The sequence below is a fragment of the Dermacentor albipictus genome, chromosome 1, assembly GCF_038994185.2.
Source record: "Dermacentor albipictus isolate Rhodes 1998 colony chromosome 1, USDA_Dalb.pri_finalv2, whole genome shotgun sequence".
In the NCBI taxonomy this organism is placed as follows: Eukaryota; Metazoa; Arthropoda; class Arachnida; order Ixodida; family Ixodidae; genus Dermacentor; species Dermacentor albipictus.
The window spans coordinates 153,736,249-154,018,656 of NC_091821.1; the positions used below are offsets into that span (position 1 = coordinate 153,736,249).

Sequence of the window (282,408 nt, forward strand, 5' to 3'; positions counted from 1 at the left end):
TTACGGCGAATACAACGACGTCATCCAAGTAAACGAGACAGGTCTGCCATTTCAATCCCGCTAAAACCGTGTCCATCACGCGCTGGAACGTTGCAGGCGCCGAGCACAGTCCAAATGGCATAACCTTGAACTCGTAGAGGCCGTCTGGGGTGATGAAGGCGGTCTTTTCGCGATCTCTTTCGTCGACTTCTATTTGCCAATAGCCAGACTTGAGGTCCATCGAGGAGAAGTACTTAGCGTTGCAGAGCCGATCCAATGCGTCGTCTATCCGTCGAAGGGTGTATACGTCCTTCTTCGTGATCTTGTTCAGACGACGATAATCGACGCAGAAACGTAGGGTTCCGTCCTTTTTCTTCACCAGCACAACATGGGATGCCCACGGGCTTTTCGACGGCTGGATGATGTCGTCGCGCAGCATTTCGTCGACTTGTTCTCTTATAGCTTCGCGTTCTCGCGGCGAAACTCGGTAAGGGCTCTGGCGGAGTGGTCGAGTGTACTCCTCGGTGATTATGCGATGCTTGGCGACTGGTGTTTGTCGAATCCTCGATGTCGTCGAAAAGCAGCCTTTGTATCGTCGGAGCAGACTTCTGAGCTGCTGTTGCTTAATCACTGGGAGACTTGGATTAATGTCGTAGTCTGGTTCGGGAACCATGGTCGTCGGGCTACATGCGGCGGAATCCGAGAGGACAAACGCATTACTGGTTTCCACAATTTCTTCGATGTACGCGATCGTCGTGCCCTTGTTGATGTGCTTGAACTCCTGGCTGAAGTTTGTCAGCAACACTTCAGTTTTCCCTCCATGCAGTCGAGCGATCCCTCTTGCGACGCAAATTTCACGGTCTAGCAGTAGACGTTGGTCACCCTCGATGACGCCTTCTACGTCGGCAGGCGTTTTGGTGCCTACGGAAATGACAATGCTGGAGCGAGGCGGGATGCTGACTTGATTTTCGAGCACACTTAAGGCACGGTGACTACTAGAGCTCTCCGGCGGTATCGCTCGATCTTCCGACAGCGTTATGGACTTCGACTTCAGGTCAATGATTGCGCCGTGTTGGTTCAGGAAGTCCATACCGAGAATGACGTCTCGCGAACACTGTTGCAGGATAACGAAGGTGGCAGGGTAAGTACGGTCATGAACGGTAATTCTTGCCGTGCAGATTCCAGTCGGCGTAATGAGGTGTCCTCCAGCGGTCCGAATTTGAGGACCCTCCCATGCAGTCTTAACCTTCTTTAACTGGGCGGCGATGTGTCCACTCATTACAGAGTAATCGGCCCCTGTGTCGACTAAGGCAGTGACTGCGTGGCCGTCTAGAAGTACGTCGAGGTCGGTGGTTCTTTGTCTGGCGTTGCAGTTGGGTCTTGGCGTCGGATCACGGCTGCGTCGTGTTGAACTGAAGCTGGAACGTTGCGTCGTCAAGTCGTCTTTCGTCGGTGTAGTCTTGGCTTCGCGACTTCTTCGGGACGGCGGCGTGTCGTCATTAGGTCGTCGAGATGATTTCTTCGTCATGTTCGTCGACGGCGGAGGATCTTCGTCAGTTCGGCGAACAGCAACCGCACCTCCATCGGTTGCTGCTTTTAGTTTTCCGGATATGGGCTCGCAGAGCGGCCCCGCGCTGGGCCGGTGTATGGTCGGCGCTGCGGCGACAGGTAGCGGCCTGGTGACGGCGAACGGGACGGTCGTCGAGGGCTCCATTGAGTAGCGGCGAGGTAGTCGGCGATGTCACGTGGGCGCTCTCCAAGCTTTGGACGCGGCGCGTTGACGGCGAACCCTCTCAGTCCCATGTCGCGGTATGGGCATCGGCGGTAGACGTGACCCGCTTCCCCGCAGTGGTAGCAGAGTGGGCGGTGGTCAGGAGCGCGCCAAACGTCGGTCTTCCTCGGGTAGCTCCGCTGGGTGACGGGTGGGCGCGCTGTCGGCGGCGGCGGCGGTGGTCGACGGAATTGCGGCGTTACAGGGCCCTGGCGCGGTCGCTGAGGTGGGCCTTGACGGCGTACGACGGCGGCGTAGGTCATCGCTTCGGGTTGGGGTTGCGGTAATTGAGGTTGCACCTCCGGAACTCCAAGCGACCTCTGAACCTCATCTTTGACGATGTCAGCGATCGAGGCCACTTGAGGCTGCGACGACGGGAAGATCTTCTGAAGCTCCTCTCGTACGACTGCCCTGATAGCCTCGCGCAGGTCTTCGGAGGCCAGTGATTGAACTCCGGCATAGTTTGTAGCGTTGGTGCGGCGGTCGAATTGCCGGTTTCGCATCTCGAGTGTGTTCTCGATGCTAGTGGCCTCGCGAAGAAACTCGTCGACAGTCTTCGGCGGGTTTCGTACCATACCGGCGAAAAGTTCCTCCTTAACACCACGCATTAGTAGCCGGGCTTTCTTTTCCTCGGACATTTCCGGGTCGGCGTGGCGGAATAGGCGGCTCATTTCTTCTGTAAAAATCGCCGTGGTCTCGTTGGGCAGCTGCACTCGGGTTTCCAGTAGTGCTTGGGCTCGTTCTCGGCGAACGACGCTTGTGAATGTCTTCAGGAAGGCGCTTCGGAAAAGGTCCCAGGTCGTTAACGTGGCTTCTCTGTTCTCGAACCACGTCCTGGCAGCGTCTTCCAATGCGAAGAAGACATGTCGCAGTTTGTCGTCGCTGTTCCAGCTGTTAAATGCAGCGACCCTCTCGTACGTCTCGAGCCAGGTTTCCGGGTCCTCGAATGTTGAACCACGGAACGTGGGGGGCTCCCTGGGCTGCTGCAGCACGACGGGGGATGCTGGGGCTGCCATTGGGGAGGACTTGGTGGCAATCTTCCTGCTCGTCTCAGGTAGGAGTCCGTGCTCTGGGGGCAGTCCTTGCAGCCGGCGGCTAGCTCGCTGGTCTTGGGCGACGTTGGTTTTGTCCTCGGGCTTCGGACTTGGATCGCGGCTTTGCGGGGGTGTTCGGTACATGAACGCACAAGCACCTCCACCAGATGTCACGTGGTAGTGACGGTAAAGAGAGAACACAGTAGCAGTACTGTGAAAGACAAAACTAGCTTTTATTGGGCGAACCTGTGCCCACAAAACAGGCTACACTTAAAGCACAACGATAGCGGCGAACACAGTCGGCGATCGTCGAAAATCTGATCAGTGGGTCAAGCGCGTCGGCTTTTATAGAGCACTTGTCGAATGTTCCAGACTAATCGTTCGGACCCGCGTGCCTTCCACAAAGTTCTACACCATTCGCGTTACGCGATGAAATCAGATAACACAAGGTTCGGCGACAACAGACAGCCGGGTAGAAGCATCGATAACTTTCCAGAAACATCGGATACATTCAGGCGCATCCCTCGCTGTGCGATTACAGTTGTTAAGCGGCGAAACGTGGTCGCCCGATAAAGATAAGTACACGTGTCAATATCGTGAAATCTTTTTGAATTCCAAGAAATCGAAGTTGGCTGCGAAGTAGAAGTTGGCTTTTTCAAGGACAAGCAGAAGAAAGAAAGAGAGAAAGAAGGAAAGGAAGAGAGCTTGCCAGCGAGAAACATAACCATTTCCCCTCAGTCGGACGACGTGCGACTGCAGCGGCTGCCGCGAATCCGGATGATGATGAACAGCAGCCCGGTAAAGAGGGCACGATAAAGAAAGCTCTAGGCGCGCCGCCACCCAAAGATATAAACACACCACGTGTGTGGGCGATAGAAACCATTTCGGTGCAGAGCCTCCTATCGGGAAGCGGGAGCTACGCCACTGTATGCGCTATAGGGGTTACGGTTACTCACGCTGCGAGTCGCATGTACAAGAAAACGGTACGCTTGCTTTTGTGTATTTCGAAGGGGATTTTCTTTTAAGGAAGCCTGGGAAGATATATGCGAAATCCTATGTGACTCGCATCTTTTTTTTTTCTTCTATCTACTGCTAACGTTACTTTCAAGAAAAAAAAAAGAAAAGTAATCATCACTCGAGTAAAGTTTACCTCTTTAAACCCGCAATACCCGAACACAGATCAACATCAAAGAAAACTCGAACAACTTGTTCATCTTTTTTTTTCTGACCAAGGGGAGAGTATACACTTGTACAAAAAAAAAAGCAGCAGTTATGACATGTTATTGACACTTTCACTGGAAGATCACTTTAGCATATCAAATAGCGCTACTATAGGCAATGCCTAAAGTTTCACTGGCCTAAATGAGAATTTTGAGGCATCAAACTCAGTGTACCGTAAATGATACCTTGGACATTAGAGGGTTTTCGTAGCGATTGCGTAATGACGTTTCTGTAGAATAGAAGCGAGGCGAACTGCAGACTCTGCTTACTTCCTCGGCGTTGGAGAAGGCTTGCAAAGTGATCGCCGTTCGAGCCGGGCGATTCTCTTCACGTCGTCCCTCAAAAGCGGTGCAAGCATGCGTTTGGCAGCGATTCCTTTCCACTTTAAGTGGCGCCAATAACACATACGCAAAGAAACAGCCCGTAGTTGTCTTCCCACTCTGCTTTCCATGTCCCCACGTGGCGGGTTTGACAGCGTTTCCCTCTAGACACGGTGCCGTAAATAACGTCCGAAAGCTCGCGGGCGTCACCCATAAGTGCTCTTTTCCCGCTCTTAACGCTATTTCAGTGCGCCTTATATGCGCGCTCACCGAAGGCATTGTTTCATTTCTTTTTGTTTCTTTGTTCCCAGGAGGCCGTCCAGAGACATTACAGCGATAATGGCCATCGATCAATCAAAAACAGTTTCGGTAACGCCAGGAGACGGCGTTTCCGCGCGTCGCCGGCAGATGTCACCGTGAAAGCCAAGCGCATGTGCGCGCACGCTCTTCTGCGCGTGCGCGAATTGTACAGCCAGCGAGTAGCAGACGACGCAGCCGGCGCGCTTGCGGCCTGCTGCTGCAGCTGCCGCGTCGGCGGCCGTCCGGGCCACATCTGGCGCGGCGGCCCCACTTTTGTTGCTTCCTTCTTTTGTGATGCCCTTCGCGTAGGCGCTACTTCGTTAGCAATCCCCTCCATCCCCTCCCCGCCTCTCCCTCCTCTGATATTCCGTTCACTTTCTGCCTCCACGCTCTTACGCTGGTGTTTGTTCGCGCCCCATCGGCGCGCTGCGAGTGCCGTTGCACAGCTACCGGTGGCGTAACCGCGAGGACGTTGCCTCGCCTGCCGCACCGCACGCGGTGAGCAGACGAGATGCACAGCTGATCGGGATCGAGAGGTCAGGACGTTCGTTCGGGCGCCCACAGCGGCAGCAGTTCGTGGCGCGTCGCCAAATTCTCCCAGCGAGAGTGGGGAAGTGACAGCTGAGGGTTATTCGACGGCTTACACACGAGCCTGCTACGCGAACCCGCAGGCGACGAATATTATGTTGTGAACTATTAGGGCCACAAGTAGTGTTATAGCTAAGTGTTCATCAAGCGTAAGAATCGAGAGATGCAAGCTTTAATGTTCACTCCGGACACTTTCTGCGCACGTATACAAATTTAACAGTTTCAGGAAGACCGATGCAATTGAGAGGTGGCCGCTTCAAGTGTATCCAGTTAACCCAACCCTGATTTAAATTAAGTCAGCCATTCCGGAATCCCTGTTTCGAATAATTCGGCTGCACAAGGAATAATAGTTGCAGTGCTGTGGCACTGGTGACTGAGCGAGCAGCTGATTGGAGCATTGCAGCATGGAGCAGCTGATTTTTCGGCACGAGCCGTGTCTCGTTTCGAGACTGCCTGCCGATTGGTTATCTCTATTTACGTTCGACAAAGTCTCGCATATGATGAATATCAACATACGTTTGCATTAATAAAGTAGTACTTGTTATTTCGCGGTAGCCCACTAGCTATGACGTGGCGCTTCTGAGAACAAGGTTGCAAGTTCAGCCACGGCAGCCACATTTCAGTGTGGGAGGAACGCAAAAACGCTCGGGCACTTAGATTAAGGTGCACGTTAAAGAACCCCAGGTGGCAAGAATTGAACCGGAGTGCCCCACTATGGCATGACTCACAATCAGGTCGCTGTTTCGGCACTTACAGCCCCAGAATAGACTTTTTTATATGTGCGATTATATTGTACCACGCTTCATCGCCGAGTAATACCAACAGTACGTTTGCGATTTACATGGCTATGTAATAGCATATCGTTAAGTATGCTTACGTGTTTTCGTTAATTCATTTTCACTTTTTAATGCTGTTAGCTCAATAATGAGCTATTACAGGAGTGTAGTTGTAAAAGACCACTGTGAAAGAATTTTCAGAAAGCAGAAGTGCAAGATAATGTATCGACCAAATAATTTCGAAACAGTTTACCGGGTCAAAAAAATAAATACTTTGAAAGGAAACAAGCGCAACAGAAATATTTCGAAGACAGTATTTTGAAAATATTTCGAAGTTGAAAGTATTGCAAGTGAAAAAGTGCCCATGCACTGTTCCAAAAAACGAAAAAAAAAACTACAAGAGACACATTCCCGAATACATAGAATGTTCGTCGTGGCACCCTGTCCCAATGATTTTCAAATTATTAGAGACAGATGCTGAACTTGCATTATTATCTGTAAGGATGGTCCATTCACCTATCACTCAAGGAAAAAAGCTAGCAGTCATTGTTCATATCGGAGACGAGATGATCATCTTCCACTTGATTCCAAATCAGTACAGATATAAGGGCGGCTACAGGTTTTCGGGGATAAAGACAAGCCTTGTTTGCAACACAGCTTCCATGTGGTATTTTCCTTATGTTTTACTTTGAAATAATAATAAAGATATTGAGCACTCAGTTCGCACATTCGAAGCAATTTTTCTTTCATCTTCTTTTGTGAATGATCACATTTGATATGACTTGAAATTTGAGCCATTCGAATACTGTTTTTTCTCCTTTTTTTAATCTAATGGAGGCTGCGATTGCCTGATGTGCTATACTGAAGTTTACAAGAGGTTTACACCGTACGCACCCGCTAATGTATGTATCGTGTTCTCAGATGATGGAAGCTGTGCGGGACGATTTAGACGGCTGGTAATATTATCTGCGCACGCCAAACTGGTCACCTCGCCAACGCTCCGTCACCTATTTTCAAATATGTTTTGGAGAAAGACCTAATCGTCAAACGTCTCTAGTTGAAAAACAACACTGAAACGGCGATTACAGTCGACTCCACTTAAACAGAACTCGAAGGGACAGAGAAATGTGTTCCGTTCATCCGCAGTTTCATTTAAGCGAAGGACACAAAAATCACCAAGAATCGTTTTTTTTTATTCGAAAGCATCCGAGTGTTTCGATATTGCTGTGGTGAAAAAAGAAAGAAAAAGAAGAAGGAAGCTTTACCCGCCGTGGTTGCTCAGTGGCTATGGTGTTGGGCTGCTGAGCCCGAGGTTGCGGGATCGAATCCCGGCCAGGGCGGCTGCATTTCTATGGGGGCGAAATGCGAAAACACCCGTGTACTTAGATTTAGGTGCACGTTAAAGAACCCCAGGTGGTCGAAATTTCCGGAGTCCTCCACTACGGCGTGCCTCATAATCAGAAAGTGGTTTTGGCACGTAAAACCCCGTAATTAAAAAAAGAAGGAAGCGTTACTTCGCTATGCTTCTAATATTGGAGCTTCTTTTGCGCAAAGTTGTGTTCCTGTGAAATGAAATTCCCAATAGTTTTGCGCCGTCCTCGCACTCAAAATAGCACGGCATGGCTTTCTTTCAACTGCATGTGTTTCCGTCACGTCCGGAACAGGAAATCGCAATGGAACAGTAATATCTGTGCCTTCGTCCACAGAATCTATCGCCTTCACCGCGATGTTCACCGATCATATTGTCAACTCTCTTCGAAGCCGGCAACAACGGCATCATCTCAAGTGCCTTATTCCTGGCGGTGTGAACGAAGCAGTATACTATAGTGGGCAGCTTGAGTGCAAGTACACTCCTACCTGCATACTCCGTCGTGCTCTCTTCCTGCGCAGGAAGGATTTGGTGAGGTCCTCCTGGTGTAAACACCGTTGCAACTTTGAAATCTTTAATATGCATAAACGTTCCTGCAATTGCCTGATGGATCAGATTTTTCTCGTTATTTAGAGCGCTTTGATTTGATACGCTTGGCTGCTTTTTTCTGTTCCATACGCCGATGATGTAGTTGGTGGTTCCGCTGCAAGTTCAGGTTATAACCGGAGTTCAAAATAAGATAATAATAATAATAATAATAATAATAATAATAATAATAATAATAATAATAATAATAATAATAATAATAATAATAATAATAATAATAATAATAATACTTTATTGCGCTTCCGTTTAATTGAAATTTTTCGATACCATTGTTCTGTTTATCCGGCCTTTCCGTTTCAGCGAGTTTAGTTTATCAGCAGTCCATAATAAATCAATGAGCACACATTGCATGAGTTAAGGTAACGGTTCAATCATCCCCTACTTCCGGTGGGTGCTAGAATCTAATAGCGAAGTAGAAGCAAGGGACGAGGTACGAAGAGTTAGTATGCGTCATTATCTACGAGGAAATCAAGTCAAGCAGAAAAAAAAAGATAAGGGTCCGGTCTGTTGACAAAGTTTGGCTATAATGATTCTCTTTTATAATCTGCGGATCGATGACATATTCTATATGATTGGTCATAAAATTAACTTTAAATATGCGGGCTGTTAACAGTGACGCGCTTCTTGATCATTGAGAAATACAAGTACCATTGACGCCCGCCAATGATGCGCACAATGATGCGCACGCGGTGCCTTGCTAGCGAGTCGGCCAATATAACCGAGGGTGGCTAATAAGACGGGATAATTTCACCTTTGCATTTATTTATTTTGTTTCTCTGAAACTAAGACTTAATTCACTACATTAGATAAGGTGGTCGGCCATATCTAATGTCAATGGAATCTGTTGGGCTCCACCCAACAGCTGGAAGTGAGGTGCGTACACACGGAACCATATACGAAAAGAAGACTTCCATCTTAAGCGGCTGCCCTTGTTTGGTTCTGCATTATACCTGCGTCCTGCAAGGGGAAATATTTATGTTCTGAGCGAGGAAAATGTAAGAAAATTGAGCAGGCTAATTGTACATTTTTTCGAGTTTAGCACTGTTTTCCAATGGTTTCCTGGGTAACGAACTTAGTTCCCTACATTCTGAGTGGGCTCTGAGGACAAAGCAGGCGAGTGAGTGAATTGGAGGTAATTATTGCAGAGCAATAACATACAGGGCACCCGATAGTATCTTGTTACTTAAATTAAAATTGAGAATTACAAACAAGCATGCGTCAGATGCAGGGCTGGTTAATAATAATAATAATAATAATAATAATAATAATAATAATAATAATAATAATAATAATAATAATAACAATAATAATAATAAATTATTATTATTATTATTATTATTATTATTATTATTATTATTATTATTATTATTATTATTAATCTTATTATTATTATTATTATTATTATTATTATTATTATTATTATTATTATTATTATTATTATTATTATTATTCGCATCCCGCGTCTCTGTACAGACCTGTACGGTCCTGGCGGGAAATACTGGGAACCAGATTGCTCCGTCCTGCCTTCACCGCCGCTTCGACAACTCCGCGTAGCTCATTACGTCGGCTCGATCGGAGCGGAGCGCAAGGCGCTCGGTTGGCGAAGGCCGCCCCGTGACGCACACTCCGTCGGGCCTCGTGAAAGAAATTCCTGTCGGGAGCGTTTTCATTCACCGGCGTACTTACGCAAGCCCGGCGGGCGATGGGGTTGAATGGTGTGCACGCGGCGTGCTTACATACAGACGTATCGGCCCTAATGATTCGCTCTCTCGGCGACGACCGACCAAGCAGCTGACGGCCAAGGTGCCGTTTTCACCTGCGGCCGTACCGCTCAGACCGCGGCGACCGGCCGAGCACCACGCGCGCGTGGAGCCCGAGACCGCAGCGCGGGCCGTGCGGCGAACCGAGCAGGCGGCGCGGAATTCCAGGCGGCGAGGGGCGCTAGATCTCAACTACTCGACAAACATCCCCCGCCTCCCCCTGCCTCCTACCAAACTTGAAGGGAAGTGCGGGGGTAGGGGCAGAGGGGGGGGGGGGGGTTGTTGCGTTAGAAGATGCGCGCGCCAGCTGCCCCGCAGCCGGCTGCCGGCGACGCGCGGCCCCGCCTCGTGAGGACACGCATCTGGCGGGCCTGCGTTACCCCCCCCTGTCTACTCGTCTCCGCACGTGCGGCGGCAGCGGCGGCGGCTGGAGTCCTGTCTTCCCCAATCAAGCAACCCGTCTCCGCTTTGTCTGTTTTCTTGCTTGTTCGTGCCCCGTAAGCTGGCGACCGTTGTTTTCGTTTAACTGCGTCTGACGTTCGGTTCGTCGGTCTTGGCGCGCGCGTGGCGGTATCGTATAGGAATGTAACCCTTCTCGATTGGCTCACGCTTCTTTAAGGTCAAACGCTTCATTCCGCTGCGGCGAAATAAATTCAAACACGCTTTATCGCGCCTTGGAAAAGAGTGCGCAATGCCTCGCCTACTCGACAGTTGCCGCTGAAGTCTGGTTGTGACGAGTTGTGCCTCGACGAACGAGCGCAATCGCTAGGATCATATGTCCACCAGAACTATTCGAGATAGAGCGTTTAGAAGTAACCCAAAGGGGCAGATTATGTATATTTCGCACAACTCAAGAAGATAATGCTGGCAGTACTTTCCGACGTCGTGGGATTTAGAGGAACACCTTCCTGCGAATCACGCGGGCTTTTCTGAGAGCGGAGTCCTCCGCGAATTCTCAAAAACGCTCTCGCCAATCGTGCGAGTGCCAGCCACTCTTTCTCTCTCCCTCTACAGCCTGCTCTTGCAAATCTCTTGCGGCGATGTATTTCATCACCGAGAGCACTCGACGCTCAGGAGCACAGAGGCCCTAAGCTTGTCATTGGGACCATTTCAGTGCCTAACACAAAAGGCCTCGTTTCTTCCGAAAGTAAGCAGCGTCTCTAGTGAGCGAAAGTTGTCATCACGAAAATCTCGTAGAAATATAAAAAATTGTTCAAAATTTTTTCATCGCTCCTAAATAGTGGAACTGTCCTCTTTACCTCTGTTTATTTCACTGTAATTCTAGATGTGCTTGCGCGCGCGCGTGTGTGTGTGTGTGTGTGTGTGCGTGTGCGTGTGCGTGCGTGTGAGTGTGCGTGTGTGTGTGTGTGTGTGTGTGTGTGTGTGTGTGTGTGTGTGTGTGTGTGTGTGTGTGTGTGTGTGTGTGTGTGTGTGTGTGTGTGTGTGTGTGTGTGTGTGTGTGTGTGTGTGTGTGTGTGTAATATAAGATGAGAAAAAAATGAAGGAAGCGGAACATTTTTTAATAACGCAAATTTATGAACGCTCATGCGTACTTGAGAGGTTACGATTTCCCAAAATGTCATAAACTGGCGAACATGAGTATGCCATATCCGCTCTCCCCGTACAATTTAGCGGGCCCCATTCACAAAGCTTTATGATTCTTTAAAAAAAATGCGAAAAAGCTCTTTCTGCTTTACCGACAGATTTCGGTCAGTGATATGATCACCATCAGAATTAGCCCGCGCACGGTCTCACACATACCTGTACAGCCTACGAACTGCTTTGTAAATACAGGTACAGAAGAGAGAGAGAAGCACTCAAAATGGAGAGCGTAGATATTTCTTCTAGCGTGCGCATGGCCGCCTACATGTTATTACGCTTAGGGATGCGAAAGGTACAGAAAGGCTCCATAAGGGGAAAGAAGTGGCGCATAGAGCATTCATACCAATCAGCGCAAATCAGCGTACACTAAAGATACGCTTTCCCAACTATAGCTTATCAAGAAAGCCAGTGTTCGAAAGGTATGAAAACGAGCGAAGCGCACGTGCGATCTCACGACCAAATGAAAGGGAAATGTGTTCGCATTTCTGCTTCCTGCTGTGCATGTTGCATATACTTTTCCCTCGTCTTGTTTTGTGCATGCTGTCAATTGCGACCCCATGATGCAACACTGGAGAGCTTTCGGACATATGAATCAAGAAAGGGTGATAAAGAAGGCCATATATAGCTAACAGGCAATGCAGCGAAGGAAAACATACGGGTAATTAAGTGTGCTTGAAACTGAAATGTAGAAAATAATGAGGGGAAGGTAAAATGAAAGTGGACGAAAAGATAACTTATCATGTTACACTACAAGTTACGTTTTTGTCGACTTTAATTTTTCCCTTTTCTTCCTAACTTTTTTTTACAATTCAATTTCAACCACAGTTAATTACACCTATGCTTTCCTTGGCTTTATTGCCTGTAGGCTTTATATGGTCGTGATTAACAAAAACGTAGCCTCTCGGTTTTCCTTCTTTTAGTGATTATAAAGGTATGATGAAAAGTTGTCGCCAAATTGATGCGACACACACATGCCCTAATAGACTTCTAAGCGAAAGTTTAGGCGGATAAATTGTCGCCATTCGTTTCTCATTACACTTTGGAATTTATTTTCGCTTATCAATTTTAAACTGCAACTCGTAACCGGAAGGACTCGCCAACGCGTTGTACGCCACGCCGCGTTTCTGGGCGTTTATCTGTGTATAGCTGCGCTTTCTCGATTCCCTGAAGCGCCGATGTGAAGACCCAAAACCGTTCTCACCATTCCGACGTCTAATAAGAACAGTGCCACCAGTTCCTCTAGCATCCATACGCGACGTAAAGCACACCTTAGCTGCGTGACACCGATACCAGACGGAGCAGTGGTTTGAACGAAGTTGGCTTAGCTGATATACTAAATAATTTCTTAAGGAAACAAAATTGGGTGGGTTGTATCAGGAACTCAGCTGCAGTGGAGTACGTGAAATTTCTTTTGCGTGCTGCCAAGTGTATGTGGGTAATAGGGTATAGAAATGGCGCAAACAAATACACAAGTTATTTTACATCACGCATTAGAAATGTTATATGCCTAACTTATGTTACGGCTAGCGGGGATCTTACAGTCTAATTTTGTAATCGTACTCACTCCCCATTCGTAGTGGACCCGTTTATTTCGCAGAGGGTGCTTGGGCACTATGTTAAACAAATGGACCCCTATAGTGGTGACGCCAAGAGACTGCCCTGCGCCGCTCTATAGCCCGTCGCATTCTTAGATGGTTGGGGCTTCTGCGTTCACATCTCCTTGTGCTTGCGCTCTGTACGGAGACGGAAATGTTCCGCCGTGGTCAAATATCTCTCTCTATCTCTCTTGCTACGCGAGACTTTTCACGCTGTTTCTGGACCGTGCTTGTCGAACGCAGGGGGCGTCATGACCCAGCAAGCGTGAAATTTCCCCGTAAAAATTGCACACTTGAAAGCTTTACAACCACTGATGAGGACTGCTTTGAGTTTCATAGATTATATGTCATGCTATGGCTGAGGGAGCTCTTTCAAATGCGACCATTTCTGCTCGAACTACCATCGAGCTATCCCTCTCTGAACGCCGAGAGACAGGCTAAATTAGCTCCGATGGCACCATACGTGATGCGACAATGGTATTACCTGTGCACGCGACATATGCATAATTAAGTAATGTTTTTTTTTTCTGCACAACGATAACAAACTAAGACACGTAGGCAGTACGTTTGCAAAGATATAAGCGATAATGCGATCACATATTTCATTGCATTCTGTTTTATCGAGCGAGCCCCTCTAACCAATTTTGAAGACTAAGTTAAGTTATGGGGTTTTGCGTGCCAAAACCGCTTTCTGATTACGAGGCACGCCGTCGTGGAGGACTCCGGAAATTTCGACCGGAGACGAAGATTTAAGTGCACGTTAACGTGCACCTAAATCTAAGTACACGGGTGTTTTCGCATTTTGCCCCCATCCAAATGCGGCCGCCGTGGCCGGAATTCGATCCCGCGACCTCGTGCTTAGCAGCCCAACACCATAGCCACTGAGCAACTACGGCGGGCAATTTTGAAGACGTTTCACGTTGAAATACGCTTCTAAGGTAGCACTTGAAAGCGCGAGGACCCAACACGAGCGCTGACGAAGAATAAGAAGTTTATTTCACAAAAGTTAAAATGCGGGATCGACTTGGAAAAATAATTTACGCCCACCCTTCATCAGTCTTGCTAACGGAGAAGAAGAAATACTTCAGGCGCAGCAGCTCGTCCGGTTCTTTTCAGTCACATCGCTGGTTGGCTCCTTCGCCAAACCACCAAGCAACGCGGCAGTCGTCGATTGGAATTCATCGATTGGAATCTACCCGTATACAACGGCGTCACGTAACAGCGGCGGCTGTTTGGTGCCTGTGAGTTGATTCTGCAGGCTCGTAAACATGCACGCGCTCCACAATGACGCCTATAGTGCTCGACCACTGGGTAAGGAAAACGTCGATTTAACGGAAAGATGCGGGCAGGCTCGCATTTGTCGAGCTTCCGCCCATCTGAGGGCTCCCCGCTCTTCCGCTGCCTCCTGCTGTGCGTCACTCATCGCTGGCGAAGGCCTGCGAGGATACGGCGCCGTGATAAACACGCGAGGCCGCTGCGCGCCTGTATCGAGTCGGCTCGCGCTTCGACAGGCGTACCAGACTTCTTTTTCGCATCACTATATATATATATATATATATATATATAAAAGTCGTTGAACAGCTTGGCTAACGTGTGCTGGGACACCCTATATAGGCATAAGACGCGGGACTTACGAACTCGCCTATGCAGTTTAAGTCGGTAGGGCCATGCTGCACTTGTTCTGAGCATGCATACAAAGCGACAAGCATTACATCGTGGCAGATCTCTCGCACACAGATTAAGCCCGCGCATACGCGCAAAGTGTCTCGAGCGGCCCCAGTCGCACGGCAATGTTGCGCGTGATCGCGGGCTTCTTTCACGCTCGAAAAAAACACTTTTATGTTGCACGTATTGAGCAACAGAAAGGTGTATCGGGAGCTTTTCGTGTTGCTCTACAATTTTCTCATTGACGCTTTTCATTGAATTGTAATATTTGATAAGTTGATTAACTAATTAAGACTAACTGTATAATAAGGCGGAATGCAAAACATAATCTGAGTATCTCCAAGCGACCGAAAACATGACATTGGTTCTGTCTAACTAAGTGGCGTTTGCATATTTTAATATCTCGTTGCATCATAGTTCGGACATCCTGAATATGCATGTCGCTAAATATGAATGATATTTGGTAGGTAACATTCCTCGTAAGCAATCCATTTCTGTGTTCTAAGCAGTTATTTTTGTCATTATCCTTCTGTAAAAGAGCTAATGGTAGTAATTAGAGGCTAAGTCACACTAACTATTGTCATACAACAAGATCGCGATAAATCAGAAATGAAACAAGAGTTTCGGCAAGGTTAATATAAGAACCTACAAGGCCGTTACAAGTTTGAAGGATGATGTATAGGAAAAGTCATGTACGGCTCAAGAGTCTTATACTGGCTAAATATTTAGGGTACACGCATATTTTCTTCTAATATTCTTTACTATAAAATTAGAGCACAGTTCAATCTCTCGAACTTCTCTTCTTCCTGTCCGACATTTTCACTTACTTACTGCGTAGGGTAAAAAACCGGACGTTCGTCTGGTTGACCTTCCCATATTTCCTAATTTTGCTTTGTCTTCCTCTGTGCTACAAAGAAACCACAAAGATGCATCTGGTCCCTTATCTTAAAACGCGCTCCTTAGTGATGAAGCTGATGTTACGGTCTAAGAGACAGTGTACTCTATGTCAGCACACGCGCACGCGCGGTCCTGCCTACACGAGGCTAGGACATCTGCGGACGCGCAGTGCCGCTCACCTGGTGCATTCGCTTATGTGTCGAAGCTCGAGATGAAAAGTGGTCCAAAAGCAACGGTCACCGACATCGGCTAGTCTGGGATTGAAGTGGCAATCAAGGGAGACCAAATAGCAACCTTGAAAAAGTGCAAATCACAATGTGTTCCATCTTGTACACGCGGAAAAAATTATTACTCGCAATTATGTAAGTTTAAGATACCAAGAAAGCGCAACTGCCCCCACAGTTGTTAGGAATATATGATGGATGACGTTTGGCGCACCTCTTGCGGCCTCTAAAATATGCACGCAGTGGGACATCTCTCATTATCGGTAACGTAGTGAGGTGCACTTTCCTTCTTTCCTTCTTTCGTTCGTTCGTTCGTTCGTTCGTTCGTTCGTTCGTTCGTTCGTTCGTTCGTTCGTTCGTTCGTTCGTTCGTTCGTTCGTTCGTTCGTTCGTTCGTTCGTTCGTTCGTTCGTTCGTTCGTTCGTTCGTTCGTTCGTTCGTTCGTTCGTTCGTTCGTTCGTTCGTTCGTTCGTTCGTTCGTTCGTTCGTTCGTTCGTTCGTTCGTTCGTTCGTTCGTTCGTTCGTTCGTTCGTTCGTTCGTTCGTTCGTTCGTTCGTTCGTTCGTTCGTTCGTTCGTTCGTTCGTTCGTTCGTTCGTTCGTTCGTTCGTTCGTTCGTTCGTTCGTTCGTTCGTTCGTTCGTTCGTTCGTTCGTTCGTTCGTTCGTTCGTTCGTTCGTTCGTTCGTTCGTTCGTTCGTTCGTTCGTTCGTTCGTTCGTTCGTTCGTTCGTTCGTTCGTTCGTTCGTTCGTTCGTTCGTTCGTTCGTTCGTTCGTTCGTTCGTTCGTTCGTTCGTTCGTTCGTTCGTTCGTTCGTTCGTTCGTTCGTTCGTTCTGCAAACATTTCACAGGTCTATACAAGAGCGAACAAATAAAAGGATTCCAATAATCTCCAGTAGCTAAATGAGTGCAAAAGAAAACACTCATGACAAAGGTTTCTTGTTGGCAACAGAACACATTGAAAGTACAGAGCACAAGAAATTATTGCCATTATTATTATTATTATTATTATTATTATTATTATTATTATTATTATTATTATTAGTAGTAGTAGTAGTAGTAGTAGTAGTAGTAGTAGTAGTAGTAGTATCACCATTACTTCCACTGCCCCTTTGCCTTTCTGAAATTGTATTCTACCGTGTGCGTTTCAATACTGAAGTATGCCTATTTGGTTTGGGGCGGAACGAACAAATCTAATTCTAACCTCATTGAACACGTTCAGAATAAATGTATTTGTTTATCATACAGTTCCACATTCGGTCAGAAACCATTAGAGCGGGGGGGGGGGGGGGAATTGTCAAATGTTAAACAGTTGTAATTAAGGTTACATAACAAAAAACACGCTGTAAAATAATGCAGTGCACGCAGCATATCTAATCTGATATATATATATATATATATCAAATTGATATCAATTTTATCTCTTTTCAAGCACCGCTTTTGCCGTTCTACCACCCATAGTCCAGCCCTCTCAAATATACCTCAACTCACACCTCTAAAATCAAGACATATTAAATCAGACGCTTTGTTCTTTTATACCGTAGTCCATGGCATTATACGGTGCCCAAAGCTTCTTGATCATGCAATTTTCCGTGCCGCAACAGTACACCAGGCAGCATTCCGCGTTTAGTGCACGGTCTTGTTGCGTTAAAGACTGTCCTCTGGCTCGACTTACAAAAAAGAATAAAAAAAGAGAGAGGACCTGTAATATGTATTCTGTCTGTATTGACAAATTTCAGAGTTCATTTCCTGTGTTTTGTACGATGGATATCATGTTGTATGATCAATTCCTTTTTTACACCAGCCTCCTCATTTTCTGCTTCCCTGCTTGTTTCTCTCTCTCACATTGTTTTGTCTGCCGCATTTGTCTTCCCTGTGCATTTTGTGTCGCATGATAATGTGCCTAGGGACTATAATAAATATTTGATTAATTGATTGATTGATTGATTGATTGATTGATTGATTGATTGATCGATCGATTATGTAAAGATATACAGATACCACAAAAGAAACAAAAAGAATCATGAGCCACTCCACTCTGTGAAGGTCGATGTCCAGTGAAGCTGCGTTGCAGAGGACAAAAAGGCGACACAGAATTTTGAACAAAGGTACGAACATATTTGTTCCCTTGATTGGTGGTCATCGTGACGAAAGGTACATACACACATTTATTTTTATACATCCATGTTCATTTGTGTTATACATATACATTCGTGTTTTCATTTCGCCATAGGTTCAGGCAAATAATTTGAGGCCTAAATCACCCTACCGACCGGTAGTGGGCCAGTGCCGTCAACGCCTTCGCAATGCCTTGTGGTGGTGTAGGCTATAAGTGTAAATAAATAAATATCATGATAGCATGTCCAATCTATCAGCTAAGCTCGCTCGCGCTGTGCGCATTAGCCCTTGAGGCTGGCTATGTTGCACCGCCCCGCAATGATGCTGCGCACGCTGTGTTAGAACTCTCTCAACCTATCGCCCTAATGGCCAATGCGGCGTCCCACACCGTTCTCACGCTACAGCTGATGCCACCTCGTGCGCCACTCTCGTGCCGCATACCGTCGGTGGCCTGCGCGCGCAGGGGAGCGACGGTTGCGACCCGTCTCCAGCGGCGCCCGGGGCCTGCACAATGGCCCAGCGCCCGTGTACCCCTGCTTGGCCTTTGTCGCTCACGATGCGCTTTTTATTATTCTTCACTCTTTTCCGCTCCCTCGGCCGGTCGCTTCCGCTGCGTGCGGCGGCTTAATGTCGCGCACCACGTGGGCCCAGAAAAACGGTTTACAATGAAGGCTACCACTTAAATAGAAAACGACTGATAGCGCAGGCGCGGAGGGGGGTCTGAAACGGCGAACATTCGCTCTTTCTGCATTTTTTTTTCTTTTTTCGTTGTGTCACGCAGGCGGCGTCTACCATCTACGCTCAATTCTCTTTTCGATATCGCAGACACATGCACACGCCACCCTACTGTGCCCAGTCTTGTACGTAAGACTACTGAAACGACGCCCAACGTGTGGATAACATTTTGGTTAAGCGACTCGTGGACTGGTCCCAGAAAAAGCAGTGCCGTATTTCATGCGATGCAGGGTGTATTACTAAACGGGCAACTTTTCGAACACAGCATAAATTACTATGTTTCGAGACATTCCTCCAAGAAAAGAGACGGGCTCTGTAGGGGTTCTCGCCGACGTTCCTTCGGCCACCGCACTCCTTCAACAGTTAGTCATTTTATTTCTCTAAGGTCACACTTGCAATTAATTCCAAGAAGTGTGCCGTTACACTCGGAAATTAAGGTTTACCGCGCGGTAAACTGCACCGCCCACTTCATTTCCTCCGTGCAATCTCCCAGGCTTGCTTACGTCCCTTCCACCACGTGCCATCTACACTTATGATATCGACGACAGGCACTCTTCCTCGCAATTCGTTGCTCCGGGTGGGTTATGTGCGAAGCTCCAGCGCCCGTATTCACAAAAAATTTCTTGCGCAGGAATTGTTCCCGAGAGCAGATGTCGGCCATTCCTGATGCTGGACAGATTAATAGCGAGAGCGGCTGGCCAATGACAAAGGGCACTTCCAAACAAAAAGTTTCGTGATTTCGGAGACAAATTCGCGGCTGCGCATTTCTCTATAGAAACTTTCACGGTCACCTTTGGGAAACTGCAATGTTAGGCCTTAAGTAAACTAAAGCTGTTATACCTTCGTGTGCGTTAGAGAATGGTGTGGGTGGTAACGGCATTTTCGCTGAAGAAAATTCTTGCACATATAGAATATATGTATAATTATACGTATACAGCGCCCGCATTCACGAAGCGATCTTATGCTAGAGTTGTTCGTAAGCGAAAATTCCAGTCTGTCCGAATGCTGGGCATATTATTAGTGGAGGCGACGTTGAATGAACAGAAGAAAGTAAACAATGTACTCAAGAATGGATAGTGCGCACACAATCGCAGTTTACATTGGATGCATTAGTGCAGCCAGTGAAAATCTTGCCTTTACCGAAACTGATTCACCAGCAAGCGTGTACAAAGAAATGCTGCCTTCTCAACGTTGTGACGAGGGGAAGCCAGCGCGTTGTAGAGGGGTGCTCTGTCTGCTGCAACGTAGATACAAGAAAAAAAGAAAAAAATGGCCGACGGGTTTGGGAGAGAGGCCCAGACCCTCGCGCCCTGACGGAAGGTCCCGGCCGCCGATCCCCCTTCCCCAGCCGCGTGAAAGAAAGCCCGGGTGGGAAGGAGGCCGCAGCGCGGAAACTCTCGCGTGTACTGCTACGCCGGCATTGAGACGGCGCCTGGTTCACGTGCTGCCTGCGGCGCGGCGTGTGTGCAGCGGCGACAACGTTGCATCGGTCGCCGCGCGGCTCGGCGTTTGCCCTCGGCGCAAGCTGGACCCATCATGCTGGACATCGCTGGCAGCCACTCGGACGGCAGTGACCAGTGGCTGAGAGCTCCACCGGCGTTGCAGAACGACACATTCCCTCGACAGTGTTACTAGCACAATTTGATTTTTTTCCTCGACTAACCGGCGCTGGCATACAGGCCATCTCTTCGCAAGCACCGTTAACCGTGGCGCCAACGAATTGACTGCTACGCCATCTCATTCGGATACCGGGAAGTGCTTCCTGTGTGTGTGTGTTTGTGTCCGCCGTTGTTTTGCAAGCCCTTTACGAGCCCGAGGAGTCCGCACGGTTTCGGCCCGTTCCCGAGGCGCCGGCACGTTCCCCTTGGCGGCGTCGGACGAGCCCCGCCGAGTACCCTGCCTGGAGTTCAGGCCGGCGAACCTTTGCTTCCCGCTGCGGACCATGTATTACCGGTACGTCCCACCCATGCCCGTATATACCGCCTCTCGATAGCTGTGGAAGCGACTGACATTGGGGGCTTCCGAGGGACGATGTACTGAGGTACAAGCGGTGTCGTCCTCAGACTGCCGCTTTTGTCGAATAGGCGAGAGACTCCCTTCGAACAGCGTTAAGTTGCGCGCAGGTTTTGCTGCTGCTATTTAGCTGCAGTGGCTTTATACTTATGGCTACTTAATAACTGGCTACCCCGTAGACGTAGCTGACAGGACGGCATAGTTAAGCGAGAAAACAAAGCCAGGAAAACTTAGAAGAAAAAAAAAACGACTTAGACATGACTGCAGAGTGTCATGACTGATGTAGCTTAGAAGAACTCTTTGTTGGCCGAGTTGGTGCATATTAGCAAACAGTTTCATAACTGCGCGAACAAACGACCACAGAGACGCAGCACAGAAGGACTGCGCCTGTCCGTGTGTGCTCTCTCTCTGTGGTCGTTTGTTTGCGCAGTTATAAAACTGTTTGCTAATGATAACTGACAAATTGATACAGCCTAAAGACTGAACAGAAAACGAAGTACCGAAGTACTGATAAAGGAAGCGACATTTTTTGGGGTGTCTCAGATATTTACTACACATTTGTTTTGTATCCGAGGTGGAGATCGACTATACGATCGGTGCATGTCTTAATTATTTTTTTTTTTACGCTTACCCCAGAAATAATTCGTATTTACATTCTGATATTGTCTCTGACCCGGGAGGCCCTATTGTGAAACGTTTCTTTTTTTTATTCTTTCGTTTTTCATTCTTCTTACCCTTCATGGTCTGCACGAAGCCACGCCCACTCTGTCGGATCGCTGACTAGGCGGGTCAGATAAGAAGCGAGTAAAATAGGGGGAACATGCAATTTACAGTATATGACCCTAGATAGGAATTAACGGTAATTCACTGTCGGTACAATTACCTGTAACTGAATTTGGAAGGAAATCGTTTTGTGTTTGTGCGAGTTTGTTGCTCATCCATTCAGCGATACTGCAGCAATCAAAAGGACAGTTTCTTACAGTTCTGCTAGCCCAATTATAAGCGTAGCAGTTCACAGTAAGAACACCTAATTAAAACCTCCTACATTTATTTTCAGCCATAATATATGACACAAGAATTGGTCTTCCTTAACAAATACGTTCTTCGGCGGGAACGATCACCGCACGTGACCGTCCACTATCATCCCATGTGTAGCTAATCGAAACACGCAATAGTGCACTCGCGAGGTCGTCGGGGGCAATTTTCATGCAGCTATTTCCTCGCGGAGATTTGCGAGCACCGGCTCACATGCGGACGCGCTGTCATACAGTTTGCGTCGTGTGCGAGCGACCGCCACATGCAGATGCGTTCTGCTCTCCAGAAGGTTGCTTTGAGGCAGCGCGAACGCGGCCACATAGAAGACGGATTGCGACGGCTGTTTCGGCCTTTTTGTCTTGTGCGATTGAGGAGGTGGCACCACGACAACGGCTTAACGGAACCGAACGCGCACGGACACAGCAAACGCTGTTTCGAGCTCGCGACTGCCGCTGCACTTTTAAAGAGGAGATAAGCGCAAGAACTCGGGGCATTTATTGCCTATCCCATGACTTGCAGGAAATACACGACGACAACGAAAAGCAAACATGCCCGATTGCGCGACTTACGGGAAACCATTCAACGTCATATGCCGCAACTGGGCGTTAAAGCGAGAAAAACTCCTCAAACCAGATGCGCCTTTTCTGCGATTCGGAGCAGCTGTCCTTGTTCGCTCGATCGTTTCTTCGGCGCTCACCGGGTGCGCGCGATTTGCCCTGCGGCAAATTGCGCCGCCCGCACGCGGAGTCCTCTGGAATTGCGATGCACTGCACTTTTGACGTTGCGGGAGGGGCGAGGCTAAAAATTCCAACCATCATTGCGAGAGAAAGCGAGCGAAAAAGAAATGGTCAAGACGGGAATTGAACATAGCGCGCTCCTTCCCTCCGTTCGCGGCCCCCTTTTTTTAACGTGTGAAAAGAAATGTAATGAGTTGGGGAGGGAGCGGCGGGTAGTAAGGCGAGCACGGGGCTCAATCAGCAGAGCGTGTTGAGGCAGCCCGCTGCGGTTGTTGGCTCGGTCCAGACGCGCGGGCCGGGGCGTGCACCGCCGATCGGCGTTCCGCGTTGCGGCCCCGAGAGACGCCCGCTGGGCGGCCGTGCCGCGCTTTGACACGCGGCGAAATTCCCACGTTTAAGGCGCGGGGGCGCGCGCGAGGCATTCGAAAAAGAAATAAGGCCCGCCGCGTGCGGGCTGCTCATAAAGCGGCGTTCTTCGTTGTCTCTGCCGTGCTGCGGTGGCGCGAAGCGCTTGATATGCTGCCGCCTGCGCGGGGCGACCGCCGCCCGATGAGTCGCTCGCGCGCGCCGATGCAAATCGCTTCGCACGCACCGTCGCGCGCGAAAGTGTTCTGGGCGCGATGAACGCTTTCGGTCAGATTATCGTTCGTCTTCCTTGGAGGCTTCGGCGTTGCGGAAAAAAATTATGAAGAATTGAAAGAGCGAACAAAGGCGGAAAGCACCCCCGCAGCTTAATCTAAGCAGAATCGTGCGTATCGATGCTTCGTGTCTCATTCGTTCTTAAATCGAACTCAAAAGTGCGCCGAATAAATGTAATCCCCGGCGCTCTCCGCTCAAGCATTCAAGTATTCCCCGAACTTGCCCTGCTGAGCTCGCGCATGACGAACCACCGCCGTGTTGACGTGGTTTCTCGAAAAGAGTTCGGGCAGCGCAACAGCCCTTACCCAACTTTCCGAATATGTGCTAAGCTTATTTCGTTATTAGTTCGTAACGTGATTACAGTGTGCAGGCAAACTCTTCCCGCTGTAGTCTGCGAACATTTGTCATTGGCGGTTTAAGCAGAACAGCGATGCTTTGCACTCACTGTATATAGGCCACGCTTCACAGAATTTTCTTAGCATCCCTGCGTTGTGATTGCACGAATAACAAGAGCATTTGAAATAGCCGCCGTAGAGCGATGACGTCGTGTGAACTCAAAAATTATCTGCATTTGTGATCTCGGAACGTACATTGACTACGTGCCATGGTTTCGACCGACTCCCGTTGTTGGTGTCATCGCAATACGTCAGCTGCTGATTGAACCGCTGAGCTCAGTATAATACCTCTGTCACACGGCACGTGCAGTGTCATTCACAGTAAATGACACCCGCCGTGGTTGCTCAGTGGCTATGGTGTTGGGCTGCTGAGCACGAGGTCGCGGGATCGAATCCCGGCCACGGCGGCCGCATTTCGATGGGGGCGAAATGCGAAAACACCCGTGTGCTTAGATTTAGGTGCACGTTAAAGAACCCCAGGTGGTCAAAATTTCCGGAGTCCTCCACTACGGCGTGCCTCATAATCAGAAAGTGGTTTTGGCACGTAAAACCCCAAATATTATTATTACAGTAAATGACATTCATACCGAATGTCATTGCGGTCTTGCATTCCCTGTCTACACGGGTATACAAAATTAAATTCGCAATTGATAGTGATGTTTATCGGCACTTCGCGCACGCAGGCACTCGGCAATCGACATGCATACTTTCAGGTTGCGCCTCGCCCTGCGCAAATCGGTGAGGTGGTCGTCCCAGACTTTCAGCAGCGCGCGCGTCTCGTCGTCGGTCCAGTGCGCTTTCCGCTCCTCATTCTCCGCGGACGAAGCTGTAGAGCTGGCTTCCGTATTTGTTGGCACCACTTTGCGCGGCACCACTTTGAAAACAATATGCAGAAATGAAAAAAAAAAAACAGCAGACGAACGTTTGTAAACATGGCCGACAAGAGGTGCTAGCGTCCAGTCGGAGACAGGGAACGAGAATATAGCTGCACAAACTACTTCAACTATCGCGCAATACGTAATGAAATTATTAAAATGTTCATAACAGCAATTTTTTTGCTGTTATTATTTTGCATAATAACAATTTTTTGCCAAGCCTTGTCGTCGAGATTACACAAGTCGCGCTTGCATGAGTTCGGGAAACTCATTCAATGGGCGAATGCCATTAGCTGTGAATGTCACTCACTATGTCCGTGTAAAAGCAACAAAAATGACATTAAGACGTAATCTCATTCGATGCGAATGACATTACACGTGCTGTGTGACAGGGGTATAAGATGCAGAGGTCGTGTGCACAAAAAGCTGTTAGGCCAGAATGGCGCGCAAGGGCAAATTCCAGCCAATCTTGATACTGGGCATATTATTAGTGAAGGAGGCGATCCAATGGCGAATATAACTTAAGAACGAAAAGCTTTGTGAATTTGCCCCCACAGCACGGCATTCAGCAACTCATCCTGTCGGATCTAAACAAAGTCCTAATGGGGCGCCGTTTGAGCCATACAAGTAATTTAGCATAGCAATACGATTTTCGTGCATGTCCCGCAAATGCGCATATTCGCAGTTTTTTGAGATCCAGTCAGCTCACCCCAATACTATAGCCTGCATTGTCCAAACTTATGCTTTTCGTTAAGTTGACGGTCGCGCGGTTTCTCATCGCGCATGTATGCGCCCGACATTAATACCAGTCTCGTTCGGACAAGCGTGACCGTGGCTTCTCATGATCTTTTACCATACTTTCTCGCATTATTATATCGCATTCACCTTTTGATTTGAGCCTTTTAAATTGATTTAGATTAGATGTCGCAATCATAGCCGAGGAGAAGAATCCAACAATTCGGCTTTTGCTGGAATACTCACTCATCCAAACCACGAACGACAATATCAATGGGACAGATTTGAATTTATCTGCTATCTGATTTCTTTCATTACGTCATATCTTGGCATAAAGGTGACAACCGGCTCGTGTTCCACTTTTAGCGTACCTAAGGAACTCGTACAGGCTCCGTTTGCGCATTTTATTAAATTTTGCTCGACAGTTATGAGTTACGTATCATGATATCCCCGTAACGTCACGGTTCCTTGTAGTTTCGCGCTGGAAGCTTCGGAAGCGAAAATAAAGCTAAGGATAAATTTGCCCACTTGCAGGGGCGCAAAGTGACAACAGTTCACAGTGGCGTTAAAGTGAAGACCAACCTTGAGCACTGTTTATATAGTAAACATTAGTTCGGTTGTATCACTATGGTTGCTATCGTATCGGTACATTGCAATGCAGCTGCTTAGCGCAGTAATTAACTCGGGGCTGCTGAGTCCTAATTTTAGAAAGCGTAAGTTTCGACCTGATCCTTTTATCAGTAGTAATCACCCCCCCCTCTCTCTCTCTCACACACACACACACACACACACACACACACACACACACACACACACACACACACACACACGCACGCACACGCGCGCGCGCACACACACACACACACACACACACACACACACACACACACACACACACACACACATTTCCTTCAGATAAATTCAGAAGGAGTCCAGAAAGAATAATCCACGCCTACCAGGTCTAAACTGATGTAGTGTTCTATTGATTGTCGTTAAGACACGCCAACCAGATGTATACAGCTTTACGGAATAAGCAAATGTTAGCAAACGTTTTGTTGTCATTACTCGCGACGCTGAGAGGCATGATGACCTATCGGTCAAATCCGCTGGTTTGGGGGGTCTGTGCGCAGTAGACGCGTCGTATACGTCACTCTAGCACTTCGTGAAGCGCATCCTTTACTCGTTCGCGTACTCGGCAGCGACATTGAGCAGACCGCCGCTCAGGAATTCAATAAAACCCGTAATTTTCCCCACCTCCATCCTTCAGCATGACGCATTGTCATGCTCTCGCTGTGAAGTTTGCGTAGTCGTTTGATATCGGCCGGCCGGCCGGCAGCAGGCATTGGTGGCAGTTTGCCTGGAGAAAGCCACGAACATCTGCGTCTGCTCGTTCGCTCTCCCTCCTGTTTCCCCCCTCTCCATTTTCCTTTTGCTATGTTATATATAAGCGCCCCTCCCCCAGGCCTTTTGCCTGTGCCGCTTGTGATCGTGTGTTTTTTGTTTTGTTTTGCGTCTATGACGGGCGCTTCCCTTGGGCGCAGATGGCTGCCTTCCGCCTGGTCGCTCTTGTACCCGCTGCTTCCTGTTCCACGGCGCGCTGCCCTCCGCTTCGTGTTGCCCCTTTCTCCCCTGTTTCGCCATTCGTTCTTTGAGCAACTGCGCGTCTCTTTGTTTTTGGCTAGCCCTGCAGCACCTGCGCAACCTTCTAGCCGAAGCAGCCTTTCGCTAGAAGACGTCAATAAAGCTTGTGGTGCGCACGCTCCCCTGCCCTCTCGTTATCTCTTTGTCATCTGGTGCATCTTGATTTCGTGCGCTACCTGCGCGAGCCTTCAGCGCTTTGCTCGCATCATACGTGAGCGGAAGTATAGGGGAAGACGCGCTGGGGGCGAAGAAGCCCCGAGAATCGGGCGCCGTACGTATCCGGGACCGATCAGTGTGAGCGGACAATGACCGAACCGACTGAACCAGCCGGAAGAAATTACGCATATGTCGCTGCGTCGCGCCGCCGCGCTGGAACTCCAAGTCACGCAAAAGGGAATGTCTCCCAGAAGGTGATCAATCTAGAATACCGCCGTCATTGGAACACAGTTCTTCGCGACTTGGAAGCCCGGGTACCGACTGTGTTACCTTGCCCAGAAAGGTCGAAATGGATGGAAGCCCGCTGCAACTACCGAGTCCCTGCTTTTGGGCGCTGTAGTATCCTATGGGAAAGCCCTGAACCATCTTGTCGTCCAAGAGTCGTACCAGACCGGTGCATTTATCGGATGGTGGTATAGTGCGTAATTGGGCTTGGCTGGTCGCTTCGAGCTAAACAAGCCCACTAAAGACAATTCACAGGCTCCTGGTTTTAGCTGCATATTTAGATTCAAAAGCTGCTAAGCCGTTAAGTTTTAAAACCTTTAAGTTTTAATTGAACAGGCTTGTCTCCACTTCCTTCTATTCAATCATGTGAAGGCTACTCGAAAAAAAATTGTTTTTAGAGCTGGTGCCCAACGCCTGCTTTTTTTTCTTTTTATGAAGCAACAAACTATGGAGCACTTTAGCTCACGTAATGTATATAGGTAATAAACGATACGAAAATAATATAAACAAAACGATGTCCTACATTCAGCCAACTCTGAGTGTTTATTAACTTCAAAGCGCTTGACATGCAAACAAAGTTGCCCAGATAGTCCTTCTGATAGGTGTTTGTAAGATACGGCAACGAACGCATAAATAACGCTGTGGATAAAGGAAGCCTGCGCAACAGAGAAATTGAAATGAAAGAGGCGACACCAGAGACAGCGTAAAACATAGTGGAAAAAATGCGAAGCATTTGTAAAGTTACTATGATGGAATGCCGGGCGATTTGGTATTACATGCTGACCAACAGCGCGAAATACAAAAGACGAACATGATAGGCGGCGATAGAGGCGCTGTTTTGACACAGCGCCCGTGCTGTACCGGCCGTCCCATTCGATTGTCCTTTGTGTGTGGTGCTCTTTCTACAGCATGTACCCACTCGCCCATTATTTCATCTTTGTAAGGGTACTGTACCTATAGAAGGGCCGAATTTTTTGTCCATAAGTGCGCTTTTGCATCGGCCAGTCGCCTTCGCTAATAATATAATGTACCCCGTCAGAATTGGTTCAAATGTGCATGCTCTTACGAACAATCTCTAAAGCGAACGAGTCTTTTGTGAGTATAGGCCAAGGAGCGCAGGGATCAGTTATTTCACCAGCCTTACACAATAATAATGTAACTTTTCAATAACCATCAGCAAGCAATCACGGAAGCAACGCAGACTGCGATGTGCACGCTGACATGCTCTCCAGTATTCTTGGAAACCGATGTGGAGTTGGAGCGACTCCGTGCGGAGTCGTCGGCAGGCCGACCGAAGAAACCGTCGCACAAAGTCCATCCATCATCTAGGAATAGTCAGACGCACGCAGAAGAATATTGAGCGCCGAATGGACAAACTGGAATCTCAACGGTGGGCAAAATCTTGTGAATCCCTAGACCGTAGAAAACCTCTTTCTCTTATATCGAGAACCGTGCGAGACCTACGTGTACTTCCCGAACAACGCTGGCCATTCAACGCCCTGGCGCTTTTCTAACGTCGAGAGGACATCGAGGTAGCAGAAGATTTCTGCAGGGAGATGTGAAGGTCAGTCAACGTACGCAGGCTCCCTTGGCAAGGATAGCATCATGCCGCACTCACGGGATTCACGCATGAGCCTGCCTTTCACCACCGAGTGGCTCCATGCGGCTCTTGCTTTGTGTAATCGGTGGTCGTCGCCTGGACCAGGTGGCATATCGTACCGCATGTTGTGCCACATGTCGTTTTTCTCTCTCTCTCTCTTTGCCTTCTTTCCAGCCCCTATATCCCCCGACCCAGTGCAGGGTAGCAAACCAGAAACTCGCCTCTGGTTGACTTCACTGCCTTTCCTCTTTTTCCCTCTCCCTCTCTCGGTGCACATGGATCAGCGAGCACGAAATGCGTTGCTGGATATATTCAATGAATTCTGGCTGGATGGAAACATTCCTCAAGAATGGGAGATAAGCGCACCACTCCTTAAACATGGCAAGTCGCCACTAAAGCTCACGTCATACCGCCGAATCGCGCTAGTTTGTTGCTTAGGGAAGGTGATGCAACACATGATCCTTGCCAGGTTGGAGTGGTACCTGGAACTCTACGAAGTTTATCGAAACACTATGGCCAGTTTTTTGACGTCTGGTCAGGTCCATTGATAATGTCATCGATCTGGTAACTCAGGTTCAACATCAGATGAGATCTAAACGGTTATCTGTCACCATGTTTCTGGACGTAAAAGGAGCCTATGACAATGTTGCTCGTGGCGCTGTACTTGATGCTCTTGAATCGGTTGGCCTCGGTAGCTGAGTGTACCGGTGGACCCGCATGAAGTTTCTTTTTTTTTTGTGCGGTACGATTACGATCTGACCTATGAACACCACGCACTGTGATGTCCCCCAAGGTGGCGTCATGGGCTACACACTATGCAACCTTGTTCTTGTCGGTCTCATGGAACGCATACCAACTGCTGTCAGATGTAAATTTTTTATTATATGGTATTTATGAGATGTTGCCGCTTTTAATCGGCGCTGGCTATCCCTTTTCACATAGGGATTTTAAAAAAGGAATAAATCATAACAAAAATAGTGACATCATAACAACACGAATTCAAGTAACAAAAGTTCACTAACGTCACACTATAACTGAAAGCCAACTCCCAATGATAATAACACAAAGTCCAATCACGTAAGCAGACTATGTCAATGTACGCCGATGACATCTGCGTGTGAACGTCAGGTGCAACACGTCCACAGGGGCGCAATCGGGGATCGCTGTTCGGAGCACGCGTTCGGTTGCGCCGCGCGCTCCAAACAATGATCCCGGATCTCGCTGCAAGTGCCCGCGAGGCATTAAAAAACCGAGATTTCAATATCGCCGTATGTTAGCGAACAAAGCCTCCAGATTTCACCTGAGAAATGTGCGCTGGTCGCATGTACGTGGAAGCCAGTGACGTTCTTCGCCATAACTATCAGTTGACAAAACCTCTATTACGCCAGGACGCACAGATTCTTAGGAATGATCATTGATCGAGGCCTCAGCTGGAGTCCCCATGTGACCAATCTGAAAAAACGTCTAACGGCTTTTCACACCGTTGCAAACTTCTTCGAGGGAAAATGTGTGGTACGTGAGTACATGCGATGTTGCAACTCTACAGGACGCCGTTTCTCGGGTATCTGGGATGCAGCTTACCTGTACTGAGCAATACGTGCAGAAGTAACATCCGCTCAATCGAGAGTGCTCAGGCGCAGGCACTCAGTTTGTCTTGGATTGCCGCGCTGCACATCAACAGCAGAAACAATTGAGATGGCTCAATATTACCCAGTCACAACTCATATGATATTGGAAGGGCTCAGAGTACACATTAGGCACATACTGCCCGCGCCCCTTTCCACTACGTCGCCGCACTGCCAAAGACCAAACTCGTGCCTCCTTTCGCCCAGAGATATGAGCTTACCGTGACTGCCTCCCTAGATATTATACGCCTGCTGAGAGGCTACTCGCACCTCCTTGGTGTTTGGCTCGTCCACAAGTTCGACTCTAGGTAGCAGGAATTCCAACAGAAGCAGGATTCTCCTTGCTAGCTCTTTAGGAGCTATTGCTGCTCATGCTGCACGAGACAGACAAGGACCATCATCACATTTAGACTGATGGCTCGACAACTGTGGACGGATCTGCTGGAGCTGTGATCTTCCCCGAAAAAGCCATGGTCATTCAGTGTAAAACCTCTCATCGGACAACGTAGACTGCTGCAGAGCTTGCTGCACTTCGCAGCGCAGTTCGCATGATTCATGAGAGAGAGAGAGAGATGAATATAGGAAGGCAGGGATGTTAACCAGTCAAGAGTCTGGTTGGCTACCCATGATTCATGAAGATCTACCACGAAGATGGAGCACATTCACCGATTCAAAGGCAGCCCTGCAATGTCTGCTATCCGCTCTATGTCGTGGACCATCAGACCAACTTGTGCTGGAAATAAGGCAGCTATATCACCAACTAGTAGAAGAAGGACATGAGATCACTTTTCAGTGGTTCCCAGGCCACTGCGGCATCATTACCAACGAACATGGCGAAGAAGCTGCTAAGAGGGCTCACAAAGATGCCGCGAAGGAACCCATCATGCTATCAAGAACCGATGCAACAACAAAGCTGCATCGTTTCTTTCTCGCGCGTGATGGCACACGATCCATGTAGAACAGACCAGGTTTCCGTCGTACTCGACTGCCCCGCCTGGACCCATCCCTCCGACTACGCATTCCATCTTGACTATACCGAATCGAGACAACTGTTCTCTGCCGACTGTGGCTTGGAGTATCCTTTACAAATTCATTTGCTTGCCGCATCGGAATGGCTGACAGTGCTGTCTGCGATAGTTGCGGCAGCGAGGTAACAATCGAACATGTCCTCTGCTATTAGTCCTCGCTACAGCTCCCAGAGACAGTCGCTAGTGACGGCGTTGGCACGCGTCGACGACCAGCCTCTGTCTGAGAAGACAACCTTGGAGTGTCGGCTGATGCCGTCTTCACACCAGAAGCACCAGACGCCGACGAAGGCGCTACTGAAGTTCCTCCGGTCAAGCGACCTGTTTGAACGACTGTGAAACTTCTGCCTTCCTTCCGTGTGTGTGTTCTTTTTCATCTCCCTCTCTTTCTATTTGTTTGCGTGATTTTTCTTTATCTTTCTGTCTGCCCTTACTACTTTTTCCCAACGCTTCGCGAGCCGTTAATAATTTCTTTTTCAAGTCTAGCTTTACGCATGAGATATATTCATGTGTAGTTTATGTAGGCTAATCATGGCTGATTTGCTTTTGCGTGATCAAAGAAAGGGTGCAGTGGTGGTGTAAGTATTCGCATTAGCCACACATCACTCCACCGGCGGGCCCTCTGCCAATGATGCCATACATTATGCCTGTGTAATCATTGCCGCCAATTAATCATGCACTTCATTTTTTTCTTATTTTTTATTCGTTTGTTTGCCTGGACAGCGAAATATAGTGCTTGTGTACTTGCTCTATTATTCGGTTTATGCTTGGTCTATTATTTCGGCATACTTGGTCTATGTATTTGAGGCTCGAGCTAGTTGCCTGAGGTTAAAAACATACCGGAGCAAATATTCGCAATTAGATGAGGCATGCGTATGCCGCAGTAAAAATCTGGAGGCCACTCAGGACATCCTAATGGAATGCGAAGGGATTCACCCAGCGAGACCAATGCGTAACGCAGAACTTTCAGAAGCGCTTGGATTACAAATACATAACTTTATTTGTTTTTATCTTGCATTGTACATTATTTTCACTGTTTCAAAATACCCAGTGATGTAAAATCTTTCCAGTTTTCGTGTTGTGAACGAATCCCTTTGCCTGCTGTCCGCATGGTCCCCAGGTCCCCTCAAGTTGTCTACCACAACTTTTTTTGCCTGGAGGACCCCCAACTTTGTGTTGGAAATAAAGTGAAGTAATTTAAAGTAGACGGAAGTATCAACCGGTCAGCGACCGAGATAAGCAAGAGACATTTAGAGTATTGGTGGAAAATAAGCACGGAAGAGCTGATACGACTGGATCCGTTACAGGCATAGGTAGCGGTACAATGTAGGTACAGAAAATTAAAAAGATTTATACAAGAACGCTACAACGAAGTGCATTGATAGCATACCTGAGTAACTCAAGCAGGCAAGATGACGATTTGTTCCCACCCCGTTTCAAGTGGGATGCTAATAAAGCATCATCATCATCATCATCATCATCTTCATCATCATCATCATCATATTACACCTGTACAGCTGGGCTGCTGTATAGAGGTTTAAGGCAGAAAGGAATGATTGAGGAGATGTAGGCAAAATACTTGACTCATAGGCGCGTATCATTCACCTGATTATCTCAAGCAGACTGGGTGTCTATTTCTTGCCGCCCTGTTTCAAAGGGGGTGCCAATAAATAAATAAATAAATAAATAATAATAATAATAATATAATAATAATAGCGAAATAACTTCCATCAGCAGGACGTCGGAGCCAATGAATAATTTGGTCTAGTATTGGTTGAATACTTGCTGAACTTCCTGAGTACTGTACGTGCTATAGAGCAAGCCAATTACTGAAGACAACCAACAGAAACATAGAATGTAATGCAACTGAGTATAGAATATCTCCACCAAAACATCTGAGCCCCTATTCACAAAAATATTCCTACGCTAGAACTGTTCGTAAGAGCAGATGTCATCCAATCGGGATGTTGCTCATATTATTAGCGAATGCGGCGAGCCAATGGCAAGCAGCACTTACGAACGAAAAGTTTGTTAATTTTGCCCCTGGTAGTGTGACGACCGATAACAGCTACTTTCAGGTTCCACACCTAAAGAAAACACTAAAACATGGTAAAATGTACGGCACAGTAACAAAACAGAGTAACACTTTCGGTATCAGTAATTAAACAAAAAACCAATATCATGGAATGCCGCTAGGAGATTGGAGGACTTTCTTTAGCGATTCTTTCTGTCATCGTCTATACGAGCCTTTTGTCGAACCTCTAGCATTTACCATCTTTGTTTGCTTTTTCGTTCTATTTTTGGTGTGCATTTATGTTTATTTATGTTCACTTGTTTTCTTTGTTTCTGTCAACTTTCATCCTAACCTACCTGTCGCTTTTCTTCGCTTTTATACTGTTATCTTTAGATCTTCTTGCTTGGGCGCAGGACAGGTCAAGTGTCCGCCAAAAGGTGAGACAGCATGTTACGATGCCGGCGGCTTCCCACCCTCCCGTTTTTTTCCTCTTTTCCTAATGAATGTAACAAATTACTCCAGTGTGGATACGTCTGGTAGTTGTCTGTGCTAAACTTTCCCGCTCACTCCTTATTCCTGTTATGTAGGAAACTGGGAATGTAGGCGTCTTTAGGGTCGGCTATTCCGAAATCCTAAGTAAACTACTCCAGGCAAGAATAACGAAGAAATATCTCAACACGCAAATAGACATGCAAACACAAGTCGCAGGCAAGACCGGAGTTCGAATCTCACTTGTCTCTTTTGCTGTTGTTGCTGTTGCTGTTGTTGTTGTTGTTGTTGTTGTTGTTGTTGTTGTTGTTGTTGTTGTTGTCTTTCGAAAATGTTGCGAGGATCGGAGATGCCGCAACCAATTTGTCTTTCTTTTCTTCCATCAAAAGCATGTTGCTGAGGAGCACGTGACTGGAGGAGCCAATGAGAGCGTCTTGCCGAACCGCATCTGGGCCAGTGCGCAACCCGGGAGGCACGTATGCCGTGCGTTCTGCGATGACGGCGGCGAGCGCGCCGGCGAGGCTGTGAGCCCACCCCGATGAACTACGGCGGCTCCACCATCGCGTGCTCCAGCGGATATACAGCGTCCAGCACACTGCAGCATACTGTCATGGCAATGGGATACCCCGTGTACAACGTCGGCGAATGTGAGTGTACGCATCCATGTTGGGTCCGCGCCGCAGACGATGCTTGAGTGCAGGTGGTCGCCGGTGGGAAAGCCACTGGCCACGACTTGCAGACAGGTGTTGCGCGCAAACAGCGATGCCCGCAGCGTTCATATGCGCAGGCGCGTGTTTTTGGGCCAGAGGCTCCGCCATACGGTTCTACAGTGAACAAAGCCACACAAGGCCGTAAAGGAATTATTGCGTTTTAATTATGTGCAGGCGGGCGTCTTTATGGTCCGCCTGCGGAGGCCTTAACGCACTTCTTTATTAAAAGTAAAGGAAGGATATTCAGTCACCTTACAGTGATGATGGCTACTTATTTTCTCGTGGAAATGAGGAAAGAACAACGATAGTGAGATAGGAATAAACGTCACAAGTCACAGCCCCCGCTCGAAGAGAGCTGAGAAAAGTAAATCGGGTCCCGAAGGGTGGTCCGGGGTATACAAATACACGGAGTAATGCATTTTCTCAAAACGGCCCCTAAAACAGGACCAATAACTTTATTCAAGTGAGAAAGAGCGCTAGTTCAAAAAAAAAAAAAACACACACACACACAAACGTTAATGTTAGTATTGTTCGGAAAAAACGGGCAAAGTCAAGGAACAGCACGTTGCAAGTCGGAATAAAACCCACACCCTGCGCACGTTGCCTGCGGTTTCTGAGCCCTCTAATTTCGTGGAGTTACGATAGCATGTAAACCTTGTGCACAGCGCGGGTTACGCACCGTGACGTCACCATCGGAGTGCACATTGTGCTGGGCAGCGTGAAATAATTGAAGGTGTTCATTTTACACATTTCTAAACTCTACAACACAGGTTACATTTTCCAGAAAGTGAAGAAGGTATGTATGTACATCGGCTTAGTTCTCCCTTCAATTCCGGAATCGTACCGCACTTTCACAGGAAAGCGTGTTGCCGTCGCACCAGGATCAGCCTCGATCTCAGCAGTGGTATGATAGGCACACAGCCGATAAGATATATACTGCTTTCGACTGTAAACACTATCGCTGCCTGGAAACACTGGTTTCACGTCCCATTGAAGCCGAATGATATCTGATAGTGCGAGGCGACCAACATTAATTGTTTCAATGTGGGAAATGAGTCTGCGTACGTGAAATAAAAAAAAAGAAAAACGAAGACAGACAGGTGATACCATACTAAGGAAGAATATTTGCAATGTATTGTAAAGATGACCCAACAAAACTGAAGAGTGCGCTGAAAGTCATAAATGTAGTAAAAAAGAAAAGCGCTATAGCGCTTTTTGCCAATATAGATTAGTGGAAGGTTTCAAGTCTTAGTAATTATGACAAGATTTTGTAAACGACAGATGAAAACTGCCAGTTAACCACCATCCCAAAGGAAACAGACATTTGTTTTCATTTATTCGCATTACAATACATGGAAACTGACCGGAATTATAAAACCACGAGCGTTGCTTGAAGGTGTTTAGTATTTCGTTGTCTTGAGTGGTGACCCACTCGGAGCGACTAGCATTGGTTCACTCTTCCATTCCCTGAGTTAAATACACATCAAACCAAAGTGGTTCAACATACGCCCTCTGGATCTGCTAATCATAAAGTGACATTCTATCTCAGGCCTCTCTGAACGGCAAAAACGCTGCATCATCTGCATCATCGTTTCAGTCGTCATAGGGGGCTCCACTGGCTTCGACTCGCGCAGCTTCTCGATGGAGCACTGACCAAAGCTGACACGCACGTGTGTCGCCTTCGTAATATTTATGTGTTTGTCCTATATGCGCATCGTCTGTAGTGATGAGCTTTGTTCTCTTCGTTGCGCAAGCCCATTAGCCTGGTCGCTGCGCTAATATACGGTTTTCATTGTGTTGGAGGGTTATTCTTCAGGTGATCATCCGTGCCGTAAGAACTGCGTCTGTCGGCGCACGCTGCAGTCAGGAGTTGCACAGTTAAGAAACCTCTCCTTCGTGACGTGGCGAATCCGGAACACGTGCCGCGACGGAGCCTTGCTGATTCTGTCGGAACCACTCGCGCGATTCAGCAGTTGAACGTGCTGCCAGATAAAGCACGCACCATGCTGCTCATTTATGGTATAGAGCGTCCGAGTTCGAGCCCGGCGCGGCGAGCTTAGCTTCTGAAAGGCCGGACCCGCGGCCTAAAGGGGAAGTGACTGCAGGCCGCGCGCACGGGGCGTGGCGCTGTTTCCCGTCCCGGCGCTCTGGTCTGCATACAGTCTGAGCGCGTAGTAGCTTTGACTTGACTCGACTGCCGCCCTGGCCGCTTCGACTCTGTGGTCGTGTGTGCGTGCGTGCGTGGGTGCGCGTGCGCATCGCTTCTTGCACTTGTTTCAGAGGCCTCGTCGTTCTGCGCCCGGCTGTCGGTTTCTCTGGGGCTTGTCTTGCCTTCGCCTGGCTTGTCTCGGGGCCGCGCGGCTTAATCCGAAAAGGGTTTCGCTCCGCCGCCTGGTCCGTGCCTCGTCTTCTCTCCTGTAGCTGCTTGCCAGGCTTCATGGAGCTTGTCAGGGCTCTTATCACGCGGACTCGACTCGGCGATGCGAACGCGTGCGTGAAGCAAACGCAGACAAGCGCGTCTTTCCCGAGCAAGACCGGCGAGCCTAAGAGAGGAAGCGAGTAATTTCTGCCCATCAGAGCGCTGGCCCCATGACGCGAAACATGCGCTCCGAAAGCGAGTAAAGAGTTGTACAAAGCAAATACCAGGCAGCGCAATAGCGGTCGTAATCTACGCTCGGCTCGACGAGTGCGAGCGTACAGGGGAAAAAAAAAAACAATGCCCGCGAAACACACCTCATACGTAGTCCCACTCTGATCAATGCATGGAGAGGCCTAAGCCAACAGTTACTTCATGGCTGGACATACGCGAAACTAATGTGACAGGGTCCATTGCATGCTTCGACGTGCTCTGCTGTACGCGCACAAAACGTGAAACTCGCCACTCTGCACATGTTTTACGGGAGCCCTATAGAGCCTGCCGGTGCAAGCATTGGAACGCTATGTATGACAGTGTAAAGACAGATTTCTTCGTGTATACAGTACTGTTATTCGTGCGATGAATAATAAATTTGAAGCAGTTGCCTGAGGGAATGTCAGTGAATGGGGAGTCTCTACATAGCGTTATGAGGTTTGAACGCATTGTAAATGAGCTAAACGTTTTGTGAAGTGCTTTCATTCAACGTATTCATTCATCAAACGTATTCATTGGTGGTATAGGTGAATACCGATTGCCTATCACCAGTACATATTGCTTCCTCTTAAAGGGAAGAGTCTCGTAATTTTCTGTATATTTAATCTGAATACTTATCGGGACAGGTAGAGTTTGTGCGATGTTTTCGGTGCACCAATGCTCGCATTAATGTAAGGCTAACGTTAGAGCTGCTCTGCAAGGCAATACAGTCAGATGGTCGCTGAATCGCGCAGGGCGTTTCCGACGCTCCAAAAAGGTACAAGAGAAGCAACATGTGGAACGGCCGACTTGTCAGGCACGAAAGTGCTGAGCTTAAAACCTATTCTGTACAACATATTACCACTGTCAAATTCTGGCATGTTGCCTTCTCTAGCCGGTTCCAAGAGAAAAAAGAATATTGAGAAAATTCGAGATTCCGGCGACTCTCGGCTAGTATTCACGAAACAGTATTTACGCCAGAATTTTTCGTAAAAACATACGCCAGTCAGTCGTGATCGTAGACATATTATTAGCGAAGGCGGCCGGCCAATGGCAAACAACACTATACGATCAAAAAGCTTTCTGAATTCAACCCCTGGTTCTCTATAAACTGCATTACTGCAAACAAAAGTTAATGAGTCTCTGAGTTCTCGATAGGTTTAGACGGCCTCACGTGATCTTGAGATGGAACCCCCGTATTTCAACTCCTAGACAACACTAAGAGCTCCCTCGCAATCTGTATTCACCAAGCGCTGTAATTGTTTGGAAGAGGAAATTCCAGTCGATGCTTACGCTGGACTTATGGTTAGCGAAGATGGACAGCCTGTGGCAGAGAGCACATACGAATCAAACGTTTCGGCAACTCGTCCCGTGAAGAAGCACGCATGTAGCTTTCACGCAGTAGCAGCCCCGACGTGCGCTGTCCTCAGCGGTGTCCAATGGCACGTAGCACATGGAAGACACGCCCAGTTAGCCACACATCTTCGATGCGGCCTTTGCTGAGTCCGCCTACACTTCTAGCACGTTTCTTACGCATCTGAGCATTGACCGGCTGTTTTTGTACATGCGGGCCTGCGATTATGGCGCTCGTAACTCTTTACGAATGCAGGCCCTGGGCCCAAATTCATAGTTCTTCATTCGTAAGTGTTCCTTGCCATTTGACGGCTGAATGCGCTCTGTGTGGCTATGAAATTTCTGAAAATAATTGTTACATAGTGTTTTAATAAGTATTATAATTTTCGATTATTTTGCCCTTAATTCGTCATTGATTCGCACGAAGCATCTCCCCTCTATCTTCGACATCGACCACTCAGGGGGACGAATGATTAGAAAGGAATAGAATAACACGAGAAGAATCTTTACATAATACTAGCCCGGCTATAACGTTCACGGCCCCTTTCCGGTTCAGTCGAGAATTCTCCCTTTATTTCGTTTGATAAGTAATGTTTCCGAAGCAAATATTAGTCAAATCAGTCTAATTATTCGTGGACAAGGTGGTAGGGTACATGAGAGTACATTGACAAGAGCGCTTGCCCGAGTTCACGGGCAGGTGCATATGCATGCTGGGTGAGAGGAACATGAAGGCAGACGAAAGAAAATGGAAGGTATCGCGGCATATTGAGAACAAAGTTGAGAATCTCGAGCTATAGCGTCAGGTTGTCTTCGTCAGCGTGAGGCCTATGCGAATTAATTTGCAGAAACGTTAACGCCGTCTCGAAACCCCGCGCGAGCGACACATTTGCAACGGTCGCGGTGTAGCCGTCAGTCTACAGCGCGCCGAGAAAAAAACGACAGCTCCTCGCCGGGAGAAAGGCATCTCTGCGCGGGGGGGGTGTTAGCATGGCGCGGGTTGCGCGATGCTGCCGAGTGGCACGCACGCGTGCCTGCGATGCATCTGCGCGAAGAGAGGAGACCGCTGCGCGCGTGTTTTTCAAGTCTGCGCGGGGGCGAGCGAGCAGCCCCTGGTGCAGGAATGCCGGGCGGAGCGGGCTCTGGCTTGCGTCTCGCGATTTGATTCCCCCCGGCGTGCGATGACAGAAGACGGGCCCGGCTCGAGTGGACGCGCTGCCAAAGGGTGATAGCCGCCGCGCCGAGCCACGGCCATGCCCGCGCACTGTCACCGCTCCCGCGAGCAAATCATCTCGCGTCACGTGACGCTGACATTGGACAGCGGCCCAACGGGGGCAGACCGGCTGTTCGCTCTGGCGGGCGTGTTTGCCCTCGCTCGACGCGGGCGCGCCAACTCACAGTAGCGCGCGGCGTGAAGTGACTCGGGGCCTGCAGCGCAATGTTATAGTGCGCGTGCATCACGCGCGGGCTTTTCTGAAATCGCCGCGATTGGCAGTTCCCGGAAGAAAAATAAATCGGGTCGATATTAAAGTGCAAGTTTGCTGGCACTATAGTGGCTGCACTCGCAATTACTCACATGGAATCGTCGGAGTGTCGTGCCGACGGACACGTATTTCCCCGTGATCGGGAAACTGAGCTGCAGCAGGTAGAGTATAGACGATTTGCTCGTGTGATCGCGCTGGCATGCTGCGTTGGTATATGCTCTTTCACACAAGTTCGCGTTAGCAACTAAACGCGGTTATGAGATTAACACAAGTGCACACAACAGCAAGTGTTCCCTTGAAAACTACAGTGAACTTATCTGTCTCAATACTTGCACCTGGCATAATACCGGCTGACACATCACGTCTAAATCCGGAGTTGGTTTCGCAATGATGCGAGCGTCTTTATCCAGTCTATTTTCTCCCGTTGTCTACATACCGTATCGTTCTTATTAGAGCTTGCCATTAGTGCGCGCATTTTCTGTATCAGACAGAGCTGAAATGGTAGCCGATGATGAGCATCAAAAACGTCTTAAAAACAAACATATCAAGGTGCAACGCGAGATTTATTTTGGCTCTACTTTTAAACAGGCACAGCAGTTAAAAAGAGACAAAGCAGGAAGGCACAAAGAGGCTAACCGGAGTGGCGTGCGGTTAGCAGCCCTGTGCTGAAGGATGGGGAAAAGCGAATGGGAGAAGCCCTTTAGGACAGTGGAAAATATAGGGCCAGATAAGCGTGCACGCGGGTTGTCAAGTTAGGGTGCTCCTTTGTGGGCTGCGTGACAGTGCCCACAGAAATAGTTCGTGTGTACGTGCGTGTGTGTGTTTAGGTTTTTCCCCCTTTTTTTATTCTTTTTTCTTTCTCACCTATTGCATTCCCTTGCCCCTCCCCCAGTACAGGGTAGCCAACCGGAGATAATCTCTGGTTAACCTCCCTGTCTTTCCTTTGCCTTTCTCTCTCTCTCTCTCTCTGACACGTTACGTGTGCGTTTAATTTCGAATGCCGTCTTGTAATGAAGCACCGAATGATAGCTGTGTGTGGAAGGCCAGTTGAGACAGCTAATAAGGCCGGGCCCAAAATAAGATGACGATGAGTGCACATTGTGGCAATCTGCAAGTATTGACATTCAGTGCCATCTAATTGAACATATTCGGTAAGCAGGAAGGTGGAATGAGCTTGCCGCACTGATACGCTGCTGAGTTCGGTGCGTGTGTGGGAAATGGGTTTTTAGTATGTCTTGCGCATTCGTTTTGCCCTCTCCCGGGGCGGGTTCATTAAAACAGCTATACTTTCTCTAAAGCGGTAATACAGCGTGCATGTCCTATTAATAGTTCACGACACGATTCAAGATAATTAGTGTAAACTCGGGGCTCCCCCAGTAGGTCATTGTCCACGCTACAGAAGCAGAGAGGTACATAGAAAAAATAATTGTAGACTTCCGGACTAAGGCAGACTCCTCTCTAATATAATCTGCTACTGTTAGCTGGCAAAGTGGCGCATCCGCAGATATTTCAGTGGTTATATATATCATAATTTTATGTTGGTGGCGCGCCTTTCTCATCGCAAGTCAATACATGCCCAGAGAAGTGCCGGTGTAACTTCAGTAGTTGTTTTGGGAAGGACGACTCTAATAAACTAGAAAGGCAGGCCAGAGATACTTTTTCTTCAGCTTGTTATGCAGAAATACCATATAAAACACCTGTGGTCATCCACAAAGTTCTTTTTTTCCGCACGGATGCAGCAGAGATGGAAATGCACTTGCGCGCTAGTCTTGCCGCCGCTGACGCAAATGTGCTTCTGAAGATTGCGGCCTGATTGACGCCTACAGCGTGCATAATCTCGCACAGCTGAAGCGTTTCCCGGAAGACCGGCGCTGGAGCGGCAAACTCGCCGGGGCCAGCTGAGCGCTTCCCGCGCGCGCTCTCCCGTCGCGACGTCCCGGAGGATAACCCTCGACGACGCAAATGCATTAGGGAAGAGAAAACACGTGTGGCCCGAACCACGGGCTCCTCATCCCATCGACGCAGCGAAGCGTAGTTAGCGCCACCCTCAAGAGATGGCCGCACGGCTCAGCACCGCGCAGGACGCATGCGCGGCATGCGCGTGTGCCGCCATCTGGCGTTCGCTCCTCTCCCCAGGCCCGGCGGGCCGTAACCCGGCGCAGCCCAAACAGCCCGCACCAAAGCCCGCGATCGGCCGCAGTCGTGTTCGCGCCCGCGGTCGGGCATCGACCGGCCCCTGAGAGTGGTGCGCGCAGCTCTGAACGCCGACCGGGCTTTGTTTTTTCCCACGCGCTGCCGTGAAACCTTCTTCCCCCTTGACAGCTCCACATTCGTCTTTTCCTCTCGTATTTCACTTGCAGTAGTTGTGGTCCGGTGCGGCTTGCTGCACCGAAGTGCGCGGCGCTCCACTTTAACGGTGTACGTGAAAAACTTCGCTGTTCGCTTATTAACAAAGTTTTGTAAGGTCTCGTTTCGTTCTCTCTGTGCCCTGCCAGTGGCTTCGTTTTACTGACTGCAACGACACTTTCTCTATGTCGTGATGCCACTGGCCTAGGGCTCAGTGAGCTGTTCATTTTTGCCCGGTGTCGCCAGGCCACGGCGCTTGGTCGACTTGTTCACGTCTTCTCTGCGCTCCCGGGGGTCTCCGTGGCCCGAGTCGTCATCGAGCGGCCGCGTCTGGCGTGCATCTCGGAACGGGACACTTGATCGAGCGATTGCCCCTCGGCCGGGACCCGGCTCGATGCGTTGACTCTGGCCAGCGCCGTGATGCCAAACTTTGCCCCTTGGCTGTGCGCGTGGAACGTGTGCTCCTCCAGGACTATAAGTGCGACTGAGGCACTGCAGCGAGCGTCAACGTATCCGTTGCTCCACCTCAAAACCTAGCTTCCTGTCTTCAACCAGTGTACCTTCGAGGTAAGAGGGGAATCCGTTCCTTTGAACCGTGGGCTGGTCGCGTGTTATGTTAGGATTAAAGCTGGCTAAGGTTGAAGCATAATGTTTAACGTCGTAGAATCATTTCCTTGGTTTGAAAGTTCTTTTCTTTCGGGGCGTTTGTAGTATGGCTGAAGGAAGAAAGCATGTCGTAGACTCTTGTATGCCCGAGAAAGCGGATATTACCGCTATTTTTTCCCTTTAAGTCACCCTGATCCTATATCAAGGGGAGTATCAGGTCAATAAAGTTGGCGTCTTCATTAGTGTAAAAAAAAAAAAAACATCACGACGCACGGCACACATTTGCTCAACTTTGCCAAAGGAAGCATCGGCGCACTTGCACGATCCTTCATATATAATATTATTGTGTGGCAACAACACAGATGATATGTCAACTGTGTTGTTTCTCTCTGTTCTCATTTCAGCTCTTTTTTCGCTGACATACAGCGCTGCAGAATTTTGTCATGTCTTGATTAGTGATTAGTAGGCTATGTCGCTGTAAACTCTAGGGGATCACAGTTACACATCTGTCGGCCCACATGCTTTAACATAGAATTGTAGTTTTTGTGCAGTGCAGCATCTTAAGCTACTCAGATTGTGGCTCATAGTACATCATCTAAGCTCGAACGTCGATCCTCTAATGCCCTAAAACCAGCCAAAAGACAGAAAAGGAATACCGCAACTCCGTTGGGCCACTAAACGAAAGTGCTAAATGCAGTACGGTTGGTTACAAACGGCTCGCACTCAAAACGCTCCGATGTGCGGCCGTGTCCACAAAACTCCTCTTACGTAAATCCGCGATTGTTCATCGCCGCAGCGACCGTTATCTCCCCCAGCATTATCGCGAGGGACGGGTGAGGGATAAGGAAACGTTCTTGCGCAAGAGAAACACATGCTGCCCTGTCAGCGCCATTAAACCAATGGGCACTGGCGGCTCAGCGATGCAACTTCACTCGCAGCTTTGTTGACAAAAGATGTGTCGTTATAGCGGCGCTTTCTTGTATCTGCATCACTCTTTCAAAATTCAATGTGCTCGCTTTAGCCGTTAACGACAGCGTCCGCGCAGGTTCAGTATTCAAGTCGAAACACTGAGGGCCATGGCACTAGAGACGGTGCTGCCACGCGCGCTGCTAGCGTACCTGCCCTTGATTGTGCGCATTGGCTCGCCCTTTAGTTCGTGAAGATAAACCTTATAATTGGGCACACGAAATTTCTTTTCTACGGAAACAAAACTATGGTCCTACCAGGCTTCAGCCGCTGTGGTCATGAAGGCCAAGAAATGTACACTTCGGAATGGCCTTGCCATGCTTGAGCCACAATGGGCATGCCGGACCACGACAGATTTTTCTTCATCTACGAAGCTTTGTTTCTGCGAAACATGTGTGGGTTTCCTTTGTAGCTTCGTGCTACATACAGGTGTATGAGAACTTTCCCTTTCAGGCTAATAACTGTACACTTTGGATTGGCCCTGGCATGCTAGAGCTTGGCATGCAGGCCAAGAAGTGTACACTTCGGATTGACAGAGTGATTCAGAGTGTCAAGAAATTTTCACAAACTCGACCAGGGTCCGTATTCACAAAACTGATCGCGCATAGCAACACTTCCTCTGCGCTCGGTCGCCCGCCATTCATGACCGGCTAAATAACAAAATGATCGCCGCATTGACGGTGTCACTGGCTGCTAATAGCGCGGGAGCTTTGTGAATCCGGACACAGGGCCTGTATTCGCAAAGCAGTTAGTATGATATATGAGTTCGTAAGAACGGGCACCAGAAAAATCGCTATAACGATCATCTTATTAGCGAACGGGCAATTAAGAAAAGTTCTTACGAACGATACGATACGCCCCTGTGTCGTTCTTACTTCGCGGCGAACTTGCTTGTAGATACATTCGGCGCATCTATGTCCCGGTGAGAAAAAAAATGTAATCATGAATACATGAAAGGTTGTCGTAGAACGCGCAAAGGCGCCGATAAAAATGGAAGGAGAAACTTTACGTTCTGCGTTGTCGGTTTTCCTTCCCTCTTTGCGAACGTTCTCTTGAAAACCATGAGGAATTAACGAGAGACAGGATTCACAAATTTTTTCTTACTTAGTAAGTCGCGTTCTCTAATAACATGTTTGCTATCACGCTTAGCGGCTGCCTCTTCTTGCAAACCACTGTAGCATACGAACTGCTTTGCGGATTCAGCCCTAGGTGCCTGGACCAAGTCGGAGCAATCGCACAGCAATGTCCTCTGCAGTTGATATCTGCACGCGCCATTCCAGAGACGTTCAGGTAAGTACAAGAAAAGGAGAAGAAAAAAAAGCGCGAGAATTCTGTTTTAGATGGTAGCGGAAAGGCGGAAATATTCCGAACAAGCTGGCAGCAGTGACCTGTAAACCAATTCCTGTGGAGGCCGAAAGCCTTTGGTCGATTTTTGGAGTCTGACCTTCCCTCACTCGACCATGTGGTTTTTCGTTTTCTGCAGGAACCGGGTTTTAAGGGAAACTTCACTGAAAGGTTCTAAGATAAACTCGAGTTTAAAATCGAATGTAAGGAAGAAAAGAAATGGTGACAACGTAACCTTTCGATGCTATTTCAGAAATTATTGTCATGCTATCACGTGACGCTGCAGCACCGGTGAGTGATTGGCGACAGCGGGTAACGTCTGCTGAAAGTACCGTAGTGTGGCGCACAAGCACTATACCGGTGCCATTTGGAATTTTTCCCCTTTACTGTTAATAAACATTTTGCATGTGTATGATCTTCGTGCATCTGTACGGCGCACTTCATTCATGCAGAGTGGGATTATTCTTTTGGAAGCCGCATCGAATTAGAGTGCTGGGTGGAAGTAGACAGACAGGCATACGCCACCTGAAGCGAATTACGTGAAGTAAAGGGCCATCGTATCTTGCGGAAAAGGGCATCCGCGATCAAGTTACGAAGTTATCGTTCGGTGCCTACGCCAGCCCGCTAAAGGCAAGAAGAGTTTGGCACATGTGACATGAGGTACCGTCATAGTCGTGCTGGAATTGATGCCGTATATGCAAGAGAATACATTATAGCGCATCAAAAATTTGCAGAATTGTAGGCTCATTAAATAGCTTTCGGTGTTGCGCAAAGTATTTTTATGGATAATTTAATTAGAATATAGTTTTCTAGCAGCACTTGTCTTCATTCAACCTAGATAATAAGCTGGCTTTATAGAGAGGGATATTGAGCAATGTATCACATCTATGCCGTCAATTTCGTAATTGTGAAATATTCGGAGTATGACCAATCTCGCTATGTCACTTTAAATAGATTACAGAAAGGCGTTCTGTTCAGTAGAAATTCAGGCAGTCGTGGAGGAGGAGGAGGAGAAATAATTGACGGAACGACAGGGAGGTTAGCAGTTTTCAGACCGGCTGGCTACCCTGTGCTGGGGAAAGAGGGTAAGGGGAATAAAAGATAATCGAAAAGAGATATTGCAAAAAAATAAAGGAAATAAGGAAGGTAGAGCAAAAATAAAAGAGAAAAACGGAAGGAGAATTCGGCACCGCTTAAAGTCTGTCTCTAAGGCCAGTCCTCCGCAAGAAGCGCAACAACGCTTTCAAAGCCTTCTGTGCTGAGGAAGGTCTCGGCCGGTGTCCCAGGATCTTTTCCTCCGACAAAGAGCATTTGTCAATACTATCTAGCACTCTTGAAAGTTCTTTCCTGGGCGCACTGAAGCGGGGACACTCACAGAGAAGATGAGCGATTGTTTCCACGCAGCTACAGTTATCGCATGTAGGGCTGTTGGCCATTCCGATTCGAAATGGGTACGCATTCGTGAAGGCCACTCCAAGCCACAAGCGCCACAGAATCACCTCCATAGATCTAGGTAGTCCTGACGGAAGGCGGAGCCGTAGATTCGGATCCAAGTTGTGGAGACGAGCGTTGGTAAATTCCGCCGAGTTCCACAGTGCAAGAGTAAGTTCACATGCGAGTGAACGAAGCCCTGTAGGTTCGTCTGTTCTGGATAACGGTATAGCTACACAGTGGGGACCATCATGAGCAGATCCGGCGACCTCATCTGCACGGTCGTTTCTGTAGATACCGCAATGGTCCGGTATCCACTGATACGCTATGTTGTCCTTTTTCTCTATTGCGTGGTGGTGAAGAAATCTTACGTCAGTGACTGCTTACTCATTCTGTCCATGACGAAATGGCGACATAACGCACTGGAGAGCCGCTTTGGAGTCGGAGAAGATTGACCATGCCTGTGACGGTTCTTTAATTACGAACTCTGGAGCAGCACGGAGGGTGGCGAGTTCTGCAGCCGTCGACGATGTAAAATGCACTGTCTTTAATTTTATGGTGACGGACTTCGCGGGAATAACCACTACTCCTGCTGAGCTTGCAGAAGAAACTGAACCATCTGCGTAAATTTGAAGGCGTCCGCTGCGTTTCTCATGCAGGAGCAGTAGTGTGGCTTGTTGTAGGGCTAAAAATGACGACTGTGTTTTCTTTTGAATATGGTTAGGAGGGCTTCGAGGGGATTTAGGCACCACAACGGTAATGGTGGTCTTGCTGCAGGCGTGAAGTTTGACGGAAGCACTGCACGATGCGAAGTAATAATATCGCTGAATGCAGGGTGCGGGCAAGAAGCAGGAAGTGATGCGAGGTGGTGTGATTTAATCCGGGCGAAATGCCTGATGTGCATTCTTAAGGCATCAACGCGAATATACGTTGTGATTGGGTGAGCATGCGCGATGACCACAGTGGCTGCTGAAGATGCACATCTGGGAAGGCCAAGGCATATTCTCAGTGCTTGAGTTTGAACCTACTGGAGGACGTGTACGTTTGTTCTTCGGGTCCTGCCCAGCACAGGTAAGCTGTAGCGCATGAAGCCGAGGAAAAGTACAGTATAACGTTGAAGCATCGCTCGTACAGATGCACTCCACGATTTTCCCGCAAGAAATCTGAGCACGTGGGTAATCATGTTGAGTTTCTTTTTCATGTAGGCAATATGAGGGCTCCAGGAGAGGTCGCAACCTATTATTACTCCCCGAAGGCGGTGGGTCATCTCATAACTAATTGTCCATTGATTTTAATGACGTATGGGCCCATTGCCTTGCACGTGAAGGCAACCAGCGAGCATTTCTCCGTTGATAGCTCTAGTCCCCGCCATTGAAGGTAGTTTGACGTCAGTGTAGCCGCTCTCTGAAGCCTGGCACGTACGTGTAGATCCGTCACCCCTGATGCCCAGAGGAACCGCACATGTGAGGAGCAGAGGATTCGCACGTGAATAGCTCAGGAAATATACACAGATATACAACATATATCATAACTCTGCGCAAGAAAAGCGGAAAAATACCGATTGAGAAGAGTGTCAGGAAAAGGGGCACAGTGTCTCCAATGCTATTCGCTGCGTGCTCAGAAGTATTCACTACGTTAGACTCGGAGTGACTAAGTCTCAAAATCGACAGGGATCATATCAGCAATCTGAGGTTTGCAGATGACAGTGTACTACCAAGTAATATTGAAGATTAATTATAACAAGTTATTGAAGAGGTTAAGCGGTAAAGTCTAAGGGCATAGGTTTGAGGGTTAATATGCTACAGAAACAAATTGGTAATGTTCAACAGCGAGGCAACAGAGCAAGAGGTCGTAATTGGCAATCAGGTTCTTGCATACGTATGTAAAAGAGGAGGGGGGTAAATGGAGAAGGCCGGGATGTTATGCGTCTGGTTGGCTACACTACTCTGGGGGAAGGGAAGAGAAATGTAAAGATTAGACAGAGAGAGGAGAGGGAAAAGGAAAGACGCGGTGAGTTCGCGCACGCGCGCGGAGGGCCCCACCAAGTTAAAGGCTTTCACATGTGAAAGAGAGAGTACATTCATTGATGCTGGTCCTGACAAAGAACCGAGATCCTGAGAAGTAAATTTGCAGGTGAATAAAAATGGGTGGGAGCGCGCATGGAAGACCGTCAACCATATCATGACCGGCAACTTACGGCATGATATCTACAGAAAACAAAAGTACACTGCACCAGTCCTAGCTATAGGGCTGAAAAAAAATGGAGGATGGCAAATAAGTTTGAGAAGCAGCTAAGGATTGCGCAACGAGAGCTAAAATACAAAAGAAGGTTAAGAGACGGGAACGTGGCGGTGTGGATTAGCGATCAAGCGGGTGTAGCTGATGTTTGGGTAGAGGTTAGAAGAAAGAAGCGGGATTAAGCGAATCGTGTGATGCGTGTAGAGCAGACGACCAGAGAAACAGAATGAGCTCCGAGGGATGCTGAGATGCGCTCGGCTGCGGCAGTGTATGCGGTGGTGTGCTGGGATTAGGCCTGCCTATAGGACGAACTCGGCTGACACGGTTAAATTAAACTGGGACGTTTTGTGGGCCAAAACGCAAGGTATGACTTGCGAGGCACGTCGTAGTGAGGGACTCCGGATTAATGTTCACCCCCTGGTGTTCTTTAACGTGCACCCAACGCTCGGTACACGGGCGCTTTTGCACTTCGCCCCCATCGAAATGCGGCCGCCGTGGCCGGGATTCGATCCCGCGACCACGGACTTAGCAGCGCAACATCAAAGCAACTACGCCACCACGGCGGGTGAGTCGGCTGACGCAAGTCGATGTGACTAAAAATCGCTGGGAGAGGCCAATGACCTGCAGTGGGCGCTAAATAGGGTGGCCGTGACGAAAGCACTGGCATATGAGAACCGCAGGTGGTCAAAATTAATACGGAGCCTTCTCACTTCGGCGTCCCTCGCAGACCAGCTGTGCAGGTTCAGGGCCCTAAACCGCAGAATTTGGTTTTTAAAGCGGCAGCGTATCGAAGTGAGGCGGTTCGCCGACTGTCGTATAAGTGAAAACACGGTTATATTATTTTTTTAATGCATACGGGCTGTTCAAGGTGCAGGGGATCAAATAAAAACGCGCTCGCACAATGTGGTATACCACAATGTGCGCCCGCCTACGGGCCTATATAGGCCCGAAGGCGTGCGACCCGATTGGGTTGAGAGTACCGGCACTGAGCTAAACGCCCGGATCATAAAGCCCACAGAAGCCCACATTTATCGCAGTGCTTCGTGATTGGCCAATGAATAAAATACAGAAAGACGGATGCGCGCGGTGCCTCACGAGCCACAGGCGCAGGAGAAGCTTTGTGCGAAGCACACCTTACACGTATGTTCCTCGTGTCTTTAAACGGACACGAAAAAGAAAAATAATTTGAGCTGTATTAGTAAATTACATTTCTACAAAAAAAAAAGGAAGCCCCTCTTACCGCGCGAGCAGGCTTGCTGAGACAGAAAAGACGCAAACAGCTAAAGACGGGTGGCGACATCCCCTTGAACTTCCCGCACCTGCTCACCGTGAGGTCACGCTTTTTGACGGCGTCTGCTAGGGCCTATGGACACTTTTCTTTATTGGCAAAGGGATACTTCAGTGCATTCTAAAAGAGCCAGATACTGAATCTTGCAAATTTCGACAACTTTTACCGAGCACAATGGCCAGAACACGAAAACATACTTTGAAATCCCTGACATCACAGTTATGTAATGGCGCCGGGGTTTCGGCGCGAAATAAAAAAAAAAGAGCCTTGACCTTCATGTTTACTACTTCGTATAACTAACCTATCAGCGCGAAATAATGAAACTGCAGTTTTGAAGGAATACTTTATCAGTCTAAACTGACTTATCGGCTGTCTTGAGTGTTTAAAGAGATGTGTCGTAATGAGATGTGAATTTTACAGTTCATTTTTTTCCCCACTCGGACGTCGCTTAAAAGCTGCAAGCATGCTTTGCTCTGTCCGTTCTGTTGCTCTGCGATGGGCGTCATCATTTTCGTCGCTTCGTGTTATCGTTGCCATTGTGTTGTCGGTGCATCCAGCCAGTGTAGTTTTGCACAGAATTGGTTGGGTTGTTCACAAAGATGGGGGCGCTGAGGGAATTTGGGGAGTAAGTGCTGCCTCAGTAGATGAATTGAGAACTTTAGAAAGCGCTGAAGGCCGCACCAGCCGAATTTGCAAAGCCTTTAGTTCGTAAGTGATCTTTACCATTGGCCGTCACGACTGGCTGACACCTGCCCTAACAAACAGTTTTAGCGTAACCACTTTTTTTGTGAACAGAGATCGAGAGCCCGGTTCACAAAAATACCTGGGCCCGTATTCACAAACCGCTCTTACTATACAATTTTACCGAATAAAAATGGCACCCATTCCTGATGACGGATAAGCGAAGGGGGTCGGTTAATGGGCAAAGAGAACTTAGGAACGAGAAGCTTTCTCAATTCTGAAACAGAGGCCGCGTTCACGAAGCTTTTCATTCGTCAGAACTGCTTATCGTGCACCTGCAACGTTCACTGACATTATTAGCGCAGGCAGCTAGCCAGCCAATGACAAATAGTTCTTGCGAAGGAAATGCTTTGTGGTTTCCGTCCCAATAGAAGGCACCGCACTGTTTTCATCCTCCCGGTCTGCACGTATACACGCAGAAGAGATCACGCTAACGCTCAATGTTCACGGCTTTTCTCGGGCGAGCCAGAGAATATTCGATAGCATGCAGCGATCCTCAGTATACAGCGCTACAACGCCCATAACAACATTGTGAAACTTTTTCCAGCATTCTTTCATTCTTTTTCCCATTATCCGGGGAAACATATTTCTGATCCTTCGGAACCGGGGAGCGATGGTGTGCACAATTCTGCGATCCTCTCCGCGCGCCGCCACCTTCCCCGAGCTCTGCGTCACGGGCACTTGCTGCAGCTGCGAACGCCGGCGTCACCGGCGAGCGAAGGACGCGCATGTTCTCATATACGGCGGCCGAGTTGTGCCCTGGCAGGCGCAGCCGCGGCAGAGCGGGGATTCGTGGCGCCAACTGTCAAGATTAATGGCCCGCTAATTGGTCCGCTGTGACTCGTGAACCCAGCACGTGACGTGTTGACGCGGCGAAACGCATTAGCGTCCGGTGGTCCGGTGCGATCGACGGCTGGCGAGAGATCGCATTTTTAATTACAACGGCGTCTGCGCCGCTCGCGCCTCCGTGCGCCCGCACGTGCTCAAGTGGAGGCGCTCCCGTTTCCTCTTCGCTCGAACCTCGCTGCAGGGGCTCCTTCGTGCTTTGTTTCCCGTCTGAGCGTTTCTCACAAAAGAAGCGCCGTCGGTAGCCCTCTTGGGCGTGGATTTTGAGGCTTGCCTCTTGCGCATAGTCGTGATAGTTAATAAAAAATCGTTAATGTTTATGCTTTACGCTACTCCAGACGCTTTCTACTGTGTCGGGAAAGCTGTCGCAACTCACTGTTGTACCCTCTCGTGTCAATATTGCACTTATGACATTAGGCGGCGAGGCCTTGCAGTGATCGAGCCGGCCTCAAGAGTGTGGGGTCGGGCCCCGTCCGTGAAAGGAATGCGCATCAGTTGGTGGAAGAAGACTGACTGAGTTTATTTTCTAGAAAAAAAAAAAACGCAGGCGAGCTCCGCATGTGTTCGAGGACGCAAACCCTCGGCACCTGTTCGGTGGCCGAGATGCTGGGGGTGGGTTCTCGGAATTCGACTCGGGCTGGGGTCGCGTCCCGCTTCTGCCGCGCTGGTGCTTCCTCCAACCGAGAAGCGGCGGTGCGTCGCTTGTACACAACAAGGAGAAACTGGATTTTCATTTGTTTAGGTATGGTGTTCGATGCGGTGGTCAATAACGGCTAAACTCATACTGATAACCGACGGTGTCCTCGTGGTCCTGAAGGCACTTTCTACATTTACTAATTTAGCTTTCTCGCGAAGCATAGTGCCAGCATGTGGCGTCGCAACCAATCTTTAAATGAATGAGCGTACGTGCGCATTTATGCTATGGTTCGAGAGGTTAAGCGCATCGACATGGGTCACTCGCTGAAATCAGTGGATTCGGTCGAAGCCGCTTCAATGATGACCGTTATTACACGTTTGGAAGAAACCGCACCGGCGAGGAGCACGCTTAAGTATGATACAAAAAGGGCCGTTTGTATACTGTTACGATTGGCTTGAAGCACCCAGCGCAAATAAAATTATCGAAAACCACGTCTAAACGGAAAGCGGAGGGTAGATCCCAAATCCCTATGGGTGTCTCAGGTGGTTCCTGGTCTGGCTGGCGCCCCGCAGTGATTACAGGCCCCTCTGTGTGTTTGCGGGACAGGAGTAGGGAGGGGGGTAGGGGGGGGGCGCCTCCCGCGAGCTGTGCCAGTCAAGGGGAGACCCTCCTTGTTCGAACCAAACGGGACCCACGGGTTACCGCCAGCCTAGGCAAGCGCGTGCAACATCGACTAGGAGAGAGGGAGCAGCCGCCAATCACACAACGGACTCAGTACATACCATGTGACGTTGGCATGAGCAAAATCCCGCCTTCGATTTTAACAGGCCAATTTAACCTTTCCCGCAATGTATCTTTTTGTATTCTTTCTTTCCTACTTCGTTACCATGGAATAAACAGTGCAAGCGTCGCGCAAGAAATCGTCTCGCCCCTGCTTGGTCGCGATGGTCTTCCAGGCGCCTGCAGCCTACCGGCAACGCGGAGCAACGCCGGTCAAAGTTCAAGTAACCGGCGTCGCGACAGTATACGCATAGTTAGTGCCAAAACTTGTTGTACACATTGGAGACAAGTTTTTGTTGCAAACGCATGTAAATGCCCAGTGGGCATTTACATGCGTTTACATTAGGCATAGGAAAGGCATTTACACGCAGCTGTCACCGTTAAAATGTAGCACGTAAACATCAACCACTGATTCGATATTATCTTGAAAATAATTAATGTCGCAACAGTAGTTAGGCAATGGATATAAAGCGTGACGCATCGTCTGAGAAAATTAAGGAAAGAAGAGAAAAAAAAGGAAAAGAACGGCGCGGGGCTCAGGCGTAGAACTCGAGCTAGCTTCCCTGCCTGACTTCCTTTTTTTTATAGATATATTTTTTATTTATTTATTTGAGTACCCTAAGGGCCCGTTAGGGCATTACGTAGGGGGGGGACGAAAAAGTTCAAGTATGATTGAAATCTGTACAATGTAAATATATGAAGGCATTAGGAACCATGAAGAACATCTAGCAGAAGCAAACAAAAAAAAAGAAAGAAAGAAAAGGGCGAACCCTTAATTTGCGCACGCTGCGAGCTGTGGCGTCTAATTCGGGTGGGGAATTCCGCGCTTCGTATAGCCCATATTTCGGGGTCCATGCGGGGCCTTGCTCACAAAGCGCCGCCTTCATAAGCGCCGTTTGGCCGCTTACTGATGAATTGTTCGCTGTCACAATTGATCGGCTCCTGTTCCGAGCCGCTCTGGCGTACAAACTTTCTCACTCCGTCCCCTGTACCTGCGTTCACAAAACAGTTCACTCGCTAAAGCGCTGTCAATCGGGACAGTTAGCGCAATCTTAACGAACGTGGCCAACACATTGTCAAAAAAGATCCGCGAATTCGGCCCCCGTGGCGCTTCCTGTGAAATCAAAGTGGCGAACGATGAAACATGTTGCTGTGGCTCACCTTAATTTGCTATGGCAAGCTGTAAATTAACATGTGTCGGCAACAGTATACCGTGTGTTTGATTTTGTTAGTTGGAACAGATCTTCCTTTGTCTTTTCCTTTCTTTCTCTCGCACGCAGCATAAAGCCGAAGTCCGTTTATCTAGGTGAATTGCATGAATATCACGACAAATCAATGTCCATGCCGGTAAGCAACTAAGATTATTACCTAATGAACGTTTTAATTACTCACTCTATGGAACATGTTGCAATCGCGAGAATGGAACCGAGTAGTAGCGAAGCCATGCCTGTGGTTAGCAGATATTCAGACTATCCCACTTTCTTGATATCCTAAAATGTGCTAGGAAATACATTGACGTTCAATTCAAGAGTAAGCTTTTTTCTTACAGTTCGAGATGATCTTAACTGGAACGACAATGCATTTTCAGCAGTTTCTTAAGACAGATATCTTGAAGGTGCTGCTATTCTTGATATTTCTGTTAAGCAGATATGACTTCACTATACATTGAAGCTTCAATTTCGCAATTGCAATATCTGCCCTGAACTGAATAAATAAAAACTAACTAATTAATCCACTGAACTCAACTAGAGAGAGAGAGAGAATGAAGAGGAAAGGCAGGGAGGTTAACCAGATATTAGTTTCCGGTTTGCTACCCTACACTGGGGATGGGGGATAGGGGTTAGAAAGATAACAATTTATATCTTATATCAGTGAATCAATCTTTTTAATTAGCTACGGGGACATTGCGATTTCGCATGCAGGTAATTTACGCTTCTCTAAAACGTCAACGAAAGCGAGGAAATGGGCGTTTCTCAAAGGCGTTTTTTTTTTTTTTAAGTTGGTTTGGAACTAAGAAAAAAAGAAGCAAGTTGTATATAAGAGCAGCAGATACATATGTAATTGCCGATCACCCACTTGGAACGTCACTAAGTCGATGCGAGGTTCTTTCTTTCATTCTTTCTTTGTTTCTTTCTTTGTTTTCTTTTATTTTCATTTTTTTTATCCTGCCCGTCTCCCTCGTGAACTATTTTCAAGAGGAAACCACCTGTTGAATTGGAGACGCTTTTTTCTTCTTTTTTTTCCCCCTTTGCTCTGATCGAAGTCTTCGAGAACGACGAAGACAGCATGGCTTGATAAACTATTTACTGGTTCAGCGTGCCACTAGCTTTTCTTTATCTCGGCGGGCCTTCCTCTTTCTGTTTTCCCAAAAGAAGTCGCCTCGTGATTATCATGTTCTCGAACTCAGCGTAGAGCGCGGGGGAAGTGCGGCAATGGGCGGGCGCCTTTGGATCGCAGTGTGCGGTCGCTGCACTACGGGAGTTAACAGAGTTAACTAATTACGGAAACTGCGTCTCGAAGCGCGCACTCCGGCATGTGAATGCTAGCAATCCCAGTGTTGACCATGTTCGCAGAGGGAAGCGAGCGCGCCAAGAGAGAAGCGCACGGCACAAGATTAAAGTGATCTCTTGTGAAATTAATTGGGCTGTCAAGCCTGGCTGACACCGCCTATGTACCACGGCTGGCGCATCGCAACTACAGCCTCGGGAAGAACATCTTCCTCTCGGCTTTTCGGGCGCGGAGGCGTACACGCAGTGCTCAAAATTCAGTGTTAAACGTTTTTTCTCCCCCCCATCCGCCTCCCGGCGGCTGCTGGCGGCGGTTTTCTTTGTCTTTGGCGCGGGCCCGCTGTTCTTGGAGGCGCGGCTTCTCCTCCCGGAGGCCTGTCGGCGACAGGCTCTGTTCTCCTCCAAAGGACGGCGCCTCCCACCTTCTCCCACATCGCGCGAACGAACGTCGTCGTCGCAGCAGCCCCCGGGTCTTTTGCGCCGCGGCGCCTGCTCCTGAAGGGTCCCGGAGAACGCACGCGCCCTTTGCTTGACTGATAGGCGCGCCATTTACGCGCACTTCCACATTTTTCGACGGGCGCGCTGGAAAAAAAAAGAAAACGAAACGAGGAGCGAGGGAACCGAAGCTCGTTTGCGCCGCTCTTCCATCCATCCGGGCCCGCGGCTCCACTCTCTTTGGAGTTCGCCCCGCGGCTCTCTGCGGGACGAGTGAGCGCGTTGGCACGCGCACTCTCGCGGGCACTCCCGCCTGTGGTCGCGCCTCGGACTCGGGTCGAACCTTTTGGATCATCTCCGGTGGTCGGAGGGAATCCAGCTTTGTGAAAAAAAAATAATGAAAGGAAACCGCAATGAGACCGGGGCCTTCTTATTTACTTTGTTGGACTACCCCTATATTATAGCGGTGATGCCCTTTCTCTCCATTCTTTCGGTTATTTCTTTCTACACGACCGCGGGACAGCTCAACCGTCCATCGAAAGATGAGACAGTCGCGAAGCCCGTGGTCTTGCCTTTTTTTTTTCCTTTCCTTTAATCTAAAAAATGTACTACTACTACTACTACTACTACTACTACCACGACTAACCACCACCACTATTACTTCTATTATATTTCGGCATTGACGAAATATTTATTTTCGAAGGTTACCGAATTCAGTGCTTTTGCGCTCAAAGGGTGACTTACCAGGCCATTTTGGAAATTTTGGTTATACACTAGGAGTTTTAAAGCGCCGTCGAGGGAGCATTCTACCGAAAGAATTTTCTGAGTCAGTAGTAGCCGAAACAGCAGCGAATGAAATATAGGCGAGTTCATGAGGCAAGGAGGCGAGCTACCCTCTCCCCAGCAGAGGCCCTCTCCCATTGCGACATTCGTGTCCTTCCTCCTCCCATATTGGAGCCGACCATGGATACCTTTTTACCTTTTATAGTCTTGTATATATGTATATAGTTCATCTTCTCTGCTATCCCATCTCCCTGTTTTTTTACTCACTCCCCTCCTCCCTCAAGTGCTGACCGCTGTTCAGGTGTCAGCAGACTCTGCTACACAGTCACTGCGGTCTGCAGTTATTTTCTTCCCGTCATGTTCTTTGATTTATTTATTAATTTATTTAAATAAACAACAAATTAGTACTAATACTAGGCACCTCCTTTCTTTTTGTGACCCCAGCCGCCGCTACACCCTCTCAGTCTCTCTGTCGTTTGTTCTTTTTTTCTTTGTTTCTTTTCCTTGATGCGCTGCGCTTCAGGCGGTTTTGCACGCTCTGTGTTTCACTACGATCCCCGAGTTGTCCGCGCTGCTACCGGCTATTTGTTAGGGTGCCTCAATGCACGCCACTATTTGCCTGCTGCAGGCGCCATGCGGGCGACACAGAAGCGCCTCACGTGTGACGTATTCTCGCTAGCGGGCTGAGTGCCTCCTTCGAGAAGAATGGTCTTTGCTTGAACGGTTTTGCAGGTTGCTTTGTTTGAATTTTCAGCTGTTCATGTGGCGTACATCGGTACCATATAATTTGCGAACACGATCGTCACCGCATGATCTAAGCGCAGCGGCTGTCTGTTTACAATGCCTCAAGGCTGATGAAGGGCCCTTTAAGTTGGATTCACATGATGGATTGGATTCGTGATTCACTCTGTGAACCAACGTGGCGGTACTCAATGCCATTGAATCGCCCTGCACGCAAAAGTGCGGTACGCGAATCTTGTTACGCGGAATAGGGTTGAGCCCGTCCACACGATTTGCATGTGTCGTACGTTGACATATTGGGGGGACTAGTACAGTAAGAATGTGTTCTTGCTGCTGATGAGCTCGTAGATGTATGCTCATGCAGTTGATTGCATACAGAGCAGGCAGTTGAAGTACGGTTAACCGTCAAATTTCTTCCGGCTACCTGGCATGTGATGCGATTGGTACGTTCAAAAGTCACAGAGTGTCTATCCTGTAGACTGCAGCGGGAAGCAACTAACAGCAGCCGCCCTCTGATTATCTGTCATGTGTAAGGTGCATCTGTCCGCTATGTCGGTGGATGAAGATCGCTTGGATTGCAAACGTTTGAAAGCGCTAGCTTTTATGTATGCGCATGCGGCCGTGATGGATGGATGGATACAACTTTCTTGTACGTCCGGCAAGGTTTAACGCGACCCGTGCTCAGGTCTCCCACGGGGGAACGTCAAGGCCCTGCCTCAACGCCACCTCACGGGCCGCGATAACTGAAAAAATTAAGATATCAAAAGCGCAAGCAACAATGCTGAACTGCTAAAACTATAGGTGCACAGTTTGCTGCAGTGGCTTTCGAAAGAACGCCTGGTATACATACAACACACGGTCACTCCATTACTACGCCTGCGTTAAATATGGCCTATAGAATGGGCTACGCTTATACGAATGCAATATGCTCGGCGTTAGGGTGGCTAGAGGATACCATTTTGTCGAAACTGATTTCGTCGTTTCATATATGGCTTACTCCCGGCAGTGCAAACGTGCTATTTGCTGAACAGGTTGGCTTATACACGACACGTGTAATGACCGCGTTGTTCGTCCATTCAAGCGTAACTGTACTGCGCTTTCTGATTAACTTTTTCTGATACGTTGATTAGTTTGCTTTATTTTCATGTTCTAAGAAAACCTGTAAATGGTGGCGTTTTTCTTGACCAACACACCAAGAGGCCATCACCTGCCATGGTTGCTTAGTGGCTATGGTGTTGGGCTGTTAAGCACGAGGTCGCGGGATCGAATCTTGGCCACGGCGGCCGCATTTCGATGGGGGTGAAATGCGAAAACATCCGTCTACTTAACTTTAGGTGCACGTTAAAGAACCCCAGGCGGTCCCAATTTCCGGAACCCCCACTACGGCGTGCCTTATAATCAGATCGTGGTTTTGGCACATAACACCCCATAAATTAGTTTGTAACACCAAAAGGCAATCTGGTGCAGCGTTCATAAAATGTGGCGATGGATTACAACATAGCAAAGGCGCTTCTTCTGCCATTTTAATAGGCTGAGTTATATTAATCGAATTTACACGGGAGCCACTACGAATTGATAATGTATAGTTGAAGTTTCGCGCCTGTCTTGTCATATGTGTTCGTTGTCCGCGTTTGTGCAATGCCAATGAATTCCTGAATAATAAGGCAACGACTAACTCAAATCAAGGCTCTGCTAGAGTGAACTGCTAACATGTGCGTGTCGTTTCAGGACAATGCCTTGAAGGCCAATCACGATTATGTGCTAACGCACGTAATCAGAGCGAAAGTATTTGCGAAACAGGCGTTATTTCGCTCAGTATTATGTTAACACGCAAGACAGCGAAAGAAGCTGCTGGATTTGTTCTTATCATTTAGACAATCGAAAGAAACTCACGTTCCTGCACCTGTTCACTGCGAAATAAAAGAAGAGCGAAATGATCTCACCCCTGCAACCCCATGAAGCCTCGCTTCCAAAGTACTTCAACTGGCGGCCAGCGTTTTGGCTAGAATAATTTCCTTTTCGCTCCTTCTTACGTTTTTTTTTTCTTTTACCCTGTCTGACCCACTGCCGCCTGTAGACTCCGCATAAAGTAACCACGCGCATTTTAGCGGGCGCTTGATAACCTCACGCTCTGCCTTTGTTAAGCAGGGCCGCTATCTTGTGCATGTTCGAAAAACCGACGTTCGATTTCACCTCATGCGGTCGGACTAGATTGCCCTAGGCCGCGATATCGGCGCGGCCTGGACAATCGCGCGAGGCGAAATCGAACGTCGGCTTTTCGAACGTGTGCAAGATAGCGGCCCCGCACAAGCGCCTCTAGAACTGTCGCTATCCTGCATAGCGCCCGCGGCGAATACCACCGGACGTGTTCCTGTTCTGTTGGTGGGCGATTTAAAGCGAAGCTTTCTATGTCTCACTGATTCGTGAGCGCCGAAAATGCACTGCAGGAAATCCGACTTGCACATCGGAGTAGAACACTACAGTTCACATTCGCAGTACCGCGCCAGCGTCGACTGGCCGACCGGTCAGTGCTTGTTAACGGCGCGAAGCGACGAGCTCAGCAAGAGTAGCGCATGCGCACAAAGTTCACTGGAAGCGCAAGTTGCGTCTGCTAGGCATGACACCACCCCTGTCGCGATTAACTGAGCTTCCTTGCTTATCGGAGACAGCATGTGCTCGTGAACACGGGCTCGTCTTAGGATCTGGGGAAAAAATCCACACCCCTTTCTTAAATATGGTTGAACGCCACGCTACCCAGAAGAACTGTATATATTTGCATTGCATTGCGCGCGTCACCTAATGCATTCCTGGCCGTCACCATTGGCAGGCCGCGGGTGCAGCGCATGGCAGAAGAGGCTGCCGTACGTGAACGTAAGCGCGAGCGCGATTCTACCCATAAGGCCGATCCCGTCTATCGGCAACGGCATGCAGAAGCCATGTGGGAGACGCTTGTGCAGTCGAAATACCTACTGGTCTTGTGATCGCCAGCGTGTACATGAGACCGAACACGTCTCGCTGTGACGCAAACGTTCCCGGCAGAAACGATAAAGGCCTTGAAGCCACATAGTACGCCGATCCTCCTGTACGGTGGCTTCAACATCGATGTGGCGAAAGAGCACGGCAAATGGATCGACAGTTTCATGCTAGATCGCTACTCGTTGAAACTGAAGACGCTACAGAGACCCACGACACAAAACCATTCCTGCATTGATCTCACGTTTGCAAGCAGGCTGTGTCACGTTACGATGGCAGAGCTTCTGACCGTCTACCACAGCGATCACAAGGCAATACTGTGCAAGTGTAGAGTCGTCCGTGAAAGTGTGAGTGTGTGCGTGTAATCAACGGCTACATGATCTAAAATAAAGGCTATGTAGCTTAACGAAATGTGTCTTCATCCAACTTCAACGTTCAAAAGATACAATCCTAAACAAGCAATCAAATCCCATATGCATAGCATCAGGTCGCTCAGCATTTCTTGGATCCGTTGCGTGGTCGTTGGCTTTGGACTTTGATTCACTTTACTTTGGGGGAAAGCTTCGCGTTCAACTATCTTTCATTAAGAAAGGGCCTTTGATTCTTTTAGCCATCACCCTTCTCTCTGTTTCACTCATGACTGATATTTCTGCTGCCCCCTTTCGTCCCACACCCCATCGCCTTTCTTTTTTTTTTTCTCTCGCGTCGCTTGACCGAGAGAGTGTTCATAGTTTGGGGGAGAGATTTGGAGCGTGTTTCGCTGCCGCCGCCAGTGACGCCCTAGTGGAGGGGTTCCGAAAGGAGCCGAAGTGAACGAGCTATTTTGCTTACTTGGCCGCGGCCAGTCAGCACGGCGACACCACATTGCTCCACATTGCATGGCGACATGTGGCGTGCAAATGGGCACCATCCAGCCTGCCTGGCCTAGAGGAGGAACACATGGGCGTCGGCGAGTTGCAGTGCTTCCTATAAGCAACCAGCGCTGAAACTTCGCGTGCCAACAGCGGCGTCACAACACACAGCCCAGTGGACGGAGAAAACAGTTTTTAGTATACGACATGCTTCGACTTCGCGTCAGCATATTCACCGCCCATTTTTAGGTACATGTGCCCAACACCTTACCTGACGGGGCACAGGCGTACAAACAGGAGCGCATGCGCTCATCGGAACTCGCATCGCTAAGAGCAGAACTTGGTCGGGCGTGCCGGCATTATCAGACATTTAAATAGGCGCGCCTCTGTGATCACACAAGGTATCGTACTACTTCCGTGGCGTCCTTTTCGAACAGCGTCAGCACATTGGACACTCAAATGTCGTAGAGTAACGCTGATTCCCTATACCGTGGAGGCGACGCACTTGAACAGTCGACGCCAACTCTCGTGACGTTTTTATAGTGCTGTATAGAGAAAAAAACTGCAAGCTGACCGAATTAGAAAGACGGAGAGGAAGCTACTTACCTGTGGGCACGCGGACTCGTGAGCTCTTCTTTGTCTTTTCTTTCTACGTCGGATTCAGAGCTGAACTGTAGACACGCTGATCGGAATCGGTATCAAAATCACGACCGTAAACCGCCGAAGGCGTAAACATCGCTTGCAGAAGGTAAGCAAAAAATGTATTTTCTGTGGCAACTTTCACAGTCACATTTATGTGGTCGACACTTCACCCGTCAACATGTTTCTGTCACTTAGCTTCCTGGAGCAACAAACTCTGGTACTCAGTGAAAAGGTCACGGAGTCGTGAACGCAGTCAGAACTATAATAAGCTCCCTCTGTTCCGGAGCATGGAAAACAAAATAAAAATACGAAGCAATAAACGTTTCAGTTTGAAATGTTTACTTAACTGAAATTCGCTGCAGAGCAGAGGCCAAATTCACATAGTTTTTTTTTTTTTTGCTTCGTAAGAACCTTTAGGCATTGGCTGACCGGCTTCGGTAATGTAATGCACGGCAATACGATTGTTGGGCGCCTAGTATTATGAAGTGTGCTATCAAAACGAGCTGCTTTGTCAATACAGGATCAATTTTTAGAATTTCTGAATTAATCGTGTTTACACCCTTGCGGCTGTAAATTTGAAGACAACACCATTTGTGCGTGTTTATTAGGACTGGAAACCCGATAAACGTACGGTTCCACATTTCAACAGAAAAGTACGCCTTTCTGGTCTCCCTCTCGCCACAATACAGTGGTTGTAACAAAAGTTTTGGAAGCACAGTCAATGCAAAACATTTTTGAGAATGTGTTTATAATGTTTCCAACTACCGCCATTATCACCTTTTTTGGAACCACTTTTATGACTTACCAGAAATCCACTGAAGCGACAGTGGTACTGCGCGAATACTGCTCCTTTCCTTGCCTCATGCAGGTTTCTGTTGTCTACATTTTGCTTCGTCTTTCTATTTTTCTTTTCTTTCTAAGCATTGCTCGCTCGGTTGCTACGGGAAAGCGAACCTGGCACGAAAATAGTAACCAGAGGAGAGCGAATCCTATACAATCAACACCTCAATTAAAAAGGGCGCATAGAAACGGATATTATGTGATCTGTCTATTAATGTGATTTATTCTGTGACGAGATGCTTGCCGCGTCATCTCGAAACATTGGACGCCGGCCACTAGCCTGTTTTCTTGCACGGTGAATGCAGTGCATTTGGAAGCCTATTGACGATAAAGACGATGAATTTGAGGTTTCCTCTCAATATTCTATATAGAGGAAGAGAGAGAGAGAAAGAGCAAGGACAGGAAAATATTCTATAGAACGGAACTGTATAGGCAACGGCGTGAGCTGCTCTGAAACTGGTCTGCTGTTTCAAAAATGTTCCGCATTTTTAATGCGAGAGCATTATTTGGCTCACTGTGCAACCCCACCGTCATCAGAAAGCTGTGGCAGAAAAACGGCACCCAAATTACGTCATCTTCATCTAACAAAAAAAAAGAAAAAGAAGAAAAAAAGAAGCCGGCAGATCCCATTTCTTGTGGGAATCGATGTTATGCGAAGCGATGTTATGCGAAGCAGTGTGCGAGGAGCCCACCAAGTTAACGAAACGACCATGAAAGAGCCAAGACATAAATGGCTATTTCATGAACTACATGACACACATGTCATGATATTAATGTCATGACCTATCATTTTATGTTCGTCATACGCTCTTGTCATACCATGACAATTTTGATACATACCAAGTTGGTACATACCATAATGACCGTGAGAGCACCAAGACGTAGGCGGCTGGATAGATACTGTCAAAGTGGCAAATGTTCGCCTAGAAATGCTTCGCATGAAGAAAATGAATAAATAGAAGCCACGGTATGGATTCGATCATATGCCTCACCGCCACAGCTCCGTAGCCGAGCGCGCTAAACAATGCGTCACCATGGCTTTCCTCCTTTTTTTTTTCCTTATTACATAGGAGCAGAATCTTAAGCAACTTTCGAAAGGGATAAATATGTCCGAGGCTGTGCACGTGGTTGGGCTCTGCCTGGCGGGCGATTCATTAGATGGCGCATGATTGGAGTGGCGCCACTGTCGGCGCTATGGAGCCATCATCGTCCGAATTCGTTCGCGTTAGCATGATCAGGCGAGGCATCAAAGCATGGCCCGAGGCGCCAGTTCACCGCCGACGAAGTGCGAGACCGTCGCAACGCAGCGAAACGTGCGAAGCGAGCTGTTGCAGCGAAACAACTTTCACCACTCGAAGTCTCCGACAACGCGAAAGGCAAACCGAGCGGCTGCGCAGCGAGCACGGCGAGCTGCGGCGGCTGCAGCGAGACAACGGGCAAAAGTGTGGTCACCGAGAAAGAACAGTTAACGCAATGTGCGTGAAACGCTACTTTAATGAGAAATCCGCAAGTAAAACTAATCTTTGGTATCGCAATTTGGGCGGTTTGTCATCTTGCGTTGTTGTGACCTCATAAGCCGCAACATTACACTCGGAAGCATGACGCAGCAGCACTAAACTCAGCAACATCTCGCGGCAACACTAAACTCACCGACATAACTCAACGGCACACTCAGCGACAAGTAATGCTCCCACACTTACACATCTAAGAATAGCTTAGGTGCCCCCGTAGTTTTTTCTTCTTTTTCTTGAAGTTTTGTTATAATCCCGCTCCTCTCACGATAAAACAAGTCTGATCGCCATTCGTGATGCACCAGCCACACGCATCGCTTTTGCTTAGAGGCGCAAAACGTTCGTATGTCTCTAAGCGAACCGTGGGGACTGCCACGTGTGGCGCTTTCTTTAGCGACACTCATCTCCACGTGCGTGGTTGTGTCCATCGGCGCTGCAGTGTTCATCGGTATTCCCCACTGCAACGACCCCTCGCACGCGCATCGGGAAGCAGTCGGGAAACGGCGCCAGTCGCATTTTCTGCCGACCTCTTGTCACCCTCACCCCGACTATACCCCTGCTGTCGCTCCACCATCTGTAGCGAAAGCACGCGTTGCGCGACAGTGCGCTATTATTATCTCTCCTTCACCGCTCCTGTCTCTTGCTTTAGCTTTTTTCATCTATACTCCTTGCTGAGCGACCAACGGCTGTGCCTGTAATACATGAAAACCATTATCTTCTTACTTTGCATTATAGGCTGTCGAAAAAAAAAGAAAGTGCAGCTGCAGCTCGGCGCAACTCGGCAGCTTCGTGGGCTTCACACAAGTTGCGCTGAACACGGTACTGCACCACCTGAAGCGCTTGCAATGGCGAGAGGAGGGGGAAGCCATCGAAGAGAAAGGAATCGTGACCTGCACGAAAGAGAGTTCAAGGGGCGTGTTTTAGAGCACAGCGGCGAGTGTCGGCGAGCGTCATTCCCGAGACGAGCGTCGGCGTTGTCCGATGGCGCCGGCGTAACCGAGCGAAGGAGCGCTGCGAAGAATGAAAGCGAACGCTGGTGCACAGCGGGAGATAAAAGAAAGGCGATAGCATACGAGGCGGGTGCAACAGAACCATGCGAGGTGGAAAGCGGAGGGGACACGGCTTGCACATAATCTGCACATGCGCAGAGTTGTCGGCGGCCTAGGCATCCGCAGCTGCGTGGGCGATCTCATATGTGCGCTTCCGAGGGGAGGGGGGCGTGGTGCCGTGAGGTGGGGATGGCTACGCTCGGCCGCCACGTCAGCTACTGAGGTCAGTCCGTGGTACAAGCGCCTGTGACGGGGATCACTGCTTTTGAAAGGGACGGTGGCGAGCGGCTATGAGTAAGGCTTGATGTGACACTCCCTTGAGTGTTGTCGCCGCTGACATGGTAGCATGACTTCCTCGCGACGAAGGGCCGCTTCGTCGTTGGTGAAATGAAAGCGTGAGAAGAAAAGCTTAGTACCGAGCAAGACGGGCTGTGGGGTGACGATGGCTACGATATGGCGCCAGAGTAGCGCGCGTCGTCTTTATGGAAACAAAGCACTGCATGAGCGGAAGTCTGTCTGCGGCGGCTGCTGTGAATCGCAGCCACGCGTCACCCACGCTTTGCCTCTCGCGATTTCCCGATTAGCGAAGGAGACGCACCACACTTTGCTCCGTTTGGAACATGCCGCACGAAACAGATTGTCCACACCAGTCAATATATCACAAAATGAAAACACGCATAGAGCTGCGCTCAAATTTCGCGTTAGGGAGTGCCGTAATCGTCGGTGAATTTTTTTTTCTTTTTTTAAAATCCAGAAATGAAATGTCAATTTCGACGCGTGGACAAACCTGTTACGTATCAACACGGCCAGAGGCGTTAATTAGACGTTTGCCGCGAGGACACCACCGCACATCCATCAGTGCCTACCAAGAAGTCAACGCAGCGTTGACACTGACTACTGACGGGTCCACAAAAGGCACCCACATCCCACCACATACCTGACAGCCTGAACTAATGACGAAAAGGGCCAACGTCAAAAGCTACTAAAGAGCGGCATCAACCTTGAATTCCCAGGTTGCTCTCCTGTCACAAATTCTATACCACCGGCCGTAGGAGTACTGCTAAAGGTAGGAGTGCTACTAACGTAGGAGTGCTGCTATGACAGGAGGGCATCGGAGGTGGGAGCACTGCGGAACGATGCGATATCATGGGCGTGGTACCGCAACTGATTCAAGGGTTGTGATTGGCCGCGATACAGTCTTCCCTATTCCGGTCACCCAGGGAAGACGACGGTATTAAATGTAGACACTTTTCGTGCAGTGAATCCAACGTGTCCTGATGTTAACTCGCACGTTTAACTTGCTCCTGCATGGAGTGGGCTTCCGTATTTGGAGCCGTGTAACTAAGTAAAATAAAGCCTTTTCCCTTAATTCCTAGTACTGGACGTATTTGTCAATGGACTCGGGGATTCCTTGCCCTAATATCACCTCGAGTCGCAACAAGCCTCACCTCAATGTGAATCTGTTTGCAAGTGTTCTTCCGTCTAGCTAATCAAAGTGCTCGAGTCGGATGTTTACTCTGTGCATGCTTTTTTTAACGTTTAGGAACGCACTCGCACCGTGTGACGTGTCCGCGTTCTGCTATCAGTCGCTAAAGACGCTGCGCTTCGTTGAAAATATCGGCGACCGGTTAACAATATGTTCACCTTATCAAGCGTATATTTGACAAAACGGTTAGCATATCCTTCGTTCTAGATTATAGGGTGAAGCGCCCATTATGCACGTAAACCAGTAATTAAGGTCGCTCGTATATTGCTCGCGCACAGCTTGTAACGGAGCGTTTATCTCCGTGTCACAAGATGTGCTTAGTCGCGCGTCACCTCCTTTCGATACTTGCAACATGTGCGTACTCGCCCCTTCCTGTGCCGCTTATACCGTCGGCGGCAAAGCTGCGATGATAGGAGCTTCAAAAGGAAAAGGAGGGGAGGGAGGGGGCGTGCCGACCCGGGGCGCACGACTTCGACGCCGAGCCAAATATTGGCGTTTGGGATCGGCGCGGGTTGTTCGGGTGCGCGCACTTTGTCCCCGCTAAGCTCACGCAAAGCCGCGCGCCGCTCGCTCCGCGCGTCGCTGTCACCATTCCGCGCTCCGATCCGCTTGACAAAGTGCGCTCGGCGCGGATAATGGGCCCGCCTTGTCCTGGGCCGCCTTGATACGGCCACGCGCGCCGCCTCCGGATGGAGAGAAAAAAAGCAGAAATTATTGCAAGTCGAGCGCGCGGGAGAACCTATATTGGGCCGGGCTCCCGCGCGATGAGAGCCAGCGAGGTTCGGCAAAGGCGAAAAGGCAGAAAGCGCCCACATTAGGCGTGCTGCCCGGTTATTGCGCGGATTGTTGCGCTAATGCCCCCTTTTTCAACTGTAATTCCATGAAACCTAGCAATTGAAAGAGCGATCTCATAATTTGAATGCCTTATGCGCACGCCGCATTGTTTTCGTCGTACGGGCTACGGATAGCATAACAATTGTGCCAGTACGGAAGGCGCGATTGCTGGCGTACGTTTCAGGCGACATCTCCGATGCGCATGATTATTTGCGTAACTATTTTGACCGTACTCTGGGTACCTAATATGTTTTTGTTTTTCCCAGGCTGACTTTGCAATTCATTATGCGCTCTGCGAAGTAAGCATTGAAACGTATCTTCCTCATTGTACACTGCTTTATGAGGAAAAATAAATTATCAAATGTGCGAGCTGGATGCATGCAGTTGAATCTGTCACACTGTTGGAGTGCCAAGTCGGACATTATCTGGTCGGCGCATGCGCTTTAAATGTATTGCTTTCCACAGCGACTTCGTGTCTTCATGATGATTTCACTTTTGACAGTTAACCTCACAGGCAACTTCACGCGTTGCCTGAGCAGCTATTAGAAATTTCATGCTATGTCCCCAATTACTCTACAAGTATTTAAGATTATGTACATTATCTTGTAGACGCGTGAAAATCACATGATAATTTTAGACAAATAAGCAGTCTTAACAATCTGCAGAATAGCAAAATCGGCCAAGAAAAAGAAATGTGGTCGCTATTTTCAACAAGGTTGAGGTTTCAACTACAGTTGAAACTCGATTTAACGAAGTGATGACCACGCTCGAATTATTTCGTTAAACCGGGAAGTTTGTGAAATTTTTCGGTCCTTCGAAGTCTAAAATTGTAACGTAGCGACACGCAAAGGCTACTGCGGCATCGTATTTGCCGCTAATCCAGTCACCTGTCGCATAAACCATGAAATGACGAAAGCATCCACCGGCGCCCCTACCGAGGCTGTGTTGAGCCCGTTGTTCCGTGCATGGGCGCGGCGTGCAGCCTCGCTAAAATAAAGTCCGGGCCGTGACTAGGGCGCCTTGATGGTTTAATGCATTAGCTTTAGAGCGTACGCTTGAAGAAAAACCCATCTCTGCCAAATTATAGAGATGTCACCGCTATTTTTACTCATTTATCTCAGGAGAAACTTCGTTAAATCGAGTTCAGCCAAGTTAGTTTCGTTAATTTGGGTTGATCATAACATTGAACCCCATGGGTACCTGCCGGGAAATGGAAATTCTTTAGAATAAAAACAGGAACGGCGCAACAAAGGACGAGCGAGTAAACAGGACAGAGCGCTGACTAGAAATTTCTTTGTTAGATCGGGAACTTCGTAAAATTGGGTTTCTTTATATTGAGTTTTAGTTAGCTTTTTTCCTCACTCGTTTTTTTTTCGTTTGTTTTTGTTTCTTATTTTTTAATTAGAAGTAATATCTTGTAAGGCATAATGCGTAAAATAAGAAAAATAAAACAGAAAATAAAAGATTGGTGCGCTGCTTTGTACTTTGCAGGAGGAACTGCAGCAATGTATTTGAAAACTTGTCCGTCATTATCGGTTGTAGTTGTCCGGCACGTCCGGCTTAATACGGCCTTTCTCAGCACCTTCGGCTTAATAGCCGAATACGCATTTAGTACTCGTATTTAGCACAGCGTTATTATTCGCACTTTACGTTCACATTAAAGTTCATTATACCGGGTGTATTTTTTAGACCATATAGAATTTTTTTTTTAATCGCCTGAGGCAAATAGCGTAATTCTAACCATTCAGCTGGATTGCTCAAAGAGGCAGACATTACTTTCATGTGAAATCGCGATGCCTCATGAAATAATTAACAAAACATCACTGCTTCATTGTCTAATCAATTACATTACGGCACATAATGCAATTTAATGGAAAGAGCCTGGTGAATTCGCAAGACGTACTTGTTTTGGAACGAATTTTGAGGATCACCAGTTTCGAGATAATAGTTCCCCAAGTTGACACATAGGCGTCCAAGTTACTTTGGTACTTCAATGCATAAAACGATGCTTTAAAAGAAAACGGAACAACATTGTATTTTCACGCATGTTGGACGGCGCATATCCCGAAACAGGTGCCATCCTCAGTATTTTGCTTGAAATAGATATTCCTTGCAAAATGACCGGCTACAATTCGTAAATTGCAATATGTGCCTTGAAGCCTTTAATTAAAAAGTTAATTAATGATTTTTTATAACTAGCCTAATAATGTCCGTCCCTTCGAGTAGTACATATATATATGCCCGCGCCCTTGATTGAAACCATTGCTGCCTGGCTTACTTCCATCAACATTAGAGTAGTGCTTACCGTTCTTTTATCGAGCGTAATACGTGGTTCGGGAGAAAGTCCACAGTCATCATTTACATAGCTTGATGCCATATGATTTTGCCATATCTTCGCGAGAAGTTCGCGACGTCCGCTTTGCTGGCTGTTGACAGCGCGGCCACGTGCCCGCATATATGCGCTGCCCTGCTCGACACATGACCATCTCTCGGGTGTGCAACGCTGCTGCGCTTAACGGCTACACGCGCGGCGCGTCACGTACCTGTGTCGCGCGGCTGCACCACCGCGGGGCCACGCAGGTCGCCCTCGCATGCAGCGGCATCGCCGCCCAACCCGCGCGCTGTTCGCTCGCAGACGCCGACAAAACGCGACCAGACAGCGAGGGCGGCCACCGGGCGGCTCGGAAAAGGTGCACGCGGAGCCCGCGTTGAGCAGATTGTTACGGATGCCGAGACTGTGGGATCCGCCTGTTCACTCCAAGCAGACGGGCCTCTTTCATTTCTCTCTTCCACGCGAAGCACGGCTGGCTACAGTCCCGAGCCACCGGCAGAAAACGCGCCGCTCACGCTAAGCGAATATGCGCGCCGAAGCAACAGGACCAGACGATTTCACGTAATTCAATCAGAGCGGCGTGTTGCTGAGCCTCACCCTCGGGAATCGGATCAACGAAAGGAACATGGAGGAGAGAGGAGAGGCTCCCAGCGAGCCAGCTGCTGAGGGTGTTCTATTACATGCCTGACTAATGGTACTGCGTGATCGCTTATGCGATAATTACCGGCTTCGAACGACCAGCAGGGCGCCCCCGTAATTAATTTAATGGGCTTGTTTCTTCTGTTCGCTCCTTCTCTTGCCGCTGTTTGATCGCGCTTCGTTTTTGTTGCCCACGTTTCGTGGCAGCGCAGTTGCGGAAGCACCGCCCTGGTATTGCTCGCGCGTATATACGTATACGTGCGGAGCCTCGCCCCGTGGCGCGCGGCGGAACCTGTTGTTCTCGCCTTCATTGCGGCCACCCGTGCTTGCAGATTCCAGGCGCTCGTGTTTGTCTCGTCCTTTTTAAAGAGACACAGGCATCGCGAGGCCGTGTTACGGGCGTCCGCTTCTCAAAAGCTGTTATTAAGCCTCAAATAAAGCCGTGTATGCTGTTAGCGCCGCTCTCGCAGAGAAGGTAGGGAAACGATATACCTGCTCTCTGTCAGACACCGCCAACCAACGCTTGTGTCGGTGTAGTGCCCCTCCAACGTGCAAATATTAAGAGAGAGAGAGAGAGTCACGGAGATGCAAACACTGTTATTTCCGCGGTTATTTGCTCAGACTTGAGCTCACTCCCTTGTTGAACCACTGTCGTAGAACTATTGCTGTCTAGTGACGGCAAAACCAAAGCTGACCAGGCGCGAACCTTGTAACGGGCTTCACAGTTAACGCTCTAGTTTCCAGTGAGATGTGCGCATAACATTTCTGCTGAAGCACTTGAGAGAGAGAGAGAGAGAGAGAGAGAGAGAGAGAGAGAGAGAAATAGAAGACAGGAAAGGCAGCAAGAAATAGAGACGGAAAGGGGCGGGGGCAACAGTGATTGTAGGAGTACGCTTTGCTACCTGTGTCGAGCGGGCTGCAGTCTTTTGGTGAAGGCTGTGCATGCATCGTACATAAAGAAAAAGGAAGCACCGTCCTGCAGACTTCAGACACAAACCTTCTGACGCATTGATGTGAGCCGACGTTTGAGCGAAATTTATTCTTTATAAGAAAATGAAATCAGCGAGCGTTAGCGGGCTTCTCGTGTTTTCATCATCATCGAGCCACATAATCTTCGTTATTGACAGCAGAGAAAATGGGTGAACACGAACGCAATTCTAAACTACTCAAGACAACGTTCACATAGCAACTTACAGATCAACAGTAAGAATGAATCGTGGTGAAACTTCAGAATGTGTCATTTTTTCTCTTCCCATTCGAAAGATGAATAAAAGTGCACCAAGTTCAAAGTATTTTCGGCACCGGCCATGGATTCATGTTCGCGCGAACCCTGGGCGGTGCGGTACATGTGGGCGGGCGGTGGCAGCTGGCGTCAAATGGGGACGAGTACGAAGCGCACTTTGTGCACAGCAGCGAACTTGGGCCAGTAGTTATCTGTAGCGAGCTAGATATTACTTAAGCAAAGGATGATGAGATATACCCACCGTGGTAGCTCAGCAGCTATAGGGCGTTCTTGCTGCTGAGCACGAGGGTTCGCTTCCCAGCCGCTATTTTCGCTATGGGCAAACTGCAATAACGCTTGCGTATACTTAGATTTAGGTGCAACTTAAAGAACCCCAGGTGGTCAAAATTATTCCGTAGTCCCCCACTGCGGCTCTCTCTCATAGTCCGAATGTTGCCTTGGGACTCTGAATTTCATGACTATTTCAGTGCAGCATCGGCTAATAGTGATGAATGGGAGGCGCAGAGCTACAGCAGATGCAGCACAACTAGATGATGATGTATGGATGTCTGTAGGAATGTTTATGGCGCAAGGGCCAGTTTGTGGCCAAAGAGCTCCAAGACAGTAATCATGTGGTTGTTAATGGTACGATGAAGATGATACATTTAATGATTACGTGTGCGATGGATGCGAATCGGTCTAAAATCAGTCGCTTTGTAGGCGCGCGAAATATATACAAAAATAAAATCATGGCGATGAGTGTAAATGGGTGTGTTGTAAACGTAAATTATGACTTATGAAATAATTAGCAGCAAAAACATTGCAATGGTCAGGACAACTATAGAACGCAGTAGATCGCTCTAGGTGAGCATGCGCCATTTCGTGAGCTCCTGGTTATCACCACACACAGCTGTGTGTTCTCGTGAGTTCAAGAAAAACAGTCATGCTCTCATAGTGGGCTTTTAACAGTTGTGTCGTGAGCATTCCGAGAGATTATCGTGCAGCTGCGGATAGTTTCTTTCAGTGAGGATTCTTTTCTGGGTCCTTTTTTTTTTGCTTTTTGTCATTTGACACAGCACACAAGCAGGCAACTCCACATGGTCCTGCTTCCTGCTCAGCCGCGTGTGTGACGCGCGGCTGCCTTACTGCCTTGGGCGTCACGTAAGAACTATCACATTACCTGTTGCGTATCTATGCATGTTTCAGACCTGTCTTCTTGCATATATCGTATGCCAATCATAGCATATATCCTGCCTTTGTGCAGGTCCGTGTACTTCTGCTCTAACGTGTGCACTAGCGTACGACTCGCAGAAAACTTGTGCGTCTTTGTAGGGTGGGGTGCCACCAATCCCGACATCGCTGTGCAGTCCATCAATTATTATAGCACAGAGTCCCTCTTGCATGGACACAACACTGCTGTGGCCGACGCGAAACACTCAGCATGCGCAGCTGAACAACATGGCATATACTACCGCATTGATCACCAACTGGACGCAGTTAGTGGCACAGTAATTCGGCGTTAACGCTGGGCGGCAGGCGTAATAATGCCTAATGGACGAAAACCATACCATAAGCGCACGCGAGCACGAAAAGAAAAAAAAATAATGGCGTAGCTAGGAACAAATAAGAACTCTGTGCAAAAGGCAGATAAAGGATGCGCTAACGACAGGGCCAGCCTGGACCCGCTCAGGCGTGGGAAAGACTCAAGTTGTCTCTGTTGTGGACCATAGCAGATTTATCGATTCGCGGCTCCCTTGTCAATATCGCCATACAGGCTCAAGCCGACTCGGATCCATGGCTGGTTTTGATGAGAGAAGCGCGTAGCATGCGGCTAGCGACGCGAGCTCGCGAAACTGCGGCATTCGCGCAGCTGGCTGCACATTGCAAGTTTGAGCACGGTTGCACTATACCCGCCCCGAGTTGTGCCGCTACTATTGCAGGTACGTACACTTGCGCAGGTTAACGTTATGAACGAAATCCGGGCATACAGCTGTCTTTTGAAAGAACTCAACGCTTGATGAGAATGAAACAGGTGGGATGCGATCGCATGGAATAGCCACAGAACTGCAACAGTCTTTGAAAACTAATAATAAAATAAAGGAGGAATCTTTGTGAAAATCACCAAAAAGCGCAATAAAGCTTGTCATTTACGTCGCTAAATGCTTTTCAAGTGTAATTATGGAAGTAAACTAGGAGGCACACAAAACGCTAATTAAAGAAGAGAGAAAAATATCTGCTTGCTCATAGTTGACAGTTTACTACCATAAAAACTACAGACATTTGAACACACACACTATATATATATATATATATATATATATATATATATATATATATATATATATATATATATATATATATATATATATATATATATATATATATGTATGTATATATATATATATATATATATATATATATATATATATATATATATATATATATTTCGCAAAACATAGCTGTGAACTACAGAAGTCAACACACTTAATTGTCTAGAACGCACAAACCGCGTGCTCTTGTCTGCGTTGGAGGCATTATACATTATAGCCATAACACGTGGTACGAAACCAGCTTGGTGTGACCATACACGGCTACTTTTACGAGCTGCCTTTGCCTTGTCTCCTCTCGGCTTGCTGATCGCCTGCTGCCTTGGCCGTCAGGAGCGTGTTCTAGGCAAGTGTCTTGCCCTCTACTAATTATTTGAATCAGAAAGTTGTGCAATCGACATACATTGTTGGAAAAATTGTTTATTTCACCACCAAAAGCTTCTTTCAGCCCTACCATTACTACCCTTCCGGCAAACTAATCAGTACAGAATGCGGGGACCCACGGCCCATGAAAAGGAACCTGCATACATGCGCTATATACTACTGAGCTTTGCTGTTTATGTTTTGAGCTGTTTTCATTAATGCCTACCTTTGACAGGGTTGGGGCGTGTGTGCATCTAGTACGTGACTTCGGTTGTCGCTGAACATCTAAAGGGCGCCTCCTTTTCGAGCCGATGTGACCTGTAAGCAAGCTATCTTCTGCGAGGGTGGTGGAACAGGGAGCAGGCCCGACACTTCATTCATGTTCTGCATTCCTGACCTGTCCCTGACTGAAATAACCTAGCAGAATGCACCATGACTTACTTTCGCTGCCTATCTTAATGTATACCAATAAAAATTTATGCGTTTGAAAAAGCTCACACGGCTCATCAGGCCAAAAGTTATGTGCCTGTATTGACAAAAACGTGTACGTTCGTAAGTACTGTTTGATTTTTGACGTTGCCAGGCAGCCTTCGATCATGATAACACGTTCAATGTCACCACTGGCTCGGATCTGCTCGCATACGACCACTTCTAGCGTGAAAACTTTTTTCCTGAATGCGTGGCCTCGGGTCCTATAACGTAAAACTATTCCAATATGTTTCTATTCCGATCTCCTGACGTCAAATTTGCGTAACCACTAACGCAAGCACCGGGCGGTCACCCGTAGGGTTGTGTGAACAGACCAATCAAATGCTCTCTTCATTCATAGGCGGTCACTTTTGTTTGCTTAAAAAACGAATAAAATTGCCTACACTGAGAGGCTTCTCGTATCTAATTGGCTGACAAGAGGTGAGGAGAGCGCTCAAGTGGAGAGGGATTCGATGGGGCCGAGCCACTGCACTGAAAGTCGACAACCAGATGAAGAAGGTGGTGCCGGCGTCTACGATTGGTCGGCCTTCCCTTACTTAGCTTGCGGTGGCTGATCGAAAATCGCGGCGGCATGCAACGGAAGCTCCAGAATGACGCTAAAACGGACCCTCAACAAAGAAGAGTTGGCAAAATGAGGAGGTAAACGTGCCGAAAGTGCTCGAAAACGTTACACAGCCACGCAAAAAGTTTTATTATACGCAAATACACCCCTGCTCTCCGGCAGGTGCGAGTAGCCAGCGTCTGAGCGATCGGCGGCAGCCATCTTCTATTCCTTTCGGAACGGGGCAGCCTGCGGCTATTCCGAAGAAAATTCAGTTTTGTTCGGCATAGTAATGCATCTTTATCGCGTACACGTCACGTTTACGTGGTGAGTCCTTGCGGTTTTGTGACGTCGGGTGACAGGCAGCTGAAGTGGGTGCAGCCCGAAAACTTTTTACCAATAGCCGAGGGCTAATGGCGAAAAGGGGTCGAATCAGAAATAACTGTTTTTTTTTCTATCAAATCATGCATAATCAGTGTGTACACATCATATCAGATGGGGAGGTATCGCGGCTTTCGTGACGTCGCGTGACAGACAGGTGAAAGTTTTTGACCAATCGCGGAGGGCTGATAGCAGAATTGGAATAGAAAAGTTTGGAATAGTTTTACGTTATAGCGCCCCTGGACACGCAGACCGGTGCGTAAGAACAGGAGCCCGCCAGTATATAGTGCTAGCGAACTTATTAACGATGACAGCCGGCATATTGCAAATAGATATTACGAATCAAAAAGCTTCGTGATTTCGGCCTGATCTTTTATTTCGTTCTTTCTCTTACGGTATTATAGAAATAATAAATCGTTGAATGAAAACGAACAACCAGCTCTGTCAAGGAACCCTACAAAAGCCCCAATACGTACATCTTGCCATGTGGCATCCATATTGAATCGCAATATGGACGCCATGTGTTTGTGGGGCAGCAGCCCGCGGCAGAGCTTATGCGCCGCATGTTTATCTTCTCCTGGCGTTCACGCAGAGTTTTTTTTAGAAACGCTGCTGTTTCCACGCTGAACAGTTGTGAGCCGGAGCTCAGCACTAACACAACAGACACGGGGAAAAATTCACCGCCATATATCCAGCTTGTTCAAGGTATTTATGCAGACTGTGTTGTGCGCATAAGAAGCTGAGGTATTGCCGATTGTTTATTTGGCAAGCGTTATTAGGAGCACCGTTCACCGGCATCTAACCATAACTTGAGATATTGTAGCAGAACGTGTTGCTGGGCCGAGTTGGTACACCTCTCATTTGGAAATTCTACCTTAAATTGTTTTAAAACATCCTTCAGCAGTCACGCGCCATTCTGTTCTTTTGTTGAGTGGGATGGTTATTCTTTTTAACCACAAAAGAGCAAATAATTTAGGTAGTTCCACCACGGTTGTGGTACTTGCGAACGGTGTAGCGCGTTGTTGTTTCGCAGATATTTACGGCCGCATAAAATCAGGCACGGGGCATCACAACTGCGTCAACCCTATAAGGCAGCCCGGAGCGTTCACTGTCGCCTTGTCCCCGCGTGTCGCGCGGTGCCCACAAATCGCGCCACCACCTCGCGGTCCGCCGGTTGCACGACCAGCGCGGTGCTGAAGTTGCGCGTTCGCCAGGAGGCGGCAGCGCCTCGCCGCTCTGCTTTCCGCGGCCTCTCCTGACGAGCGCGGAAACGCGGCTGTCGTGTCCGGCGGCCAATTAGAGCGCCGCTCCGTCGAATGCGGGCCGACCCCGCTGCTGCGACAGACGGGCCGCGGCGTCGGCCGGGCCGGACGGCGTCTGGTGCCCATGGCAGGCGCTATTAATGGGCCAATCGATGCATGCGGCCAGCTGCTCCCGAGCACGTGCTCTTGCAGCCCCCCAACTGGCCGGAAACGACGCCCGGCGCAAGGAGTTCGCTTCCGGCCGACGCGCCCCCTCAGCCTCGTTCACGCGGGGCCACAACGCCTCGGCCCTTCGCGTCGACAATCGGGGACCTTGCACGAAAGCCGGCCTCTTGTGGAGTAGTCAACGCGGCTGGACCGCGCGGCGGCTTCGCTAACGTACTTCGAGTACCGAAAACACGCGCGCTATCGTGTTTTGACACCAGTAGAAGTGGGGCTGGCGTGCCGAACGAAGGGACTCCGATATCGACGCAGGTCGGCCTCGAGGTGCTAGCCTTGAATTCGCAGCTGTGCGCCTTTAAGTGGGAGAGGCAGTCAGAGGAGATGCAACCAAAAGCAAGACATTTGTGAAATGGTACTGCTGTGATTATTAGTATTTGTTTTAATCGTGAATATATATATGGGAATGGCGATCACGAAGGAACCTGGTCACCGAACGGTTTCTTCCTAGTGCGTCGTTATTTTTTTTTTTTTGTGAATGATGTAGATTATTGATGTTATTGATTCTTTTTTTTTTGTGGCAAAACATTTCTTAGTCCAATAAAGAGCCGGGGAATATTTTTGTCCGGTCGAATAAGAGCTTGTCAATGTGCGAAAGAATCACAGCGATGTGCTCGAGTGAGATGAGTGGGCACGCTGAAATACAAACGTCGAAATTAGAAACGTCGTGACGAACAAGGAAAAACTCAGCCAAAAGCCAACGTTTCGACAAGTGGCTCGCCTTGACGAAGTCGAAACGTTGGCTCCGGGTTAAATCTTTCCCAGTTCATCCACTGTTCAGCAATAGTGTTAGTATAGTACGTTACTGGTTCAGTAGCTAAATAAGTTTCTCAGAAAAAAAAAGAAACACTGGTATGCGCGCCTTGCTGCCAAATTTGATTTGAAAGCTCGATTAGGGGTACGGCGGGATGGATCGCTGATTGAGTCTGCGAAAAAGCATGGCATTGGTCATCGCCACCGATTCACGTCGCACGCAAGGTGGGCTGGGTTCGATTCGTTGCAGTTCATCCACGTCAAGCTTGTCTGTGGTCTGAATAAGTGATTTGCACTGTTGTGTGAATCCAGCTTAAGCGACTAAAATCTGATTAGTACCTCTCGCAGTTTACGTAAATCGTAATTGCTCTAAGAGAGTTTAGTGCGATACTACGTACGGCTACGATAATCTTGGGTAGCTGTACATGACCAAATCCTGAATGAATACCTTTGCAAAACGCCTGATGAATGGAGTACACATTGCTCTTGCCAAGTACATTTCCGTGACACCTCATTGCTGGTGTCGATCTGCCGAGAAAGTAGGCCTGTTAAGCGGCTCAGAAAATTATGCACAGCCGATGACAGGGCTTGAGTCGCAAAGTTAAATAAAAACTGACAAGGAAGTAGTTTTGCAGTTTTGCAATGTATGCTATTCTACTGGAAGTAGTGATCAAGCACAGATTCAAGAGGCTGATGGCCAATTACAAACTCTGCTTTCATTTTCTGATTATTGAACATTACCTTAGTTATTAGCATAACAAAACTCGAAGTTACAATTAAGCCTTGCCGATTCAGGTCCTACGTCAAGCCAATATTTGTTGCACTTTATCTCCAGCGTTCCTAAATAGGACAATGTCATCTGCAAACCGCAGGTCTGTGATTTATCTTAGCGCCTAATCTATCCCAATCTAGCTTGTCGAGTGCTTCTTGCAACAACTGAAGTCATAGCGCTGAATTGACAGGTACACGAAAGACGACAGGACGTGAGGCGCACGTGCTGTCGTCTTTCATGTCCCTGTCAATCCAGCGCTATGGCTTCAATTGATGCAACGAACCAACTAGCCCAAAAATCTGCACTCCTGCTTCTTGCAAGCATGCCGCGAAGGCTGTATTGTCGCTTCGCCCGACAGCCACCTTAACCGCTATTTTTGTGCCTTTCTTGAGAATAATTGTAGTATCTGTAGGCTCTTCGTAGATCCTTTCGGAGATATTGACGTTGGCGTCATTTACTCCTCGACCCCCGCAAATGACTCTATGACTGCTAGTATACCTGGGCGATGCCGAAAGCCTTTTCGTAATCGATGAATGTTGTGTAGAGGGGCTGCTTATATTCTGCAGACTTATTAAAACGTGTGCGATGACATGGCGTTCATCCATTGTCTAATACCCTGTCATAAAACCAGCTTGTTACCGGTGGTTTATTGGAGCAACAGAATGGCAGCCAAGAGAACGTAAGCGCACTCGAAGACGGCAGAGATGAGGCACGTGGTGTGATGAGAAGAGGAGCACGAAACATGGCTGATCGGAAAACCTTGACGAGTAGCGCAAGAAACATGGACCAAGAAAGACACAAGTACAGAGGACGGGCGTAAACTGTATTCCAGATGCATCGGCATACATTCCCACCCTTGCCAGTTTTGCTTTGCTTAGGTTATATTGAGATAGTGCACACGCATGTTTTTTAAAAGAAATCGACAAGTGCGATTTGACTGGTCTTACGGCGTTCACAGTTGATAGTTCCAAGTTATCAAACTTTTCTTGTTAAGGGCAATAACGATACTGTGCGAAACTAGTGTGGCGCGGGTTGATGTCGTGCATATATAACCGTCTGTAACGTCTTCTAGAATACAGTTGGAAGTTTGCGCCCGCGCTCTATACTTGTGTCTTTCTTGGTCCACGTTTCTTGCGCTACTCGTCAAGGTTTTCAGCTATGAACCAACTGGGCCAAATAAATGTTTTATGGCTGATCGGAGATCGCTGGCTCATGCTTTCGTCCTGTGATGGGCGTAAATTTGACTGATGATGACGACGATGACAGTGATGGTGACGATGATGATAATGATAATTTTCCGGTCGAATATCTATGCAGAAGCTGGATTTTGATAGAGAAAATAATCCATGGGAGAATAATAACGGCTATGAGTACCTTCGGCGTACACTGCAAGCGACGATAAGATACCGTGAGCCGTTGAGAAGTGTATCGCAACTTGTCAATGTTGCTTAAGGCAGTCGCTCTGCGCTCACTTATGGAGCAGGAGCGCGTGGTCTTCTTAAATAAGCTATGAAAGAAACTGAGGCCGTTGCAACGGGCGACGGAAATGAAAGTGGTTGGCGAAACTCTAGGATATAGGGAAGAGAGCAGCGCGCATGAGAGAATAAAGACGAACTGATGCTGTTTGTAGCTGAAATCGAACTGAATTGGATTGAATTGCGCTGTAGCTGAATTTGTGACTGGACTTGAGCAGGACTTACAGGTAGCATAGTTTTCGAGTGTTCATGAAAAGGGAAGGAATACGTGTAGTAGGGTGTTGCAGAGATTGAGGTGGAGTCAAGATGTCAGCAGGTTGTGGGCTTTGGTGCAGAAGGACATGCACAGAGGAATAAAGTTCGAAGACGCCTTCATTCTTTCGAAGAACTTGCTTCACTTGGTGGTGGTGGTTGTGGTGATGATGATGATGATGATGATGACTGATCCTATGATGATGATGATGACTGATCTGATGATGATGATGATGACTGATGGTTTGATCTCGGCCGTGGCGGCCACTTTCTATATGAGCAAAATGTAAAAAACACTGGTGTGCTTATATTTAGGTGCACTTTAAAGAACCCTAGGTTGTCAAAATCAATCCGGAGTCCTACCACTACGGCGTGTCTGATCGTGGCTTTTGCACGTAATACCCAAAGTTCTAATTTTAATTTCTACGTGCATTTTCGTTTGTTGCCCTGAACACGGTCACAGTCACCAACGCTACATCATCATCGCCTTCATTTTCACATGGTAATGTTATTCTCGCACTATATTTAATACGCGTACGTACGCGAATAAACGACCACGTACTAACACAGATCGTCTCATATTACCAGAGGCAAGCCCTAAGTGTAACCTATTGTCCGGGTAAATATAAGTGATCTTCTTAGTGACTGGTGCGTCGCGATTTATTACTAAATTGCACGAGGCCGTGTAATTTGGGCTCAGGAAGGAGGGAGTTGTATGGGGTGGTGACGTGAGCGCTTCTAAAAACGAAGAGCAACAGCAGTCACCATAGCAACGCGGTTGAAACAAAGCTCATAAAATGACGACGCCTCCTATAGCCGGTGGCGAGCAGGTGCGCGGCGACGGATCGAATGGAACGCCACCTGCGAATTTTCCCCCTTCTACGATGAGCTTCCCCGCGGCTCCCTCTTTATCTGGTCTGCACGCATCTCTGTCCGCGCGCTTTCGGCTTCGCTCGACGAGAGCTCTCCCCTCTCTCGTCGCAGTGTTTTAGCCCCCTTCGCCATAGCTTGTCTGTTCGCTGGGCTCCCTCTTTGGGCGAATAAACTCGTCCGCCTCCCTGTCCCCTTTCGCTGGTAGCACCATGTTTTGGGAAGATCCAGGAAGGCTCGTGCTCGCTCTGTCGCGAGCGCCGAAGACGCAGGTGCTCTTACGCAGCAGGCCGTCTCCCCCGCTGCCAGCTAGGCGACCTGTGCGCGCACACAATCAGCGGCTTGGACGAATGGCTGACGCCACCGTGCGTAGTCACGACCAAGTGCTGAAGAGAGAGAGAGAGAGAGGGGGAGGGAGGGAGGGGACTATATGCACTGTTGAGTACCTTTACATGAATTACGCGTGCAGTAAGGCACCTCTTATAACAAAATGAAGTGTCGGGTCTGCTTGAATGAATGTTTACGGTTTTATATAAAAAAAAATGCCTGATATATTGTACAGCCAAACAGCTATCGCGAGCAGCGACCTTGGGTATAGTTATGAAACGCATGAAACGTGCTTCATCCGATCGATTATTGTGTTCATGTTCGCACTATTGGCATTTGGTATTCAGACGAGGGTGTGAAATAATTTTGCGTATCTAGGCCGGTTAACCTAAATATGTGTTTGCGTTAATGCAGTTTGTAGCTGAGCTAACAGCGAGCATTCAAACATTTCGTTCAGTACCGAAGCAAACACCCTTCATGGGTTAAATTTTCGGGATAGCTTCTCCTGGGGCGGAATTCTCTATATAGCACAAGCACTTATCTCGGTCTCAAGTGATTTAACAGAAATTTGAAACAACATAGTTATGTGCATTCTGAAAGGAAAGACCCTAAACTTATGCTGGCACCTTAAGGCGCTTCCGCTTGACCAGCACTCCAGTATTTGCGGCAATAACAATTTAGAGGAGTTCTTGTGAGGAAGGGGCGACTAGCGGGTGCTGGTCAAATAGCCTCTTGCAGTGTCCAATGCAGTGGCGCTGAAATTCACACCAAAAGGTAAGACTTCAATGCTTGTGAATACGGCCCCGGGGCCGGTATTAACAGAAGTTCTTACGCCATAACTCGTAGTAAAAGCAACTGCCAGCCAATCGTGATGCTAGGCATAATATTCGCCAATGTGGCCGGCCAATGATAAGGAGCACGTAAGAACGAAAAGCATCGTGAGGGAATATGGTCGCAGATTCGGGCTCAAAAAAAAAAAAACAGAAAGACAGAAGCTTCTACTTTCAGGGACATGCCCTCGTATATAGTTCACATTACTGGCACCCGGTGAGGCTGTCTTGCAGGCTGTCGCCTGTCCCCGTCATATTTCTGACGATGGATGGATGGATGGATGTTATGAGCGTCCCCTTTGGAACGGGGAGGTGGGTTGCGCCACCAAGCCCTTGTTATTATACTGCCTAATGTCCTACCTAGGTTAAACAGTAAAAAAAAGAAAAAAAACACTATGAACTCTCACAACCAAATTTTCTATTCCCCTATTGCGAACTTTGCTTTTGTACGTCTCAGTTTTTTGTCGTTTCCCTACTTCCACCAATTCTCCAATCGCCTCTTACTAATCCCTATTGCGCATATGTTTAGTTTTCCACTGCTCTCGCTGAGCCCGAGGGCATCAAGGAGGCCAGTGGTGCCTAAATCGACCGCTGGGCAGACATCTTCACATTATAATAAAATGTGCTCCATAGTTTCCCTAGCTTTACCGCAGCAAGCACATGCTTCTTCTTCCTTCTTATATCTCGCTTTATAGGTGCGTGTTCTAAGACATCCCGATCTCGCTTCGAAAAGTAATGAGCTTCCCTTTGAGTTATCATAAATTGTTTCTTTCCTGATTTCGTTTTTTCCTCTTAAGTAGTTACTCATGGCAGGTTTATTTTCCATTGCCGCCACCCATGACATTGTTTCGGCCTCTCTGAGTTTCTGCTTGACGTTTTTTGTTTCTGTGTTGTCCACCCTACAGGTCGCACACTTGCTGGTAAGTTTCCTATTTCTTTTCCTCCACTGTGAATCAATGTTTTTCCTGTACACATACCTCATCACTCTCCCAGCCCATTTACTTTCTTCCATATTCCCCAGTCGTTCTTCATACTCAATTTTACTGCGAGCTTCCCTCACTTCAAAACAAGTCCAGCCCACATCACCCTGCACAGCTTCGTTTGTAGTCTTCTTGTGAGCGCCCAATGCGAGGCATCCCACTGACCTTTGGTTCCCATCGAGTCCTGATTGTACCCCTGATTTAAAGCAAACAACCGCATTTCCAAAAATAAGTCCTGGAACCATTACACCTCTCCACATACCCCGGAGCACCTCGTACCTATGTATCCCCACAGCGCTCTGTGCTTCTTTATGACTGCATTTCTCTTCCCCTTTACTGTTATTGTTTTTTTCCTGCGTTTCCATATATCTCTTGCCTTCGTTTATCCATATACCAAGGTATTTGTATTCTTTTACCCGGGGTATTTCCTGGCCCTCTATTGCCACTGTCTGTTTACTGTTTTTATTGAATACCATAACACCTGATTTTCTAACGCTAAATTTCAAACCTAAATTCTCGCCTTGCAGTCCACAGATATTAGCCAGACGTTGCAAATCACTTTGCTTGTTAGCTAGCAACACAATGTTGTCCGCATAAAATAAACCTGGAAGCTGCTGCTCTACAACTGTACCCGCCTGTTTGTATGAGACATTAAATCCGATATTACTTCCTTCTAGCGCCCTCTCCATCCTCACCATGTACATCATAAACAGCAGTGGGGATAAAGGGCTCCTCATCCCTTCCCATTCAACGCAAACGGTATTTTCTAGGTAAATCTCTTTCAAAACCTGTAGACGATTGCCGCTAAGCCTTCCCCTTCCAGAATATCCCACAAAATGTTACGGTCTATGTTGTCATACGCTTCTGTAATGTCTAAAAAGGCCACATATAACGGTCTGTTTTCTACTTTTCACATTTAATACACTTAATAAGAACAAATAAGTTATAATCTAAACGCCTACCTATTCTGAAGCCATTCTGAAGTTCTCCCAAAATGCCATTCTCTGCCCATGCTTGAAGCTTTAATTTGATTTCCTGCATTGCTAGCCTGTATATTACCGATGTAATGGTCAAGGGTGTATAGGAGTGAATTTTATCTTTCTCCCCCTTACCTTTATGAATTAAATTCATTCTACTTTGTCGCCAACTGTCTGGTATTCGTCTATCTTTTAAAGTTTCTTCCGCTGCTTTCACCAGAGCTTCCTTACTTTTTGGTCCCAGTTCATTTATCAGCCTAACGGGAACCTCGTCTAGCCCTGTGGCTGTGTGCTTAGGAATTTTCTCTCCCGCTTTCTTCCAGTTTAAATTTGTCAGCACCAGCTCCTTTTCCACCTGGGTATATTTCATGCTCTCTTTTTTCTTCAAATACAACCTGCTCATTGGCATGGAAAGATTCGGCTGTTATTTTTCGGATGTAATTTATTGCTGCTTCTCCTTCCAGTCCGTTTCCATCTTCGTCTAGGATATGATGTATTGTTGTTGACTTCCTGCCTAATAATTTTATGTGGTTCCAAAATATTCTAGGTACGGCCTTCTTTTTCTCACGTATTTCTGACAACCAACGTTCACTTTCACCTTTTAATTTTGCTTGCACCAGTATTTGAACCATAGACTTTTTCTCTCGGTATATTTCCCATTTACTGGTTACTTCATCCTGCGGCAACTGCGACTTCTTTGCCTGCCTGTGCTCTCGGGATGCTTTCTGTCGTTCGGTGATCGCTTCTCGTATCTCCCTGTTCTACCAGCTTTTCGGCTTCTTTTTTCCTTTCCAACGAACACGTTGTTTCTCTTTCCATATTCCTGTCGTTATTACACTTAGTAGCTCACTATATTCCCACTCTTTATTTGGCCATTTGCCAAGTTCTTCCTCTACTCTAGTTACTATATTTGTTATTTGTTCAACTTTCAAATTTCGACTGGCCATTTTGCACTCCTTGCTTTCTTTCCCAACTACATATTCCATTTTCAAAATGATGCGTTTATGGTCACTCCCTATGCTGCTATACCTTTCCTCATCAATGACCATTTCTCTAAACTTATCAAGAATTCCTTCTGTCATCAGAGAGTAATCAATGGTCGATTGCCGGTTTCCCACTTCCCACGTGATCTGTCCTTCACACTTAGGCCCTGTATTCACGATCACGAGGTTATGTTGCTCACAGCGGTCTAGCATTGACTTCCCGTTGTTGTCGGTATAGCCATCTAAATCCTGTATGTGGGCATTCATGTCACCTAATAGGATAGTTTCAGCAGCATTCCCGAAACCCTTAATACGATGCGCCCCCTGCCTCCCTCATTCCTATAATAAGTCGGGATGTTCTGCCTGACTCATTAGAACTTTGCGCGCAAAACCAGCTTTACAGGTGAGGCTGAAAATGCAACTGTGCGTCCGGCAGGTTGCCAAAAACGTGGTGCAAGTGCGCGTGGCGCGCTTTTGGCAAGAACCTATACCTAAGTACGAGAATTCACTCCGTCCACAATACGCTCTGAAGCCTTATATTGCATAGAGGGAATTCAGAGGTGCAGATAATATTGTTACGTTCGGACCGGTGTAGAATTTGAGCCGGCAAAACTTGGATCAGTGATAGCTCATCGCATAACATCGATCTTTATTGAACGTGCTTTCCTTACTCAATTATTGGAGAAATGAGACGTAAGGAAAAGGTTATTCTGACTCGGTTGGAAACACTAATTGGGAAAATGAAACGTGACCACCACACTGGTCTAGTTGTAAACAAAACTGTAAGACAACAATATCTTGTATAGGGTGATCTACAACGATACTTATCGAAAGTCTAGTTGTGAAGAAGACGCGGACAAGTGCGTTCATCGTGAAATTACTGTAGTTACATGTTGCGTTAACCATTTAATTATCTTACACGTCAGGTGTGCATGAAGGTTCTGTAAAGTTATAACTGCTTACTTTCGTTTTAGTGATAATTCCGATCGGACGCTTGAGGAGCTAAAGACTTCAGAATATCATCCATACGATGAACGTTGTCTTGCTATTCATTGTCACATTTCTTTCCTTCCTGTGGCCTAACTGAGTTCCCGATTCTGGCCGAAAATGTGTCGTTGCTCAACTTACATCGGAATTGAACGAATCGTATACCTTCGTCAAAGATCCAGGCAAACCTCGTACAAAGTGGAAGTTTTCTGCTCTGGTTGCCGATCGGCGGCTTGCGACATGAACTGAAGGGATCAACGCCATTAATATTGGTCCAGGAGAAGCGGGTCCTCTCCGCCGCTTCGTTCCAAGCGGCGCGTGTTTGTCGCCGACGGCGTCGCATCTGCGGAAGGGGATCGCGGCTCGAAGGTCGTGCGCGTCGGGCCTAACGAAGTGCGACCGCGTCTTAGTGAAGAGTAAATACAGGTCTGGGAATCCTCTCTGGCGAGTGGCGGCCGTGCTTGGGCGCGACAACCATGCCGGTACCAGCAGAGGAGCGCACGTCGACGCGATCGTCCAAGGCCAGCTTCGTCCACCGAGCACGTGGCCGGCGCCATGCGGGCGCCATTGCGCGTGCGCGGAACTGCAGGCACGGCAGTCCTCAAAGGACACCGTCTCAAGCCGCTACAGGGCCCCCATGAAGTAGCGCTAATGCACTTTCTTTACCACCTTGCGCCGAAGACGAGACCCGCGCTCTTTGTTACGGCCAAGCGGTGCTATGGGCGCCCAGGAACTTCGTTCGCCGCTGCTGAGCCCGGCTTGTTTGTACGCGTTGTTGCGCGACTCGAACGGCCCGTATATTATCCTGCAAACAAGCTCGATTTCCACCTCCCCGCTTAGGGGCGAGTTGCCGGTATTACGCGGCAAAGCCCTCCATCCTTCGACCCGAGTCGGCGCGGGGGTTCAATTCTGCTGGTGCATGTCGCCGCATATACGCATATTGCGTCTCCCCCCTTGCAGCCTTTCACGCACGCGCGCGACCGCGTTTTCTAATTCTGCAGGGAAAACCTCTTGTGGAGCTGGGTTAAGCCCTGTCCGCGGACTCAAGAATTTCGTTCATTTTGATAGGCAAAAGAAGTCGACAATTAAATTTCCGGGCCCGCATGGCTGTTCGAGCGGCATTATTCTCTGCGGTTGTCGTCCCAGGGGCTTCGTTGCGATTCAGCTGGTGACCAATGTTGTCACTTTTCCCCGCCGTGTTTCGATCCGGAAAGAATTTACACTTGGCAGGTGTAGAAACTGTTCGCGCCTTCATCGTCCTGGAATCATGTAGGTCTGCTTGGGAATTCACAAATGGCAGTAATATGTCGAAACGGAACATTTTCAACAGCAGCTTCATTTTTCACCAATGCTCATGAAGTTCTAGATTATAAAGCTCGCGAATATAAAGAAATAAAGGCATATTTAACAACATAATGAACAATGCGCTTCAGAAAAAAGTTTTCTAGTAGCTGAAAACATGTGTTTAGTTGTTTATGCGGTGTTTATCTAGAAAATAATTTTGAGAATGTCATCGCGTTTGGAAAGAAACATCTGTATTGCAGAACGCTTTATAGTATACACTGGGTTCGATTTCCGGCAGCAAGACAGCAAACAATAAACCAGTGGCCGCTGACCTTATCGCTATTGTCACTGCAGCCAGTCAAGCTAACTGACACAGCCCTGCAAATAAGCATTTATACAGTGACTTATTCACGGTATAGGCTGCGACAGAAAGCGGAGGCGCTACGAAGAAAAGTCTGTCGAAAAAAAAAAAACGTCTGTTGTACTTTATCTTCTTTACCTTCTTATTCATATTTATTCGAGGCATCAGCGTGCGTATTTACATTTACACATGCAAATGAAACCGAAAATTGCCAGGTTTTTACGTGTGCACAACTGCTGAAAAGAATGCGCGCTATGAAGACGCGCAACTAGCAGGAAGCAGCCTTAGAATGTCTCACACACACACACACACACACACACACACACACACACACACACACACACACACACACACACACACACACACACACACACACACACACACACACACACACACACACGCACACACGCACACACGCACACGCACACACGCACACACGCACACACGCACACGCACACACGCACACACGCACACACGCACACACGCACACATGCACACACGCACACACGCACACACGCACACGCACACACGCACACACGCACACACACACACACGCACACGAGCACGCTACGCATGTCCGGACGGACGGACGGACGGACGGACGGACGGACGGACACCCCACATTCACATTTGCACATCGTAGGCGGATGCTCAAGAAGAACTTATATTCGGTGGCGTGCAGCCCAATAGAGGGCCCACTTATAGAACAGTACTTCGTACCCATCAGTGTATCGTAAAAATAGGTGGTTGGCCACTCAGCGGCGAATAACATAAGCGGAATAATATTAGACAGCGAGAATAATATTACTGAATGAAGCTGTACAGTGGCAAGCAGTTCATACGGACGAAATAATTTTGATAAACGGCCCTGGAACCCGCATTCATAAAAGAATGCCTATGCTAGAACTGTTCGCGAGATCCGACGCCTACCAATCGTGATGCGAATGAGAAACAAAACTTAGGAACGAAAAGTTTCGCGAATCCGGCCCCAGGATCGCAAGTGCGCATGAAATGTCAGAAAGAGGTGACGCTATGCCGGTCACGTGATCGCAGCTGTTGTAAGCGCCTCCAGTAGTAGCATATTCTATTGGGCGAACAGGAGCTCCCTGACTCGAGGGTTCACGTTGGCCTCGGGTACGATGCCGACGCGGCCTCAGGGTGAGCGCTTTCAGCGCTTGTTGTTCGCACGATGCAATTCGCTGGGAATCATTGGACTCGAAGGTGGGTAACATCACTCGACACGACTAGTCACTGTACTCTGGCCGGTTAGATTATGAAAAGAGCAGTTATTAAAGCTCGTTGGCAGCAGCTGTCAGTGGCAAGCTTTGGCCGAGGTAACGCAACAGTTCTGTTCGAAATATGTTTATTTTCGCACCTCATCAATGGCCCAGCGGCGCCCCGTCCTCGTTATCAGCTCTATTGGCCGGTCGTCAGCGGTGGATGATAAGAACGGGACGGAATCGGACCAATGGAACCTTACATTGCATACACCGGCTCTGCTTTGTTTGATATGTAATGTAGTAACATCAGCACGTGTGCGCACAATACCACAGCGCGTCATGAGTGCGCATTTCGCCAATACCGCGCGGGCCATTCGCAACGCCTGTCTCGACGCATTTCATGCGTACTTTGGCCAACAAATAACAAGGCTTGCAGGGAAGGCGTGGTTTTCGGATAATTCTTTTTTTTTTCTTTTCTCGTCGGTATGACAAGCGTAATCATTAAGGAGCACCTATGCGAAATTTCGAGCCTCAAAAAGAAAACGCAAAAAAAAAGAATGACAACGAAGCTGCCGGATTCGCCTCAGTTTTTGCCGCCTATAGAACCAGGAGACGTGCATAGTGCAACGCGCACGTGCAAGGAATGATGGAGGAGAAAAGACTAAGCGGGGTCTAAGTACGACAGAAAATATACATTTACGGAGAGAGAGGCAAAAAGGCAGCGAGCACAAAAACAGTGGCTGCGCGGCACAGAAGCAGCCGAGGCCCGTGTATGCACCGAGGTAGCCGCGCGCGAGACCACGGCCGTCCCGAGGCAGCGGAATCTTCCGAGAGCCCCCCACGCTCTACTGCTGGTAGCAGGTGCGCGTCTGGGGATCGGCGACGGGACGGCCATTGAGCGTCTTAAATAACACATGGCTCACCCGTCGCCTCTTCTCTCCGCACCGCTCTTCGCTCTTCCCGGCTCCTATAAATGTTTGTGTTTTTTCTTCTTCTCCCATTCCTTCCACCCTCAGTTCCTACGGTGCTCGCCTCCCAGCCACCAATTCATCCATTTGTACTGCCAAACTCCTTCGGCCTCTTTATCCCTCAAAACTTCGTTTTTTTTTTTTCCCTCTTTTCTCTCCTTCTCTCTTTCCGCCTTCTCCCGGCCAGATGACCAGTAATGCGTTTTCCTTCGTTGCACGGGCCCGAGCAGTCTTCAATTTAATCTTTACATTTAAAGAGTTTCACTCACCTCGACATTTTTGTCTCGTTTTTGTTGTCTGCTTAAAATTTTAACGGCGATGTTCCCTGTTTCCATTCGAAGATGTTTACAAGCTGTGAACGCCGTTGTGTTCTTTGTTTTGTCGTACAGGGAAAACACGGGGAAGGCGGGAGATGGAAATTCTACATACTGTGCCGAGGAAAACATATGTCGCCTTGAAAAAGACAAGTCCACTTGTCTAAACGTTGGCTCCTGCTTTTACCTTGTTCTCAATTTGCTCATTGTTTTGGTGTTATGGTTGTTGGTGTTAAAATTTCTTTTGCTGCCACTTTCAAATCGCGCACATCTTCTTCGACTGAGTGCAGTTGTATTCCCCGTGGTCGCATTAAGCAATGCGCTTGCAAACACTCCTACCGATACGAAAATTAAACGTTATTCCGTGCTGCGCATAACGCCGTATAGATGTGGACACGTTTCTCCCACGTGCCCACGTCTGGTAAACACTGTACATGCGTTTTTGCTTTTATAAACCATTCCTTGTAGGGAATCAACAGTTCGTGAAGGAGACAAAGTAACTTAAATACTCAGTAACTCAGTTAAGTGCATTTTTTTTAAGACGCGCCCATACGTGGAAATCGTGTCCTTCCGGGTTCCCAAGTATCACGGCGTTAGCGAGTAGTGCGTTCCCTCAAAGTTGATGTGTAAATGACAGCATGCAGTCTGCGATTGTGTTATCTCGTTGTTGCGACAGCTAGGTAGAGGGGCGCTTACTCAAAGGGCCTTCTCAGACGTCTGGGACTGAAGCGGTCCAAGAGTGTAGCGATTATGATTCGTTACGCAGCTATACAGTTCACCTCTCCGATGCAACTTTTGTAACTGATTAGCTAAATTATGTAGGCCACAGAGAGAGTCCTTCGTTTTGTAGTGGGCATATAATAGGCTGATGATGATGATGAAATTATAGCTGTGACATTCAGTGATATAATTACGCATTCAGAGTCTTCTAAACCATCAGGTTGCTTCCATAACGCCAAATAATTATAGTCACAAAATGGCAGGAACAAGGTTATCTACAGAAAACACACAAGTCCTATGAGCATCTTTTTTTTTCTTTTTACATTTGGCTGTCTTCAATGCGTGTGGGTCGTTAGAATGCGTGCACTTTGCACTTGTTGCCGACATCGACGCAACGCTTCAAGCCCGACCTTAGGCATTCAGTTAAGAAGTACTGCTAACGCTCCGCACATTTTGAACATTCCAGCTAATGAATACATGACGTTTGTCCTGGGCCTTACATACTTTCCCTTGTTCGAATTATCTTCTAATGGGCATCGTAATTAGCGCTCATCCTTAGAGGACGAGAATAAGAAAACTCAGGGGCGGCCAAATTCTACGATGGCACATTTTTCTTTAGCGCTTTCTCTGTTTTCGGACAATACGCTTCTCGTGCCTTTGAGGCATTGATTCATCTTCACGGCTCCCTTATCTTTATTTTTCTCTTGATGTGCAAAGGCTACATCGTCGCCAAAATATGCAGATGCGACTATCGAGATGCTCTAATTTTCTCACCTCTGTAATGTTATTCTTTTATGCGTTCTTTTTTTCTTCAACAACTTGTGCGTTCTAGAAAACGCCATATAAGCGCCGAGGGGTTCCGCGCCACAATTGCGGACAGGGTAAATTCAAGCAACAACAACAGAGAATGAGGGTAGTTTGGAGGAACATGTATGTTCGGCAAACAAAACACGCAGCTGTTGGCAGCCGGGTTGCGTTCTTGGAGGTTACGTGTGTTCCATCACTGACTGTGATGCCGACCGCAGTGATTGATCGTGAGCAGAAATTTTTCTGGGCTACTTTTCTGACATACGGATTCCGTTTTCCATTCTCGGTTCATTGCGCCAACAAGGGCGCAGTTCTTCCACTTGGTAGAAGTTTCACGCCTTGGCAGTAAGCTGCACGTTCTCCCAGCTGAAAAAAAATTAAAATAAAAAATAAAATAAAAAATAAAGAAAGGATAATGCAGTCGGTTACTCTGGGAGCCACGCGCATTGCGTCAGCACAAATAAAGTTGCGCAAGAAGCGTATGCAGAGTCACGTGACAGATTAACAGACACACTGGTCTAGTGTACTGAGGTCTATACTGTTGTGCGCCAGAGCTATGTCATGCCACCAGTCGTCTTGCTGTCACCTCACACTGGAGAGGACGCGCGCACAAAAACGGACGCGGCGCTCAACCGTGGTGTTGCACCGCTTCACGTTCACATTTAGCGAAGCGCTTCAGAAATACTTGCTGTCAGTGTCAGCGACAGATGGCAGCACCTGCAGTGTTCTGCAGGTGCTGCCCGAAGGCGAAGCATTGAAAGCGATAGCAAGGTCGGGCGTCTCGCAGCGCTGACGCGATGAGCAGCTAGCTACGCCAGCGAGGTTGCGCAGGCGTCGCACCTCGACGGCGCACGAGATGACAGCGAAGCAAAACCGGCGGCGGCGTTCGTCTGTCGGCGCCCGATGAACGAGTTAGATAGGCTTAGCCCCTCCTGCTCAGACCATGTACCACGGTGCGGTCTGTGCACACCTGCTCGGCAGGAACTCCGACGTGACGCGCATGCCAGCAAGCGGAATGCCACAGCGCTGGCCCAGCTCCGGCAGAGCGGAGCGGTGCGTCTACCGCGCCCGGGTTGCGCATGCGCCCGCCATAGCGGTACAGCACGACGACGGCGGCGTCAACGGCACGAATGCGCCTCGAGCGACCGCGTAATTGCTGTCACAACGAAACCTGTGCCAACCGTCGACAGTCTCCTTTCTTATTGTTAAGGTAATACGACGCGAAGGTAGCCCTTGCCGGAAACTGTGAATCACAATAGTTTTCGTAAATACTATCACACCTCACTGCGTTGCCCCTTATGGCTGGCTTCGCCGCACAAAATGTGTGCGAGAGGCTGAGTGGGATTCTCAGGAACCGCAACATCGAGCAACGCAAATTGCAATTCAGATGTAAGAAACCTTCATTTCCCTTTTCCGAACGCATTGAAGTCTACTGCACATACCTCGGTGCTTGCGGTCTTCGTCTATGATGCACTAATTGTTAATTAATGGATACACTTTTTGTGCTACTCGAGTTAATGTGTCCTCCTGCAAAATATTTTATCAAGCTTTATTTATTTTTTATTATTATTTGCGGTAACTCTAACTGCCGTTCTGTGATAATAGCGCAGTTGTACAGGTTCTTGAAGCGCATTGTGTTGTCAACATCTCCCTTCTGTCCTCGTCCGCTGGCGCTAAAAATGTTATCCAGGTTCTGCACTTCCTTGCAAATATTAAAAAGAAGCTGACAAAATTTTCTGAGGCTGTTTTTGCGCTTCTGATCACATTCAGACCATGATGCACCACTTTTATCTTGCACTGCACAAGTTTAAAAAAAAACATGCGGCACCTTATTTTTTCCGCGTTTCTTATAATCAACAGGTTCAAAGTTCACGTGTATTTTTCTTTTGCGCTGTGTAACCACTTTCATTGTTAAAGCAGCATCCCAGGCCGCCAAAAAGCTATTTATGGCATAGGTAACCGACATCACTCTTATAAGAGAATCTATGAAGTAGGGTCGTAGAAATAACCTGGCATTCAGCGCTTTCTCTCCTCCCATTTTTGACGCATCTTTAGCTCCGTGAGAATTATGTTTCGACTTCGCGCAAGGCCGGGGTTAATAAATTTTTCTTAGCGCGCCCTGCAAGTCAACAGAGGCGGCATCGTTCTGTGTGAATGGCGTTGTGCGATACGAAATAACGGCGTGAAATTGCTGGGATTACATGCTGAAAACCTTGGAAGGCGCAGCGCGATGGCGGGAACGCGTGTTCCTGCAGAATGGGTATCTGCGCGCATCTGAAGAGAAACTAAATGCTTACCAAGCGGTTGCGAAGAAAAAAAAAAACAAAGCAAATAACTGGTGGCGATAAAATTGAAGTGCGCTGAAGTGCTTTTTGTATGTCTTTCTCCTCCTCCTCCTCATTTTTCGCTAAGAGCAAAATAATTAGTTTTCCTCTCTCAGATGAACGTGGACGCGCCCAGGAATGGAAGCGAAAGCTGTGCGCTGCGTGGGAAAAGATTAGAGTGCGGCGAAGAGGGGAGGGGGAGGGGTGAGGGGGCGGCGGGTGCACGGGGGGCAGGCCCCTTATCACGGGTCCGCAGACGTAGAGCAGGCACCGGCCAGAAAGCGCGAGCCCTTTTCCGCACACTCTTCGCAGTGCCTACCCTCAGCACTCCCCCCCCCCCCCCCCCCCTATCCATCCCATTCGTTTTACAGCAATTTGCTTGCACGCAGCAACACTGTGCTTCGGACCTCGGTTCTTGCTTTGTTCTGTTCTCTTCGTTATCTGCGCCTCTCACACGCACACCGCCACTCATCCCGTCGCCCCTTTCGTGCTCTGTCTCTCTCTCGTTCTTTTTTTTTCTTTCGTTTTGGGCTGCGATGTCCCGTCTTCGAATTTTCCGCCTTGTGATGTGGCGGTGGCAGCGGTGGCACAGCCGGGGCGCTGACGGAGAAGTCCTCGCGCCTGCCAGACGGCGGGAGATTGAAAAAAGAAAATTGTTATTAAGAAGTGACACACACACACACACACACACACACACACACACACACACACACACACACACATATATATATATATATATATATATATATATATATATATATATATATATATATATATATATATATATATATATATATATATATATATATATAATTGCGTGCGCTTACTTTAGAACTGCGTTCCGCTATCGTCGTTTCACAGGAGGGTCTCCTGACGGTGTCCGCAGGTCACGTGTTACATCAGTGTACTGAAATTTCATGTGCAGAGCGCTTTTGCTTGTGTATTATGTGCGTGCAAGCTTGATCAGCCGCTGGCGGAAGGCGGGTTGGTGTAAAGAGTGCGGTAAAAGGAATAGCGAAATTGTAATTTTAGTTTTGCGCCACCTGCAGGCTTTCGGCGCGTTCGGGACAAGGGTACCGCTGGTTCTATATTTGTTTCCAGGCTGCTTATCTGCGCTCCATGTATTGCAAATTGAGTGTGTTTAGGCTGGTGGGGGAGGGGTGGGGTTTACTACCCGGATTTCATACTTGCGGTCGTTGTTCTTGTGCGCGAGCATCATATTCGTGGTGCCATATATATCCATTTGACTGTTTCAAATGAGAACGTGCCAACGATTCCGCCACCACGTCCCCCTCCCTAATAACCTACAGCAATGTTCATGTGGAGGCTGAAATGTCGCTGGTATGCATAAAAGCGGAGCAGCATTCACTTGTCTAGCTCATTCTCTCTGCGCCATCTAGATTTAGAATATCATCTGCCATTCATTCGACATTCTTTACTTCGACTCTTCGCTTACATCGTCATGACCCATAGTCGTAATTAACAGGTTTTTATGGAAGAAGTTCGTTAGCTTGATTTTGAAATTCCGCATGTCTGGCTATGCAAAGACAGATGATCGACAAACAGACTACACGAGAATGCAGGCAATATTTCATTGTTACTCGTTCTTTTCTATGAGGCTCACTGAAAAAAAAAAGAAAGAAGAAGAAGAAACTTACGCTCCCCTATGTGCCATCCTACTGCCTGGTTTTGATGTGGCTGATGTGGTTTGAGCTTATCGACATGATGCGAAGAGAAACCAAGTTTTTCTTTCTTTCTTGTTATACTTTTCTCTATACTTTTTTCTCTGATAACTGCTACAATTGCAGACGTACTCTGTCAAGGTGACAAGGTACGTAAACACAACCTCAAAAAGAGCGATACACTTTGTGACATTGTACACGTCCCAGCAGCAAACGAGCCGTGAGCAAGTGTAGCCCTCCTCTGAGGCTGTTCTGGCCTCATCGTGTTGTGCACCCGACGAAAGGGTATGCCATAGCTCTCGCACATAGGGTCTGTTGTCCTGGTACCGTTTTTTCAGTCGTTTTCGTTTTTCTCCTTCTTTAAGCCTCCAACGTATATTTAGCTTCATGTTCGCATGGCGCTGATGGGGGTACTTCATACTTGGTGAGATATTTTGACAGCGAGTCTGCGATTGAACTCCGCCACGTATACCCTGTCTACTGCGGCCATAGGCGTTTGTTTTTTTAACGTGGAAAAATATTGAGTACTATCATTAATGATAAAACTAAATTATTGGGTTTTAGGTGCCAAAACCACCATCTCATTATGAGACACGCCGAAGTGGAGCGCTCCGGATTAATTTTAACCACCTGGGGTTTTTTAACGTACACCTAAATGTAAGTACACGGGTGTTTTCGCATTTCACCCCCATCGAAATGCGGCCGTCATGTCCGTGATTTGATCCCGCTAATTCGTGTTGAGTACTACCATGCCTGCATAATTCATCGTCATTGCCTTGATATACCACGGTTCTTTCTTTGTTTCTTTCTTTCTTTTCTGTTTCTTTTTCTCTTTCGTTCTTTCTTTCTTTCTTTTTCTGCCTTTCTGCCTGCCTTTTACACATTTACTTCGTTCTTGTGCGGCTTGTTGACGAGAGCACGTTGCTTGTTTCAGAAATCGCAGTGCTATATAGGCGCTTTCAGAGTAAGATCGGCGCACGAATTGACGTTGTAGTAATCAGAGGCGGCGCGTTGTCATGTATACCCTGTTGGTCACGACACTGTCTGCCGGCGATCCCTGAAAGAGCGCGCGCGCGCGAGCGTTAAGCTGGGCGCGCCTGGGGACCGAGCAAAGTGTCAGAGGTGGCCATCATTTGCGCGGGCAAGAAAGGAGAGAGAAGACTGCTTAACGCGGGATGAGCAAGGGTGGAGACCTGCAGGTGTCACCAGCACATCGTGCGTGGTGTGGGCCCTGTCTACGCCTAGATATTGACAACCGTGTCTGCGTGCGTCGCGAGGTCTCAGAATAGCGGCGCGTTTTTATTACATGCGTTGGGAGTCAATGTGCTTGTCGCCTCGGCTGAGGCAACAGCACACCGTGGCGCCGCTCCAGCCAGTACCCAAAATTCGCTCGTCTTAGCTGCTTACATTGTCTCGGGTGATAATAGTGTCTAGGCGGGCGCAGGTTCTTTTTTATCATGGGTCGAAAACTTCTGGCAACACAACGGAGCTATAGATGAAGGGTGCAGTGCTGATTGTTGTTTCTCCCATTGATAAAGATTACAGCACCGCATGTTCCAATAGAGCGTAAGAAGAGAACGAGGTTAGTGGGAGCCCTACATATTGCTGCTGATGTTGAATAACCGAAGCGCAAAGAAGCGAACTACATAGAAGGTAACTGACACCTTAAGTTTAATAGTGAGCGATCAGGTGGTAGTTTCTTGATTATCTAATTTCTCTCGCTGTGAGTGCTCAGGACACGATCCACATAATACAATTATTTATCAGAGCGCCGAAATTTTTCTCACTGACACGGGACCGGGTTCTGCTGCAATTTTGTTCCTGTCTGGCTCTTTTCTCCGCCTCATCATCACTAGCACCGCGAGTGGCTAGACGACGCGATGAATTATGAAAAATATAATAGAAGTAAATATAAGAAATAGTCATCTTAAGCCATCTCAGCATTTAGTCCCCAAGACTATTCCTGTGCGTCCCCCTTTCCCTATCTCAGTCTTGATGCAGAATATTCGGTGAAAACAATTAAAATGAAAGTGTAGGGATGTTTTAGGGAACTGTAAATAAGGATAAGTTTAGGTAGCCAAGTCTATTTATTTTTATATTTAAAGCAACCAGCGCAAAACACAGGGCAGAGTGAGAAACGAACACGGCGTCGGGTCTGTTTCCTTGCATTATTCCTCGAAGGTGCGCGCAGACCAGCAGACCTCCGGTACGTATTCGAGCCGCTCTTCCAGGATTCCAAAGTCCATACAGCAGTGCAAATAGAGCATGGACCGCAAGTCCTCTGCCCCCTCGGCACAAAGAGGCGCGCACTCGATGAAGTTGTGCATAGCAGCGCCCGTCAGGCCCCCCGCGAACGATCAGGGCGGCAGCAGAAGGGGTGGGCGACGCAGCCGCGGCGACCACCTGTCCGGAGAGCGGCGGCAGCCCCTGCGAGTCACGCCAGCCGGGGCTCAGGCCGGCGGCGGCCGAGTTCACGCCCCGGGGTGAGGCCGCGAGTGGAAGAGCTGCCGCACACACACCGGGCGGGGTAGGTGCCGGGGACACCTGCGTCCCTTGATGAGGCCGCCAGCGCATTGATCACGCGCCGGTTGTATCGTGCGCGCACGCTGGGCGGGCCGCGGAGACGCGATCGCCGCCAACAAGCGACGCCGGTGCAGAAACGGGCGCTCGCCGCCTCGTGTCGCCGCCGGGCCGCCCGCAGCACGCGCCGGCGTTGATCAAAGCTCGCTCGCAAAAAAGCGGCAACCAGATACGTCTGACGGGCTTTCCGCTTTGCATCGTCGGTGCTGTCGCGCCGCGCGTTGACCGCGCTGTTGTACAACCGAAATGAGTTAAAGGGGTGCCACCCCTTCAACAGCTAGCCAAGGGGAACACATTTTTCTCAGGCATTTGAGCGAGGTTCTTGTTCAGCATGAGCTAGACGAGCCCATGGCGTGCGATGCGACGCTGAAGATAGGGTCGCTGTAGCGCGTTTCATGTTGGGGTTACCACTTCAAGCGCGTTTGCCTCAGGCGAGGCCACCGGCGTGCCTTTAGCACCCCTTTTGTGGCCATAATAAAATGTCTGAGACAATGCCGCGTTCGTAAAGGCGCAGTGGCTCTCGTCGGGTTACAACGCGCAATGACATGAATGCTTGGTTATTTTTTCAGTGGTGTACGCCTCCTGACCAGAGTATGCACGCCACATTTCTTGATGCGCACGCCGCACAGTGGTCTCCCTAGGCAGCCCTCGCCGATGAATCAAGTGATGTAATACAATAATCAATTGCAACACTGGGCAGTGCAACGGGGCCGTCCGGAGTAAGAATCACGTACCAGCTAGCCCAACAGCAAACTCGCCTCAAGTGCTTTCACACCTCAGAAAACCGTATAGTTTTGCAAGTGACGCCGAACCTACCCTCCTTGTCTGTTTAGCGTTATCTTCGTGCTGTTCAAAAGACGCTTCTTCGATGTCGTATGTTTTCACGTTGTGAGATGGAAGCTGGCGGCGAAATTAGTTTTCATAACTATTTCTCGCACTACCGAAAATTAATACCAGCCAGACAACATCGGAGGGCCATGCGTGTGCGCTAAACAAACACACTCCTTTGGCGTAACACGAGGTTACAAATCATAACCAAATAAATAAATAAAAACTAACGAAGCTTCAAAGTTGACAATGCCTGCAGGTGGGCTCCGAGCTGGTGCGTGAACGCCTCAGACGCGTGTGCGATCTCAGCATGAGCGTACAGCTGCAGCTGTCTGCTGCGCTCAGCGCGATGCGCTGACTTTCTTTCTTCTTTCTTTTTTTTTAAGCGAGAGGCAAAGCTGCCGCAGCGTAAAAAGAAAGCTGTTGGCGTAGGCCTAGTATGAGAGATGGCTCATAAAAACCCGTCCTGTGCGTACACTTGAGGCTCGCCTCTGAGCTGCGTACAGCGAATCGGGACACGCAGCCGAAGCGTGAACAGCGATACCCGTGAAAAGGCGGTTTCACGACGGCTTCACTCCGATAACAGGGTCCAAATATCGCTGCGCTCCTCCACTCATAGCAGAAGCTTTAAATAATCTTATTATATGTAACGGATGACCGTTAGGTATATGAGATACCGTTTAGCCACGTCTACAGACTGTTTTGGTCTTGTATACTTCGTATATGTTGCATATTTTTGCCCTTTGTCATTGGCTCGGATGCCACCGTTGTCGGCGAAATCGTCCACACCGATCCGAGCTGATAGGAAAACAAGACCGGATAACGAAACGGATGGCTACAAAATACAGCGCCAGAAATCCACTTGGTGGTAATATTACGCTTTCTGTTGAGCTGGCGAGTCGCCTGGGCTATTATTCGCCGCGCGAAATCATCGGAATCTTCCGCGGAAGGCGATTAATTGCTGCAGGCAACACGAACGCAATCAGATTATCAAACTCGGTCTAACTGAGGAACTGCGTACCTCCCTTTATGCTCTTCGCACCTTTCTTTCCTGTCCGAGGGTTCTGCCTTCTGTCTGGCGGCGCTGGCAGCGCTGCCAGACGTATTGTGTGCGAGTACTCGCGACGCCAGGAAGCAGACTAACAGAATGGCAGCAGGAATATTCCTCGCCGCGCCGTCGTGTGGTGTCGATAAGCTCCCGCGACGTCAGGTGATTGCTTCTAACACTTTGCCGCGTTGAGCCACTTGACGCATACCATGCAACACTCCGGATCAGCTGCTACAAAGAAGTAAGCGCACCTGCATGAGCGAACAATGCCGTTCATTGCCACAGCTAGAGGCTGCGCACAACGGCCACGATCCTGACAAGATTCGAAGCGATAATATCTTCTACAGCGAAGCTGTATACCTCTACCGTCCAAGGAAATTTTCGTGTCGTTGTTGGCGTGGTAAGCAAAAAACTTCACACGTGGGCCGATCCCGAAGATCGTGCAATGCCGGGCCGACCCGCGGCAGAGGTGAAGCAGGCGTTAAGCACTCCCCATAAGTGGGCCGATCCCGAAGATAGTGCAATGCCGGGCAGACTCGCGGCGGAGGTGCAGTTCGCCAATAAGGGGCCCACAACACAGCTTCGCTGGTCATCCTTCTTCACAGAGTGGAAGGGCACTGAGGTTTTTAGCTGAATCATTCGCCCTCCGATGAATTTCTCAGCCGGTTGAAAACTGCTGTACTAGCTGTTATATTTTTAACAACTGAATTTACAGTCATCACTAATTGTTCTTAGGCGCCTGCTTATGCGACCTGCTTCGATAAGCTATGTATGCACGTAGTGCAAGCACTATGTACCGCCAGTAGAAAATATTTATATCGTTGAGTCAAAGATGGGTTCATACTTTCTGGTATACTGCATCTTGTTTTATTATTGGGGCCACTAAATCAAAAGATGCCTATTAATTCAAATGCTATTCGTAAACTTTCAGCTTGGCAAGTTTCAGAATACTTGGACTTCGCGCCATTCGTTTCCATCTCCGCGCTGATCTCTTATGAAGCAAAGTGTACGGGCATTTCCTCGATCGTTTTCGATTGCGGGGTTTGGTCACAGGCAACTACAACATCAACAAAAAAAGGGGGAAAATTAAAAAGAAAGAAAAGGGAAATGAAGAAAGAATGCCACCGCTGCAAGGGAGAAAGACGAAATAAAGAAATAAACTCGCAAGAACGGCGCGTGATACGAGCCGTCGTTCTGTCCATCGTGCGGTGCGCACGCCACATGCTGTCGCGGACCGCACTAATTCTCCGGCTGTGCGCCAGCACCGACGTGCACGTCCTCTGTGCGCATATTGTGCGCCCTCGTCTCTTTCTTGTCATTTGCATACGGGGGGGGGGGGGCACCGTGCTGTGACGCCTACGTGGGAGACCAGCGCGAGGGCAGACCAATGTGCTGGCGTGCACGCTTTGCTGAAAAGCTGCCTACCAAGCCTGATCCGCGGACGTTTGCTCCTACAGCAAGGCCGTTCGTGCTTGTACATATATATAGTTACAAGGTTCGTATACGCTAACTAGGAATTTGGATTCCAAGTGCCCCTGACTCTGTGCACGTCCTTGCCGATGTCCGAGCTTCGTTTGCTTCTTACTGTGGAGAGCGCGCGGATTCTTCTTCATATACCGACCTCCTTTATTTTTTTTCTTCTTTTTCTTCGTTATTTAGAGTCCGGAAGGAGGCAAGCGACTACAGCTCTCTCTCGCGGTTCCTTCTTAGAACAGCGGGGAGCTTAGGGACCAGAGAGCAGCCTAGTTAGCTCAATGGTGCAGCGTCGAACGCGGAGAGCCCGTTGAGCTGCTCGAGTGGCTGAGTCGGCGCTGCCCGGAATGGCTATTTGCATAATGGGTGCGGTTTCGTTTGCTGCTGACCATTTTCTCGCACTTTCATTCTTTCTACTTTTGTTTAGTCAGCGCCAGGGGAAGGGATAGGATTGTTTTCGTCTGATGTTTTTCCTTCTCGGTGGTCCCACTATTGCCGATTCATGCGAGGAAAACGAAGCTAGAATGAAAATTAAACATGCTCTTTTGTTACTAGAGAAGTGGGGAACAAGCGGCTTTATGTTTTATTTTATTATATCATTGTTATTATTTGTGCAATCGCAAGAAACCATTTCGGCCAGGACAGAAGAATGAGTTACGCTTAAAAGGCTAAACAATCCCATATAGTACTATCCTTGATCGAAATAATGGACAGCGCAGCGCTCTCCTTGTGTTTGCATGTCTGGAATACTCTATATATGCGGCATGAACTCTTCAATCTACTTTCAACAGAATACCTAGCATCCGGTAGCTAATTAGTTTAATTATTCCTTACTTGCTAGTTCCATACGCTAACTAACCAGTGAATAAGCACTGTGAGCCAGTGACCGACAATGCTCAGTCTTTAAAAAAAAAAACAATTGATCAGTCTCACTTTTTTTTACAACTCTGCTCCGGAGACCACATAACAGCACGACAAACAAAAGAAGAACGAATTAGGCATACAATAGTATGGGCGCCGGGACACACGGGAGTGGCAGGGAACCAAGAGGCGGACAAGATAGCTCGAGGGTACACTTATTACCGAGCATCCAACGTAGGCGACCTCGTGGAGACCGAACCTATACCCCAAGACTATTCGGCGATACTAAATTACTACAAGGGCTGCCGAAAGCGGTATCCACCACCGCACAACTCCCTTAGCAGAGAGGACTCTGTCGCGTGGAGGCAGCTACAAACGGGCTCGTACCCGAACCTAAACGTACTCAGCAAAATTTATCCCACACAATACAATGACAAATGCCCCTGGTGCCACGAAACACCCACGCTGTACCACATAACGTGGGCATGCCAGAAGATAGACGTGGTACCCGTTATACCAAACCCGAGTGCGGAGCAATGGGAGGGAGTGCTCTCCAGCGATCGCCAGGTCGACCAAGAAGGTCTGCTTCGGCGAGCACAACTGGCAGCAGCATCCAGCGGAGCCCTGGACTAAGGGCAACCGACCGTTGCGCTAGAAGATGGGCGAAGCCATCTGAAGACTGCAGAAGACCAGCGAACCTAGAGCTAATAATGTTTTTCACTCACTCACTCACTCACAACCCCAAAGTTTCGTTTTATTAAAAGTTTGTTTTCCTTTCCTTTTTTTATTTCGGTAGTTTGAGGCGCGGAATCTTGGTACTAATCATGTTATTCTTATTCAATTTCGCAACCCGCTTGCCCATATTGTTTTTCCCGCTGGATTATTTTCTAATATGGCGCAGATTTCCTGTATACAAGAACCAAGCATGGCTTCTGACCGCAAGCATGGCAGCAGCTTCACCTCAAGCCAGCACCTTGCTTGTCGTCGTAACGTAAAATTTTAGTTATTTAAATGTGAAAGGTAGATGTTCCCGCTTTTATAGACGCCCTTTGAATGATATTCATGAATAAGCACCCCCAGCCATGTTAAATCCCAGTACTGACCTCTGGCTGACAAAGCACTCAGAGGAACGGTGACATTTCTTTCTTATCGTGGCCCATCACGCGGGTTCCTGCTGCCCAAAACGAGTGAAAATTGCAGCATAAAAAAAGACCGTGAAAAAGCAAAACACACGCACACAATATAGTTTGTCCATCTATTTCGTCGGAAGCCCTAGACCTCTTTATTTTTCTTCCGGCTACTCAACTACTGTCTGCGAAACCATTCGCGTTCGGGAAAATCGCAAATGTGAGAGAAAAAGAAAACAAAAGGCTTGTCAGAAACAATATGATGCGCTTATTTAACAATGCTGTAGCGTTCTTCCGAAACTCGTCAAGTCTCACCCGAAATGCAGCTGTGTTAGGCGTTTCAGCAAAGTCCTTTAATTCTTATAGGCAGTGCAGTACAGATTGGAACCATATTCATAATAGTGCTCTTACGCTAGAAGTGTTCGTAAAGGCAGCTGCCAGCCAGTCGCGTTGCCGGACATATTAGTGGCGAAGCCGGCCCATAGCAAATACCACTTACGAGCGAAAAGCATTGTGTTTCGCCTCCAGGGCTTGTATTCACAAAAATATCTTACGTTAGACTTGTTCGGAAAACTTCAGCCAATCCTGATGTTGGACATGTTTTTAGCCAAGGTCGCCGGTCAATCGCAGACAGCAATTACGAACGAAAAGCTTTGCGAATGCGGTCCCAGGGCTCGTATTCAGAAACAAGTTGCAAGAAATTGTTCGTAGTAGAAAATGCGAGCCAATCCTGATGTACATATTATTAGCGAAGGCAGCCGGCCGATGGCAAATAGCACTTTGGACAAAGAGATTTCTTAATGCAGCCCTAGATTCCCCAATTGGAGGCTGGTTGTTTCATTTTGGTTTCTTTCTTAGAACTACTGGCATATATAGTAACAAACGAACAAACAAACAAACAAACAAACAAACAACGATTAACAAACAGATGCGATGCTTTAGCGTCAGCCATTAACGTGCACCGTATGTAAGAAATACCACGTGTAGGCGTAATACGTAATCTGAAGTATTTAAACGGTACCAATACATCACTGATATGAGCTCTTCTTTCTTTCTTCTTCTTCTTCTTCTTCTTCTTTATCTTTATCTTTTCTTTCTTTTCGGTTTAGTGCAACTATTTTGTTACAATTGTAACAAAATAACGTATGTTAACAAAGTATGTTAACATACGCAACCAAACATTTACACCATGAGAAAGAAAGATAAAAAGAAGAGAAAGGAGAAACAGGGGATCGTTTCCCACACTACGTCTGATCTCAACGCAAACAGGAAGCTGTAAAGGGTGTAGTCGTCGATGCACTGCACTCACCTCCTTATTGTTGTTGGCATTGTCTTTTTTCTTCTATTTGTGCGTATGTGTGCGGGGGGGGGGGGTAAAGTCGTTCAATTTATGTTATTGTTCCTCTTCCACATGCAGGCTATCGCCTATAAAGCTTCGAAGCTAAGTAGTTATAGTTTTGTGATATCCGTTGTTTACTGTATACTTTCATTGTTATATGCCCTCTTTCAAAATTCTATCAATACTAACCTATGGAAGAAAAACTTGGAGAATATCAAAAGCTTGAGAATAAGCTAAAGGCAGCGCAACTGGAGATATAAAAGTAAGAGACGTAACCTTAAGACAGAGGAAGGAGTCAGTGTGAATGAGAGAGTAATCAAATATCTGATATTCTAGTTCAGAATAAGAAAAAGTGGAGTTGGGCAGACGATGTAATGCGTAGAGCACATAACCGGTAGTCTGTCAGGGCAACAGAACGTATGCCGAGTGAAGGGAAACGCAGTAAAAGAAGAGAAGATCAGGGGCCAATTTCACAAGACGTTTCGTTTGTAAGTGCTATTTGCTATTGGTTGGCTGCTTTTCTCTAATAGTATGCTCAGCATCAGGACTGGATTAAATTTTATTTTACGAACAATTGTAGCACAAGAGTTTTTTTTTTTTTTTTGTCAAAGCTCTCACGCTAGGATTGTTCGTAAGAGCTAATTCTAGCCAATCCCGATAATGACGTACTGTTGGAGAAGATGGCCTGCCAATGGCGAAGAACACTTACGAATACAAAGCATTGTGAATTCGGCCACAGGAAGTTCACCGGCATAGGTTGGACTCAGCTGACACGAGACCATGAGGTAATTCGAGATTTCCGAGAAAGGCGTTCATCATGCAGTGGACACAATAATATGATGATGATGGTGAAGATGCTGATGGTTGTGGTTGTGGTCGTGGTGGTGGTGGTGCTGCTGCTGCTGCTGTTGGTGGTAGTGCCAGTGGTGGTGGTTGCAACGAAGCATAATTACTCACTTAAGCAGTTGATATGAACGGGGTGCGCTGGCTTTCCTTGTATTTACTGCGAACCAAAAATTGGCCAACAAGCTCTCTCGGTTGAACCAATAGCATGCAGTACGAGGTTTAAGATCAGAAGAATATAGCCAACGGCTTTTTCATCACTGTCAGAGTGATGCACCAATCCACATGGAGGAGTGTTCACTACTCGCTACAAAGGAAGCTCAAATTTTTTATGCTTCCACTCCGTTTGGAATAATAACGCGACAGTTGTGTGTGATTAGCAGGTACTTTAGTAGGTAAAGTAATACGGCGTGCGTTGAAGCATGGCGGCTGCTACTGCGTAATGCAGAGCACACATATGTGCCTGAAACTAGTCTGCGTTCTGATCTTTTAGCAATGAGCGCACAAATGTCAAGAGCGCGAAGTGTTCAATAATGCTGCTGCTGGGTCAACATGGGAATGACGCCACAGCGGAGATCACATCAGTGGAGCGCAATGCGACCTCATCACTTGCCTCACTGGTGGCGCCTGCGCCATGTGCGGACGTGTGGCTGCGTATGTTGGGTAACGAGTCTTCCTTGACGTAGACGAACACGTAGAGGGACGCCGAGCGCAGGACTGCAGCTTCTGCAGGTTTCCAACTATACGCTCGCTTTCCCCGATCGGTCCTCGGGGGCAGTTCAGTGGCTGAAAGCGTTTAGTAGCCGAGTACAGGCGTCATTCAGAAGACTACCGTTTCTTGCTGTCATAGAACTGCTCTATGCATAGAAATGGGGACGTGTTCTTCTAACAGCAAGTGGTCGCACAACACACGGACGTCTTCTTTTGAATCAACTCTTGGCCAGAAGGCTCTTAAAGGGGTTTCTTTTGTTATATTTGTATGTGCGTGGGTGCGTGCGTGAATATTTATTAACAACCACCAGCATCAACCGAAGTTTTATTCCAATTATCATAAAGGGAATGTTCACTTTACGATAATTTAGCCGAAACAGACACATGTCGCAGAAAGGGACGGCAACGTAAAGCGAGCAGTAAAGGTAGCGCATACATACATACATACATACATACATACATACATACATACATACATACATACATACATACATACATACATACATACATACATACATACATACATACATACATACATACATACATACATACATACATACATACATACATACATACATACATACATACATACATACATACATACATACATACATACATACATACATACATACATACATACATACATACATACATACATACATACATACATACATACATACATACATACATACATACATACATACATACATACATACATACATACATCTAACAGCCGGAGAATGTTTTCGCTAATGTGAGTGTAGGCTGGAACCCCAAAATCCGCCCTCGGGCTACGAAACCGGTGCCAGCATCGTTAGAGAATATATTTCTTACATGCCGTCATGCGCACGTATATGTGCGTGGCTGTCCGCTCGAGCGTGTGAAAGTGCACGTGCGTAGCACGGACGGGCGTGCTTGCGCGAGTGGTTTTGCCTTCGCGCGTGTGCAGAATTTCCGCACGTACAGTAAAGTTAAAGTTTCGGGGGACAGCACGATGGCTGCGCGGGCGAGAAGGGTGCGAGAATTGAAGAGGGGCGGGCGCACACAGTGCAGAAAGCGGCTACCGGAGTTACTTGCCGCGCGTAACTCCATTAGAGCGCGGAATGGTTCAGCGTAACGCTAGTGTTTTTTTAGAAGGCACAGCAGCAGCGAAGCACTCGGCCGACCACAGAGCGCTTCTACTAGAGCTGAGGCACGCGCGAAGCGTAATGAAGGAAACGGGCTGCATGTAAAGCATGAACACAAATATGTAAATAGTGCGGCGCCAGTTTCACGTCGTGCGGTGCAGCGCGGTGCGTCTTTGCTAAAACCGCGGACTGGGTTCGTTTTACATTTCACTCGGAACTTGCGTGACTAGGATATGAGCGCTAACCGCGCGCGCGCTCGCGGTACCATTCGTTGGATTGCAGTTTTGTTTTCATGCGGCGCTCGCAGAGGGCGCCGGGCGCAGGCGTGGGGCGCGCGAGCGCCCGTTATCCGGCGTCGAACGCAAGTGTTCCAGCTCTCACGCGTCGCGGGGGTGCAGCGGCGTTGTCGAATGTGCCCCCCCCCCTATCCCTTTTCCCATACCCCCAAACCCGTCGTCTTTCTACCGCGTGCCGCTGCGCAAACTCCCACGGTGCTGTGCCTCTAGGGTTCTCGGCGAGGCCCCTTCCGCCCCCGCCTTCGGTGTCCGCTACTTTGTCGGCGCCCAATGAGCCACCACCCCACGCTTTATTTACTTTTCTCTGCTACGTGTGTCGCCCCTTTGGTCCGCGCACCGGGTCGCACAGCGCAGGTTGCCTCAAGACAAGATTGTCTCGCTCGCCGCTGTCAAAACTAGGCCGTGTCATTTCTCCTGGTCTGCGAAAGCAAAGTCTGCGCGTCTGCCCGCCTCTGATAATGGACCTTTATCACGGTACAGGGGGAACCGAAGCGGAAGGCGTTGGAAGATGCCGTGTTTGGATTTCACGACTATCAGGAACGCTAATTTTGTGCGTCCCTTATGGGTGCTAAATGGGATCTGATGCTAAAGGAGATCTGGGACGGAGAGACCTTAGGACGAGGAGGGTGGGAAAGGGAAAAAAAATAAAATATACGTTCAGGGTATGTACAAGCATGAACTGAGGCCGACTGAGTCAACTTGCATTGTGATGGAGTGACTTTGGCTGTGAGTTGTGTTTTGGGGCGACGTACGCCTCAATCTGCGCTTCATTTCGCACGCCTTCCGCACGCGTGCGCACGTGCGGAAAAATGCACGTGTTGCACACAAGTGCACAAATTTCGGCTTGCACTACTCGCGAGGACCCACCATAAACCGAAAATTGTGCACCTGTGTGCTACATGCAACGATGCAGAAAGGATGCAGCGATGGTGTAGAGGTAGAGCACCCGCATAGCGTGCAAAAGGACCGTGGTTCAAATCCCGGTGCCGCGCAATTTTCCACAGGATAAAAAAAAATCCGCGCTTTGATAAAGTTGTATAATCAGGCCTGGAGTGCGGCCTGACCCCGGTGACCAGAACCGGTAACGCACTCCCTCACCAGAGCAGGATTGGCCACCCTGGTGAAGTACTTGGCCACAACCTCCTATATGAATACAACAATCAAACCCCGGCCATCAGTCCCCAGCAGCTGCGAAGCAACTGACCACGGTGGCGGATAGACCTGCGACGCAGCAGAGGGTGCTAAAAATCTCTGGATCCGGACAGGCCGCCATTGGAATTTCAACCTGGTAATTAACGTTTAACGCTAGAACGTTATCTGGTGAGGCGAGTCTAGTAGTGTTATTGCAGGAATTAGCATGCATTAAACGCGGTATAATAGGGCTCAGGGAGGTTAGGAGAACAACTGAAGCATATACAGTGCTAAAAAGCGGACATGTCCTGTGCTACCGGGGCTTAGCGGAGAGACGAGAACTAGGAGTCGGATGCCTGATTAATGAGGATATAGCTGGTAACATACAGGAACTCTATAGCATTAAAGGGTGGCAGGTCTTATCGGGAAACATAATAAGAGGTACAAATTTAAGGTCGTACAGGTCTACGCGCCTACATCCAGTCATGATGACCTGCGAGTTGAAATCTTCTATGAAGACGTGGAATCGGCGATGGGTGAAGTCAAAACAGAATACACTATACTGATAGGCGACTTCAATGCCAGGGTAGGCAAGAAGCAGGCTGAAGACAAGTCAGTGGGGGAATATGGCATAGGTTCTAGGAATAGCAGGGGAGAATTATTAGTAGAGTTTGCGGAACAGAATAATATGCGGATACTGAATACCGTCTTCCGCAAGCGGGATAGCCGAAAGTGGACGTGGAGGAGCCCGAATGGCGAGACTAGAAATGAAATAGACCTCATACTTTGCGCTAACCTTGGCATCATACAAGATGTGGACATGCTCGGCAAGGTGCGCTGCAGTGACCATAGGATGGTAAGATCTCGAATTAGCCTATATTTGAGGAGGGGACGGAAGAAACTGGTACATAAGAAGCCGATCGGTGACTTAGCGGTAAGAGGGAAAATAGAACAATTCCAGGTCAAGCTACAGAACAGGTATTCGGATTTAACTCAGGAAGAGGACTTTAGTGTTGAAGCAATCAACGACAATCTTATGGGCATCATTAAGGAGTGTGCTATAGAAGTCGGTGGTAACTCAACGGCCCCATCTGCTGTGTTGTGCTGCAGTTTTGCGGTGCTCCATAATTTAGTTTTGTCGCTATAGAACACAGACGCTCCGTGTAAAATATGACAAGGCCGCTGTCTGCCCACTTTAACCGTTCACCGTGTTTATGGTATTTGCCTCCAAGAACCGCCGCCGAAAGACGGCCCTCGAATCTCGCGCGCTCAGTCGGCGCCACAGTCAGCGGAGCAAAGATCACCTGTGCCAAGGAGCCGAACGGGAGAGGCAGGAGGGAGGCAGGACCAGTTCAATCACTTTGGCCCCCTGTCCGGGGATACTGGGCGTTAGGATGTTGGTGACTGGCTAGACGGGCAGTTAGCTCCGAGGCACGGGCGGCACAGGTCTCATCCGCCGAGCAGCCCGAAGAACTAACTATACAAGCGCAACGCCAGTGTGTAATCGTTTTGTTCTTTAAAGGGACCGACTCTCGTTTTCTCGGACGGACAATACACTTTCTTCGTGAACACTCTTTGCGCGCGGAGTAGAGGAGCAGCAAAATGCGCGTTTTATTTCCTGAACACATGTGGGGCTCTTTGATGGGGATCACATAGCGCATTTGTCCATGACGCTTGCGAAGAGCAGGCGTCGTGCTGTCCTGCTTTCACTTTCTATCTCTTTCCCTCTAACGCTACAGCTACTTCTCGGTATATATATATATATATATATATATATATATATATATATATATATATATATATATATATATATATATATATATATATATATATATATATATATATATATATATATATATATACGGGAATACGGATTCTTTCACATCGTGGGCACGTTCGCCTGCATCGAGCAACTGGAGTGTCGCTCTTTCACGAAGTTCGGAATACGTGCAATTTCTCCATCGGATAATCGCAGCTCAGCAACGGAAAGCTTTCACCGAATAGATAGCTGCTTTCGTATACAATACGTTGCGTGCCCCCAACCAACGTTATATACTCCAAATTCCATTCCGTACCAGAGAAACCTTTCGGATTGACGCCATTTCCGCCGAGAGGATAGCGTGCCTCCGAGAGAGAAAATAAACATTTATAGTATATCGATCTCGCTTGTCGCGATACACAAAGAGAAACGGCGCACAGATCGAGGCTCACGCAGAGCCCCCTCGTCGCGCCTTTTACGTCGCGCAGCGTCAGCGCGTGCTTCGTCGGAGGCCGAGGAGGAGGGCGCCGCTTTGTGTCGCTCGTCGCGAGGGGAAAGGCTGGTGCGAGGTGGTGCACCTGAGTGCTACTCGCGAGCACCTGAGCCGCGCGGCACGGGCGCTGCCAGAGCTGACGCGGCGGGCGAGGCGCCCAGCTGTTCTTGCGAGCGCGTGCAGCTGCCCAGTCCCTTTCACTCCTCGCACGCACTGCGCCGTCACATCTGGCTGCCCTCCCGCCCCTCGCTCGCAAGGCACGCACGCACGCGGCGTCGTGCGCGCGCGCTGCCGCTGCTGGCGCACACACGCGACCGGCCGCCTCTCGACTCGAGGACAGCGCGCGCGGCCGGCCACCAGCCTCGGGCCCGGCATGCACCTGCGGCTGGCGACGGCTCCCTCGGTACGGCGCTGCTGCTGCCTGCCCGGCCGGGCACTCCAGGTACCCGGACGCTCTCTCTCCAAATCAGCCCTCCGCTCACGCGCCGCGCTTGACCCACGTGCGTATGCCGGTGCGTGCAGTGGACTTGGCTCCTGGTCGAGACAGACTGGATCAGATAAGCGTCGCTCACGCGCGAGTTTCTCTGCGAGTTTGCTTCACTAAATCGTTTCCCTCTCCGTGGTACGATCGCTTCAATGCCGGACGAAATTAGGCATTATACTATGCTTAGCATTACACTATGCCTAGCAAGCGTATTTTATCATAGCGATAGTGTCAACTGAAAACCAAGCTGTCGGACTCGCGTTGGAGTCACTTGTGGTCACCTGGGCTGCGTGAGACCGTAACATTGGGACTAGCGCCCACGCAGACCTGGGCACTGTGACCGTTCAAATTCTGTGTCTCTGCAGCGTGTCTCTGACACAGATCAATCTGGAGGGCGCTGCCGAATGTGTTGCTTCATATCCGCGCAGATCGCCGTTAACCTGCCTTGAAATACATCCTTGTACTTGGCATGTTATACTCACTCTAGCTCAGCTGACTGTATCAGTAGTTTCGACGTCCCTATAGAACAGGGACACAAAATAAGAAAAGGAAAGACCAGGGAGGTTATTCGAGAAACCTTCTGGATGGGTGCCTGTTTTGGGCAAGAGGGGCCAAAAAAATGCAAGAGGTGAAAAATAACAGAAACACGGAAATGTTCGAGCACGAACAGTAAGCGCGCAATGCAATCACAAATGTCGCAGTATCCGAATGCTTTTAAAAAAGTTCAGCAGTGCTTCTAAAACATCATTACAACTTGTGGATACAGCTGGTACATAATCAAATCGATTCGTCACGGTTCAGTTTGAGATCTGATGGTTGTTTAGCTTGACTTGCATAGAGTGCAGAGGTAATTACTTGCTAATATATGAACAACCTCAGAGAGCGTCTCTGTAGAAGAGTTTTTCTTTTCTTTTTTATATCTGGAATGTTTAATCTCAGTATATGCTCTCATATCTTTCTCTCTCTTCTTGATCTGCCAAGTTAGCTCATCAGCTTAGCGCCATACCTGCAGAACCAGTGCGATGAACTCCTTCGCGGCCGCGTGTTAGTACCTTATCATGAAAGATACATTGTCGGCCATAAGGCCAATTGGCGCAGCTACTCTGTGATTAGCAAAAACATAGCGCTGTGTGCACGAAATCTTATCAAGTGAGATCAATAATTTTTCCCAGGAAGCCTAGGGGTGAATATTGTATCTAAACACATTTTCTCTGTCACATTTCTTTGACTGTCTCACGATAACTCGTTTTAGCGACGAAATATATCGACATTTATGTTATGCGCATGTCTAGGGCGACAGTTCTTGCAAACTATACACACAAAATACCGCTGTTTGCCACCTCACCGTTGTACATTTATGTGGCGTACGTGATTACAAATTTTATAAACATTCTTCTGAAAGCCTTGCTTGAGGCTAACACCAGGTCTACAAACGGTCGCAGAGACCTTTCGACGACGAGTTAGAGCGCTCTTTCTCTTCCCTCCTCTCTCTCTTTTTGCCATTTTATCCCCTTCCACCAGAGCAGGGTAGCGAACCGTACGCTCCATCTGGTTAAGCTCCTTGCCTTTTCGTTGCTTCTCTCTCTCTCTCTCTATCTCTTTATTTTGCATTGAATTAAGCCATCAGCCAATGTGACAGTGAATTTGGTTGGTGTGTGACACAACCAACCAAATTCACGTTAACGTCTACTGTCAGAACAACAAAGATAGAAAAAGAAAGAAAGAAAGAACCTCAGATTAGCTAAAGGACATTTCCAATTTCGCATCTACAAACCGTTTGCGGGAAATAAAAATTTGGAGTCACTGCGTATGTAAAATCTCAAAGGACGTCAAGTAATTCGCAGTGATTTTATCACCGCTGTGGATACCAATAAACGAAACGCTGGTGATAGGAGATTACTTCACAGGGCCAGTCCGTCACATTGAACTGTCTGACCGTACATCGGCAGCGCCATTTTGCCACAGATTGCATCCTGCGTAGCATAAAAGCAAGTGACCAATAATGCCATAAATACGGGGTGATCATTTTTAGGTCTTCCGGAATTTTGAAAAACCTCCTGTAGGAGATAACATAATTGTAGTCCTTGAGCATGATAAATCTAAAGCCACATTCAACCAATTAAACCAATTTACTAATTGACTTCCTAATCCATTACTTTATGCCACACATTGCAAGTTATGAATTGTAGCCGCTGATTTTGCAAGGCGTATTAACTTGGAATTAATTTCCAGCAATTAGGAGACATGCGTTATAAACTCGCCATAAAAATGCACTGTTGTTCCAATCTCGTTTTAGAACGCAGCTCTCAATGGCCCGTTCCTGCGGCGAGTGGCGGCGGCATAACCGAACGAACGAGCGCAACAGCGAAAGATGAAAGAGCGAACGCGGAGACCAATGAGAGCAACCCCTTCAGTGATGTGCGCGCGCGAAGCTGGTTTCATTCGGACCCACCCGACTGCTCGATGCGTACTCGTATCTGGTCTCAGCCGGACCACTCGTTTCGTATTATCGTCTGACTGCGTCAGCTATTGCTCGCGCTTGTTCGGTTTGCTTGGTTTGGTCTGGTTCGGGCTTGTTTCGAGTGTCACGGTTTGCGCTTGTTTTGTAATATGAATGCATGCGCGACGCAAATCGCGCAGTACTTTCTGGAAGCCAAGCGCCAGCAGCGAATACATTGGAACCTCCGACGAGTGATCCATAAAAGCCGACGCGCTTGACCCGCAGATTAGGTTTCCGACGGTTGCCAACTCTGCTACATGTCTCTCTCAAATTATTTGCCTCAATATGTCTCGAAATTAAAACACGCTGCACTCAAATTTCGCGTTAGGGCGTATCGTAATTGTAGGTGAATTTTTTACAAAACGCTCTTTCATGCATTGAAGCACAAAAATTACTGGAACGCCTATATTTGGTCCCGCACATTGGTAAATATATCGAAACTGGTGTAATCCTGGAGATTCATTTCAAGTGGATACGTATTGCAAGCTCGCCGGCTACAATTCGTAAATTGCAATATGTGCCATATAGTAATTAATTAGGAAGTTAATTAGTGCTTTTTAATTAATTCGTTGAATATGTGTTTCTATTTCTCGTGCTAATTTCGGCCGCCTCTTCTCGTCCGCCTCTTGTCTCAAGAATTATACTATTTGCAAGAGGCAATTTTTAAACATTGCCGAAATCTTAAATATGATCACACCGTGTGGATTCTGTGTAAATCCTTCTTGTCCGGCGCAGTGATGGTCACGTTTCGCAGCATGTCGCTAGATGGCGCGCTGATCGTATTGCGTTGATGTGCCGGACTGGCCTCCGTGAAAGCGTTTTGTCGCGTGAGGTTCGATGTAACATGAGTAAGACGCTACTGCTTACGAACTACAGTGCATCTCTCAATGGATAGAGGACTGCATGAAAACATTATGTTTAGTGATTTCGACCAAAAGGCTTATTTCTTCAGCACAAAGCTCGCTCACTTCATTCTAAGCACTCTGCTCCATTTAAGTGTTTGCGTAGACAGCGCGCAACTTCGTTTCAATTTATTTATGTATTTATTTATAATAATAATAATAATAATACTTTATTGATGACTAGAGAAACATACAGTGCAAGAATCGGGCATACTTTATTGTACATACTTTCAAGGCTGGCAGGCACAACAGAAAGGAGTGGTAGAGTACATTATTTGCAGAACGAGAGAAAAATAAAAAAATAATGAAGGAACTATAAGGCACTTTGAACAGCAAGCTTGAAATTGGTGCTGTCGCAAATGATGACTAAGGAGGCGGGAAGGCGGTTCCATGCAGTGGCGGTTCTTGGTAAGAATGAAGAATGGTATAAATTAGTGCGGCAAGTTGGCACTTCGTGTTGATGATCGATGCGAGATGAGATGTAACTGGGTCTGGTGAAGAGATTTTCTTTCAGGAAAGGATTGAGGTAGTATATTTTATGAAAAAGACAGAGGCGAGAATGCTTGCGACGTAGTGAAAGGTCAGGTAGATCTAATGTTTTTTTCATGGATGTTACGCTAGAATGACGTGAATAATTAGAGAGGATAAAGCGCGCTGCACGGTTCTGAATGCTTTCAAGTGAATTAATGAGATTGGAATGAGCAGGGTCCCATATGGCACACGCATATTCTAATTTTTCATTCATTCTATGTTCATTCATATTCTAATGTCCTTCCGAACTGAAGAAGCTAATGTACTGCAACGCCACTAACAGATACGTCAACGTTTCCGAAGACGGTGTGATCTGTATTAGTGACTTATCAACCTGCTACCGCAAATATCTCGCTCGTCAGAGCCTTGGGTGGAGCTCTGAAGCATGCTGTCACATGTTGAATGCAGCTTACGCGTTGTAACCATGCACTGCGCGCTGGGCCGACTTGTTCGTAAGGTTCAAGCGACCAAACATTTACTCGAGCTCCACAGGGGGAGCACGTGCCTTGGCGTTACGTGTCTAAGGTTGGCGTCACGTTCGCGGAAAGTGCTGATGAATTATTCCTATATTCTTTAAATGACGCCATGACCCGTTGTGCCCGGTGTCTTCTAAAAATCTAAATTACCACCTAGCTCCGTCATCCTACTGCACCATGTGTTCACTGAGGAGTCCGCGTGTGAGCCGTCACATGCCGTCTCCTTCACACAATCGACGCTTTTGTAAGATGTGCTTTCTGGTAACCTTATTCAACAAGTGTCGACTGCGTTCTTGTTTTCAAATCGAAGTAGGGCGCACTTATGGCTTTAATGGCAGACGCTGGGTGGACGAGCTTTTTTTCTTTTTCTCTCTCTCTTTCTCTCTCTCTGGCGCTGACAAAGGACTTTTCAGCGAACAGTATACATTGACACTTGTTGGATTCTTGCCATCCTCCCACCCTGACCTCTTCGACGTAGGCCTCCTGCATTGAATGAATTGGTACCTGGCGACTACATTTAACTAACGAAGAAGATCGCTCCGTACATAGCGGAAGGTAGAAGCATGGTTAACAGAGTTGTGCACATAGCGACTGAGGCCAGAGGAACCAGCGTGGCGCGCAAAGAAAGAAAGAAACGCCGCTGCCGCCTTGTTGGTGACTAGATGGCCCAGTTCGCGCGCGCCAGCGCCTTCCATGGACTTGCGACTTCGTAATGCTCATGGCAGCCGTGCACATATTGCGCTTCAAGCGAAGGCATATCTGGCGCATGCAAGGAGCCCTGGCTATAGCGGTTGCCCGATGTGGCTTTCTGCTGATTAGAAGGAGGCCACAGGTGTGCCTCGACAAACCCGGAAAGTGTGATCTCCGTGGAAAATTCGCTAGGCCAAGCACTAAATTAGTTTTTTTTATTATTGTCCAACAAAGTGCATTTAGAGAACAGCCATTCGCCAGATTTGATATTATCTAAGCACAAGCTTTGCAAGCGTTGCTTCAGTTGTTACTGCTGGGTATTAATTTTTTTATCGCGCCCTGTAATCTCGCTTTGGTCTATTTGTATACGTAGAAAGCCGCCCACACAGGGAGTATAGTTTCGAAGAAAGGATAATGTCCTTCCGTCAGGCACTTTCATTTTCCCTTTTCGATGTCCCGAAATTATGTCTCGAAAGCCAGTGCCTATTTTAAATTTCTAATAATTTACCGAACTATAAGTGGCCAAAGTAAACTTATCAGTTGAGATTTAAGCATTCCTACATCGCCCTAACATATCCGACGCATTATCTGCTAGTTTGCATTGCTCTTTAGGTACGCTAGCGTCCGCGGGTTTCCACAGAAACTGCGTTGGCACGTTAGCGTGGATTCCTTCATCTAAATGTTGCATGATCTGCTTCTTGCATAAACTAGTTCTGTAAACGAGCACCGCAAGTATAGAAGCCGCATAGTGTTTATAATAAAGGCTACACATCGCTTCGTACTGGATCGTCATCCAAGGGCACTCACGCGCGTAAAACCACGGAGCGAATTCCAGTAGCTTGCCGTCTACCGTCTGCTTGCGATCAAGTCGCCGCTATTAGAATTTGAGCCGGACCACGTCCCCCTATCAGATGTACAGCGTAATCATCTGCCTAGTACCTGCTCCATTTTGTCGCACAGAAAAGAATTCTCGCTTCATCTCGCTTATGATAAATGTTTATTATTATTATTATTATTATTATTATTATTATTATTATTATTATTATTATTATTATTATTATTATTATTATTCACGTGAGTGGCACAGTTTTGGACATTCTAAGAGGCTTAATATAGGCAATAATATTTTTCTACATCGTGTGTAAAGTGAGAGCTGTAAAGCTAGCTTCGCCTTGGAACCGTGCGTCTTACACACGGAGCGAGTACGTGTGGGAACTTTTCGATAGCTGGCCTAGCTGCCTACATTTTCCAAGCACCAATGATCTCCTTAACGCTTTACGCAAGCGGCTCACCTTTCGAGAATAATTATTTATGAGCACAGTTATATTGCGTAAAAACATGAAGGTGTAAGAAGATAGCTAAAAAAAAGAAAAACGTGGAGGAGGAGGGGACGGGGCGAAATATCTGATGCGCAAGACGTAAGTTACAAGGGAATGACGGGACCGCGAAGCATACCCCGAGGAAGGGCATCGAAGTTCAGCAATTATGCCCTTAGATTCCATGACCCATTCCCTAAAAACATTGCCGGACGCAGAGAGCGCCGTTGACTTCGGCGCTCTTTTATCAGTACGCACAAGTGTAACACGGCATTGGCTCCGTCACGACCGCCTGCACGCCCAGGTCGCTTATGCGCTCTGTTGTTTCGTTTCATTAATTGTTCTGTGTTTCTTGTGGTCATAGACTTTGATCACTCTGAAACGGAAAAAAAAAAGAAAAGAGAAAGCGCTGACGTCCTGGCATTATCGTGTCTATTAATAAAGATCGCAGTACGTGTTGTGTTCGTCACACACTCGCCGCGACACTGTCTAGGTGTAAACATTACTCATAATCTTCCAGCGTGGAGCAGGGTGGGCACATACCGCAGCGTTCCTAAAACTATGATGCGTGTCAATAAGCAAGCTATTGGTGCTATGCGGGCGCAGATCGCCGGTCAAGCTGCACTTTTTGGGGAATTTTCTATGTGCCCCTGGCACCATGTGACATGATGTCGAAAAGAAAAAAAAGTCGAATCAAATTGAACTGAGTTCGGCTCCACTCTATCACCGGTGGGAGGCGGTCAAGGGCACCGTGTCTTTGTGAATAAGTTCAACAAGCCTTCTCCACTGAGACCGTCAGATGAGCGGCAAGGCGGCGGTGCTTTCTTCTTTTCCAATCAAGCGCCATCGTCAATGATCTCGTTCACATCAAAGGTTGAAAGAATCCCCATGCTGCGGCGTCAGATCTCTTCACCCTTATCCCTCTCTGTTCCCAGACACGTTGTAGACAAGCGAAATCTTGTTCACTCCCAACCTTACTTTCCTCTACCAATCTGTCTCGCACGCCCACACACACCGGTAAACAATGAAAGCTTTCAACCGTACGTGACGCCCAAATCTTTCTCTTTGCTTTGAAATGCTACATTAGCTGCGTGTTTCGGAAGTCACGAGCCTTTAAGACACTTGAGAAGTAAAGAAAAAGATGTTCGTGGTCCGACAATTGTATATTTGCTTTAAATGTGTATGCGTTTTGTAGTTGCAAGCTTAAACGAGAAGCTGGGGCATTCTTATACATGTCAAATGCACACTGGAAAATATGTACGTGCGTCTCAAAGAACTCGATGCCTTGTAGCTTCGCTTGACACGGAGTTAACGCGGACCAAGTGGTAGCCCGACTTAATTTACCTCACGCACCACTATATTGCGCCGGCTGCTAGCTCAGCGATATAGTTCTGCGCGTAGTCCCATTGCCTTCTTTACTGTGTTTTTCCGTTTCTTTTTAAGCGTAGCGCAGCTCTGTACGCCCTACGCTGCCATAACAGCTGGCGGCTGTGGGTATATACAAGCGCTGCCTAGCGTGTGGGAGCGCGCACTCGTCGGCAAGCCCTGTCGCGTGCCTGTGTGTGTATGAGTGTGTGCCCGTGTGGGCCATTACACTCGCTCCGAACCAAGCGAGAAAACCAGGCCTGCGCTGTGCAGGACCCGGCGCTCTGACGGCCAGTCGCATCGCCCACCGAAAGCGTTGTTGGCGAGCTGCTGCGTTCACTTGACGCCGAGGATGTGACGCTGCGGGACAATGTACGGCACACTGGGAATCTTACGGTGGAAGGGCCGGGACCGTTGCTGTACGTATTACATGCGAACACGCGCTCTTCGCGAAATGCACGATGGCAGCCGAACAAGAGGCCGTCCGCTCAATCCCCGTGCCATGGACGCGGTCGTTTCTGATCACTCTCGCTTCAGTCGTGTGCCTAAGTTCCCGAGCTTGTTCTTGCGGCTATTTTGCGTGCTTCTAAGGTATCGAAGGGAACAGTAAGTGCAGTTAAAAACAATACGCAAGAAACATCGGGGCCTGCCAAAGGCCGACAAAGATGTAAAAAAAAAAGAAAAAGAACTTGAAGACAGGACGTGAACTGAATGGTCATCTTGGAAAACGTGGGCAGCGTGTAAAACACAGCAAAAAGAAGAGAGTGCAGCGTCTGTGTCGTTCCCTTACCTCTTCTTTTGTTTTGTTTTGCGCGCCGCACGTCCATTCTCCCTTTACTAAGTGGGCGTTTATCGCTCTCAGAATGGACCGATCGTGAGGTCTACGGGAGGTCGTTCGGGAATACATTTACTCCTTGGCGTGTAGTCTGGACGTATCGCGAGAGTTGTATGAACTAAGTAGAAGCTTGAACATTTCAACGCAGTTAATATATTCGCCTCGCGGTGTCGGCTGAAATTTGAGCCGTTGAAGGCATTCAAAGCTTTAGGAGTTGCAGTAGAGTTACAGACGTGGATGTTGGAAATACGAGATCAGACGAAGGTTCAATGCCAGCGCTTCAATAAGACAGATCAAGTGCCGGCGTTTCAGAAAGTGAATATGTTCCGCCGCAATCGCCTTGTGTGCATATTTATGTACTCCTTCCCAAGTAGTGACTGAGCCCAATGCTGTTTAGATGAGACGAGAGCTGCCGTACTCAGCAGGTAGCCAACCGCACACTTAATGTGGTTAAGCTCTATGCCTTTTACCTCTTGTTTTTTTTTTCTCTCTCTCTCTTATGTACTCGACTTACAGTGTAACACTTGCAAATCGTAGCAGAAGACGGTAGATTTTGTTTTCGTTGGCCATATAATTTTCGTATAACTTCGCCATCTACGTCTGTGTACAAAAAGATTAAGCGAGGAGCTCTTGCTTTTAAGCAAGTACTGCGCGCTAAGTCTATGTTTAGTACGTTTTCTAGAAACTATGAAAGTAACTTCGAGAAACAAAACAAAAGTTGCGCCGCTGACAACGCCGTATTTAGACAAGCATGCGTACACATGCCGCGACTAATTTCTTTTATTAATTCGTGCCTAGGGCGTCGGGCGTCATTTCATTGCTACAGCTTGCTTTGTTAGCGTGTAGAGAGAGAAAAAAAGGAAGGACAGGCAAGGAGGTCACTCATGCCTGAATTCAGAAGCGATGCACCCAAGCCCACGTTCTGTTTTAGATGGTATGGCTTTAGTTACGACACTCTGCGGCACATGGTAGGCAAGAACTCTATTGTTGGACATTGCTCATCGACGGAGTCAGCACCGGAAACGTTCGGCCGAAATTGAAGCGTATGCTTGCACTTTGTACGGAGTTTAAATTTAACGTTACTTCCTTTTCAGCCAACGGCTGCACAGCAGTGGCGTTTCGTTCCGTCTATTAATCGCATTGCGCTAGCAAATGATTCTTTTCCCAAATCACGCAGGCTGATGAGGTGCTCTTATATTTGCCTCAGTGACCACTGAAGATAGCGTCCTTTCGATCGAAAGCGTCGCTGTTTCATAGGCTCACGACATCCGCGATGTAACTTTCACAGAGCTTCAGTGAACAGGCGCCGCAGGAAGAGAGCCATTCACATCAGACAGCTTTTACTTGCTTCCACAGCCATAGACCATTGTCTTGAGCAAACAGTACATGCAAAACAAACGTGCAGAGATTAGAAAGACGAAACTTTGGATGAAAATTACCGCTTGACATAGAACCCTTGGTTCACATTAAATCACGAGCATATTACGCCTTTCACCACAGTCTGTCTAATAAGGAAGGAAAGTGGAACATGGCAGGATCCTCACGCCTTTTGACAACAGTTTCGACAACCCGGTATGCCTTCGTCAAGGCCTCGACAAGGCTATTTCACTTGCTGAAGCGCTTAACAATAGCTTGAGGCGGCTGCGCTGTTCGCTTTTGGTTGTTGTATTGCCGGGTCTCCGATGAGCTTCAATTGCGCAAATCTCGATTCTCATGTAACAACACCCTCGCCGCGGTGGCTGCACGCTATTGGGGGCGAAATAAATAAATATATATAAATAAATAAATAAATAAATATATATATATATATATATATATATATATATATATATATATATATATATATATATATATATATATATATATATATATATATATATATATATATAACAATTGTATATTTAGCTTAAGGCGCACGTCAAAGCACCCGATGTGGTCTAAATGCTTAATTTGGAGTCCTCCACTACAGCGTCCTTAATAACCCACAGTTCAATTTCTGTCTGCACTGCCCAGTTGGTTGCTATCTGGGAACAGCATTAAAGGAAGCTGTAAGGGCGGCGACAAGCGGCGCGAGTTTGCCTCTTGCGGGAAACTCTTTTCAATACCAAAGAGCCAGCTGATCAGACAGGTGTACAGGCCCACTGCTTGCCTTGATCTGCCGGGCCTTGGGGCACACACCTGTCGTCTTGAATGGTCTGCTGAGCGTCTGTGTCGAAGTGGAGCACAACGAGCCGTCCGTAACTTTATTCACATTTCTGGTGTACTGCGCAAAGGCCAACGTATGCACAGACAATAGGAAAATCCAGTCAGATGTGCAATATTTCTTTTAAACGATTATGGGGTTTTACGTGCCAAAACCACTTTCTCATTATGAGGCACGCCATAGTGGAGGACTCCGCAAATTTCGACCACCTGGGGTTGTTTAACGTGCGCCTAAATCTAAGTACACGATTGTTTTCGCATTTGGCCCCCATCGAAATCGGTCGCCGTGGCCGGGATTGGATCGCGCCACCTCGTGCTCAGCTGCCCAACACCATAGCCACTGAGCAACCACCTCGGGTGCAATATTTCTTCGCTGCAGGACTTTGCATAGACCTATGACTATCACTATAGCTTTAAAGTCTCATTCATTCTCCTCTGCCACTGTTCTGCACAGTATACTTTTGAGCAATTTCTACGGCTCTGAACCCATTTACTGCGCCAGTAGTTATACCTCGAGTACCTCCTACACCCCAACCTTTGTGTAGAACTCCTACATCCGTGTACAAACTATTCAACTAATATGCAACAGTAAAAACATTCTGCGTAACAGAACGCAGACTGCAAGCTTTGTCTGGAGCTCCTAAGTGTTATCGCAGTAAAATGTTGCATAGGCCGTATCCGTATCACGTACTAATTAAACGATGCACGGGTCACGGGACGACGACACGCGTTTCAGCGTAACGGAGCGGACGGATGGACAAGTCAAACCGAGGCTCTTGACAGCTGTCGCAGTGAAACTAACTTAAACGAAGATGCCACGCGGTCATCCTGGGAACGTCCGTGCATCCCGCCCTGCAACGCTGCACTTCCTGTCGCTGTTGCCGGGCGTCCGCTGTGACGCGACCCAGGACTGAGAGCCCGGGGCCAGCGTCCGCGGCGAGCCCGAGGCGCAGCGAGTGCAGCTGCTGCCGCGGGACAGGTGGTCGGCCAGCACGCTCCGCTCCTCGCACAGCTGCGTCATTTGCGGCATGTACACTTGACATTGTTTGTGCCGCGCTGACTGCATTGTGGGGCCAGCGCCGAGTCGAGCGCGCACACGCGCTCTGCCATTAACAGTCTCCGGCCACCTGCGACAGCCGTCACTGTGGCAGGCGGTGCGCCGACGACGAGCAGGCCGCCGCTGAGGGCGAAACAATGCCCGCCCCGAACTGGCCGGGCACAAATCATTCGACACGTCGAGTAAACACGCCGTTGCAGCGCGGAGCAAAGCCAACCAGTTCAGTTTCCCGGTTATACTAACAGCGAGGGTATTTATGAGGTACCTTTACGAAGAGTGCACCGCCGGTTGAGAAGGCTCCGATTTCGCGTTGTGAGAAATTCCGTAAAGGTGTCTACGAAAGTGAGCGGCAAAGTGCATCGTGCCGAGCAAAGGTAACAGGAGCGAAAACTCAATAAAGCTGCTTAATTGCAAAGAAATATAACGCAAGAGAACAACATAAAGAGCCGGCAGACACGACGCTTCTTCCGATTGTGGACTCACTGACACAGCAGCGGGCTTTCGCATCGGACATATGGCAAAAGTTCAGCTTCGTCCACTGCAGGATGTAGCGGCCTCCGAAATACATGCACAAGCGTCACCACTCTCACTGGGGTGCGCAAGATCCCGCACAAATTGCTAAGCGTGGACGCTGCCCGATGGATCAGTGACGTCGGTGCGTCCAAACCAAAGTGCTCATTGCCGCAGGGAAAGGAGTTCGATGCTCGGCGGAACGGGGGTGGTGGAGGGTGAGGAAGTGGTGTGGCGGCGACGCCGACGGTGCGACGACGCTTGATGCTTCCTGTGGCTGCTAGCAAAGCAAATCGACGCTTCAGCCCATCCCGTCGACATTACCACACGTGCTGTTAGCACGTCTATATAGCATCCATGGCAAGGCACATTGTCTGTTACATGGATTGTAATGGTAGTGGTAATTTGATGGTTATTAACATAAATAAATATAAAGAAATACAAACCCATTTGATAAAGACAACAGAAATATCTGTCGCGACTACAGAATTTTTTTGTTGTACAACAGAAGTTCCTGACGTTTCTGTAGTTGCGATAGACATTTCTGACGTTACTACAGAAATTCTGATGTCGCAACAGAAACATTCTGTCGCGAAGACCAAGAGTTCGGAAGTCGCAACAGAAACGTTCTGTCGCGAAAACAAGAGTTCTGAAGTCACGACAACAGCTTTCTATCGTGACAGCGATTCCGACGTTACGACAGAAATTCTGTCGTTGCAACAGAAAGGTTCTGTCGCGACGACGAAGAGTCCTGAAGTCGCAACAGAAACGTTCTGTCGCGACAACAAGAGTTCTAAAGTCGGAACAACAGCAAGATTCTGACGCGACGAAAAAGAGTTCTGTAGTCGCAACAGAAACGTTCTGTCGCGACAACAAGAGTTCTAAAATCGGAACAACAGCTTTCTATCGTGATAGTGAGTCTGACGTTACGACAGCAATTCTGACGTCGCAACAGAAACATTCGGTCGCGACGGCCAAGAGTTCTTGAGCCGTAACAGAAACGTTCTTTCGCGACAACAAATGTTTATGAATTCACAACATCAACTTTCTATCGCAACAGCGATTCTGACGTCGCAGCAGGAACTCTCTGTCGGGACTACACATTTTCTTTCGTGGCGTTAGAAATGTGCCACTCTCTGTCGCAGCGACATAAGTTCGGACGCCGCGACAGAAGCGCTTTCCGTTGCGAAGCTTTAAAATTGTATGTCAGTTTTGCATCGGTGGTCCACACTGACGTAGTAGTTCTGCGGAAACCCGCAAGGTGGAGAGAAGTAATGAATAAAGGGAAAATTAGACATCCACCCGTTCGTAGCAATTGCTACAAAGGAAACCCATACGGATTCCTCGAAAGAAAGGCCACTGTACACACACTGTACTTTTCTCTTGCGCGGTATTCAATCGTGCTTCCCTGAAGCTGGCGTTGCTGATAACACCGACACCGGCATTAAAGTCGACGCGCCCAATTGTTATAATTGTGCCGGTGACGACGCGGTACCAGCAACTCCCTACCGGCCTCCTCAAAATCGGCCGCTGATCAACATCATACAATCTGCGGGAATGGCTGCGTATCCGTTTTGTTTTATTTCGTAAGATGTGGCGCACAGCGCTGTGGACTTACATGTGCCATTACACTGGCACATTAGTTAATTTCCCAGAAATATTGCAAAAGCTTTTGCGAAGCGAAAAAGAAGTTTTGGGTTGTTGGCGTCACGTGAATGGCGTCATGTGACACGTGAATGGCGGTCAGCAGTGGGGGAGTGCAGGCGAACAGAAAGCACGGAGAGAGGATAGCAGAGAGGATAGCACATACAGGGGAACCATTTACAGGTATACAGCAGAACAACTAGGCAAAGGTTTACTCACAGTTCGCTTGTGAAGTGACTTCATCGAGATAATTTGTCAGCCAGAGGCTCTGTACACTGGGCACGGTTAGGTCACGAGTGGAAAAAGCTTAATGCGTTCTAGTAGCCTTCCTAAAGACTAAAATTCTGGGGTTTTACACGCCAAAACCACGATATGATTATGAGGCACGCTTTAGAGTGGGACCTTGGAATAATCCCGACTACCTGGGGGTTCTTTACCAAGTGCACAGTACTCGGGTATATAGTAGCGCAACGCCAACACCACAACACCACCACTGCGGATTTCCGGAAAATTCTGAGACCGACTTGTCGGGGTAACAAGCACCAAGGCACGACGAGAAAATTATGACCTACTGTAACACGTCTGGTTACGAAGCTGTAACACGCAGTGCAAAAGGGATTGGGGAAAAGAAATGTCGCAGTTTCGCCCGAAAGGCAAAGCACCGATTGCGATAGCAAATTAGTAGATAGCTATACGAAGTAAGGATATAACATTATCGGCCGTATAAACTTGTGAACATTCGCTTACTAACTAAATTAACAATGATAAAATATGTAAGCACGACTGAACGAGGACGCGTAGAAAGAAACAGAAACACAGAGAGCGCTGTCTCTGTGTTTCTGTGATAGAATGTGTCGCCCTTACACATTCTATCATGGATTCATACCAACTAGCCCGCCAACGTGTTTTAACTAAATTAGCAAGCACGGTATCACGCGTGCACAGGTAAACCTGAACACATCTCGCTCGATGAGCGCAGAAACTCGCTGTCAAAATGCTGGAGTGAGGAATCGCGGCAGCAGCTGCGGGCGAATTGTCCTTGGTGCATCTCTCGCTTCAACGCGAAAAAAACGTCGAAAGCACAGCGCATGCGAAGCTACTTGCTCTACGCACACTCTGAAAACATCGCAGATCGCTTTGAAGATGAGGCCCGCGCAGGCGCGCACTTTGGCCACGTCGCAGGTCGCTTTCAAGATATGGCGCCCGCACGGCTGCGGCGCCGTAAGCACGAGCCGCCGAAGAAAAACGCACCCCCTCCTTCGCCTCATTCCCGTGCCTCGCGTGCGACAGAGAGGGCACGTTTCCGGCCCGCCTACCTCGCTCGCGCCCGCGAAATTGAGCGGCGTCACTCGCACATACAGTGTACTACTCATACAGTGCACATACAGTGTTCACTCGCACATACAGTGTACGGCGCGTGGCGATGATTTTATCGACCTTGGATTTTATACGGAAATCACGGCGACGCCGACGGCAGAAGTGCACCTGGAGTGTCCATATAATTGTTATCGGAATGAAAAAAAAAACGTTCAGTGTTTGGCACGAGGGGCGATCCAATAGTTTCTAGAATACAATAGTTTCTAGAAGGACAGTGTATTTGTGTGCGTGTGCGCCCGCGCTGCTTCGTTCAATCATTCCTCTACACCTGCACTTCATGTTCCCTTTGTTCAGCCATGAAAAAGGGAGGTGCGAATTTCGCTGCGATGCGGCGTGCTGCTGATTCACCCGCCAACATTCCGCGGAAGGTACTGTATGACAAGTCAACCAAGGGCATCGGTTTCGTATGGCCAAGGTTTGCGGATGGTTAAGTGGCGTTGTTATAAATTAAATTTTGAGGTTTTATGTGCCAGAATCACAATCTTACTACGAAGCACGCCGTAGTGGGGCACTCGGGATTAATTTTGATCATCTGGGGGTCGTTAAGGTGCACCTAAATCTAAATGCACGAGTGCCCTTGCACTTCGCTTCCTTTGAAATGCGGCCTCACCATCCGGGATTGAACCTGGAACCTCGCGCTCAGCGGCACAACGTCATAGCCACCAATCTAGCGTGACGTGTAGCGCGGACGTTCATAAACTTTTTTTCGCGAACCTTTACCATGCTGGCGTTGGTTATCCCAGTTGAACGGTGTTCGGAGGCCTAACATCCTCCACAGACATTATGGTGGCCTGGAATCGGTTTAATCGCTCGTTAAGTTTGGCTATATGGCCCATAGCTTCATCTTGAAATGCCTTTTCTCTAGTCGGGAAAAAAATTAACGCAGACCCTTTGTTATTTCAACTCACTCGTCATGACCACCATAATTCGACATCGGCGTACCAATACAAAACCGTATACGACGCGAATAAATGCGAATGCCGTTATCATCACGAAGCAAAGCTTCCAGATAAGCTGGTTATGTTGTTGCTGTTGTTGTTGTTGATAATGATGATGATGATGATGATGATGATACTTTACTGGCATCCCATTTGAAACAGGGTGGTGACAATAGTCACCTATCTTGAAATAGTGCGCAACGGGACGGCACAACAGAAAGGAAGACGCACAGAGGCACTTATGCTCTTCTTCCTTTATGTTCTTCTGTCCCGTTGCGCACTATTTCAAGATGGTTCTCATGTCAAAATACCAACTGGCGCAACATTCAATTGAACTCTTTTACAGTAGTCACCTCACCTGCTTAAGTTAATCAGGTATGCTATACATGCCTTTCATCCTAGTATGTTTGTGTACATTTCCCTAATCTTTTATCTCTTCCTCAAAACTTATCTACCTTGTATCGCTACATATGTCTGTAACGGATCCGGTGGTAGCGCTCCCTTCCCTGCTTTTTTTTTTTCTCGCCATTTCTCTATACGCATCTTGCTTATCTGAACTGCTGACCGGTTAATGCTACCGTCCACTTTATACTCAAGCGCTTCTGGAAGGTGTACGTTATCTAGAATACCTTCGCATTTCATTAGGATGTGCTCAGTGGTCTTCGGATTTTTGCTGCAGCAGGCACATGCCTCATCTTGTTGCGAATATTTGCTCGGTTATGTTTTTGTCCTTAAGCAACACTCTCGAGCCTCAAATAGCGAGGCACTGCCGTTTGCGTTGTACACTTTTTCTATTATAATTTATTTATTCCCACTCTCTCTTTCTTTCCGTTATTTGCATCCAATTCACTGTCACTCACTTTCTTCTTGATGACTCCTGGTTGTCTATGTACACTTTCAGTTACCCTGGACTTGGTCGCCAACTTTCTTGACCTCTTCCTCCCTTCTGTGTCCACGCTTTTGTTACACTCACTAGACGCGCCCTCTAGCAGCGTAGCAGCGAGACAATAGATCATGAGGAGCATGAAAAGCGAAGTGTGCGTACTCGAGCTGATTCACAGCAACAATAGCTATTGGATCAGCTTCAGGTTCGTGCGCACATTTTGTGATTGGAAGTGTCTCGTCAATAAAACGCGGTTGAGACTGTAGTTCACAAAGAAGCTTACGCGACAAAATACGCCATATAGGGCAAGTGGCTTGCTGTCCAATACAAGTATATGCTCGGAGAGCACACGAACTTTCCAAGTAAAGACAGACTACATTACGTGTCTATGTGAACTGCTCACAAAGAAGGAAGCTGTATAGAAGTAATTTGCGGAAGCCTTCCATACGTAGGCGGAGTGTGTGATCTTCTGGAGCCTCGATGACGGTCTCGCTATCGTTTGCTTCGTCATTTCATCGGCCGACGTTTGCGCACATGCCAATCTCCTCTACCATTAGAGGTGTTCTGTTAAAGTAGGACCGTATCTGTAAAACCTCACCGTTCATAAGACACTATTTTTCCCATTGCCCATCGCGCTCGCAGTAACTCCTTCATTGTGAAGGCTGACCGGTGCCCGTTCTTATAAATTGTTCGTGCTTGCGAACTCCTCTGTCCGGCCGCAGGCCGCCAGTTCACAAATCTTTTCAAGCAAAGTGGAACTTTTCTCATACTTTTTTTCAGAGGAGGTTCTGTACCTTTGGAAAAAAGCATCGGATAGGTTAAAAGCTGTGGCATGACGTTGGGGGAACATGTGGTGGACTCGATTTGTGTGCCTTTGCGTCACCTGGCGGAAAGAATGCGCCGCCGCGGCCATTGTCAACAGCGCGGCTCGCACCTGCCGCTGTGTCACAGCGGCTGGGCGCACATGGGGAGACTTTGCGCAGCTTTGGCGCCTGGTTTCCTCTTCCTCGACATGGCGCACCTCCCTCCCCCACTTCCTCCCTTTCGCACCGCTTCCCGCAATTCATTCAACCCCGCGCGCGCACAGTGTATATTTGAACAGCGCCAGCTCTCGGTTAGACTTTGTACTAAGACTTGTTTGAGAGTTTGAACAGCGGTTGCCTACCGCTGTAGTGACAGCCGCGGGTGGCAGCCGATCGAAGGCGCGGGCATGGAACGGCCTGCGCTCCCGGCTCTTCAGACCTGCGGCGAGGCTTGGCGTAAGGAAGAGTGCGCGTGTTCACTTTAAAGCCCCTTGATGTTTGAAAGTAGCGACACTCTCCTCCTCACGGCGCTTTCCTCCTCGATTCTCCTCGCCCGCCGGCTGCGCACGGCACGCTATTCCTCCTTGGCTACCGCGGACGGGCCGCAGGATTCTATGGAGGCGTGTTATTTTGGGCCAGTTGCGCGCCCCAGTGGGGTTGAAAATTTTGAGAAATGCTAACAGCAGCATCGATAATGCTAGAGGCAACATTTATGACGAGGTTGGTTTTTTCCTAAAGCCGTATGAACGGGGTATACCGATGTAAAAGGAGCTTTTGAGGCGAGTTCTATACTCCAGACAATTTTTCTGCCGCATGATGAGATGCTTTATTTCGTGCGTCTGATATAGTATTGCTTGTGACACATCCCTTTGTGTGTGGCTTATTAAGCGAAAGCCTTAGACCTCTGTATCAAGGTACCGTTGTGGGCTACAGAAAATATCACGTGACCGATGGAACGCGGGAAGCGAACCAAAGCATGTGCAGCCGCGCATAGGAGATGATTAATGATTAGCAAAGTAATGATTGATTAGGATTGGATTAAGATGAATTCGGGTGTATTAAGGAGAGTTAAGGTGGATTAAAGTTGATGAAAGTGGATTACGGTGCATAAAGGAGGACAAGGTTGGATTAAGTTCGATGAAGGTGGGTTAGGGTGGATGAAGATGTGTTGAGGTGCATTAAGGACGATTATAGTGGATTAGGGTGGATTAAAGTGCATGAAGAAGGATGAGGATGGATTAGGAAGGATTAAGGTGCATTAAGGAGGATTATGGTGGTCTAAAGTGAATTGAAGTGAATGAAGGAGGATAAGGGTGGACTAAAGTAGATGAATGTGGATTAAGGTGAATTAAGGACGATTATAGCGGATTAGGATGGAATAAAGTGGATGAGGAAGTAGTAGCGTTGGTTAAGGAGGATTAAAGTGCATTAAGGAGAGTTAGAGCAGATTAAGGTCGATGACGTTGGATTAGGGTTCATTAAGGCGGACTCTCGTGGATTATGGTGGATTAAAGTGAATGAAGGAGGATTAAGGTCGATGAATGTGGATTCGGTGGATTAATGTGCATTAGGGGGATTATGGTAGACTAATCGGGCTTAATACTCAATGAACCCTTATTCACCTTAGTCCACCCTAATCCACCTTAATGCTCCTTCATCCACCTTAATCCAGCTTAATACTCCCAATCCACCTTAATACAACCTAATCAATCTACATCGCCCCTAATGCACCTTACCTACCATATACGTTCTTAATCCTCCTTTATCAACCGCGATCCATTATAATCCGTCTTAATCCTCCATCATCCACCTTAATCCTGCTTAATAGTCCCAATCTACCTTAATACACCCTAATCCACCTCTATCAAACCTAATCCAGCTCTATGGTCTCTAATCCACCTTAATCGTTCTCAATTCTCCTTTAGCAACCATAATTCACCTTAATCAACATTCATCGGCCTTAATCCTCCTCCACCCACCTTAATCCTTATTCATGCATCTTAATCCTTCTTAAGGCACTCTAATACACCTTAATCTTCTTTAATACACGCTAATCATTAATCCTCCCTAATCCATTTTATGTCAATCACTAATGATTCATTAATTAACTTGGGCAATCATTCTCTTATGCAGGCGCGGACATGATTTGGGTCACCTCTGGCCTTCCTTGGGTCACGTGATACCTCCAGTTTACAAGTCGACCTTGAAACAGAGATCTCAAGGCTTTCGCCTTAAAACTTCAAAAAAAACTCAATGTTGTCTAGCTAACGCTCATCACCTGCAATAACACGGGTATACTTGCCACTAATTTTTTCAGGGCGCAAAGCACAATCTATAAGGCTGCACTTCCGAGTGAATAACAACAGTTCGCGACGTGTGAGGGGAATATTAAGCATACTGAGGACATCCGCAACATAAACGCTGGTGAGCGTTTATGAGCGTGGTGAGCGTGGTGGGCGTGGTGAGCGGAAGAATGAAAAAAAATGCAGCATTACGGGATGCTTTGCTACGAGCTATAAGAAAGACGCCTCAGCTCGCAAACAACGCTGTTCTTTGTCGGAACAAACTTCTTTCGGCCATTGTCATGCAGCCACTGCTTCCTGCGCAAGCCGTCACGCTTTCCTTGTGGTATCATAAAAACGGCATAACCATCTTCAGGCTTCTTGCTGCAGTTATATGCGCAACAGCCCAGGATAGCGCTAGCACATATAGCAGGAAACACGGCGTACAACGTTCGCTACGCCGAGCTAAAGCGCCGAACCAGCCGTGCTGAGGAGGAAAATGGCGCGAACGAAAAAGAAAAACACAAGCAAAACTCAAGATCCGCGCGTTTCCAAGGGCAACGGCAGGGAGACCAATCGTCGTGCAGAAAAACGGGGGCAAAATTGGTTACCGCGGGGGGAACGCACAAGGGGCGAGGAGGAGGCGAGGAGGTCGCGCGGCGGCGGCAGAGTTCAAAGAGTGTCGCTACTTTCAAATCATCAAGGGACTTTAGTTCACTTGAGCAAACGGCGCCACCTAGCCAACGACGGAATTGCATTCACTATTGTCACCGGTGTTGGATTGCAGTGCGTACGGAGCCGAAGGCGACGGAGTTGTGTACTTTGTTTGCAACCTTTGCCAAGACTATATCGCACCACTTTCTTGATATAGGTCCCCAATATCTGCTGAAAACTGCGCTGACGTTCTAGTTAAGATCGTCTCGAACTGCCGGAGGAAGGTGTCTGGCACATTGTTAACTGGAACGACAATTTATTTCGTAAGGCGTTCTAAGAACGGATATGTCGAAAGTGAGGCTAGGTTTATCATTTCTTCCAAGCAGACATGATTTCACTACGGCACAGCTTCAATTTCTCAATATCAACGTGTACCCTCAAGTGACTAATCAGAAAGTTATTTATTGAATCTTTTTAATCAGGCACGTCGACATTCCAATCTGTCACGCAAGGGATGTCTGCCGCTTCCGGTCATCCACGTTAAGAGGCGCGACAACGTTACCCGTCACAGCTGATATTTAAAAAAAATTTGTTCCAACGAAAGAAATAATAAATAAAAAACAAAAGAAGGGAAAAACGGCGGTATGGGCAGCCTGGCATTCCTGTCCAGTGACTCGATCGCAGCGGTTATTATCCACAGCTCAACATCCAGGTCCTCATCAGCTGACAAAAGCTTTCTATACAAAGTACAAGCGTGTGCATTTTTTCATTAGCAAGCGTATTCAGTGAATGATGAATTCAGGTTGACGAAAAGCTTTGCGCCGAGTTTATTGTGCACAGAGCCGGGTGTACTATCGCCTTTAAGTCGGCACGTAGCTCTTTCTTCATTTTCTTTGTATTCCGGGCCGTAGATGTCCTTTTTTTTGTTATTTAAACAGGGAAGCTGTTAATGTCACTAGATTCAGTTTTCGGCGTCCGAAAGAACCACGCAGAAAAAAAAAAGAAAGGAAATAAAGAAAAGCGGATCACACGCACTGCGGGAATCGATGTAATCCGAAGCATTTTGCAGATAGCTGGCCATCCAGCACCGCTTGGGTTTCTGTACAGCGTTACCAGGTGCACCAGCATGTTCGTATGAGCCTAGCAATTATGCGCGTGTGAGGCGAGAGTATGTATGACGACAGCAGCAAGGACGACGAATACATTGTGACGGCGATGGAGTAACCACTGGTTTCCGAGCGCAGTGGAATGTGAGGGAGCATGCGGAGCAATCTCGATTTTTGTGGGCGCAACTTGTCACACGACCTGACGCACGCGACGGACAGCATGGCAAGGTGTGGCGCGCGCGCGAGGGTATATCGCTGTCATGTGACGTGGCGCCCGCCTCTGTCATCTCGAAGCGCTGCAGATGACGCTCGCATGAGAGAATCGCTCATGCTCCCGTTACTTAACGGGTATAGAGCATCGGGCTTCCGTACCCGAGGATCCTGGTTGGACCCCACCATCGGGCACGTATTCATTTATATTGAAGACGCCCCAAGTGAGGCGGATATGGGAACGTACCCGTACCGTAAAATTGCTCGCGTATGAGGTAAGAAATGCTCAGCTTTGGAAGCGGGCGCAAGTACCCGCGCACAAAGTAAAATAAAAAGAAAGAAAGAAAGAACACATCCGCATTAATTACAACACAATTAAAACGAAGTCGCTATACAATTTTGCACAAAATACAGGGGGAACTTCGCGCATCGTCTCCGGTGAAAGTAACTTGCATACGGCTTCATTGAGGAAGTCCACAAAGTGTTAAAATTTATTTACAAATAAAACGCACCGCGACGATTTGAGCGATTGCTGTACTTCAACTAAAATTAGTATCATAATGAAACTTGGAAGAAATTACGCGCATATTTGGCGAAATGTTCTGGAGATGCTACAAAGATGCGGGTTGATTGTGGCATTGACAAGAAATTATCAAATTTTGAAGCTGAAACAGCACGGGTTTAGTTGACTTCCCCTACGAGCGTACACTGGAATTGAAAATTGCTTTACCAAGATTAAAACACTTAATTAGTTGCGTTAATCGCAGCGGGGCGCACATAGTGATGTCGGCGGCGCAGAAATCGCGTGAGCAGCCCGTGTCGCACGAGAACGAAACAACGGAGGGCGTGGAGCGTCACAGGGACCCACGTTGAACCCGTAAACACAGCAAATGGCCGAGCAGCAAATGGACACGGCGAAGTGGCATGATTGCCTCGGGCAGGAAAGTGTGACACCAACCTTGATCCTCGATACGCAGATAGTTCTGGCGAAAGTGCTTTTGTTTCTCGCTTTTAACACACTGCGCGTAAAACTCCTAACGCGAGGTCGGTTATGTGGGCAGCGCACATCTCCAAGTGGAATGTGCACTGAGGCCTTATCACAGACCTTATCGCACGCTTATCACAGTTTTCATCAGAAAGGTACTTTTTTACCGGTTGTTTAAGTGAAGGCTACTTCTAACTAATTAAAGACGGGTAATCGAACATAAAATGTTGTTGGCTGAAATTTGTAGCAGCGGTGGACGTAAAATTGTGTGATACTGGCCAAAAAAAGCTCTTTAATTAGCAAGTTTTGTTTGCATTAAGGAAATTAATGATAGAGCAGGTATTGCAGCTATCGAAACGAGGCCGGTAACTGGTGAAAGCTTGCTTACTGAACAGGTATCTAAAGACTAACACCATTCTCGATATATTCATCCGCATAACTGCAACGAAAGGCATTGGCGTACTGCTTGTCATGTTCCCTAAAAGCCTTCCTTGTCCACTGCGGAGCAAAGTTACTTTCTGCATTATTCAAATCATGGCTAATGTTGAAAACTGACAATAAAAGAAGTGACGTCAGTAATGCTTTCAAAGGGTGACCGGCTTCGACACCGTGACGCGCTAATGCTTTTCATTCAATAAATTACTTGATGATTTAAAGTTAGTAAATTAAAGTCTTAATCGGCGATTGTCGCATACTTTATTATGTATGCCGCTGCTGCACACTTATCCCCCAAAACTGTATCATTTTATCTCCATTCTCCGTCTTTAATAAGAGAGACCAGTGGTCGCTGAAACACCCTTTATATGTATGCTTACGAGCGTCCTAAAGCTGAAGACAGCACCGGGATCACCGATAAAGGTGTAGAAATCAAAGGCAATATCATCAGCGGCACAAGAGGAAGATCAAACATAACCAATGAATAATAAAATATGAAACCTACGCGCGCTACAACAGTACAAACTGAAAAAGATTAGCAAGCCTTCAATGGATCGCCAAAGACAGTATAGCTCGCGCAGCTTCCAATTGAGACAACAAGAGTTTCAATAATGCGATTCCAGAGAATAACGACGTCCTTCGGATGTCTTTTTCTCGAGAATTTTAGACCATTCAACGTCATCAAACAGGAGATAGTTGATATATCGGCGTTACGTAACAGTATATCACTCATGTCAGATCAAAGCTAAAAGGTTTTGGCAGCAGACGTTAATGAAAACGGCATATATACCTATATACTTGATATACATGAAGTATCTGGCTGGTTGAATGGTTATTCGCTGCCGTCAAACGTTTCCAATATCTACTAACCCAATAATCTACAGGGCTAATTTTTATCTTCATAAACTGGCCGATTACATGTCAGAGAGAAAATGCACATACGAATACACCGGAAAAACACTTGCGGGAAGTCGCTCGCTTCAAAACGCGTCAGTGTGGGCCTGGACCCCATATTCGACTACTACACTGTGGTGACATTCACGTGATCCGTTCAATCTTCGCTGGGATTGCTGCGGCTGGGATAACAGACAATTCCTGGCAAAGCTTAGAGAGGGATTCACTGTCACTGCTTATTCCGTAGTGGTATATAGACACCGAGGCTTTCGACGTCTATAATGCCCACGGCAGGGGCGCTATAAAGTAAAACTATTCCAAACTTTTCTATTCTGATTCTGCTATCAGCCCTCCGCGATTGGCCAAACATTTTTTGTTCCACCCCAACTTCACCTGTCTGTCACGCGACGTCACGACAACCGCGATACCTCCCCATCTGATATGATGTGTACACACTGATTATACATGATTTGACAGAAAAAAGAAAAACAGTTATTTTTGATTCGATGCCTTTTCGCCATTAGCCCCCGGCTATTGGTCAAAAGTTTTGGGGCTGCACCCACTTCACCTGCCTGTCACGCGACGTCACAAAACCGCGAAACCTCACCGCGTCAAAGTCACGTGTACGCATTAAAGATGCATTAATATGCCGTAGAAAACGGAATTTTCTTCTGAATAGATGTAGGCTGCCCGTTCCGAAAGGAGTAAAAGATGACTGCCGACGATCACTCAGGCGCCGGCTACTCGCACCTGCCGAAGAGCACGGGTTTATTTGCGTGTAGTAAAACTTCTTGCGTGGCCGTGTAACGTTTTCTGGCACTTTCGGCACGTTTACGACCTCATTCTGCCAACTCTTCTTTGCTGAGGATCCATTTTAGCGTCATTCTTAAGCTTCCGTTGCATGCCACCGCGATTTTCGACCAGCCACCTCAAGCTAAGTAAGGGAAAGCGGACCAATCGCAGACGTCGGCACCAACCTCTTCATCCGGTTATCGATTTTCAGTGCACTGGCTCGGCCCCATCGAATCCCTCTCCACTTGAGCGTTCTCCTCGCCTCTTGTCAGTCAATTAGATACGACAATCCGCTCAGTGCAGGCAATGTTATTCGTTCTTCAAGTAAACAAAAGTGACCTCCTATGAACGAGGAGAGCGTTTGATTGGTCTGTTCAGACAACCCTGCGGGTGACCGCCCGGTGCTTGCGTCGGTGGTTACGCACATTTGGGGTGCGATCTTGTACGCGTTCCAAAATAGAACGGAGGCGGTCCGTTCCACCGAGCCGCACACGCTTGGTCAGTTTGAACGGTGTCGAACGCCATGACGTCAATTGTGAAGTGATATGTGCTGTCAATCATTCCGTGTTGTCTGCTATCGGACGAACGCAACGGAACGGACCGCCAATTTCGCGACGGAAAGAACGGACCGCCTCCGTTCGAGTTTGGAACGCGTACAAGATCGCACCCTTGACGTCAGGAGATTGGAATAAAAACATATTGGAATAGTTTTACGTTATAAGGCCCCAGGTATCTGCGCTTTCCCCACTTCTCTTCCTTAAAGTACGTATCCGATATGGAGCAAGTGCAGCTTAAATCTAACCTCAGGTTTCGCTTGAAATATAGCACTGAGAGAAATGGACTAGAACTGTCTGCTCTCGATTTTGCGGATAATTTGGTTCTAGTGGCAGAAAAGACGAGAGCCCTGCAACTCATACATATATTACAGCGAAGCTGTCTATGGCTATAGGATCTGGCGGATCGCGTCCGCGCGTAGACAAATTTTTCATACGTGGGCCGATACCGAAGATAGTGCAATACCGGGCCTACCCGCGGCGGAGGTGCAGTTTTCTATTAAGGGGCCCACATACACAGCTTCTCTGGTAATCCTCCTTCACAGAGTGGAAGGGCACCGAGTTTTATATGTGTGCGTTGCGCAGAACTGATTTGCCGTATGCTGTGCCCTGTGCTTCGCGTTGTCGATTAATTCGGCCTCGCGCTGCGATCTGCTAGCCTGCAGGTTAGCTCAGATGGTAGAGCGACCGCCCCGTAAAGGCCCGGACCAGGACAAATTTTTTCTCAACTGCGAAGCCTTCTTTCTGAGAAACCCGCACGGATTTCCTTTGTAGCTTCGTGCTACATTCGGGTGGATGACAATGTTTCGCTTTCATGATACTTCCTCCACCTTGTGGTACTCCGCAGAATAGATTTGCCATTTATGTATATTATTTATCCATCGGTTCGGCCTTCGACAGAACCGTGCGAGGGCAATGACGAAGCCAGGCTCTGGCCGAAACTGTGACATCGCTTTTCGTACGTTTGTCCAGATGCTATACGTGGCTATTTGTTGTCTTTCGCGGTCGGGATGCGTGAGAACGCAGTCTAGGAAGCGAGAGCCTATCTGTCGACACGGCGTATAACTACTTGGGAATGTAACTGTGCTTGGAAGACGACATGTACGACCAGCATGAACAGCACGCCTGCCATGTAGTGCTGTGGGTTAGAGTGCGTCATTCGGCGCTGCAAGTTCTGACTATTTGATAGTTACGTCCAGGACTGCTGAAGATTCGTCCACGTTCGCTGCTTGACATTCCTCAATGCCGTCCTCTGCTCGACAGCGACAACCTGAGAACGCTTCGAGCGGCCGTACAGTAATTGCGTGCCACTGGATGGTAGCGAAAAAGTGATTAAGAGGATATTAGTTGTCTTAGCTTCGAGGCTCAAGAGGCATCTAGCAAGCTGTCAAAGGGGGCCTCCTACAGTTTATACAGCCTGATCGCTGGGAACGACAAGTATACGCTTATTTATCAGCGACGCGTCTTCGCTCGGAATGACTGAACTGCGTTTATCGTCTGTAGCAACAGTTTCCATTCTCTGGGTCGTTCATGCTGCAATGTCAGCCTAAGAAAGAAGAGGCAAATGGGGCACGAAGCAACGAACCGCAAGACCACTCTCAGGGTATACCACAAGCGCAAAAGCAATACCGAATAATTAGTTTGCACGGACTCTCAGGCTCCCTGTTCGATGCACGTGCGGCAGCGCTTCGAGCCCTTGAATATGGACACCCATTGTCAATGTGATTTCTGTGCTTAAGGGAAATTCCGCAGGGGGCTAGTTGGTCAGACATAATTAAAACTGTTACGCAAAGCAACGAAGAGGCTTGACTTAAGCAAGAAAACAAAACACGACACCCGAGCGCAAACTATCAACAGCTGATATTCCGCGTTAGGGTGTCCTGTTTTGTTTTCTTGCTTAAGTGCTGTCCCTTCGCCGCTTTGCGTAACAGTTTTAATTAATTTCTGCGCTTTGTCGCGCGCGTGGCAGTCCCAGTGAGCCAACCAAGCACATCGTGCTAGAGTGCTAGCAGCTTACCCTCGTTGACCACAACCTCTTTACACGGCGCTGAGCTGAGCGCGCGTTATTTGTTTGTTTTCGTTTCCCTTTTCTCTCTCTCTCTCTCTTTTTACTTTTTCACTTGCCACGCTGGAGTTCGCATGCCAACCCGCTACAATGAGTGAATCAGCAGGTCATCATTATCGGCTTGCCTACCTGAATTAATTGCCCAATTTTCATTGACCTTCTCGAACACCGCTTCCGAGACGTCGCAGAAAGTCGCGCCGAGACCGATTCTCCCGATACAGTGAGGACTCATGACATCCGCGAGGCCGTTTTTACATCGCAAACTGAAACGCGACATGCCGCAGCCGCAGCTAATGTTTTGGGTTCCTGAACCCAATATGTTTTACTGCGCAACACTTGGAGGACAGCTCATTGTATCATAACGCTGGTGCCCATGCTAAATCGTCCCCCTTCCCTCCCTCAGTTCCTTTAATAGAGGCTTCCACCTTCCAACTTGCATCGCGCCAGATTTGAGTTTATAGAAGTGCTGATGGCACGCAGAAGAGGTTCATCCGAGGCTCGTGCCAGCTTTATGCGATGATGGCGCAGCGCATGCAGGCGCCTTGTGTGTACACCGTTCAGAAAAAGCGAAGGGACGCTTCGCGTTTACTAAAACAATCGTGGCCGTATGCGACGAGCGCCGCACGCGTGTGCTTTTTATCGCCAAAGGTGTAGCAACACCGCGCCTCTCTCCTTTTGACGGTCGCCGTCCGCGGAGAGTCCCGCGTCGCAGCGTCAGTTCGTGGTTGGCGCGCGGCGGCGACTGAGCGTGGCGTGGCCAACGCGCGCTACGCGGGAGCGTGCGGTAAAAAAAATGTATGCGGGGTAAAAAAAAAAACAGGGGGGAGGGGGGGGGAACAGAGTCGAGTGCTGCGCGCCTGCTGCAGCCTGCGCGCGAGGAGGGCCGCCTGTGCGCGAGGGAAGCGCCTGGCCAGGAAACATCTTTGCAGTCGACAACAGATGCTAGCCAGCTGTCACCTCCGCGTCGCTAGCGCGCCCGGCCCCCGCCGCAGCGCGCACGCTGCAGTTTCGCTGCGTGCTTTTTTAGCGCTTGTGGCCTGCATGAACCCGACTGCTTCCTTACGCCGCGCGGCACATTCTTCGCTTCCTGCCCGTGTGTGTGTGTGTACTTCTCTGTCTCTTTTTCTCTGCGCCTAGCCATCATTTCCCCGAGCGCTCGCAGCTGTTTGCAGTTCTTGGGGGCGGGCGCGTACACCTTGAGCAATCCGTGTTCGGTGATATTTCCGGAGATGGCGGTCTCGTTCGCTTCACTGCGTCCTCTCCTCGCTTGCTTTCTTGCTGCTGCTGCAAACGAAGGCAGAGAGTCCTTGCCAGAGCCACACTCGGTGTTCAGTTGCTCCCTCCTCCGGGTTCGAACCTCCCCCTCCCCACCGCCCTTAGACATGCTTCCTTGGCGCGCGCGAACGGTTTAACGACTTGTCCGGCGTAAGCTTTCTTCTGGATGAGTTCATATGCACGCTTGCAAATCCGTTGGCCCCCGGGGCCGTTATTCTCGAGATGGGGAGTACCCGCAGTGCCGAGAGTGTGCCGCCGGGACATTAATTTCAAGTGCTTCGACTCTAGTGTCGAAGTAAGCAGCGTTTAAGTTTCGACCATTGCTGGCTATTTATTTGAGCGCAGTTTCCTTTCTTTTTTTCCTCTTCCTTTATTTTTTTAGTGCTCATACAGTAGCCATATTAGAAACGTATGCAATTACATATTTTTTCGAGCTCTTTGCATATGCACACAGACTGCGCTATGTATAACTGTCCAGTTCTGTAGGCATATTAGAAACGTATTCGATTGAATATTTTTTCGAGCTCTTTGCATATGCACACAGACTGCGCTATGTATAACTGTCCAGTTCTGTACATTAACTCTCATCCAGACTCATTGTGCTTTGTATCGCATCTCTAGTTTATTTCTCGTTGGGTTCGTTCTTATTTAATTAAACTTGCGATGTTAATTTCTATCTTACATTCTTGCTATTTTAGCTCAGTGCCGCGTGAAAGCGAGTGGCCATCACCACTGCACTGTGATTCAATTCCCTTCACTTACAGTAACTTTATTATTATTATTCGAAGTTATTATTATTCGAAACAGGAATAGTAGTAAGGGCTCTATACCGCAGGGGAAAAAAATAATTGTCGTGCGAAAGGAAAAGAAAATATGATCAGACATTTTATAGTATGACGCACATCATAATAAAATTAACGAAGCGACAACAGTAGCAAATTTCACAATACAGATCTTCATCATGTAAAAAAGGTCGTAGTTCGCACCCATCTATTTCCTCTACATTCGCACTTATATTAGTTTTCGCGGGTTTTCGTTTGTACTCAAAAGATCACGAGCGCGCATTCGAAACTGCTAAATTACAAGTGTTGCAAGTTCGGCGGCAAACGCGACGTCAATAGGCCTCCCGCGCGAAGTGTAGATACAATGTCTAACTAATCGCAGGCCGAAGCTTACGCTGTAGCTTAAAGGAGGCGTCGTATAAGCGCTTTCCAACCTTAGAGCAAGGCCGCTTCCAAGGTCGCTTATTTTACGCGCGGCTCAGAACTGTTGTTTGGCGGCCCATCTCGCCACTGAGAATTTGCATTTGAGTGAAAGTCTCAGTCAGTGTACCCTCCTCACATCCGAAGTCTCAGCCTTGCGCGGCGCATCAGTACCAGGTCCGTCTCGTTCGCAAAGTCTTCGATGCATTCGACAGGCATCCGAGACCGGGAGTTGTTTGGTGTACCGCCTTGAACACGCAACCAGTGAATGCCCGGTAAGCGCTGAAAATTTTTATTTCTTCTCATTTTCTTTCCACACTACATTTAAGTATTGTTCAAGTTCGCCGAACATGTATCGTATATCTAGCCGCGTTCATGGCCGCATGCGTACGGGTGACACCGAAACCACGATGTTGGAACCACTGAGCATTACGACGCCGTGTCACCTGCGCACGTGCCACTCCAGAACTACGAGGCTGGAACCGTTTAGAAATCCTTCCATATTGAGTTCACTTCTATCGCGGACAAATCAAAGAAGCTTTTAGGCATGTAAGGCCCTCGGTGCTGTACTTGTCGGCGATAAGGTAGCCTCGCCGCCTGCAGGATTATCTGACTGAGCTACGGCGAATGCTCGGTTGCCACAGTCGGAAGTTCGAATCCCGCTATATGTTTTTTTTTTCTTATGATGGTGAGCTTGAAATTCACCTCCTCCAGTGCACAATTTCTGCAGGCTTGGAGTGATGCCTGTCACTGGAAAATGCCGAGAGCGAGTGGGGCTATACTAATCCAGGTACAACCAAATTAGGAAGGCCCACAAAGCTTCAACAAGACACTCCCTCACAGATCACGAATTGGCTTCCCTGGTGCAGTATTAAGCCACTCCCTCCCAAATGAGTCATTCAATTACCCAATGCCCTCAGTCCCCAGCAGTTACGGAGTACCTGACCATGGCGGCGGTCAGACCTGTAACGCAGCAGAGGGTGCTAAGAATTTCTGAATCCGGACAGGCCGCCAATGAATGCTGACCCTTGCAACGTGTAACAGCCGAACCCCCTCGAGTGAGGCTATCTTAGCAGGACTCTTTGAGGAATTATCAAACATTGTTTGGGATATCATCGGCTTTAGTGAGATTAGAACTGGTGAGGCTTATACATTGCTGAATAACGGACATGTCATCTGCTATAGAGGTCTCCTAGATAAGAAGCAATATGGGATAGGATTCCTAATCCGTAAGTGCATAGCGGGCAACATTGACGAATTATACAGCATTAATGAGAGGGTAGCTGTAGTCCTAATCAAACCTAATAAGAGGTATAGATTAAAGGTAGTACAAGCCTACGCTCCAACATCCAGTCACGATGATGAGGAAGTAGATCAGTTTTATGAAGATGTTGAATTAGCGATGAGAAAAGTGCAAACTCAATATACTGTGGTAATGGGCGACTTAAATGCAAAAGTGAGGAAAAAGCAGGCTGGTGAACAAGCAATTGGCAACTACGGCGTCGATTCTAGGAACGCTAGAGGAGAGATGCTGGTAGAATTCGCAGAAAGGAATAAGCTTCGAATAATGAACACCTTTCTCAGGAAGTGTAGCAACAGAATGTGGACCTGGAAAAGCCCTACTGGTGAAACAAGAAATGAAATTGACTTCATACTTTCTGCTGATCCCAGCATAGTGCAGGATGTAGAAGCGATAGGTAAGATGAAGTGCAGTGATCATAGGTTAGTGAGGGCTAGGGTTCAGCTCAATTTGAAGAGAGAAAGAGCTAAATTGGTCAAGAGGAAACAGGTCAACCTTGAGACAGTAAGGGTAAAAGCAGAGAAATTCAGGCTGGTACTTGTAAACAAATATGCTGCCTTAGAACAGAGAGATGGTGATGACATAGAGCTAATGAATGAAACCGTAACTAGGTTGGCTTCAGGGGCAGCAATTGAAGTGGGAGGCAAGGCACCAAGGCAACCAGTAGGCAAACTCTCCCATGTAACAAAGGACGTAATAAAGAAACGACAAAAAATGAGTGTCCAACTCAAGAGTTAGGATAGAATTCGCGGAACTGTCAAAACTGATCAACAAAGCGAGAATAAGTGATATTAGACATTACAACGCGAGAAAGACTGAAGAAGCCGTAAGATATGGACGCAGCCTGAAATCGGTGAGAAAGAAACTTTGCATATATAGACAAACCAATATGTATGCACTAAAAGATAAGCAGGGTAATGTCATCAGCAATCTCGAAGATTAGTAACTTTGCCAAGGGCCGAATAGTACCATTAGAGTATTGGCAGTACCAATACTCTAGCTGTGCTGTCTCTGACTACATAAAAAATTTATTGATTCGGGAAACTTAGTCGGATCTGTTTTTTTAGACTTCAGTAAAGCTTATGACCATAAAAGCTTATGGCCATAAAGAATAGACGCAGCCTGAAATCAGTGAGAAGGAAACTTGGCGTAGGACAAACCAAGATGTATGCTGAAAGATAAGCAGGGTAATATCATCAGCAATATCGAAGATATTGTAAAAGCAGCGGATAAACTCTATACTAACCTGTACAGTACCCAGAAAACTCTGGAGTACTCCATTCGAAATAATAATGGACAGGACACAGAAACTCCTCCTATAGCTAGCGATGAGGTCAGAAGGGCCTTGCAAGACATGAAACGAGGAAGAGCGGCAGGAGAAGATGGACTAACAGTCGATTTAATCAAAGATGGAGGAGACATAATGCTTGAAAAACTGGCGGCTCTCTATACGAAGTGATTATCGACTGCAAGGGTCCCAGAAAACTGGAGGAATGCAAACAGTGTACTAATCCACAAAAAGGGAGAGGTTAAAGAATTGAAAAATTATAGGCCCATTAGCTTACTCCCAGTATTATATAAAATATTTACCGAAATAATCTCCAATAGAATAAGGGCGACACTGGACTTTAGTCAACCAAGGGAACAGGCTGGCTTCAGGAAGGGATACTCTACAATGGATCACATCCATGTCATTAATCAGGTTATCGAGAAATCCGCAGAGTACAATAAGCCTCTCTATATGGCTTTCATAGATTACGAAAAAGCATGTGATTCAGTAGAGATACCAGCAGTCATAGAGGCATTGCGTAACCAAGGAGTACAGACCGCTTACGTAAATACCCTGGGAAATATCTAGAGGTTCCACAGCCACCTTAATTCTACATAAGAAAAGTAAGAAGATACCTATAAATAAAGGGGTCAGACAAGGGGAAACAATCTCTCCAATGCTAATCACTGCGTGCTTGGAAGAAGTATTCAAGCTATTAAACTGGGAAGATTTAGGAGTAAGGATCGACGGCGAATATATCAGCAACCTTCGGTTGGCCGATGACATTGTTCTATTCAGCAACAATGCAGGCGAGTTACAACAAATAATTGAGGGCCTTAACTGAGATAGTGGAAGAGTACGGTTGAAGATAAATATGCAGAAGACAAAGATAATGTTAAACTGCCGGGCAAAGGAACAAGAGTTCAGGACCGCCAGTCGGCCTCTAGAGTTTGTGAAGGAGTACGTTTACCTAGGTCAATTAATCACAGGGAACCCTGATCATGAGAAGGAAATTCACAGAAAAATAAAAATGGTTGGATCGCATACGTCAGACATTGCCAGCTCCTGACTGGAAGCTTACCATTATCATTGAAAAGGCAGGTGTACAATCAGTGCATTTTAACAGTGCTGACATATGGGGCACAGACTTGGAGACTGACAAAGAAGCTTGAGAACAAGTTAAGGACCGCGCTAAGAGCGATGGAACGAAGATTGCTAGGCATAGCGTTAAGAGACAGAAAGAGAGCGGTTTGGATCAGAGAGCAAACGAGTATAGACGGTATTCTAATTGACATCAAGAGGAAAAAAATGGAGCTGGGCAGGTCATGTAATGCGCCAGTTAGATAACCGTTGGACCATTAGGGTTACAGAATGGGCACCAAGAGAAGGAAAACTCAATCGAGGACGACAAAAGACTAGGCGGAGCGATGAAATTAGGAAATTCGCGGGCGCTAGTTAGAATCGGTTGGCGCAGGACAGGTGTAATTGGAGATCGCAGGGAGAGGCCTTCGTCATGCAGTGCACATAAAACATGATGATGATGATGATGATAGTAATTTTGATAAAGAACTGTTATTTCTGATTGGTTTTTCTTCCTTTAGTGTCCTTTCTTTAAGTGAATACTTGTTCTTGCCTTCCCTCCCTCCAGCTCTATCTCTATAGCTCTGTGCGTGAAGGAGGCCGATAATCTCGCTGAATCAACATTGCGTGCATCGGCAAACTTGACTCTTCCTCGATTTTTTCAGCGAACGTATTCCTCCGTATTTCTCCATGTTGTTACTACTACTACTACTACTACTACTACTACTACTACTACTACTACTACTACTACTACTACTACTACTACTACTACTACTACTACTGCAGCTAACTAACTAACTAACTAGCTAACTAAATACTAACTACTAACTTCTGCTAAGTACTGCTGCTACTATTGTTATTACTATACCACTTTAACCTGCATCTACTTCCTATTCTGTGGTTAGCTGAGTCACCTTTGTTTTCCTTTTCCTCCAACTACTGCTGCTGTTGCCACTACTACTACTACTACTACTACTACTACTACTACTACTACTACTACTACTACTACTACTACTACTACTACTACTACTACTACTACTACCAATACTACTGCTACTACTACTACTACTACTACTATATCGCTATAACGTGCATCTACTTCCGACTCTGTGATTAGCTGAGTCACCTTCATTTTTCATTTTCCTCCAACTGGCAAGCTTGATCGTGTGGGGCTGGGCAATCCTGGTGGAAGCAACGGAGGTTTTTTTTTTTTTTCACATAAACTGTTATCGTTCTTAACATCTCCTTTTTACGAGGAGCAGGCTTGGCAGCTCTAAAATAAACTTTTTCTGAAACCTCCTCAGTGCGTCTGGTCACAAATTGCAAATATTTGCGGATACCGCACATGCCTGGAAACACGCTGTATACTCTACTTCCAAGATTTCCTAAGACTTTTTTCCGCTATCTTTCACTCTAGTAGCTTTGACCGGTAACTATTCTCGCCGACTTAATGAGCTTCCTGTCAGTGGGCTGGGCATAGCGCCACACCGCTCGGGCGTCCTTGGTGAACGCCACTTTCCTGCAGATTCTGTCGATAAAAAAGCGCTACCCGCATAATGCTCTTGAAACGGAGTATCTCACAGAAGCAGCGACCTCGTAGTACGGCAATTCAGCTCGAGTTTTGAAGCCCTCGACGCGCTACAACCTTCCATGCACGTCAGATGCTCGAATAATAGTTTGCAGGCCCAAGAATGCGAGCTACTGCACGAGGACAAATGGTCACACTTTCGTACTATTCCAACCTCCGACCAAAGTGCTTACAGACTAAATCATTTAGACAACGCGGAATTAAATTTCGAGCTGGGGCCGGCCGTATTTATAGCATACAGCAACGCCAACCCCCTTTCTTCCGATGCTAGCGCCCGACATGTCTTTTTTAAGAGGCAACTTTAGCTTTATCTCGGGGCCAACTGCGACTTTCTATATTAAAATACATCCGAAACGCACAAATGCTTTCGTTGGACAAACTTTGCACTGATTTCAGTGAAACTCATTTTATTATAATGACAGAAAACAAAATTTTTCACACTACTAAAAGCAACATTTTGATTTGAGGTTCCCAAAATAGTAGAACAAATTGCCGAAAATCCACATAAGAATTTTTTTTTAGTGAAGCACGTCGTTTAAAAATTCGTAACTCTGTACCAGAAAAAGTCACTGTTCCGCGAACTGCACCTGATAGATTATCTTAAGTGGGCAAATACGATAGTATGAATTTACGGCTGAAGTGAAAAATTACATTGTTTACGCGCGTTCTATACAGAAGTCCTACGGGTAAATTTGGAGTATACTTCAGAGCGGGGTACAATATTTTCAATTTTGCCCAACGTAGATGTCCCAATAAATAGAGTTTGCATGATGTGATGACATTTTGGTTATTGAGTTACAAAGTTACGTTTTCTTTTTTTTTCTAATTTTCGGTCATATTTGTAAGCAACTGGAAGGACTAAATAAGAAAGCTGCTTCAACAGACGGATTTTAAGTGCGACGAACCACATAAAAAGTATCTCGGTGAATGCCGAACAAAATGACTTCTTTGTTCTTCGTTCCCGGGGTAAACCGACCACTTAAAGCTGCCTTGTCTGTGGAATGACGGAATGGGCCTTTTCGCTTGCGTAAGGCGGCTGAAGTCTGCGCCGGAGACGAGCGCTTGCACTAAGAAGGGGTATTCGAGGTCAGCCGCGGCGGAGTAGAAATCTATTGCTCTGACTTCGGGAGTGGGCGTGTGTGTGTGTGTGGGGGGGGGGGGGAGGGCAGTGAACAATGCGCAAAGCAGTCATGACGTAAAGGCTAATGATAGTTGACAAGAGAAAAAAGCACTTGGTATGGTAGCGTTGGATAATAATGGGAAAGCTTATCCTTATATGACGAGAGGAGAAGAGAGAGGCGATTTTCCAATGCCAACTCACAGGCATGACGCTGGCATCGACCGCTTTCTTCTCGCAGCATTGCGATGCAGCTATGATAGGCGTCGACATCTTTCCGAGAATGAACTGGCAGTTGCACATGTGCGTCTCTTAAACGCCGACAGGGGGCTTCGAAAGTGCACTGCTCCTCGGGCGAACATACCTAATTTAACAGCGGCTGCCTTCACCATGCTGCTTCTTTGCAGCATGGTGAATCCTTACCAACTAGCTCAGCTTTCTGTCGTTCTATGCTTATTTGCAACTATTCAGAGAGGACGTGACCCTCCTTCATTGGGGCGCACACCAGGGGCACAACATGACTTCGCGCTCAGAACAGCGAACCCGTTCGCATGAGCGCCGCATCTGGGACGAGGCTCGGCGTCGCGGTAAACGCGGAGCGTGTCTGCGCCATCCATCACCACTAGCGCGCCAGGGACGCGCGCAATGTGTCGCCGCCGGGCCTTCTCAACTCTGCAGTGCAGAGCATGCCCCGGCTGTAGTGAATGCCCCAGCGTGTGGCGCATGCGTGGCCGCACCTCCATTGTTCGGCGCCCGTCTGGGCGACCCGCACAGCTGCGCAGCTGCATTCCCATGGCGGGGGGGGGGGGGGGGGGGGCAAGGCTGCCGCTGCAGCTGGGCTTCGCCGTCGCACAGTTTCCAGGCGGCCGCCATATGTGTGGCCGCGTGCCCGCAGCCATTTGCCGACGAAGCGAGCGGGCCATGAATGGAAACAACCCGCCGCCGGAGACGGGCACGACCGAGGCGTGCCGCCCCGTTTCCGTAGACGGACGTCGCGCGGCGAGGGCCCTGTACGGATGGTATACTATCGAGATACATGAGCGGCAACAGTGGACTTCCTCCGGGAGCACGCAAACGCGCGCGCACCAAGTACATAGAGTTGTTGTTTCAAACGCTTATTAAGCAAAGAGGAAACCCTCTTGCCAATGCGTCTGTAGTGTTTAGCGTTCCGCGCATGTCCTAACGCTCACGAGAGATCGCGAAGTCACAAGCATAGCACAAGTGAGTGACCCTCACTCTCATTTTGAGAGCATCTGGCCCTGAGCCGGTAATGCTATGTTTGTTGTGTTGTTCAGGCTGTAATTCAGGCGGTGGCTTAAAAACATAAGGAACAAAGAAGGCTTTGTCAGCATGATGGCAAATCTGCAATAAAGGAATTGAGGGGACAAACACTAAATCAATTTACGGTAATAAATCATTCTTTGAAATTCCTGTCCACATTTTTTTGCCGTAAAGAAAAAGTGGAATAATGGCAGAAAAGATGTAGCAACTCTTTTCATTTTACATTATACTTGCCCTTTGTCGTTAGTTTGCATAAAGCTGTCGCTGACATCGACCGCTCGGCGAAATGGGTGGTAAGAAAAGAATAGAGTCGGAGGAAAAGAATTCTGTAGGAGATATGACTCCGAACTTGCATTCTTGAATTTCATTCTCGAATCTTGCCACTGGTGGCCTTATTGTGACGTCGTGGATTTCAAGGTGGTTTGAAGTGTCTATGCATGGGCCATTTTTTGTGCTTGAAAAGCCCCAACAGCTGCAGGTTAATGCTTTATTTACTTTCAAAATTATACGAAATCTTTCTGTTTTCGTAACTGGTGAACGATGAAGTAGTACCGAGCAGGACTTTCCGAAATATCTAACGTCACGGGGAGCTAATGCGGGAATATCAAGGTGATGCTACTGTCTGCTCGTTCATCTTGTTTAATCCCATGTTTTATTTTAACATACATTTCTTTCTAGTGCCCCTTCAAGATAGCTTGCTTGGGCTTGGGCTAACTTTCGCTTACTTTTGCGGCGGACGGAGGGTAACGCGGCAAGAACATTGACCACCCTGATAAAGTGTCTCGTGGAAAGTATATATAACTGACCGTCATGTTTCTTGCACGTCCTCAGTCCTTCCCCTTCTACAGTTTACATCATCCTGCTGTGTGTGAGGCATCGTTTTCACAACGTGCGGTACTCTATACGACAGCGTTCGACGTCCCCGTCTCGAGCGCGGACTTGTCAATTATAGTGAAGCCAGCTATTGAGGGTGTCGCCATAACTCATGAGTCTCGCTTCGGCACATGCCGCTGTGTGAAGGTAATTTTCAAGGACGAATCTATTCCCTAACACGTCATGGTGGGCCAGCTTGCTACAACTTGTTCCAAGGCCACTCCAATGACGCAACTGCATGAGGCTAGGACACGTGCACAAACGCCGTGTGCGAAAACACGAGCATTTGCTCGCGCTGCGCAGCGCCGCACGCTGCAGACTCCTGTGCAGCCACGGTTCCTAAATGCCCAAATTGCTTTGGGTCCCATGATGCCTTCTGGAAGGACTGCCCAGAAATGAACAATGAAGAGGCGATCTTGAAGCGCGTGACGAGGGACCGTTCGTCTCGTGCGTAAGCTGTTGCGGCATTTAGAAAGCGACGCTCCCGACGCCGTCGGACTACAAAGAACGCCGTTGCCTCTGTGGAGAGTGCGCCATGTCGACTCATCCGCCCCTGCCCCATAGGCCTGGCGGAGTATAGAGCCTAACTCTGACTACAAGGTCGCGCCGAAGAACAACAATACTGAAGCTTGACCTGGCGCTAACAAAGCAACAGGCGCAGCCACAGCTGAAACCACAGCTGAAACCACAGCCGATGCCATAGCCAATACCACAGCCACTTCAAACGATACAACGCACAGCAGTAGAGTGCACAGCGCTGAATCCCGACAAAATGCCCGAAAAAGACTGGCAAATCGTTGTGATGCTTCGAGCCCTCATGAATAACCTTCGCATACTTTTGAGCAAGCTGCATACCCCGTTAGTGGGAAGTGTAGTGCAAGTGCTAGATGTTCTTAATCCAGTGTTTGCAAGTCTCGCATAAGCTTACCCGCAGCCTCCCATTCTACCAACGTTCACTGGCCATTGAAGTCATCACAGATGATTTCAGCGCACATGGCCAGCTGTGGGACCTGGCTTGGCGCCACAGCGCTTCGCTGCGCACACAGTGTTCACTCTTCCCTCTTTCCTCTTTGTTTCTCCTTTCCTTTACCCCCAATGTAGGGTAGTAAACCGGACGCTCGTCTGGTTGGACTCCCCGCCTTTCCTCTCCTTACTTTCTTTCCCTCTCTGGTTCATTGGCTTGAAGGTGAACGCTGATCTACGTAGTCTCACGGACCGCGGTTGGAGTGCGCCTTGAGTGAACCTTAACGCCCACAGATTTGCGAGCATTCGGCTGCAATACGGGCTCGGACTCTGCGGGCAGCGTGGACAGTTCAAAAGTTATGCCTTTCTCCTTTTGTCGGGCCATATTGAATGCGAAAAGGTTAGAGGAGAAAAAGAAGGATGATGATAGCTACGGACGTATACAACCTTGCGAAAGCATTCCGGCAACTGCTCGCAATGCATGACGGAGTACATGGCGAGGGCAGAAAGGGTCGCAACGAGTTGGAGACATGATGGGCGGTAGCTCAGCCACAGTAGCCGCGCCACAGAAAGCGGCAGAAGACTCAGCTGTGATTCGCCCATTCGGGACATGTCTTCCTTTATTGCTTCCTTGACGCACGTTCCGTTTTTGCGGTGGCGCTTCCTATAGTTGCTGTTATGCGGCTGAAATTGTCGATGTCTTGACCTTTGACTTTTGGAAAACAGCAGATTATAGTTTGTGACGAACATAGTGTCGTTAGTATTCATAAGACCAGTATCAGTGAAGCTGGGAAAAGGCATGATGATAAGTAATTTATGCTGTTTGCTCAATGTTTGCTCATATCAGGGGAAGTTTCTCACTCCAAGCACAGATGCAGTGTGCGCATATATACACACATATATATATATATATATATATATATATATATATATATATATATATATATATATATATATATATATATATATATATATATATATATATATATATATATATATATATATATATATATCTTGAATCACTGGACTCTTCACACTTCCTCTTAGCTGAAAGCTTGTCTGAAATTCAGGTTGATTCCAATGAAGAGTGACATCAAGTTTCTATAGAGCTGGAATCTCCATAGCTACCGAGTTCGTAGCTTTTAATTCAGCAGAACCTGCAAAATAGCCGAGTTTCTTTCGGTGTCCCCCAGGGTTGAGTTCTAGGTCCTCTGTTATTCCTCATCTACGTAAATGACCTACCAAATAATCTGCCTTCTAAAATCTGCCTATACACCGACGACTGTACCCTTTACGATGTAACTGAAACACCGAGGAACACATACGCTTTAACAATTCATTCACCCTGTTTTGCGCCTGGTGTGAGACATGGCAAATGAACGTAACTTTTCAAAAACCGTTTTTACGTCATTTAGAAACAGGACTACACCTTCATTTCTTGATTATCCACACAATAACTCACCTTTAAACAGGGTATCCAACTATAAATATTTAGGTGTCTTCACAAGTATTCTGTCTTGCTCCCACCGTGTTTAGACGGTAGCCAACAAAGCACTAAAACTAGGATATGTGCAACGTACCACTCCATCTGCCCCAAAAGAGACCAAACTTATATAATACAAAACGCTAATCCGGCCCATACTAGAGTATGCTTCAGTTGTCTGGTGCCCGTACCCTCCCTGCCATATAAAAGAAATTGAGGCGACACACAAAAAAAGGCTGTACACTTTATATACAGCAGATTCGACGGATACTTCTTCCCGTCCTCTGCCCTTCCTTCATTGAATTTAGCTCCGCTCTCTGATCGTCGGGAAATCGAATTCACTGAAATTAATGTACAATATCATTAACTCTTTGGGTCGACTATAAATTGGGAATACTTGCAAGTTGCTAAACAGTCTTCGACTCCCAGTTTTGGTGAACATAACCTGAAACCACTTTTTGTTCGCACTAACACATTTAAATGTAGTTTTTTTTCCACGCACCATTGAACTACGGAATTCCAATCCCCTTTTCCCCTCCCCCAGTGCAGGGTAGCCTACCGGGCTCAGCTTGGTTAACCTTCCTGCCTTTCTTTGATGTCTTATCTCTCTCTCTTTCTTTACCTGGCGATATCCGTTCCCTCTTATCGAAGCAATTTGTCACCGCAATCGTTGGAAACGCAGCAGACTTTTCTTGAATGCGGGCCCAGCCATTGATGATGACTCCAGATTGACCCTACCATCTCTTCGGTACGGTTTTCAAGACAGTACATGAACCCTAAAAAAACGTCTGGTGCTTGGTACATGGAGTAGCTTGCGCATCGTTCAATTCAGCCCATGTCGGCATCAAGCACCTCGAACAGTACTGTAATTGAACGGTTGCAAACGACGTAAAATGTGCACGTCCTTAGGTATTCTCCGACTAGGTTTTTTTTTTCTCCGTGGCAGAGAGCATTGATAAAACTGCGAAGGACGTTAATAAATTGACTGCGGCAAAGCAATAAGAGCGCGCGTATATGTATACTATTGCTCACAGATGTTTTAGGAGCATCCATAGGAGCAGCTGCACTCCGCAAGTCCAACAGAGATATGCAGAGCGCCCTGCTCGATTCATGAGTTGCATCTTTATGCTGCCAGGAAATACAGTTTTCTCACGGATTGCTTGCGCCGAAAATGAGAAAGACATTCGCGTATTTCGGTGTTTAGTTGCACGACGAGTTGTTTTTTTCTTTTTTCTTTTCTTTTTTTTTAAACGCAAATCGGTGAACCTACTAGTTTAGATGTCGGAGGACAGCCTCCGTCATCTATTTAGGAATATTTTAAGGAAAGAGCGCGTTTCAGACCTCCGCGGAGTTTCACTTATGGTAGAGGGAAAAACAAAATATGTCGAGATATTGTACAGGGAACCCATACCTGGGTACCCCGTGCTCGTAGTGGGAAACCATAGATCGACGCGACCCTATAACGCTCGCGGCCATAAGGAGGGCTCCTTCGGCGGCAGCCACCCGCTTTACCGCTCGATGTCCCGTCTGTGCTCGTGATCGGGTCCAGGTCGGCTATGCTCCCCCGTCTTTTCAGTTTAGGTCAAGAGCGAGCACTCCACCGGGGCAGCGCTATTTGGGTTCCGCAAGTAGTCCTGGCCTGGCTGTCTTCGGTATCGGCTGCCAGAGGAAATAAGACGGCCATATGATGAATTGCTAGGAGGCTACCTAGGATCTCATAGCCAACGAGCTTCAAAATAAATGTGTACATGACAGAGTAAAATGTAAAGTAAATAAATCAAACTAATAAATAAATAATGAGATACGATTGCTGGAAGAAAATTCTTATACTTTCCAATATACGTAGACACGTTGAACAACCATTTTATTTCTTTGTCTTTCTTTTTTTTCATTTTGTGCATGCATTAACGTGCTAATTATTTGGGGTGATTAGTTGGTAAGTTGCGCCTAAAAAACCTTTTTATGTTTAAATAATGGGGTTTTACGTGCCAAAACCACGATCTGAACATGAGGCACGCCGTAGTGGCGGACTCCGGAAATTTGGACCACCTGGGGTTCTTTAACGTGCACCTAAATCTACGTACACGGGTGTTCTCGCATCGCGCCCCCATCGAAACGTGGCCCCCGGCATTCGACCCCGCGACCTCGTGCTTAGCGGCCCAACACCATAGTCAACACAAGCAACCACGGCGGGTGTTTTTATATTTCCAAAAAGCACTCAAGCTTCATTGTTGCCATCCTATACTTTCACGCGCGGGACGTTATCACCGCTAATGTCATGCGGCACAGAAGGGAGTTTATACATCATCTCTTTAGCTGAATGTCAGCTACCACACGCCAGGTCAAAGCTTCGCTTGCAGCGAATAAGCTAGAAAAGCGAATAAGCTAGAAAGGTTTGTGTACGTACAGGCGCCGGTCAAACGTGATAGCGTATTAATTATTAGCGAAGGTCGTCGGCCTGTGAGGCGCAGTTCCTGTGAGGACGAACAGCCTGCGAATTAAGCCTTTGATCTTGCCCAAATGTGAGCAGACCAAGAACAATCTTTTCGCTCTTTTAGCGAAGAGGCGCACATTGCAGTCGCGAGAGAGATCGGTTCTCTTTCGCTCGATGTCAGCGTTGTCACTTCGGCTCACATGCGAGCAGTGCGCACTCTTATTAGGAGCACGAAGGAGCGTGGCGCGTTTTCTATCATTCGCGTATAACGTGTGAAGTGTGTGACAGCCGCAGGCTTCACAGTGCATCGTCGGCTGATAAGAGCACTGACACGGCATTTGTTCTTCGCGCAGGTGGTTTGTATATGCGAGATCCTCCGAATTCCTTCTCAGTGCGCTTCGGAAATACCAGTCTATTGTAAGGGTTACTTAGTCGCGAACAAGCAACGTTGAAAACCAAGCTTCAAAGAGAACAGCCCACGTCGGCCGTTTCGTCGCGAATGGAGGATACAGCGATGTCCTCGCGCATGTGACTGCTGCGAACAGTTAGTTCTTCAGCGTGATGCCTGCGGAGGCAAGACAAACAGCTACAATCGATCCGACAGTGAATAACGTGCGTCTTTTTGTTTAACATCTGTTGTTTACCATCTATGGTCTCCGACTCGTTATTCAGCGAGCTAGGATCGCATGCACTGTATTACTATTATTGTTGTTGTTGTTGTTGTTGTTGTTGTTGCTTTCCCCCTCAAAGTGGCAAGGCTTGAAAGGCTTGTTTTGAAGCCGCCTTGTTTAATCGGTGGGACTTTTTTTTTCTTCTTTCTCTTTAACTTTAAGTACGCTAGATCTCAGCTGGTTGTTCTAATGGTAAATATTCTCGAAGTACGTGCATAAGTTTTGTTTTGGCTCCAGCAGTATATATACAACCCTTACCGAAATGCGTGGCACCGCCTCGGGGCGGTGCTTCCGCATACTCGCAATTCGCTCACAGCGTTATAGCGGCACAGTCAATGTTGAATTCTCTGTCGCAGTGCAGTGGCTTCCATGTGCAACGTGTCGCATCTGTCATATCGTTTTAGGTATGCAGCTACTAGAAGGAGCCAGTTGCTTTGTGATATTGTAGCCAACCGATTATTTGTGATAACCGTCACAGGCACCAAACACAGATCTGATTATTTCAGTCTGAACGTTCTCAAGCACCAGTCGATAGTTCAACAAATATCGAGCATATACCGAGTGTTCAGAATTAAGCTTTATTGTTTTCTTAAAATTAGGCACTGGGAGGCACGTGAAGACCACCTGTGCAAATAAATTATGTGGCCAGGGGGACACAAAGTAAGATGATAATTATCGCTGTCAGAATTCCAATTAACTAAAATTTATTAATGAACTTTTTGTTGTCTGCAGTAAGTGGGTATGTTTGTGTTGAAAGTTAGAGGCAGTCATGTTTCTACAGAGCATCAGCTGGAATATCTCTGAGATCAGCTGGAATAGCTCTGAGATATCCGACTCCAAATTTTAATTGTCGTTCGCATGATTACGAATTCAAGAGAGTGTGCATCGGCGCAAAGCTCATCCCTTATGTGGCGCGGCTGTTGCGTGCGGCGTTTAGTCTGGCAACGGGGCGGAGGCATAGGCAAAGATGATAACTGTTACCCTGGAAAGAAACGCTCAGAAACGCCGGATTTTCCACGAACACACAGCTTTTGGAATTCACCATCGAGTTCGCGTCAACGCTAAATTTTAGAAGCCAAATCCAGACTCAGTCTTTAATATTCGAATATGCTTCAGTGATGTGGTCTCCTCACCACGAGTGTGATTAGGCTCGTTTATAGCAGCTGTGGCTGTCACACCTCACCCTTGTCGTTCACCGCTTTTCATCCGAGTTGTTGTAACACAGGCGGTAGACGTGCGCGTGCGTTATCATGCTACCAGCACGTACCTCAATAATCCCTATGTCTGCCAGATAATGTCGACGTTTCTTCAAGGTTTCTAAGCTACGGTTCTTGAACCATGGCACCTCCTACTGTGTGTGCAAAGATTGTAATAATTCATGTAATTCTCTGAAATAAATATGAAATAAATCTGTACATCGTACATAGCACGAAGCACTAACACTTTAAACATTGTGCTGTTTAGACCGCACGTGGGTTCTTTCAAATAGGCTTTTCCCGGAAGCCACGGAATCCGCCTCTTTCATAGCGCGACGGCGCATGCGCCCTGCCCTAGCGGATTAGTCGCGAAACGTTTTGGAAGGGTCGCGCGCGTGGCCGGGCGGCCTGATAACGCGGAAGCTCATTAAAAAAAAAAATGCGCCGATGCGCACTGCAGCACATACTCGTGCCGTGTACCGCGTTGGAGTTCCACTGGTAGCTCGACGTCGGTGCGGTGCCGAAAACGTGCGTTACGTAAGACCGCATCTCCACTTTAAAAGATAAAGGGGCCAGGGCATCGTCCGACTTGTCCGGACTGTACCGTGAGCCAGGTAGTTGCCGCCTTTCATGAATGGCCCGCTATTTTAACGAAAAACCCGTGCGTTACACTTGGGCAGTACTTAAGTACATCACGTTGCTGACGAAGTCTTTTTGTAGCGTCGGTCCTCATTCGCTGGTGGTGGCAGCGCGTTCCTGACTGCACGTATTCGCGCGGCAACACTGCCTCGATACGAGACCGACAAGACGCTCACTCCAATGATTTACCGACTATTGTGCGTCACTGAAACCTTTTTATCATACCAGGTCGACAATGACGTAACCGACGAGCGCGAGTTGTACTGCGACGGGCTTTCTTGTTGAAGGCACCGGCAAAATCAGCGTGCCGACCATCGTTCGACCGAACCCCGCGCGATCGGTCGTCGAACCGACAACACAATAGCGACAGCGTCTTCGCTTTAATCGTGCTCAAAATGAATCAAGCATGCCTACCAAGTTGAAATACACAAGCTTTGACCCTCTCAAGCCGTGCCCATCAAGTTTGAGCCAATGTCGATCCTGTTCAGCGAAGGTTAACCTGGCGCCGTCGAGTTTGTGCACTCGCTACCGGCGGACCTAAACTGAAATGTAAGCAGTTAGGTCGAATGAAACTGTTTTTATAGTTCAGTTCTGGCCTTAGCGATTTGAAATCAGCAACACTTCACTTCGCACGACGCGTACACAATAAGCGGTAAGCGGCGAAACAGCGCTGTGCCAACATCTGTAAGTCACTGTACCTGTAGGCTGTCGGCCCCATTCGCTACGTATATGGGTGGGCCTATACGTGTTGCTTCGCAGACACATTTCTCAATTTCAGAGATGCACTGTTTGCCTCTGCGTCAAGCGGCAAACAAGAGACGGCGTATTCGGTATACAGCAGCATAAACAACTGCCTCGCTCATTTATACCAAAGCCGTGTGAGCGATGGCATCCGCGCGTTTTCGTGAGAAAACAACGTGGCCTACAAATGAGCACTTATGCGAGCACAGTTTTTTCTAATAATGCTCTATGGCACGCTAAAACTGTAAGTATGATGGAGTTAAAGAAAAGCGAGAATGGGTGAACAGCCCGAAATATATCTGGACCACAGTTGCCGTTGTTTAAGTTCGGCCGCTCATATTGACTCGTCTCGGGGTGTAACAACATGGCACATATGCGCAGATATGCATGTTTTGCTACATTTTGACACTATTTTATATCAGCGAAGGTCCACAATGTTTGACGATAACAACGACCCGCGGCTGTAGATGTCGATGTAAACAAGTGCACCGCTTTAATAAATCCGACGCAGAAGGTTGCGCGCGAAGACCTTTTTGAATATGTGAAACGTCTAAATAATGTGTAAAAAGAATACAAAAAGTGATGTCCAAGTGCAGAAATCAGTGACAAAATCCAAGGCAGCCGTGCCGCCAAACGGAACTCAGCGTGCCTTTATCGGCTGCACTGTTTTCATAACAGCGCACTCAGGCCTACTCACCCAGTAGTCATTGAGTGCTACATGGCATCAGGAACGACATGCTGTCCCGAAGAAGCCATTAATAATGATCCGCGATCCACGAAACGCACAACCGACGCGCACTCAACGTGGGCGCAGGTACACAAATCTACCGGCGAAAGCCCCGGGGCCCTTCCAAAACGTTTTCAGCGGCGTGCGGCAGAGGGCAGCACAGCAAAATGAAAGAGGCGGATTGTGAAACAACCTCGGCAGTGATATGCGCGGCTTGTAACATAAAATTCTTTAGCTGTGTGCTTCATTTCTCATCCTAAACCTGCTCTCGCAATGTCCTGTAAAAGCCATCAGTGTGAGGAATATATATATATATATATATATATATATATATATATATATATATATATATATATATATATATATATATATATATATATATATATATATATATATATATATATATATATATATATATATATATATATATATATATATATATATATATATATAGCATGTTTAGTTGTCAGTGAGCTAAGTACGTGTTATCCTTATCGATATTTCCTGCTGTTGACTGAGTCATTTACCACCGTAGCCTCTAATCTGAATACTTCAGACATTGCGGAATACTGCTAAGTTAAAAAAAAATTCAACATCAGTTTCGCAGATGTTGCGTTTTCCGCAACAAAACGTAAAAAGAGAGCAAGCTCCATTTCCATGAGTGCGTTTGTATTTGATTGGTTGGGTACGCCTTCTGAAGCGTGCATACAGCAAGCCACCGCATGGATGGAATTCATGATGCGTCAGAGTTTCGTTTGATGCAGTCAGCCTGATGACACTTTGTCAACCAAAAGCCATCTGCCGTTCACGTTCAACCATTGTCTCCTCTTATGTTCGCAGATCTGGCCGCAACCACCACGCCATCTCTGGGCAGTGGCGGTTCATCGTCGCAGCATCAGGGCTGCAAAATGCCGGACTCACCTCAGGACATCAAACCTTTGAGCCCGACACAGTTGCCCAAGGTCTCCTCTATGCAAGGTGAGCGTTTGATTTTCACGCGCGTTTAATAAAAGCGCAATGTCGCAGGAGGAGCAGCCCACTTTGCTAGATGCCATGGGAGCCAACTTTTCAGCACTTTGGAGCCACTGGCTGAAGCGGTGGATGCCAATGTCATTTCGGTGGATAAACTTCCATTTACGCGCAGTTTTCGAACCTACTCCGCACGCTTGTATGCGCTAGTAAGCAGCGTACTGTTAATTTATCATCAAGAACAATTATTGGTAGAAATTTCAAGGTAACACAATCATCAGTTATACTGCGCTGCCGAAAAATAAAATATACGTACACCTTCATAAGATACTATTTGAGCAAATATTCAGTTCGTACAAACATACGAAATGTCATAGCTACGCTCTAGAACATTAAAGAAAGCATACCGCAGAGATTCAGGGGGTGTCAGTGGCATTTTACATGTCACTCTTCCTCTGAAGCGTAAAATTTTCAACAATTACGTTAAGTTTATTTGCGTTTTATTGTAGGTAGGTCGTCGCCACTTGGCAAGGCTCCTGAACGTGAACTTACTGTAATGGTTGGTACTTATTGCGTTGTCATATATCTTATGATAACAGCGCCGCTATAGTTGCGCCTGTATTTGCGTGCAGTAATTTTCAACCTCAACAACAACAACAAAAAGAAACAATCATGAATCATGAGATGCTGAATTCAATAGGTTATTACAAGAAAAGCAGGTGGACTGTCAAGTTGATAGCCGCCAGTAAACCGGTAATTATTCGTGTGAACAACATAATGAAATTATCACCTAAAAATAAAAAGAAATTGCGCCTTCGGATAGAAATATGCTAGAATATAATATACCTAGAAGTAGACTCCCATCTTTCAAACAATAAAAAGGGAAGGCTTTTTATGCTGTATATATTTATTATACATGCTAGTTACATTTAGGAATTAGCGCATTTGCATGTGAAGCTCACGGTAGATAATAATGAGCCGAATAAACAAAACTAAGCTATACGCTAGCGGCTTCGGCGTATGGCAAATTCTCTGTCGCCTTGCCAGTTGAGTTTTCAGTTTTCGCTGATCATCGTCACTCGAACCAACCAAAGCAACTCAATTCGTCGGCAGGCTTTGGGTGATTTCATGGTCATTGGTTAGCTGTCGTGTAGGCATTTTGAAAAAACTGAAAAAAAAGAAGTCGTGAAGCGAATCGACGTTAATGTACAAGTCACTCGAGCGCTCCCACAGCTGTTCCTCGAAACATATTGTGTTGTTGCTCAGAAGCGTGAGCGAACCCCTCTTCAGAGCGATCGTGGATAAGGGAAAACGAAGTCAATAATTTTTATTTTCGTCTTCAAGCTGCAGCTGTTCCTTGCAGTATAAGTCGGCTTCTTAGATAGCGACATTTTGTTTTTATTTATTTAATTATTTGTGTATTATTTCCGAGCGCGCGACAGTAAGAGCCAGCTGCGCTCATTTCGCGATCTTCGTTCGAGCAGGTGCCGCTCGTGAGCCGTAGAAAATCCTGACTGCATGCCTAAACTCGCACCCGTACTTTGGCGGGAAGCGTGTTTGCAGCTTCCACGACCATTTCTCGGTCTGAAACGAAGTAGCCGTGTTGTAAACTACCCAAATATTTTTTTAAGCACTGAAGAGTGCGTTCTTTAATATGTCCTTCGCTTGCAGTGTACAAACAGGCATGACAGACCGACATCGACAGCGCACTCAATGCTCGGCACATTGTTGCCGTGAATTGTTATACCGGGTGTGTTGTTTTTTTCTAGCTTAACATTAATGAATGATTTGTGATCTTTAACGAAGAGACGAGTAATTACGTTGTACCAGTTCAACAGCAAGTCTTACCCACAGTCAAGCAATACCTCATCGCACTTTAGCACTTCATTAAATAGAATGATGATCTTCAATGAAGAGACGAAGAATTACGTGGTATCTGTTAAACAGCAAGTCATACCCATAGTCAAGCAATATAAATACCTCGGCGTATACATAAAGGAAGGAAAGACTTACTCAAGCACCCACCAAGATGATCTGAAAACAAAGGGTATGTGGAATAGAGCAATAATGAAACATACAGCCCTTTGGGGCCACAATAGATATGTTGCAGGGCGTGGAATCTGTAAAGGAGTAATGGCGCCAGCGCTAACGTTCGCAAATGCCATTCTATGCTTGAAGTCGGATACTTTGTCGGGGTCATAAGTTAATGAAAGATTGGTAGGCCGGATGGCTTTGGGAGTCCGCGGCAAAACCACAAATGAGGCAGTGCAGGGTGACATGGTTTGAGCCTCTTTTGAAGTCAGAGAAGCGCGGAGCAAAATTTGTTTTGAAGAAAGACTCAGGAACGTGGATCAAAATAGATAGGCGGCTAAAGTGCACAAGCATCTGTGCCTGAAAAGCGTGGACACAGAATGGAGGAAGAGGTCAAGCAAGTTGGCAACCAAGTATACAGGGTAACTGAAGGTGTTAACAGACAACCAAGAGTCAACAGAAAGGAAGTGAGAGAAACAGGCAGCGAAGTGGATACAATAAGAATGGAAAAAGAAAATGACCATGGAGATATACAAGAATGAGAAGCAGGAAACTAGAATGGAAAAACTGTGCGACAACGCAAAGGGCAGTGCCTTGTTATTTGAGGCTCGAGAGTGTTGCTTAAGGACAAAAACATAACCGAGGAAATATTCGCAACAAGCTGAGGCATGTGCCTGCTGCAAGGACGTTTTGAGAGTTGGTGGAAAAAAAGCTGAGAAGACAATGCTACCACCGGATCCGTAACAGGCATAGGTAGCGATACAAGGTAGATAGAGAAGTTTTGCGGAAGAGATCCAAACGCAAGCCTCACGCGAGCGCAAGCCTCGATCCTGCGTCGAATCCAAACTAAGTCGTTCCCCAGCCCACATTGGCTGGCCATAATTACCAACGGACAATGGAACCCAATATGTAAAAACTGCACAAATCAAACATTGGCTACCCAAAATCACATTCTTTGGGGGTGCGAGGGGTTACCCCCTCCCAGGTCGCTCCTGCCAGCTCCCTCAGAACAGACGTGGGAGGATCTGCTCAGAACGCCGGATGAAAAACTACAAAAAGCCCTTGTTGCCTGGGCCGAAAGGGTCGCCCCTCGTGAGGGGCCATCCTAGGACACGGGCCTGCCAGATCATAACTGAACAGAATCTCAATAAATTTGTTACCACCTTGCGGAAGAGAAAAAAAGTTTAGAAGTTGCACACAAAGCTGCTACAAATGTAAAAATGTAAAAATGTATACAAAAAGCAGGTATAGCATACCTGATTAACTCAAGCAGGCTAGTTGACTATTTGTCACCACCCCCTTTCAAATGGGATGTCAATAAATCATCGTCACCATCATGCACCAAATTTTAAAAAAGTGCCTGTGGCGGACAGAACATTTCTAACCCTTGAACTAAATTACACGATTAGGCGACCACCGCTTCTAAAAGAAATCAAAATGCTTAATTGAGTAATTAACATAATAAGATAATTAACCTTTTAATAAATTACATAACGGCACATTTTTCAACCTACCAATTGCAGCTGGTGAGCGTGCAAGGCATATCGACTTAAAACGAATTTTCAGGACTACGACACTTTCAACATAATAATTTTTATTGCGTCCGACGAAGTGCATCGGTCTTTCAGCCAATTTTGCACTTCAACGCTTTTAAGAGCGTTTTCTTAAAACGTAAGTGGAACAACAGTTTTTTTACCGTAAGTTTGACGGCGCATATTTCGAAAGCGGTGCCATCCTCAGAATTCGTTCCAAGTCCATATGTCTTGCAAGCTCACTATATCTGCAATTCGCAGATTGAAAGAAGTGCTCACAATCACCTACTTCAAGAACTCGCATCTGTCTGAATCCCAAATAGCTTGCTTTCCTGGGTTGAGCACTTCTTAAAAGGACGTGCACAATTTTACCTCTGCAAATAACCATAATTCATGTTAGCAGGTAAGTCATTGATGTAGATGAGGAAAAGTAGAGGCGATAAAGCAGCGCCTTGTGGCACACCCGATCTTACGTGGTGTAGAGCTGAAACGAGCAAAGGTAATTCCAGTTTTTAAGAGAGGCGATCGTTCTTTACCAACAAATTACCGCCCAATATGTATACTGCCATTCTTTGGTAAAGTGATTGAAAAGTTGACTGTTACTCGATTAGAAAACGCATATTTATAAATAACAGGAGGTGCTATAGAGAGGTTATCATGGCGCCTGATGGAACCCGTCTTACTTTTTTTTATGCGTCTGTTTTGCGCCGTTGATTTCCCTAAAGCTTACCTTCTATCAACTTACGATAAGGCGTTTGCCGTCTATCACTTACTATGAAGCCTGCTTCTGTCAGTTACATTGAGGCGTGATGCAGAGAGGCTCTCATCTTGAACGCATACGCAGGATACATAGTGGACGAGGTCACTCAACTGGCTACAAGAGTTCCTTCCTTTGTGGTTGAAAGAATGCTCTTGCTTTTGAGGCATCCACCTGAACGGCTGTGCTAAGAACAAAAGCTCGAAGTCTCAACGTTGCTTCAATTCACTATGCTTTCGTACTTTCATAGCGCTTGTGCACAAGTTCAGTTCATTGTGCTTGTGTACGTTACGTACTGTACGTTGTGTTCGTGTACAGCCACCGTCAGCTTTAGGTTGAACAATGAAGACAGCTCTCTAGCGGATTAACTGAATTGCAGTTAAGGAGAAATGCAGGCCCTAAGGAGCAAATGTCATATGCTTAGGAAGGAAGCCGCGTTAAGCTAGCACATTCAAGGCGCCCCAACGAGAAATCTCCGTGCTTCATGCCCAGCAGAAGCAAAATGTAGCTTTGGACGTGTTCGAGCCAGATATGACGGATGCAGTATACTTCGTGTCTGTACGTAAATGGCCACTTTATGCATCATGCGCGTCATATGGAGTATATGCTAGGCGTATGGCCATGAAGATTTTGTCTCCATTCTCTGTTATAAAGAGTTTCTTTTTCATTCTTTCTGCATAAAAAAAAGAAAAAAAAAGATTTATTTATTCAGTAGTAGCCATATTCGTCTTGTCACAGGCCATGCCATTCTACGCCACGATAAAGAGAAACTTTACTCGTAAGAAACGACATAGAGGTCGAAACTTTCCTCGCCTAAAGGCGTGACACGGCCATGCAAGCAGTCGCCTACCGCCAGGTGCCTATGGCAGCGGCTTTCAAGCTGCTCCCCTGCTGTGCAGGCGTCAACGGAGCTCACTCGCCGCCTTGCAACGCGGGCAACCCGGTGCCCGTGTGCCCGAATCCTGCGGCGGTGCGGTCGCTGTCACCGCCATCAGACTCGAACCATGGGTCCGGTTCCACGGGCGTCTCTTCGTCGACGGCCGCCTCCAACGTGTCCGGGGGCTCGGCCAACATCGCTTCTGTCAGCGGCCTCGTGGAGGCTCCTTCCGGCGTTGTGCTCGGTAAGCGAACCTTTCAAGAACGCCACTTCGACCGGGCATGCAGTCAGCGCTCAAATCCACTGCTTATACAATGGTCTGGGGAATGGTCTGGGAAGGGTGGGGATGCAAAGATGCTCACGTGTACCATGCATTAGGTGCACGTTAGAAAAACCCCATGGCGTCAGAATTAATCAGGAGTCCCCAACTGTACGGGGCACCTCATAATTGGATCGTGGGTTTTTGGGCGCGTAGTATGCCAGATTCGAATTGAATTTTTTATTGCGCACAAGCACCGGAGACGCATTGCATCCATCGGGAAGTGCGAGAAGTCACGAAAATGGACTCGAGCATGTATAGCGACCTGTTACTCCCGCGTAATATTACCAGGTATTAATTGTTGCCGGAGTAGCGTATCCAAAAATTAATGCGGAACGCTCCTCTATGGCGCCGCTGGCAGTCCAAAAATTAAAACCCTGTTGAATCAGCCAATCGGCTGAAGGACAAAAGCGATTAAAATGTTAACGCTGGTAATTCGTTAAGTGTCGTTCAGTAACAGAACGAACATTCACAACGAAACAATAAAGATGCGAGAAATATGACAGGGAACAGGGAAGAAGGGAAATATGACAGGGAATATATATATATATATATATATATATATATATATATATATATATATATATATATATATATATATATATATATATATATATATATATTGATGTCATTCCCACGCTGAAAGTAACCAGTGCCGGTCTTGATAATATTCATCCTAGTAACATCAAACTAGTTGCTCATCTCATATGTGATGTCTTATGTTTTAGTATCAATTTAATATTCAGGACCGGCATTTTTCCATCTGAGCTGAAACGAGCAAAGGTAATTCCAGTTTTTAAGAGAGGCGATCGTTCTTTACCAACAAATTACCGCCCAATATGTATACTGCCATTCTTTGGTAAAGTGATTGAAAAGTTGACTGTTACTCGATTAACCAATTACCTGTCTAAATTTAATATTCTTTGCAATTCTCAGTATGGTTTTCGTCCTGGCTATTCGACCGACCTTGCTCTTATCTCCCTAACGGATCGCTTAGAGGAAGCTATTGATAAAGGGTATTTTGCCGGTTCAGTTGTTATTGATCTTGCGAAAGCTTTTGACACTATTAACAATCACATTTTGTTTGTAAAGTTGGAAGCTACAGGCATAACTGGGCCAGCACTAATGTTACTACGAACCTATCTGCAGGATAGACATAACATAGTTAAAATGTCTAATGTTTTTTTTTCCGAAGCTAAGGTTACTAACTTGGGAGTATTACAGGGTTCTATTCTTGGACTTTTATTATTTTTAATTTACTATAACGATCTGCCTGACTGTCTAACATCCTCATACTGTGTATTTTACGCCGAGGACACAATCATTATTAACTACGATAAAAATATTTCGTCATTTTTACTAAACTCAATAATGACTTAGCTAAGGTTACAAACTGGTGTATAAATAATAATCTTGGTTTTAATCCCTCGAAAACCAAGTTTATTGTATTTAATTCCCCCCAGAAACTATCTTGTTCAGTTCCATTGCTGAATCTTGGTTCCCATTTAATCCCTTCTAGCACTCATTGCTCATTCTTAGGAGTAGAACTAGACTCTAACCTCAAGTTTCATTATCATGTCTAGAATATTAAAAAGAAAGTTGCTTGCGGCATTCGGTTACTGATTAGAGCCCGCCAATTCTTTAACCGTGCTACACTTGTCTCGCTATATTACGCTTTTATACACTCACACATTAACTACTCGTTAATATGTTGGGGCAATACATATACTACTCACCTCAGTTCACTTCAAACTTTGCAAAACCAAACAAGTAGGATAGTCACGTCTAGTCCCTATAATACTAGCGCTCTTCCATTGCTACACTCTAATAACATTCTGTCTGTCAAAGAAACTGTGTTGTATAATTTGGGCATATTTATTTTTAAGTTATTGAATAATCAAGTTCCTGCATGTATAATTCCTAATACATGCCTGATAAACGCTAATGTCACTAGATTTGCTTTAAACAATAATCTCATTTTACCTCAGGTGCGCACCAACTATGGAAACAATCAGTTCATTTTTCAGCTTTTTTCATTTTGGAATTCCGTACCACTTTGCGTCAAAACTTCACGTTCAACATCCATATTTAAAAAAAACATCTGAAGAATTTCCTTCTAACAGAAAATATTTAACGTTAACTTTTTTTCTTCTTTTCTTCTTTTTTTTTTTCCTAGTTCAAATATTCCGCTGTTCTGATACCTTTCTTTTTTATTATTGGTCATGTATATTTCGAAGTTCTTTTTGTTGTTTCTATTGTTGCATTTATGGTCATGTATATTTTGAAATTCTTTTTTTATTGATGTTGTTTGTATTGCATGTTTGGGTAAAATTTTTGTCCGTTACTGTCAAATTCGTTTAGTTCATTTAGGTTTGCTGCATTTGCTCCTTGCAATTGTATAATTTCCTTCGTTAGATTTATTATTCTTTATAACCTGTCCTATAATTAATAAATCAATTTCATATATATATATATATATATATATATATATATATATATATATATATATATATATACGAGAAGAAAGGGGGTTAACCGAGGGACCCGATATTTATTAGTCATATAATGAGAAGCCAACAAACACTGACACCAAGTACAACATAGGGGAAATTGCATGTGCTTAATAAATGAAATAAAGTAATGATTAGTTAATGGAAATTAAAGTGGATGAAAAAACAACTTGCCGCAGGTGGGAACCGAACCCACAACCTTCGCATGTCGCGTGCGATGCTCTACCAATTGAGCTACCGCGGCGGCGTTTCCCCATCCACTTTCTTGGGTATTTATGTGTACTAGTAGAACCCTGGGAGTGTTAGCCAGCGCCCCCACTCACAGACCTTGGCGGCGGACGTGGAACGTCTTTTTTGCCGCAGGCGTCACGAGAACGTGATCTTTTCGGGTGAAGGCAACTGGTCAATAAACCCACATATGCTACCTGAAGGCATCAATGTTGCCGGATTCGAGACCCTCGTTATGTAATAAACGAGAAGAAAGGGGGTTAACCGAGGGACCCGATATTTATTAGTCATATAATGAGAAGCCAACAAACACTGACACCAAGTACAACATAGGGGAAATTGCAATTGCATCCACTTTAATTTCCACTAACTAATCATTACTTTATTTCATTTATTAAGCACATGCAATTTCCCCTATGTTGTACTTGGTGTCAGTGTTTGTTGGCTTCTCATTATATATATATATATATATATATATATATATATATATATATATATATATATATTTATTTATTTATTTATTTATTTATTTATTTTTATTTTGCTTACAGGAGCACGGCAGCTAAGCAAAGTGAAAAGGTTCCTGACAACTCTGCAGCAATTTGCGAGTGACGTTTCGCCAGACGTCGGAGAGCGGGTTCACGGCCTCATTCTGGGACTTGTGGTAAGCACGAAAGAAGGCTGCATTCCAAGTGGCGAATATGAATCGAATAGCTATTTGGTATCTTCGAGTATTTCAACCTAACCAAACGATTTCTCAACAACCGAATGCTAAAATCTGGTTACTATTCCCCGTTTCCTAAAGAAAGTATCGCAAATCATCAGGAGTGCAACAACGACAAAAGCTTTCGCAGCAATGCAAAAACAAGGAAGGAAGGAAGCAAAAAGTGGAGAAGGAAAGGTAGGGAGGTTAACCAGTATGGCTTAACCGGTTTGCTACCCTACACATGGGAGAGGGATGGGGGAGATTAAAGATGGGGAAGGGGGAGAGGGAGAGAGAGCACATATCACAGCACACACACATCGTCCGTTGGAGTCCATCATTCTGGCATGGTACGCGACGTTACTCTCACAGCCGCTTGTCCAATCCCGTCTCTTTCAAAAACCGAAGTAGTCCCTTTGTCGCCTTCACCTGCGATATCTTCTGTCGGCGGCACGTGAAAATCGTGTCGAGCGACAATGGTCTACTGTCAAGGCGCGCTAGAACAGATGCCAGGGACTGTCGCTGAACGTTATAGTCAGGACAGTCGCACAGAACATGTTCCAGCGTCTCCTCGCAAAGACAGGCATTACAGAGATCGTTGTCGGCTATTCCAATGCGGAAGGAGTAAGATTTGGTGAAAGCCACCCCCAGCCATAAGCGATAAAGCAGGGTCGCCTCTCTTCGACGCAGTCCAGATGGCATATAGAGATGCATCAAAGAGGGCAGGTGGTATTGACGGTTGCTCTGGGTGGTCTGGCTGTTTGGTGTGCACCATAGAGATAGCGTGATCTCATGTGCAAGCACTCGAAGTCTGCTAGCTGCGTCGGATCGTGAAAGCGGTATGGCCTCTTCTTGTGCGTCTTCAAGAGCTGCCCGAGCGGCATTATCGGCGTCTTCATTTCCAGTGACGCCGCAGTGACTTGGCAGCCACTGAAACGTCACATGGTGTCCTTTCTCCTGTGATGTATGGAGTAGGCATCTAATATCGAATACGAGCTGCTCGAATGGCCCGCGATGCAGAGCTGATAGTACAGATTGTAGGGTTGCCTTTGAATCGCTGAAGATTGACCATTGCCGAGGTGGCTCCCGATTGACGACACGAAGTGCAGCGCGAAGAGCAGCTAGTTCAGCAGATGTCGATGTTGTTGGGTGGTCAGTCCTAAAGCTGATGGTAATAGCTTTTGCTGGGACAACCACAGCACCGGACGAACACTGGATGTTTGTGGAACCATCGGTATAAATGTGTTCCCTGTCCGCGTACCTCTCGTGCAGAAGAAGCAGAGACAGTTGTTTGAGCACAGGCGACGACAGTTCAGACTTTTTTCCGATTCCTGGTACACTGAGATGGACTGTAGGGCTGATAAGACACCAAGGGGGTATCGATGGTTTAGATGCAGCGGTGAAGCCCGATGGCAGTTTGTCGTTGTATTTGATGATAGTTTTAGCGAATGATGATTGGTGCCTGTCCGAAGGTAGTGCTGCAAGGTGGTGATAGGTGGCACGTGCAAAATGTCTGATGTGCGTTCTCAGGGCTTCCACCGTAATGTGAGTTCGCATTGGATGGTCCCGAGCAATCGCAATAGTTGCCTCTGTTGAGGTGCATCTGGGCAAACCAAGGCAGACTCTGAGTGCTTGAGCTTGTGCTGCCTGCAGAACACAAATATTTGTCTTGCAGGTGTTGGTCAGCACAGGTAGACTATATCTTAGAAAACCGAGAAAGAGAGCTCTGTAGAGTTTAAGCATTGCGTCTACTGACATCCCCCACGTCTTTCCTGCCAAGTATTGAAACAACTGGGAAGTCGCTGTCAGGCGCCGTTTCATGTAGGCCACGTGCGGGCTCCAACAGAGGTCTCGGTCAATTATTACGCCAAGGAATCTGTGGGTTCGGACATAGGAAATAGTCCGCCCATTGATTGAGATGATATAAGGCGTCATCGGTTTGCGAGTAAATGCTACTAGTGCGCATTTTTCTGGTGATATGCTGAGGCCCTGTTCACACAAGTAGTTCGCTGTCAAAGTGGCCGCTCTTTGAAGTCGCGCACGTATCTGAGGACGTGTGACTGCCGAAGTCCAGACACAGATGTCGTCAGCGTATATTGAAATTTTGATGGTAGTTGGCAAGTACTCAGCAAGTCCAACAAGAGCGAGGTTGAATAGCGTCGGGCTGAGAGCACCGCCTTGAGGAACGCCCCTGCTGGTATAGCGTCGCGTAGTTGGGCCATCGTCAGTTAACACAAAGAATGATCTTGCAGATAGGTAGCTTGCAATCCACAAAAAAACTCGACCACCTAGGCCAACCGTCGCAAGGGCGTCGAGAATGGCCTCATGTAATACGTTATCGTATGCCCCTTTCACATCTAGGAATAAAGCTGCAGATAAACGCTTACGGGACTTTTCGTGCTGGACATAAGAAACGAGATCCACTACATTGTCGATAGAAGAGCGGTCACGTCGGAAACCAGCCATGGAAATCGGATAAATCTTGTAGTATTCAAGGTACCATTGCAGGCGGCCAAGGATCATCCGTTCCATTATCTTTCCTACACAGCTGGCCAGCGCTATTGGGCGGTAAGAGGTGAGTTCTAATGGGGATTTGCCCTGCTTTAAGAGTGGCACCAGGCGGCTTACTTTCCATTCGTCAGGAACATTTCCCTCCTGCAAAAACAAAATTACCAATGCAAGCTTTGGTTTTGGTTTCGCGGCGGAAGCCTACATGACAACATGCTACTTTTGTATCATTTACTGTTTTTGGAAGTTCAGTCGTGTAGCAGTTTCATCTTTTACACTACAATCTGCGATCTTTTCCTTGCAGATCAATCTTTTACATGTGTCTACGGTACACAAGTCCATGACTACCTTTTTCCCCATAACTTCTTCTTTTTCAGCAACCATTTATTTAGCTCTCTTAGAAAGCTAGTCATAAAGCATAAACCAGGCTCCAAAGCTGTTAAGAAAAAATTCGTGCAGTTTTTTATGTTTAATACAGATAATTTGTCTCTGGCAGCTAGCTGATCTTTTCTGCAGTAACCAGTACAGACATGATCCATAATTATACCAAAATTAATATTTTTGTTGTGAATATGTGCACCTGCCCTTGAATATTCGATTCTATATTCGATATTTGCTATTCGCAATCGATTCGTATTCGTTTCGTATTCTATTCATATTAGAAGAAGCTGATATTCGCAATCTGTTGCTCTCGTGGACCAAATACGTGAACTTTGCTTTGAACGCAAACGTTTCTTATCAGTCTAATCTACCCTGCAGGCAAGCTGCCTTGCCTTAGCTAGTTTTGCGGAAATAAAAATCTACAGATATCTTTGTGCTTTTATGCAATCCACCTGCAGACGGAACACACTTGAATAATGAGACCATTAATTTCTGCGCCTTTCAGCTCCCTGCCATTAACCTATACGAATGTCATCAGCCTCTTGTTCAGCTAAGCCAAATTTGAACTTTTGACAAGAGAACTCGTAATGATATATATATGCGCTTTCTTATGCGACGTGTACACGCGCGCTAGGTACCGCCCGATTACTCAAACAACTTCCCTCTCCAACAGAGTTCAACGATATCCATCGAAGACTTCCACCACAGCATTCAAGACATCACGAATTACCCGTTGCGTCCCTTCGTGGTTCCATTCCTAAAGGTAAAGCTTGTTCTTGCTTTTGTTCTCTTTACTCCTTTCGATACGTAGTTTCATGGTTACTTTTCTAATGACGCGACTGAAATGTGCCTTTTTAGTTTTTCTTAGCCCAAACAAGCAAGCGATATTCTGCATGACCGTCACTTACAGTCGTATGAAAGACAGCTCAGTAAAATATTGCGGCCAGAAAGGGTGTACCGTTGGCAGCCGATTGACATTCAAAAGCTCGAATGGACGCTCTTGCTGTTTGCTCGTTTAATAGACCGCTTAGACACTCCTTAATAACGTGATATGCATTTACGCCGTGCACACTGTTGCTTATTTGCAGTGTATTTATAGGTAACACGAGTCTTACTCTTATTCTTTACGTAAAGATGAGGCGGTGTTGACGTCTCGCCGTGACGCTGGAAACCCCTTGTCGCCAGCGAAAAAGTTGCAAAGATTAGTAGTAATAATTTGGTATTGCATTCATAAGCACTTTTTTATTGCCAGTCGTGCCCCAATGGTGCAAATAGTAAAAAAGCTGCAGTGATGAAGTACAGATACGCACGAAGAAACACAATTGCAGGAGTATGCACGTAGCACAGGAAAATTCACAACACTAGTCGACATAATCGCAGTAATTTCATGATCACCTTCGAGTATTTTACGCTGGCCGACGGGCGAAAAGCAGTCTTGTTGTAAGGACAGGGGCATCTATATTGCTACAGGTTGAACGTAGACAGCTGCGATAACGCCTCCATATTCCTATTGTTCAGTATTTTGTTATCGCAACGTCGCTTCGTTTACTTGAGTCAACTGCACTCCGTCCAACTTGAGGCAAAGCGCAAAAAACAAAAAGAAAAACACCAGGACAAGAGTCGAAACGAAGACACAGCGCTACTACAACTAAAAACCACCGAGAAAAAAATAAAAGCCACCGAGAAGCTTTTGTTTCGTGCATGGAAGGAGTGGTGTACCGTATTCCTTTAGACTGTGGGAAGTAATACATTGGTCAGATGGGTAGGTGCCTCAATGACCGCTTACGGGAACATTCGAGCAATGTTAATAATCTGGTAAGGACTGGTCATCTAACCGCGCACTTCTCGCGTTGTGGCTGTAAACCCTTGTTCGACAAATCAAAAGTGATATCTATGAACCCAGATCAAGTCACTAGGGAGATCATCGAGGCATTTGAAATTATTAGAAATGATAAATCTGTAAGTTGCCCATCTGTGGTCGCCGTCAAAAAAAAAAGAAATCATGTTTCTATCGCGGTAGCGCTCTGTGGTGGATGATTGTGGCGCAAAGAAATCTATGTTGTGATATTGGTCTGTTGTACGATGGTATATATGTGGCAACCATGTGCAATGAAAATTCAGTTGTTAGTAGCGCTGTCTCGTTTTTTTTTTCTTGCGCTTTGCCTCAATTAACAAAGGGAAAATCAGACATCCACCCGTGGCAATTGCTATAGACAAAGGAAACCCATACGGGTTCCTCGAAAGAAAAGCCTCGCAGTTCAAGAAAAATTCGTCCTGGTCCGGGACACGGACCCCGGACCACCGCCTTTGCGGGGCGGCCGATCTGAGCTAACCAGGCGGCTAGCAGATGGCAGGGCGAAGTTATGCAGTACCAAGTAGCCCACCATGTCTGTTCTCTTGGACTCCGTCATTGAGACAAAAAGTAAAGCAAGAAAAATTTTTCATTTACATGCCAATGGTTAGGGAGCCTCATTATGCACAACGCACACCCATCCAAACAACCAGCGTTTCAGCTTTGCATGTGCGAAACAGAAATGACGGGCTGTCTAGGCTGCCGTCTGCATTGCAAACGTCGTTTGCGTCTGTGTATCCCCAGCTTGCTAGTGGAAACGTGTTTTGATCAGTGTTGCTTCTAGCTTCAGGCTACCGTTACATGCCAGTAAACAACACGAGGAATTTCATGTGTACCTGGATGCGCTGAAACTTACTATCCGTAAGCAAGGGTATTTGTTCGGATTATGAAAACTAGACATAACGTTAGCAAATGTTTGCTGTGGGACTGTACTACTAAGAATGCGCGGCGTTTTCTACGACGTATAATGGCGCTACTGGCTCTAGTTGAAGAACAGTAACACTGCAACGACTGTCCCACTTGTTTTTGATCACTAGTATATTACGCGTACCCGGAGTGATCGGTTCATTGATGACAGTTTCACACCAAGCAGCGTTAACTATATGTTGAATAAACAATCGGATCTTCTTACATCAGCTACCTTACTTTTTTTTCCGTCTCTTTTTTTTTTCTCTTTGTCCGCTCAGTTCGCACCCGTAGAGCTCGATTCACATGGCATACGAAATTACTGTTTCGGCCCGCGCACCCGCAGTCACGTGACCCCGCACGCCGTGTTGCAGACTGCGTAGCTATGGAGCTAACAAAGGCGCTTTTACCCTGTACACTGATCAGAACTTTGGCTTTCTTCGCGCCTGCTCGATCTGTCGACAGAGCAGGGTGCTGTCGGTCCACCCCGCGACGTTTCGGTCCGTCGTATGAATGGTGCGTGAAGCCTGTTCACGTGCGGTTTCGCCGTTGCGTGACCCACCAGAGCACGGAACGGTCCGTCATGTGGATCCAGCTTAAGCATAAGTGCACGGACTGCGACCAGGCTACTGTAACCAGGCTGCAGCGGGAAGAGAGAAAAATTCGTAGTTTGAAATTGGCGACGCGCGTTGTTCTCAGCGCGATGGCACGTGCTAAATAGGAAATTTGATATTATGGAGCATCGAGGGGATTTGCGCAATGACGCGGTGTCTCCGTATGAACATTGCAATGAGGGTTTATATGGCCGTGTCGTGGCATCAATGAGGCACGCCTCGTGTTCTTGTAGTTGTCCTGGTGGCTGTCAACTAAAGAACAAACGTTTTAAAAAATACTTGTGCGCTTTCACAAAAACACAATACCGGCTTTATACAATGTGTCTTTAAATATAGAAAGAGTTAACGGAAGAACTCTTTTTTTTTTTGTCAGAAATAATCGACGAAGAGTATTTCCTCGCCGGATGTTCGAGTTTTCATTTGTGCACTCGGAGATGCCACCGCCAATCGAGCACGATTTGATTAATTTTTCAAAGCTAATCGATTGTTATCCCGTGCGCAAAAACAGCGATGAGTCCAGAAAAGCGTAAGCCCTCTCAAAATGTAAATATCTGCGATTAAACTATATACTTAGCTGAGGCTTATCATTTTGGAAACAACTTTCCGCCTGCGCCGAGAAGGATATGTGTCTAGGTAAAAATATTTAAAGAATAACGCGTTCATAGCCTTATCGTTTCATAAACGTTGTCCGTAAGAGAAAACTTAGGATTCGAGGAAGACAATTCTCGTTGAAGGAACCTGCCATGAGTACCGGAAAGGTGGGGGGGGGGGGGGGGGGGCGAGGTGACAGTGCGCAGACATCGAGAACGGCGACAATCTCACGGTAAACAGTGACGAAAGCTCTGTCGACGCGCACTGGGCAGAATTCGCGGAAGCCCGCCACTGACACGGCGTTGTCTGGCGCGCTCGGTGCTCGCAGTCGCACCTGCCGCTGCTGCAGACGGAGCTGGTGCACTACGCGCGAGCCGCCAAGCAGAGCCCCGCGCAGTACCTGCGGCAGCACGAGCAGCTGGTGCTGGACCAGCCGGGCGGAGAGCCGTTCGAGATCTTTCAGCCGGACGCCAAGGAAGGCGCCCCCCTCAAGAGGAGGACGCCCCCGGACGGGTGAGCGAGCGCAGGCTGCTCTACAGCGAGTTCAGCTTAGCCGCAGAACTTTTAAGCCATGCAGCGAAACAAGACTTCGGTGGAGGCCGTCATGTCGGTAATGCGACATGGCCCCGTTTTACGACAGCACCGGTAATAGGATTCTTATTTTCAACCATTACTTCTTCGTGTTACATTGCCTTACGACAGAAAGCCCGCCTTCTGGCGCATTTGTGTGGTTTCTTTCTCTACATTCGTCTTATCAATAAACTGTCAAGGGTAAAACGGACGCGGACCAAAACACACTAAAAGAAAAGGAACCAATTGGTTACTTTTCTTTTAGTGTTTTTGGTTGGCGTTCGTTTTGCCCTTGACTATGAGTGAACCCGACCAAGCGAGTTTTCGTTGAACTTATTTCATCAATCATGACATTCGAAGTAACGAAACGAAAGCATATTATCAAAAGGAACACTGTCGCGCTTTATTGTGTTCTTGCCCTATGTAATCTTTCTTTTCTGTGTTGTTGAATATTTTTTTATTTAAAAGGGGAATCAATAAATCGCATATATTTCATTCGAAACTGAGCAAATATAGCATCCATTGCATTTCACGTGCGCTGCTTCAAGCGTACGTGACTCGCGAAACTGAGCCCTCAGAAATAACACGTGATTATTTCTATCTCACTGCTGGGTTCGGCGACACAGCATTTCCTTTTTTTTTTTGCACGTGATAGAAGGAGACGTTGGGGCAGAAACGGAGCGCCGGCTACTCCTTGGTTCTTGAACAGGTGGCCTAGTTACATAGGCAGTTTTGTATACCTATGCACATAGTTTTCTGGCAGAGAGAGAGAGTGTGAAAAATGGGCTGGCAAAGGCAGCGAGGTTAACCGAAAAACTTCTGGTTTGCTACTCAGCACTGGGGAAAGAGTCAGGGGGAATAGAAAGGCGGAAAAAATAGCGGAGGAATAGTAAAAGCTCTTAATAAAATAGTTGAGGCGGGAAATGTTCGTGAGAACTATTGTACCCCTAATAGGCCACTCGAACGTAAAAACTTCAAGAGTTCCTTGGCTGACTAGTGGTGTGACGACTGTATAAATCGGCGTTCCAGGATTGTCGGCTTCCAAAGCGGCCGGTCGTCAAGACGGGTCAGCGCGGTCGCGAGAGACTGCAACGGCAGTGGACGCGTTGAATAGTTTTCCCGCTGTCGCCGAGGGCCCATGCAGCGCTATCATCCCTTTTAATGTTGAAAGCAAATTATTTTTTTTAGAAGCGATGCCAAGTCACAGTCGGCAAAGTACTGTTGTCTCGTGTCGGGATAGTCTAGGGTGAGAACGAAGTCGAAGACACGGGTCCAGTTGATGTAGACGCCTGTGCTGGAAAATAGGCGTGTTCCACGACGACTGTGTGGGATCATTCACAAGCACTCCAAGTTTCCCCGCTCCGTTTGTTCCTGACAGCGATATTGGTTCCTGCACGCCCTCTCCATGAGCAGACCGAGCAGCTTCAACGACGTTGCCCATTAGGCCACAGTGACTAGGGAGCCACTGAAATTACGTCGTGTCCTTGCTCGAAGAGTCGATGGAGCAGCTCTAGGATTTGTAGAACTGGTTGTTCGTAGAGTCCATGACGTAAGGCGGAAAGCAATCAATGTAGAGCTGCCTTAGAGTCACTCAAAAACACTCAATTTTTGGTGTGGCGCCTCACGGATCACACGAAGTGCGCTACGAAGGGATGCAAGCTCCGCGGTTGTCGATGTCGTCTAATGGAATGTTTTAAACTTTACGGTGGTGATTTTCGTAGCAAAAATTACTAATTCAGCGGACTCGTCCATGGTGCTTGAAGCATCAGTGTAGATATGGGTATGTTCGTTGTATTTTTCGTACAGCAAGAGCAACGAAAGTCGTTTGAGAGTTGTGCCTTCTTTCGAAGTCCCGGTACTGTCAGTCGAACGTGTGGCTGAGCCAAGCATCAAAGGGGAAACAAAACTCTCACTGCAGCTGCGTAAACTGATGGAAAGTGTACATGACAAGGCAGTATCGTCTGGACAAAAAGAGGCACGTGGTCGGTCGTCTGGCAGTGAAGCGAGATGATGGAAAGGGGCACGAGCAAGGTGGCTGACGTGTTCTCTGAGCGCTTCCACAACAATGTGAGTCGTAGCCCGATAGTCGCGCGCAATTCCAATCTTTTCTGCTGTGGAGGTACATCGCAGCAACCGCAGACCAACCTTACCTGAGCCTGAGCACTTTCGATTGTACAAATGTTAGCTCCGCACTTATTGGTCAGCACTCGTAAGCTGTATCTCAGACACCCAAGGAAGAGCCTCCTATACATTTGCATCATCGTATGTACTGAAGTACCCCAAGTTTTTACTCCAAGAAGCTTGAACAAATTAGAAATGGCTGTCAGGCGCTTTTCTTTATGTAGGCCACGTGGTGACTCCAACGGATGTCATGATCGTTGATTACCCCTAAGAATCTCTACTTCGTGACATAAGAGATATTTTGTCCGTTGATAGATATGGCGTACGAAGTCATTGGCTTCCGGCTAAACGCGATTAACGCGCATTTTTCTGGAGAGATCTTGAGGCCTTGTTAGCTGATGTTTGTCGACATCAACGTCACCGAATTCTTTACCTTTGTACGCACCTGAGGACGTGTCAAACCAGATGCCCAGACGCATATGTCACTTCACTGCATTTGCGTTTAGCAGAAGGAGCGAAACAGTTAATGCACGTACAACAACGTTATCGCATAGTCACCAAACAACGTCAGATGCCGTTACTGTGTGTAGTATTAATATAGTTTTTTCGTTTCTTACACTGGACTACACGTGTGTTTTCGTCGTAGATACGTTCGAAAGACATAGTAAAAAAAAAAAGCTAATGAAGCGATTGCAGGTGTGAAGACGAGCAGCCGCGGTCCACAAAGGCATAAAATATGTATTAAAAAAGAGCTAATAGTTTATTTAATGCAGACCATTAGATGTACACTTAGGCTGTGTCATAAAGAAATTGTTGGTTCTATGAAAATTAATTATGTTCCTTCAAAATGAATTTGACAGCGAATAAGCATAAGTACAGCCGACGGCGTTCTTTACGGTTGATATAACCATAAGATAAGGAATATACTCCCCGTAAGAAGTATTATATTGCTTCATAACTTAACAAGAGAGGTACTCCAAGGAGTGTTTGCATTTCTCAACGTTTCTTTTTAATTAGCGTGACGCACAGGAATTCTTCTTTGCTGAAAAACTACGAGGACACCTAAGCAGTTCTTATGAGTTGTGAATGCGAAATCATTAATGTCCACTTGAACGCCGCTGAGCGGCCCTTCGAGGTATGAACTCCTCGCGGTCAAGCGAGCACATTGAGACGCTTGGCTTGGCGCATGTTGATTTGGCCTTATCGGAGGCGCAGCTTGAATGCAAGCGAGAGCTCGCGCAGGCAAGGAACGCGCACATAACACAGCCGTCCGAGAGCGAGGGTCGCATGGCGTCGCGGCGATGCCCTGACGCAACACCTGGCGCGCTATCCGCACCTCCAGCAGGTTTTCCTTTTGTCCACTCTGCTCCGTCGAGGCGCGCTCGTGACGTGGCGTCATAGTTAATGGTAATTTAGGTGACATTTTTCGCTTATCCAGACGACAGACGCAGGCGTTTTCGCTCAGCGGGGCATTTGATGCTTTCAAATAAAAAAAAAAGAGAGAATTCCTAATAGCAAGAAAGAATGAGGAACATCCGACCAGACGATGGCTTGTTCAGCGATATCTGGGCTTCACTGGCAGTTCAAAAGAGCACGTGCTGATGTGTTCGAGGGTGGTTTGCTTTCTGCCGTCCAGTGTGCCGGTGCCACAAGCGCTTTTCCGCCATACCAGCACCGCATCGATAAATTCCTGGGCTATACTTATAATACCGGTAACGCGAAAAATTCGCCAGGCGCTTTGGAACCAGTCGCCACATGCCAATAACATGTGGGGCCTGACGCGGATAAGCTTCCAGTAAACCAGGAACTGAGCCCGCTTTCATAATTTTTCACGTTCCCTCTGCACTTGTCCATTGTGGCGTGTGCTCCACCACTTGTGGCGTGCGCCCAATCACCTTCCAGTGAGGAAACACCTTTACGTAAGAGAAGTTTTAGGAATCATAGAGTAGATGGGCGATTGTTTCCTCGCAGCTACAGTTATCGCACGTAGTGTTTAAGCAGTGCCGTATTCTCCTCTTCTTTCCCGTCTTTTTTAGAGCGCAGCTCTTTGGCGTCCGTTCCTGGGTTTCGCGTCGTCGTCGGCGTTGTCGTCGGCCTCGTAACCAGCTCCGCCCCCCTTTCATCCCCCCAGCGCTAGCAGCGACCGACTGATACCGCTGGATGCCGCTGACGCCGCTAGAGAGTCAAGATAACGTGACTGCATAGAACACCGTCGCCGCCATGCAGAAAGAGGAGGAAAGGGTCCCCCCCCCCCCCTGTTCTTGTGTGGCGGATAGGGTGCTCTTCAGTTGCCGACGCGCCGGTTATTTCACGTAGGCCCCGGCACGTCGACGAATACGTGACCACCTTCCCACTGCTAGACCTGGTTCTTAGCGCTGCGGAAGCGAGGGTATCATATTGTTTGTGTCGGCATCGGCGGCGCTGTCCCTGAAACCAACTCCGCAGCTGGGGTTGACTCACTATCGCCGCCGCCGAGAAGACCCTGCAGTTCGCGCCGCCGAAGCGGCGGGAGTCGCTATCTACTTGCGCACTCACGAAAGACGTCGTGCACTTCCTGCAACTCGCATTAACCGTCCATCGATCCACACCGATGTTAGTAGTGGGGGACTTTAATGTTGACATAAAGACAAACAGCAATTTCCTAACACTTATGCGGGAGAACATCCCGTTCCTCTCGCTCGTAACGCGTCCCACGGCTGTGACAACCTCGCGAGGCACTTGTATAGATCTCGTCTTTGAGAATCAAGCATTGGTGTACCAAGTCGAACATATATCAGTCTATTTATCCGACCACAAAGCTTCCTTCATGACTGTCAAGAACTGTTAGTGGAGTCTTTGTTAAAAGAATACGTGTGAAAAAAAAAAATTCTGTGATAGCGCATACATGTGTTGCTCGATTTCTTTGCCTCAATCTATCGAAAAGGTGAAACAGCTTATTTGCTGCGCTCAAATTTCGCATTAGGAAGTAACGTAATCGTCGGTAATTTTTTACGTCTGGCTCTATTAACGCAGTAGTGGTCGGAAAGTTGCTTCCATGCAGCCGTCCTCAGCAGCCCCTGGGGCGAGATCTAATGCTCGTCTCCTTTCCACATCGCAGTCGGCCGAAGGAGAACGGCCACGCGGCGTCAGCGGTCGCTGCAGCGGTGGTCCTGGAGGAAGGCGGCCCCCCGGCGGCCAAGCGCCACCAGCCACTCTCGGCGAGTCCCGGGACGGCGAGGCTCAGCCCCGGAGTTGGTGCGCACGCCGCCCACCCGCCGTCGGCCGCCTTCCGCTTTGAGGAAGCGTCGGCGCCGCTATTCCGGGACCGCTACGACCGCTACGATCGCCTCGACAGGGACTTCTATAGGCCTTGCTACGGTACGTACGGCCCACTTCTTGCGAGCTAGGCCAGTGGCTTATTCTCTAGAGCAACGCAAAGTCTGTGTTCTCGACTCCGTGACGTCAGGCTAGCTTTTTTCCGCTGCCAAGCACGGCGCGACTAAAGTATGACAGCTATAAGCTCCGCCACTTGCTTGCGGTAGACCTCATTTGGATGCATGACCGTCGGTCCAGTTAGCGTGAGGTTACGGCACCGAACCGCTAAGCCTTGCGTTGCCTACGAGGCCTTGGCTGGACCAGTTCGAGGCCTCGAGTGGCGTCGTTGTCTCGGGGGAAAAAAAAAAGAAAGCGTGCGCGAACTGCAAAACGTGGTATCACAAAAACACGTGTGGCCAGCGTTCGTTCAATCCAGGAATGCACGCGAAAAAATTGGTCCATCCATCGCATGACGTGCGCAGATGTGCTTGTGTTATTAATACTAGCTAACGAAGAGAGACGTGTAAAAGAAGGCGGAAATGCAGGGAGCTTAACTAGAACAGAGAGTCTGGTTTTCCACCATACACTGGAAAAGATTTGCAATAAGATAACTTACAGGAGAAGAGCACACCAGCGTTGCCGTGCTGTGTCGTCAATGCAAGCCGTTTAAGCTTAGTGAGTGTTAATGGCACAAGTGTGTCAACCACAAAACGTGGAATAGCGTCATTATCGTGTCATATTGTGTCCATCGGCAAGATCGGCAGTCCTGCATCTCTAGAAACAGCGCAGTTACAAAAAACTACGCTATTCAATTTCAATTTTATTCTTTTAAATCTCAAGTACGCATCTGAAAAAAAGAAAGTAAATAGACAAGCAGCAAATATATAGCAGCAGTCTTTTCAAAAAATACAAATATTTTTAGACAAACCTTCGCAAGTTGTCTTCCAAAGTTTATTATTTGGAGAGGCGGATATTTAAGATAAAAGTATGACGTTAATGTATACATGCGCCCACTGGCTCTGCCCGCGCACCCTTAGCTATGGTTATATGGCTGAATGCTAACGACGGTCGCGAGCCAGTGGCCCCTTTGTTTAAACATGCTTAAAACATGTTGGTGCCGCCCACGCGACTGCACCGGCGATGGGGCCTTCGAACAGTATACAGAGAAGTCGCCGCGCATGCGCTGTGGACGTCTGACGACCGTTTTCATGCGACAGCATTTTAGGCTGACTGCACCCACCTATGGGTATCCACCTGACGAAAAAATATGGGTCGATCCCGAAGGCACTGCAGTCAAATAAAGCTTCTCTTAGCGCTGGCGGCAACGAGGGCAGAATGCGAGAAACTGACACTTGACGCACGCGCGACAGTTTTGCACGAGAGAAGCGTGCGTGCGACCGTGGCCTAACGGTTCGAGCATTGGGCTGCTCTGCTGGTGCACGCAAGTTCGGCCCCACCATCGGCCATGCGTTTTCTTATAACCTTATAGGCGGACTTCACCCACTTTGGTAGGTATCTAACAGAAAACTCGAAGTGCGCTGAGCGCACTCAAGCGTGCTGCAGTGTGCACGCAATCACGAGTTTGTACGATGTATAGAAACGTCACTTGGATAAATCACAGTGTGCAAGGTCACCCGTGACGCACGCGCGCGAAAGCTGTCGAGACGTTGCAGTCACCACAATCTGAATATGCGATACTTAGAGAGGTAGCGGTGCTAAGTTGTGGCCTAGCTTTTCTTTTTTTTTTACCATTCTAGGAAGTAAGCTGCAGAAGACACAAAATCAATAGAAGGTTAGTATGAATCTGTTATAACGACTGACATCGTTTGCATACACGTCAGCGGTCTTAAGTTTGATTATAAGTACAGTGCACCAGCGGACAGAATATTGAGAGGAGAGACAGCTACAAGCGCGGGACACCCAACTAAGATATAAAATCGCCCCCCCCCCCACCGCCCCCTTGTTCGTAGTAATCTTCCGTCGGCTTGTGCGCTGTTTCTCTAATGAATTATTAACTACTCCGGTCGCATACCTTGATAAAGCCGAGTATGTTATTGAGTTATAAGCTATGTATACACTTAGAATGCTTCAAGCTAGCGATTTAACCTCGCAAAGAAAGAGCTGTCTTGTTGCCCTCATGCTTCTGGTATGTCACAAGGTGAAAGAAAGTGATCTGTGTTAACACTGTATAATGGCCAGTGGCGTCGCAAGAAGTACCTCGTCGCAGCAGGCTGCATTAGGAGCCGCATTTCAACATGTCATCGCTAGCTTTGCGCGATGCCTACGCGAAGCGTGCCTGAAGAGGCCATTTTTGATAACAGTGCATGTTCACTGTACCGAAATTTAAATGGCACGCTGTCTTGTTCCTTATCACTAGGAATGCTGCACAGGGATTACCCTGAGGACCGCGACATGGAGGATGAGTGGAAGAACATCAACACTGTGAGTACTAAATTCAATGCTACTAAATTCAAATGTCAAGAAATTCAGGTCGCGATGTTACTGTAATTCCTAATCCCTGAAAGAGACGGGAATGCTGGTATATAAGAAAATGTGTTTTGCATTCCCTTGCCTTCGACTCTACAGGGTGTCCCAAGTAAGTTTAGCCAAAGTTTCAAAATACGCAAATGCCCCGTAGCTGGACAGAACAAAGGTAACGTTGTTTTCCGTCGCTTGGAGATACTCAATCTATCTTTTTTTTCATACCGCCTACTTAGATAATTAGTCTTAATTAATTGATCTTCTTCTCAAATATTATAGCCAGATGAAAAGTGTCAGTGAGAAAATTGTAGAGCGACCTAAAAAGCTCCCGATACAGCTGTCTGTTGCTCCATACGTGCTACATAAAAGTGTTTTTCCGAGCGTGAAAGAAGCCCGCGAATATACGCAAAGTGCCTCGAGCGGCCAGACGCGTGGCAATATTGCGTGTATTTGCGGGCTTCATGCTCTGGAAAACACTTCCATGTAGCGCTTATTGAGAAACAGAAAGCCGTATCGGGAGTTTTTCAGGTCGCTCTACAATTTTCTCACTGACACTTTTCATCTGGCTATAATATTTGAGAAGTTGATTGAATAAATAAGGCTAATTATCTAAGCAGGCGGAATGAAAAAAAAAGATAGCTTGAGTATCTCCAAGCGACGGAAAACAACGTTACCTTTGTTCTGTCCAGCTACGTGGCATTTGCATATTTTTAAACTCTGGCTAAAGTTAGCTGGGGCACCATGTATAATTAATAGTTGGTGACCACAGCTTTGCCAGCATGCTACTAAGAGATAACGTCTTTTTTTTTCTGTATAAACAGAGAGGTCGGGGACAGACTGCCTATAAAAATTCTAAGAGTGCTGTCAGTGGCGTGATAGGGTGAATGGAATAATGCATAAGTTTATTATTTTTATCTTACCTTTCACTGACGCCCACAAGAAGCCGTCACACTACCCTTAACATTGGTATCCTGAATTTTTGTTTAAGCAGCGATTGTTCCAACTTAGTCATATCACAAGTAAAATGACATTAAGTCGCGTACGGAAAGACTGCGCGTTCTGTAAGTCTGTGCTTCGCTGCAGCAAGCTAACATGTTAACCGGGAGTTGTAGTAAACATTTCACAGTCACTATCGCTCTTAACACATTAGCCTTCCACTTGAAGGGCAAATATATTCAGGATCACGCCAAGACCAGGGATTCCAGAGCTAAAAAGAGAAAGAGTTGTCGTTTCCGAGCATCGTATAACGCGAAGAGCTCGCTAGCCGCAGCGGGTGCGTCGTTATCACCTTCGCAGTGTGCGAACACGCGCTGCTTCTCTGGTGCGCAGATGCTGAACTGCATACTGGGCATGGTTGAGAAGACGAAGCGCGCCATCGCCATCCTGCAGCACCGCAGCCAAGCGGAGCGGCCCGATTTCGCGGCTTCCGTCTGGACGGGCAGCCGGCGCCACCTGGACGTCGACTACGACCTCAAGAAACGGGACCTCATGGCGCACTACAAGTCGGCCGCCGAGATCGACAGGGTCTCCGAGGTCCGGCGTCGCGCAGGTGAGCGAACCGCGAGTCGCCCGAGAGCCCTCAGCCACATATTGTTGGACGTCCACGTTCCCCCCATCTACTTATCGCTTCTACGCACAGTAATTAGCAAAAGATACGATAAGGCTCCCGGAGCAAAAGACTGCAACGGGATCCAGGATGTGGAGAGTAAATGCACTTCGCTCCGAAATGCATGGAGTAGCATTTATCTTCTTCGCAGCAATCTATTATAGATGGACACACACACACACAAACACACACACACACACACACACACACACACACACACACACACACACACACACACACGCACACAAACACACACACAAACACACACACATACAAACACACACACATACAAACACACACACAAACACACACACACACACACACACACACACACACACACACACACACACACACACGCGCGCGCGCGCGCGCGCGCTTTTGTACGCCCGGTGGTTGGCGTCCCTTAACTTTGGGTGTGCAATACCTAAAACTGCCTAATGTCCTTCGTACGCACGAATAGCGGCAAATTAAATGCTGATAATAAGTACACGTTCAGCGCTGGTTGTCTGGGATTGGGCGGATGGACAATATTGCCGATAATGCAGTTGGTTATTACGAGTTGGTGCCTCCGGTACCGATGGCCACACATTCACGCGTTACCTTTAACAAATTGGAGCTTCGCATTACAGAAAGGACCGGAACAATGAGTGCCACAGCTGTGCTTTCCTTTACAGGCTTCCGCTTTCGTGCGACAGATGCCATATTGGATGGCAGGGGACATGTCTGGCTATTAAGCGCACGTATAGAGAACGTTGCAGCTTCTTTATTCCTCTCTTAGGTTTAAGTGGGAAATGCTTGTTTATTGATATGCCGCCAGCATAAGTATCACGTGTTCTCTAGAAGTAACGAACAGTGCAGAGCGATCCAGGTGCGCTTGCGTATTGAATGAAACAAGGCGAAAGTATGGCACACGAGATGGACTGTCTTCCTTTCAGTCTTGTACGTTGATGTTGTTGCTCTTTTTCTATTTTTTGTCTTCGCTGTTTATTAATACTTCGAGATAGATGCGTGTTGTCCGCCCCGTGATGGTTAACCCACCGTGGTAGCTTGGTGCTATTGTGTTGCTGTGTACGACGTCGGCAGGTAGAATCGCGACACCAATAGCCGCAGTCCAACAAAAAGAAGAAAAAAAGAAAAAAATATTGCGTACTTCGACTTAGGGTTTCACAACGACGTCTGTCACAGACCACATGCTCTTTCTGGACGTTAAAACCCAACATTTCACTTGGACCGTGCGCCGTTCCAGTGCGCGGCAAGCTGTCAGCGCCAAATAGCGGTTTGCAGAGAAACAGTCGATGCCTAAGTTGTGGCCGTCCTGCAACGTGGGCCGTGGACACGTTTAGCTCGGCGACCGACCCCGGGTCTTAGCATGAAGTCATGATGGCCTTTCAAGAACGTGGAAGGTTTTACCCATGATTTGTGATGTGAAATGCCCTTTAAGAACTGTGGTCGCGGGCACAGCATAAGCAGCAGAAAGCGTTGGTATTTTGGCATGCAGGTTGGTAAAGCGAACTCGAAAAAGAGGCAAACTTGTGAGGGGTTTTCTATGGACATCGTCTAAGTTTGGTGGATTGAATTTCGTACGATTTCTATCGACTACCATTGGCTAGTGTGCGCTTGGAGGCTGCAGTTCGATTCGACACGATTAGCAGTGTGTCGCAACATGGCAAGGTAATGAACGAGAGCACGGGAAGGCCGAAACACTAAAGCTAACACGTAAAACTTTCAAGGAACAGCAGTTTCATGTAAAGGATAAGATCTCCCTTCAAAACGCTCCATCCACTGAGTTCGTATCGAATTTCTATCGATTTTCATCTGACTTACATTTACTCCATCTAGACTGAGGCTGGGTTTCGAACCCTGTTTGAACCTTCTTCAAATAAGGTTCGAAGAAAGCTCTTGGAAACCTTCGAACCGGGTTGCAGCCACTTCAGCAGCGCTGAGAAGTACATGTCGCGTTCTTGCAGAGGAGGCAGTGAACGAGGTCAAGCGGCAGGCCGTGGCTGAGCTGCAGAAGGCCGTGTCGGCCGCTGAATCCAAGGCCAGCGAGCTGGTGGCAGCTGAGCGCACCAAGATGGAGCGGCTGCTGGGTGAGGCGCGACGCCAGGCGGCGGAGGAGGCGCTGGCCGCCGTCAACCACCAGGAGGACTCAACCGAGGTGAGTGCGCCGCTTCCGGCATTCGTCCCTTCCACCGGGGCTTGCGGAAGCGCCTGTGGTCGGGCCAAGACCACTGAGGAACGGATGTGTATTTAACCTGGTCTCCTTGGTTCTTCGACCCCTTAAAGCAGAACTGCTGGAACTGCGGACGCAAGGCAAACGAGACATGCAGCGGCTGCAATGTGGCGCGCTACTGCGGTGCCTTCTGCCAGCACAAGGACTGGGAGAACCACCATCGCGTGTGCGGCCAGCCGTCCTCGAGCCCCAGCAGCAGCGGCGGAGGCCCCGTCGGCAAGCGCAGTCCCACGCCGCCCCGCAGGCTAGAAGGCAAGGTGGACTCGCGCCATTAACAGCGCTGATGCCATCATCGCCGTCTCGAGCCACGGCCGCCGACCACCGGGGGCACCGCAGCGAGCGAGGTGCTCCCAAGATAGTGCGCGTGCGCAAACGCCCTCTGTGTACGGGTCGCTGCGAAAGGGCACGTCGGGGGCGTCCTCGATGAGCGCACGCTTGCTCCTGGGCAGAACAGAGATCAGACTGCGCTTGTTCGAGGCCCGATAGGAACTACGTTCTACGCATCTACGGCTGCAGCGAGTTCTACAGCAGGAACGAACTTTGCTGCGCTCGCAGACTGGCCGCCCCTGCAGAATGTTCGCCGATTCTGTTTGATTTAGAGGTAAAGGACGGCCCTGCTCTTGTTCGCATCATTGTAAGACGCAAGTCATCATTTTCTTCGCTTCGCCAGAGTGCTACGAACGCAAAAGCACCGCAGAGACTATTGGTGCCTGGCGTCCGCGCAAACGTTGCGGAAAACGCAGTACACTACTGCACTACGTCTGCTGAATCTCATTTTTTTTTTAATTTCGTCGTGGTCTTGTGTTCGCGAAGACCAACGCTGTGTATGCCGCAAATGTTTGTTATATTGTGTCAAAAAGGTATTTCTGTTTATTTTGAGCTAAACAGGGACATATTATTTTCCGTTAACTGTAACCAAGGTTATGGCTGCTGTTAGGAAAAAAGTGGTAGCAGTGAGCGATAATATCCGGTTGGAGCCGCCATGGCGCACCTTGATGTACCAACGCGTAGCTGACTAAATTGCTTCGCCATGCTGTTGCAAACTGTGGTGACGTTGCCTGTACAGCAGTGAGATTTCTGTAGTGCTGTCGTCGCAAATGCATCAAGCGTGCTCGCGCGCACACGCACACACACACACGCCTAGCGTGCCCCCTTCCTGCGTTGTCACTTAGAACGCGGCAAAAAGGAAGGAGGAAAGCTGCCATTGCGCTTTCTCTTGCTTTGCGTGTCACTGCGCATGTCAACCATCGTGCGTCGTGATCTGTAAAAAAATAAAAAAACGTGTCAAGTTTAGAAAGAAAAAAGTCCGTCGGAGCAAGACCGCTCGCGGCGTGCCGGCGGTTCTCCCCTCATTGCGACGAGGGTTCGTCCATGCTTCGCGCCCCTTTTCAACTCGCACAACCCTGCTATCTGTAATCACACTTTTCGCCGCACTGTAGCGGCCATGACCAGCGAGACTGCTGTAAGCAGGCATACCATGCTCTTGTTGCAGGCGGCCTTGGTTCATGTATATGCAAAGTATACTGCATTCACGAATTTCGCCTATTCGCAGTGATAGGCTGGCAAAGTGAAGCTGTCGAAGCCGTGAGATCATTTATTGTGAACGCCTGAAATGTCAGAAAGCAAGCGAAACTACGCTCACTGCTGTTAGCACGTTCTGAGGAATCTACGTCAACGCCAATGAAACAACGTGGAAGCTAGTCAAATCACAGCCATGATAGAAATACTTTCAAGAAGATTTAAGAGCACCTTTTACTTCTTTACCTATGTAGACACTACACTGTACCAGCGCCTTCAGAAATTATTGCATTTTTGCCTTGGCATCGTATCCTCTTTTGCTACGCATTTGTGAATACAACTGCTTTTGAATTCATTTTTCGCTTTAGGAACACGTGATCGCGTCACTCCTTTGTGCATGAGATATTTGGGACGATCTTTTCTGGGGCTAGCGCTGCTGTGCAACGGAAAGCTGGAGTAGTATTATTTTTACATAGCCAATGTCTAGGCTGGATAAAAACATCACTTTTGTGATCCAGTTCCCGTTCGTTTGCAACTCCATACAGACATTCACCTCCAATACAAAGACAATTGGAAGGACCGCTGCTAGCACTCTAGTACTAGTACTAGTAGAAAGACAAGACTCCACTGCCTATTGGGACAGTTCCCTCCGCACCCACTAAATGCACAAGCGCAGTTTACAAGTACGCCACTTCTTTCAAGCTTTATTTAAGTTCATCTAGTCCAAACAACCGTAAATTTAAATTTTGACTCGTTGTTTGATGGCAGACACGCTGCAACATCGAACACGTTACCGTTGTTACATTTCTAAGAGACTTCTTTTTTTCGCCCTTTCGGAAGTTTACTTCTAATCAGGAGTACATATCGCGACGAAATACTTTCGCCCAGGAAATGGCAAGGTTACAACTGAGGTTCGTTGGAATTTTCTTTTCGTCGACACTTTATTCCGGTGTATGTGTGTGTGTGTGTATTCTAGTCGGTCTGGAGATCCCTGGCACGTTGTCACTTCAGATTGCTTTATTGCCATGTTTGATCAACATTGCAAGTTCCCTGCACCACCAGACGCGCATTTTGCCATATGTGGACAATAATAGTGTCAGCTGTCCTTCAATTTGGAAAGCAAAATGAGGCGGGCTGATGGTGAATTTCACTGCTCCCGATTCCTGTAGCTGGAAGTGCGATAAAGGCGCTTAGTGCTGTGAAATTGTCTGCGCTATTTTCCCAAAAGAATGTTGCTGCTTTCCGGCATTGCACCCTCTTCAGAAGGCATTCAACGTCGACAGCAAAGTGTGCTTTTGCGAAGGTTATCCTGTAGCATGCAGCCGATGCCTACGCCTTTATAAAACGCCCTCTTCAAACCAATCCAACTTGAATATTTAGCGGCCGGTAGATGGCAACACACCCTGAATGAAATTGGGATCAGCCATGGACAAATGTCTCATGATACAGCACACATGTGAGATGCGTGTCCGACATGGCACATATCTCATTACGGGACGAATGATAGGACGCCTATCGAAACGCTGGCTAGCTTGTCTGAGGCAAGTCACTCTGCACCCTCGCCCACTCCCCCCTTAAACGAATTTGGTATAGAACCCTCGAAACCAGTTAACCTGTCCTGCTGCCACCCGTTTAGCTTTAGGTATGCGGGCACAGTGCTTGCCGGGTAATGTGTAGGCTGACGCGAAACTACTTCACAGCTAACTTAATGATTTCCCCACATGCACTAATTGCATGCAGTTGCTGACTTATTTGATTCGATGCGATTAGAAATGTTGGCAACTAGTACTGTTGGTCTACACTGCATCTAAACACAGTGAGTATAATTCAGAATTATTAACGAGAAAAGAATAGAATACTGCACGGAACGTTTGACACTCCCTCTCATCGCGATATTTTGCAAATCAATTGGACGAAACATAACAGCCGTCTAGAAACTAGCTCGGTGTGGCAAGTAATACGACGTCTTATCCTCAACTTCGTTCCCCCTAACTGGCTGTTATGTAGATGATGGGCTGTGTGAGGGAGGTTGACGAGTCATTTTCGTTGATGACCTTCATGCGCTACGCGATTGACGTACTCAAAATTCTAAAAGCGATCAGCGCTTATGAGCAATCTGCTGACATAGCCATATACAAGATCACAGAGAGCACCAATAATTTAGATGCGCGCGGTCGTTAACAGAAACTCGCACAGCACGTTTCGGGGGCCAGCACAAATTATCTGTAAGAGACTAATTAATGCAGTACATTAGCTTCCGCCTACGGGAGCACCCTTAAAGCCCCATCCCCGCCGGCATGGGTTAAGCACAGATCTGAAGCACGCACATCACCGGCGACGCGCTGCCTCCTTCACTGCTGCTGAGTGGATTCTGAAGGGTCGACGGATTCTTCCATGATGGTGGCTGAATGCGATATCCGCAGTAACCTTTTCTGAACAGCAATATGTGCCTCAAAAATTTTGCGTTGCAGCCACAAAAGCGCTCAGCACAGTGGCTTGAAGAAGGAAGCCTGCACACATTTATTTAACCATAAAATGCTGAATGGCAAACTACACGGTTATAGACATAGTGAATTTGGTCCGCCTATTTCTCTTTATGCCTTGCATGCAGATTGAAAAAAAAAATTGCGATTCTATTTTTAGGTTAAGGTGCAAGGTCTGTGGTGCATAGGACATGCGATTGGTTATGAGATTATGAGTGTTGCTGCTCGCGCGCGGCGCAGCGCTGAACAGTGTATTCTTTTCCTTTTATTCTTTGTCTCTTTTGTGTAGCGTTGCTTCGATTTGTTAGGTCTTGCATCGTCAGCTAATGCTGAGACGCCGCTGTGTGCCGTCGGCGGTGTGCAATTGTGTGTCGGGCGTTTCTCTGGCAGAATTAATGAGCGCGATGCCCGGCGGTACGTTAAATAGCTGTTTTCAGAGTTGTTTGTAAAGAAGAAAAAAAAATGTGTTGAATGTTTGGGTATTATACCACATTCAAGCCCGTTCCCCAGGGACCGCAACTATGTACAGCAGTTTATGCTCCGGTGATAACAGCCGCCATGTTTAACGCAAGCCGTGAAAGTGTGCTGCTCCGTGCCAGATGCGGGAGGTCTAGCAGGTGTAGCACGTTGCGATACAGAAGCACCCCCCGGAAGGTTTCACGGTGCCCCTGCACACTTGGCAGCACTAGACACAGCACTGTGGCCGTGTTAAGCGAGGCCTGCGTCGCCAAGCGTGCCAGCCAACGCCTCGAGAACGCCCGGTCGTCTGCTGAACGCCGAGGAGAAGAATTCTTTGTCGGCGAAGACGTACTTTCGGCGTTGGTGGCTCGCTTCGACTTTGCTCGAAACTCTAGCTTTTAAGCCTGCGGTTGTGGACCGCGGATGACGGGTGCGTGTGAATGGTGTATCAGCGTACGAGTGTGCGTGTGCCTGCGTGCCTGCTTGTTCCTTCTCCTTGTCAATCCAGAAAAACTGCACTCTCGCGCGCGTGAGAAAAGTTGCCGCGCCCGCGGGCAGCGCTTGAGGTCGCGAGGTCGCGTGTCGGCGCGAGATGCCTAATATATAGATACACATATACATAGACATACGAAACTCGCGTCGGCACCTCGCGATGCTCACTCTTTTTATCCCGTATAGCTGTTGACGTGTGCCCTAGATGTTGTTCTCTTTATTTTTGTTTGTGAGTCGGAAAGAGAGAGAGAGAGAATTTTTAATGGTAGAAAGGTGGAGATAGTCGGCCTGAAGTGAAGTGCCTCTAGCCTGATACTTCACGCTGAGCAAAGGACTTGGGGGAACAAGGGGAAGTCAGAGAGTCTCATTGCGCGTATGACGTGAAGTCGAGGTATGGCAGCTGCAACACTATGTACCCACCCTCGTCGTAAAAAATAACGACGCTGCTTTAGCTATTCTCGGCGTCCTCTTTCTTTCGATCCGTGGCTATAGTTCCTGCGAAGAAAAAAATGTCGATTACTTCTTTTTTGTCTCTCTTCGACACACCTATGTTTCTCAATACGTGGCAGACGTGCCATTCATATACAGCGTCGTGAACAGTGGTTTTGCTTCGAAAGAAACAGGCTCTACTCCGTGCTGGCTGAGGACACACAGGCTAGTCGACATACCGTAACGCAGCTCAAGAGACTCGACACGCATGCGAGTCGGCCGCCTTTGTAGCGTTGGCAAGCAACATGCGGGAGGGGCAGGAACGACTATAGGAAACCGATTACGTCTCTCTCGAGGCACTTCCCGTTGAAAATTGTCCACGGATGCGCAACGCCTGCGTAGCGGGCGCATTAATTTTCGCTTCAATCTGTAGACCGCGCTTTTATTACTTCGCTTTCTTTCCTTGTCTTTTTTTTCTTCTTCTAAGTAGACATCATACATTAAAGTAATAGAATGACTAAAGAAAAGAAAAACAATGCTAATTAAGCTGCACTTCTTCATCAACGCCTCTCCATCCACGCTTGTTCTTCCACTTGCACACACTTTTCTGCCTTTGATTACGCTGTCCGGAGCGTGTTCCATTCGGACATGTCGCTTGCTGGCGCTGTGACGGCCATTGCAGTTTTTACGTTTCCGCCTCGACAACGCTTTTCACACAGTCGCACGCAGGTCCAAAGCTGAAACCAGATTAGAAGGCATCGCGTGACGGTAATGAGAGGGCCTCGAGTTGTCAAGCTGTCGTGCGTTCGCTGAAGCGCCCGGTAACTTCTCACTTGCCGCGCATGCACTTTAGTCAAGTGAAATGTTCGTTTTAGTGGCGTGGCTTTCGTTTTCTAGTCGCTTTATAGGCATTGTTTTTGGCATGGACATCGTACGCGACCTGCTCAAAGAATCCGATGAGCCTTTTAATTTTTTTTTTCCCCTCGTCAGTCACCGATATGCTCACTTTGAAAGCAAATAAGTTGCTCGACTGTTCCAGCCACAGCAGTGCACGTGTCTGCCTTTGTTTCGCGTAAGCGCGTATAGTATACCCCACTGCCCTCAAATCATGCCTTCGTTGGCGTCGTTGCGGTAGAATTGTTTTACTTATATGCGGACATGGGTGTACAATGGCCCGGTGGAGCCACTGAATCTCGACGTCAGCCCAAAGCGTGTCGTCGCGGGCGTCTAACACCAGTGTTGGAAACGATGCCCGAAACTCGCTAAGCCGGTGATTCTCTCTTTTTCCTAGTCACCTGCCCGCAAAGTCGCTCGGCTGCCGTACGCGTGAGTGAAAGTGGCCAAGTGCGCGCCGATATCTAGTCACGTCTGGTCGCATCGGAATCAAAACCGCCAGGGCAACCCACAGCACGGCTCACGAATGCGCTTACTCGGGCATCACACAATGGCCGTTTTCCGAAGGCGCGCACCCGGAGAGCGCGCACTAAACTTGCTGCGGGCTCAAGTTTCCGCACAGCATAACCAAGAAGGAGGCGTGTCTCCATCGCGGAAGCTCGTCGTAGGTTTGAGGACACAACGGCATATGTCAGTAAGCTTGTGCTGTCAAAAATGTGCCGAAATACCGCGCAAGCATTCCCTGTTTGGATAAAATGTCGCCGTAATGCAAGAAATTTACCTGCTTCTCTGCACGCGAACCTTGTGACTTGACCAGTGAAATTTCGCGATGACGCGGCCCTCTGAACTTACGGGGGCTGCCTAGTCTCTCCACTACCACGTAGCGTAAAAGACGGAATGCCGCTTGAAATTAGAATCAGAGCCGTTCTTAAGATGATCTGACAGATCAAATTTATTCGAACGTTGGTCACTCGGCCCAAATAGCTACCTCATTTGCAGGACCTCTCACCCAGCGGCATCGCAGAAGCTTCTCAAATGCGTTAGGGCGTAGGCTAGAAAAAAAAAAAAAACGGCTAGTAATTCCCTGCGCGGCGCATGTGTCGATGCAAGCACCAAGTCTCGATGTAACAAAAACAGACACATCACTGCCGCACGAATCTCTCTCTAGTTTTGCGGTTTCATTCTGAAAGCAAATTGAATTTTAACTTGAGTTTCCAAAACACTGCTAGAATTTTATGGTGAATGTAACGACCCGAGCATGGAGGGGCTTGTTTGGTATTGAGTGACCACTTTCCAGTTCAGTCACTTGGCCCATGCATTTTCTCTCAGCTGCCTGGCTCGCTTTTTATAGTGTAAAAATCGTGTCGCTGATGATAATTGTACGCCTAGTATGTGTGTAATGCGTTGATGATTGCTTTGTTTTACCTTGTGTCGTTGGTGTGTTGTCCTGCTCGGGAGACGCGTTCGACAGTGTTTCTCCCGAAGTAACCCTTGTAGCGAAAAAAAAAAAGCATGGAGAACAGCCTTCAGAGTGTCTCGTGGCTTATTTGCCCAAGTACCTCATGGCTAACTGAAAGAGCGTTCTCCGAGTCCGTGAATCACAGTGCCACATTTTCGAGTCTCTTGAGTGCCACACCCCGTGGCCTCTGTAGAACGCACCTGTACATTTCGTTTTGTCTCCCTCTCGCCGTCTACCTCGAGCCTATCTCTTGGTGCTGTACTGATGTGTCCTTTGCTGAAACGTCTGATTTTCTTTTTTTGTGTGTTTCTCCTCTTTGCTTCCTTTTTTTTTTCTTCACCAGTTGCTTTGTAATTCTGCGCATTCATTCACTTGTTTGATTGAGATCATCCACGTGTAAACTTTCCACATGCACGATACAAACAAAGAAGTCTGTACGACATCGAGTCACCTATCCCCACCAGGCGTCTCTTCTGAGACGCCGGCCATGCGCTATGAATGTATGTAAAATACAGCATACGTAAAAAAATCACCATTGTCGCGGTGGCGCCAAAAGCTTCAGAGACGGTATCTGACGTTGTGTTGAAGCCGTGTACATGTGACAACTCTAATTTAAATCAATAAACGCTTCTATTGTGCCCTGGTCCATGCGTGACTTCAGTCGTTTGTTTTCTCTGTCTGCTTCGGCCGAGAACGATGCATGTTGTATCTGGCTGGCCCTTTTTGGTCAAGGTGGTGGCGACAGAGGCTGCAAGCGCCGCCTCTTATCCTACAGGTGACCACTACTGGACGGCTCCACTTCGGTTTCTTTTGATTATATTGAGACACTGACAATAAGTGTCGTTTAGAAGTGTAAACTCAATACCAAACTGTAATGATGAGGAACTACGAATGTGTTCTCCTCTAATGCTCTTCTTTTGGCATTTAAAGTTTAACTAAAGAATTATTATTATTATTATTATTATTATTATTATTATTATTATTATTATTATTATTATTATTATTATTATTATTATTATTATTATTTCTTCAGCTGCTCAGCATACGTCGCCCTAATATCCGACGGCGCTGCAGTGAGACGTTGGGTTAGACGTTCGGAGTTGTAGGAAGTGCTTCAAAAATTTACGAACTTACGTGTTAAGCCACTTGGTGTCTTAAGGAGGCGTATATGCCTCCCTGGATGAATTTGAAGAAACGACGTGGTATCAAATATGGTATTAATGGTATGGAATGGTATCAATTCCTTTTTCGCTTTTTCCCCCTCTTCTTTTCTATTAGCGCCATGCATACAAACATGCAAATGTGAGCCCCTGGCTCGTTTCTTTGCTAGAAAAAAATAGAGCAGGTGAGAAGGCGGTGCAGCTTTAGCGCCTATTTTCCCGACTTCCTGGCTAAGAGAGCTGCAGCAGGGGTTCAACAGCTGAGAGGCATTCTGCTGTTGAGGAAGTTGTATCACGTTCGATGCCAGGTCGCTGCGGCCGCCATTCCTGCTGCGGGACACGAAAACCTGCGCTAGCTTCCCCTTGAGCAATGTAGAAGGTGAACTCAGTGCGACAGTTTTCACAGCGAAGCTGTATATGGCTAGTTTCCAGCGGATCCATGTCTGTAGACGAAAATTGTGGGCCGATCCCGAAGATTGTGCAATACCGGGCCGACCCGCGGCGGAGGTGAAGCAGGCTTCAGCACTGCGCCAACTTGCAAAAATAAGTTTAGTATCTTGGGTCCAAATATAACCCGTACCAGATATTAAGCAGATACACTTGGACCCGCGTCGGCCACGTCTACGTTCCCGCTGCCCTCTCTTTGTCGGCGTTCCAAGCGCTTGCGTTTCTCCTTTCCTTCCGCTCTGCCGTGGTGGCGGTCTCGTCGAAACGTCACGCGTGTCTAGTTTCCTCCGGCTCCTCGGGGAGGCGGTTTCTTGGTCCACGCGAATGTCTATAAAAATAACGGTAAATGAGTCAGTACCTATATGTTCAAAATTCTGTTTCACAAGGTGGATTGAGGCGCAATTCTCTAGCATGTTGTTGTCCTCTCCGCCTCCCTTTTTGCACGATAGAATAAAATTTATTTATTTATTTATTTATTTATTTATTTATTTATTTATTTATTTATTTATTTATTTATTTATTTATTTATTTATTTATTTATTTATTTCGAAGCCAGTTCCAGTTCTGTTTTCTGTGTTGCCCATAATTTCGGTTTCACGTCTGTCGAGCCCATGTCCGACTTGGCTTTTGGAGACCCCTGGACATGATGGGACTGCGAATTAGAGATTCAGCCGCATCGCAGTCCCATCAGTCAAGTGCGCGTTCGCCCTCTTTCCAATCACGAAACAGCTCAGCTACAATTACACCATCGTCGTTGCGGAGAATGTCCATCGTGTTGCGGAGAATGTTCCGTATTTTTTTCTGACGTGACGGCGCCTCGTCAAAAATTACACTGAACCGAGTCGAAGCGTTCTGCCTAACCGTTTCAATCGCCTTCGAAATATGTCGGCGCTCAGCAGTGTCTAACACTGGGTACTGTGGGGGACACTTCCCATAACTTGGATAAGCGAGGTCACAGGAATAATGTCTAGTGAGGCGGATGCTTTCTTATTGCGTGATCAAACACGACGCATGAGTTGCATGCAAGCTGACGCTTCTCCACCCACTGCTTAGACGTGCGGTAATGAGAGAAACTGTGCGAATACCTTCCTGCAGCCTCCCGGCCCCACGTGTTCTATTTTCAGTACGTATAAAAACACGTTCACGGAGGAGTAAGTGTTTCAAGTACATCCGGGCCTGGGAGTCCCTATATTCTACGTCGTCACTTCTGCATACTAAGGCTGCCATCCTCACATTCGCTACAGCGGCGCTGGCACGTAATTTCGAAGCGTATAGAGACGCAAACGAACGGCCAACAATCTTTTTATTTTTCTCGTCGGCGCACTGTGTCGTTCAGGCTGACCACGTCAGTTGCTGCGCATAATATAGTATTCAAGAAGGGGGAAAAACCGTAAGCGCGTTTCGTAAGAACGCCTGATTTCCCGCAGGAACATAATTGGGTTTCGCTTCCTCGCTGTGCTTTTCTGTTTGAATACCCAGGCGAATCCTCTAGAAAAAAAAACTAGAAAAAATACGCGACCGGCCGAGCCCGATCCCTATCACGCGGACGTGGCGGCAATGAATCGCGGAGGCGCGCCTGCAGTTGACGCAGCGTCAGACCATTTTTCTTCTTTCTTGCATAATCTTGCGCGCTGCCGGAATACCCAGCAGCCTGGTCGTCCTCCGACAGGGCGGTGCGCGACAGCAGCCGCGGAGTCGGCCCCCCCTCCCGTCTCCTCTCTGCGCGACGTGTGAACCTTTCTGGGGGCTGGCCAACAATCCGCGCGCTGCTGTGTTTCCCGTTTGACCAAGAACCTGTTAATCCACAAACTCGGGTGAAATAAATAAGAAAAAAAAACATGAAAGAAGTTAGAGCGAAGAATGTCTTCTCGCAGCATCGGGCGCCTACAAGCTACTCTTGACGCCTGAATGTTTGATGCAAACGAGAACGCTTAATTTCGGGCCCTTGGACCGAATCGGCGCACGTGAAGTGCTTTCTCCGCGGAGTGCACATCGTCGTTTTCGGGTCGTCGGTTGCGCGTTCGTGCTGCAGGCGCACATCCACGTCGACGCTCCTCCGAGGCGCTTCGCGCTCGTTCGTCGAATTAGGCTTGCAACGCGCGTGTCTTCTCCTGCGAAAAACCTGCCGCGCATTCCGTCGTAGGCGCGTGCAACGCCCGCACGCAAACGGACGCCAGCGCCGCTCGAAACGACGATAGACGCCGCTGTGGCTGCTGCCGCCGCATAATGTGTACGAGGCGCTGTCAAAAAGTAACCGTGTCTTAGCTACGCTTACATCTTTTAAGAAGATCGAAATGCCACAGTGTAGGCCGGTATGTGCCGAATATTTTTTTTCGCCCATTCATTACACAGATCTCTCCAGATTGCCCCCAACGTCCTCGGGAGAAGTGTCCCACGACGGAAGCACACTACCTCCAATGCGCATACCACACGCTGTGCAATCAGCACTGCTGTGCCTGCGTGGCAGGTTAGCGGGCGTATAAATGGCAAAACAAAATATAAAGCGGGAAGTCGAACTCCTCTGATGCACCCCGCTTCGGCTGTGGCTGACGTCATAAATTATAAATCCGACGTTGTTGAATTGGTTGCGTAATGGAATGTTACACATAGCTCGGTACACCACCGATTCCAATACAATCTGCACTACAGTGAAGTCTTAATCATGTAGTTATACCGAAACGACCTACAGTAGTATCGAGTAGATGTCTGCAGGTAGCTGCAGGATGCATATAGAACGCTGAAGGTGGTGATTTATTCTAATGGATTGTCATTGGATGCGAGGGCTGTGTCCACTACAGCCAGCGGGAAGTACAACCGCCAGCCTGAGTGAAGACAAGTGATGAAGGCAAGTGATGAGAGGCGGTGGTTAAAGAAAAAAGTTCATTGATTTGACTGACACGCGCAGATAGGACCACCCATCTCGACTGTTGTCGTCCGGAATGGAACGGGTAAATGGACATGAAACTGCCTTTTTCCGGGTGAAACTTGAGGGACCATGCAGCCCAGCACGTGATGAGTGGTTCCACTCTTAGGCGAAAAAAAAAAACGAAACAAGTTCCGACCACTATAGCGACGCCGGAAAAGAATGTGCTCGCAGCTTTATTAGAACCACAAAAACGAAACAGTCGGCCACCAAGGGCTTAGAGAGCTGAGTGTCAACGGTATTTCGCATGTTCACCTCCTCGAGGACAATGTGAAGCACGCGATGAGGTCCAACAATCTGTGGCTCCGGTCTGTTTGCACTGACATGAGCATGGCGTTTGCCAAGCGGCACGCACATGGTGGCAGCAAACGTGTCAAAAGTCTGCGTGTTGTTGTTCCTCACGTGACTCAATCACCGGGCCTGTGACCCCCCGATGATTCCCATTTGTTCAGACCGCTTCAAGTGCCTTTTGGCGGATATGAAGTTCATAGTCATAATTGGAGGCAGTTCCTTGTTATACCAGATGTGCTGTATATAGTGAGAATTGTTTGTCTTCCGGGTCGCAACAAGATTGCCTAAGCCCAGCCCACGGTAATCAAGCAATACAGACAGCATGCAGACAGCTAATAAAATATTACACGCAAATAAACAGGGGGCCGAATTTACAAAGCATTTCTTCGTAATTGATCGTTACCATTGGTCGGCCGTCTTCACTAATCATATGTCCAGTGTCAGGATTGGCTGGAGTTTGTTCTTACGAACAATTAGCCTTTTTTTTTCACGGTGCGATGACCCATGTGGCCTGCCCTACAGCAAATTAGTCGCAACGCGTTTTGGAAGAGTCGCGCACGTAGCCTGATCGCGGAAAAAAAAAAAACGCGCACGTACGGCTGCAAACATTCGTGCCTTGTACCGCATTGCGACTCCACCGATAGCTGTACAACAGAACAACAGAACAACAGCGCCATCAGGCCTTCTCGCCCATTAGTCGGTAAGTACTGCATGGCTTCCAGGAACGACATGCTGCCCTGGAGAAGCCGTTAATAATCAATCACGATCCTCAAAACGCACAACGAAAGCACACTTATTGACTTTTGTGGAAATAAACTTTTTCTAAACACTCAACATGGGTGCCGATACACAAATCAATAGGCGAAACCCTGGCAACCTCCCAAAATGTTTCAAATGGCGTGCGCCAGGGGGCAGCACAGGAAAATTTAAAAAAAAAGGTAGATACTATCGTAAAAGTTTTTCTTGTGAATACATGTCCGGAACATTACAACGTAACAGAAAGTTAACACATAAGTAACAACGAACTTGAACATAATAGCAGGCACATGAATCAAAACGCACAAAATATATTGTGTGTAGATGATACACCGACAGACTTCAATACTATCGATGGGCTGAAGGCTGCTGGCATTCCTGGCTTCGTATCACCCACCAGACCGTTGCGCCTGGGATGGGACATCTACGCGTTGCAGAAGCATTTGCGCATATCAAATTATAGCCAACTCAGCCTGTTTGGCAACAGTCACGCTCACGGCAGCCTATCGAGTCTATGCAAGACGCCTCAGGCAAACGTTCAGCGGCGCTACGCAATTCCTGCGTTTCGACATTGTCGCGAGCCGTGTAGTTATGAGCTGGACGCGTAACGGACGGAGTTTAAAAATTTGATATTTCTTGTAACTTGTTTTACTTGTCATTTGTTTTTATTATTACGCCGTCGGGCAAAAATGAATTACGAAGACTTTTTGACTGCAACTGGTATCATGAAGAAAACGAGGCACGTACCGTATCGTAACACATTTCATGAGCTAGGTAAATTTTCGCCAATAGTTATCAATTCGGCGGTAGTTCACAGGTGTCATCTATCATATTGTGCTGCTGCACATCGAAAACCCACCTGGCTAGATAAACTGCGGTGCACTTCCCACTGAACCGGTAGATACAGTCGAACCAAGTGCGGTGTGAGAAATTAGGCTTTCACGGAGTAGTTTGCGCTCCAGAGAGGTTTGTATGAACAGGCGTACGTCCGCCATTTCTGGCGTCTGACGTATGGTCATGGACAACTGATCAACGAGTAACGAATTCTTGTTACAAATGTAGAGCTTTACAAAACTCGGGGAATGCCCCACGCGGGCGGACGTTCTACTTTCTTTTACTCCCTTCCTTCCATCCTTGGCTCTCTCACCTATGAATTAATCTACAGGCAGCACGCTTGGTTCGTGCCGACATTATCTTACTTACCCCATGCGAGGTAAGTTTCTATAGAGTATTTAATAGAGGCAGGCGAATGTCGAATTTTCAGAATAAGGATTGAATACGAATAATAAGTATCGAATATCGAATCGAATATTGAATAGTCAAACGCAGAGGCCTATATTTACAGCCGCAATATTTACTTTGGCATAACTATGTATCGCGTTTGTACTGACTACTGAAACAGGCAGCTAACTACAGGGACAATTAGGATCAGTTTTAAACACAATATCACTAATTGTCAGTTAAAAACGGCCCGAATAGGCTCTCAACATACTTAGAGCCTGGTTGCAAACAAGCCTTCTAAGAATGAATAGCTGTTGTATTAGTAGCTATCAAAAACGCAAAATAAATGGTTGCCCAAAACAAATCAGAAGTTGTGGAAAAAGAAAAGAAAAAACTGCTGAATGAGTTGTGTGCCGTAAACAGGTGAAAACGGGCGCGTTGCAAAGAAAACTCACTGGTTGCAAAACTGCTACACGACTATAGACTGCCAAAACATTATATGATAGTCTACAAGCGAAAATCGCTGACTGCCACGTAGGCTTCCACCACGAAATCGAAAACAAGCAATTACCCACCCTGTTCCTGCATAGCTTCGAAAACTTCTGTTGTTGTTTCACTTCTGATAATTTGCGATACTTTGTTTAGCGGATGGAGAACAGCAACAAGATTTTAACACTCGGTTGTTACGAAATAGTTTGTCAGTTTTAAGTGTTAAAAATACGGAATAGGGCATTTTCGAATACGAATAGTTAGTGTGTAATATTCCATTCGTATTTAAAACTTATAATATTCGCCCACCTCTACTATTTAACAGTCAAACAAGACCAGTAAGAAGCTCCGCGATGATTGTGCCGCATAGTGTCGGAGAATAACACCACTGCGCCGATTCTGTGGCCTTCGAGATCGGAAAGCGTGGAAGGCTTATTTGGTGCCATGCCGATACGAAATCACAGTGCAGGGGCTCAGGGCGATAATTTTATACACCCCTGGAGCAAGTATAAGAATACCCTGATCTTATACACACCTGGCACGTAGCGAGATTATGGATACGGGTCGAGAATTTTCTAGTAAAGCCTGATTGACGTTTTTCTTTTCTTCTTTCCCGGAACATATAGTGCTGTCGTCCAATCGTTAAGCTATTTTGCACATAAAGGAGCTCTAAATAGTATGACCAGAAGCTTATCAATAATTTCGTCATAGCACCCAAAAAGCATGTTCCGATGATTGTGTGGACAAGATGTCTCGGCTCCTAAATTTAACAGCATAGACGCAATACCACGGTAACGGATGAAGTTCGCCTGCCTCATGCGACTAAAACAATGTGCTGAAACAGCTACATGAAATTACACGTAAGAATACACAACTAAAATGCACATTAGTTATCCTCTTCTCTACCTCCAATATCATCAGCAGCAGCAGCAGCAGCAACAGCATCAGCAGCAACAGCCTATCGTATGTCCACTGCAGGACGAAGGCCTCTCCCTGCGATCTCCAATTACCTCTGTCCTGCGCCAATCTATTCGAACTATAGCGCCTGCGAATTTCCTAATTTCATCACCCCACATAGTCTTCTGTCGTTCTCGACTGCGCTTCCCTTCTGTTGGCAGCCATTCTGTAACCCTAATGGTCCAGCGGTTATCTAACCTAAGCACTACATTGCCTGCCCAGCTCCCTTTTTCCCTCTTGGTGTCAATTAGAATATCGTCTATACCCATTTGCTCTCTGATCCAAACTGCTCTCTTTCTGTCTCTCAACGTTGCGCCTAGCATTCTTCATTCCATCGCTCTTTGCGCGGTCCTTGTTCTCAAGCTTTGTCAGTCTCCAAGTTTCTGCCCCGTATGTCAGCATCGGTAAAATGCACTGATAGTACACCTTCCTTTTCAATTACAGTGGTAAGCTTCCAGTCAGGAGCTGACAATGTCTGCCGTATGCGATCCAACCCATTTTTATTCTGTGAATTTCCTTTTATTGATCAGGGTCCCGTGTAAGTAATTGACTAAGGTAAACGTATTACTTCACAGATTCTAAAGGCTGACTGGAGATCCTGAACTCTTGTTCCCTTGCCAGACTATTTATTGCCTTCTGGATATTAATCTTCAACCCCAATTTTACACTGTCTGTTAAGGCACTCAATAATTTGTTGTAACTCGTTTCCAGTGTTAATGAACAGGACAATGTCATCTGTAAACCGAATCTTGCTTAGACATTCACCGTCGATCCTTACTCCTAAGCCTTCCCATGGAGTTTCATATACATACTTCTTCCAAGCACGCAGTGAATAGCATTGGAGAGATTTTGTCTCCTTGTTTGACGCCTTTCTTTATAAACGAGAAGAAAGGGGGTTAACTGAGGGGCCCGATTTTTATTAGTCATATCATGAGAAGCCAACAAACACTGGCCCCAAGGACATCAAAGAGGAAATTACTTGGCTTAATAAATGAAATAAAGAAACCATAAATAAATCGAAATGAAAGTGGATGAAAATACAACTCGCCCCAAGTGGGGAACGATCCCACAACCTTTCTTTCTAAGTATCTTCCTACTTTTCTTGTGGAGAATTAAGGTAGTTGTGGAATTTTTGTAGATATTTTCCAGGATTTTTACGTAAGCGGTCTGTAATCCTTGATTACGTAATGCCTCTATGACTACTGGTATCTCTACTAAATCAAATACCTTTTCGTAATCTATGAAATTCATATAGAGAGGCTGATTGCACTCTGCAGATTTCTCGATTACCTGATTGACGACCATGGATGTGATTCATTGTACAGTATCGCTTCCTGAAGCCAGCCTGTTCTCTTGGTTGACTGAAGTGTTGCCCGTAATCTATTGTAAATTATCCTGGTGCATATTTTATAAAATACGGGAAGGGTCTTATATGTATATATATATATATATATATATATATATATATATATATATATATATATATATATATATATATATATATAAGGCGCGCTGAGACGATAATGTCTAGTGGTCCAGGAGGTGTTTCTTTTTTCTTACTATATTTTGCTTTGTTTTGTTTACAATCAATCAATGACACCTTATTATATGTATGTATGTATGTATGTATATATATATATATATATATATATATATATATATATATATATATATATATATATATATATATATATATATATATATATGTATGTCTGTATATATATATATGTCACGAATCTGTCTGGTATTAGGTAGCATATTACCATATGCTAAAAAGCCCATATACATGGGCTTTTTAGCCACGTGCCTGGTCTTAACACTAGAACACTAAAGAACTATTGTGCCATGTTATTTGCATGTCATACTTATCAGTCGAGTAAAGGGCACCACGAAACCAAGAACTTGGCTTAAGACACCCAAATCCCCAGAGAAATAGGGGAGAAGATCGTGGTCGCCCCTTTGCCCCGCAACGTTCATCCCATTCACAACGCAGGTCGTCGCAAGGCAAGAGCATTGAATATGCTAAAGCAAGTAAACAGGGACAAAATCGCAGCAAGCTTCGTGGACGCAGCTGCGTACCGAGACGGCAAGGCTTTTGCGGTTTCCGTCGTTGACACGCTGGGCAAAGTTATCAACTGTGCTTCCGTCCGGACGACGAACCCCGAGGTGGCCGAGCAAGTGGCCATTGCACTCGCCATGCAAGACGGTCGGAGAGAGAGGGTGTATAGCGATTCGAAAGCCGCCATCAGGGCATTCCAGAAAGGCCGGGTAGCCCGGCAGGTAGTTCAAATTCTGAAAGGCGCCAAACACGACAACACCTCCATGCACTCGATCCTTTGGTTCCCTGCACACGTCGGGGCGATTGAGGGGCTTCCTCTGAACCTCAACGAGTCTGCCCACGAGGCTGCGTGTAGCTTTACCGACCGCGCTGCCCTCGGGTCGGGCGACTCTCTCCCCGGACACCGAGACGCTCCTCTCACACACAACGAAATCGCTAAATTCTTCTACTTAGAGAGAAGGGTTTTCCCCCGCCTCACTCCAAGTTAAGCAGGCCGCAGGCGGTCACACTAAGACCTCTGCAAACGAACTCGTACCCAAATCCGGCGTCCCTTGATAGCATATACCCCGAGATTTATCCGAATTGTTCTTGCGTGGCCTGTGGTGAGGTAGCTACGTTGCCTCATATGCTCTGGGAGTGCGGGTCGCTGGGCCCGAGGTTCACCAAGGAAGAGTGGGACGCCCTCCTGCGAAGTCCCGTCTTTGAGGATCAAATCCTGGCCGTCCAGCGCGCCCGCGATCGGGCCGGCCGACTAGATCTGTCAGTCCTGTCGTGGGATTAGCCAGGTGCGCGTTTTATCGCGCTTTGCTGGACCAAATTAAAGTTTATTCACTCACTCACTCAACCAGTAACGAATACAGCCTTGTATGTCAACAAGATGTTGAAAGCAGCGATGGCATACATGCACATACCTAGTCCCCGAATGCAAGTAAGGTCGCGGAATCAAATCACGACCGCGGCGGCCGCATTGAAATGGGGTCGAAATGCAAAAACATCCGTGTCCCGTGCAGTGGAGGCACGTTAAAGATCCCCAGGTGGTCGAAATTTCCGGAGACCACCACTACGGCTTGCCTCATAATTATATCGTTGGTTTAGCACGTAAAACCCCAGAAATAAAAAAAAGTGCAAGTAAGTGTGTTCCCGTCTAGAATAAACTAATACTATGACGAAATACTCGGAGGTTAGACTGACATGCTTCAGACCGGGGCGCAAGACCGCGCTGAGACGATGATGTCTAGTGGACCAGGAGGTGTTTCTTTTTTCTTACTATATTTTGCTTTGTTTTGTTTACAATCAATCAATGACGCTTTATTATTATTATTATTATTATTATTATTATTATTATTATTATTATTATTATTATTATTATTATTATTATTATTATTATTATTATTATTATTATTATTATTATAGCAACTATATGCATACGCACTAAAAAAGGCACATACAGAGGTAGGTCCTTGGGTCAAAGTCCGATGAGGGACCTCCCACACAACACATGACAAGAACACCAAACAATACAGGCCGTGTGGGAAACTATACAAACATTATGTCTGTGTAATTTGCAAGAAAAAAAATGACAGAGAAAAAAGAAAAAGGAGATGAGCCAAGGCAGAAAGTGAAAATTCACTGAAACTTACAATGAAGAAATGTGTGTACGCTAGATTTGTAACATAGTTTCATACTTAAGGTTTGGTGGCAGCGAGTTCTAGAAGGAAGTGACAGCAAATGTAAATGTGGATTTACCATAGCTGGTGTTTGGCATAGGTAACAACAAGTTGTCTTGCGTTGCAAAACGCGTGAAGCTAATAATAGGAAACTGGTAGTTGGTAATTACAAGCATAGGAAATTTACCAATATTATATCTATATGCAAGAGTACCAAGGGAATGCCTGTTAAGTTTAGTAAGTGACATACTCTGTTTTATTCACTGTACATGTGGGCAAACAGCGGGGTTATGCTTCTCCTCGAGGGCAGCTTCAGAGAGGAACGATCAGAGCACTGGGCGACGAAGATGAGGCCCTCGGCGATAGTGATGTCTAGTGCATGAACAACGTAGAATGGAAATACAGCGCCCATTTTAAGCTCAAAATCTTCCCGTCTCAGCGATGCGATAGCTTTTCGATGCGTGCATTCGGATGCTCACTTTTCGCTTTCTGTCAACTACTTCGGATTGCAAGCGCACATATTTTTGATCAAAGGCACGCAAGTCCTCCGTAAACATTTTGCGATCTCATTGTGTTGGCACCAGAGATAGATTCACTGTGATAACGTTTGAGGGATTGTGTCATTGTAACTGGCGGGACGACTGGCTAAACCCATCTAGCTCAGATAATTCGCAACGCTGCCCCGAGATGAGATAAACGGTTACATGCTGTTCCTTTTTCGACCACTGCGCTCACCTCCTGTCTGGTGTTTCGCTCATCCTCACCCCGTTGCCTCCACGCGCCACTCCTTCCCTGTTTTCAATTAAAATCTACTACGCCGGGAATCCTTGAATGATCTGGATAATGCTATCGCATAAAATTAGAGCGGTTGATACACTCTCACTGGAGAGTGTATCAACCGCTCAGAAGCTTCACGAGTCCGTTAGAACGCACTGATCGAGAATTTCATGCTGCAGCTGAAGGACGTGCACCATTTCGTTAAGTAGCACTGGTAGCACGTACACCGGCATCTAAATAATGTTATCTTCAACTGGTTATGAAGTACAGTATGTTGTGGCCGAAACGCGCAGCACACGGCTACCTGCTTTCTTCTTCTTTTTTTTCTAGCTATTATTTTGCTTTGTTGCCAGCGTTGGGCCGTTGGGGTGGCTGATTGGGCTATTAGGGGATCTGCCATGGCGAGTGAACCCCGCAAAATGCAGACAATAATCTATACAAGACGACGTCTACGTGCTCCTGGCCCACCTTTTGCGCTGTTCGCTCACTACGTTTGCGCCGAGCTTTCGAAATGCAAAGAAAGATTCTCCTTAGGACCTGGGTGCACCTTGGCACCATGGGGTGCTAAGGTGCAACTAGGTCTCCGAACTAGATCTTTCGACTTCAGTTAGGTGAGCCCAACGTTGGCGCCTCGAATTTATGCCTAGCTTTTTCTCCACTGAGTGCGTGATGCCAGCACGCGTCACGCCCAAGCAGGTGTGCACGTGCCTAATGCCATTGCCCCAAACAGCTAATACGATCTTAACTCTGGCAGTAGTTTTGACTTGGCTGAAGAAATCGTGAACTTACCAACTAGAGGTTTGATTTATTGTAGCAGTAGAACGCGTCAGCTCAAATACTAGTGACATTTTGTTCCCGCGAGGACGTACGATATTTAGGAGAGAGGTATTGCGGCTACTCCTAAAGTTTTACCGTGAAGTAGGGTTGGAAAGTGAATGGTGAGCCTTGTGGATAGTCGTGGTTTGGAAAAGGCACAGCGTATCGGGCTCCGTGTCAGCTTGCTTTTGTGTTGCTATTTCGTGTGAGAAGTGCTTCAGACAGTATCGCCTTTGATATGTAGCGTTCAGGCGGAGCGACTGCCAGGAACTTTTGCAAGGCTGGGTCCGTCTGTTGTTGTTTTTGTTGCCTACAACTTATCGTTGCAGCAATCAACGCCCCTCTTCCCCCTCCTCCTCCTTAGCAGAAAGAAAAACACTGAAACTTTTTTTTTACATTTTCGGTCGTTTCTGCATATTGTTGTGGCCGCTTATTTCGGTGCTGGCACGTTATAGTCATGAATTCCTTACGCGACAGCCTTGAAATCCACAGTGTGGATACGTCGGTACTCAAAAAACCTGGTGTGCACGACGACGAAGTCAATTCACCAAACTCTGAACGTGTTGCTGACGATCGTTCTTCGAACGTCGGTGTTTGAAATAGCGGCTCCCTTCTTTTCGCCCAAGTCTATCGGTAGGCAGCGGAAACATTTGGGTTTTCACCTGGTGTTTCATGTAACTCGAGCCAGACTCTGAAATTGGAGTCGTATACTTTAGATACTTTAGATGACTGAGATCAGTGGCATACTTTTCGTTCTTGAATTACTGAAATTCTTTTTGAAGAGCGATTAACAAGCGAGTTTGTAGCGCTTAATTATGAAAAATTCTAAATAGTTGTTTTAGGGCAAAGTTTGTTTTATTTCCAAAGTTAAAGAGTGGGCTCAGGGAAACCAAAATAATGTTGCTTCCAGGACTTAATTATTTACGGTGACTTTTTTTTTTTCAACTCTCTTAAGAAATCCAGCGACATTCCAAGGGAAAAAAATGATGTCACTGCACGCTTGCGCGTCTCGATTGCAGCGCTCTCCATCATGTTTCAAGAGAACGATGGCCGCACGCCCATCACATCGCAAGAGAAGAAAAGTGGTCAGCATGGAGGTAGGAAGGAACTGTTAGGATGGAGCATCACGTTAATTAAAAAGAAAAAGAATTGAAGTGAAGGAAAAGTTGGCCCAACTCGTGATTATGCCGCAGTAAGCTGTAGTGCAGTAAGTGGTAGTTGTAGCGCGCAAGTTCCGAAGAGACAACGGGAGCGACAGCAATGGGCAACTGGCGCATTCGTGCATTGCGACGAAGACGATAAATGCTATAACCTACCAAAGTTTCACAGGCACATCAGGTGAAAATCTTCACAGGGGCGTGGGCAGAGCACGCGAAGAAGTCAGCGTTGATTTAAATCTACCCCGAACCAAGCACAGTGGGCCGAGTCCGCGAGCGTAAGGTCCTGTGTTGGGCCAACTTTTGGAGAGAGAAAAGGCGAGGGGGACGGCTTCGTGGTGAATTGTCTTGCGAAGGCTGACTGCGTGACGTTATGTTCCCTCCTAGCCTATTTCCTTCCTTCGTGGACCACGGAGTCCAGCGTACGTCGGCACCTTCGTTGGGAAGATCGAAATCCACCACGGACCTGAATGATAAAAGATAGGTCGCGCTGAAGATGGATTCAAACACACTAGACGGCTTTCCATGGGTATGTAAGCTTCTTGCTTGGAAATCCCGTTGACAGCACTGCAATCCAGCCGCGCAAGAGCGCCGTCATTCCTTTCTCAACCCTGAAAACCACGAAAAATATAGCGTCATGAAAAGAAATGTACGTGGTGTTCCTGAGCACGCTCTACCACTTTTCAGATATGAAGTGAGCCTTAAAACAAATACATAATATTTTGAGTAGTTAAACATTAATATTTAGCTGACTGATCGCATCTTCAAAAATTATTCTCAGTAACTCAAGACGACTACGAACAATCACATTGGTCTCATTCATCTAAGGTGCGTCATTCTATATCTAAAGTTTAGTTCAGGTTACGTGAAGCAAACGGCATACGTGGGCAGTTCCACGATCGAGAAAAAAGCGAACTGATCCGCCAAATAGCTGTGACTATACTCCGTTTCATACATCAAGTGCAACGCTGTAGAGGCTGGAGATACTTTCTGCAGTGGTTACGTTCGCAGTTAGAAACAGTTCGGTTTCTCTTGACCGAGTTTTGTGAAAATGCTCTTTCATAAGGTCAGTTCTCAATAAAAATAAGAACTTACCCTTCGAAACAAACAAACCATGCACTCATTCGACTCCTAACATGTTTTTTTTTTATATATATCAATTTGCTTTTCGTTGTTTTTCATTTGCAGCCCATCGCGGCAGCTTCACGTGCATGCTCGATCGAGCATGCAAACTGTGGAAGCTACGCCAGTAGCTTCCACAGCGTTGCACCCGATGTCTGAAACGGAGTTAGGACTGAGAAGCCACCCAAGGCTCCCTCCGACCACAAACGCGAATTCCTTTTCCACTCCGCAGAGCACGCGAGGCTCGCGAGCGCCTCGCGCGAAGAGAGGCGCGCACGTGCAATGCAGCGTTGGTAATGAAAAAGGAAGAAGATCAGCCTTTTTCCTTTAATTCATTCGAACTAGTTTCGACTTGTAGCAATGGCTCTGGCTTATAATTGACAAAATATTACCTTATTAAACGGCAAGAGAGATTTCTCACATATTCAAGCATTGTAAATGTTTTTAGCAAAGGACACACTCAACGCTTCATTTAATCTTATTTAGGCATTTCGCTTTGGCAGTTTTTCTCGAGCCTCAAAACCTCGCAACGACGACGACGACGACGAAGTGTACGCACGTGGCTCTGCACGTGTCACCAAAACCATAGTTGTTCGAACGTCGGCGTTTCAACTGGTGGCTGCCTTTTGTTCGCCCGAGTCGCCTCACGTTCGTGCCCAGCCCAATACGAAAGGAGTGCTCAGAAACGGCGTCCTGGGTCACCAGTGTGAACAAGTGAAGTTGGACCAACTCTCGAACGTCCCATCGAGCTTCACTCGTTCGGTGAGATCGACCTCCAGTATACGCCATTCTTGCTAACCTGCTGCACGAGACCTCCGGCACCTTCGACACTGCCAAGAACGGAGCGATGGGCGCTTTCATTTCTTGTGTCTGGCCTCAGTGCATAGATGACATCGTCGAGGGTCCTCGCTTGCCCATCTCTGACTACGTTCCGACGTACCACTCCGTTGCGTCCTACATCAGGGAGTTCAACATGCCGCCACCCGAGGAGCCACCGCAGCCACCGCAACCTCCGCAGCCACCGCAGCCACCGCAAACTCCGCAGCCTACGCAGGCTTCGCAGCGCCGGGAGGCAACGAGATCGAGGAGGGTGACCTTCCGCGTTGATTGACTACTCGGTGTGGATATCAACACGCTGGACTGTACTTTAGCGCGAAGTGACAGTAACGTTCGTGCATGATATTGTAGTCACAATTAACGGACCTGCGGCGGCCAATCCACTGCGCGTTCTTGGTATAGCTAATCAGCTGGATCCCGGTGGAAAACGGGCGAAAAATGCTTAGCGCAGTGCAGCAAGTGATTATGGGAGTTGACTTCACTTCGCAGCTGCGATCTCATAACATATGCTCCACCAGATATCAAATTGTACTGCTTTCCATGCTCTGATTTCTTGCCCTGGTGCGGCCAGTTATGTCAAACATTTTCCTGCTATTATATCATTGACAGAATTTGCTATTGTTATTGTGACTGAAACCAATGTTTTGGTTTTGAGCCAGCGGTCATATTTATTGATGTCAATAAATTTGTGTGGTTAACCGCTCATTTACATTTTCCTTTCTTTCTCACGCGTATGAGTAAATTATGAAAGCTCAAGCTGTTAGACTTACGCTTGATGCACGCTAAGGCTTGGGCGACCGCTACGTCTTGCAATGCTGGCTCTATTGGGTGGCCTTACCAAAAGCACAGCTTCTCTCAAATAAGATGTTTCATTCAAAGCGAGTCACGCTTCCCTCTAGTGACTCTTGTGCTACAGGTTTATGAGATCCTGCCATGCGATTGTTATCGACATTCGCGAGTGAGTGAGTGAGTGAGTGAGTGAGTGAGTGAGTGAGTGAGTGAGTGAGTGAGTGAGTGAGTGAGTGAGTGAGTGAGTGAGTGAGTGAGTGAGTGAGTGAGTGAGTGAGTGAGTGAGTGAGTGAGTGAGTGAGTGAGTGAGTGAGTGAGTGAGTGAGTGAGTGAGTGAGTGAGTGAGTGAGTGAGTGAGTGAGTGAGTGAGTGAGTGAGTGAGTGAGTGAGTGAACTTTTTTCGTCGCGCCACCGCCTAGTCCCACGTCGGGACCGGCAGGTCTAGCCCACCAGACCGGTCGCGGGACCCAGGGTGACTACTAGCTTGGATCACTAGGTCGTGATGCCATCGAAGTTATTCCATCGTTGTCATTCCAGCTTCGTCAACCAGCTCTCGCCATATCGTCGTCGTCAAGCCTTCGTCGTCATACAGTCGTCTTCATTCCATTGTCCTCATAGCGCCTTCGTCGTTCCATCGGCGTCATTCGTTCCTGAATCCATCGTTATCATACTTCTATCAGTCCATGGTGAGGACACCGGCATGCGGTCGTAGCCGTCTCCCTCCCTCCAGAGCTGCCTCCCCGCTTTCCTCACATGTGGCGCGCGAGATTGAGGCGCGATCGTCAGTTCCCTTTGCGCCCGGTCGCGAAATGCGCACCTGCCGCTAGTGTCCCTGTATGGTTCCCGCAGAAAGCAGAGTTGCGCATAGGGCCGCAGTATGTTCCAGCTATGCAGTGAAGCCACTCCTCGCGCGTGCAGGAGGCGAATTCCGCGCGGTGTTCCGTTAGCTTTTTTGCCTGCCGATCGCGAGCTACATGCGCCCATTGTTCGCAAGCGCCGAGCAAGGCGATACTATTTAATGTAGGCTACGCTCGAACCATTGGCATAGCCGGAATGCCCCCCCCCCCCCCCCCAGGGTCCCAAACCACCGAAATATTGCTTGCATGTACATATTTACACATGTACAAACATACGCATGAACGTGTATATATATATATATATATATATATATATATATATATATATATATATATATATATATATATATATATATGTATATATATATATATATATGTATATGTATATAATTTCCCACGCGTGAGGTGGGCAATTATGTGAGCGCATTTTGGCTGCCGAAACCAGCCGATTATTGATCGTTGCCAAGACAACTATTGTGCCGGCGGTTAAGTCAGGGACCGTTAACAAAGCGTCATTTATCACCAACGGTCGTTCACAGAAGCTGCACGTTTTCGATATATGCAGTGCCGAAACATAGTTTTAAACGCATTTCAAATGTTCACATGCGCACATTTTATGCAAAGCTCATTTTCACGATTCATTCATACCGCAGGCTTACGAGCTGCTTCGTAGCAGCAAATCTTCAAGTGCTAAAAGATTAAAGATGGACGAGCGTCTAGATCAAATTTATTTTGTACGATGGAATGGATTACCAATGGCTGCAAGCTGGCAGAAGGGCAAGAGTGCTTGTTCTTGGAACTTTGGAAGAGGGGGGGGGGAGGAGGGTAGAATTCGAAGCAACTGGAAACGCAAAAAGCTATTAAGAGTAACAACAGGTTATTTTTATTGCACTAATCATACCAAGATGGCAAACTTGCAAAGTAATTATTCACACATTGCAGACACATCACACATTTTTCTTTATCTTTTCATACCACTCGGGTCAATGTGATATAATACAGCAGTTATTAAACACACAGGCATAAATTTACATTGCTCACGTCGACTAAAGTCGATCGAACAAACAAGATATTGCGGGCGGTAAATGCCGAAGCTATCGCAGCTGTCTCGTAAGTGGGAGGGCGCGAGGTTTTCGCTTACTACAAAACAATGAACACTAGCACATCAATCAACGTTGCGTGAAAAATCAGAAGGCCGACCAAAAATTTTAAAAAAGACAGGAGGGAAAAACCAGGGTGCAGCGGGTAAACTGTATCCGGTAATATTTACTCTGTTTTGAAAACACCGTTCCAGGGCCTCATAGTCAGAACAATCGTACAAGCAAGACAGCGAATTCGGCGAGTTGGTAAATCAACATCCTTGGCGTAAATGTACAGCGCGACGCAGACGTGTCGTTCATTTATTGTCCCCCATCTGTGTCGCGCTTCACATATACGCCAAAAATCGTACAAGCGAACAACTTTTCATGCCACCCGTACGTTTCCCAGCGTTAACAGGGGTGTTACTAGAGATAAATGTTGCTTCAGTGTACAGAAGGCAAAACTCACCTCTGTAAACAAGGCGAATGCATCTCGCATATCCTTGTCCCTTCTGGAGCCGGCCGGTCTCTGCTGATACGCAGTAGCCACATACTGGTAGCCGGCGCACGTCTGCCCGTCCGCGCGGCACCGCGTAAAAGCTTTGCCACCTTCCGTGTCGTTTATGCAGTTTGGTACGCTGCACCCCGTCATACGGGAATACAAGTGTCAATATGATGTCTTTCGTATCGCTTCGCCAAGGTCATGATTTAATATCGTCGAATAACGTACCTACAGCCCAGAGCCAATGAATGCAACGCACGCTCTACGGTCCGCTAATCGCAATGTCGATGGAACTGACGGAAACGAAAAGTCGGCATCGCGCACGTAAAGCTGGCTTCGCAGCGGCGCAGTTGAACATTTGACGTCATTATGCAACACGTGATAGCACTCGACAAATAGCGGTGCGAGCGGCGCCGGAAAGGTTATGGGCAACTCTGCTCCTTGCGGGAGCATGTACAAGAACACTATTCGCTACCGGAGCACAACGCCGCCCCGCTCCCTCCCTTCCACACCTCATGGCCTCTCGCCGACGGAGGAAGGCGTGTTGGCTCTCCGGTTTCTTCCTTCGAGCGCGCCAGATTGAGCCGCGAGCGTCTACTTCGCTCGCTCGCTTTCACTTTCAGCATACGACGCGCGGCGGAGGTGTTATCGCCCTTGGGCTTTTACCGAACATTACGGCAACGCCGACGGAAAAAATGCGTCTTTAGTGTCCATATAATTGCTATCGCAATAAAAACAGTGTGAGTGTTTCATCGCTATCATATCTGTTCCGCAAACACACGCGCTGAAGTTGCCAGATCATGCAAGAGCGGTACAAGATATAGCTGAGCGGATTTACGGGCCAGCGCGCGAGCGGAGACGGCAGCGGAGCGCTCTACGGAAGGAAGTTTTGGCTCAGTAATCCGACGCTCGGTCTAGTGGCGTCGAGCGGTGTCTTTAGAACTTAGTGGTGTCCCTGTATATGCTCCCAGCGGGAGCGTATAGAGGAACACTAGAACGGAGCGCTTTGCTGCGCCAGCTGTCGAACAAGGTTGGAGGTACTGCGAAAAGATCAGCACGCTCGCTTCAGGTTCTCGATCGTGGTCATCCACGTCCAGGGGCGTAGCCAGGGGGGGGGGGGGGGCTTATGGGGCTTCAGCCCCCCCCCTGAAATATTTTCGCGCTGTCCATGCACCGCCGACCAAAGCAACCCCCGGCGCAAAAAATCATTCTGGGTTTTGTATAGAACGTATTTTTCATGCTCGAAAAGCCATCTCACCGCAAAAATTGCGAACTCGGGCTGGATTTCGCGGCAACGCCCATGCACCGGGAGTCACATAACGCAAGCAGCCCCATCCGAGCACTAAGTTTCAAGGACGTTTTGATGGCGAACGGGCTCGCCGCGGCATCTCGCGGAGGCTGCGGAATCTACACTCTATCATGGAATCTACGGAGCGCGTGGATGTCAATTCCGAAACTTTATGGGTACAAAGTTCTCATAAACTTTTGATTTGAAAGGTGCATTGACATTTCCAAACGTGTGCTTTAGATTTTCAATTGCATAGCTTTGTAAGTTTAATGTTCCCATAAATATTTGACACCAAAGGTGCATTAACTTTTCCAAAGTCGCACATCGGGCCATACAACGAGACTAGCCAAATCAACGCACTATCAGACAAGTTGATAAAGCCCGCAGGGAGGCCCCATGAGACGAAGCGTTGTGGTGGTTCATTCGTGCCGTTATGTCACATAAAAAATATCAATTTTTTTTTCACCTGCACCTATGCATCCAGTGAAGACACTAAAGCCAGCCAAGGTAACTACGTTCTTATTTATTTTTTCTACTATGACTTTTAATCGCGAAGACCGCGTTGAGCCTCTTCTATTGTGTTGTTCTCGCTCCCCTACCCGGGGGCTGCCAGAGCCAGCCAAAGCGCATGCGTTTTTCTCGTGTTGCCCCGACCGCGCGGCGCACTTCGGTGCGCGTTCGGTTTTCTCTGGCCGAGTGCATTTTCACCTGGCAGAGTTTTTGGATGCTTTCTAGTTAGCAGACGAGAAAAAGAAACAATGGTCGCTCGCCGCCATCAATGAGGGGACTCGACGGATTGGACCGCGTTCGCTTGAGCGCAACCTCTCCAGAAAGTCTTGTCTCGCGAGTGTAGGATACCGAGCAGTATTCACATGGTTCTTGGTGAACCAAGCGTGTCGTGTTTTCTTCGATATTCCTTTAATAGCCACATTAGTTGCCCAAAGTAGGCATTCGATTGTCACCAACACACTTTCCCCTTTGCGTATTTTTTTTCGTTACGGTTGCCCCGCCCCACAAAAGGAAAAAAAAATGTTACGGCGCAACGAATTGTCGCATGGTGAAAGTTCTATTTTGTTACTTCGTTTGCGGAAAGTAATGGACCATGGGACGCTTCAGCTGCCAGATGCTCATTATATTATTGCGATAGCAATTATATGGAGACTCTAGGCGCATTCCTGCCGTCACCGTCGCCCTCATGTTCCGCATAAAGTCGAAGGGCGATAACATCGTGACCGCGCGCCGCATGCTGTATGTGCAAGTGAAAGCGTGTGTGTGTGTGTGGGGGGGGGGATGGGTGAGCCGATGATGGTGGCTCAGTCTTGAGTGCGGAAAGAAGAAAAGCGGGGAGCAAGCGCGCCGCGCCTTCCGTCGCGCGTGATACATCGGAGGGAGTGGATGGAATTGGGGCGGGATCTAGGATTCTGTGAATCTGCGATTGCGCAACATGTTTATTTGCCTTGTTTGACCCATTATATACCATGACTTTTTCTTAGATACGTAGATTTATTGGAAACTTATACGTATGTTTAGATATCTTGTTGCGAGGTTTTGTGTATACGTGCAGTGATCTTTGTTTCCAGTGGCAATTTTTTTGCCCTTTATCAAGCTGTATCCTTAGCATTTGTATATTCCATTGTATCTTCGCATTTCTAATGTGCGAGGGCGAGTCAAATGAAAGTGAGCCTACCCACCCCGCGCAATGATGGTTCTGTTCATTAGCTGCAAGGCCTGCGCGTAGCACGCAGGCATCTCTCATTTACAAAAGTGGCACGCTGGTGTGAGCGTAAATGTTCTTTAATGCGCTCATAAACTTGGTTGAACATGGCTGCGTGACGTAATGGACGCTCCAGAAGTTGAGCAGCGTGGTGCCGTGAGCTTTTTGACAGGTGAAGGTGTTTTCCGAGAAGAAATTACTCATCGTATGGCTGCCGTGTAGATTGAACATTGCATTTCATTGGCCACTGTGAAGCGTTAGAACAAACGGTTCAAAGAAGGACGTGAACGTTGCAAAGGCGATCCCAGACTGGGACAAAGCCATCGTGCAATCACCCCTAACAAAATTTCAAAGGTTGATGAGCTGATGACACAAGAACGGAGGATAAGCATCGATGAACTGGCAGAGCTTGTGAACATCAGTCACGGTTCGGTTCACCGTCACCGTTGACGCCATAATTCATGAACATCTCGGTTATCGGCTCTTGTGTGCGCAATGGATGCCCAAGATTTTGAATCTCCGCCAGAATACGGAGAAGTTCGGTGCTGCCTTTACTCATCTGATGCGGTATTACAATAAGGGTGACGATTTCTTGTCTGCAAGTGTGATCGAGGACGAACCATGGTGCCACTACTACGAGCCTGAAACACGACGGCAAAGCTTACAATGGAAACACTTGAATTCACCACCCCCCAAAAAAAGCAAAGGCCACCATTTCCGCCGGAAAGGTGTTGTTGACTTTTATTTTTCGATCGTCAGGGGCCATTACTGAAAGAATTTACTGAATCTTGAGAGACTATCACTTGTTTACGATATTGTGAAACGCCGGATCGCCTGGGTGTCGCAGTCAAGAACAAACTACGTGAAAAATTGACGAATGGGTTGATCTTGTTCCACGACAATGCCGATCTCCAACTCGCTGATGTGGTTAATATAAAACTGGCGAAGTTCAAGTGGGAAATGCTGCAATATCCGCCAAACAACACAGATCTTTCGCCTTGCGACTTCCACATTTTGGGGCAACCGAAAAAACAGCTCATGGGAACCAGATTCGTCTCGGACCATGACGTGAAAGTCAGTTGCAGACGTTTTAAAGCAGCAACCCAAGGAGCTTTATGAGACGGGAATTACGCGACTCGTTAGTCAATGAGAGAAATGTCTAAATGTCTAAATGCTCATGGAGGCTACTTTAAATAAAGTACCCCGTTTGTCACATATTTGCATTGGCTCACTTTCATTTGACTCACCCTCGTATACTCTGCAGAACTCCTGCTTCTGATACGTGCTCTCTGCTGCCAGTATAATTTCGGTGCAATTACTCACGATACACGACCGGTGATAGATGTTTCTGCGTAATACATTGGAACAAATGACAGCGTCATTGAGATTTTTTACTGGCCGTTGCATATGTACAAGGATGTAAACAAGGACCTTGAATGACAAAGTTTCATTAACATATTTGTCCTCAACTTGTTCATTTCATGGCCTTTACATTTTTTATATCAGCGACATGCACTGCTTTGCTGATTTCGAACTGATGTAGTTCTAAAGTTCATGTGATATTTTCTTTATTATTAAATAGACAAAAACATGGAAGCATTGACATCAGCCACGATGGGCACGATTTTTGGCACATACGAATATAATATTTTATGAAAAAATACGTATTTTACTTGTATTGACAGTGCGTAGCGTTCAAGAATTCGTTTGCGGCATCTTTGGCAATGGCAATGAGGTTATTAGTCATGTATTTGATCCCTAGGCAAATTATTTAAGAGGAAGCTTAGCTTGGGCGCAACTCCGACGCGGCCTATTCAGATACATGTAAAACGCAGAAACGCTTTTCTGAGATAACTCCTGAATCGCTTTTAATGAAATTTGTTTCGTTTGAGAGAGTAAGTTAAATTCTAGTGTCTGTTGCAAGCGGAATTTCGATTTAGGGCTGGTACTTCCTAAAAATATTTTGAAAAATTCGGAACTTCGAAAAAAATTAGGACGAAGTTTACAAATTAAGAGCTCTGCATGAAGAACAAATATCGCGGTTCTGTACACGGCACCCACTACACCATTCAAAGCGGACAAATAGGATATGTCTATTTGTATCTTACATGAATTGGTTATGTTATGTACAAGGGTCTTCTGCAAGAGCCGTATTTCCATAATACTTAACTTTTTGAGACTCATGTTAACATATCAATTTTGTCCGCTGTAGACGTACCATTATGTGCAATTCACGGAATTGTGATATCAATTTTCATTGCCGCTTTACAGATTTAAAAACTTAATTGTTTCGTATTCTAAAACTTCGATTTGTGCCACTTTTCAATAAAATATTGACGACATAAATCGAAAATTCGAAACAAACAGGCACTAGAATTTAAGTTTTTCTTTTAAATGCAACAAATATAATCAAACTTGGTGCAGTGGTTGCCGAGAAAAACGAATTTTCCTTTTACGTGTATTTAGATAGGAGCATCCGACCTAATTTTTCCTCTTAGGAGGAGGCCGAGCTGCAATGTGAGCCGCCCCCGAACGAAATTTCTGGCTACGCCACTGTCCACGTCAAACCGTCGCCAAACGGCCTCGTTGCTGAAACCTTTCGCAAGATACAGAGGTCCTCTTCAGTGGTGAAACATTACTGAAGCTTTTTCGCCTGCAGGCGAGCCAGCGCCGCAGTTGAAGAAGACGCCGACTACATGCCCCTGTTCGTGCGGGTGGTCGCCATGTTTGCTTCGCAAAATCGCTCGTCTGCTGCGCGCGCTCTGCTGGGAAGAGGATACCAGCGAGCGAGCGGCCCGCTCCGTAAAAAACGCTGCCCGCCCCAGCGTACAGCACATTCGCAGTGGCGTCTCCGCTGGCCCATTGGGCCTGCTGGCCTGTAAGCCGGCTGAACTATTACTCTCTAGTGACGAAGCTCCAATATTTTGTGCGTAATGGAAAAGGCCGTGTAGGTTATTTCACAACGCCAAAATTGTTACACGAACGGCCTACGTACGAGGAAGTTCCTAGAAATGGAGGCAAGGAAACAAAGGTGAATATAACCAGACTTTGTCCAGCTTGCTACGTTACACGTGGGGTGAAAGATGGGGGAGTGAAAGAGAGGGACAGACGCACATGGCACTTGACCACACTTGCAATGCACTAAGCTAGGTTAGCTAGGTGAAGCATATGTAAAGTCGGGCACTCGGGTCTGTCGCCTTCAGGTAGTGTAGAAGAGCACGGGTAGTTCTCTGGGCTAATAAGATGTGAAGCCAGACTCCCAGGACCCAAGACACTTGCTTCTTTAAAAGGCTGATCGTCCAGTCTACTCAAGGCACACTGGATAATCGGGCGTTATTTGTCGAAGCGTGAACGGTGACACAGAAGATGATCAATGGTCTCTTCACATCTGCACTCAGCGTAAATGGATGAATCAGCTATTCCAATTTGATAGTTGTACGAATTAATACAGGCTGCTTCTATTTACAGTCGACACTGCACTGCCGTGTCACGTCGTGAAAAATTTGTTGGTAACTGCAGTGGTAATGATGCATACAGGGTGTATAAGCGATCTGTGGAGTTCTGTGGAGTATTCTCATGACTCAGCGGTATGTTACGTACGAGGTGGCGAAGCTCTCTTGCAACGTCTACTCTTGTTCATGTTATACTGCCGGTGCTCAAAGCGGGCGTAGCTTCTCGAGCAGCGTCATGGAGAAGGTGGTTAGCAGGACGCCGCAATGTCCCGGCAGCCATGAAAATTGCCTGGCTGCAAGGTTCTTTTTTTTATGCGAAAGCGTCAAATGGCCCATTGAGCGAAAAAACTGGCGCCTTTCATCTGTAGCAGCGAAAGGGCACGTAAATTGCCATTGGCAGCGGTGGCATAGCTCTCAAAGAAACAGGCAGTCATTGCGATTTGAGGCTGCCACCACAAAAGATGCCCAACAGTTTATTTCCAGCCTTTTTAAAGCGAACGATATGAAAAGAGGGAAAGGAAACAAAGTATGGAAATGCTAGGTATGACGTCTACAGTTATGCTGATAAACTACAATCCGATACACCTTCTCAGGCTCATACAAAAATTAAATATGAAACTTGGTGAAAATTGCTGTTATAATGACACCGTCGAGGTTCGTACATTGCCTGGTTGGTTTTCGTAGACCTGAAGAGTTGACACCACCATGATCTCTACCAGGCATTACTGTTGTGGGATCCACCATGCTATGTCTGGCCCTGTGAGATTATTCCCGAGGGCTTGGAGCGTCCTGGCGTGTTTCACGGGTTTCGGCTGGGATCCACCATGCTTAGACAGTCTCCATGCCCCTGCCATTCGGGGCGATTGACGTCCTGGCTTTTATCCCTATTCAATTGTTCAAGGCTTTCGACAACCTGGCCTTCCTCCGCGCTTGCACCGTTTCATGGTATGCGCAGCAGGTGTTGCCTGTTTTTCCTCAGCAGCCGCTGGTCCTCTGTCTTTACAATGTACGACCTTGGTGCTGATTGATGACTGCGAGCGTCTGCAGTCATCGAGAGGAGATTGATCGTGTTCCATTGTGTGCGCATGAAACCATGCTTTGGTTATTTTGTTGATAAGCCAATATTTACTGCACTACATAAAGTAGATAAATCCACTAACCTTACCTCGTATAGCTGTCAAATAATTTCACATCGCAATCAATGCTTCGCTTTTCGGACAAAAGCATGACTATTTATGCATTGGTGGTCAAGCAGTGCCAACGTGAAACGGACTGAAGTGGAACCATTTTAATTTTTCATGGAGGACACCTTTTCTATACGTGCCCACTCGTACGGCTAAGAACCAAGGAGCTCAGGCAAACAGGTGTACATGATTTATTGACGCTCAGTTGCGCGCTTAACAAACGAACAAGAAAAGAAGGCACGTACGACACGCCATGACAGCCATAACTAGAACTGAAACGCCGGACACTCCGGGCCATGAGTCGCTTCTGCTAGGCTCCCGTCTACCAGGACAAAGAAGTGCGCATTGCTTTTCCACTCCGCAGAGCATGCAAGGTTCGCGAGCGCCTCGCGCTTAAAGAGGCGCGCACGTGCATTGCAGCGTTGGTAAAGAAAATGGAAGAAGATCAGCCTTTTTTTTTAATTCATTCGAGCTAGTTTTGACTTGTAGCAATGGCTCTGCTTTAATTGGCAAATTATTACCTTATAAAACGGCAAGGGAGATTTCTCACATACTCAAGCATTGTAAATGTTTTTAGCAAAGGATATACTCAACGCTTCAATTAATCTTATTTAGGCATTTCGCTTTGGCAATTTTTGTAGAGGCTCGAAACCTCGCAACGACGACGACGACGACGAAGTGTACGCACGCGGCTCTGCACGTGTCACCAAAACCATAGTTGTTCGAACGTCGGCGTTTCAACTGGTGGCTGCCTTTTGTTCGCCCGAGTCGCCTCACGTTCGTGCCCAGCCCAATACGAAAGGAGTTCTCAGAAATAGCGTCCTGGGTCACCAGTGTGAACAAGTGAAGTTGGACCAACTCTCGAACGTGTCATCGAGCTTCACTCGTTCGGTGAGATCGACCTCCAGTATACGCCGTTCTTGCTAACCTGCTGCACGAGACTCCGGCACCTTCGACACTGACAAGAACTAAGCGATGGGCGCTTGCATTTCTTGTGTCTGGCCTCAGTGCGTAGATGGCGTCGTCGAGGGTCCTCGCTTGCCCATCTCTGACTACGTTCCGACGTACCATTCCGTTGCGTCCTACATCAGGGAGTTCAACATGCCGCCCGAGGAGCCACCGCAGCCATCGCAACCTGCGCAGCCATCGCAACCTCCCCAGCCACCGCAGCCACCGCAAACTCCGCAGCCTACCCAGGCCCCGCAGCGCCGGAAGGCAACAAGATCGAGGAGGGTGACCTTCCGCGTTGATTGAATACTCGGTGTGGATAACAACATGCTGGAATTTATTTCGGCGCGAAATGACAGTAACGTTCGTGCATGATATTGTAGTCACTATTAACGGACCTGCGGCGGCCAATCCACTCCATCGTGTTCTTGGTATACCTAATCAGCCGGATCCTGGTGGAAAACGGGCAACAAATGCTTAGCGCAGTGCAGCAAGTGATTATCGGAGTTTACTTCACCACGCAGCTGCGGTTTCACAACATATGCTCCACCAGATATCAAATTGTACTTCTTTCCATGCTCTGATTTCTTGCCCTGGTCCGCCCAGTTATGTCAAACATTTTCCTGCTATTACATCATTGACAGAATTTGCTATTGTTATTGTGATTGAAACGAATATTTTGGTTTTGAGCCAGCGGTCATTTTTATTGATGTCAATAAATTTTTGTGGTTAACCGCTCATTTACATTTCCCTTTCTTTCTCACGCGTATGAGTAAATTATGAAAGTTCAAGCTGTCAGATTTACGCTTCATGCATGCTAAGGCTTGGGCGAACACTACGTCTTGCAATGTTGGCTGTATTGGGTGGCCTTACCGAAAGCACAGCTTCTCTAAAATAAAATGTTTAATTTAACGCAAGTCACGCTTCCCTCTAGTGACTTGTGCTACAGGTTTATGAGATCCTGCCATGCGATGGTTATCGACATTCGTGTAATGTCTCTATACGTGATGGCCCTCTGTGAGTTCCCATTATCTGCTGCTGCTGTCTACGACAGCACGACCGCTTTCAATGCGATTAGCATTATTTGCCTACCTAAGGCACTTTGAGATCTATCTATCTATCTATCTATCTATCTATCTATCTATCTATCTATCTATCTATCTATCTATCTATCTATCTATCTATCTATCTATCTATCTAAACCCGACCCTGTGACCCAGGTTGTGAGTGAGTGAGTGAGTGAGTGAGTGAGTGAGTGAGTGAGTGAGTGAGTGAGTGAGTGAGTGAGTGAGTGAGTGAGTGAGTGAGTGAGTGAGTGAGTGAGTGAGTGAGTGAGTGAGTGAGTGAGTGAGTGAGTGAGTGAGTGAGTGAGTGAGTGAGTGAGTGAGTGAGTGAGTGAGTGAGTGAGTGAGAGTGAACTTTCCCGGAGGTTCGGCAAGGACGCGAACTCGTCGCGCCACCGCCTAGTCCCACGTCGGGACCGGCAGGTCTAGCCCACCAGACCGGTCGCGGAACTCAGGGTGTCTACTAGCTTGGGTCACGAGGTCGTGATGCCATCGAAGTTATTCCATCGTCGTCATTCCAGCTTCGTCAACCAGCTCTCGCCATATCGTCGTCGTCAAGCCTTCGTCGTCATACAGTCGTCTTCATTCCATTGTTTTCACAGAGCCTTCGTCGTTCCACCGGCGTCATTCCTTCCTGAATCCATCGTTATCATACTTCTATCAGTCCATGGTGACGACACCGTTGTCATGTTATCGTCCTCATTCCGTTGTCGTCACACCGCCTTCGTCGTTCCATCGGCGTCATTCAATCTTCATCCATCAATCGCTATCGTACTGACATCACTCGATAGTGGGTATGCCATATGCCACCGTTGTCCTGCAATAGTCCCCATTCCGTTGTCGTCATTCAGTCTTCGTAACGTATTCGTTGTAATACCGTGGTCGCGATGCCATCGTGGTCGTTCCATTGCCGTCATTCCAGCTTCGCCATCCGATTCTCATAGTGCAGACCTATCGTCGGCACGCCATAGTCATTGTACAGTCGTAGTCGTCGCATTTTCGTCACACCGTCATCGCCGCGCTCTCGTCCTACAAGCCTCATTATTTCGGAAACGTGATTCCATTCTCGACATATGCCATCTTCGTCATATTACCTTCACCGGTCCATCAACGTCATTCTTTTGCATTGTATCGTAATCACGCTCACGTCATTCAATCATGATCATACTGTCGTTGACAAGCAATCCTCGTCGTCCATCGTACCACGTTCTTTGTTCTATCGACGTTATTCCTTCTTCGTCGTTTCATCATCATCACTGCGCCGTCACAACGCCTCCATGGTCATGGGTGACCCTGGCCGCGAGCGAGTGTCATAGCATAGCAAGCCGATTCCGGAGACAGTGAATGTCGCATGCAGACAAAGCAAAGGTACTTTACCGATGACTACTACAGCTTGTAAATAAAGTTACCTTAAGCAATGTAGGGCGTCGCTATATATCCTGAATGATGATTGCGTCCGCGTCGACATTCATGGTGAGCTTGGTTCTGCCGTAATTTTTTCTTTCCTGTGCTTAAACACGTTACACATACACCACAGCTATCGCTCTAACGAGTCCTCAACTCTAAACTATCAGCAATTTTTATAAAAATGCGGTGATAGCTACGCAAATGCCAAATGCACAGATTGGTTAAGCGGTTTAGCGGAGACAATTTTTGCCCACAAGTAAAATTATTAAATAATTTTAAAAAACGTTTTCTCTAATTTTTTTTTTTAATTTCGCGTTCATGGCATGTGCTTATACTAGAAACTATACTAAGAAGACGGAGGATGCTAGCCTTCTTCTCGAGTGCACGGGTAGTGGGGAGGGCGGCAGGTTAGCGCGTGTCTCCTGCTCTACTCCAAGTTAAATGTCTAGGGTCATGCGAGATGGCTGATGGCTTCGCGTGTCTGGTGTTCTCGCGCGCCTTCTTCACGCTGAAGCTCCGCGGCAGCCCGAAGGACAACTCGTTCGCAGCTGCTGTTCGCAGTTCGCTCTTCATGACGCCAGCGTTCCGACAGCGAGCGTCTGCCGTCATCGAGACGAGATTGATCGTGTTCTCCTGTGTGCGCATGAGACAATGCTTTGGTTATTTTGTTAATAGGCCAATATTTACTGCAGTATATAAAGTAGATAAACCCACTAACCTTACCTCGTATAGCTGTCAAATAATTTCACATCGCAATCAATGCTTCGCCTTTCGGACAAAAGCACGACTATTGATGCATTGGTGGTCAAGCAGTGCCAACGTGAAACGCACTGAAGTGGAACCATTTTAATTTTGCATGGAGGACAACTTTTCTATACGTGCCCACTTGCACGGCTAAGAACCAAGGAGCTCAGGCAAACAGGTGTACATGATTTATTGACGCTCAGTTGCGCGCTTAACAAACGAACAAGAAAAGAAGGCACGTACGACACGCTATTACAGCCATAACTAGAACTGAAACGCCGGACGCTCCGGGCCATGAGTCGCATCAGCTACGCTCCCGTCTGCCAAGACAAAGAAGTGCGAATTCCTTTTCCCCTCCGCAGAGCATGCAAGGCTCGCGAGCGCCTCGCGCGAAGAGAGGCGCGCACGTGCAATGCAGCGTTGGTAAAGAAAATGGAAGAAGATCAGCCTTTCTTTAAAATTCATTCGAGCTATTGACTTGTAGCAATGGCTGTGGCTTAATTGACAAATTATTACCCTATAAAACGGCAAGGGAGATTTCTCACATTCTCAAGCATTGCAAAAGTTTGCAGCAAAGGATACACTCAACGCTTCATTTAATCTTATTTCGGCATTTCGCTTTGACACTTTTTCTAGAGGCTCGAAACCTCGCAACGACGACGACGACGACGATCACGACGAAGTGTACGCACGAGGCTCTGCACGTGTCACCAAAACCATAGTTGTTCGAACGTCGGCGTTTCAACTGGTGGCTGCCTTTTGTTCGCCCGAGTCGCCTCACGTTTGTGCCCAGCCAAATACGAAACGAGTTCTCAGAAAAGGCGTCCTGGGTGACCAGTGTGAACAAGTGAAGTTGGACCAACTCTCGAACGTGTCATCGAGCTTCACTCGTTCGGTGAGATCGACCTCCTGTATACGCCGTTCTTGCTAACCTGCTGCACGAGACCTCCGGCACCTTCGACACTGCCAAGAACGGAGCGATGGGCGCCTGCATTTCTTGTGTCTGGCCTCGGTGCGTAGATGGCGTCGTCGAGGGTCCTCGCTTGCCCATCTCTGACTTCGTTCCGACGTACCATTCCGTTGCGTCCTACATCAGGGAGTTCAACATGCCGCCACCCGAGGAGCCACCGCAGCCACCGCAACCTACGCAACCACCGCAACCTCCGCAGCCACCGCAGCCACCGCAAACTCCGCAGCCTACGCAGGCTCCGCAGCGCCGGAAGGCAACGAGATCGAGGAAGGTGACCTTCCGCGTTGATTGACTACTCGGTGTGGATATCAACACGCTGGACTGTACATTGGCATGAAATGACAGAAACGTTCGTGCATGATATTGTAGTCAGAATTAACGGACCTGCGGCGGCCAATCCACTCCGTGTTCTTGGTATAGCTAATCAGCTGGATCCCGGTGGAAAACGGGCGAAAAATGCTTAACGCAGTGAAGCAAGTGATAATGGGATTTGACTTCACTACGCAGCTGCGGTCTCATAACATATGCTCCACCAGATATCAAATTGTCCTGGTTTTCATGCTCTTATTTCTTGCCCTGGTCCCGCTAATTATGTCAAACGCTTTCCGGCTATTACATCATTGACAATCTTTGCTATTGTTACTGTGACTGAAACGAATGTTTTGAGCCTGCGGTCATTTTTCTACATGTTAATAAAATTGTGTGGTTGACCACTCATTTACTTTTCACTTTCTTTGTCACGCATATGAGTAAATTACGAAAGCTCAAGCTGTCAGATTTACGCTTGCAATGTTGCAATGTTGGCTCTATTGGGTGGCGTTACCATGCGCACAGTTTCTATAAATTGAAAAGTTTATTTCAAAGCGAGTCACGCTTCCCTCTAGTGAGTGAATAAACCTTTATTTGGTCCAGCAAAGCGCGATAAAACGCGCACCCGGCTAATCCCACGACGGGACTGACAGATCTAGCCTGCCGGCCCGATCGCGGGCGCGCTGGATGGCCAGGATTTGGTCCTCACAGACGGGACTTCGCAGGAGCGCGTCCCACTCTTCCTTGGTGAACTTCGGGCCCAGCGACCCGCACTCCCAGAGCATATAAGGCAACGTAGCTACCTCACCACAGGCCACGCAAGAACAATTCGGATAAATCTCCGGATATATACGCCGGATTTGGGTAGGAGTTCGTTTGCAGAAGTCTTGGTGTGACCGCCTGCGGCCTGCTTAGCTTGGAGTGAGGCGGGGGGAAAACCCTTCTCTCTAAGTAAAAGAGTTTAGTGATTTCGTTGTGTGTGAGAGGAGCGTCTCTCTTTCCGGGAGAGAGTCGCCCGATCCGAGGACAGCGCGGTCGGTAAAGTCACACGCAGCCTCGTGGGCAGACTCGTTGAGGTTCAGAGGAACCGCCTCAATCGCCCCGACGTGTGCAGGGAACCAAAGGATCGAGTGCATGGAGGTGTTTCCGTGTTTGGCGCCTTTCAGAATTTGAACTATACCTGCCGGGCTACCCGGCCTTTCTGGAATGCCCTGATGGCGGCTTTCGAATCGCTATACACCCTGTCTCTCCGACCGTCTTGCATGGCGAGTGCAATGGCCACTTGCTCGGCCACCTCTGGGTTTGTCGTCCGGACGGAAGCACAGTTGATGACTTTGCCCAGCGTGTCAACGACGGAAACCGCAAAAGCCTTGCCGTCTCGGTACGCAGCTGCGTCCACGAAGCTTGCTGCGATTTTGTCCTTGTTTATTTGCTTTAGTATATTCAATGCTCTTGCCTTGCGACGACCTGCGTTTGAACGGTATGAACGTTGAGGGGCAAAGGGGCGACCGCGATCTTCTCCCCTATTTCTCTTAGGATTTGGGTGTCTTCAGCCAAGTTCTTGGTGGGTGCGAGTCCGATCTCCTCGAGAATACGCCTGCGCCGGCCGGCGTGGTGGACAGCCGAGTTAGCTGGGCCCGTTCCTGAGCCTCGGCTATCTCCTCCATGGTGTTGTGTATGCCGAGCCGAAGCCGAATTTTCTAATGAGGGCAATAAGCTTTTCCCGCTCGGCTCTGAGGCATTTGTGCATGGCCACCATGTAGGTGAAGTGACACAGCACAAAGGCGTTGATGAGCCGAAGCAGGTTGTCCTCCTTGTGGCCACGATGTCTGTTCATGACCCTTCGGACGAGGCGAAAAGCATTGTCAGTTTTCGCAATTATCTTGCGTAACGCAGTGCCGTTGCCACCGCGTGATTCTATGAACATACCCAGGACTCTGATGGTGTCGACCGTGGGTATCGGTCACCGGTCCGAGTGAACAGGTGAATGTCACTTTCCGAGACCGGTTTCCAGCCCTTGGGTCTGCGGCCTTTTTCTTTTCTATAAAGCAGAAGCTCAGATTTGGTCGGGGAGCATCTGAGTCCGGTGGGTACCAGGTACTGCTCCGTGACGTCTACTGCCTCTTGCATGGCACTTTCCACTTGCCCTTCGCTACCGCCGGTGCACCAGATGGCGATGTCGTCTGCGTAGATGGTGTGTTTGATACCTTCAACTTGGGCCAGATTCCTCGAGAGGCCGATCATGCAGATGTTGAAGAGAGCAGGCGAAATGACTGAGCCTTGCGGCGTGCCTCGTGGGCCCAGAAGCACCTCGTCGGAGACAAAGTCGCCCATCCGCAGCTTCGCTTTCCTCCCCGTCAGGAACGAACGGACGTAGTTATATAGTCTGGGGCCCAGCTCGAGCTCTGCCACGGAGGCCAGAATGTATTCGTGGAGAACGTTGTCAAACGCTTCCTCGAGGTCGAGTCCGAGCAGGGCCCTGGTGTCTCTGGTACTGCCGTCGATGATTTGATGTCTGATCATCTTCATGGCGTCCTGCGACGAGAGGCCGGCACGAAAGCCAATCATGTTGTGAGTATAGATGTTGTTCTCTTCGAGATATCTGTTTAGACTGTTGAGGACGACGTGCTCCGCCACTTTCCCGACGCAGGAGGTGAGAGAGATTGGTCGGAGGTTGTCCACGTTCGGAGCCTTGCCGAGTTTGGGGATCAGGACGACGTTGGCGGTCTTCCATTGCTCTGGGACGCTGCCGTTTTTCCACGTCTGGTTGATCTTCTCGGTGAGGTATGCGATCTAACCGTCGTCAAGGTTCCGCAGCATCTTGTTTGTGATTCTGTCGGCACCTGGCGCACACTTCCCCTTGAGCGCGAAAATGGCTTGCCTAATTTCCTCCACGGTGAAGTCTTCGTCCAATTCCGGACGAGCTGGGCCGAGGTAGTCGGGAAAACCGGTCTTCCTTGTCTCCGTGCTTTATGGGAGCTTGGCAACCAGCTTTCCCCAGGAACAGGATGTGGTAGCTTCGTGAAGGGCTCTGGCGAGCATGTGTCTCTGAATGGATCTGGTGCTGCCCTCGTCGAGGAGATGTTTTAGCATGCCCCAGGACTTGCCGTTACGCATCTGTCCGTCGATCGAGTCACAGACCTCGTCTCATTGCTGCTTGCCGAGGGTCCGACAGTGATCTTCGATGGCCTTGTTAAGCTCGGAGATCTTTTTCCTCAATCTTCGGTTAAACCTTTGTCCCTTCCATCTTAGAAGCAGCGCCTGCTTGACCTCGATCAGATCGATGGGCCAGCCTACTGTCCACCTTTCCACCTCCAGGTCGCTGACGATCTTCTTAGTGGATGACTCGGCGTCACTCTTGATTCGCTCGCGCCAATCTTCCAGGTCTTTGGGGACGGGTGCGCTGTCGTTGCCACGGAGCTTGCGAAAAAGGTCCCAGTCCGTGACAGTGAATTCTCTGGATTTACTTCGGGTCACTTCGAAGCGGGTCTCGAGCACATAATGGTCGCTACCAAAATTTATTGCGGTGTTACTCCACTCGGCTCCCTCGACGTTTTTCACGAACGCCAGGTCCCGGCTCACCGAGTTGCCGATTCGGGTGGGGAACGCCTTGTCCGTGATGAGCGTGAGGTCCGTTTCGTTGGCTTTCTGCCACAGACCCGGCCCTTGCTCGTGTCGTAGACGTAGCCCCACACGCCATACGGTGCGTTGAAATCACCGACGACGACCAGGGGATGGGTGCCGGCCAAGTCGACGGACTTCTTGAGTATCGTTTTGAACTGCTGTTGCGAGTCCTAGGATTGCTGTAGATGTTGAGTATAAACACGCTGTTTCTCCGCTGGTTGCGTTGTCTCGTGTTGAGCAGAACCTCCGCCATGACGTATTCGACCTTGCAACTCGCCAGCTTCAGGTCGTGAGACAAGTGTGTAAGCCTCCTGTCAACTAACGTGCACACTCCCCGACCTTCGGCCTGCACGGAGACGGCACGATAACCAGAGAGGGATGCGACAGAGACGAGGGCTTCCTGTAATGCTATTACTTGTGGTTTGTTAGGTAGCGATCTTAATTATTGCTGCAACGGAGCCCTCTTATTGGAGTACCCCCTGCAGTTCCACTGCCAAATTTTGAACTCCTCTTTGGAACTATCCATGATTAGATAAATTGTCGGGGGTACCCGCTGTCGCCCAACGCCAACTGTTATAGCCCACATGCAGTCGTGCTGGAGGCTTTGGGCACCTGAGGTTTTTAGGTGCTGTGGCGGAGCGCTCAGGACGGAAAGCCCTCCTATTCTTCCGCCGCCCTGTACCACTTGTGGCAAATGCGCGAGAGTGCTTCGGTGGTGGGAAAAGAGGATGGCAGTCGCCTTCCAGGCCAGTGCTCGTGTCCTCATAGAGACAACACACATACGAAGAATCGGCTTATATGTACAGTCGCCCATATCTTTAACTGGTGTGCGGGAGCGGCGACTTTTCCGTGCGTCAGCGCCGTTGGACGGGGCGAGGCTGGAAACAGTCTGAGGCTAAGCGCATGCGGACAAAGCGCGCTCAGCTGGGCCCATCGTCTACTAGGCTGTTTCCAGCCTCGCCGCGTCAAACGGCGCTGACGCACGGAAAAGTCGCCGCTCCCGCACACCAGTTAAAGATTTGGGCGACTGTACAGATGTGCTGGTTAACAGCCGTGTTCTCTACGGAATTACTTAATGAAAAAAATAAGACTCTCTGAGTATCCGTACTGCATCAAATATACTGATTCAAACGCATAATTCATTAATAAAGCAAATAGCTTTCCAAAATAGGGCGGCTATTCGCTTAGTCCACAATCGTCATTGATAGTTTCTCCACATTTTTTCTATTGCAGCGAACAGCCGTCCAGGGTTTGAAGTCGAGGCAGACCCCGTCGGTGGCCGCCTGCCGAAAAGTCATTGGAGGCAGGCAGCAGTAGCAGGATCATTTATTGGCGCCCGTCTATGCCGTAGCTGACACGTGGAGCGGACGTCATGGTAGAATAATGAAAAAAATGTGCAGTAACCATCAACAATGACTTTGAATGTAAACTAAGAGCCCGATCGAACGAACGAACGAACGAAAGAGCGAGCATTAACGAAAGCACGAACGTTATCCATGCCTATTCTGGCCGCCGACCAACCACGAAAACGCCCGAAACCAAGGGGCCAAAAATTAATTGAAGGCTGATATTCTCAACACAAATGAGCGAAATTTCGGATAAGTAGAACGACGTAGATGTTTTCACAAAACAGAAAAGTCACAGTTTCAGCCTAAAGGCGAAGAGTCTATTGCGATAGCGAATTAGTACACAGTTATACGAAGAAAGGATGTCAGTTTTATCAGCTGTATAAACTTGGAAACATTCGTTTACTAACTGAACTAACAAGCGTGGTGTCAGCGCGCACGAGCAAACGTGAACACATAACACTCGATGAGCGCGGCCACTCGCTGTAAGAACGCTGGTGTGGGCAAGCACAGCAACAGCAGCGAGTGAAGTTACTTTCGTGCGGTCTATCGCTTCAACGCACGAGCGCTTAGAACAGAGCGCAAACAATGTTATGGGCCGTCTTCGCATGCCTTGTTCGACTCCGCACTTGTTGGCGGAGTCGTAGCCGTCTCTCTCCCTCCAGAGCTGCCTCTCTGCTTTCCTCACATGTGGCGCGCGAGATTGAGGCGCGATCGTCAGTTCCCCTGGCGCCCGGTCGCGAAATGCGCACCTGCCGCTAGTGTCCCTGTATGGTTCCCGCAGAAATCAGAGTTGCGCATAGGGCCGCAGTATGTTCCAGCTATGCAGTGAAGCCACTCCTCGCGCGTGCAGGAGGCGAATTCCGCGCGGTGTTCCGTTAGCTTTTTTGCCTGCCGATCGGGAGCTACATGCGCCCACTGTTCGCAAGAGCTGAGCAAGCTGATACTTTTTATGTAGGCTACGCTCGAACCATTGGCATAGCCGGAATGCCTCCCCCCCCCCAAGGTCCCAAACCACCGAAATACTGCTTGCATGTACAGATACACACATATACAAACATACGCACGAACGTGTGTATATATATATATATATATATATATATATATATATATATATATATATATATATATATAATATATATATATACATATATATATATATATATATATATATATATATATATATATATATACATATATATATATATATATATATACATATATATATATATACATATAGATATATATACATATATACATATATATATATATATATATATATATATATACATATATATATATATTACATATATATATATATACATATATATATATATACATATATATATATATATATATATATATATATATATATATATATATATATATATATATATATATATATATATATATATATATATATATATATATATATATATATATATATATATATATATATATATATATATGACACCATGCAATGCATTCTGATGAAGGCCGGACCCCGGCCGAAACGTCAATAAACCGCTTCATACGCGCGTCTACTTCACTGTGAATATTTACCCGGACCCAGAACTGCTTTTTTTTCTGGTATATATATATATATATATATATATATATATATATATATATATATATATATATATATATTATATATATATATATATATGCGTGCGAGAGCAGGAACGGCAGGCTACGAACAACAGGAATGGCCGCTGCACAGTCTTCGTTCTCCTCTTCCCCTCTCTTCTTGATCCCCGCGTCCCTTTGACGCGCTTGGACGTAACATACCTGCCCTCGCAGACAAAGCCCCCTGGGCGAGTCAACTAGCTTGTCGTGGCGTGCATGATTTCAACCGTGCGACATGCGCGACTTGTGTCCTAAGCAGAACGTCTACAGTGTTCGTGAGGCGCGCGAGAGTATAGTTCACTTCGCTGACTTTGTCGATGACAACATACGGTCCATCGTAGTTTGCCAGCAGCTTTTGACACAAACCGCGCTTCCTTGTGGGAGTCCAAAAGCCAAACGAGATCACCAGGGTTATATGTAACTGGCCGATGTCGTGCGTCGTAGTGGGCTTTGGAGTTTTCTTGCGATGCCAAAGTCCGAAGACGCGCAAGTCTTCGAGCCTCTTCAGCGAGGCACAGCGTATCGGCGACCGTAGGATTGTCGTGGTGGTAAAAAGGGAGGACAGTGTCGAGCGTATACCGGGGTGGCCGAGCATATAGAAGGAAGAAGGGGCTGTAGCCGGTTGTCTCGTGCTTGGCGGTGTTGTATGCGTAAGTAATAAACGGTAGAACTTCATCCCAATTCTTGTGATCGGACGCAACATACATGGAAAGCATATTTGTGATTGTTCGATTAGTGCGCTCAGTGAGGCCGTTCGTTTGCGGATGATATGGCGTCGAGTGCCTGAGGTGCGAGTTACACAAACGCACAAGCTCTTCCACTATATCCGCCGTGAATTGACGTCCCCGGTCGCTTATGATAACACCAGGTGGTCCATGTCGTAGAACAATAGCGGGAAGTAAGAAAAGCGACACTTCGGTGACAGTTGCTGATGGCACAGCCGCCGTCTCGCAATAGCGTGTGAAATAGTCGGCGCAGACAATTATCCAGCGGTTCCCCTTAGATGACTTTGGAAAAGGGCCTAACAGATCAATTCCAACTTGCCGAAAGGGTGAGCTGGAAGGCGGCACAGGTTGAAGGAGACCAGATGGGGCAGTGGTTGGGCGTTTCCGACGTTGGCACTGTATGCAGCTGGCGACATAAAACTCAACCGAATGTCGCATCCGAGGCCAGTAAAAGCGTTCTTGAATGCGATAAAGTGTGCGCACTGTGCCTAAGTGCCCGGAGGTAGGGTCATCGTGCATAGCCTGAAGGATTGCTGGCCGGAGACGCTCCGGCACCACTAGAAGGAAGCGTGCACCCGTGCTTGAGTAGTTCGTTTTGTACAGGAGCCCGTCACGTACAGAGTAGCTGCTTGTTGCACTTGAATGGGCAGAAGTAAAGAATGGCTCCAATTTAGTGTCTGTCCGTTGTTCTGTTTTGAACGCATCGATACCTGGAAAAGCGGGTGTCACAGAATCGACGAGATGATCAAAATCGTCTGCGTCGCAGTCCGTCGTGGCAAGCGGCATACGGGAAAGGCAGTCTGCGTCAGCGTGTTTTCGGCCACTCTTGTAGGAAACAGTGAAGTTATATTCCTGCAACCTCAAAGCCCAGCGCGCAAGGCGACCACAAGGGTCGCGAAGGTTCACGAGCCAGCACAGGGAATGGTGGTCTGTGACGACTTGGAATGGGCGTCCGTACAAGTACGAGCGAAATCGCTGAACCGCAAAGATTACAGCGAGGCATTCTTGCTCTGTCACCGTGTAATTCCGTTCAGGTTTGCTTAATGAGCGGCTTGCATAAGCAATCACGTGCTGACGGTCGTCATAGCGTTGGACCAATACGGCTCTAGACCAACGCCACTAGCATCTGTGTGGATTTCTGTCGGCGCAGTAGGATTGAAGTGGCGAAGGATAGGTCGAGAGGTTAACAGGAACTTCAGCTGACGAAATGCAGAATTGCACTCGGGTGTCCACTCAAACCGTGCGTCTTTATGTAGCAGATTTGTCAGAGGATAAGCGACGTCAGCAAAACCAGGAATAAATCGGCGAAAGTAAGAGCAAAGACCCAGAAAACTACGAAGTTGCTTCACTGACTGCGGTGCACTGAATGCTTCGACAGCTGCCGTCTTGAGAGGATCAGGCCGGATACCGTCTTTGTCAACAAGATGACCCAGCACAAGGGTTTGACGGTCACCAAATTTACATTTCTTGGAGTTCAGAACCAGGCCGGCGTCTTTGATGCAGTCGAGGACAATATCCAGGCGCGTATTGTGCTCATTGAATGTGCGCCCGAATATAACAACGTCGTCAAGATAGCACATACAGATGTTCCATTTTAACCCACGCAGAATGGTGTCCATGAACCTTTCAAAGGTTGCTGGAGCGTTGCACAACCCAAACGGCATCACATTGAACTCGAATAATCCATCCGGCGTTATGAATGCTGTTTTCTCTCTGTCTGTCGGGTGTATCGGGATTTGCCAATATCCTGAGCGCAGGTCCACTGAAGAAAAATAAGAGGCCGAATGAAGGCAATCATTTGCATCATCAATCCGGGGCAGCGGGTAGACATCCTTCTTAGTCACGGCGTTTAATCTTCGATAATCGACGCAAAATCTCCAGTTACCGTCTTTCTTTCTAACGAGTATGACCGGAGCTGCCCAAGGACTCGAGGACTCTTGTATTATCCCATTTTTCATCATGTCACTTACTTGTTCCCCGATTATCTTGCGCTCGTTAGGCGACACGCGATAAGGCTTTTGCCTGATCGGGCGCGCAGATCCCGTATCGATAGTATGGCGCGTTCGTGACCCGGGAATCGAGAACGCTTTGTCCGGCTGCGCAAAGTCAAACACTGACAGATGCTTAGAAAGCGTATCCACCAAGGTATGGCACTCCCTTGTGCTGAGCGACTTGTTTATCATAGACAGAAGCTTTTTGTCTGAGACTTGGCGAAGGTCAGCAGGTTCACATGGCGAGTCTGTTAGTACGGCTACGGACGAAGACGTGTATTCTGTAAAGTAGGCGAGTTTCAAGCCGTCTGGAAGCAGGACGGGTTCTGCCGAGCAGATGGCCGTCCACAAGCCAGCACGCCCGTTGCCGATGGATACCACACAATGAGGGACAAAAACGTTCTTCTTCACAAGATTTAGATGCATTGGCTCTACGGAGGCATCGAAACTGTCTGGAACTTCACCGCGACATACAACTGGCACGCACACCGAGGTGGACGCAGGCACAACAGTATCTGCAGACACACAAAGTTCACCTTGACTACAAGTCTCCTCTAAGAGCCCGGACGAAACATGGCCATCGACGCAAACTTCCCCCGTGCGACAATCAACGGTCGCACCACACTGCCGCAAAAAGTCGATGCCCAAAATCACTTCGTGCGTCGATCGGGGAATAACTACAAACTCCGTCGCGAGAACTCCACCAGCCAGGGACACTTCAGCAGTGCACACACAAACAGGGCGCAACGACTCGCCGCTCACTCCACAAAACGTTGCAGCCTGGTCCCACGGAAATACAACTTTGCGCCCCAACCGACCTTTAAAACCGAGACTCATTACGGATACAGTTGCCCCGGTATCCACTAAAGCCATTGTAGGAACACCATCAACAAGTACATGCACTTTGTTCTTAATCATAGCAACTGCAGGGGGCATTTCTGTCGATAGCACGTGTCGAGCGACCTCACCCCCATCGGCCGCGCTAGCTAGTTTTCCGGTGGTGAAGGCGAGGCTGAGCGGCGCACTGGCGATGGAGATTGACGTAAACGCGGTGCACGAGAAGTTGGCGGTGGCGTCAAACTCCTGTCAGATGCCGGCGAGGGGCTCCGGAAGCTTCTCTGCCAGTAATCGTTGCCAGGAGGGACGCCAGCTGACCAAGAGGTGGAGCATGGCTGTTGAGTTGTCCTTGTAGGAGGTGTGGTCCTTGTTGAAGACCCCGATCGACGATTCCACGTTGTTGGGCGACGATTGCAAAATCTCGCTATGTGGCCCGTGACACCGCATTGGAAACACACCGGCAGATGCCGCAAATTTCGATGTTCTTGCACGTAGTCACGCATGTTGCTGTCGACTGCATAGCCAGCAGGTAGGTCCCATTCATCATGGCTAGGCATCGGACGCCCGGAGGCGTGCGTGCGGCGAGGGCGTTGGTCGTAGTCATGATCTTGATAGCTCAGGGTCCCTCTCGTTTGTGGGGTAGACCTATACTCGACGGTCGCTGAGTGAACCGTGGGTTGCCATGCGGTCGAAACGGCCGTGTTTCGCATCTCGTGTGGTAAGTACGCACCAGCGATGCCGGGTGTGCAACGGTACATCTCTTCCCGATGGAGCAACTCTTCGCGAACAATCTGCCGTATTGTTGATGGAAGGTCAACACACGAACTCGGGTCTACACTTGCCACCGTTGTGACATTAGCCAGGCGACCAAACTTCGGTATTATCCGTCGCATCTTCAGCGTCTCAAAAGTCCTGCAGTGGCGAATGACGTCAGACACGGAATCCAAGCTTTCTTTGCCGATCAAAAAATTGTAGACATCTTCGGCTATCCCTTTCAACAAATGTCCAACTTTGTCCTCTTCAGACATTTGAGAGTTCACTATTTTGCACAGTTTCAGCACTTCTTCGATATAAGTCGTACAGGTCTCGCCGGGAATCTGAGCTCTTTGCGAAAGCGTCTGTTCGGTGCGTTTCTTTTTTGCGCTAGAGTCTCCAAAACACGCTCTGAGCTTCTCTACGAAAAGCTCCCATGAAGTGAGCGTGTCTTCGTGATTCTCATACCAGACGAGTGCTGTGTCGGTAAGGGAAAACACAACATTTGACAACTGCGCGGTCGAGTTCCAACCATTAGATCGGCTCACCCTTCGGTAGTTTGTGAGCCACTCGTCGACATCTTCTCCGGCTTTTCCTCCGAAAGTGAGTGGCACCCGGTAGTATTGCCACGGAACGCCAGGTGCTGGCCTTGAAGCCGCGTCAGAACCTTCGGGAATCTGGCAGGCGTATTCAGTCATGTCAGGTGAGGGTGGCGGAAGTCCGGCAAGTCGACGGCTTCGGCGAAGTTGTAGCAGCGTAGGCTCCGTGGTTACGAGGTGTACCCCGCACCGTCCACCAATTTCTTACAACCACGGGGAAAGGGGTTTATTCAGGCGTGCGAGAGCAGGAACGGCAGGCTACGAACAACAGGAATGGCCGCTGCACAGTCTTCGTTCTCCTCTTCCCCTCTCTTCTTGATCCCCGCGTCCCTTTGACGCGCTTGGACGTAACAATATATATAGGGAGTAGGACCCCCTCGATCCCCCGAAATAAAATCCTAACTATGCCCGTGGCTCGAAAAGCTCAAAAGCTCGCATGCTAACGCGCTGTACCTTGCAACAAAAAGCGGTGCAATGTTTTCCGGCATGCATATGAAGTTTTATCACCGAGGCCGGAAGGCAAGAAATGTTTTAAATGGTGTTTAAAGAAAACTTCCCACGCGTAAGGTGAACAATTATGGGAGCGCACTTTGGCTGCCGAAACCAGCCGATTATTGATCGTTGCCAAGAGAACTATTGTGCCGGCGGTTATGTCAGGGACCGTTAACAAAGCGTCATTTATCACCAACGGTCGTTTACAGCAGCTGCACGTTTTCGATATATGCGGTGCCGAAACATAGTTTTAAACGCATTTCAAATGTTCACATGCGCACATTTTATGCAAAGCTCATTTTCACGATTCATTCATACCGCAGGCTTACGAGCTGCTTCGTAGCAGCAAATCCTCAAGTGCTAAAAGATTAAAGATGGACGAGCGTCTAGATCAAATTTATTTTGTACGAGGGAATGAATTACCAATGGCTGCATGCTGGCAGAAGGGCAAGAGTGCTTGTTCTTGGAACTTTGGAGGAGGGGAGGGGGGGAGGAGGGCAGAATTCGAAGCATCTGGAAAGGCAAAAAGCTATTAAGAGTAACAACAGGTTATTTTTATTGCACTAATCACGCCAAGATGGCAAACTTGCAAAGTAATTATTCACACATTGCAGACACATGACACATTTTTCTTTATCGTTTCATGCAACTCGGGTCAATGTGATATAATACAGCAGTTATTAAACACACAGGCATAAATTTACATTGCTCACGTCGACTAAAGTCGATCGCACAAACAAGATATTGCGGGCGGTAAATGCCGAAGCTATCGCAGCTGTCTCGTAAGTGGGAGGGCGCGAGGTTTTCGCTTACTACAAAACAATGAACACTAGCACATCAATCAACGTTGCATGAAAAATCAGAAGGCCGACAAAATTTTTTTTAAAAAGACAGGAGGGAAAAACCAGGGTGCAGCGGGTAAACTGTATCCGGTAATATTTACTCTGATTTGAAAACACTGTTCCAGGGCCTCATAGTCAGAACAATCGTACAAACAAGACAGCGAATTCGGCGAGTTGGTAAATCAACATTCTTGGCGTAAATGTACAGCGCGACGCAGACGTGTCGTTCATTTATTGTCCCCCATCTGTGTCGCGCTTCACATGTACGCCAAAAATCGTACAAGCGAACAACTTTTCATGCCACCCGTACGTATCTCAGCGTTAACAGGGGTGTTACTAGAGACAAATGTTGCTTCAGTGTAAAGGAGGCAAAACTCACCTCTGTAAACAAGGCGAATGCATCTCGCATATCCTTGTCCCTTCTGGAGCCGGCCGGCCTCTGCTGATACGCAGTAGCCACATACTGGTAGCCGGCGCATGTCTGCCCGTCCGCGCGGCACCGCGTATAAGCTTTGCCACCTTCTGTGCCGTTTATGCAGTTCGGTACGCTGCACCCCGTCATACGGGAATACAAGTGTCAATATGATGTCTTTCGTATCACTTCGCCAAGGTCCTTGATTTAATATCGTCGAATAACGTACCTACAGCCCAGAGCCAATGAATGCAACGCACGCTCTACGGTCCGCTAATCGCAATGTCGATGGAACTGACGGAAACGAAAAGTCGGCATCGCGCACGTAAAGCTGGCTTCGCAGCGGCGCAGTTGCGCATCTGACGTCATTATGCACCACGTGATAGCACTCGACAAATAGCGGTGCGAGCGGCGCCGGAAACGTTATGGGCAACTCTGCTATTTGCTACCGGAGCACAACGCCGCCCCGCTCCCTCCCTTCCACACCTCATGGCCTCTCGCGCGACGGAGGAAGGCTTGTTGGCTCTCCGGTTTTTAACGCGATAGCGTTAAGGAGCTCGTGTCGCAGAAAAGCCGGTGTCGTCGGTGTCGGTGTCGGCGTTTGCGGCGTTGACCGTGAGCGATAAATCACGGCAGGCGCTTCATAAATAAAAAGCAACTTCCAAGATTGGCCCGGTGGGAATCGAACCAGGGTCTCCGGAGTGTGAGACGGAGACGCTACCACTCAGCCATGAGTTCGATGCTTCCAAGCGGTGCAAACGCGCCTCTAGTGAATGCGGTGTTGCCTTCGAAACGAGCCGTGGAAAGTTATACTGTGGTGCATATCGGTAATTATGAACATGTAACGTACAGAAGTCACAATTACACGAGTTGCGAAGTGCGTTTCCGCTGCATTTCTTCTGCGCTTTCCGCACACGCAGAGCCATCTTGCGGCAAACACAGAAGACCCCCTCCTCTCAATGTACGGCGCTGCCCCGACACGAGGCGCGCCGCGCGCGCATTGGGACCGCTGCCAGGCGCGTCGCGGGACTCCCTCTCCCCTGACGACGCTTCGCCGTGCTCCCGGTTGCAGAATCAAGCGCCGTTCCTTTCTTTAGATTACTATCTATCTCTCTGCCCGTGCCGATCACGACGTTTGGCTGGCGTAGATCGTTTCACCTCCGAGACACCGAGTTCTTTGGTTCGTTCCGTTCGCTCAGGCGCACGTTTCGTTGCCGCGCCGAACGCTGCGTTGCTCGACGCTCACCGCGTGATAGGTGGGCGCTAAGTCCAATGCGGGGCACATCGCAAGTGATCGCTGTGCCGTAGCGCATTGTCTTATACCCCTTGGCGGGCCGACGGGAACGCTGTCGCGTCCCACTCTTGAAGGCGAAGCTTAAGCGTCCTCCAATTTTTTTCCTTCGCGCGCGCCAGATTAAGCCGCGAGCGCCTACTTCGCTCGCTCGCTTTCACTTTCAGCATACGACGCGCGGCGGAGGTGTTATCGCCCTAGGGCTTTTCCAGAACATTACGGCAACGCCGACGGAAAAAATGCGCCTTTAGTGTCCATATAATTGCTATCGCAATAAAAACAGTGTGAGTGTTTCATCGTTATCATATCTGTTCGCAAACACACGCGCTGAAGTTGCCAGATCATGCAAGAGCGGTACAAGATATAGCTGAGCGGATTTACGGGCCAGCGCGCGAGCGGAGACGGCAGCGGAGCGCTCTACGGAAGGAAGTTTTGGCTCAATAATCCGACGCTTGGTCTAGTGGCGTCTAACGGAGTCTTTAGAACGTAGAGGTGTCCCTGTATATGCTCCCAGCGGGAGCGTATACAGGAACACTAGAACGGAGCGCTTTGCTGCGCCAGCTGTCGAACAAGGTTGGAGGTACTGCGAAAAGATCAGCACGCTCGCTTCAGGTTCTCGATCGTGGTCATCCACGTCAAACCGTCGCCAAACGGCCTCGTTGCTGAAACCTTTCGCAAGATACAGAGGTCCTCTTCAGTGGTGAAACATTACTGAAGCTTTTTCGCCTGCAGGCGAGCCAGCGCCGCAGTTGAAGAAGACGCCGACTACATGCCCCTGTTCGTGCGGGTGCTCGCCATGTTTGCTTCACAAAAACGCTCATCTGCTGCGCGCGCTCTGCTGGGAAGAGGATACCAGTGAGCGAGCGGCCCGCTCCGCAAAAAACGCTGCCCGCCCCAGCGTACAGCACATTCGCAGTGGCGTCTCCGCTGGCCCGTAAGCCGGCTGAGCTATTACTCTCTAGTGACGAAGCTCCAATATTTTGTGCGTAATGGAAAAGGCCGTGTAGGTTATTTCACAACGCCAAAATTGTTACACGAACGGCCTACGTACGAGGAAGTTCCTAGAAGTGGAGGCAAGGAAACAAAGGTGAATATAACCAGACTTTGTCCAGCTTGCTATGTTACACGTGGGGAGAAAGATGGGGGAGTGAAAGAGAGGGACAGAAGGACATGAGACATTGATCACACTTTCACATGCACTAAGCTAGGTTAGCTAGGTGCAGCATATGTAAAGTCGGGCACTCGAGTCTGTCGCCTTCAGGTAATGTAGAAGAGCACGGGTAGTTTTCTGGGCTAATAAGATGTGAAGCCAGACTCCCTGGACCCAAGACACTTGCTTCTTTAAAGGGCTGATCGTCCAGTCTACTCAAGGCACACTGGATAATCGGGTGTTGTTTGTCGAAGCGTGAACGGTGACACAGGAGATGATCAATGGTCTCTTAACATCTGCACTCAGCGTAAATGGATGAATCAGCTATTCCAGTGTGATAGTTGTACGAGTTAATACAGGCTGCTCCTATTTGCAGTCGACACTGCAGTGCCGTGTCACGTCGTGAAAATTTTGTTGGGAACTGCAGTGGTAATGATGCATACAGGGTGTACAAGCAATCTGTGGAGTTCTGCGGAGTATTCTCATGACTCAGCGGTATGTTACGTACGAGGTGGCGAAGCTCTCTTGCAACGTCTACTCTTGTTCAAGTTATACTGCCGGTGCTCAAAGCGGGCGTAGCTTATCGAGCAGCGTCATGGACAAGGTGGTTAGCCAAGACGCCGCAATGTCCCGGCAGCCATTGAAATTGCCTGGCTGCTTTGGAATCACGGAGTATTGCCCGTATGCAAGGTTTTTTTTTTATGCGAAAGCTTAAATGGCCCATTGAGCAAAAAAACTGGCGCCTTTCATCTGTAGCAGTGAAAGGGCACGTAAATTGCCATTGGCAGCTGTAGCATAGCTCTGAAAGGAACAGGCAGTCATTGTGATTTGAGGCTGCCACCCCAAAAGATGCCCAACGGTTTATTTCCAGCCTCTTTAAAGCGAACGATATGAAAAGAGGGAAAGGAAACAAAGTATGGAAATGCTAGGTATGACGTCTACAGTCATGCTGATAAACTACAATCCGATACATCTTCTCATGCTGATACAAAAATTAAATATGAAACTTGGTGAAAATTTCTGTTACAATGACACCGTCGAGGTTCGTACGTTGCCTGGTTGATTTTCGTAGACCTGAAGAGTTGACACCCCCATGATCTCTACCAGGCATTACTGTTGTGGGATCCACCATGCTATGTCTTGCCCTGTGAGATTATTCCCGAGGGCTTGGAGCGTCCTGGCCTGTTTCACGGGTTTCGGCTGGGATCCACCATGCTTAGACAGTCTCCATGCCCCTGCCATTCGGGGCGATTGACATCCTGGCTTTTATCCCTATTCAATTGTTCAAGGCGTTCAACAACCTGGCCTTCCTCCGCGCTTGCACCGTTTCATGGTATGCGCAGCAGGTGTTGCCTGTTTTGCCTCAGCAGCCGCTGGTCCTCTGTCTTTACAATGTACGACTTTGGTGCTGATTGATGACAGCGAGCGTCTGCCGTCATCGAGAGGAGATTGATCGGGTTCTATTGTGTGCGCATGAAACCATGCTTTGGTTATTTTGTTAATAAGCCAATATTTACTGCAGTATATAAAGTAGATAAATCCACTAACCTTACCTCGTATAGCTGTCAAATAATTTCACATCGCAATCAATGCTTCGCCTTTCGGACAAAAGCACGACTATTGATGCATTGGTGGTCAAGCAGTGCCAACGTGAAACGGACTTAAGTGGAACCATTTTAATTTTGCATGGAGGACACCTTTTCTATACGTGCCCACTTGCACGGCTAAGAACCAAGGAGCTCAGGCAAACAGGTGTACATGATTTATTGACGCTCAGTTGCGCGCTTAACAAACGAACAAGAAAAGAACGCACGTACGACACGCTATTACTGCCATAACTAGAACTGAAACGCCGGACGCTCCGGGCCATGAGTCGCATCTGCTATCTGCTACGCTCCCGTCTACCAAGACAAAGAAGTGCGAATTCCTTTTCCCCTCCGCAGAGCATGCAAGGCTCGCGAGCGCCTCGCGCGAAGAGAGGCGCGCACGTGCAATGCAGCGTTGGTAAAGAAAATGGAAGAAGATCAGCCTTTCTTTAAAATTCATTCGAGCTATTGACTTGTAGCAATGGCTCTGGCTTAACTGACAAATTATTACCCTATGAAACGGCAAGGGAGATTTCTCACATACTCAAGTATTGCAAAAGTTTGCAGCAAGGATACACTCAACGCTTCATTTAATCTTATTTCGGCATTTCGCTTTGGCAGTTTTTCTAGAGGCTCAAAACCTCGCAACGACGACGACGACGAAGAAGAAGTGTACGCACGAGGCTCTGCACGTGTCACCAAAACCATAGTTGTTCGAACGTCGGCGTTTCAACTGGTGGCTGCCTTTTGTTCGCCCGAGTCGCCTCACGTTTGTGCCAAGCCCAATACGAAAGGAGTGCTCAGAAAAGACGTCCTGGGTCACCAGTGTGAACAAGTGAAGTTGGACTAACTCTCGAACGTGTCATCGAGCTTCACTCGTTCGGTGAGATCGACCTCCAGTATACGCCGTTCTTGCTAACCTGCTGCACGAGACCTCCGGCACCTTCGACACTGCCAAGAACGGAGCGATGGGCGCCTGCATTTCTTGTGTCTGGCCTCAGTGCGTAGATGGCGTCGTCGAGGGTCCTCGCTTGCCCATCTCTGACTTCGTTCCGACGTACCATTCCGTTGCGTCCTACATCAGGGAGTTCAACATGCCGCCACCCGAGGAGCCACCGCAGCCACCGCAACCTGCGCAGCCACCGCAACCTCCGCAGCCACCGCAGCCACTGCAAACTCCGCAGCCTACGCATGCTCCGCAGCGCCGGGAGGCAACGAGATCGAGGAAGGTGACCTTCCGCGTTGATTGACTACTCGGTGTGGATATCAACACGCTGGACTGTACTTTGGCACGAAATGACAGTAACGTTCGTGCATGATATTGTAGTCAGAATTAACGGACCTGGGGCGGCCAATCCACTCTGTGTTCTTGGTATAGCTAATCAGCTGGATCCCGGTGGAAAACGGGCGAAAAATGCTTAACGCAGTGTAGCAAGTGATAATGGGATTTGACTTCACTACGCAGCTGCGGTCTCATAGCATATGCTCCACCAGATATCAAATTCTCCTGGTTTTCATGCTCTTATTTCTTGCCCTGGACCGGCTAATTATGTCAAACGCTTTCCGGCTATTACATCATTGACAATATTTGCTATTGTTACTGTGACTGAAACGAATGTTTTGAGCCTGCGGTCATTTTTATTCATGTTAATAAACTTCTGTGGTTGACCACTCATTTACTTTTTTCTTTGTCACGCATATGAGTAAATTACGAAAGCTCAAGCTGTCAGATTTACGCTTCATACACGCTGAGGCTTAGGCGAACGCTACGTCTTGCAATGTTCGCTCTATTGGGTGGCGTTACCATGCGCACAGTTTCTATAAATTGAAAAGTTTATTTCAAAGCGAGTCACGCTTCCCTCTAGTGAGTCAATAAACTTTTATTTGTTCCAGCAAAGCGCGATAAAACGCGCATTCGGCTAGTCCCACGACGGGACTGACAGATCTCATCTGCCATCCCGATCGCGGGCGCGCTGGATGGCCAGGATTTGGTCCTCACAGACGGGACTTCACAGGTGCGCGTCCCACTCTTCCTTGGTGAACTTCGGGCCCAGCGACCCGCACTCCCAGAGCATATAAGGAAACGTAGCTACCTCACCACAGGCCACGCAAGAACAATTCGGGTAAATCTCCGGATATATACGCCGGATTTGGGTAGAAGTTCGTTTGCAGAAGTCTTGGTGTGACCGCCTGCGGCCTGCTTAGCTTGGAGTGAGGCGGGGGGAAAACCCTTCTCTCTAAGTAAAAGAGTTTAGTGATTTCGTTGTGTGTGAGAGGAGCGTCTCTCTTTCCGGGAGAGAGTCGCCCGATCCGAGGACAGCGCGGTCGGTAAAGCCACACGCAGCCTCGTGGGCAGACTCGTTGAGGTTCAGAGGAAGCCCCTCAATCACCCAGACATGTGCAGGGAACCAACGGATCGAGTGCATGGAGGTGTTGCCGTGTTTGGCGCCTTTCAGAATTTGAACTATACCTGCCGGGCTACCCGGCCTTTCTGGAATGCCCTGATGGCGGCTTTCGAATCGCTATACACCCTGTCTCTCCGACCGTCTTGCATGGCGAGTGCAATGGCCACTTGCTCGGCCACCTCTGGGTTTGTCGTCCGGACGGAAGCACAGTTGATGACTTTGCCCAGCGTGTCAACGACGGAAACCGCAAAAGCCTTGCCGTCTCGGTACGCGCAGCTGCGTCCACGAAGCTCGCTGCGATTTTGTCCTTATTTGCTTTAGTATATTCAATGCTCTTTCCTTGCGACGACCTGCGTTTGAACGGGATGAACGTTGAGGGGCAAAGGGGCCACCACGATCTTCTCCCCTATTTCTCTGGGGATTTGGGTGTCTTCATCCAAGTTCTTGGTGGGTGCGAGTCCGATCTCCTCGAGAATACGCCTGCCGGCCGGCGTGGTGGACAGCCGAGTTAGCTGGGCCCGTTCTTGAGCCTCGGCTATCTCTACCATGGTGTTGTGTATGCCGAGCCGAAGCCGAATTTTCTAATGAGGGCAATAAGCTTTTCCCGCTCGGCTCTGAGCCATTTGTGCATGGCCACCATGTAGGTGAAGTGACACAGCACAAAGGCGTTGATGAGCCAAAGCAGGTTGTCCTCCTTGTGGCCACGATGTCTGTTCATGACCCTTCGGACGAGGCGAAAAGCATTGTCAGTTTTCGCAATTATCTTGCGTAACGCAGTGCCGTTGCCACCGCGTGATTCTATGAACATACCCAGGACTCTGATGGTGTCGACCGTGGGTATCGGTCACCGGTCCGAGTGAACAGGTGAATGTCACTTTCCGAGACCGGTTTCCAGCCCTTGGGTCTGCGGCCTTTTTCTTTTCTATAAAGCAGAAGCTCAGATTTGGTCGGGGAGCATCTGAGTCCGGTGGGTAGTAGGTACTGCTCCGTGACGTCTACTGCCTCTTGCATGGCGCTTTCCACTTGCCCTTCGCTACCGCCGGTGCACCAGATGGCGATGTCGTCTGCGTAGATGGTGTGTTTGATACCTTCAACTTGGGCCAGATTCCTCGAGAGGCTGATCATGCAGATGTTGAAGAGAGCAGGCGAAATGACTGAGCCTTGCGGTGTGCCTCGTGGGCCCAGAAGCACCTCGTCGGAGACAAAGTCGCCGATCCGCAGCTTCGCTTTCCTCCCCGTCAGGAACGAACGGACGTAGTTATATAGTCTGGGGCCCAGCTCGAGCTCTGCCATGGAGGCCAGAATGTATTCGTGGAGAACGTTGTCAAAGCTTTTTCGAGGTCGAGTCCGAGCAGGGCCCTGGTGTCTCTGGTACTGCCGTCGATGATTTGATGTCTGATCATCTTCATGGCGTCCTGCGACGAGAGGCCGGTACGAAAGCCAATCATGTTGTGAGTATAGATGTTGTTCTCTTCGAGATATCTGTTTAGTCTGTTGAGGACGACGTGCTCCGCCACTTTCCCGACGCAGGAGGTGAGAGAGATCGGTCGGAGGTTGTCCACGTTCGGAGCCTTGCCGGGTTTGGGGATCAGGACGACGTTGGCGGTCTTCCATTGCTCTGGGACGCTGCCGTTTTTCCACGTCTCGTTGATCTTCTCGGTGAGGTACGCCATCTAACCGTCGTCAAGGTTCCGCAGCATCTTGTTTGTGATTCTGTCGGCACCTGGCGCACACTTCCCCTTGAGCGCGAAAATGGCTTGCCTAATTTCCCCCACGGTGAAGTCTTCGTCCAATTGCGGACGAGCTGGGCCGAGGTAGTCGGAAAACCGGTCTTCCTTGTCTCCGTGCTTTATGGAAAGATATTTCTCCATGAGCTTGGCAACCAGCTCTCCCCAGGAACAGGATGTGGTAGCTTCGTAAAGGGCTCTGGCGAGCGTGTGTCTCAGAATGGATCTGGTGCTGCCCTCGTCGAGGAGATGTTTTAGCATGCCCCAGGACTTGCCGTTACGCATCTTTCCGTCGATCGAGTCACAGACCTCGTCCCATTGCTGCTTTCCGAGGGTCCAACAGTGATCTTCGATGGCCTTGTTAAGCTCGGAGATCTTTTTCCTCAATCTTCGGTTAAACCTTTGTCCCTTCCATCTTAGAAGCAGCGCCTGCTTGACCTCGATCAGATCGATGGGCCAGCCTACTGTCCACCTTTTCCACCTCCAGGTCGCTGACGATCTTCTTAGTTCATGACTCGGCGTCACTCTTGATTCGCTCGCACCAATCTTCCAGTTCTTTGGGGACGGGTGCGCTGTCGTTGCAACGGAGCTTACGTAAAAGCTCAAAGTCCGTGACAGTGAATTCTCTGGATTTACTTCGGGTGACTTCGAAGCGGGTCTCGAGCACATAATGGTCGCTACCAAAATTTATTGCGGTGTTACTCCACTCGGCTCCCTCGACGTTTTTCACGAACGCCAGGTCGGGGGTGGTGTCCCGGCTCACCGAGTTGCCGATTCGGGTGGGGAACGCCTTGTCCGTGATGAGCGTGAAGTCCATTTCGTTGGCGTTCTGCCACAGACCCCGGCCCTTACTCGTGTCGTAGACGTACCCCCACACGCCGTACGGTGCGTTGAAATCACCGACGACCACCAGGGGATGGGTGCCGGCCAGGTCGACGGACTTCTTGAGTATCGTTTTGAACTGCTGTTGCGAGTCCCTAGGAGTGCTGTAGATGTTGAGTATAAACACGCTGTTTCTCCGCTGGTTGCGATATCTCGTGTGAGCAGAACCTCCGCCATGACGTATTCGACCTTGCAACTCGGCAGCTTCAGGTCGTGGGACAAGTGTGTAAGCCTCCTGTCAACTAACGTGCACACTCGCCGACCTTCGGCCTGCACGGAGACGGCACGATAACCAGAGAGGGATGCGACAGAGACGAGGGCTTCCTGTAATGCTATTACTTGTGGTTTGTTAGGTACCGATTTTAATTATTGCTGCAACGGAGCCCTCTTATTGGAGTACCCCCTGCAGTTCCACTGCCAAATTTTGAACTCCTCCTTGGAACTATCCATGATTAGATAAATTGTCGGGGGTACCCGCTGTCGCCAAACGCCAACTGTTATGGCCCACATGCAGTCGTGTTGGAGGCTTTGGGGCACCTGAGGTTTTAGGTGCTGTGGCGGAGCGTTCAGGACGGAAAGCCCTCCTATTCTTCCGCCGCCCTGTACCACTTGTGGCAAATGCGCGAGAGTGCTTCGGTGGTGGGAAAAGAGGATGGCAGTCGCCTTCCAGGCCAGTGCTCGTGTCCTCATAGAGACAACACACATACGAGGAATCGGCTTATATGTACAGATGTGCTGGTTAACAGCCGTGTTCTCTCTACGGAATTACTTAATGAAAAAAATAAGACTCTCTGAGTATCCGTACTGCATCAAATATACTGATTCAAACGCATCATTCATTTAATAAAGAAAATAGCTTTCCAAAATAGGGCGGCTATTCGCTTAGTCCACAATCGTCATTGATGGTTTCTCCACAATTTTTCTATTGCAGCGAACAGCCGTCCAGGGTTTGAAGTCGAGGCAGACCCGTCGGTGGCCGCCTGCCGAAAAGTCATTGGAGGCAGGCAGCAGTAGCAGGATCATTTATTGGCGCGCGTCTATGCCGTAGCTGACACGTGGAGCGGACGTCATGGTATAATAATGAAAAAAATGTGCAGTAACCATCAACAATGACTTTGAATGTAAACGAAGAGCCCGATCGAACGAACGAACGAACGAAAGAGCGAGCATTAACGAAAGCACGAACGTTATCCATGCCTATTCTGGCCGCCGACCAACCACGAAAACGCCCGAAACCAAGGGGCCAAAAATTAATTGAAGGGTGATATTCTCAACACAAATGAGCGAAATTTCGGATAAGTAGAACGACGTAGATGTTTTCACAAAACAGAAAAGTCACAGTTTCAGCCTAAAGGCGAAGAGTCTATTGCGATAGCGAATTAGTACACAGTTATACGAAGAAAGGATGTCAGTTTTATCAGCTGTATAAACTTGGAAACATTCGTTTACTAACTGAACTAACAAGCGTGGTGTCAGCGCGCACGAGCAAACGTGAACACATAACACTCGATGAGCGCGGCCACTCGCTGTAAGAACGCTGGTGTGGGCAAGCACAGCAACAGCAGCGAGTGAAGTTACTTTCGTGCGGTCTATCGCTTCAACGCACGAGCGCTTAGAACAGAGCGCAAACAATGTTATGGGCCGTCTTCGCATGCCTTGTTCGACTCCGCACTTGTTGGCGGAGTCGTAGCCGTCTCTCTCCCTCCAGAGCTGCCTCTCTGCTTTCCTCACATGTGGCGCGCGAGATTGAGGCGCGATCGTCAGTTCCCCTGGCGCCCGGTCGCGAAATGCGCACTTGCCGCTAGTGTCCCTGTATGGTTCCCGCAGAAATCAGAGTTGCGCATAGGGCCGCAGTATGTTCCAGCTATGCAGTGAAGCCACTCCTCGCGCGTGCAGGAGGCGAATTCCGCGCGGTGTTCCGTTAGCTTTTTTGCCTGCCGATCGCGAGCTACATGCGCCCACTGTTCGCAAGAGCTGAGCAAGCTGATACTTTTTATGTAGGCTACGCTCGAACCATTGGCATAGCCGGAATGGCACCCTCCCCCAGGGTCCCAAACCACCGAAATATTGCTTGCATGTACATATATACACATACACAAACATACGCACGAACGTATATATATATATATATATATATATATATATATATATATATATATATATATATATATATATATATATATATATATATATATATATATATATATATATATATATATAGGGGGTAGGGCCCCCTCGATCCCCCGAAATAAAATCCTGACTATGCCGGTGGCTCGAAAAGCTCAAAAGCTCGCATGAAACCGCGCTGTACCTTGCAACAAAAAGCGGTGCCATGTTTTCCGGCATGCATATGAAGTTTTATCACCGAGGCTGGAAGGCAAGAAATGTTTCAAATGGTGTTTAAAGAAAATTTCCCACGCGTAAGGTGGACAATTATGTGAGCGCATTTTGGCTGCCGAAACAAGCCGATTACTGATCGTTGCCAAGAGAACTAGTGTGCCGGCGGTTAAGTCAGGGACCGTTAGCAAAGCGTCATTTATCACCAACAGTCGTTCACAGCAGCTGCACGTTTTCGATATATGCGGTGCCGAAACGTAGTTTTAAACGCATTTGAAATGTTCACATGCGCACATTTTATGCAAAGCTCATTTTCACGATTCATTGATACCGCAGGCTTACCAGCTGCTTCGTAGCAGCAAATCTTCAATTGCTAAAAGATTGAAGATGGACGAGCGTCTAGATCACATTTATTTTGTACGAGGGAATGAATTACCAATGGCTGCATGCTGGCAGAAGGGCAAGAGTGCTTGTTCTTGGAACTTTGGAGGAGGAGGGGGGGGGGAGGGCAGAATTCGAAGCAACTGGAAAGGCAAAAAGCTATTAAGAGTAACAACAGGTTATTTTTATTGCACTAATCACGCCAAGATGGCAAACTTACAAAGTACTTATTCACACATTGCAGACACATGATACATTTTTCTTTATCTTTTCATACTACTCGGGTGAATGTGATATAATGCAGCAGTTATTAAACACACAGCCATAAATTTACATTGCTCACGTCGACTAAAGTCGATCGAACAAACAAGATATTGCGGGCGGTAAATGCCGAAGCTATCGCAGCTGTCTCGTAAGTGGGAGGGCGCGAGGTTTTCGCTTACTACAAAACAATGAACACTAGAACATCAATCAACGTTGCATGAAAAATCAGAAGGCCGACAAAAATTTTTTAAAAAGAAAGGAGGGAAAAACCAGGGCGCAGCGGGTAAACTGTATCCGGTAATATTTACTCTGTTTTGAAAGCACTGTTCCAGGGCCTCATAGTCAGAACAATCGTACAAGCAAGACAGCGAATTCGGCGAGTTGGTAAACCAACATTCTTGGCGTAAATGTGCAGCGCGACGCAGACGTGTCGTTCATTCATTGTCCCCCACCTGTGTCCCGCTTCACATATACACCAAAAATCGTACAAGCGAACAACTTTTCATGCCACCCGTACGTATCTCAGCGTTAACAGGGGTGTTACTAGAGATAAATGTTGCTTCAGTGTAAAGAAGGCAAAACTCACCTCTGTAAACAAGGCGAATGCATCTCGCATATCCTTGTCCCTTCTGGAGCGGGCCGGTCTCTGCTGATACGCAGTAGCCACATACTGGTAGCCGGCGCACGTCTGCCCGTCCGCGCGGCAAAGCTCATTTTCACGATTCATTGATACCGCAGGCTTACCAGCTGCTTCGTAGCAGCAAATCTTCAAGTGCTAAAAGATTGAAGATGGACGAGCGTCTAGATCACATTTATTTTGTACGAGGGAATGAATTACCAATGGCTGCATGCTGGCAGAAGGGCAAGAGTGCTTGTTCTTGGAACTTTGGAAGAGGGGGGGGGGGAGGGCAGAATTCGAAGCAACTGGAAAGGCAAAAAGCTATTAAGAGTAACAACAGGTTATTTTTATTGCACTAATCACGCCAAGATGGCAAACTTACAAAGTACTTATTCACACATTGCAGACACATGATACATTTTTCTTTATCTTTTCATACTACTCGGGTCAATGTGATATAATGCAGCAGTTATTAAACACACAGCCATAAATTTACATTGCTCACGTCGACTAAAGTCGATCGAACAAACAAGATATTGCGGGCGGTAAATGCCGAAGCTATCGCAGCTGTCTCGTAAGTGGGAGGGCGCGAGGTTTTCGCTTACTACAAAACAATGAACACTAGAACATCAATCAACGTTGCATGAAAAATCAGAAGGCCGACAAAAATTTTTTAAAAAGAAAGGAGGGAAAAACCAGGGTGCAGCGGGTAAACTGTATCCGGTAATATTTACTCTGTTTTGAAAGCACTGTTCCAGGGCCTCATAGTCAGAACAATCGTACAAGCAAGACAGCGAATTCGGCGAGTTGGTAAACCAACATTCTTGGCGTAAATGTGCAGCGCGACGCAGACGTGTCGTTCATTCATTGTCCCCCACCTGTGTCGCGCTTCACATATACACCAAAAATCGTACAAGCGAACAACTTTTCATGCCACCCGTACGTATCTCAGCGTTAACAGGGGTATTACTAGAGATAAATGTTGCTTCAGTGTAAAGAAGGCAAAACTCACCTCTGTAAACAAGGCGAATGCATCTCGCATATCCTTGTCCCTTCTGGAGCGGGCCGGTCTCTGCTGATACGCAGTAGCCACATACTGGTAGCCGGCGCACGTCTGCCCGTCCGCGCGGCACCGCGTAAAACCTTTGCCACCTTCCGTGCCGTTTATGCAGTTTGGTACGCTGCACCCCGTCATACGGAATACAAGTGTCAATATGATATCTTTCGTATCACTTCGCCAAGGTTCTTGATTTAATATCGTCGAATAACGTACCTACAGCCCAGAGCCAATGAATGCAACGCACGCTCTACGGTCCGCTAATCGCAATGTCGATGGAACTGACGGAAACGAAAAGTCGGCATCGCGCACGTAAAGCTGGCTTCGCAGCGGCGCAGTTGAACATTTGACGTCATTATGCAACACGTGATAGCACTCGACAAATAGCGGTGCGAGCGGCGCCGGAAAGGTTATGGGCAACTCTGCTCCTTGCGGGAGCATGTACAAGAACACTATTCGCTACCGGAGCACAACGCCGCCCCGCTCCCTCCCTTCCACACCTCATGGCCTCTCGCCGACGGAGGAAGGCGTGTTGGCTCTCCGGTTTCTTCCTTCGAGCGCGCCAGATTGAGCCGCGAGCGTCTACTTCGCTCGCTCGCTTTCACTTTCAGCATACGACGCGCGGCGGAGGTGTTATCGCCCTTGGGCTTTTACCGAACATTACGGCAACGCCGACGGAAAAAATGCGTCTTTAGTGTCCATATAATTGCTATCGCAATAAAAACAGTGTGAGTGTTTCATCGCTATCATATCTGTTCCGCAAACACACGCGCTGAAGTTGCCAGATCATGCAAGAGCGGTACAAGATATAGCTGAGCGGATTTACGGGCCAGCGCGCGAGCGGAGACGGCAGCGGAGCGCTCTACGGAAGGTAGTTTTGGCTCAGTAATCCGACGCTCGGTCTAGTGGCGTCGAGCGGTGTCTTTAGAACTTAGTGGTGTCCCTGTATATGCTCCCAGCGGGAGCGTATAGAGGAACACTAGAACGGAGCGCTTTGCTGCGCCAGCTGTCGAACAAGGTTGGAGGTACTGCGAAAAGATCAGCACGCTCGCTTCAGGTTCTCGATCGTGGTCATCCAAGTCAAACCGTCGCCAAACGGCCTCGTTGCTGAAACCTTTCGCAAGATACAGATGTCCTCTTCAGTGGTGAAACATTACTGAAGCTTTTTCGCCTGCAGGCGAGCCAGCGCCGCAGTTGAAGAAGACGCCGACTACATGCCCCTGTTCGTGCCGGCGGTCGCCATGTTTGCTTCGCAAAAACGCTCCTCTGCTGCGCGCGCAAAGCTGGGAAGAGGATACCAGCGAGCGAGCGGCCCGCTCCGCAAAAACGCTGCCCGCCCCAGCGTACAGCACATTCGCAGTGGCGTCTCCGCTGGCCCGTAAGCCGGCTGAGCTATTACTCTCTAGTGACGAAGCTCCAATATTTTGTGCGTAATGGAAAAGGCCGTGTAGGTTATTTCACAACGTCAAAATTGTTACACGAACGGCCTACGTACGAGGAAGTTCCTAGAAGTGGAGGCAAGGAAACAAAGGTGAATATAACCAGACTTTGTCCAGCTTGCTACGTTACACGTGGGGAGAAAGATGGGGGAGTGAAAGAGAGGGACAGAAGGACATGAGACTTGATCACACTTGCACATGCACTAAGCTAGGTTAGCTAGGTGCAGCATATGTAAAGTCGGGCACTCGAGTCTGTCGCCTTCAGGTAGTGTAGAAGAGCACGGGTAGTTATCGGGGCTAATAAGATGTGAAGCCAGACTCCCTGGACCCAAGACACTTGCTTCTTTAAAGGGCTGATCGTCCAGTCTACTCAAGGCACACTGGATAATCGGGCGTTATTTGTCGAAGCGTGAACGGTGACACAGAAGATGATCAATGGTCTCTTCACATCTGCCCTCAGCGTAAATGGATGAATCAGCTATTCCAATGTGATAGTTGTACGAGTTAATACAGGCTGCTCCTATTTACAGTCGACACTGCATAGCCGTGTCACGTCGTGAAAATTTTGTTGGGAACTGCAGTGTATAATGATGCACACAGGGTGTATAAGTGATCTGTGGAGTTCTGCGGAGTATTCTCATAACTAAGCGGTATGTTATGTACGAGGTGGCGAAGCTCTCTTGCAACGTCTACTCTTGTTCATGTTATACTTCCGGCGCTCAAAGCGGGCGTAGCTTATCGAGCAGCGTCATGGACAAGGTGGTTAGCCAGGACGCCGCAATGTCCCGGCAGCCATTAAAATTGCCTGGCTGCTTTGGAATCACAGAGTATTGCCCGTCTGCAAGGTCTTTTTTTTATGCGAAAGCCTAAATGGCCCATTGAGCGAAAAAACTGGCGCCTTTCATCTGTAGCAGCGAAAGGGCACGTAAATTGCCATTGGCAGCTGTAGCATAGCTCTGAAAGAAACAGGCAATCATTGCGATTTGAGGCTGCCACCACAAAAGATGCCCAACGGTTTATTTCCAGCCTTTTTAAAGCAAACGATACGAAAAGACGGAAAGGAAACAAAGTATGGAAATGCTAGGTATGACGTCTACAGTCATGCTGATAAACTACAATCCGATACATCTTCTCATGCTGATACAAATATTAAATATGAAACGTGGTGAAAATTGCTGTTATAATGCAACCGTCGAGGTTCGTACGTTGCCTGGTTGATTTTCGTAGACCTGCAGAGTTGACACCACGATGATCTCTACCAGGCATTACTGTTGTGGGATCCACCGTGCTATGTCTGGCCCTGTGAACTTATTCTCGAGGGCTTGGAGCGTCCTGGCCTGTTTCACGGGTTTCGGCTGGGATCCACCATGCTTAGACAGTCTCCATGCCCCTGCCATTCGGGTGATTGACGTCCTGGCTTTTATCCCTATTCAATTGTTCAAGGCTTTCGACAACCTGGCCTTCCTCCGCGCTTGCACCGTTTCATGGTATGCGCAGCAGGTGTTGCCTGTTTTGCCTAAGCAGCCGCTGGTGCTCTGTCTTTACAATGTACCACCTTGGTGCTGATTTCTTGCTTACTATCATTGTGCGTGACCAGTCCATATTGAATGCGAACCGGAGTTCCCTCTTTGAGCGGCGGCAGTACCTTGCCCTTCGAAGACTGGTTATGCTTTGCCACTGGGACACTGTAGTGTCCAGTGGGCATTGCACTTGCCACTGGGCAAGGTAGTGCGAAGGTGCCGGCCTTGCAGCAGTTCTCCCAGAGAGCGGCCATCTTCTAGGGGCGAAGAACCATAGGCTAAACGATCCAACCAAAGGTCACCGCGGAAGTCATAAGTTTTCTTTAATGTGCTCTTAACAACCTCGACGATCGCCAATGACAGGAACCTGACAGCCCTAGCAGTCAAGCGTCTTAGCAACACTACGACAGTCATCATCGCCTTCGAAGGCACCTCCGTTCCTGACCTTCGTCAGGAACGGAGGCGCTCTGCTTCGCTGTTCGATGTCACCAATGCAGTGGACTGGGCCACCATATGGACGTCTGTCCAAATCCCCAGGACAAGATCTGCAGGGGCTGCGGCGCCAAGAACCCTGACCCCAATCACCAGTGCACCCCAAAATGCCGCCTATGCGGAGGGGAACACCCCACGGCAGGCAAGTCCTACCGAGCAAAGTTCAAGACCCCGCATATCGTCAAAAAACGAAGATGAGAAAGGAAAAGAGCACAAGCGGAAGCAGAACTCGATGCAGTCAAGGAATCTGGAGGAGAGCAACCCCCCGCCCTGCAAAAGCCAACATCCAGATCCAGAGGCAGGGCCAGTTCTAGATCGATGACTGCAACCGGGGCCCCTCGATCTCGCCAGCACAGCCGGTCGAGGAGCAGAGCCCGCAGTCGCATCCCGGGACCGGGCCGAGCCAGGTCGAGATCCAGCCAACGCCGTCAAGCACTCAAGAGGTCTAGGCCCTCCCCGAAAAGGTGATCTGGGCAGACGCGGTCAAAGGCGCGCCAAAGCACGGGGTCTCCAGGGTAACTGCCTAAGAACTGCGAGGCACCAATAACATAGACAATGAGATTATTGCTCCGTGCCATACTTTGGGATACGGTCACACCACAACCAAAGGCAAACAGTTCTGGCTGGACTCGCAAGACATGAAATACGCGCTCATCATGGATCCGAGCGCCCCAACGCGAATGGGCAATTCAATTGCGAGAGAAACCATCGAGAGGGCTACCTCTACATCGAGAGGACTACCTGGAGAAACACCCTAGGAGACCTAGGTAGCGACCACATGATCATCTAGATCGCTATCCCCCGAGTAGAAACCACCCCCCAGGCCAAAGCTCCAAATGGACAGACTGGGACAAGTTCCGTAAGCGCCGGAACATCAGGCTAGACGACGAGCCGATCGGCGACACTGACACATGGATCGCGGACCTGACCAGGGATGTCGGGGAGGCCACGCAAACCATTACACCCGAAATCCTGACAGAGAGCATGGATAGTCGCCTCGCTCACCTCTGGGAAGCCAAGAAATCCATACACACCCGATGACAAGGCCAACGGCTCAATTGGAAGCTGAGGAAAGAGATAGCTGAACTAAACAAACAAATCGAAGAGCACTGCAAAACCTTGAGCAAGCAACAGTGGGACGAAGTCTGCAACGCCGCGGATGGCCAACACCATAACGGAAGTACGTGGCGTCTGCTCAGGCACCTGCTGGGCGACACCCAAAGAAAATCCAAGCAAATAACCGACATGCAGAGACTTCTGCACAAAGAGGAAGGGGCGGCGAGCGAGAAGCAAATCGTCATGAAACCCTGAGACAAGTACCTTCCGTAACGGCCAATGGTCGAGCACGGCGGGTACACTGGCAGTCCCAATCCCAGGTTAGGTGAAGACTTTAGTGAGGCGGAAATCAGAACGGCACTCTAAGAGCTCAACGGCAAGTCAGCCCCAGGACCAGACAGGGTTAAAAACAAAACGCCCAGAAACCTGGATGACAAATCTGTCGCCAAACTCACGGGCTATATGAACAAGAGCTGGAAAGAAGTCCGCATCCCGGAGCAGTGGAAGAGGTCCAAGGCAGTCGTCATACCCACGCCCGGAAAGCCGTCGAGCTTGGAGAACCTACGCCCAATCTCTCTCACGTCGTGCGTGGGTCTTGGAACACGCCTTCCTGAACCGTATCAACAGCCATCTAGAAGAGACAGAGGCCTACGCCCACACCATGATAGGCTTCCCATCCCGCCTGTCAACGCAAGACGTCATGCTACAACTGAAGAACCAGGTCCTTGACAAGACAAAAAATACCAGAGCCATCCTAGGGCTAGACCTGGAGAAAGCATTCGACAACGTCGCTCCCGAGTCGATCCTGAAACAAGTTTCTAATCTGAGCCTGGGGAAAGGGCCTGCAACTACGTGAGGGACTTTCTGAGCCACCCGGACGGTTGGCGACCTCGAGTCCGAAGAAAGGACCCAGGGAAGTGCAGGTACCTCCCAAGGCTCAGTTATATCTCCGCTCCTTTTCATCCTGGTCATGCTGGGTCTCTCCAGCAAACTACGGGAAATCGAAGCAATCTACCATGCTATATATTGTTAGGAACGGCCTGCAGAGGCACCGACATGTAATGTTTTCTCAGCCAGCTGCAGCTGCGAGCGTGGCGAGCTTCCCCGAAGAAACCATGGAAGCCTTCGCCACGTGCCGCGGTGACTCGTTTCGAAGGGACGACGATGTGCCGCGTCACCCCCCCCCCCCCTCCCCCTCGGCGCCGCTATGACTAAACGCGGTCGGCGGACCAAGCATTGTTCGTGGATTCGCTATGTCCGCTGTTTGAAGCAAGGGAGCCACTGAAAGATATTTTGCGCCGCCGTCTCACGGGGCTTAGAAGTCAGGGACAGACGCGGTGGCCATTGTCTGCGGGATCAACACTGGGATGAAGAGGCGCCTGCTGGAGCCAAGACCTCGTGTCTCCAAGAACCCCCTCAGCTTGGCGTGGTCAGTAAAACCTGTGCGGAAGTGTGTGTAACCCTCCTCCAAAAAGGCGGGTCGACTATGATGACGTTGGACGCTACTAATTGGCGGTGAACTGCCATTTTCCCTCACCTAGGGATCTAGGGAGGACGGAGTGTTTATAAGCAGCTGTTGTGCGGCTGCTGAGGGTGCTTTTCTCTCGCAGTCATGCTAGACTGATGAACTGCAACGTCCTTACGTATATACTGTAAATGAACCCATATTCCTCGTCCTCGATGAGAAGCAATCCTTCCCTTCAACAACGTCCTCAGCGTGGATAAGTTGGACGACGGCATGGGCCAGCTGCCATCTATTTCATGCTCGACTCCAAACTTTACAATATGCAGACATTATAATGATCTGGGCGGACCACGGCAGTGATGGCCAAATTGAGAACGCACTACAAACGGCCATTCACAAAGTCGAAGGGTATCTCCAAGGAGCAGGACTCAATTGCTCCCCGAGCAAGTCCGAACTGCTCCCTTACCGGCCCACGCGCAGAGGCATGCCACCATAGAACTACACGGGACCCCGGGAGTGCCAGGAAATCGGCCTGCATACCTAAGACGGAAACGCAATCCCCAAAGTTAACAAGATCAAAATCCTCGGAATGATCATTGAGACCAGCGGAGCTAACGGCGAAACCGTGAGGAAGATCGAAGGAAAAGTCACCAGCGCCACGAGGCTCATAAAGAGGATAACCAACAGACACACGGGCATGAAGGAAGAAAACGTCATTTGACTGATCCACTCCTCCGTTGTCAGCCACATTGCCTACGTAGCCGCCTACGTAGCTGCCTACCACAACTGGTACGTCGCGGAAAAGAACAAGATCAACACGCTCATCAGGAAAACGTACAAGATAGCCCTGGGCCTCCTGGAATCGACGAGCACCGAGCTCCTGGCCCAGCTGGGCACACAAAACATCCTGATTGAAATAGCCGAAGTACAACGCATCTTGCAGCTAGCATCTCGCATCTCGCGGGAGGGCACATCATGAACAAGGTCGGCACAACGTACCACAACCAGCGCACCGTTTGACATTGGAGTAGTGGCACACACCTGATTTCACTCAACATCGATTGCATTCCCGCAATCCATCTATGCAACTGCGGCTGTTACCAGGGCTTCCGCGTAATGAGGAAACAATGCTGTGCCGCTTACAATTGGGCGTCGCATTCACGAATGCATATACGTTTTTGATTGGAATGGCTGATAGCGCCGAGTGCAATGCCTGCGGTGTCGAGGAAACTATAGAATATCTGCTGTGCTACTGCGCATCTTTTGAAAATGAGAGACAAGATATCTGCACAGCTCTCAACCTGTTAGATAGAAAACCGTTCACCTTGAACAAGATCTTGGGACCATGGCCTCGCATATCGCAGCTACCAAAGGCCACAAAAGCGCTGCTGCGATATTTGAAAGCTACAGGATTGAGTCAGCGTCTGTGATCCGGACTGAGTGACTGAAGGATATCCCCAGTGGACTTTCTCTTCTTTTAATCTTTCCATCCCCTTTTCCCTTTCTCCAGTGTAGGGTAGCCAACCGGGCTCAGTCCTGGTTAACCTCCCTACCTTTCATTTATAATTTGCTCTCTCTCTCAACAAAATCAGAGACACCGTTACGGTGACAAACAACCCAAGAAACGTGCACCCTGATTACAACCGAAGCAGAGAGAGAGAGAAAGCAAGGACAGGAAAGGCAGGGAGGTCAACCAGAAGCGCACCCGGGTTGCTACCCTACATTGGGGGTGGGGGAAAGGGGAATAGAAAGAGGAAAAAGTTGAGAGAGTAAGCACTGAGTGCGTGTGGGAGGGACACTATTCACAGGGACACTATAAACGGTCTCTTAAGCCGGTGCACAAGTGTTGTACTATAGTGCACGAATCGCTTTTCGGTGCCAGTGACGGGTGTGGCCACGGTCCTAGTATCTTTGACTCGGTGAACGGTCTTGAGTCCAGTCGGTGTAAAGTTGCCCACAGAGAGAGGCGTTGTACATCGTAGCGAGGGCAGGTACATAATAGGTGCTCGATGGTTTCCTCGCACCCACAGGAGTCGCACATCTGGCTCTCGGCCGAGGCAGAAGAAAGGCAAGAGCCGAGGCTCTGCTCCGTTCACTCGGCAAGAAGAGAAACGCGCGCTTTCTCGACGCAGCCGAATATCCGAACGGCCATAAATGCACCGCCGTAGCCATAGACACAGACACCAAAATCAGAATCGCATGCAGTGTATGCACCAAATACCCGGAAATAGTGGAGGACGTAGCGACGCGCTGGCCCTCACTGAACAGAAATGTGAAGTCGTACTAAGCGACTCGCAAACGGCAGTAAAGAACTACGCCAAAGGTAGAATTTCCAAGGAAGCCCTGGCCATTCTGGCCAAAGTGGGCAAATCCAAAACCGCGAGCTCAATGATCGTATGGTTCCCCGCGCACATCACCACGGAAGGCGACGCGCTCGCGAACTTAAACGATACGGCGCACCGGACGGCGCGAGACATGACCCGCCGCGCCGATTAGGGCAACGCCTCTCGCACGATAGCGAATACTCCTCGCGCAGAACGGGACAGGCTCACTAAATACAATGACATAACCAGTGCATACCTAAACGCCAGAAGGATATACTCACCGCCGAGTCCCAAATTGAACAGGAGGCAGGCCGTCGTCTAGAGCTGAACTCCTTCCCTAACCCATTCCATCTGAAAGGTATCTTCCTAGATAAGCATCACGACGACACGTGCAAATTGTGCCAGGAAGGACCAGCAACCCTCAAACACATGCTGTAGGCGTGCAATGTAGTTGTAGGAAGTATAGCAGTTGCTCCTGAAACCCTGTCGTCGAGGTGGGCCGCCGCTCTGCGCATGTCAGGCCTCGGCATCCAAACGTGGGCAGTCCAGCAAGCCCGTGAAGCGGCGTTGAGGCAGGGCCTTGACGTTCCCCCGTGGGAGACCTAACCCCGGGTCACGTTAAACCTTGCAGGACATTCAATTTAGTTGTATTCATCCATCCATCGTAACAACCTGGACCCCCTTCTCTGCCAATCCATTTGATCGCGGGGAATCTGGACTCGATGCAAACTACTGAAAGTACTATATTTGTGAAAACACACGGAACTCTTGCGATCCAAACAGGGGCCCATTGTCAGTACGTACTTGAACCAGGAGGCCGTAGTGCGAGAAAATAGATATTTTGGCTATGACTTCATTTGACGTTGTGCCTCCGATTCTCTATATCAGAGAAATTGGAGTGGGCATTGTATACCATCACATAGGAGGCTCCCCCAAACTGTGAAAAGTCAATTCGGACAAGGTGCAATGGCCTATCCGGGGTGAGCTGCATGAGAAGGGGCTCACCCTGCTGATAATATGCATACTTTTGGCAAGTACTGCACCCCCGCATGAACACATGAGTAGCACTACTGAGTCCAGGCCAGAATACCCATCTCCGCGCTCTGGCATTACATTTATTCAGTCCGAGGAGTCCTTCGGGAATTCGTTGAAGAATTTCTCCTCTCATAGCTTTAGATATGACTACTTTGCAGCCCTTCAGTAGTATTCCTTCTACCACACATAATTCTCCGGGCTTGAGTTCACCTTCGACGGTGGCACCCTTTGAAATTTGCTCTCACCTCGCTTAAGTACGGGTCATTATAGTTTCCTTTTCCAGGCACAATTTCATTGGCGTGCTTACGATGCTGGAGACGACCTGTACAGCATGATGTGGGCGTCTGTTGGTGCACTCGCCGACTGTGATGGCACAGGTGCAAGCGACAACATGTCCGCCAGAACCAGGTCCTTGCCAGGCACGCACTACAAATTGTAGTCATATTGTAAAAGCCTGATGAAAAATCGCTGCAATCGTAGTGGCATGTCTCCAAAGTCCTTTTGGGAATGGCAAGTTGGGGTCTATTGTCAGTTTCGATCCGTACCTTTCGACCATAAACGAAATGAAACTCCTCGCATGTGAACACTATACCCAGCGTTTCCTTTTCGATTTGCGAATAACATGTTTCGCGATCAGTTACGGTCCTCGACGCATACGTCACTGGTCGCCAGTCACTTCCATGTCGCTGCAGCAGTGCCGCACCTAAACCAGTCCCCGAAGCGTACGCAGGGGTCTTCGTGTCCTTTGCTTCGTCAATGAGCACGAGGACCGGAGGGTTTGTCTGCCAATTCACGCTCATGCGCAGCGGTCCGCTCAAACATGACGTTTTCCTTTACGAGGCTCCTCAGCAAGGTGGTCTTATCACTCATTCACGGGACATACTTGCGATAATAGTAGACAACACCCAACATTCTGCGCAGCAAATGCCTATCTGTGGATGTCGATACCGAATGGGCGCTTTCAACCAGGTTGGTTGAAAGCGCCCATTCCATGCGTATCCATGCTCCCCTATTACGTCACCCAAGAACTCAATTTCTTTCAAACCAAACACGCATTTCCACAGGTTCAAAGTCAGACCCGCTTGTTTAAAATTGTGGGGTTTTACGGGCAAAAAACACTTTCTGAGTATGAGGCACGCCGCAGTGGAGGACTCCGGAAATTTTTACCACCTGGGCTTCTTTAACGTGCACCTAAATCTAAGTACACGGGTGTTTTCACATCCCCCCCCCCCCCCCATCGAAATGCGGCCGCCGTGGCTGGGGCCTACTTGTTCTGTCCGTTTCAGCACTGCATGCAGGCGTTCGTTATGCTGCTGCTCGCTGTCGCCTCAGACTAAAATGTCTATGTATATATGAACGCCTGCCAATCTCTCAAATATTTGTTGGTGTTTTCTGGAAAACTTCGCTCGCTGATGGTATTCCAAGACGCAGAAAACGGTAACGCCCAAATGCTGTCGCAAAAGTGCGCGCTCGCGAAGTAGCTTCGTCCAACGGAATTTGGTGGAAGCCTGCCTTGGCATCTAACCGGGAAAAAATTTTGCACCCGACAGCTCTGCCTCAATCTCTTCCCTTGTTGGCATTCTTGATAATAGAAGCCACTTCCATGCGCTCAAGTTCTTATCGAATAGGCTCCCTGAGGGACAAGGGTACCTGTCGGGCTGGGTGGACAACAGGAACCGCATCTGCCCGCAGGACCATCCAGTATCGCTTTTCTACACAGCCCGTAGCCTGAAACATGTCTCGAAAGGCCTTTTCCGTTGCCGACTCGATCCATTTCACCGTATCCACAGCTTTCGAACGAGCGCAAATTGCTGACATGTCTGCAGCCCTAGTATGGCCTGGCGGCCTTTCTTGACTACGAAGGAGGTCACGGCGTGTGCCACATCGTTCATCAAAAGAAGCTCTTTGCCATATCCGACATGCTTGAGGGCACTGACATTATACGCTTTCAAAACTGCAGTGCTTTTCTGCAGTTCTGCAGCTTTTTTTTAAAGGCGGAAAAGAGACAAAAGAATTATGTTGCCTTGTGAAAATGTGTTCACCTTGAATCTGATTCCGTGGCCGCATACCTTTCCACTCACTGTCCAATCTGCGCTTGCACCGTCACTCACCTCGCAGACGCCGATATCCAAATTGTCGAACCCGTCCTCTGCCTTATCTTCTTTTACTTGGTCTATTTGTTGACTCTGGCGACGCGTGCAGTGTATACAGCAAAATGGCTCAGCTTCTCGCATGCATAGCATATCTTTCCATACACTAGACATTCCCTTTGTGCATGCTCCTTGTTGCATTGCCGGCACCGAAACCTTTTCGGGTTGCGCTCAGCCCTGTGGGCATAGTCCACTTGCAGCGTTTCACTCGGCCCAGCAGCATTCTGTCGCGATGAATCCTCGGCTGCTTTGCACATCTGCTCCGCCTTCTATAAAGTTAGGTCCTTTTCTCGCAGCATTTTCTTTCTGATCTTCGAGTTGTTTGTGGCAAAAACCTGATCCCTTATTATAGGTTCTTCTAGCGTGCCGAAACTACATAGCTTCGCCTGTTTAACTGCCGCAGACATCGCTCAAACAGCTCTCCTTCATTGGGCATGTGAAAACGAAAAAGGCGCCTTTCATACACCTCGCTCTCTTCGTTGACACAGTACGCCTCAAACATCCGCCGCACTGTCAGGTAGTTTTCATTGCTTTCACCCTCTGTGAAAGAGTTCTTATAGACGTCGAGGGTCTCTTCACCGGCGATGCTAACGAGGATCTCTGTCTTGGCGGCTTCCGTTCTGGTTGGTGTAGTGGACGTTGCAGTGAAGAAAAGCTCCAATTTCAAGGCGAAAGCCTTTCTATAGGGTCGTGGTGAAGTTTGTGTCAGCCGACCTGACCACCGGAGTGTCCACCGAAGCGTCATCACGCCATGTGAAGACATATTAAAGAATGAAAGATGATTGATAATGACAGTTAGTGAATGATAACGAATGGTAGGTTAATAATGACTTGTAATGACTACTAATGACTCCGAAATGGCCAATATGTCTAACGGCGGCTTGTAATGACCACAATTGATTACAACTGACTAAAAATGCTTAGTAGTGAGCTGTAATGACCAATAATGATTGAAATGACTTCTAATGACTAGTAATAACTACGAAATGATCAATATGTCTAACAACAACTTGTAACGACTACAATTCATTAGAAATGACGAAAAATGCTTAGTAATGACCAGTACTGACTAATGACTGGAATGACTTGTAATGACTACTAATGACTATGATAAGATTAGCATGTCCAGCGACGCCTTGTAATGACCACAATTGATTACAAATGACTAAATATGCTTAGTAGTGAACAGTAATGACTAAACGAAAGAAGAGAAAGAGAAGAGGCAAGGAGAATGAGGCGAATTCTGAGAAGAAGAGTACGCTTTCGCCGTTCACCTCTTAAGATATATCTTAAGATGCCTTGTAATTTTTCGCTTGAACACCTGCCACTTTCTTCGTATACTCCCAGATAACTGCAGCGGTTCTGCAAGCTTGACTGTATCCATTTCGGCGAGTCTTCGGCACTTCTGACACCATGTAACATATGGCTAAAAGAAATAGGCAGTCATTGTGGTTTGAGGCTGCGCCCACAAAATATGCCAGGTGGTTTATTTCCCGCCATTTTAAAGCGAACGATACGAAAGGAGGGAAAGAGAACGAGATAAGGAAAAGCTAGGTATGACGTCCACAGTCATGCTGATAAAGTACATACCGGTACAGCTGCGACGCCACGTCACGAGCACGCCTTGACGGAGCAGAGCGGGCGAAAAGGAGCACCTGGTGTAGCGATAGCGCGCCAGGCGTTGCGTGAGGGGAGAGCGCATCGCTGCAATGCCACGTCAGCTTCGCTCTCGCTCTCAGAAACCAGCGCGCGGTCCGTAACTATCTCTCTCTCACCCAATAGGCGTAGCACCATGTGCACCTGCCAGTCTTGGTGGACACAACTGCTTTCTCGGTCTTTCGTCGCTCAGGACGTCAGTGGCCTGCGACGTTTTCATCGCAGGCTGCTGCTACTTGCTGGCTCGGGCGGCACATACCGCTATGGTACATTACTAGCAGCGCAAAACTCGGAGAACCGCTCCGCGGCGTTCAATTGGACATTAAGGACAAAGGGTACGGTGCTAACCAGCCGGGGAGGAAGTGAGACACGAACGAGTTATACGATATACGTATAAACGACATGTACCTGTCTCACTTCGTCCTCATCTGCTTAGCATCATGCCCTTTGTCCTTAAGTCATGAAGCAACTAGCTCAGCAACAAGTTTTGTTCAATTGGACATTAATGATTTCGCATTCACAAATAGTGCTAGGTGTCCTCAGATTTTTTTTTTTCAGTATATTCTTCGCATCGATGCTGATGAATTTCTAAGATGGGCAGGAAAGCTATATACCTTACGACAACTGTACTTTCCACGAGGCAGGGGTGTTTTAGAAGCCCTTATTTGAAGTTTCGTTACATCGCGCGGGCAGAGTGCGCAAACTCCCTACACCTCCCTTGGGACACTCGGTCCCATGCCGATACTTTAGTCGATACGCGGCGAGCTGCGGGATATCCAACTGGAAATAATTCGCAAACAAAAGGCCTCCATGACATCACTGATGAGGTCAGAAAGTGGTGGGACAGGGCGCGCCGCCGGGAGAAAGAGGCTTGCCGGGAAGCTCTCCTTTCCCACTTCGCATGCAAGCGCGCTGTGTTCGTGCTCTCGTGGAGGTCCGCCGGCCGCGCGACGACATTGGCCAAATCGCGGAGCAGGACCCGCTGAAGTGCGCGGTGTTTACGAAGCGCTTTTTTTCTGCAGCGTTTACCTTGGAAGCTTCTATTCATTTTTTAACGCACTGGGACAGCGCTCGTATACACCAGTGCCAAGCAATCATAATAATAAAAAATTTTACATAGCAAGCCGTCGTTAACTACCAATAATAGCAGGTAATATATTACATTTCGTCATTTCGTGAAAGTAGTCGCTTTCCTAACTTATAGGTAAGTTTAGGGCGGCAGTTCAACTAGTCCAAAGATATATATGGGGGGTAGGATAAAGAAAACAACTTCCTGGCTCCGTCAATCGTTCATTTTCCTCGTGTGTTGTGAAGTGGATCAACTGGAGTTGGCCAATTTCTCAGTCAACCAAAACTCAATGCAACTAAAAGTTGAACGTTCTTGTTTTTTTTTTTCACACATTCCATGCTGGAAAAAAGACCGACCTCCACGCAGTGCGAAGGTGTAAATCTGGAGAAGCAATTTTCATTCACTAGTAAAATTTGTACATAATAAGCGAGCATAGATTTCAGAAGATCCAGACCAATGCGAAAATTAACCATCACGGGCTGGTCTCACGGAACTTCACTATCACGTATGTTATGACGGCGACACATACTGTGGCTTACAGAAAGAGAGTACAATACATATATTTCATTGACAGTATGGGAAGTAAGGACCCACAGAATTTCAATCTGGCTACAAGCAACTGCAGCAACAGGAAGTAGACTTTAATTGCTCTCATTATTTGAACTACATACCGAATGAGGGAGCATATTTCTATAGCGCTTACAAGTGCATATAAACTGCCTGCCGTCATATTGTGCGTTATATTCATATATACAGAAAAACACTGCGAGTATTAGGACACTATTTTGACACAACAGCAACGCAAGGAACCAACCATCAATAACGAAAAAAACTTAATAGCACTCTTCATCGCAAAGAGGATTACCAGTCCCCACTTAATTAGGGTTAAATAGTCTACACCTGTATTACTGGCATCATTAAATACATTTTGTCGGCAAAACAAATAACATTGCGATTCGTCTATAATACAGGTGCTCAAAAACTTGCACTCACCGAAGCTGACCCTAAAGCAAGGTAACTGAGCAATAAAAGCTTATCAGCCCAAGCACTCCGTACATATATCGTTAAGCAGCGAAGCGGAGATGTGCGGCCCCGGTGTTTATCACTGGGTAAATCCCGACGGTTCCTTAAAGTATTCCTCAGTTATTGGTTACGACTTTGTGTTTCTTAATTGTGATGGTGAGTGCGGGAACAGTGGCACGCCGAGGGGCGCCAACGAGCCAGCTGTGGAAGAAGACGACGCTGAAGCTAATCCTCGTGATAGCTTTTTTCTACACGTGGACACGATATTGGGGACACTAGCCCTTAACAGCTTCGCTGCTAAACACGCACTCAGGCCCTTCCGTACAAGCAGTTCACCGACAGCAGATGGGCTGCCGTCATGACGAATGGGTTGAGCGACACTGCTCGTATGTCAGTCCACTCAGGCTTGCATAGAACTGGTTTACTCATGCAAAATGAATAGCTGCTCAGATAATAAGGTGAAATACTTGCTCCTACCAGCTGTCATTAGGAAACCTGAAAAACTTCGCAGAACTGGAATCCCCGGTGTTAGAACACCACAGAGCCGCGAAACACAAGTGATACCCTGCTTCAGCCATCTTCGTCTAAAGCTGTCTTCCGTTCGTTGCACGCCTGATCAAGCTTATCTGGCTTATCTTTCCGATCTTCATACTTGGGACAAAGAAATTTCAACAAGAGCTGACCCTGCCATAGAGCCCAGCGGCGGAATTGACTGTAGCGCACCAAGCGGATGGTATTGACACCTTCCGGTTACGAGCGCGCGTTTTGAACGCCAGTTGGTACACGCCACGCTGGCTCCGCTGATCGGCGCGGCATTTTTTTTTTTTCGCTTCTACTGCTGAACCACGCGCCGCCTTGGCGCGGAATAGTTTTAATATTTAGTAAAAAAGGTTGCAAACAATCTTTTCAAACCTCCACCAAATCTGTGCCACGTGCAATTTCATAAAGAAAACGCGAAACGTCTTCTGAAATTATGAAATGTTTATTTAACTCTATATAAATGCTCGTTCCGGGCTTCTTGTGCATTCATCCAAAGTTGTGGCATCAGGTAAGCAGCAGTCGTTGCCGTACGAAGTTCCACAGGATGCCATCAACCGAAAAAAAAAAGTAAATTACAAGCATGTATCATTTTGGTATATTGACCTTACAGGAATATTGCGTGTAGAGGCGAAACGTGAGTAAGGGATGAATGAGCGGCATTACAGATAAATTCACTTTTACATCAATTTCGTAGCAAATAGACTCCTCCCAAACAATGCCATGAAATATGAAGAAAACATCCGATTTTCAAGCATGCCTCCCTTCCCGGGCATTATTTCCTGCACTTTAAGAGCCCAAATACACGGGTGACTGCGTGTTTCCAAAACTTGGCCTCAGTCGACGCGATGGTACGCCAAGTACACAGAGGTGGCTACAACACAGGCTCTCAAGCCAGACCATGTTACATGCTCGCAGAATGCCTCTAGTCGCACTCAAGACAGATTCGTGAGTGCAAAGCCTGTTTTCAGTCGCTCAGAAGACAGAAATGTCAATTTCTTGAGCTCCTCAGCGTTATCTTTTACGCGTCATGGCGGCGCAAGCAACACACTCCCGTGTTATCACGCTCGGCAATCGCTCGTCGGGTTTCTACAAGCTTGAGTACCGAAATAAGGTATATGTTGTGGCAGGGTCATAAAAAGCGTCTAAAGTTCACTAAAAATTCACTAAAATTCAGTACACGCAAAACTAACTCACCACGGCCGGCTTGCTTTTTTGCTAACAGCTTCACAACCCCAGGCGCGGCGAGCATGCCTCAAAAGTATCCCAAAAAGTTAAGAAATTAATTACAGTAATTTTGGGGGTCAGAGAATGCGTCACAAACTTCTCCCAGTAAGGTTCAGTACACGCGAAACTAACTGGGGCACACAGCCGAGCTGCTTTTCGCTAAGTGCGCCACTAGGCCGAGCGCGGCCACTCTGCTTGAAAAGAACCCCAAAAAGTAGCGAAATTAGTTACAATTATATCTGGGGTCAGAGAAAACGCCAAAACTTGTTCCGGTAAGATTCAGTACACGCGAAACTGCGTCACGTGGCCGAGGTGCTTTCCGTCACAAAGTCAGGTGCGGCGAACGTGCCCACAAAATACCGAAATAAGTTATAATAATGCTTGGGCTCATAGAAAGCGTCGAAAACATATCCCAGTACGAGTACTTAACTCAAATTAACTAGGCATGGACGGCGGAGCTGTTTTTCTATAACTGTGTCATTATATAGGTTCAGTTTTGTGCAGTAACCCAAATGCGCTTGAAGTGCGTCGCAGACTGTCACACAAAACGCCTCACCTTGCTGTAGTCCAGTAGTGCAGCGGTGCCGTGTCAAAATGCAGACGGAACGCAAGAAAACGCCGGGAGCCCGACAAACGGGCTACATCCAAAAGCGACGAGTCGCCGAGCAGGCGAGCTTCGCATGCGCAGCCGGCCTCGCTCGCTTCGGCGGCATGTCTGGCGAATGACGCATGCATATGGCGCGTCTGGCGTGCCACTAGATTGTTGCTAGATGACGCAAGAAAAATAGGTCGTGAAGTATAAGTTCATTTGTAGGCAAACCGTTTTAGCTTTAGCGGGAAAGAATTAAAAAAAATAAAACGTTGTCTGTAAGTACATTTCACATTCTTTTTTTCCGATGATCGCGTCCACTGACGGAAGGGTTGACACTAGGCGTGACGAGTTTCCTGTTGCCAGTTTTCGCCGAGTGTCCCCTCTTGTTGAAATTCTTCTCTATGCTTGGGACGACAACTAAAGATGGTCAAGCGCGAGCCGTCTTGTGAGACCGCTGAGCGAGTGGCAAGGGTGAGCGGAGATAAGCTCGACGGACGCACGAAGACAACCACTTCCCGCGCTTCGCCCGATTTAAAACTCACACGAAACAAATATTAAAAAATAAGTTAGGATGTCCGGCAACCGCTTGGAGCACGCATGTTCCTTGAAACCCATAGAGTTTCATATTACTATAACAAGAGGGCAATCTGGCGCTGCAATCGTTCAACTCTCATGGGAATGATGGGAAGTATAGGCTACGGAATGGTATTCTGTTGATTGGCGAATTAGTCTACAGGTATTTTTTTGGCAGTTTTGGTTTCGCTCCAAGCGCAATTGCTATAACCCGCAGTGGGGCAGTGCGACGCAAGGCACTCTGCCTTTGTTCTGTTCTCGAAGTGGCGACAGCGTGCTGGGCCAGCGGCTGGGACGATGTTTGTATCGCGGTGTGGTGACGAAGTCCTGACGAGAAAGCGACAGCATCGTAAACCTTGCAAGAACGTGTTTTGACCATTTTGACTTCGGTTTGTTAAGTGTGTTAGGTTGGTGCCGTAGCATTACGTGCTTTACCAGAGTTCAGAGGAGCATAAAAAAAATTTACTACTGATACAAGCACGATACTACGTACATGTTTTATGCTTAGAACCTTCAAAGCACGTAGAAAACGTGGCGTTCCTATTAATAAGCTTAGAGGCTTTCATTAAAATGCACTGCGATTGTGCATCTACTGGTGCTATCCTCTGGGATGATTGATCGCACCGGCGTTTGCCAGTCCACCGGTCATACGCCGAAAGCATCACATAGCCTGCCCAGCTCGATTATTTTCTCTTAATGTCAAATAGAATATCTGCTTTCCCCGTTTGCTCACTGATCCAGACTGCTCTTTTCCTGTCTCTTGCCGTTGCACGTAACAACTTTCGTTCAGTCGCTCTTTGTGTGGTCAGTATGAAGATGCAACTTACTGCTTTGCTACAGCTACAGCTTATATTTGCAGTGCGAACCTTAAAGATGTAAAGTTTAGCTGCACACATGTGCGGGGTTTTTAATAACCTGCCAGTAACGTTTTTCTACTCATGATGCAGAGTGCCACAGCAAGACGGCTGACTGCTTGTATAACGCATTTTGTTTACTACATAGACAGTTGTACTTCTATAGGCTTGACAATCAAACTTGATTGATGGCTTTATTACGCATATTTTGCTCGTTTATGTGCTCATTGAAATGTGTGTTTCAGGACATTTGAGAACAAGAACTTACTTGTGGTAGGAAAGATTGCTGCTTCCTGGCTGTGGTCTGCTGTGGCAAAATGAGTAAGCGCAAGGCCAGGCCATAACAACTGCTGACGCGCGCTCTAGAAGAAGCACTACGTCAACATAAAATATAAAAAAGCATACTCGCAGGAGGCCACAAGCATCCCAGCTAGCTTTGCAGCAGATGTGCATAAAAGTACTCGAAGACGTTCAGCAATCGTGAGAGCCGACGCAGCCTTTCGAAAGAGTGAGAGAGTTCGCAAGTGCCTATATCGTCTGCGGACAAAATCTCGCGTTCGCGGCGAGCAGGCGTCGCAGCAGACGACACTTGTAGCATTCCTCTTAAAGGCGCAACACTTTTTCACAATACAAAATCTTTATTTCCAGAAATACTTGATGAGCATCTTTATATAAGTACATGCACGGTTGTTATTGCTGTCGTAAAAAAAATTCAGATAAATAAATAAATTCAAATAAATATTCACGGGTGCTAAATCGGGAACAGAATTGCAAAACAATGCATACCCTGGTGTGCCCTACTGGCAAACCGTGCTTCGATCGTGCTTCGATCTCAACATGGAGGAAGGAAATATTAGGAGGGAGCATGCCGCAACGCGATTGAAGCCGATGTGGCGGCTGAACACGTGATAGAAACGTCAGAGCGCGCGGTAGGTTTAAGTACTCCCGGTTGATCTTTTATATATATATATATATATATATATATATATATATATATATATATATATATATATATATATATATATATATATATATTGTAAGCATTTATGCGGACTTCATCTTCATCTGTACCAAGTCATCATCAATCATCGGCTCGTGTTCGTTTTTGCGTCGGCGCCATTTTTCCTTCTTGGAATAAAGCGTCGTCTCAACCGCGGTATTTCAAGTGGTGGAGGCGCTTTAAGATCCCTTCGACCTCAATCCACTTCAAGATCTCTCCTGGAGCTCCGTTCGGGACGCCGCTTACGCCAAGAGGCCGCCATGTCGCAAGACCAGACCGCAGCATCCACCATCTCGGTTCCAGTGCCAGCCACCCCCACTCCCAGCCCTGCCAACAACCGGTATCGCGACCCTGAAATCTTCTCTGGCTTGCCTGGTGAGGACGTTGAAGACTGGCTCGACAACTACGATCGTGTCAGCGACTACAACAACTGGAACGAGACATCGCGGTTAAACAACGTGCCATTTTACGTTTCTCAAGTAGCCAAGACCTGGTTCCTGAATCATGAGCGCGACTTCCGTGATTGGTCGTCTTTCAGGGAGCAGCTACGGCGGATTTTCGGCACACCCACGGTTCGTTCGGAAGTTGCGAAAAAGAGGCTGTCTGAGCGCGTCCAGCATTATGGCGAATCGTATACCTCGTACATTGAGGACATCCTCGCGCTTTGCCGCCGTGTCGACAGTGCCATGCCAGAACCTGATCGCGTGCGACACCTTCTTAAGGGTATCGGAGCTACTGCCTTCAACGCACTCGCCGCTCAAAACCCATCGACGGTGTCGGACGTCGTCTCCGTCTGTCAGCGCCTCGACGCCCTGCAGTCCATCCGCTTGCAACCGGACTTTTCCGACAACTCCCTGGCGAACAGTATTGAGCTCCGGTCTATCATTCGAGCCATAATTCGTGAGGAATTGCAAGCGCATGGCTCAACCCCTTGCAGCAGCGCTCACGTCCCACCTGCTTCTACTGACCTGCGCGGTATTATTAAGGAGGAATTGGCCTCCCTGCAGAACGCCCAGCATACCAACGCTTCTCCTTGCCCACAACCGGCTTCTTACGCCCAGATTGCTGCAATGCCAGCCGCGCCGTCTCCAATTACGCCACCTGCGCCTGCTCACGATCACCTGGCACCTTTAGTCACCCGAGCTCCGAACCCACCTTACTACTCTGCCTGGCGTTCCTCGAGGCATGTCTGCTACTACTGCGGCTTTCGAGGACATATCTCCAGGTTTTGCCGACGCCGCCAGCAAGACGAACGTCGTGGTTATGCGGCCTTTGAACGCGATGAGCCACCTCCTCGCGCTTACCGCACTTATGACGATAATCCCCCCGTTCGCCGTTCTCCATCTCCGGCCGACTTCTCCAACACCGCACTCCACACCCGTGCCTCGAGACGCCGCTCTCCATCGCCGCTCCGACGTTCTGTATCGCCACTTCGACCTGTCTCCCAACTCCATGTCCAGCGACCGGAAAACTGACCAGTGCAATTTTTGGAGGGAAAACTGCATCGCCGCGAAGTGCTCCAAGTCCTCCTGAACGTCCTTCGAACATGTTATTGGTGTCTGTGGAGGGTGTGCCTTTGTTAGCTCTGATTGACACGGGAGCTACTATATCTGTTATGCGTGCGGACCTGTGCTCTCGTCTGCGGAAAGTGAAGACGCCTTATATTGGATCATCCCTGATTGGGGCTAATGGAGCAATCATTCGACCATCAGCCCAATGTACAGCACGCGTCTTCATTGATGGTATCTGTCATCACATTCAGTTCGCGATTTTATTCCCGTGCGCTCATGAACTAATTTTAGGTTGGGACTTTCTCTCGTCAGCGTCCGCTTTAATCTCTTGCCGTCAACGTGTAGTACATATGAGCCACGACTGCGTTTTATCACTGCTGCAGATTCTGTACTGCCTCCCGGCCACGAGCAAGTCATAAGTCTCTCTTCTACGGACATCACCAATGGCGACGTGTTCATCACTCCTTACGGTCGCTGTCTTGCCCGTGGGATTGTCTTCGCTTCCTGCCTGGTGCGGTTCAAAAAAAACTCTGCGTTAATCATCGCTTTAAATGCGACCACTGAGACAATCCTCCTACCTCAAGGCTCCGCAGTGACCTGTTATGTGGATACCCAACCAGTCCCCCTGCTTCCTCTTGCTGCCTCGCAAGCTCTTCCTCAACCGGACAAATCTGCTTCATCTGCCCTTACTTCCGTGATAAGCCCTGACCTTACTGCTGCTCAACATGAAGCGTTGCTAAAATTGCTTACGAAGCACCAGGCCTCCTTCGATATGGATACTTCGTCACTGGGGCAGACTTCCGTTGCGTTCCATAGTATCGACACCGATGGCCAAACTATTGTACGCCGTCGTCCCTACCGAGTCTCTTTGGCCGAACGCAAAATCATCGAGGAGAACGTCGCCGATATGCTGAAAAGAAACGTCATACGTCCCTCCGCCAGTGATTGGTCATCACCCGTCGTTTTGGTGCAGAAGAAGGATGGATCGGTACGATTTTGTGTTGACTACCGTGCGCTAAACAAGATCACCCGTAAGGATGTATATCCCATGCCCCGTATCGATGACGCCCTTGATTCGTTGCAAGGCTCGCAATATTTCTCCAGCCTTGATCTTCGCTCCGGATATTGGCAAATCCCAATGCACGAAGCGGACAAAGAAAAGACCGCCTTTTCTACTCCGGATGGTCTTTATGAGTTTAATGTAATGCCTTTCGGTCTCTGCAATGCTCCCGCCACATTTGAAAGAATGATCGACACGGTTCTTCGCGGCCTCAAGTGGAAAACTTGTCTTTGTTACCTCGACGACATCGTCGTGTTTTCCTCGACTTTCACTGACCATCTGCAACGCTTAGATGAGGTGCTCACATGCCTTTCTAATGCCGGACTTCAACTAAACACGAGGAAGTGCCGTTTCGCTAGCACAACGATTAAAGTCCTGGGTCATCTCGTTAGCAAAGACGGCATCCAGCCCGATCCGGATAAAATTTCCGCGGTGCTCAACTTTCCCCGTCCAATTCGTGCAAAAGAACTGCGCAGCTTCATTGGACTCGCCTCATACTTTCGACGTTTTATCCGGAACTTTGCCAGCATTGCCTCGCCCCTCCACAAGCTCCTTACTAGTCCCAGTTCCTTCGATTGGAACGATCAGTGTGAAGCCGCGTTCCAAGAACTCAAGCGCGCACTAACATCCCCACCTGTTCTTTGTCATTTTGATGACAAGGCGCCCACATTAGTGCATACTGACGCCAGCGGTCACGGAATTGGTGCCGTACTGCTGCAGCGCGACCACGAATTTTGTGAAAAGGTTGTTGCATATGCAAGCCGCACTCTCACTTCCGCGGAAAAGAAGTACTCTATAACCGAACAAGAGTGTTTGGCTGTTGTCTGGTCCATTCAGAAATTTCGTCCATACCTTCACGGTCGACATTTCACGGTTGTGACCGACCACCATGCCCTATGTTGGTTGTCGACGATCAAAAACTTGTCCGGGCGTCTTGGCCGCTGGATACTCCGATTACAAGCATATGATTTCAATGTCATATATAAGTCCGGACGGAAGCACCAAGATGCCGATGCTCTTTCACGATGCCCATTACCACCATCCTCGGAGCACATCACATCACCTTGTCAAATTGGCCGCACGGAGGACGCTTCGTCTATTACACCGATTTCTTCCTTGACTTCATCAAACCGCCTTTCAGTGCTTTCCACTCACCAGCGCGCCGATTCCTATTGCCAAAGTATCATCAATCGCCTTAGTGGTATTTCATCTCCACCCAATGCCAGGCTCCGGAAACAACTCAAACTGTTCAAGTTTGAAGACGACGTGCTCTACCGGTACATTTTTCACCCGGAAGGCCATCGATGGGTTCCCGTTCTACCGCGCGCTCTTCGCGCTGCAGTTCTGCAGGCCTCACACGATGACCCTACGTCAGGCCACTTGGGTTACAACAAAACACACGAGCGCATACTCAGCCGATTCTATTGGCCAGGCCTTTCCCCGAGCATAGCTAGATATGTTGCCTCGTGCACGCTTTGCCAACACCGTAAGCGACCTACTACTGCTCCGGTCGGGACCCTACAACCACTTCCTTGTCCAGCACAACCCTTCTCTGTCGTCGGCATTGACCTTTTCGGGCCACTCCCACCTACTCCAGATGGCAACCGATGGATCGTCACTGCTGTTGACCATTTGACCCGGTACGCTGAAACAGCCTCAATACGCTCAGGAGCTGCCTCAGAAGTAGCGGCCTTCTTCTTGCAGTCTGTCTACTTACGTCATGGGGCGCCTCACGTTCTTTTGAGCGACCGAGGCAAGACATTTCTTTCAAGCACTCTTGATCAAGTTCTGCAAGCGTCCAACACCGTGCACAAGACAACGTCTAGCTACCACCCTCAAACCAACGGCCTAACAGAGCGATTTCATCGCACGCTGTGTGACATGCTATCCATGTATATTCAACCTGATCATCGTAACTGGGATGCGATTCTCCCATTTGTAACATTTGCATACAACACGTCTGTTCAACGGACCACCGGATACTCTCCGTTTTTCTTAGTATATGGCCGCCACCCAACCTCATCACTCGACGTTTCTTTCTTCTCTGGCCCCGTCAACGCTTCACCATTCATTTGCGACCAGTTTGTGTCTCGTCTTGCCCAATGTCGTCGTCGCGCCCGTATGAACACTGCAGGCAGCCAAGACGATCGCAAACATCGGTACGATGCCTCTCATCGCGTCGTTTCCTACCGCCCTGGTGACGATGTGCTCCTATGGACCCCTGCGCGAACACCCGGTTTATGTGAGAAGCTTGAGTCTCGATATCTTGGCCCCTACAAAGTCATCGAGCAGACCTCACCGGTGAACTATCGCGTTACACCTGTTGAGACCCCAACCGACCGACGCTGCCGCGGAACAGAGATCGTGCACGTTTCTCGCCTGAAGCCCTATCATATCCGTTCCACCGTCTAATGTGCGGCCAGGCTGGCCGCTTCCGTCCGCGGGGGAAATTAGTGTAAGCATTTATGCGGACTTCATCTTCATCTGTACCAAGTCATCATCAATCATCGGCTCGTGGTCGTTTTTGCGTCGGCGCCATTTTTCCTTCTTGGAATAAAGCGTCGTCTCAACCGCGGTATTTCAATATATATATATATATATATATATATATATATATATA

The 282,408-nt window shown here is 47.9% G+C and overlaps 2 protein-coding genes, 1 long non-coding RNA gene and 1 pseudogene across 7 annotated transcripts; 2 read left to right on the forward strand and 2 right to left on the reverse strand.

The window, feature by feature from the left end:
* Nucleotides 1-20,372: 20,372 nt before the first annotated feature.
* On the forward strand, nucleotides 20,373-197,916 carry nvy (CBFA2/RUNX1 partner transcriptional co-repressor nervy). 5 transcript variants are annotated; one of them, XM_070527583.1, is made up of 12 exons: nucleotides 20,373-20,508; nucleotides 34,209-34,466; nucleotides 161,294-161,431; nucleotides 166,642-166,863; nucleotides 170,228-170,340; nucleotides 173,942-174,031; nucleotides 177,560-177,744; nucleotides 183,020-183,279; nucleotides 185,594-185,658; nucleotides 187,027-187,246; nucleotides 189,271-189,461; nucleotides 189,593-197,916. In XM_070527583.1, the coding sequence occupies exons 2-12, from the start codon at nucleotides 34,358-34,360 to the stop codon at nucleotides 189,809-189,811; spliced, it is 1,812 nt and encodes a 603-aa protein (XP_070383684.1). In that variant the 5' UTR covers nucleotides 20,373-20,508; nucleotides 34,209-34,357; the 3' UTR covers nucleotides 189,812-197,916. The 5 variants fall into 5 exon arrangements, with proteins under 5 accessions (XP_070383684.1, XP_070383682.1, XP_070383692.1 ...); XM_070527581.1 differs by having other exon boundaries at nucleotides 20,376-20,508; nucleotides 189,590-197,916; XM_070527585.1 differs by lacking the exons at nucleotides 20,373-20,508; nucleotides 34,209-34,466 and adding exons at nucleotides 112,448-112,565; nucleotides 120,661-120,806 and having other exon boundaries at nucleotides 189,590-197,916.
* Nucleotides 197,917-198,883: 967 nt separating this feature from the next.
* LOC139055053 (U2 spliceosomal RNA) lies at nucleotides 198,884-199,049 on the reverse strand (annotated as a pseudogene).
* Nucleotides 199,050-205,436: 6,387 nt separating this feature from the next.
* Nucleotides 205,437-226,068, forward strand: LOC139059687 (cytoplasmic polyadenylation element-binding protein 3-like). The gene is made up of 3 exons (XM_070538136.1): nucleotides 205,437-205,520; nucleotides 213,993-214,184; nucleotides 225,823-226,068. Exons 1-3 carry the CDS (start codon nucleotides 205,437-205,439, stop codon nucleotides 226,066-226,068), a joined length of 522 nt encoding a protein of 173 aa, XP_070394237.1.
* A 29,237-nt stretch (nucleotides 226,069-255,305) lies between these two features.
* LOC139056012 (uncharacterized) lies at nucleotides 255,306-268,684 on the reverse strand. Its single transcript, XR_011512091.1, has 5 exons — nucleotides 268,648-268,684; nucleotides 257,161-257,329; nucleotides 256,368-256,453; nucleotides 256,116-256,304; nucleotides 255,306-255,408 (listed from the first exon to the last, which is right to left on the reverse strand). It is a non-coding gene; the product is annotated as an uncharacterized lncRNA (long non-coding RNA).
* Nucleotides 268,685-282,408: the final 13,724 nt, after the last annotated feature.

Excerpts from the sequence above, each read along its gene's own strand:
- nvy (XM_070527581.1), top strand. The coding sequence starts at position 34,358 with ATGAACTACGGCGGCTCCACCATCGCGTGCTCCAGCGGATATACAGCG. Across the intron at positions 166,864-170,227 it reads TCCTTCCGGCGTTGTGCTCG|GAGCACGGCAGCTAAGCAAA; the intron begins GTAAGCGAACCT and ends TTTTGCTTACAG. Across the intron at positions 185,659-187,026 it reads AGTGGAAGAACATCAACACT|ATGCTGAACTGCATACTGGG; the intron begins GTGAGTACTAAA and ends TCTGGTGCGCAG.
- LOC139059687 (XM_070538136.1), top strand. The coding sequence starts at position 205,437 with ATGCACATTAGTTATCCTCTTCTCTACCTCCAATATCATCAGCAGCAG. Across the intron at positions 205,521-213,992 it reads ATCAGCAGCAACAGCCTATC|TGCATAGATGACATCGTCGA; the intron begins GTATGTCCACTG and ends GTCTGGCCTCAG. Across the intron at positions 214,185-225,822 it reads AGGCTTCGCAGCGCCGGGAG|TGCGTAGATGGCGTCGTCGA; the intron begins GCAACGAGATCG and ends GTCTGGCCTCAG.